The sequence below is a fragment of the Accipiter gentilis genome, chromosome 7 (assembly GCF_929443795.1).
Source record: "Accipiter gentilis chromosome 7, bAccGen1.1, whole genome shotgun sequence".
NCBI classification, from domain to species: Eukaryota; Metazoa; Chordata; class Aves; order Accipitriformes; family Accipitridae; genus Astur; species Astur gentilis.
The window spans coordinates 44,573,151-44,851,813 of NC_064886.1; the positions used below are offsets into that span (position 1 = coordinate 44,573,151).

The 278,663-nt window shown below is 46.5% G+C and overlaps 10 protein-coding genes and 1 long non-coding RNA gene across 53 annotated transcripts; 6 read left to right on the plus strand and 5 right to left on the minus strand.

Annotated features, from left to right (window-relative positions):
- Positions 1–512: 512 nt before the first annotated feature.
- On the plus strand, positions 513–39,180 carry PHLPP2 (PH domain and leucine rich repeat protein phosphatase 2). 2 transcript variants are annotated; one of them, XM_049804753.1, is made up of 19 exons: positions 513–677; positions 1,067–1,311; positions 8,726–8,859; positions 13,068–13,258; positions 13,699–13,824; positions 15,032–15,186; positions 19,120–19,266; positions 21,833–22,063; positions 22,719–22,921; positions 23,410–23,470; positions 24,215–24,310; positions 26,303–26,458; positions 27,221–27,421; positions 30,055–30,217; positions 30,737–30,867; positions 31,265–31,375; positions 31,836–32,024; positions 32,155–32,386; positions 34,055–39,180. In XM_049804753.1, the coding sequence occupies exons 1-19, from the start codon at positions 528–530 to the stop codon at positions 35,192–35,194; spliced, it is 4,062 nt and encodes a 1,353-aa protein (XP_049660710.1). In that variant the 5' UTR covers positions 513–527; the 3' UTR covers positions 35,195–39,180. The 2 variants fall into 2 exon arrangements, with proteins under 2 accessions (XP_049660710.1, XP_049660709.1); XM_049804752.1 differs by lacking the exons at positions 513–677; positions 1,067–1,311 and adding an exon at positions 8,462–8,636 and having other exon boundaries at positions 19,117–19,266.
- Positions 39,181–40,193: 1,013 nt separating this feature from the next.
- MARVELD3 (MARVEL domain containing 3) lies at positions 40,194–42,143 on the minus strand. The gene is made up of 3 exons (XM_049804807.1): positions 41,969–42,143; positions 41,600–41,700; positions 40,194–41,389 (listed from the first exon to the last, which is right to left on the minus strand). Exons 1-3 carry the CDS (start codon positions 42,025–42,027, stop codon positions 40,779–40,781), a joined length of 771 nt encoding a protein of 256 aa, XP_049660764.1. The 5' UTR covers positions 42,028–42,143; the 3' UTR covers positions 40,194–40,778.
- A 7,520-nt stretch (positions 42,144–49,663) lies between these two features.
- TAT (tyrosine aminotransferase) lies at positions 49,664–59,366 on the plus strand. Of its 4 annotated transcripts, none has more exons than XM_049804797.1 (12): positions 49,664–49,766; positions 51,431–51,673; positions 51,852–51,956; positions 52,767–52,834; positions 53,216–53,374; positions 53,551–53,689; positions 54,225–54,277; positions 54,631–54,783; positions 55,707–55,835; positions 56,270–56,353; positions 57,836–57,934; positions 58,710–59,366. In XM_049804797.1, the coding sequence occupies exons 2-12, from the start codon at positions 51,439–51,441 to the stop codon at positions 58,851–58,853; spliced, it is 1,368 nt and encodes a 455-aa protein (XP_049660754.1). In that variant the 5' UTR covers positions 49,664–49,766; positions 51,431–51,438; the 3' UTR covers positions 58,854–59,366. The 4 variants fall into 4 exon arrangements, with proteins under 4 accessions (XP_049660754.1, XP_049660756.1, XP_049660755.1 ...); XM_049804798.1 differs by having other exon boundaries at positions 49,680–49,766; positions 51,438–51,673; XM_049804800.1 differs by lacking the exon at positions 49,664–49,766 and adding an exon at positions 50,916–51,006 and having other exon boundaries at positions 51,438–51,673.
- A 14,252-nt stretch (positions 59,367–73,618) lies between these two features.
- On the plus strand, positions 73,619–75,510 carry CHST4 (carbohydrate sulfotransferase 4). The gene has a single exon (XM_049804806.1). It carries the CDS (start codon positions 73,721–73,723, stop codon positions 74,897–74,899), a length of 1,179 nt encoding a protein of 392 aa, XP_049660763.1. The 5' UTR covers positions 73,619–73,720; the 3' UTR covers positions 74,900–75,510.
- A 4,574-nt stretch (positions 75,511–80,084) lies between these two features.
- On the minus strand, positions 80,085–83,192 carry TERF2IP (TERF2 interacting protein). Its single transcript, XM_049804809.1, has 3 exons — positions 82,588–83,192; positions 82,386–82,462; positions 80,085–81,759 (listed from the first exon to the last, which is right to left on the minus strand). The coding sequence occupies exons 1-3, from the start codon at positions 83,090–83,092 to the stop codon at positions 81,316–81,318; spliced, it is 1,026 nt and encodes a 341-aa protein (XP_049660766.1). The 5' UTR covers positions 83,093–83,192; the 3' UTR covers positions 80,085–81,315.
- Positions 83,122–94,668, plus strand: KARS1 (lysyl-tRNA synthetase 1). Of its 2 annotated transcripts, none has more exons than XM_049804784.1 (14): positions 83,122–83,211; positions 83,947–84,097; positions 84,314–84,479; positions 84,887–84,980; positions 85,250–85,436; positions 85,611–85,736; positions 89,563–89,682; positions 89,924–90,086; positions 90,184–90,357; positions 91,084–91,169; positions 91,842–91,927; positions 92,260–92,386; positions 94,070–94,213; positions 94,537–94,668. In XM_049804784.1, exons 1-14 carry the CDS (start codon positions 83,150–83,152, stop codon positions 94,621–94,623), a joined length of 1,773 nt encoding a protein of 590 aa, XP_049660741.1. In that variant the 5' UTR covers positions 83,122–83,149; the 3' UTR covers positions 94,624–94,668. The 2 variants fall into 2 exon arrangements, with proteins under 2 accessions (XP_049660741.1, XP_049660740.1); XM_049804783.1 differs by lacking the exon at positions 83,122–83,211 and adding an exon at positions 83,261–83,440.
- A 108-nt stretch (positions 94,669–94,776) lies between these two features.
- Positions 94,777–128,383, plus strand: ADAT1 (adenosine deaminase tRNA specific 1). 13 transcript variants are annotated; one of them, XM_049804792.1, is made up of 10 exons: positions 94,777–94,854; positions 95,318–95,509; positions 96,302–96,370; positions 98,099–98,153; positions 98,924–99,054; positions 100,566–101,181; positions 106,230–106,375; positions 108,756–108,855; positions 111,541–111,627; positions 119,938–125,993. In XM_049804792.1, the coding sequence occupies exons 2-10, from the start codon at positions 95,341–95,343 to the stop codon at positions 120,068–120,070; spliced, it is 1,506 nt and encodes a 501-aa protein (XP_049660749.1). In that variant the 5' UTR covers positions 94,777–94,854; positions 95,318–95,340; the 3' UTR covers positions 120,071–125,993. The 13 variants fall into 13 exon arrangements, 11 of the variants coding, with proteins under 11 accessions (XP_049660749.1, XP_049660753.1, XP_049660745.1 ...); XR_007506645.1 differs by lacking the exons at positions 94,777–94,854; positions 119,938–125,993 and adding exons at positions 127,557–127,647; positions 128,214–128,383 and having other exon boundaries at positions 94,881–95,509; XM_049804791.1 differs by lacking the exon at positions 94,777–94,854 and adding an exon at positions 94,881–95,226.
- On the minus strand, positions 125,923–134,397 carry GABARAPL2 (GABA type A receptor associated protein like 2). Its single transcript, XM_049804808.1, has 4 exons — positions 134,286–134,397; positions 133,895–133,950; positions 128,400–128,572; positions 125,923–126,381 (listed from the first exon to the last, which is right to left on the minus strand). Exons 1-4 carry the CDS (start codon positions 134,317–134,319, stop codon positions 126,291–126,293), a joined length of 354 nt encoding a protein of 117 aa, XP_049660765.1. The 5' UTR covers positions 134,320–134,397; the 3' UTR covers positions 125,923–126,290.
- A 440-nt stretch (positions 134,398–134,837) lies between these two features.
- On the plus strand, positions 134,838–201,776 carry LOC126040407 (carbohydrate sulfotransferase 5-like). 23 transcript variants are annotated; one of them, XM_049804757.1, is made up of 8 exons: positions 134,838–135,005; positions 135,082–135,251; positions 136,313–136,441; positions 137,762–137,905; positions 138,191–138,272; positions 138,406–138,511; positions 139,403–139,447; positions 200,297–201,775. In XM_049804757.1, exons 1-8 carry the CDS (start codon positions 134,864–134,866, stop codon positions 201,504–201,506), a joined length of 2,028 nt encoding a protein of 675 aa, XP_049660714.1. In that variant the 5' UTR covers positions 134,838–134,863; the 3' UTR covers positions 201,507–201,775. The 23 variants fall into 23 exon arrangements, with proteins under 23 accessions (XP_049660714.1, XP_049660715.1, XP_049660738.1 ...); XM_049804758.1 differs by lacking the exon at positions 136,313–136,441 and having other exon boundaries at positions 200,297–201,776; XM_049804774.1 differs by lacking the exons at positions 134,838–135,005; positions 135,082–135,251; positions 136,313–136,441; positions 137,762–137,905 and having other exon boundaries at positions 200,374–201,776.
- Positions 174,623–176,338, minus strand: LOC126040419 (uncharacterized). Its single transcript, XR_007506647.1, has 3 exons — positions 176,217–176,338; positions 175,870–176,120; positions 174,623–174,856 (listed from the first exon to the last, which is right to left on the minus strand). It is a non-coding gene; the product is annotated as an uncharacterized LOC126040419 (long non-coding RNA).
- LOC126040414 (carbohydrate sulfotransferase 5-like) lies at positions 189,552–199,185 on the minus strand. Of its 4 annotated transcripts, XM_049804802.1 has the most exons (4): positions 199,074–199,092; positions 198,770–198,911; positions 197,642–197,768; positions 189,552–191,031 (listed from the first exon to the last, which is right to left on the minus strand). In XM_049804802.1, exons 3-4 carry the CDS (start codon positions 197,662–197,664, stop codon positions 189,822–189,824), a joined length of 1,233 nt encoding a protein of 410 aa, XP_049660759.1. In that variant the 5' UTR covers positions 197,665–197,768; positions 198,770–198,911; positions 199,074–199,092; the 3' UTR covers positions 189,552–189,821. The 4 variants fall into 4 exon arrangements, with proteins under 4 accessions (XP_049660759.1, XP_049660762.1, XP_049660760.1 ...); XM_049804805.1 differs by lacking the exons at positions 197,642–197,768; positions 198,770–198,911 and having other exon boundaries at positions 199,074–199,185; XM_049804803.1 differs by lacking the exons at positions 197,642–197,768; positions 198,770–198,911 and having other exon boundaries at positions 199,070–199,092.
- Positions 201,777–278,663: the final 76,887 nt, after the last annotated feature.

Sequence of the window (278,663 nt, forward strand, 5' to 3'; positions counted from 1 at the left end):
ACAGTGGCTGTCTGAAAGCATCAGTCCAGTTCTGGTAAACTGCACAGTGATGATGAAAATTATTAGCAAGTTAAGACCGCCTGAGCTAACACGATGGACCTGCTCGGTGCTGGAAGGGACGTTCAGGTGCTCCGCTGCGTTAACGTCAGCCCCGGGAGCAGACGGTAACGGACACGAAGCGGGGGAAAGCGTGCGCTAGGCCGTGTGAGTGTACAAGGGTGAGCTCTCTCCTCGGTAAGCAGTTCGCAGCTGACGCTTCTTCAGGAGCGGCTGTACGACCTGCACCGACGCCGTTACGGGAACAGGCTGCCGGCTGCCGACTGCCTGCAAGCGTCCAGCGTCGCGCTCAGGGCTCAGTGCAGGCCCCAGCCGAGGGGCAAGGACCGAGGCCAGGCCGCGCTCGAGCGAACGCTCCCCTGCCGCCATCCCCGCGGGCCGCGCGACGGGGGCGGGCCCTCGGGCGGCGGAAGGCCGCGCGCTTCCGGGGCGGGGCCGCCGGTGCCCGGGGTCTCGCCGGCCGGCCGGCGATGGGGGAGGCCGGGCCGGGGCCCGGGCCCGGGCCGGGGCCCAGGGAGGCGCCGGAACCTGAGGAAGATGAGGCGGAGGCGGCGGCGGCGGCGCCGGGTGGCGGGCGGGGGGGCCGGGCCGGGCCCCGCGGCGGCATCCGTGTGCTGAAGGTGAGGAGGGGACCGGGGCCTGGGCCGTTCGGGGAGAGCTCGGCGCCGCGCCTGGGGCGCTGCCCGCCTCGACCTTGGCGGGACGGCTGGGCGGGGCCGGGGTCTTCCCCTGCCCGCGTCCGAGTGGGGCCGTCTGTCCGGCCCGGCCCGGCGCGGCCGGTGCCCGTGGGGCTCCCGCCGGCTGATTGCGAGCGGTCTCGAGGGGGGCTCCCGGAGCGGCGGGGGGGCTCCCCCGGGCCCGGCCGCCACCCTGGGCCCAGCAGCGCGCCTGCGGCCTGTGTAGAGGGGCCGCCGGGTCGGACCGGTGAGCGGCGGCCTTCGAGAGAGGAGGGCAATTAGACGCCGACGCGGAGGCAGCTGCTGACGCTCTGGTGTGGGCTGCCTTGCAGAGAAACGTGAAGCGCAGTGGGAGCAGGAGCTGTTTGAACAGGATTCGGGTTGGTTCCCGTGAGAGGGACTGGCTGAAAGAGGACGCGGGACGAGGCTGCGTGTATGTTCACGGACGAGATTCTGCGGCGACTGCTTCTTCAGACTTACGCTTGGTCCTCTGTACGGTGGACACCCCAGCCTCTGAGATATGCGATGGAGAAGGGAACAAAAACCTCTTTTTGCAACTTCACGGAGACCTGGTCAGGTGAGGCCTGAGAAGGGATAAATCTGTTTGCGAAACGTTTGCCTTAGTTTTGCAGGGCTCTGTTCACCATGTGTTAACGTATGCTAGCAGGGCAGATACGGAACAGACAGAGGCGTCAGGTAGCAGTTAGATACAGCCTCGAGTAACGCAGTTTCGTAAAAACAAAGTGGTGGTGATGCCTTTTACGCATCTCTTAGCAAAGCCATAGGTGTTTTAGCTGGGAGGGTTGGCTGGTGTTCCAACCAGAAATATGTCCTTTTTTGTAGGTGGAGGCTATTGTTCATATACTCCTTTTTTATGTTCTATTGTTACAGACATTTCAGTGTCCAGAAAACTTAAGCTATTTAAGAGGCTGTAAACAGTTATTCTGAGTCAGTGAAACGCATAAGGTACTTTCACAGTTATGTCATGTAATATTTATGTGTTAGTAATTTTTTTGCTAAAAAGAGTTGCTAGGTAAATAATTAAAGGTAGACAGAAAGATAGCGTAGTAAGGGTTATATAAAGAAGGTCTAAGCATCAGATTATATGGTTTATGCCTGCAGTTGATTTAGGCTGAAAATAGACAGCTCAGAGTTTAATGTGCATGCACTTTATGCTGTGGGTATATTATGGACTCTTATAGGTTTACAAGCTCACATTAGGTTTGTTAGGATTTAGATTTTGTATTGATCTTCTGGACTTTAAGATTCAGTTATAAAGTTTCTCAGGGGAAAAAAATTGCTGTGGTGTCCTTACTTGAAGGCTAAGCAGCAGAGAACGCATGCTGAGCAGGACTAGTATCTGTTTGATAGTAAAATGGAAGTCAGAAGTTGCATGTATCCAAATTTAAAAAAAACATGGCATGTGTTTGATCAGGTAGAGGGAGGGAGTGCTAGTAGCAAGAGATGCAGAGAATAGGATGTGGTTAAAATTGACTGTTGAAAAAAGTTACTTAGACCCGTTTGCCTTGCCCAGCCTGGGTTATTGGAACCAGGGACAGTTGAGTTAGAAACACTGTATGAGGATAGAAGGACACTTGAATATAGCTGTTGAGGCTGCTGAAAATCTCCATTCATTGCTTGAAGAATTTATAAGGAAATTGGCTTGTTTTGGACTCTAACAGTGAGCAGATTTTCCAGCATTTAGAAAGAAAAGCAGACCCTTTACTGCAGATCATGAAAAAGGCTAGGTGAAGCTTGTAGATGTGTTCAGAGAGGAATGTTTTGACTATTTTTAGCTTTTGAAACAGCTTTTGTGTTTGAATTCTTTCCAATATCTGTCTCTCTTCTCATGCTAGGTAGCCGTGCCAGTCTGATTTGTGGCACGCTTTGTACCGGATTAGCAAATTGGTCCTGCTACCATTGTTTTGGAAGCAAGTACCGAGTTGTAAATGTTTACTTCCCACTCTTGTTGCATCTTGGTGTGTCTAGCACTTTGTCAAGCTTTGTCTTAAATTTCATGAAGTGTTCTTGATCATGGTGTGTCTGTTCCTTGTAATTCTCAAAATGTATTTGCTGCAGAAGAGATCCCTGAATTACTTCCTGCTGGGGATGTTTTCAGTAGAGAAATGGGAGTTACCAGTATTGCTTCAGTGACATCTGTGTTAGTAACAGGAAGAAGGCCTGAATGGTACCTGCTTGCGTGTCTACAGGAAGGTGACAGAGTGCTCAGGATATTCCTATGCCCTGTTGAGATAAGTCCTTCCTTGAACAAAGTTTGCTGATTACTTTAATAATATGTTCACAAATACAAATTACTCTGTTAAGCATCTGATTGCATTTTACCAGAGGTACATTTGTCTCCCAAACAACTTCTGAATTCTTCACCCTTTTAATATCAGTAGGTGACTTTCTTTCAGAAGCTGAGTATGGCGAAGATTGATTTGGCAACTGACTTGGAAGACTGAAAGCTGGACAGTAAATGGAAGAATAACAGAAACGTTTTTTGTGTATTCACTTTTAATATTCAGTGGCGTCCTTGTGATCATTCTGCATTTCCCTTTCAAGTCTGTGCACAGGGGAGTCAGTTTCTGTCGGAACTTTCTTTTCTTCTCCACAGCGCATCTCAAGGATCTTTAGAGCTCTCCTAGCTAGAATTTTTCCTTATGTTAGTATAGTTTCATAGTCAGAAATTATACCTTCCCGTGGAGGGGAGGATTAAACAAAAATAGCACAGATACCTTCTTTGTTCTGGACACCCGTCACAACAAAAATTTAAACTACAAAGATTTGAAAACTTGTTGCTTACGAAGAAGAGCTACAGTTGCAGCAGGAGTTGTGGAACTGTTGCTACTTTTTAATGGCTTTTCTGTCTCATGCTGTGCACCTTTGCTTCACAGAGCTGCTTCTCTGACTAGAGGAAGTGTCTGGTACCTGATACGTGATACTGATATGGATATAACAGGCTGTTTGTGTCAAATAGCAGCTGCTGCGACAGCCAGGGTGTTCTCTATGCGTGTTAGCATTCAGTGTGTATTGCACTGGGTACAAGATGAGTTTTTACATTTCTAATGTGATGTTTTCACACCACATTGCTTTCTCTCAAAGGGAGAGCGTATTTTTCTACCTCAAACTTTAATTATTGCCTCTGGAACCTGTCAGCCTTGATCACGTTAGTAAAGAAATTCCATATAGAAACTGCTGTTCCAGATACTAGTTTTGGTTTTCCCTTTCCTGGCCTATCCTAGGTTTTGTTAGCAAACCACGTGGCTCTTGACATGAACTTGGACCAGTGATCCATTCACTCGGGTCTCCAGAATGTCTCCAAAGGCATTCAATGAATTGCTCCCTTTCCTGGTTTGAATATGGTCCGTAGCTAACAACCTGGTTTGTTCATTGCTTTATTTACAAAGCCCTGTGCTGAACCTGTGAGTGTCACTAGTGAAATGCCTGGATTCTGCACTGGTGTTTCCCAGGTCATGGACCCAGCTTATGGCTAGTGCCAGAAGAGTAGCTTGACTGTGAGCTGGGATTCAAGTGCCCTTCCCACGAGGTCTTCACACTTGAAATGTGTAATACCAAGCCCTGCTTCATCTGTGGAGCGGTCAGTCATTGCATCCCACATACATGCAACTTTTTAGGTGTAGATTTTTCTGTAAACTCAAACTCTTTTGCTAGGTAGTGAACTTTGAACCGCTTGTGGATTTGTGCAGACGACTTGAAGAATTCAGAAGGCTTAACTTTTTGGGAAGGCTTTTGTCTTCGGCCAGTAGCAAGCAAACCTAGATGGTGCAATAGTATAGACTACTCTTTTGATTGGTTTTCAGATAAGAATGGTACTATGGCAAGAGAGGTACATTTGTTAGGGGATTAGGCTTGAATAGATATTGCTGCCTGTGTTCATTTTTTACATGGCTCTTTTTAGAAAAGAAACAAAACTGAGGGCATTATGTTTGATATCTTCAAGAAGCATATCAGTTTGATTTATGCAGAAAAGAAAGAAAATCAAGGGTTTTTTCAAATTAGTTTTTGAAACCCGTGGCTTTTTGCTGAAGTGAAAGATGAGAAGAATAAAAATAATGAAAAAATCAGATCTCGGCTCCAGAGGGGCCAAGTATGGTGGGATGAGTATTCAACTTTTTCAGGAGGGTAAGCCACAGTACTGTATCTCAGAGAGCATTGAGCAACCTGTAGAACTGTAATTTAATTTGTGCCATGAAAAGCGCTTATCTCTTTACTATATTGAGGTTCTTCCTGAATTCTGATGTGCAAGCATATTGTTTGGTGTGTACTCGCAAAAGCCTCAGTCCATTCAGCAACCAAATTGTAATGTTTGACTGCTGGTTTGTTGGGGTTTTTTTCCCCCTAGGAAATCTAGATGCAGACTACTCGAAATGTTCTTTTCATGAGTGACACTCAACCATTTATGGTTCCTGAGCCATGGCTCACATGCTGGAAAAGCTGTTTTCTGGCAAGCATAAGGCTTTTTAATAGCAGAAGAATTGTAATCTAGAAGTAGTCAAGGGAAACTTGGGCAAGGCATTTGGAGATCCAGTCAAATCTCTCATCTTCTTCTTGGATTCTGTGCTGAAGAGTATAGAATACATCAGGGTTTACTGTATTGGAAATCAGCATTGTTGGGTACAATCTATTATTTATTCCAGTTTCTAGTAGCTTGTTATAGGAGACAGATACCCAGGTTTGTAATTTCCAAGGTTACCTCAGAAAGCTCTTGTGAAAGTTTGGTGTCATGTTTACTGCTCTCTGTTTCTGTAGCAAAAAAATTAAGCGATAATGTGAACCTCAGTTACATATTTGTAGAAGTGCTTGGCTCTAAGCTTCTAGATCTTGACAGGAGGTCCTAAAAAAGACTGAGAGCCAGCACTTGAACTGAAGAAATCTCTGCAACAAGAGAAGCACTGATGGCATTGCACTCTTTCAAACCCATCTCTTGTCCTGTCCATCACGCAAAGCAGGGAAAGAAAAAGTGTTTCATAAATCAGCTTTTCATGCTGATTGTACAAAGAGCTTTATCTTAGCTGGACTAGGATCTTTTTCCAGGAGTTCCAAGAAGATGAGCAGTGTCAGAGTGATTGGTGGTGCTACAGGTGATCAGCACTGTTTGAATTTCCATTCTTGACTGCTGTTTTCCTTTTTGGGGGTGTGGTTTTTTTGGAAGCTATTTTCCTTTTTTTTTTTTTTTTTGGAAAGCATGGGATCTGGTCCTTGCTTATAGGCTCTCCAAATTATTTCAGAAGACTTCTCATCTCATTGAAGATATAAAGTAGATGGTGTCATCAAGAGTGAAGTCATCCCAGTCACAGAGGCAAGTCATGCCTTTTGTGATACTAAGTCAGGCTTGGATTCTGCTTCTAAGACACATCAAATGGTACCAGGTAACTTCCATGTGGTCTTGAGATTAAAATTTGATGCAATTAGAGCTAAACAACTAAACCTGGACAGACACACGTGAACTTCATGAAGTTCAACAAAGTGAAAAGCCAAGTCTTGCATGTGGGGGGGAACAACCCCAGGCATTAGTACACACTGGGGCCTGACTAGCTGGAAATCAGCTTTGTGGAGAAGGACCTGGGCATCCCAGTGAGCAACAAGCTGACCGTGAGCCAGCAATGTGCCCTTGCGATAAAGAAGGCCAGCAGTAACTTGGGCATTAGGAGGAGTGTTGCCAGCAGGTCCAGGGAGGTGATGCTTCCCCTCTACTGGCATTGGTGGGGCCACACTTGGACTGCTGTGTCCAGTTCTGGGAGTACAAGAGAGACAAGGACTCACTGGAACGTGTACAGCAAAGAACTGCTAAGATGATTAAGGGACTGGAGCATCTTTCAGCTGAGAGAGCTGGGACTGTTCAGCCTGGAGAAGGCTCAGGGGAATCTTATCAATGTGTATAAATACCTGATAGAAAAAAGATGAAGACGATGGAGCCAGAATTTTTTCAGTGGTGCCCAGTGACCAGACCAGAGGCAATGGGCACAAACTGAAACACAGGAGGTCCCCTCTGAACATCAGGAAACACTTTTTCACTGTGAGGGTGACGGAGCACTGGCAGAGGCCACCTGGGGAGGCTGTGGAGTCTCCATCCTTCAAGATACTGAAAACCCAACTGGATGAGGTCCTGGACAACTGGCTGTAGGTGGCTCTGGTTAAGCAGGGGCTTGGACTAGATGATCACTCCAGAGGCTTGTTCCAACCTCATTGAGTTGGGGATAAAAAAGATTAAAAAAAAAATAAAATTTCAGAAGTCTGATTTCCATTTTACTAATGCTAACAGATGGGCTGACTTCAGAAAAAGTATGTATTTAAAGTTATAAATACTTGCATTACTGGTTTGTATGATTTAATGCCATACTTGCCATGGAGATTGAACTCACTTTCTAGTCAGTGTAATGGGATAGAAATATCTGTGCTAAATTGTTGGCAAGTTGAACAACAGTAATCATCTGAGCTCAGTAACTGGGCATTACGTACCTTAAACTGTGGAATCTGAGCATTAGTTCAATTTGGTTTGGAAAATTTAGGTGGATTTGGCTTTTGCAAAATGTTTTCTTCAAAAAAGGCATTACAAACAATTGTGAACATGGCAGAAACTGTGTCTTTGTCATACATGTGTGTCATAGCATCTGATTTGGATGCCAGAAGAGAATAGATAGGCCTGGGGAGGGCAGGAAAGGGAAGGATTGTGCTTTCTGCTGAAATTTATCTGAATTTGCATTGAACTACACTGGCTAGCTCTTTATTTCCTTTTCTTTACTGGTTTAAAGAAGGGGCAGAAAGAAAAGGCAGTTTTTCCAAATGTTGTTTCTATTTAAAAAAAGCACCACCACAAAAAAACCACAACAAACCAGCAGTAGCAGCAGCAACAGCATGCATTGCTGACAGTTGCCTGATTACATCTTGAACTTTAAATTGATGCATGAATATTATTCTCATGTATGAGTTTTGGAGTATGCTTACAGTACACATCAAATTGTTATCTCTGACATTGCTTTTGGTCACATTGGAAGCTTCATGAAATTAGGATAACTCCTAAAAATCAACCAAAAATTATCACCGTTGACAGACATTGGTATTTAGTCCATTGAGCCTCATCTTGAAAAGGACGTTTGAAATGGTCAGTCTCATGATTTATAACCAACTGTTTAAAGAATAGGTGACAAATCGAGGTCCAGTGACCATAATCTGAAGCTAGGCACTTTTAGATTAAACATGAGGATTTTTAGTGGTGGATAATGAATGGATTACTGAAGCAATTTATTTTAACTCCCATCTTACATTTTCAGTGCTTAATCCTTTATATTAAGATTCCCCCCCCCCTCCCCCCAAAGTAAAACTTCTACTTTAACTAGAAACTTTGTTACTTTTATTGCAGAAAATAACAATTCAGCCTCTCTGGAAGAAGTGAGGTGAGAGTATCTGAAAACATCTTTTCTGTTCTGAATATACTAAACCTGATGTTTCAGGAGAACTTTCTCTTATTGCCATTGTTCAAGTTAGCCACTGAATCCTTCCTATGATCTGTTGTAGTTCTAAAAACGTCTTTTCTTTAAATGTACCATTTGGGTTAATTTGCCAGAGCATGAGAATCTTGCACTGAGGAGAGCTAAAGAGAATGGGAAATTTTTTTTCTTTCTTTTTAGAAGTCATTCTTCAGGAGGATTCTCATATGCTTTGCTCACAGCTGCATTTGGAAGAGAAATTTAAGTAGAGTTCTTTTAAATCTTTCAGTCATTATACATATGAGGTTTTAATTATTTGGCATCTACTTTTTGTGCAGTATTTCTGGTTTTGTTTCAAGTGCTAACATTCTTAAGTGCTACTTGACAAGCAGGAAGCACAGACCCCAAGGATGCATGCTTGCCAGACCTTTTCAGAGGAGCAGAACAACCAGTATGTCAGTATTCTTTACACTTTAGCTGCAATGAGCCTTGTTTAATCTTTTTTGCATTCTCAAACTACTTTCTTGTATGTTTTGACAGGAGGCTGGAGCCCACAGAAAAACCCCTTCAGATTGTGTATGACTACTTGGCTGGGTTGGGTTTCGATGATCCTGTCAGAATGCAGGAAGAGGCAGCAAACTCTGATCTCAGCTGTATGATTCGCTTTTACAGTGGTAAGAAATTGTGTGTGTGCACACTGTTGCTGTTCCTGTAGCTTTAACTATGAGGCAGAACTCAGCTGAAGCCCAAGTCATTGACCTGTTGGGTTTATAGGTGGCTACATCAGACACCCAAAGTACCAGTAAGCATTTCATAAAATAACAAGTTTTCAAGATTAATAGAAAAAAACACAATTCTGTAGTTTTCTTCATCCTATCTATGGCTTGAGAAAAGACAGCTCCACAGGAAGACACAAGATTGCTCTGTTGTCTTTAGTTTTCAGTGTTACAACAAATGCCTTAGAGCTCCTAATGGGATCAGAAACAGTTCAGTCTAGATGTGCCTGAAGATTGTGTTTCCAAAAGGTGTATGGATACGGGCAAGGAAGGTCCTGGTCAAATACCTCCACAGCCTGTAAATAGAGAGTGAAGGTGCCAGCTGGTTAATAATAATGCAGGCTGCCATTAGAACCTCGTGCCTTTCATTGCAGAAAAGAGACTTCTGAGTGGCCTATTGAATCTGTTTGGGCAGGATACCATGTGGTGTAAGGAGCAACAGAATGATAGTCGTAGGCCTGTTGGCGTATGGTGCCAACAGAAAACAAATCAGAAAACAAGTCAGAAAACAAATTCACTGCAGTGAAGAGGAAATATAAAAGGGGGAGGAAAGCTGATAATGAAATTATTCCATTACTTTTAAATATTTCACCTGTGTATTTTTTGCATTTCAGAAAAAAAAAATCAAAGTGCTTTTAATGGAAAATTGTTCATGCGTATTGGAGCTGTGTAGCCTGACTAAGCTGCTAGCCATCATCTGTTCATTCAGCGTCAAAAAATGAAATCATAAGAAATCAGCTTCTCTACCCCTTTACCTGAGACAAACCCCTTCTGTCTGGGAGCTGTGTGTGTAACAGACTAAACAGTATAGAAGTATAATGGAGATGGAAAGAAGTATGACACGCATACAGTCTGGATTTATAGGGCAAGGAGTAGGGAGTCAGAAGTTACTTCAGCTGGAAGGAGGAGAGGCATCAAGCATAGGGCTGTAGAGAACTTCTGAGGAAAAAATAAGCAATTCAGTTTGGGTATGTCAAGCAGGAGCTGCTGAAGATTCAAGGCTCAACTTCATGGAAGCAAGTAGGTAGAAAAATGGAATTGAGTAGTTTCGGTCAGCATGGGAGGGTAGTCCTGCTTAGAAAGAGGCTATGAAGGAAGAAGTACAAGGATTGAAGAGTGTTCAGGAGACCTGTTTTAAGAAAGTAAAAGCAAATGCTGACCAAGTGGTTCTTAAAGGTAGGGGAGGAATCAGAGGGAATGCGATGAAAGATTACGTGATAATTTTGCAAAGCCTACAGCTGAGTACATAAGGGATGAAGTAACGCATTTTAGCCAGAGAAACATTACTTAGAATCGTAGAGTCACAGAAGGGTTTGGATTGGAAGGGACCTTTAAGGATCAGCTAGTCAAACCCCCCTGCCTTGGGCAGAGCCATCTTTCATTAGACCAGGTTGCTCAAAGCCCCATCCAACCTGACCTTGAACACTTCCAGGGATGGGGCACCCACAGCTTCTCCGAGCAACCTGTTCCTGTATCTCGCCACCCTCATTGTAAAACATTTCTTCCTTATGTCCAATCTAAATCTGTCCTCTTTCAGTTTAAAACCGTTGCCCCTTGTCCTGTCACTACAGGCCTTGGTAAAAAGTCTCTCTGTGCCTTTCTTATAAGCCCCCTTTATATGTTGAAAGGCTTCATGAAGGTCTTCCCAGAGCCTTCTCCAGGTTGGACAATCCCAGCTTGCTCAGCTTGTCCTAATAGGAGAGGTGTTCCAGCCACCTGACCATTTCTGTGTCCCTCCTCTGGACCTGCTGGAGTGCTGAGAGCAGCCTTCATGTTTCTTTCACTCCTTGGGGATGTCTCTTGGGTTTCTGTGTTCTCTTCCCACATTTCTGTCTGCCTTTCTCATGTGATATATTGAGGTTTTTCCCTTCCCTGGTGCATGGTGAGTACTTATGCCCAGTTGGGGTGATAGGACAAGTGGATTAATAGAAATCTCACATTAAACAGCAGCAAGAGGGAAGCATGCTTCCTCAAGTCTGGCTGTTGAGGTACTTGTAGGAGCCCAAGAGTTTTATGAGGGCAGAGGATGAGTTAGATTGGCTGGGAGAATGGGGGGAGGGCTTCCTCTCAATGGAATTTGGTTGGAGAATGGAGGCCAGTGACCTAGGTTGGATGGGGCAAGTTCAGAGACCAAATGTTATGGAGTCTTTACATGCTTCAACAACGGATCAAATGGAACAAGCTCTCCAGAGCCATCAAACAGTTCATCTGTGTCAGGTGTGACAGGTGTGAATTGTAGAGGGTCACACGCTTTCTCTGGTGGGGAACTGTCTTGATTCCTTCTATTGCTATAGCTGGACTTGTGTAACTTCTAAGGTGGTGTTAGAAGTGCTAGCTCTTTCTGTTGATGACCTGTATCCTTGCTCTCCATGGGAAAGCCTGTGCTGACTAATTGGAGCATGGAGTTAAGCATGATCACAGCAACGTTCAAGGCCAAGCTCAGGAGCTGCAAAGAGTGACAGGAACTTGCATACCCCTAGAGGTTAAGACCATTCTTACACGTAGCTTGAGGAGTTGTGAAAGAGCTGGGATTCAGAGTAGAAGTCCTTGAACGTTGCCCCTGGATGTTTCCTTAGCACTAGGACATAGATGTCATGGATGTTTTGGAGCAGTTGGGGAAACTGGAGGATTAGAGTAGCTTCTTAGTAATATCTGGTGCTTGGAACAATGCTGCTGCGGCAGTCAGTAGGATGCCACTTTTGGTGCCGTAATATTGTTTTCTTACAAGTCTGGGGCTGGTCTTTCAGCTTGGTGAAATCCAAGCAGTTTTTTCTCTGGGTGATTACAGTTTCTCACCATTAAAGGACATTTTAGGCCAAACTTTATGTTCCTGATACAAAGCTACTGTTCAGCTAAATATTTCAGCTAAATTCAGCCTGGTAGAGACATCAAGCCAATGCTTTAAATTTGACAAGCTGAAGATCCTGCTTTCTGAGAAACGGTATAACAACTTTAGTCGGTGGTTAACTTTTTGCTCCTAATAAAAATTTGAAGTATGGTTTGTGTGTGGAAGTGGGGCATGCATAACCAATAGTAAGAATATTTTTCCAGTGGATCTAATTAGAGTTTTTGTCATTGTCTGGCATATATGTTGGCTACTCAGTTCCTCTGTCTGACTTTGGGGCTGGGGGTATATAAATACTTGCAGGTTGATGCTGCTTATGGATATCAGGACACCTGCAGGACAGTTCAAGATATAAGCAGCATGTCAATAGCAACTTCAAAAAAAAAAAAAAAAAAAAAAAAAGGATCCTTTCCTAAGTAAGACAAAGGACCTGTTGCCAGGATCTGTCTTAGGGATTATTTAAGATAAAATTAAATATAAATTTAATAAGAGGAGTTTCTTAACACTTGAAACTCATAGGTCCATCAGGTCAGGCTCATTCCTGTTCTTTAAAGTTTTAAGTGACTATTTGGAACATTTTCCTAGGCAGTAAGACAGTATAAACAGTGGACAGAATCTTGAAAAGCATCTGGGAGATTTGTCATTATTATGAAAAAAAAAAAAATGTAGTAAAACAGGCAAGGAGGTAGGATGACCTAAAAGTGTATGTGGATTAGAAGGCTGAAGTAGAATTCTACTTTGCTGGTTAGAGTCATAGCTAGCAGTGCACACAGCACAGCTATAACAGTCAGTGCTGGAGTTCTTTCATTTGAATCATCTTCAGGGAAATAACTTTCTTATGTAGCTGATTTTCCATGCTTTTCTTTAAAGCCTAGTAGAAGCCACTTATTTGATGGTTTCTGTGACTTTAGTTGACTTGACAAGAGTTTGAAATTGCTCTTCTCCGGCATCTGAATGAAGGATGTTTGGCAAGTGTGTAAGTTTGCTAAGGTCTGTAGTTACCTGTAGATTAAAAACACACTACATGACAACCGTTATAACGTTGTACTGGAAGGCATACAATGGTTGCTTATTAGACATTAGTGCATTGACTGTGGAAGTTGCTTGTCCTCAGCGTGAGAATTTTTTTAAAGTGCAACTTGTCTTTCCTCGTTCTTTACAATAACTGATTTTGCATGTTACAGCTGTGTTGCTATTTGTACTCACAGCTGAGAATGAAGAACAAATGGAAAGTAAATGCTAATATCCCCTTTTTCTTCAGAAAAGCCATGTCAAGTGGAACAGTTAGATCGCATCCTGCTTTCTGGAGTCTATAACGTACGCAAAGGAAAGACCCAGTTGCACAAGTGGGCAGAGCGCTTGGTAATTCTCTGTGGTACGTGCCTCATTGTGTCCTCTGTGAAAGATAGCCACACGGGGAAGATGCACATCTTGCCTCTTGTTGGAGGGAAGGTAAGACTTTTTTTGGTTAGCTTCCTGTGGCTTAGAAAGGAAGAAGGGATTAAAACGATGGGTATTATCCACAAGAGCTTAATCTAGGCTTTTGTAACAAATTACTGCATTAACATGTTCAGAGAGTTGTACACCCCCTTTCTACGTGCTTTGCTTAGGTGGTAGTCTTAAGGCTAACAAACAAAGAGACACTAGTTCTGCTTTCACGTTAGTAGCCAATGTTGTGAATGGGCATTCTGGAAATTATTACTTCTTCAATCTACTTCAGCAGAAAGATGTTAAGAAGGATTTACTTCTGTGTTTCTCTTCAATAACTTTACAACTGTGTTTTCAGCAAAATGTCATGTTGCTGGTAGTCAGTAATACCTCACCCTGGACTTCAGATCCATTGTAATTGCTGCAATTTAGGCAGACTTTTGTTTTCAATTCTCCCTTTGCAGGTGGAAGAGATGAAACGTCGGCAGTACACACTTGCTTTCACATCTGCTGGAGCACAAGCTCAGACATACCATGTTTCCTTTGAAACGCTGGCAGAGTGCCAGCGGTGGCACCGACAGGCATCCACGGTGAGGCCCTGGAGACTGCAGTAGTTCAGGTGGTGGGTATGGGCTTGATAAGGGTTTTCTGATGCAGGCAGAGATGAAGCTAGAATGCTGGAGAAAACACCCAGGATGCTTTCCAGCTGTCTTCAGTTCTTAGCTGCTCAGGACTATAGAGATTTTCTTCTAGCCTGTTCTTCTCTTTCTGCCTGTGCAATAATGTTTGACAAGCAGTTCTGCATTTTTTTTTCCACCCCTGCTGCACCTATTGAGTGTAGCTAATCATAGGTCATTAGACCAAACACCAGGGGCTGGCTGACTTTACAGCCCTGGAAACCTATAAATTGCACCTGTTGCCATAGTTGAGTCTGCCTAAACTGTGGCACGGACTGGCACGGGGCTACCCTGATAGGTTTGAGTTAGCACAGAGATCATAGGTCAGCAAAGTAAGTGTAGTTTGTTCAGAGCTACATCTTTATTACATGTTAAAGTACAATTAGATGGTGATAGCTTAGTGCTGAGCCACACTTTGACCTCAAATATACATATATAAAAAATATTACGAAATACAAAATGAGTTCACAATAAAGCAGGTCATAAAATCTGGAATGAAGCATCGAAGACCTCAAAACAAAGCACACCTAATGAAAGGAAATCTGATACTTGCAAAGACTTTATGAAATGTTGCAAAATCATAAGTTATGAAGCCTTTTCATCATAACAGGTTATGTTTCCAATACTGTGCCCTGAACAAGTTAACAAAAGGAAGGTGGAAGGAGTAGCTAGGCCAAGCAGAGGTTCTGTAAACCTTAAAGGACTGAACTGGAAAGTCAACTGCTTCCTATTGCTGCTTGCATCTTTGTTTGGAAGGCACTCAGAGATTATGCTTTCTCAGCAAAGTTTCCTCGGCCAAAGATACGGTTTTCTCCATTAGGCTGGCTCTCTTACGGTCTAGCTTTTAGGCAGTGCCTGTTGCACATACAGAGCAGGGCTTTCTGTGTGTCCTAGTTGGTATGCAGTTACGCATCCTTGTCAGGGGGCTTGCAGAAACAATAGTAGCAAATGGGGTAAACTCATACTCTGTGGACTGTTTGCTGCATGGACTCTACCTGGTAGATTCAAGGGGGTTCTTTCATGTTCTGGCAAATTGTTTACTACCTGCATTCTTTGGCCTTCCATTAGACCTCCAGAGAAAAATTGTTGCACAACTGCAGCTCTTCCTACTTCTTTTCAGGTTGTGTCTATGCGACTTGGCATGGTTGATCTTTCATGCTACAGCCTTGAGGAAGTACCTGAACACCTCTTCTACAGTCAAGACATCATCTACCTCAACCTACGACACAATTTTATGAGATCAAGTGGAGCAGGGAGTCTTGACTCTCTTTGCAGGTCTGCAAAGAATTATTTTTCTTCTATATTTGGAGTTCTTGACATGTGGATCCAGGGATGAAGAGGAGGGGGAATCTATTGCCCATTCTTGTGGGGATGGTAAAAAGATTGATATTCAGGAAGCTCTAACAAATGAAGGGGGCTAGGAAGCAGAACTGAACAGCGCAGGCAGGCATAAGCTTCCAACAGTTTACAGTCTTCATGAACTCCCCTCCACAGATTCTTTGTGCTAAGTTAGATCGGAGATGAGCCTGGTGGAGTGATATGCCATTTGTATGGACAAGATGCAATAGTAATATAAGGCTGCTTGCTAAACAGAACATTTTGGAGTATAAAATAAAAGGTGAGGGAAAGCATAATGCTGCTGTTGTGGGTAAGTGTTTGTAGGAAGAAGTGCAGATCTGAAAAAGCCTGTTTTGGTAAGTTCTTAATGTGCATTTGGAATTGGCAGAGGGCCTGTGAGACTCCAGCTTTGCTTTGGGAACTTGTAATGATCTGCTTTTAAGAGAGTAGCAGTTGTGTGATGGTATGGAAACATGATGTAGTCATCTTCGGTAAGTGAGGGAGTCTTACAAAAATATTTTTAAATTAATTCCTGAAAATCATAAAAATCTAGAGGAAGATTAGTCTGTTGATATCTATGCCAGTCATGCTAAAAACAATTCAAGGAGTCACTCTATGAATTTTGAAAGCTGTTAGGAAACCTATAGTAATATTGTCAAATGGCTCAGTGTGTGGAACACATTGTGCCTTAAGATAAATATATTCAGAGAAACTTTGCAAAACTGCAGGGTTTTGTTTTGGTTTGGGTTTTTTTTGTTGTATTTTTGTTTTGTTTATCTCTCGGGGCCTCTTACCAGCTTATTTCATTTTTCTTCCTACAAAGTAATGACATACCTAGGTATCCATGAGGGTATACAGGGTAAAAAAATCGCTCACCTGTGGGAATTCTTTGCAGTTTCATTGAGAGCCAGAGTCTAGTCTGGTTTTGTTTTAATTCCAGACTTGTTTAAATATTTTCTAACTGCTGAATTGTAATAGACTCTGTTACTGGAGAAGCTGCTTAAAATAATGCAAGATTTCGGTTTCTGCTTCTCTCTTCAAATACACTGTATGGTGTTGAAAACCATATCAGGACTTTATTTTCTAAAATGCGGTATCCTTGGTTCACAGGATCAGCAAAGGGGCTTGAAATTTCTTTTGACCTTGCATGTAGTCAACAAGAGATCTGACATGTCAGAAGCTCGACTCTTTTCCTGGCAGTGACAATGTCTGATGAAGCTGAAATCCTCAAACAAACAAAAGCCATAAAAGAAGCCCTCATCTCACACAATCTTGAATAAACGGGTAGCATTAGGTAGCCCACCTAAGGCTGCTCATTGCCTTTTTGAAAATATTTTCTTCCTAAGGTTTTTAGGATGTTTATCAGGTCACAACCCCAAATGAAGAAACTTGCTCATTTGCAGTAGGTGTTATCAGTGCCTAGAGATTGACAATTCCGAACAGCAGGATTTTTTCAATGATCAGATCTCTTTCTCTGAGGAAATCTTTGAAGCTCTAGGAGTCTAACTAGCTAGAACTATAATAATGGAACAAAAATAATTAACTAAAAGGGAAACGTTAAGTGAAGGAAATTAACCCCACCTGTTTTGTCACATCTCCTAGCTTATTTTTTCATCTAACCTACTGCCTTTCAAGTATCTCCCTTTTCTGGAAAACATTATCAGGGCTGACCTTCGTTGATAAGTATGTGTGTGCGCACGCATGTGTATAAAAATGCATGTCTATTATCACCATTCTAGCTAGTTGATACAGAGTTGTACTGGGATGCTTTGGCGGCAGAGCAGGATGTTGCGTTGAACTGGGAATATTTCAGGCCTGCCCCAGTTTGGGCAGCTCAAAGAGGATGGTCATCCCACTGAGGATTTGTTGCTGTGTTTCCATACCTCTTTGGTGTAATCCCAATATGCCCTGTGAGAGCACAGTCCAAAACTTGAGGAGCTGTAACAATTTCAGGATGCTTATTCCCTTTAATACATGGTTCTTGTACAACTTGAGAGAGAGTTGGGTTTGCATTCTATTCCTGCATCCCTACTGCTTGAGAATATTGGGGCAAGGGAGAAGGAACAGAAGGGGAACTCAAAAGGCTTTTGAGTATTGTCCTCCCCGTTGAATGCGACAGTCTGCTCACGGAGTCTCAAACCAAGCTGTGTCATGTACTAGTTTCCCTTCAGCTTTTGGAAACTTTAATGCCCCTGTTGTGTTTGCTTTGATATTGTTGCACATTGATGAATTCTGAAAATTGGTTGTGCTGTTGCATTTAATGCCATGCCTCTTGGGGCAGTTTATCACCACAGTCTGTTAATGATAGAGAAAGAGCTGCTTGGTGTTAAAGGCATGTGCTGTAGAAAAAGCCATTGTAGAACTCCAGAGAAAGCAGTTTCATTAAAGCGTTTTCTGATTCCAAAACCCAAGAACTGTGATCTGTCCTAAATCTCTTAAAGTTGAATCAGTTAATGAGAAAGTTCAAATCTGTAGGTTTATCCTCATTGTTTCCTTTTTTTCATTATTGTTGTGAAGTTCTGTGGGCAAGTTTGATTTTTGTATCATTGGTAGATCTTTGCATCATACAGTATGTTCCCTTTAGGACGGCTATTACCAATACAGCATCTTTCTCTTTGGCTTTCAGTTGCATTACAAGACAGTCTGTCTGTGATTGCAGCAAACATAAAATGCCTATGCCCTTACTTGTATGACAGTATGTTTGCTTTCTCAAAGCAAACAACCCATGTCCAAGTTTCTGATATGCTCCCTCTTTTAATAAAAACCCAAACAACACCATACCCCCCCAAAGGTTATAAAGCAACATGGAGAAATATAATGCAGATAATTCCAAGTATTCTGAATCGGAAAAAGGAGTCGCTATAAAGAAGAAAAAATTTCAAAACCTTTCAGTCTCGCACTTCAAGCCATTTCAAGCTAGGAGTAATATTCTCCCTCCATTAATGAACCTTGGTTTTGTTACCTATATTAAAACGTTTGCTTCAAAATAAGAGCTACTCACCATTACCTAGCAAAAAGTATGCTAGATGGAGCAGCTGAATGAACTATATGTTTCCAAGTAGTACTTCCCTGGTACATTACATTAGATTTGCAATGGTCTCATAAAAGTATGATATTCATTTCCACTGAATTAATTTCTGATGGTTCCAGTTTGGGATGAGGAGGTTATTACTTGGGGGAAAAATACTTTTGTTTCCTGTAGAAAGAAGTAGGAACTCTTTGAGAAGAACCTCTTGCATATTACTCCAGCCCATGCTCAATTTCTTCCCTCTATTTGGACCTAGCACAGTGATAGAAGGAGCTGGAATAGGCAACTATCTGTTAAGCACAGGTGGGACTTTAGTGACTGCGAGGGCTGTGTCAGTTCTCGTGTGGCTGTACCTATGGTACAGTCTCCCAAGCAAGTGGCGCTTTAGACGTGGAATCTATTCCAAGCACCTCTGGGTGCAGATCTTGGGGCTTCCCAGTGTGAAGTCGGTGCTTTCCTGGATTTCCCTTTTACAGCTCTGCTAGGCCTTCTGTTGTGCCTAGCTTGAAAAGGGTATTCCCCTCCTCTGTTTTATTCTCAGAATGGTTCCAGTTACTGTTTTCAGCTCCCATTTTCCCAAGTTGCATAATTGTAGATTTTTACTCTAAATAATTCTTTGAAGGTATATTTTTTTAAATTAATATTTTTAGTCTCCTTAATCTTGGTATCAGTCACTAGAAGGAAGCCTGTCAGAGGAGAAGGTTGTTGCGGAAACTGCCATAATGAGTTAGCTGACTGTATTGCCAGTGTACAAAGACTTAAAAATTCTTTATGACTGGTTTTGTATGGTTTTGTTTCAAGACCATGGAGGTTTGTGAATTAACTAGTATTCTTGCCAGTAGGTTTTCTCAGTTGAAGAGCCTGAACCTGTCTCATAATAGACTGGGAGAGTTTCCTGTATCACTGTGTGAGATCTCTACTCTGACAGAGCTTAATGTTTCCTGTAATGGACTTCATTACTTGCCAAGCCAGATTGGCAAACTGTTGAAGTGAGTATATTCGTTGTATTTGTGGCCATAAAAATCCTTGGTGCTTTGGTTGAGCACAGCTGACGTAAAGGTACCACTTATGAAAGTATGAGTGCTGGGGCAGCCTGTTCTGCCCATGAAGACTGAATGATGGATTTGACTCCAGCAGGAGGTCAAGAATCAAGGTGTCCAATAAGGTTTGTTTTTCCTTGAAAATGAAGATATCACAGTATGTTTATACAGTTGATAGTTTAAGTCACTGGTATAAAGTAGGTTACTGTTCATAATTTTTTACTTCCTGCATGTTCTGCTAGCTGTGTAAAATATATTAGTGTAGTTTTCTAATAACGATTAATGGATTTTGCCTATTTTGGAGTGGCCTAGGAAGGCACTTAACAGTCAGTTATGATGCCTTGAATCACAGGTACCACCTTGCTGAACTAGAGTAATGTGAAGGCTTCTAAGTATATGAATATACTCTCACTTAAAATTCAGTAGACTTGAAGCTTTTTATGTTCTCTGTGGGGTGTGTGTTTTGGGGGGTTGTTTTTTGGTTTGGGTTTTTTGTTGTTTTTGCTTTGGGGTAACTTGTATGATTTCTTGTGGGTTTATGTCCGATTTTACATAAATTCGAATGCATCTTCTTCTCTCTCCATCTACTACCATCTTGCATTCCCTTGTCTGCTTTCTTGTTATTTCCTTCCTACTTTTGCTTCTACTTTTTTTTTTTTTAAATACTGTTATGGTGGTGCCTTATTGGTTAAACATAAATAATGTTATGTTTACATAAAAATACTTCAAGAGTTTCTAAAGATCATGCTGTCAGGGGCATTTCCAGAAGCCACAGATTACTACAGTGAAACATCTGTGGAGATCAGCTAGGCTTTGTAGAACTAAGGAAAAATACACATGCCTCTCAAATTCGGAGGCCTAGTCTGTGGACCTTATTTATACAAGCAAGAGTATGCTGATTATGTTGTTGCAGTATTCATAGATGTCTTATGCAAAAGGGATTGCAGATTTCTTAACTGTATGCAAGTTTAAAGTATAAGGGCACCTTATAGGACCAAAGATAGTCTCAGGTGCAATTCCTTAATCACTACTATTAAAATATTACAGCTGCTGATGTAGAAAAGATGAGGAAACATGATGCAGATGAAGCATTGTCTGAATACAATTGTATTGTTTCTCAAATAAGTTCATGCACATTTTTCTACAGCTGCTGAGGTGTGTGACTTTCTGAATTTCTGTTTATTATTTGTATTTAATATTTTTGATACTGATGCAGTTTCTATTGAAGTTTTAATTTATTGTATAAAACTTTTCTGTGGTAACTTCTCACAGAGGTCTACTCATTTTTGTCAGCATTAGTATGCTTTGATAGCTTTCTACAGAATTGGTTGCTTTTTGTGTTAGGAAGGATTTTAACATGGAAATGCCCTCTGAAAATTTTGTCTTAAAAGTGTTTGCTGGAGTAAAAACCTTCTCCGTTTTTCCCAGTAGCTACCAGAATGCATAAAAGCTTAAACTTAGGTAAATTTAATTGCAAGACTATTACTGCATTTGTTTAGATAAGCATTGACACTGAGCTATTGGTTCATTGTGGCCTGCTCTTCCTCCAGCTTCTATCTTTAATAAAGGAGTGTCTGCAGCTACATCGGGTGTAAGCAAGTAACTTCCAGAGCAATCTTTTAGCCATATGCAACCTGTGAGGAAAAAGCTGTATGCAGGCTTACAGTTTTCAGAGGTTTACAACTTAGTTATGGGTCCAGTCATCTTTTTGATCCCTTGAGTTCTTATTCATAAGAACTTTTTATGGCCCCAGATTGCATTTCTACCACCAGTAAACACTGTTCAGAAAGTTCTTTGCTGAAACATAATCATAAGGAGGGAATTGTATTTTGGGGGTTTGAGTCTCAAAACCCATGCAAACTTTTAAACAATTCATCTTGCAACAGAAAGCCACCCTATTCTTTTCTGAGTGTCTGAAAGGACAACTAGAATGTACAAATTTGTTACCAGTGCATTAGTGTGGTAGAAATTGTGGTTAAACTGTGCCATAAGTGCCATAGATGTGAATAAGTGCCATAATAGTGATATGGGATTCCAGCAATTGGATTATGAAGGTGCAGTTGATTTTTATTGTTTCTTATGAGACAGGTCTGTACTGTTACTGCTGTTGGTTTTGGTTTTAGTTTGTCATAGGTCTTTTAAAGATTGTCCAACATGCTAAGTGAGGAGTTCTTAATTTGTAGAAAACCAAGTGATTAAGTAAGTATCTCTCACTTACAACGTAAGTACTGATTTGTATTTTGCTTATGTTAACTTACAATCTTTGGCACAACTGGAAGTTTACCTCCAAAATAATTTAGGAACTATTTGGTGTTGCATACATGCAGTTCCAAGCCTATTACATGCATAATAGAAGTACTCTGGTAACTTTATGTGTATAAGAATAAAATTGTCTGTTAGGTACCTTTAAAAAATAGCCACATTGAGGCAGCTAGCTATACGAGGAAATTCACTGAAAATGGTAAACGTAATGTTCACTACTCTTTGCTGAATTACTTTCTCTTCATTGCTGCAGTCTCCAGACCTTCTGGCTTGATGGGAATTTCCTCACATCCTTACCAGAAGAACTGGGGAGTCTGCAACAGCTCAGCTGTCTCGGGCTTTCCTTCAATAACTTCTGTGAACTGCCAGCAATTTGTGAGAAACTCATCATCTTAGACAAACTAGCCCTGGCAGGGAACTTGCTGGAGACCCTGGACCTTGCAGTGCTGAACCGTATGAGTCACATCAAAAGTGTGGACCTGAGGTAAGGGAGGGAAGCTTGCATATATATATAAACCAGATTGCTACTTTCCGTTTACAGCAGAGGAGCTGTGTAACCTCTACTACATTTTGCAATAAACTAGGTGTAATTTTTTCTCTTACTGATTCTTTAGCTTTTAGGGGGTTCTGTTTCAGAGGGTGTGCAGAATTCACTTGGAGAAGCAAGGTTAACTGAGCAATACCTGAAGCCACTGAATGTGACTCAGACCTCTAGTTTCCTCTCTTGATATGCTGTTACCATGAGCTTCGGTAGTTTTGTGCCTGAACCTGCCCCAAGATGTGATCCTTATTCTCCACACTGCCAACTGCAGACCTCTGAGAAAGGGACAAAGAACTTTTTGTTTGTGGCAAGGCAGTAGAGTATCTAGTCTCTGCATTAAGTAGCTGTCCCTTGGCCTGGCTTCTAATTTCTAGACTGGTTTTTGGAATCTCTTAAACACTGGGGAATGAGTAAAATGGTTTCACACAGCAGTGCAGACAAAGGAAATCCACCATTGCTCCTCACACATTTCACTGTGCTCACCTTTGGCATTAGCCTTCACCAGAACTCTTCCTTTCCTTTCCTCTCTCTTCTTACTCATGTCCAGTGTTCAGTGTCCTATTTTCTGACTTTGTAACTCTTATCTCTGAGTGTTTAGGCTGAACAACCTGAAGAGAGCAGCAGCTGACACTCTGGAGGGGAACAAATCTGTGACTTATATGGATTTACGAGACAATCAGATGACAGATCTGGATCTGAGCTCCTTGGGCAGCCTGGAGCAGCTGCACTGTGAGCGGAATAAGCTGAAAGAGTTGACACTGAGTGGCTTTTCTCTTCGGGCCCTCTATGCCAGCAGCAACTGTACGTCTCTCTGCCTTCTTCACCTGCCTTCTTCCTTCAAGCCCTGGGAACAAAGGAAAACAGCCCTTTGCCCTCTCCCACGCAAAAAAAAATATGCTGATGTTACAGTAGAGAGACTGTATGTGATGGGTCTTCTGAGGTCAGCTCCTAGGGTCACATACGCATGTGTGGGTGCAGGCTGTGTAACGGGGCAGGCTGCGGTGTTGAGTTACTGTCCAAAGAATTAGTCTTCCGGTGAGATCTGTTTGGGAGTCCACAAATAAACGTACAGTTCTCCCCTGTTCTGGTACCCCATGTGGCAGATGGAGAAATGGGATAGTGAGAAGCTGTAGTGCCATATGGCAGATGTATGAAGTGCAAACTCTGTCCTGGGAGGAATGAGTAGAGACCTTGAGTATCCATGAAGTAAGCTAGCTAGTCTGTCTGCTTCTCTGTGCTGTTTTCCCTCTGAAGTTCTGCAATCATAATTATTTGCTTTACTTCATCAGGTCTGACAGCTGTCAATATTTATCCGGTTCCTGGTCAACTGACATGTCTAGAACTCTCTCAGTAAGTAACTATACACCACAGAATATAAAGCAAGTATCTGGACACCTTTGCTGTTTTCTGCAGAAATTTTTTTGGAGCTTTTAGGCTTTTGAGAGTCGAGAGCAATTGAGGGAAAGTACTCCATCTTCACAATAGAACTGGAAAGCTCAGCACTAAAGAATGATGAACGTGTCCCAGACCAGAAGCCTCTCTGAACCAGTATGACCTGTCTCGATGACTGGCTGTCCTTCAGCTGTAGGCTGTAATCAGCAAAAAAAGCCAAGCAGGGACCACTGAACTTGCTGCAGCTTACTGGACTGAATGGTGGGAATCTGTGGAGTAAACATTTAGAGTAGCTGCCAGTGGTCTCTGCTGTTGGCTTCATTGCCTGCATCTGCCCTTGGAACAGCATTGTGAGACCTGTAAGATAGGATGCCCAGAGGACCTGATCACCTTTTCCTTCAGTTCTGGGTTAAAGCACAATAGTAGGATAGTGCAGGGTGGCCTGTTCTGGGGATGTCAGTGCTGCAAAGAAAAAGCCTGATCATCAGAGCCTTGCATCAGTACTTTCTACCAATCATGCACCAGCTCAGTTTGCATTACAGAACTAGCCATGAGATAAACTCCACATGACTAGCTCGGATACTGTTGTTAATCTTCTGCCTATTGATTTTGGTTTGGCCGTCACTAATGTCATGCAGCATTCAACAGGGTTTGTTCTGTATGGAGTGCTGAAATCTAGCTCTTCCCCCTTGCTTTTCTCAGCAATCAACTGCAGTGTGTCCCAGACTGGGCCTGTGAAGCAAAGAAACTGGAAGTTTTGGATGTGAGCTACAACCTTCTTGTGGAACTTCCATCAAGGTCAGCACACCCTCTTCTTATACAGAGCTGAGCTTTCTTCTATGGTGAGCTGACTGGAAGAGAGCAGCAGTGCTATTCCAGTTGCTTTATTCCTTGTTGTGCAGAGATATAATCCACTTACTTTCTCTGTGCAGTGTCGAAAATACTCTGTATTCAAATGTTTGAAAGAACTGACTTCCAAATCAGCTTGAATAACAGGGGCCAGGTAATTTCATTCTGTGCTTCTGGCTTCTACTGCAGCTGTTTGCACCTGAAGTAGAACACACTGCTATGATTTATGTGTGTTACCATTGTGTCTGTGAACACAGGTCATAGGTGAGGCCCTGATATGCCTTGCATTGCCCCACAGAGATTTCATCTGTTACCTTTCACAGGGAGATATCATAGAGATACGATATAGCTGATATCAAAAGTAGCTTTCACAACATATCATCAGCCAACTCCTTTCTCCCTGTTTCCCTTTCAGTTTCTGCAGAAATGCAGCAAAGGGGAGCCAAGAACTAATATAATTTTGCAGATGTTTATGACTTCTCCAAGTTGTCAGGGATGTCATGGGAAGAAGCAAAGCACAAATGTTCTTAGCCTAACAAGTCTGTTTGGTGGGGGTGTGATTGTAATGAATGAGACACAGTGTCTAGGGTAAGCTATATTGAAATTGAACAGGAGGGTGGATTACAGTGAAGAAATGCAGAGAGCAGGTTAAAGCAGCAGGCATAGGAAGTAATCTTAGCAGTGACATTCTAATGGTTGTCAGAGACAAGACTATATACATCAAAAGCAAGAAAAGGGTGTAACAAAGATGCGATAATGAGAACTTAGGGTTTTAGCCATGCCAATGGATGAAAGAGACCAAATTTTAAGTATGTTATGCAAAAAGAGCCTGCATAATTCAGAGACAAATACATATTCTAAAAAGAAATGTAAGCATTTTTAAAGATTCCTAAGTGCTGGAATTACTGTATCCATTGGGGATCTCTTCCAGTATGTGTTTATCATCAACACTGTAAATATGTCTTGTGTACAGTTAGAACTTTGCTAGGGTTGACTTTCAGCCATTGATGAGGTTAATCCAGCAGACTTAAGCTTAAAGAGCCTCTCATAAGGGGATATAGTTCACCATGAAGTTGTCTTTTACACTTAGCTGTCCAAAACCAGAACTGTATCAAAGCAGTGTGTGACAGTGTTGAGTGGAGATACCCAAGCCAGCTCTCGATGAGTCAGCTTGAATAAGGAAATTGCTGTATCTGCATTTGGCGCTTTTTTTTCCTCATTATAATTAGCTTTGAGAAGCCACAGCATACAGAGAAATGGAATTAATTGGCTCACATGGAGCAGTGCACTAATGCAGCTTTAGCATTTTGTGGTTCAAAGCTGTTCTGTACAGGGCTCTCAGAATATAGTCCCAAATTATCACCTCACACAAATGGGCAGGGAGGTTCTAGGCTATGTCCAGATGTGTTGAGTTATCCTTTCTGAAAATTCATGCAAGCAATTCTCTGCAGTTCATGGGGACAGAGGCCTTTTCCTTCAATAAGCACTGCAGTTCTGGAGAATGTGACAACAGCCTCAAAAGTAATACAGCAGTGCTAAGCAGCCAGTTAAAGCTCTGAATTTAAGTTGGCCCAGGGGAAGCACTTCTTTCTGCCTACAAGTGAAAACAGGCATTTAAATTCATCCTTTGTGACTTCTCTTTTTTTTGTCTGCTTGAGAGAATGCTAGGCATATGCACACAGATTGACTCATATCACAAGTTACTGATCTGCAGTAGCATAGAGGGAAATGTAGATGCACTTCCAAGCATTCAGAGTGACTGAGGCACCTTACCGTGTGTGTTTTTCTGCTTTGGCATTGTTTACATTTTATGGATCAGTGTGTTTTAATTTTTCTCTGCTGTACAGTCAAATTATAACAGATTAAATACTACCTTTTCCTACTCTGCTGGTGTGAAGAGGAGTGAACCAAGCTGATACAGAAACTCCTGTGTCTTTCTAGGATCCTCAGCAGCTTGAGCCTTCGGAAGTTGATGGTGGGCCACAATCGTCTGCAGAGCCTTCCACCTCTTCTAGAACACATTCCACTGGAGGTGCTGGACCTTCAGCACAACCTGTTGACTAAGCTCCCAGAGATGCTCTTTGTCAAGGCTCTGAAGTGAGTAGCAGTAGCAAGCATCTTTTGTCTGTCTTAACCTTTGGAGCTCTAAAGGCCAATAGTGGCATCTGTGTGACTGTCCTTGCAAGGTGCCATTTGTGTAAGAGATAATGAGATGTGCACTTTATGAGGAGGTAATTCAGGTGCCATAGGGAAGTCATCAAGCTGATTTGAGGGAATCAGTCCATGTTACTGTTTAATTACAGCAAAACAGAGGCCTGCCTAGTCCAACAGCCAACCAAAGAATTAGCTTCAGTTGCAACTGTTTCTAAGATCATGTTGCTGCCTGAAGAGCTTTGTCTTTAAAAGTACTGCATAAATTCAGGTGCAAAGGAAAGAAGCCTTAGAGGTTTTCAGATATTGTAGCAGAAAGGACATCAGGTCATTGGAGAACAGCGAGAGAGACTCTTACAAATGAACAACCCTTCATAACTGTCTATTCAGACATGAGTCAACCCTTCTTTTAAAGACTCTGAGTAACAGTTTATGTAGTCTGCTTCCACCAGTATTACCCACCCTCTCTATGGGCCCTTCAGTACTCACTGTTTACTGTAAAATGCTGTGTGCATCCACAGTGCTATATAGCTAATAATTAGTAGACTCATAAATCTTAATGTGAGTAGGGATGTTACACTGTGTTGTCTGGCCTCCTGTCTGATGCTGTTGCTCTATCCACATTGGCATTTGTATAGCTCCTTTTCCTGCTGTTAATGGAGTGGTTTAGAAGATGTGAAGTCTGATTTTTACACTTGCTATGGTTAGCCTCAGGTACCTGAATGCATCTGCAAACAGCCTGGAGTCCTTGCCCTCTGCATGTACAGGGGAGGAGAGTCTGAGCATGCTGCAGCTGCTTTACTTGACCAATAATAACCTCACAGATCAATGCATCCCTGTCTTGGTGGGACACCCGAGCCTACGGATCCTGCATCTGGCAAACAACAACCTACAGACTTTCCCCGCAAGGTAAATAAGTAAGGCTGGTGGGCGAGATGGTGTTCACCAGGAGGATGTTGCCTGCCTTACTGCAATTGTATGTGAATCAGTGTCAAAGCAAGATGCTCTCCCTGTGGCTTGATGATAAAAGCCTGCCATCCCTACACACACACTGAGGAATAGCATGTTAAGAGGGATTGCCACAGGATACTGTTGGCTGCAGTGGTTCCTGTCCTGCTAGCTGTGGTGGATGTGTGTGGGGATGGGGGACAGTATTTCTTTGCAACTTCAATGCTACTGGCATGCAGCTTGCTGTGCTGCATTCTTCCACTTTTCAGTCTTGCCAGAAAACCCTCAGACTTGCCTGAACTCCTGCCTAATGCAGGTCATATAATTTCATCCATGAATTAATGCACAAGGCTTATGATTTGGAGTTGAAACAGAGATAAATCTATGCTGCGCATAGAAACTTAAGAGGCTTGGAGACTCCCATGTGATCCTACTAATTTATTCCAGTTGCTCTCAGTTATATAAGCCTGTGTCTTATTTTTCAGTGAGAATTATTTATCTGCTTCTTTTTACCAGTATATAATTCTGTCTTTCTAATATGAAAACTTTGTAGTTTCAGGGTTTTTTTTGTGATGCAGTTGATTGGCTAGAGGGAAGCAATGTCATCCAGAGGGACCTTGACAAGCTTGAGGAGTTGGGTCCATGCAAACCTCATGAGGTTCAGCAAGGCCAAGTGCAAAGTATTCCATGTGGGTCAGAGCAATTCCCAATATCAGTACAGCCTGGAGGATGAATGGATTGAAAGCAGTCCTGCGGAGAAGGACTTGGGGGTACTGGTGTGTGAAAAATTAGACACGAGCTGGCAATGTGCACTTGCAGCCCAGAAAGCCAACCATGTCCTGGGCTGCATCAAAAGAAGTGTGGCCAGCAGATCAAGGGATGTGATTCTGCCCCTCTGCTCTGCTTTGGTGAGACCCCACCTGGAGTGTCCAGCTCTGGAGTCCTCAGCACAGGAAAGACATGGACCTGTTGGAGCGGGTCCAGAGGAGGGCCACAAAGATGATCAGAGGGATGGAACACCTCTCCTATGAGGACAGGCTGAGCAAGCTGGGATTGTTCACCCTGGAGAAGGCTCCGGGAAGAACTTCTTGAAGCCTTTCAACATATAAAGGGGGCTTATAAGAAAGGCACAGAGAGACTTTTTACCAAGGTCTGTAGTGACAGGACAAGGGGCAACGGTTTTAAACTGAAAGAGGACAGATTTAGATTGGACATAAGGAAGAAATGTTTTACAATGAGGGTGGTGAGACACAGGAACAGGTTGCTCAGAGAAGCTGTGGGTGCCCCATCCCTGGAAGTGTTCAAGGTCAGGTTGGATGGGGCTTTGAGCAACCTGGTCTAATGAAAGATGGCCCTGCCCAAGGCAGGGGGGTTTGACTAGCTGGTCCTTAAAGGTCCCTTCCAATCCAAACCATTCTGTGATTTTATGATTTTTCCAAGCATAGCTTAAGAATACTGCAGCTGTCTGTGCATAATGATAAATATACTCAGCCTTTTTAGTTTCTTAGTATGTGGGGAGGGTTCCTGTGAACGCTTTCCAAATTCTCAATGCTTTTGTGGCTATATGTAGACAGCAGAACTTGGACACTGCTGAAAATCATAAGCAGATAATGTTGGTTGTGAGCATCTACTTACGTCCCCTTCTGGTGATGTCTTTATACACTGTTCTGTTCTGAGTACCTGTTATCTGACTTGGGCCTTTTTCAGAGCCATGCCTCTCAGGATTCTTTCCTCTCTAATTGCAACTTGTACAAGTTGTTATGTATATAACATTACTTAGCTAATTTAAATTGGGTGCTCTAAGAAGTAAGTTTGTTACGAGTAGTTCATATTACTATATGTTGAAACTGAGGTTCCACCATATTTTTTATCTGCAAATTTTAGTAGGTATAATTTGGTGAGTGTGTATGTGTTTTTCTTATTAATCACTGATCTATTGACTGTCATTGAAAGTGCCTCCTCAGAGAACCCTACTAGAAGGACTTACACTGAATTCTTAATTCATTATTACTTTTCAGTATCTTCTGCAGTCCAGTTTTGGGGATATCAAATGCATTTTCTTTGAAATATAGTAGAGAGCTAGCGCTATACTGGTAGACTTCTGTGTTAGCTTAATTTGTAGTCTCATAAAACCCCGCACATTTGGTTACATTAGCACAAAAATCTAAGGGGTTTTTTTGTATTAATTTTGTCAGCACAATTCATTTGATATTAATTGCATCTGTGCAAGCTTTGCCATGATTATTCCTGGTACTGGTCCAGCTAAACAACCGCTTTCATGTAAATCTGTTTATTCCTACAAAGTACACTGACACAGCTTAGGTGTTTTTGCTGGTTTCAAAATTAAGACACTACAATCTTCTGCTTTAATGCTTTAGAAGTCAGAGGTGAAGAGATCTGTCTGTTGCATAAATCCAAGCCAGGTCTGGGGACCCTGAGCTCTTATTAGAGCATCTCTTAGGACTTTTGGTCTCCTATCAATAAATTAGAAATGTAGCTCATAAAGGGCAGTGTCTATGGATACCTTATCTGCAGGTTCAGAAAGTGACAAGTTCTTGCCTATAAGATACAATATTCTTTTGTTTCCCTTTCAGCAAACTTAGTAAGCTGGAGCACTTGGAAGAGCTGAATCTGAGTGGCAACAAACTGAAAACAATTCCCACAACAGTGGCAAACTGCAAGCTACTTCATACACTTGTTGCACACTCTAATGAAATCAGCATCTTTCCAGAGATTCTGCATTTGCCCCGTATTCAGGTATTCTTATGGAGAAAGTAAAGAGATATCAGGGAAAAGTTTGGGTTGGAGAATGATGTAACTGCTAGGAGAGGAACTGGGGATCCCAGCATTTTTTTTGATCAACTGAAGAGGAGGGCACAGAACATGCATTCTAGATCTGTCACATTTCTGAGTTGATCAAAGACAGCTCATCTCTCATTCATCTTTACCATCTGTCTCTGACTTGGTGTATTTCTGGTTTACCATTTGCGACTGTAGGGAGTGTTATATAGCTAGGCAGGTTTGTATATATAGGCCCTCTATTATCTTTAGTGTGACCTATTCTTTCAGTATTGGAGTCCTGGCTATTGCAGATTATTTGCTGCTTATAAATCGTTTTTCTACCAATAGGTCAGAGCCATTTTCATGAACTGTTTGTGGGATACAATCAGTGGTGGGGTCATACGATGTTTGGAAGGAGCGCTGGAGTAACTGACCACGTGACAGAACAGAGAATATTTTCTTTGTAATTGTGCTTTTTTTTTTTTGATACCATAGTTTGTGGACTTGAGCTGCAATGACTTAACTGAAATCCTAATCCCTGAGGCACTGCCAAGTGCCTTGCAAGAGTTGGACCTGAGCGGAAACACAAACCTGGTGCTAGAACACAAGACACTGGACATCTTCAGGTGAGTCATGGAGATGCCAACCTGGTAGTGACCTGCACAGGGAAGGGTAACCCTTCCCAGGAGGAGAAATGGGATAGTAAAGTGTGTATCGCAGCACTGCATGATGTTATAATGTTCCCTGCCTGGGGCGGCTGAAGCTTTCTATCTTGTAGGAAGGGAAGAGTCTGGATCCAAATCATCAGAGCAAGGAAACAATTTCTCAGGTGGCATGAGGTTCTCCCAGCTGTCTCTGGCACAAGCAGCCAGACATCTCCGGAAGGCTAACACCTTAAACTCTTCTCCTTGGTGCAGTTCTTTCCACAGGTTGCTGAAAACTCTAGACTGGACAAGGTCTTTTGGCCACAAACTGTTTAGCGGGGTCTAGGAGAGAATGACTTCTGTTCTTCTCTCTCTGTAGTCACATTACCACACTGAAGATTGATGCTAAACCCTCCCTCACAGCTGACTCAGCACTCACCTCTACCTTCTGGAGTCATGGAGTAGCTGAGATGGCAGGCCAGAGAAATAAGTGAGTATTGTGGTCTACTGGACACTGACAGTTTGTCTTCTCAGGGTGCTAGGTGGAGTGCACTGTAAAGCACCCAAGCAGACCTGTTTTGCTCAAGAGCTCATGTGTCCCTCTGTCTCTCCAGATCTCTTGCTAAGCCTTGGTAACTCAAGCCTCCGCATTGTCCTTTCCCTCAGTTTTCACGCTTATCTTGGGACTCTTGGACTTTGCTTCCCACCGTAGCAGAGGTGCTTTTTCTTTCTTTTGCTGGCTGTGCCCATTGCCCTCTCCTGATCATGGTCAAGGAGAGTTTGGGAGTTCCAGTGATAAAATGCAGCTGTACATCTCATAGGGCAGTGAATGTAGGGACAGTGGTTTTGCTGCCCTGTGAGAACTCGCAGAAGGGTGCCCGACAGCTGTGGTTTTGGGGCCATATAATCTTTTGAGACATAGTAACTTTGCTTGTATGCTTTTCTAACAGGCTGTGTGTGTCATCCCTGGCACTGGGGAGCTTTGCAGAGGCGGTAGAAGCTGTGTATGGCATGTTTGATGGTGACAAGAACGAGGAGCTGCCACGCTTGCTGCAGTGCACCATGGCTGATGTGCTCCTGGAGGAAGTACAGCAGTCAGACACCATGTTCATGTCCAACACCTTCTTGGTCTCCCACAGGTAGGACAGTGAGCAAGCTGGTCCTGGTGGGACCTGCATAGGTATATCAATGTGTTAAATGGGGTGAGGCAACCCTCCAGAATGCCTGTCACTGGAGTCTGGAGCTTTCCTACACCTTCTCCTCCAACAGGAAGTTGGGCATGGCTGGGCAGAAGCTGGGTTCCTCTGCTGTCCTTTGCTATATTCGTCATGATGTGGCTGATCCAGCCAGCAACTTTTCTCTGACGGTGGCCAATGTGGGGACGTGCCAAGCCATTCTGTGCCGAAGTGGAAAACCGCTGCCTCTCTCCAAAGTCTTCAGCCTTGAACAATGTTCAGAAGAAGCCAAGAGAGTCAAGGAGCAAAAAGCCATTATAACAGAGGTTGGTTTGGACCCTCTTCACTTCAGCTTCCACCCTCCCATAAAAGCTTGGTACAAATACATGAGCTTTGCGGCCAGCACAATACTACAGGGGAGAGGATAGCATGAAGGTGTTCAAGTGACTTTTGTGTTGCTTCCTGCTCTGCTTCTCTTGCTAATTAGCTATTCAGAATGGCATGTTCCTAAAACACCCGTTATGGCCTGAGAACTACAGGTACAGGATGCCAAGGATGGCTTGGGGAGCAAAAGAGGAAAGAAAATAGGTGTGGAGCTTAAGGAGGGGTGGGCCATAATATTGCGCAGGACTTGGGTGAGCGTGGAGAGGAGCCAGTGAAGAACAGAGCAGGGCCTGTGAAGTCATCTTGTCTGAAAACCCACAAAATATCTTCAGTGTTTCTTGAAAAGTATGACTCAAGTTAACTCTCTTTGGATTTCTTCCATATTTTACTTAGTGAAGGTACAGGATTAGTGGCCCTTGAGACATGCAGACCATGGATATGAAGTATATTGCAGGTAAAAATTTTAACACAAAAAAAGATAGAAATGTCCATTAGTTTTCTGCAAAAGTATTAAAATGATTTCTGGAGAACTCTGTAAAAGTTAATTTTCTAAAAACTTGGAAGTAACAGAGAAGTTCCAAAGAACTGGAAAATAATGCTGGCAGTGAAGATCTAAGAAATCAGTGCCAGTCATACTAGTTTTATGCTCAATGGGTCTTTTTAAAAAGTATCAGGTTGTTTGGTAGAAGTGTTTCTGATGGATAATCTGTTAATGTGCTATATTCCATAGCACTCTGACTAAAAATAACTGTGGAATCAATGTAGCACATTAAATGGTTTAAAAACTGGCTGATGAATGGATTCTGAAAGATAAAAGTGATATCATTGTCTAAGGAGACTTCCTTGCCTGTGTCCTCTGCTGGTTTTTAATACGCAGCAGCAGCAACACTTAACACCCAGAGGATACAGAAATTAAGAAAACTGAAGTTAAATTCAAAACACTGGGGAAGCTGTGTACTCTGTACGCGCTGACTTGGAAAAGGGACTGAGGACTGTGGGCAATTCCCTATCCAGGAGACTAGTGCCAGGCTGGCCAGGGGACTATCTAGCAGGAACATGAAGGAGGCAATACCTCCAGGTTACAGCAGTAGTGTGAGGTGTTCCTACTTGTTCTTTTCTTCCTCAGGTTGTAGTGTCCACACTTCAGAATGCAGTTATATGTTAATAAAGAGGGAAATAGTTCAGAAAATACACAGAAATTATTTAATATCTGGATAATCTGTCTTGCAATGAGAAAGTAAAAAGTCACTATCTTGCTCATACTGAAAAAATAAGTTTCATGTAAGACTCAGTAAGATTCTTTAATCAATGTGCTACAGGTAGTCTAGCTGCACATTTCAGAGTAGCTTGCTACAATTCTTCAGAATGTGACTAAAAGTCTTGTAGGATAAAAGTGTGCCAGCATGGGTGATGGGCGATTACTGTACCTGATGATCAGGTACAGTGAACATCTGTGCTGTGGTACCTGGACCTAGATCCCTTTCTCCTATACTGTAGCTGTGTACTGGCATTTCTCAAGGCTCCAAACCAGTACATGGGCAGGGAAAGACTGCTGTCCAAATGATCTAATAGCAGATCTAATGCTACTGCCTTATTTCTCTTGTCTGCAGGACAATAAGGTCAATGGTGTGACTTGCTGTACTCGAATGCTGGGCTGCACATACTTGCATCCTTGGATCCTGCCCAAACCACACGTCAATTCCATTCCACTGACTGTACAAGATGAGCTGCTACTTCTAGGGAACAAAGCTCTCTGGGAACACCTTTCTTATACAGAGGCTGTCTCAGCCGTGCGCCACCTACATGACCCGCTAGCTGCTGCAAAGAAACTCTGCACTTTAGCCCAAAGCTATGGTTGCCAAGACAATGTAGGTGCAATGGTGGTTTATCTGAACATCAGTGAGGACAGCTGCACATGTGAGATGCATGGCCTCACTCTGCCAGGTCCTGGGGGATTTAGTTCTGTCACCACCAAGCCAGCAACACCTTCATCTAGCAGTGGAATTGCTTCAGAGTTCAGCAGTGAACTGTCTGCTTCTGAGGTTAGCAGTGAGGTGGGCTCTACTGCTTCAGATGAACACAATGCTGTTGGTCTTGATGCCAGTTTGCTACCACGACAAGAGCGACGTTGCAGCCTACATCCTGTGCCCCCCTCAAGCATCTTCCAGCGCCAACCTTCCAGTGCCACCTTCTCTAGCAACCAGTCTGACAATGGTCTGGACAGCGATGATGAGCAGCCTGTGGAAGGTGTGATGACAAATGGCAGTAAAGTGGAGGTAGAAGTGGACATCCACTGCTGTAAAGGAAAGGGCCTGGAGTTTGAACCACCTGCTGCAGAGTACAGCTCCTCTGCTCCAGGGCCAGAGGATGACTCTGGGCTTGTCCTTATCATTCGGAGACAGAATAGTGTAAACAGCAACACTGTGCAGAGAGGGGTCAAGGAAAAGTGTGAACTGCAAAAATCTCTTTCCACATGCTGTCTTTATGGAAAGAAGCTGTCCAATGGCTCCATAGTGCCCTTGGAGGAGAGCCTCAACCTCATTGAAGTAGCCACAGAGGCACCTAAGAAAAAGACAGGCTATTTTGCTGCTCCATCCCAGATGGAGCCAGAAGATCAATTTGTGGTGCCACCTGATCTGGAGGAGGAAGTGAAAGAACAAATGAAGCAGCACCAGGAGAACGGAGCAGATCAGGAGCAGAAAGAGGAACATGCAGTGACTCTGCCAGAGGAGTTTGACACAGCTTTGTAACCCTACGAGTACTACTCCCACACTGTCTGTCCCAGGAAGCTCTGTCCCGTAAGGGCTGTCTTGCCCTCCAAGGGGAGCTGGGATCTGCAAGGAGTACAGGCATCTGCTGGTTCCTTAGTGGAGTCAAGGAAGAATTGGGAGTGCTAAGGTCTGGGCTGTCCACTTTTCACTGTAGAGTCTCAGTTGTTCTATGAGCACTCAGACCAGCAGCTGAGCTTTGTGTTAGGGACTGTCTGGAAATTGTGCAAGCACTAGGAAGAAGGCAGGTGTTCTGACACCTGCCTGTAACTCCTTGAACCCTGAGGTTCTGCCAGCTTTGCAGGAAAGGGCCTGGCATATGTGTGTGTGGGGTGAGGAGGCTGCTGAGGGGGGGAGTGTTCAGTGTTTGGAGTCCTGTGAATATTTCTGATGCAGCCCCCCTGCCCCCAGCACCTGACTTTGTTATTCCTTGAAAGAATACAGCCAGTTGCAATGAAGCTGACCCAAGAATGGTTTCCTACATTAATTGCAAGCACTTTTATTGATTGCACTTAAGCTGTTCTGCTCCCCTTCAGCCCAGCACTTTATTATTTAGGGTTAGGGGAGAGAGCGCTCCACAGCAAGTGTGGTGGGGCCTTTTCACAATGGATATTGTTAGGGCAGTGGAGGACTCAGGGTATCAGTGTTCTGATGAGCACTGGTGCAGGGCAGAGTGAGGGTTATGATGGGAGCAGCCCATGCAGGATGAGAAGATACACAGCTGAGTGGTAAGGAGGTGCCTACTGATGCATTTCACATGGAGCATAGGAAAGATCAGCTCTGGACTGATTGATTAAGGTAATGTGTAGAGCTAGTGCTTCTAGCTGCAGAGCATAGACCCAGCTAAGCAGCAACTTGGCCACCTCCATCATGGATGCTTCACAGTAGAGGCTTCCTGTATACCGAAGGCATGGGATGAAACCAGGAGCTCATGCTTGTTTCAGTGAGGTACTTGGTCTAAGGGGAAACCAAGTGGTAAGCAGTGATATGTTGCTCTAAGGCTAGTGAGCAGTGGGGCTGCCCTTCATATGCTGGGGAAGCGTTCAGTGCTCTGTTACACCAACATAAACCTCTACACTGTCAGCTACAGCATTTTTGCTTGTGTCTGAAAACAGGAGTCATACTCCAAATCCACAGCAAACTGCATTTCATGGTACATGCGCAATTTGGCCACAAACAAGGTGAAGGCATACTTGTTTCTGCTTAGTTTTCAGTGCAAAAGGAAAAGTAGAACTTTTCACCTTAGTATCTTTATCAGCACTGGGAAAGATGTTTAAAACAGTCCCACTAATGGTGAACTGGCCAGTCTGCACTCAGCAGATGCATTGTGTTTCCATTAGGATTTTTGGTGCAGGGGGTAAGTTGTCTGCCTATGTCATCATCTTGTGTAAGGGTTGTGAAAAGACCACTGCCCCTGTAGCATGCAGACCTGTCTTCCTTAGCTGGCAGAAAGCTGGATAGCAGCTGCCCTGGTTGTGTCAGTGGTGCAATAATCCTGACTGTAATGTGGGCTAGTGCCTTTTCTTCTTTATTAATTGTATTAATGAGGAAAACTTGAAAGTTTCTTCTCAAGAGCTCTGAGGGGCTTGAGTTGTATATTTTTTGATCAAATTCAGGCCTTGCTCAGAAGGAAATACTTTGCAGACTACTTGTGGGATTCTGTCAATATAGATCTTCTGACAAAATCTAATGGGAGTTTTACTGAGATTTCAAAGCACCTTCAATTTCTTCTCACTAGGAAAAAAATTTATTTTTACCATGCATGAGAGCGTAACATTTTAGGCTATACCTTGTGCTAGTTACAATGTAATCATGAAACAACCCAACTTTGGAAAAAGTTTAAACTCACAAATTTGGGGTGTTTAAATGCCCGTTTCATTTGGAAATGGAGAAAAGGTAATTCTTAGAATCACAGAAACAGCAGCATTTGAATCCCTTATGCAGAGAAACAACAGCAGAAAAGATTCAAAAACTAAATCCCAAACTTCTTTCATGTTCTCTTCATATAAGTATGCAGAAAAGGCTCATCCCAATGTATTTGACTGTAACTTTTAATTCTGTCACTGATGACTTAGCAATTATCTGTGCCCAGCCCAACACTTTCAGATACCTGACAGGACTGTAAAGCAGCCTCTGTTCAGTATGGGAATGATGCAGAAATACACTCTTCTTTCTGAGTAAGACTGTGACAAACCTTGCACTAGGAGAGTGGAAGATATTAATGCAAATCAGGTCTCTATTTCTTGCACTTACGTGGAAAATCCAGTGTCTTTGCCAGTCTGAACCAGTAGCATTGCATGGAGAGTTGGGCATTGCCACAAGGATTTAGTCATGAATGGCTCTACCTAGTTCAGTTGGGAAGGACTAAGTAAAATAAAGCTGTGCAAGGGAGCATGCAGATTCCTGAGCTGCTCCTCTTCACTGTAGTGACAAAATGGCATGCAAACAATTCCTACTTAGCCTTTTTCTTTTTTTCTCCAGTGCTGTTTCTGGTTTTGAAGCAGAAAGGGAGTTTAATACAGCCAGCTCCTATTTTCTATGAGTGTGAATTGTCATGGCAGAACATGGCTTGTTCTCTTACAGTAGGTAGAGTCATGGTTTTCTCTGCTTAAGCTGGTATTATCAACTGTTTGTCTTACTCTGGGCAGCATAGCCTGAGTGCTTACCTCCACCACCACCTTTTGTTTTCCTGCTTCCCCACAGGCAGCAAGCTGCTGCTTTGTCTTCCTCACCTTACTTATTAATACCACCTTAGATTTCAGGCTCCCTAGGAGCACTGGAACATGTATGAACAGGCAAGTCTAGCAAAGGACTCATAGAGAAGATAGAAAGCATTTTTGCAGTTCTCTTCCTGTTCTCCAGTCTCGTCCCTGATTTTTATATGTGGTTCTTGCACAGATACATCATGTGCACAGAGCCACATCACTAAGAACGTCCCACTGGTTAACAGACTTGCTGTTAGAGTTTCTCATCTTGGGGTCATCAGGCTCTCTTGTCCCTGCTGAGCAATGCCGGGCCTGCAGTGCTCCATGCGGTCATAATCAAGTTAGGCTGGTGAGTTGGTCTGTCCATCTCTCCAGTAATTCTAGCTCTGCTGATGAGCATGCTCACTGAGAACAGGTACACTAAAGGTACTGACCTGTCTGCCCTCTCCAGTCCAGAAAGCTTCCAAAAAGGAACCCATAAAGGTTATATTCAGTGACAAGTAGTGGGGCCCAAGTATTAAGGATAAGGGATAGCCTCTGGGTTGCTCCCAGCACCAGGAACAGGCCTGGTAGAGGCAGCACCACAGATTGCTGGGACCTCATCAGAATCCTCAACTAGATAGGAGGGTAAAATCCTGTTCCAAGGAGGAGCAAGTATTTCCCTTTCTCAGGGGAGAGGCTGCTGTGAGGCCCCAAATTCAGCCACACCTAAGACCCTTGGACTTCAGGAGTTTCTGCACTCCGTCCCGATGATGATGGCTCTTGTGTCACTTGCCAAAAGCCTTCTTTAGGCAGTAGGTTCACCTCTTTGGTTTTGTGCAGTCACTGTCTGCTGTTCTGTTGCTGTCTGAAGACTCAAGTGTATTTTTTCCCTCTCTTTTCACATTTTAAAATGTTACCTTTTTTTAACTTGACTCAAATGACCCAGTGCATGTTAAAGAAATACTGCAGCGCACTGTTTATTAAATAATCATTTTTCATGGTTTTTTGTTTTAAAAAGGAGACTATTTTCTGTATCCCACTCTAGCATGCACCTATAATAATCCATTTTTATTGTGTATGGGAGTAGGTTGTCCAATTAATGCACCTTCAGCACTGTGGTCTGTGTTTGTATTGCTTTGGAGAGGCAAATAACATAAGATTACTGGAGAACACTATTCCATTGATTCTTTGTTCAGATGTATAGAGCAGTCCAGGAAGGAAGAATATTTTTGCATCACCTTTTCAGCTGACTTAGCAATAAAGATTTTTACTTTCATCTAACTATATATTCTGATTCCGTTACTGCGCTGGAGGGGATTTGTGCAATATCACAGTCAAACATAGCTGTGGCTAGCAGCACCTGTACTCTAGGTTGTCTTTTACTGAGCTCTGTGTGCTACTTCACTCATCAGCCTTCCATACAAAAGCTACTTGCAGAACACTGTGAGGGTGAAATTCATAATACCAATTATTAGGCAGTGTTCTGTATCCTACCAGAGGAATCCTGTGAACTTGCTCTAAATAGTACTCTACAGCTCTCTAAAAGTAGCTGTAGCAAGCAGGAAATACAGAATCATTAAAAGAAAGAGGACCACAGTGGACTGTCCACATAAATCCCTGCACTGAGACACTCAATGCATCTAGCTACTAAAAGGGAAGAGAAACCAAACAAACCCCAGAGTACCTGGTGTGTTCCTATTTTTCATTTGTTTTACTTTCATATTTCTAGTTCCAACAGTGTTCCATGGTTTTGGCAATTGTGAGGATTTAGTCACTGGTACCAGTGAAACTGGAGATATATCCAAGACAAACCACATTTCTGGTATGTTTAGTTTGATGTTTGGGTTTGGGGTTTTTTTTAACATGGGCAGAACTGGTCTGTGAGACCAGTGGTGGTTCCATCTTCACATGGACAGTGCACATAGTGGGCACTGCTGTGAAGTGACACTTCATTCTGAGGCATGATTTTGTGAATCTAGTGCTATGTTTCTTTTCCCTGTTAAATTTCTTACAAAAGTTTTTTTTTTAAAGTAAATTTCACCTTTTTTTTTAATAAATAATGCAAGAGCAGCATCTTAGTTCCCCAACTTGTACACTAAAAATGTATTTTGAAAACAATATACTTTTATCTTAAACAACCCGTTTGAGCTCTTAAAACTTTTGTCTGATTATCCCAAATCAGGGCATCTTTTTAAGCAAAACTGTTGTATACAAGTTATATAAAAGACCATTTCATACAAAAATGTGCCCTCTCCAGGAGAGTTTGAAAATGCAGTGTTGCAAATTAGGCTGCATGTATTCACTGTTTTGCAAGTTTATTTCAGGATTTTCTGATGGCTCTATAAACATCATGTTCAAACTGCCCTGTTAGTTCCAAGAGACCTACAAGAAAGCAATAATTAGCTGCCCGAGCCATGAGCCTCAATCACTCATTTTTAAGAGTTCTGTTCTTGGTGAACTGTCACATGCCCTTTGTGGAGACAGTTTCAGCTACACAAAGCTGTCAGCAGAAATATGTAGTAGCAGTACTCATACCAAGACCTCACTGGAGGAGAACAAGACGTCTGATGGAGGGGAGGGAAAGGCTACCTGTGAAACAGGCAGCTTGCTAGTCAACTACACAAGGACAGTCATTCTCTACTAAAAGGCAGCCACCAGATGAAGACAAGCCATCGGACTTTGTGTCCACTAATAATTCAATAATGCAAATTAAGGTTAGGAATAGCTTGACTCTGCTGTACTTAGAGCTATACTGTCTCAGTGTGCATTCTGCTACAGCATTACGGATGCACGGTCCACAAACACGGAAAAGCATACTGCTTTGTCTCAGTAAGGAGGCTGGTAAAAATCATGACCATTACCGGAACAGAGGAATCATTCTAATGCGCATGTAATTGTACTCGCTTCTGTTTCAGTTTGTGAACTGTTCTGTACCCTCTGGCAGCTAGGCCTGCACTAAGCAGGTATGCCATGACAGCTATGCAGCCGGAGAGGCCAGCAGCAATCTCCGCCCCATGCAGGCTGCAGCTGAAGCCCTGATAGCCTTTGCTTTGATAAAGCTGCTCTCTCTCTTTGCACACTGATGAATTATAAGCCTCCAGCAGAAAATGGAAGAAATAGTACAGAGCAGGCACCATGCCAATTGCAATCACTGTGTCCAGGACACATTCAAGTAGGAGCCATGCTGGGAAATGCCATGGTAACCGTAGAACACCAACCACAATAAGAACGCAAGAGAAGACCAGGAGACACCCTCCCACGGCCATTGCTGCCCTCGCAATTGGCAGCTTTAGTAGGTTGAAACGCTGGTCAAGCTGCTGGGCTTTTTCCCCGTCTGCTCCGCTAAAGCCACTGTAAGCCCCGCCGTACTGGTAGTAGTAAATGCCCCCCAGGCTGGGAAGGCCCGTGTAGCCTCCCGAGGAGCCGTAGGAGACGGAGCTGCAGACCAGGATCAGCGCGGCAAGTAGCGCTCCCACCATCTGGCAGCAGGCTGGAAGGGGAAGGGCGAAGGTGAGTCTGCGGCCGGAGCGGAGGGCCATGGAGCCCGAGCGGCTCCGGCGGCCAGGAAGGGGCCGCTCCCCGGGACGGGCGAGGGGGCCCCGGGGGAGGAAGCCGCGCCGGGCAGTCTGCTCCAGCGGGACGAAGGAAGCGGCTCCCGAGCCACTGCGGCGGTCCCGCAGACCCCTCCCGCCCCGCTCACCCCTGGCCGTGCGCAAGTACCGGCAGCGACGGCACTCCAGCAGCCCCGGCGGGGCGGCGCGGCTTCTCGGCGACCCCTCCGGCCCCGCTCCGGGCGCGGCGCTGCAGGGAGACGGCGGCGGGGATATAGCAGCGACCCGCCAGAGCTCCTCACGGCCGCCTGCCCGCCCCGTCCCGTCCCGCCCGACCGCCCGGCCCCCTCACGGCCGCCTGCCCGTCCCGTCCCGCCCGACCGCCCGGGCCCTTCACGGCCGCCTGCCCGTCCCGTCCCGTCCGCCCGACCACAGCCAAGGCTCCTCACGGCCGCTGCCCGCCCCGTCCCGCCCGCCGCCCGGGCCCCTCACGGCCGCCTGCCCGCCCCACCCCTCACCGCCCGACCGCCCCGGTGCGTCCCGTCCGCGGGGCGCGGGGGCTGCTCCGCTCCGCCATGGCCCGGCGTGGCCCCGCTCCGCCGGCGGTGGGGGCGGAAGGCCGGGCCGGGCCAGGCCGGGCCGCGGGGCTTTCGACACGGAGGTGGTGCCGGCGCGGCGTGGGGTCGCACCGCGGGATGGTGCGATCTCCGTCCCCTCCGCCCGGGGCTCGCCTCAGCCCCGGCGGGCTCCTCCCAAAGGCGGTGAACGGCGCCGGCCGTGGCCGGGCCCTGCCCCGCCCGAGGGAGGTGTTCGGCGGGCAGGTATCGAGCTGCTCTCCTCGGCCCACGACGCCTGGTGGCGACAGGGTGCGGGAGTTCCCCAGCTGCCATACAGCAAGTACTTGTTTGCACCGACTAGAAACGGAGCGCCGACTAGTCTTCCCAAGAGCCGCTTTTTCCTGTGCTGTGGGTTTTGGTGAAAGTGTTCTGCATTCAGCTCGTCCTGTTCCTCTGTTCCCTTCTCAAACCCAAGTCCCAGCCTTTTCACTCTCTCCTCACACAGTAGTAGCACCGTTCTGTTTGTTGTACCAGCTGCCCTTCTCTGGACCTTCCCTAACTCCCCTAAATACATCGTGTGATGTGGTGACTAGACCTCTATGCAGCACTCGAGATACGAGTGCACCAGGGGTTTGTATCACAGCAAACTGCCTCTGCCTTGTCCTCTGCTTCTGCTGGCAGCACATTGCATTTTGTTTCTTCTCCAGCTGCCCAGGCATGCAGAGCCTGTGTCTCCAGAGGACCGTCATCAACACCTTGGGATCTGTCCTGCAGTGCAACTGCCAGGTTCCAGTTTAGCACTCTGCAGGCCACGTGCAGGTAGTTTTCTTTAGATGCGTTACCTTATATTTATCCATACAGAATCAAATAGACCTCTTCTGTGTCTGTTTGCTGGAGGCCACTTCAGACAATATGATGTGACCTTTTTATTGGCTGCCCCATTTCTGTGTACAATAATGTCCTGCTGCCCAGTGGGGACTGGCTGCCATCCCATCCCAGGAGGCTGCTGAGCACAACCATCACCTTCCAGCAAAGGAGACAATGAATTGTTCCTTTGTTTATTGGTGGTCGCTGAAGACAAGTGCCTAAGATCTCACCCATGCACAAATGTAAGAAGAATTTCCCAGGGCTGGTAAGGGCAGAGCTGCTTCAGGAAAGGCTGTGCGTCATGGGAAAAAAAAATAAACACAGAACAATTCGGAAACACAGAGGGAAGCGTAGAAAACTCCACAGCCAGAGTGAATGCTTTTATCCAGGAGTTTGACCAAACGCTGCCTGGAAAAGATTTAGCATTGCAAAGAAATACTTTAGTTGCATTTCAGGAAAACAGACTTTTAGGGAAACAGGGTTACACCATGAGGTCACAGACATTGTCTGAATATGTGCCCCAAGAGGTCCAAATTTGTCACTAAGATGCAGAAATACATTTCATCCATCTGTAAGATTGGCAGCAACAGAAAAATTTCTTCACCTTTCTGTCCTTGCAGGAGCAACAACAGCAACAACCCTACAGATTGATACCATGAGAAGCCTATAAACTGCAGTACTTCTGCACCTCAGCACTGTAGGAAAACACTCTCCTCAACATTTTGCCTGACTCTATGAAGGACAGATCTGATAACTCGTCTTAAAATTTACTTAGTTTGGGAAAGAGAAGCAAAACAAAAGAACTCTTTGTTCAAAACCCAGTTCAGAGGGGACAGGTGCTGGATGATGATGATGATGATGACATAGGAAATGAGGAGACAATAGGGAGCTTAGGATGAGGGCTCTGGAGAAAGTGCAGATGCTCAGCAGTGAGGCTGTTGCACGCACCTTTTGGCGTACATATGTTGCATCACTCATGTTCATGTGCCAGAACCCAGGCCTCCTTGCTGCCACGCATAGGATGAGCTCAAAAGCTTTAGCAACCCTTTGTATACTTCTAGGATCACGGGCAGTGCCATTTTGCATAGCAGAGCTTCTAACTGCCATGAGAATGACACAAACAACTAAGCTGAATAATTGTGGGTCACAAGAAGGGATGAAATAAGTGTTTCTTACACAGAGTGTTGCTGCTGGTCATCCAACAACCTGACCTGAAGCTTTCTTTGGAATTTGTGATATGCTGGAATTACTTGTTCAAAGAGAGAGATGGGAAGCACTGCTCTGTTAATTTGGTGATGCATTCAGTGTTTTACTAGAGTGTTTGCTGCTAACAAGTGAGGTACAAACTTCAAATCATTGTAGAACTGAGTTGATCTTACTCCATTTCTGTTGCTATACTGAGAATTGTTAAAAAAATGCTTTGCATCACTCCTGCTCAAAGTACCACAGCTGAGCTTGGTCAGCATCATCTTCTGGATTCCTGTTCGCACTGCCACAAGTAGCAGTCAGCAGAAGACAGCAACAGGAAGCTAAGGACACCGATATTAATCTTCACCTCTGCTTTGGCTTCTCTTTAATTGTTTTTATTTTTGGCTCTTATGTTTCTGGCTGCTCCTGATGTCATTGCTGCACTAAGGGGAGGGAAGGGCCTGGCCTGGCTTGCCATGGGCCAAGAGCTCTGACCTGGTTCAGTGCCCTCCCTGGGAACTTGGAGGGTGAAGTGGAAGGAGCAAGTCATGAACTGCCTCATATTCCTTCAGTGTGAGGCAGCTGGGAGCTGCAGCACAATCACTGCTGAACACTACAGCCAAATTTATTGACTGTCCCACATAAATAAATAGTCACAGGAACAATGAGCACAGCATGATGATGATGCAGCAGTGCTGCAGAAAAGAACTGGAGGTTATTGTGAATGATAAACTGAACTCAAGTCCACAATGTCATCCTGTTGCGAAAAAAACCAACATTGCTAGGGTGTATAAACAGGAATGTCACATGTAGGACACGTGAAGAAATTCTTCTGCCCCCTGCTTCAGCACTGGTTAGGCCTCCAGTCTTGCATGCTGTATTTCCAGAGACAAGTACATCAGCTGGAGGGGATCCAGAGGAAAACAAAAGAAAGCTCTAGAAATACAACCTGTGAGAAAAAGATTGATCTCAGTCCTCTCATTTGACACAACAGGTGTCTGTTAACAACTTGCATGCTTGTTGTTGGGAGATATCTTAACAACTTGCAAACTTGTAAAAAAACTGCTGTCAAGAGGAGGGGAATATTTTGTTCTCCCTATCTGCTGTTGGCTTGGTCAGCAAGCAGCGAGCTTAGCTTGAAGCAAAAAGGATATGATTTAGGCACTCCCAAAAGAACACAATACTTATTCCACAGACACAGACTCCAGCACTTTGTAAGGAGATGAGCAGCTGCTGCTGGAGCAGATTGGTTGGGCAGATGGTGGCTTTCCATCACAGGGGCTCAAATTCAGTCATGAGTGGGGCTGGTTTGTCTGTGCTCTGAGAGAAGGAGGTGCCTGGTGCTGCCCACCCCACTCACTGCAAGCTCATGGTGTTGCCTTGCCCCACAAAGCCACCGTGCCCCTTTCTATCCCATCCCCATTGGCTGGTCACTGTCCCTGTGGCTTCAAGGCCATCAAGGGGGCAGCTGCCACAACAAAGCGTGCAACCTCTCAAGTCTCTGAAGTCATAACTCGAACACAGGGTATGCACTTACATAATGTTTACCTGGATGTAAGCAAAACCCAAGGCTGGACAAGGTGTTTCTCTTCACTGTGCCTGTACCCAGGAGTCACTAACACTCACACTTTGTGGAGCATTCCTCTCAGCATCTGTAACAGGGCTTGCAAGTCTTTCATTGTGGCTGTTGGGCCTGTAGCTCACCAGCGCTTCCAACTCTCCGTGAACCTGGAGTGCACTCTGTGTCTCTCAGCATGCCTACAAGGGACTTGGTGCCCAGGCTGAGCATGCAAGGGCCCTGATAGCTGCTGGACTCCTTCCCCTTCCCAGTGCTGCAATGGTCCATGGCTGGGGAGAGCAATCTGGATTGTCCAGAACAGATGGTATCAAGTTGCAGCACTGCATTTGCAGACACTGGGATTGTGGGAGGCCCACAGGATGCCATGGTCGTGAAAGCATTTGGTTTTTACATTCCCTAGTTTTCCTGATGGAGGGAAATTGCAATTGTTGGAGGTAGTGCTCATTAAGGCAGGTGTATTAATGCAGCTGTTTTCAGCCTGGTCCAGGGCCTGCAGAAGAGAGCTCTACCAGGAGCCTCAGTGATACCAGAGTATCACTGTCCCTACTGCAACGCCCTGCATTCATGCTCGGTGTGAACCACCTTGTTGCACTTTCAAAAGAAGTGCAGAGATCAGACAGGCCCCAGGTTCCAGTGCTTCCCTTTCCAAAGCCCAGCTCACATAGCTGGCAAGAGCACCCTGCAAACTGCTTGCTGTACACAGGCTACTTTTCCAGGATGAGGCTTCTCTAGCTAGACTCTGCAAATTTGCCTTTCTTATTTTAATTTCTGAGATCAAATCAAAATTGATCCTAAGTACGGGCAGATAGATAAAGTAGCTACTGTATATTTTTGAGTCACTTGGTTACTGGCTTTGAGTCCCTCTTCTGTGGGTTGTGTCATCTTCCTGGCTCTTAAACAGAATGTTTGCACGGCTTTGTAGAATCTAGCTGGGGGGTTTTTTTGAGCTTTTTGCTCTGATTGTGCAAAGACATAATAGGTGCTATGTTCCATTTCAAGTGAATGCTGGGCAATGAAGATTGCTGGAGACACAACCATCATTGCAGTTTCATCAGAGACTCATACAGATATATGCAGGTTTGGCACAGCAGTCCCGTCCATGGCACCAGGCAGATTTAACTGTGAAGATGTGCATTTTCAGAGTGCCCATGTGACCTGACCTGTAACAGACAAGGTTTGTCCCTTGCATTTCAGACCTGCTGCAGTGTTATAGAGATAAGTATGCTGTGGGAATCCATAAACAGTCACAAAATTAATGAGAGCCAAGGAGGCTTCATGACTGTTTGCTCATCTAAATGAGAGATTAACAATAAATTGATTAAAAAAGAAAAAGGAAAAAAAAAATCACATATTTGGTTATTAAAAGCTGATTCAACTGGAAATGCAGAGACCAAACAGGGATTAGGTCACACGCGTATTTGTGGATACCAGCCCTGAACTGGTTCGGGCTGTACCGGTGTCAGAAAGGAGCAGACAGATACTGCTGAAAATAAAAGCAAAATGTGAGGTGGTAACTAGTAAAGTTATTTGCTATTGACCTTGGTGGATTTTTGTGCAGAGTATCAGTTGGATGTCTGTCCCTGGAGCAGCACAACCCAAATGGGGGTGCAGGGCATATGGACAAAACTTTACTGGTGCATGTCCTACCTGCAGCGTGACAGACACAGGTTCGTCAGTTCAGTGATGCCTGAGCCTGTGCTCCACTTAAGCAGCCATTTGTCAGTCCTGCTTTGTAACTGTGGCTGGTACTGGAAGAAGGAACTGCTTGCTCTTGCTGGCTTGGCCTCTGTTCAGAGAAACGGGACTCTGGGCCATCCTGGTACTAGAACAAGGCAGTACTAAAAAGCATTGAAGCCATCACCAGTTTCTCCTTCCCCTAGGAAGAGACAAAAATTGCTCAAGCTACACAAGAAAGAAGGAGCTGAAGAGATATGCAACAAGGTACCTCTGGGGGAGAGCCACTGAGGTAGAGGAGCAAACTGCAGGGGGGGAGGCTAGTCAGGACTAGTGGGGTACAGAAGTCATGACAGTCAAGACAGCCAGCAGCCTTGCTGGCAGAAATGCATCCTGCAGGGTATGGCCACCTCTTTCACAGCACCATACAAGGGGTGTCTTGGCCATAGTTGTAGAATATGAAGTGCTGAGCTGTGAGCTCATGCTTCAGCCCCGGGAGGCTCTGTGCACCACAAGGTGGTGGGGGGCTGCAGACCCCATGTGAGCGCATCCAGAGAAGGACTGGAGTCATGCAGAGAGAGGAGAAAGGCATAGCAATAGCAGGAGAAACCACTGACCCCATTGTAAGCCACTGTCCTCCCCCTGCTTCTGGCCAGGTCCTCAGCCTTATGTAAGTGGGTCTACTTATGTCTCCAGAGCCATATTTTTTTTCCCCTCTTGGCAGCAGGCTTCCACTGTGCCCTCCCCTGAACCCCACTGCTGTGTGCAGTATTATGGGTAGAGCTCCACTGCGTCAGCTTCAGGGTTGTTGCTAGGCAGAACATGCAGCATCGTCCTTGAGGCCTCACATTTAACCCTGGCAGGGCTGCAACATGGCAAGACATGGGGCCAGCTGGGGTAAGCGAGACAATAACCCATATGTGCTTGGAAAGGGTCTGCATGAATTTCTGAAGGTCACTCATGTCAGGCTTCAGTAAAAAGAAGAAAGAAAATAGTCTGGAAATGTACAGCTCTCAGCAGAGTCCAAGCAGTTTCAATACAAGACATTTCTCTGTGGAGTTGTCCTGGTTTCAGGAGTGGTTTTGAAACATGTTATTCCTTGTCCAAAGCTACTGTGAGAGGCCTGCCAGCCAGTCTTGGAGGTGAGGACCCTGGCCGGACCCGCTGGTTGCACCCTACCACCTCCCAGCCTGCCTCCAGCCTCAAGTCCCTGGCCCCCACTGTGGCCTCAGCAGTGCCCATTGCAGCACTGTGGTCAATGGCAGGCCATGACTCCCCAGCAGCATCACCCCAGCCCCAACACTGAGGGAAAGAGCCACTGCTTGTGCATAGGGAGGTGCAGCCCTATTGCTGGTGGTGTAGTGAGCATGGGTTGAGTGCAAGTGGCCCCTCCTCCTCCCACACAGGAGCAGGTGTAAACAGGCAAAAATCACACTGAACGCTGGTCTCTGCAATGAAGGCATCAACAGTCTGGGTGCAAGAAGATTAGCAGATCCCTCTTGTCCCTGAGCCACTCTTTGATCTCCGGCCATTTGCTGCCAAGGCAGGAAGGGAAGACCTGGAGCAGCCCTTGGAAGACAGGGAGGGTGCAGATGCCTCTCATTTATCCCAGGCCTGCAGGAGTCAAGGGACAGGAAGGCATAGATTTCACATCACTTAGCAAAAAAGGGCCTTCTGGGAATGGTGTCATCTGTGCTTTGCAGTACCATCAGAGCGGGAAGAATTGCATCATTTCTGATGAATTGCCAAAATTATGAGTTTGCTTGGGCCCTGCAGTGACAAAAAAAAAAAAAAAAAAAGAAAGAAAAAAAACCCCTAAACCTGTGGCAACTTGAGCTTCCTTTAACCCTTCAGGTCCTGGTGTCTCCAAGACACCAGCTAGGGAAGTGCCTGCCTCCCTTCAGCCTATGGAGGAAGATGTCTCCCGATTGTAATGATGCCACAAACTGTCCTTTCTCAGCTGGTGCACTGGGAGTCCAGAGCATTTGAGGTCAGGACAGACTGGTGCTTTCCGCAGGCTTTGGGGTCCATCAGTCCACTCTTGGTGCATTACAAGGTGCTAGGGCTGGACTACCTGGACTCTGTGCAGATTTGCTCCCCACAGTCTTTGAGGGCTGAGGGAAGTGGTGCCAAAGGGTGACAGCCCAGCGCCTGCAGGAAGCCAAGCTGTGTCCCTCTGTAGGCTGCCCCCAGAAAGAGTTAATGTGCAGGCATGTTCCAGCTGTTTGAAGTTAACACAGTTGCAATGGGGAGGAGAGGGCATTTTTGGGTGGGGAGAGCAGCCCTCTTTGTGAGCCAATCACTAAACAATTCAGTCCCAACGCCCAGTTTTGGGGCTTATTTCACGGGCATGAATTTGCTAGAAGTTCTTCTCAAGGGGATTTATCCTGGATGAAAAGTAGGGACCGGACCCCAAAGCTTGTTGGTGTCTTCCTCTCTGTGCTGTAGAAGGTAAAGTGCTATGCTCTAGTACCTTGCTTCTTTCAGGGTGAGAAGTGGGGAGATTTCCTAGCTGCCTACATTGAAGATATCTATTGGGCCTGTGTCTGCAGCTCCCCTTTGCATGAGAACCATGTTGCAGAGTGGTGTGAAGGCTCCGCTGGGATAGGCTCTGCACTGTGCATTTGGGACTCAGCCCTGCTGTTGAACTGAGATATATGGCTCATTCCTCTACTCAGTTTTTATGTAGCCTGGCTGCATGTTTCTTCAGCTGCCCTTCTTTTGGTAGAAAGGAGACCCAGAGGGTATTTGCAGCAGAGAAGCTTAAGTCTTTCTTTGTGACCTTGTTAGATCAGCCTGAGTTGCTGTAAACAGGCTAATGAGGCACTGCTGGCAGAGTAACTGCAGCAGCATGGGGCATCTCTAGGTACAAACTTCACTGAAGCAGTGAGAGGTTTGTTCAGATGGCAAATCCTGCCTGAACCAGGCAATACTACAACCCTTCCAGCTTAGTCTCTGCAGCAAGGAAGGTGTACCTGTGTTGTGAATATCTGCGAGCATGGAGCCAAGTCATTACCATCAAGAAAGGGCCACTGTTCACTGAATTGCCTTTCAGTGGAGCAGAGAAATAGGGCAATACAGAGAGCATAAGCAGTTTGTGGCAGGATTACAAGATACCGTGCTGGTATAGGCAATAACAGGCTTGCTGGCTTAGGAGGTCTCTGCCTGTCCTGTGCCCTATTCCTAACATTCTGCAGTTGGAAAGCCCCGAGTCAGCAGCAGTTTGTAAGTAAGGCTTTTGCTGGCTGGGTCTGGCTTGTGCTCTGGGTATACATGCTGGGGTGTGCGAGTCACTTTTGTGTGTGGTTTTGGGCCTAGAAGGCACCTGCTCCTCTGCTATGACTTGCTTGTTACCCCGCCTTGGGCAAGACTACAGGCCCTTTGCTTAGGGCAGTGCCACCTCCCTGATTTTCCTCTTGGCTGTACCAGTCTTGCTCCATTTTCTAAGCATTGCATTTTGATCTAGGGTCTCTGGGCTGGGCTGTTGCTCCCTGTTGTTCTGCTGACAGAGGCAAGTGTCTGTAACCTATACGCTGCCACTGCCCAGGGCATCCTGATAACATTGGACCAGAACTACCTTTTTGGCATCTGAGATCTGATTTAAACAGTGCTGTGTTTCTGTCTACACACTGGAGGGACTTTCTGGATGTGAACACACACAGCGGGCTGATCCTTGTGGTTGCAGCTTGAGGTGTGCAAGTTGATAGCTGGGGGAGGAGGGGGGTGTCCTAGCCCTGACCTTCTGTCAGTGGAACATTGAATCTGCAGTCAAGCAGTGACTACAACATGCTGCTAACTCTTGACTGCTGGCTTTAGCAGGGCCTGCTCCTCCTCAGCACAGCAAGTCCATGCTAGGCAGTGGTGCAGCTAGCACAGAGAGGTGCCTTTATCTTTACCATTGCATTGTGCTCTCACTTATGTCTGGGGTTTCACTCCATCCTGGCCCTGAATACAGCCCTACTTGCTGCTGCTGACTGAGTTGTCATAGGCAGTAGGTAGGGTCTAGAGATTTCAGAAGTTTTACTTCTGGAGAGTCATGGTCTGTGTCCCCAAACAGCAGATCCCTTGTTTGGCATTTGTTAACTAAGCCCAGGAAATCCACTTCACACTGACAGCTCTCAGGATGGACTCATACCTGATCCAAGTGAATGGCCACGGAGATCATGCCCCTATACTGGATGTTCATCTCAAGACCAATGGGAACAGTATGTCGCTGGGGAAGGTGAAGGGTCGGAAACCAAGATGGGCTGTCAGAGCTTCTGAAATGTCAAAGAAGACTTTCAATCCTGTCCGAGCCATCGTAGACAGCATGAAGGTGGAGCCCAACCCAAAGAAAGCTATGATCTCCTTGTCCTTAGGTGAGTGTAGTGCTGTGGCTGAAGCCTCCAGGCAGTGGGGTCAACTGTGTGGCTGGCAGATTGCAGGGCTCTGAAACACAAAGCTTGTGTGAACACCCAGGGGCAGGCCAGACAACCACACAGCACTGTGCCTGTCACAGATCAGTGAGAACTTTACTATTTTTCAATCTTTGAAAAGGAGACCCGACGGTCTTTGGAAACCTTCCTACAAATGATGAGGTCACGCAGGCTGTGAAGGAGGTTTTGGACTCGGGACGTTACAATGGTTATGCTCCATCTGTTGGTAAGTTGACAAAGCTCTTCCTGTGAGAGTAGGATGAAGGCATGTGCCAGCTCCTACCCCACAGCAGGTATATGGAGCCCACAGACATCTTTCCAGCAGCACCTTGCAGCTGCCCTCACCAATAGTCTGATGAGCACGCAAGTGTGTGTATCCCCCAGATACACCTGAGTGCCCTTCCCTGCAGGATCTGTTTGAGGCCCAGAGCCTCCTGCAGAAGCCATGTTTGCTTCCCCCAGTCATTAGAGCAGGCAGGGTTTCAGGCACCCAGAAGGGCTCAAGATTGTGTCTCCCTGCCATGGGTTGCAGCTGAGTTCCTTTCTGATCTGCCTTGGCCAGGGCTCCCCCTGGGGTCCCTGACTTCACAGACAACATGAGCCTTGCTTGCAGTTAGTGCAAGAAGCATGCATAGAGCATGCCTGCCTCACAGGACACTCCATGTGATGACAGGGAGGGCTGCCCCTGTGCCATCACTAAACAATGAAGGCTGTGCAATAGCACCTGGCCTCCTGCTGGATCAGAGCAGCTCCATGGCTACCTCCACCCTGCCCCTGTCAAGTTCTGTGTCCAGGACGGGCTGGGGCCAGAGCCTGCCTCCCTGCCTAGGGTCTGTCCCTGCTCTTGGCCTGCCTGGCCCAGCCTACAGCCTGCATGGTGCTTGGCCTGAGGCAGGACAGTCTCTGCCACCTTGGGACAGTGTCACTAACAAGTGGGCTTCCGCCAGCTGGGCAGCAGCTGTGAGCCTTGTACTGGCAAGAAAAAGGAAACAGTCTGTAAAAACCTCCCTTCCATGTTTGGCTCTTCTTTCCCCAGGCTACCAGTCCTGCCGGGAAGCAGTGGCCGCATACTACAACTGCCCAGAGGCACCACTGGAGGCCCAGGTACTGATGCCCAGCTGAAGCACTCCTGCTGCAGTGCAGGCAGGGTGCTGCTGCCTGTGCCTACACCACATGGCATGGGGGCCCTGCCCCAGCTCTCTCCTTCCCCTGCCCAGCTGTGGGACTGAAGGCTAGCCCATGGCCTTGGCCCACAGCAGCCTCTTGCTGCTCTCACTCCCTGCCCTGAGCCCTTTTCATCCACCCTTCTCAGCAGGAGGCTGAGCTCTCAAGTTGTTGGAGGTTTCCTACTTTCAGTCAGGCTCTGGACTTGTCTCTGGCTGAGAAGCTCTAACCTGGCAGAGCCTGGGCATTGTGTCACTCCTAAGTGGCTGGGGCACTTCAGAGTGGCTGTGATTTTTGCTGACTCCTCTGTCCTCTTGGTAGGATGTCATCTTAACAAGCGGCTGCAGCCAGGCCATAGAGCTTGCTTTGGCAGTGCTGGCCAACCCAGGCCAGAACATCCTGGTGCCACGACCTGGCTTCTCCCTCTACAAGACTCTGGCATTGTCTATGGGGATTGAGGTCAAACTCTACAACCTCTTGGTAAGTGGTGGCAGGCCTGGAAGGGGCAGCCATGACATTTCTGTCTCAAATACCCTGGTCCTGCCTGGGAAGTGGGTGAAGAGGACCTGAGCAACCCCGGTCACCCTGTCACACCTCACCCTGTGTGGCAAGTACAGTTCCTCAACTGTTACTTCCCCTTCTTTTCACTTTACTAGCCAGAGAAGGCCTGGGAAATTGATTTGAAGCACTTGGAGTCTCTGGTGGATGAGAAGACAGCTTGCCTTATTGTGAACAACCCGTCGAACCCCTGTGGGTCTGTGTTCAGCAAGAGCCACCTCCAGAAGATCCTGGCAGGTGAGTCTGCCTGTGTGTATCTAGGGCATGGTTGCAGTCTAGTGTCTGCCCATGTTGCCTATGTCTCGATCACTGCAGCACCAAGGGCCCAGGGCTTTGCTTCTCTCCTCATGACTAACTCCAGCTTAGGAAGCAGGGCTTGCTCAGTGTGAAGGTGTTGCCCTATCTGGGCAAGAACATGCAGAGGCTGTGTCTTGCTCTTCCTCAAACACTCTATGTGGCTTGGACTGCTCACTTCTTCATTCTGGCTCTGCAGAGGGAGTGTTCACAGGGAGCCCTACGCTTCCTGAGCCCTGGTCTGTCAGTGGGAGGGCTGTGCTGCCTCCCCCGCCAGGTGAGAGCAGAACTAGGCTCAGCCAGGGCAGGGATCTCCAATGCTTGGGCTCTCTGAATGAACAGTCTGTAGGAGGAAGATCGGGATCCTCTGCCCTGGGACAGAGCTTCCCTCGGAGCCCTGCCAGGCCCTGCAGCAAAGGGCAAGTCTGATCCCATGGAGAATGCAGGGTGGCCAGGCTGAATACCCTCTCTCCTACAGTGGCATCAAGACAGTGTGTGCCCATCCTTGCTGACGAGATTTATGGAGACATGGTGAGTGTCAGTTGCAGTTCTTTGCACCCTCATGCTGCCTGTCCTTTCTGATGCACTTGCCCTTTGGCTGTGGCAGCCAGGTCTCTAGAGGTGAGTGACAGCTCTACTCCCCTCTACTGTGTCTGGGTCCATGCCTGGAGCTCCCAGCCCTCTGGTTTACAGTCCTGGAGCTCATGTCCGGCTCCTTTCCTCTTCCCAAACAGAAGTGCACTTACCATGTTCATACCTTGAAGCTGGGAGCTTTCACCATCAATTTCACATCAGTTCCCTGACTGCCTACTTAGTGTGCCTCATGCACACACAGCTCTCACAATAAGAGGCGGGGACAGCCCTAACACAGCCTTCTCTCACAGGTGTTTGCTGACTGCAAATATGAACCCATTGCAACTCTCAGCACCAGTGTGCCAATCTTGTCCTGTGGTGGCCTGGCAAAGCGGTGGCTAGTCCCTGGCTGGCGGATGGGCTGGATCCTAATTCATGACAGGAGAGACATCTTTGGTAATGAGGTGAGAACCGCTGAGTGTTGCTGTCATGGCAACAGCCCTGCAGTGTCTTCAGTGTGTGGATCACCAGGGGTTTAACTGATACAGGCAGGCATGCACTACTCTTCTGCTCTCACGTGGATGCCACCCAATTGCTTACATGCTTTTCTGCACCTCTAGGCTTTTCATGTCCCTTCCTTACTCCCTCTGCTCCCATACATGGCCTTCTACCCACATTTACACTGTAACACACTCCTTGTCTCTGCTGCTCTTTCATAGATGCCTTGTCCTTTTTGTATGCTTCTAATTACTTCTCTTCTCAAATAGCTCCAGTGAAGGTATACTGAAGGTATTGCATGGCTTATCCAGCATGTGGACTCCATATGTGGTCTCTATGTGCTCTTATATGGTTTCTTTTAAAAGTAAGAACAAAGCATCTTGCAGTGCTGCCAGTGTTTTATCTGGCTATTTGTTCAGCTGTGTTTCAAGAACAACCATCTACTGCAGTGACCCTTCCACCTAGAGGGCTTCCTCCAGAGGAAGAGGGAGAAGAGAGGACCAACTAAGTGAGCAGAAGAAGCTAATGTTGGTTGTCCCTACCTGGCTTTGAAAGTGTGGATTGTGGGTCCAAACTTAAGGGAAATGCAAAGTGGTATTTGGAACAGCTCTGGCTTTATTTGTATTAGCTATATTCTAGCCTGATTTGAGTCAGATTGGAAAGCTCCAAAGGTTGTCTCTGTTGGCATTACAGTATGCAACTGAGAATAACACTGTACATAGTCTGTGAATACCTGGCATACAGTCAAGCAAATGTTCTTTAGTACTCTGTATGCTCATTGAAGAGAGGGGTGTGAACAGCTGTAGAAATATGGAGAGTAGGCCTTGGAGGCGTCCCTTTCCTTCAGGGAAGCACAGTCTGAGCTGCAAATATCGCCATCTTTTTTAAGATCAGGGATGGCCTTCTAAGACTGAGTCAAAGGATCCTAGGACCCTGTACAATTGTCCAAGGAGCACTGGAACGTATCTTGCACCGAACACCCCCCGAGTTCTACCACAACACCCTCAGCATCCTCAAGGTAAACAGGCTGTAACAGGTCAGTACAGTTTGTTCATGGATTGTTTGGAGGGAGTCATATCTCTCGAGCTCATCATCCCTCCCCACCCTGCTTCAAGGTTCTGTCTGTGACTAGGATAGCCCAACGAATCCAACTCCAGAAGGAGACGTGGTAACTGGGGCAGAAATATTGGCTGTGATAAGTTTCAGGTAGCCCAGTCCTGCAGCTGGAGCTGGTGACCCAGGGCATGGGTTATTTGGCACTGACCTGCTGACCTCAGCTCAGTCATACCTGATGTACTCAAGGCCATGATCACCCATGCTGTTTGCATTTGTTGTCCCTTTATTTGCAGTGGGCAAACCTGTTTATAGTCCTGGTCCAGAGCTTGGCTTCCATTCGCTGAGCTGCTTCCTGGAATTTCTCCTGTTTTGAAATGTCTTCTTTCTGCTTTTCAGTCCAATGCTGACCTTTGTTATGCTGCCTTATCAGCTATCCCTGGCCTACAGCCCGTCCGGCCAGCAGGAGCCATGTACCTCATGGTAAGTGAGGAGAGTGACATGCCATTTCCAGATCATCAACACTCGCACTAGGTCTCATTGCCAGTGCTTGTCAGTGGTTTCAGATTGGTGCTTGGCACCAGGTCTCTGTTACCATGTATTTTCACATTGCCCTGTGCAGTAGTTATGTCCCTTGGTCACTTTAGAAGGCCAGAACACATCGTTCACTTCTCACATAGCACAGGCTGGTATATTTCATCCACTTGGTCCTGCACAGAACTCAATGGCTTGTACTTTGCAAGACAATACTGTTCTACCTGGATTTGAAGCCAACTGGCAATGGGAAGCCCCTATACTACAAGCCAGACTATCATACCTCCTGTTGAATACATAGCCTTCTTCCTACTAGCCTGTTTGTCTTCTGGCTATGCTGTTGCCTCTTTTTCTGCATTTTTCCATACCGGTTTGTTTTGTTTTGTTTTTAACTTTTTATGATGTGGTGCAATTTCCTTTTTCATCTCAACAAGCTCAATTGAGACATTAAAGTCTCTTAAGTTTAACACATTTTAATATTATTTTTTTGTCTCGTACTGTCTCCAGTTTTTCATCAGGTTTTAAAAATGTGGACCCAGAACTGGAGAATACTGCAATAACAGTCTTACTCATGTTCTATAGATATGTCTTTATCAATTGACCCTGTTTTGCATCTTACTGATAGCTACACACATTGTTCTGCCTATGCTCTTTGCGTAGAGGCATAGTTCTAAGATTCTTTCACACCTATTGTGTTTCTGCAGTATCTGAACATTTATTTCAGATTTAATCATTTGGTAAAACTTTTCTTCCACTGGCTTTTTCAGAACTTCTGCATGCAAATTATCTCTCACCTGGTTTGTTTAAGAATATTTTCTTGAGATGTTTTAAATAAACTTTGGCTATAAACAAATGGCTAGAATATCACTGTCTTTATGTGATAAAGGGACAGCCTCCTTTCCAAACACAGGACAGAAATATTTATTGAAGACTTAAGCATTTCTGTGTCATTTTACCAGTTATATCATCCTACAAGGATTTGTTTTGTTTGTGATATTCTAGACCTTGCTATCTTTTTTTTTTTTTTTAAACCAAAACATTGGTTTGGGTTTTTCTGACCGCATGGATTTTTTTCCGTGACAGAATTATTAATGCATATTGACTACAGTTATCTCCCAAGCTCTCTTTTAATACCAGATTTATTCCTTTTCACTTCTAATTGGTTACTGTATCTTTGTGATCAGTTTTTTACTAAAGTTGTCCTTAACTGAAATTCCAGCTTTAGGTAGTTAATGACTACTTCTTAATGAAGCCCCAGTTTTCATTTATATGTTTCTATTTGTCTTACATTCCAGTCAGCCCAAATCATGAGCAAAAATTGAGGGCAGACAGCTGCACTTGACTGGGAAGTTGTTGGGCCATGTGAGTAAGCAGGGACACCGCAGATAGTTTTGGTACCCTTGGTTGCTATGTTACATCCCTCTGCTGCAGGTTGAGATTGAGATGGAGCATTTCCCTGAGTTTGAAAATGATGTGGAGTTCACTGAGCGACTCATCTCAGAGCAGTCTGTGTTCTGCCTGCCAGCCACGGTGAGCCTAACGCTGAAAGCCCCAGGGAGCTGTGGGGCCAAAGCATGGGGAAGGAAGCAACAGGGCTTTGCAGCTCTGAGCTCTGGGGACAGGTTGGGAGTTGTGTGTGCAGTGTCCATGGTCTGTAATGGTGTGTATGCGCTGGCTGTGAGCTCCAAGCGCTGTGTGTAGGGATGGGGACTGGCAGCCTCTGGCTGACTAACAGCCCTTGGTCAGGCTGCCAACATCTTCCCAGCTCCAGGCTTGCTCTGCATTTCTCAAGTTGGCAGAGCTGTATCCTTGAACGCTATGTACCTTCACACCTCCTTGCTGAAGCTGCTCTCTCAGAGGCTTGGGACTGCTCCAACCTATGTTCCTTTCTTCGCCCTGTTTCCAGTCCCCCACCCCTGTAGGTACAGGGATGGACTACAGGCTGAGAACATCTGTGCCCTGTGCCCACCTCCTTCCAGCTCCACTTGCAGCATTAAATACAGACTGAGCCTTGGACATTCTCCAGCCCTCTCCTTCCCTAGCTCATTCCAGCCCATTTCCTAGGTCCTGCATAGTCCATACAGAGTCCTTAGGCCTGTCACCCTCACCGCATCAAGTCTATACAGACAGAGATGGGAGATTTGCTTGGAGCAGAAAAAACAGTCTGAGCACCCAGCCCTGCTGTCCTCAAGTCTGTCCTACGCTGACCATTTTCACTTGCTGATGCAGTACATGGCCCCAAGGCAGGGCTCAAACTACAGTGCTATGCTAGGTAATCTGCCAGTTTCATCTTTTCTCATTTCAGTGCTTTGAGTACCCAAACTTCTTCCGTGTGGTGATCACTGTGCCTGAGGAGATGATCTTGGAGGCCTGCAGTCGCATTCAGGAGTTCTGTGAGATGCACTACCAGGGTGCTGAGGGGGCCCAGGATCTGGAGTGTGACAAGTAGCCACAGCTGACCTCCTCCCTCTGCCAGGCTAGACCTTGTGTGAGGCAGCAGCTAGGCAGGCAGGGCTGCTTCCAGCCAGCCCCACATCCCCCTGCCTGCAAGCAGCTGCTGTCCTACTGCTTCACTTTTTGTGCTCCACAGATCCCTTAGCACTATGGGAAGAAGCAGCCACTTCTCTTTCCTCCACCACTGCAGCTTGCACACCCTCTGGCATCCATATACTCTGCATGTGCACCCTGTGTTGGACTGTGCTGCCTGCAAACCAGTTGCAGGCAGGGGCATGTGGCTGCTCCTGTGCCAGGCCCCATGTGGCCAGTAGGTCCTGTGCTGGCTGCACTTCCCCTTGGGGACAGGAGAAGGCAACTGTCTCGGAGCACAAGAGAAAAGTACCCACCTCTCACTTACCTGTTGTTACCTTAGGAGGCCAGAGCTCTTTATACTGAGCCCTTTGAGTGACAAAGGGAGTAAGTTATTGTGACTTTTTTTATTAATAAACATTCTGATGTGCCCGTCCCTGCACTGTGCTCCTGTTGTGCCAGGTCTGTCTTGGCTCCTGTGTGGGTCGCCCTGGCCCAGACCTTGGTGCTACAGTGCCCTGGACCTGCCTCTGCCTTGCAGCTGGCTGCTCGGGGCCTGCCCTGTCACCAGCAGGGGCATGGTGAGAGCGCTTCAGACCTCAAAGGCACCCACCAGGCCCTGAGGGCAGGATGGGCCCTGTAACCCTGGCACAGGCGAGAGCTGGCCACTCCTGCCCTGCTGATGCCAGAGGCTTGCTGTGGTGGCCTGGCCCTTCCCCACAGAACAGCCCTGTGTGCACCTGCCCATTGGCCCTTACAGCCTCTCCCCCTCACCCCACAGCCTCTGACAGAGTGCCAGGTGCTGGTGCCTGCTGCTGCTGGGAGGCACTGCCCCTGGACTGGTGCCAGCTATGCCAGGTGCTGGTGCCTAAGCATTAAAGGCTGGGGCAGCTGAGAATTTCCTGCTGCAGCGGTGAAGAAGGGGGTGGCACCTCATGAAATGCTTGTACTGTACAGGGTGTTTGTGACATGCCAGCAGCGCCAGGGCTACTGTTTGCTGAATACGTCAGCTCCATAAAGTAATAAGGAACTGGTGGCCCAGTGTCTGTCTGCTCATGTGGTGGAAACAGGAGTGCCTGTGCAGTCAAGAGATGATAACGCCCATAGGACCACCTGTTCTGGTGAGCTCTTCAGGGGCTCAGGGAGCCATTTCTGAAACTGATGGAGGGGTGACTTGCAGAGTTGCCTCATGTCGTCACCTACAGCTCTGTTCACCTGTCCTCCTGCAGAATTGGGATTCACAGGTCAACCCTGCCTCCCCAATGATGCAGAAAGTGAGCTAGCTCTAGGTTACACACTGCCAGACCTCCTGCCAGGTTCTACAGACATCTCATTGCCTTGCCTTCCCCTGCCCAGGACAAAGTCTGGGTACCAGTACTCCAGTAGAGGGGAGGTATCTATATGAGAAAGATAGCAGTCTATGAAAAGATCATCAATACATCAGCTGAGTGTCCATGCTACATCCTTTCCCTTCAAAGAAAGCAATTCCAGAACAAAAAGAAAGAAAGAGAAGCTGGGACTATGGGTGAGTAGTAAATGGCTTCAGAGATTTCATGCTATTAGACCTCCAAATAGAGCCAAATAATCTGAGCAGCTTAAGACAAAACATTGACAAATAATAAGTAGGGTGGTGTGCGAGGGTTCTGTTGGGCCTGGAGACCTTTACAGCATGATGCTGCTGCATTGTTATGCTGTCCTGCATCAACTACAGCTGTCAAGTTTGCCCTGTCTCCTTGAACTCTTCTCCACTTACCTTGGGTTCTGTGGCTTTAATTCCCATTACTAATGAACAGATCCTGTTTTTAGAGAAAGCTGCTCCTTTCAGACTTCTCTCCCTTTATGGACCCCTTTCCTTTTAGAGTCCCCTCAGACATGTCTATTAACATGCAAATATTCTGCAATTATTAACACCATTCTGTTTCTTTTTAGCCCAGCAGCATTTGGCCAGGGATGCTGAGAGAGCCAGTGACATAGGCATATAGAGAGAGCTCACAAATCTCAAGATACTTAGATTTCTCAAGGCCACATCCTCTATTGCCATCTTTTGCAAACATAACGCTGCCTTTTGAACACACCTAGGTTTTCCCTGCTGCAATAGCAAACTAGCATTAAACCACAAATGTGCTAGTATCATTTTTCAGGCATTATACTCACAGATGCTTTGTGTCATAGTATGGGTGTGGCCTAGAGCACCCTGCCAGCCATACAAGCTAGCCTAAGCTGGTGTTTGGAGGTGCTTTGTGCCAAAGAAAGCCCCTTCAGCACTGAGGCCAAGGAAGAAGCCAAGACACACTGCTCTTTGTCAGATGCTCAGACGAGGTCTGCACTGCTTTGGTAGAACTCCCTCAGTGCCTTTATGGCTGATCCACAGCCATCCTCCCTGTCTTAGCTGGGGACCACCAGCTGTATACTCTTGAGCAGGCTTGCAGCATGCTTCTGCTCTTCTCTGCACTGTCTGGACTGGCCATATTTAGGGGGAGGGTGACCTACCCCAGACATGGGGACCTAGGCAGTGAGGCAACCTCGTGCCTAGCACTTTCCTTGGGAAACAAAGGAACTTCTCAGCTCATGGGCAAATGAAGGTGAAGTGTCCGAGGCCTCACTTCCAAAGGGGCTGGCAGCAGGGCCCAACCCAGCAGGGCAAACTGGCACTGTGGGTGGGTTGGGCCAAATCACACCTGCCTGCAGTGAGGCCATCAGCTCCCCCAGGTGCCTCAGGAACCTGGGTGCAGCCCAGGCCCTAGCCTTGGCCTCGCCCACTCTCTCTTCTAGCAGCCCTGACTGCTCTCAATGGGGCTGCAGACTGGAACAGTCTCTGAGTGTCTTCCTGCCATGGGGCTGCGGCCTTGGTCACGAGAGCCTGTCTGAACTGCTCTCCACCAGCATGTAGCCACCCTGTACACCCACAGTGGGAAGATGTGGTCTGCCCTGAGCTGGACCCAGGACGGTTGCAGGGCAGTGGTCTGGGGATGATGGGGGAGGCCCTGGTGAACCAGGGCCCAGCCTGCCAGGGAGCTCAGGTGAGGCTCGAGCATCGAGTGGAGGGGGAGGAGGACGCCAGGGGAAGGTGTCCATGCGAAGCGTCTTTGTACATGAGGGCTGGTACATAACCTCGTTTTCCCAGGCTGTGCAGGACTGTCAGAGGCCAGATGAGCTGACCTGCTCTGGTGGCATTACCCATGAGGGCTGGAGGAAGGAAATACTTGGCGCATGGCAAAGGGAGGCACAGATAGTCTGCCACAAGAAGTGGCCAGAGAGAGACTGTGGATGTAAGAGGAGGCGGCAGCAGTGGGCTGGGAGACACCACCTTCTTGTGACTGGGAAGGATTTTGCAAACCAGACTGTGAGAGGGTGGAGGAGCTCTGGAGGAGAAGGAAGGCTCAGCATGGGTAAAGTCTTGCTATTGACAGGACAGCCACAGAAACCACAGCCTTGGCAGGGTTCCAGTAGCTGGAAGGTACCTAAAAGCCGGCTAGCTAAGCTTAACTGGTCAGAACAAGGTTGGGGTTATATCTTCTATATTGGCCTTCAGTCTGGGATTGCAGCACTGGGGAAGCTTTCTGAGGGGCAGAAGCCTGGATCTTCCTCATGGTTTGGCTGCCTGGCACGGGCTCTCTCACAGTGCTGGGGGCTCAGACCTACACCAGCCCTTTGTTTTGTCATGTATGGTCTTCCATTAGGTTATTTGACTTGAGTCAGTGTTCCCTGAAGCCTTGCCAGTGCAAACAGGTGCTGTCAATAGGTCTGAATGACTGACTTATTTCCTGGATGCCTGACAGTAGTTGGTGCTAGTATAGGGTCTTCTGCACTCTAGTGCGTTGTGTGGACTATGCATGCTTCAGCTCTGCTTATTGCTGTTGTTCCTCTCAACTCTAGACTAGCTATTCTACTCCAAGCATCAGTGCATGTGCTGATTTCTGGTTTTAGACTGCCTGTGTACATAAATAAGGCAGAAGCTGACCATTGAAATTAATTCAAAAGCTGAACAAATACTTTTTTTTTTCTTACTATTTTTCTTTTTTTTCTGTAATGTGTTGGTAAAGTATTATGTGTATTAAATAAGGGAGAGCCTTATTTACATTAGGTTCTTTTTTCCCTCCTGTTTTCCCATTTTCACATTTCCCCCACCGCTTGAGATATTAGAAGCCAATAAGCAAGCGTTGCCATTGCGTTATTTTGTAAGACATGGGGACATGGTCCAGTAAGTTTCTTCCTGGATTACAGATCCCTCCTTCCTGCTATTGAACAGACAGTTCTAGGGCAGAGCTGTCTTACTTGTCCACCCATGGTGGAAATACCTTTTTATGTCATTCTGTAAGAAAATGAAAAGGCAGACAAATGAAAATAAAATCAATTAGTACACGGGTTGATAGTAAGGAGAAAATAACAATATTAACTCAAGTAATGGAAAGATAGGTGATACTGGAGACCAGACAGGAAATGGAATAACGTCAGGCAGATACCGCCAAGAGGTTTGTTTACTAATGCAAGGAATCCGCAGTAAAATAGAGGAACTACAACCCCTGATACTGGTTGTAGAGTGGGGGAAACTTACAGACTGCCATAGACTGGCAATCATGAATGGAACATATGTATTCAAGGGCATGAATTGTTCATGAAGGGTAGAAACACAAGTAAAACTCATGTGACAAGTGAGTAATGATGGGGGTAAAAAACACAATTGCTTTTCTGAAAATATATTTGTAGAGAACTTAGAAGAAAGCATGATGGAAGGGGTCTTATTGACCCTGTGTGATTACATACACAGATCTCCATGGTATTAAAATAATTAATACAGTGAGGGACTGTGTGATCATGGAAGACTTTCAGCTTTTCAAGTAGAGACTGGAAAAACAAACATTACTACTAATAATAAGAATTGATTGTTCCTGATATGATGGGGAGATTTGTTCACTGAATTAGTGAGCTAATAAGAAGTGACACTACTTTAAAATTGTTTTGGTAAGCAGTCATCATCTTGTAGAAGAGTCTCATGGAAAATAACCTCCAATCATGTGAATACAAACTGGATCAGTTTGAATTATGGAGAGAGAAACAACGGTCAGGTGAAGTGAGGAGCACAAATACTAGCATGTGGATGAGGGTTGTAACTTTCCTAGACTATAATGTATCTTCATGTTCAAATCTGTAGTCTGGAACAAGGGCAATAGTTTGCACTCAGCAATGGTGATTTCATGGTACTTGCCAATGGCTTATAATCTACCTAAATGTCTTCAGCTGATCCAAACTTCTACAGCCTCAATAGCAACATACGTTGGTTCTATTTTCTTTCTTTTCTTTCTACAGAACTAGGGCGAAATGGTTCAGTTGAAAACTATGCTCTGACACCTGGAGGTTGAGCATGTTTCATTATGACTTTCCTGCTGCCTTCCACTTATCACTCTAGTTCCTGATGGCTGCATTTATAGCTCATTTGTCTTCACTGCATAGTGGAGTCCTCAAGTCTGCGTACGTTTTGCAGTGTTTTGTTCCTTTCCCAAGCTGTTCAGCTGTCCTTCTCTTTGAATGCATCTCTCTAAGGCAAGATCTGTTTCACTCCAGTCTTGCTATTGCCATCTGAAATAACAAAATTGTGGAGTAATTTTGGTTGAAAGGGACATCTGGATCTTTATAGTCCAACACCCTATTTACACCAGGGTCGATTAGAGCAGGGGCTTTGTCCAGCTGAGTTTTAATATCTCCAAGAATCGAGATCCTACAGCCTATCTGGTCTCCTGTTCTAGGGTTTGACCCCCCTCATTGTGAAAAATTTTCTTCTTATATTAAGTCTCTCATCCTGTGCCAGTGCACCTCTGAGAAGTGTCTGGCTCCAGCCTCTCTGCACCCTCCTGTTAGGTAGTGTCAAACAGCAATAAGGCCTTCCTTTTGTCTTCTCCCAGCTAAACAGATCACGCCTCCTCAGCCTCTCCTTGTGCATCTTGTGTGCTTACTCCTGACCAGTTTTGTGGCCTCTTCTGGGCTCACTCCACTAAAACAATGTCTGTCTTTTACTGGACCTAGTATTCCGGATGCAGTTTCTGCTAAGAGAGGGGAAGGCAACCCTCTGTTGTCTGTGAACTTGTCAAGAGCGCACTCTGTCCTGTTGCCCATGTCATTGATAAAGACATTAAACAGTATGTGCACAAAGATCTCTTTAATTTGGAAATCTGTACCATCTCCACAGTGATATATAAATGCTGTCTTTAACAGAGGGATTAATTACCACTTCTGCTGCTTGTTTTTTGTAAAAACAATTATATTTTTATCTTTCTGCCACTTCATTTTGTGCAGGGACACTTAGGAAACAAACATTTTCATTTGCTTTGATATTACAGGCTCCACTGTTGTTTGGGGGTTTTTTTGCCTCCTTTCCCACAGTGAAAGTGGAAAAAATAGTTTCTTCATCTGAAGAATATTTTTAACCTATTGCTACGCTTAACCTCAGGTTTTGTTTCCATACATGCAAAGGTTTTCACATGGAAATTCAGTTACCCAGTTTATTTATAACATTTTGCAAATTTGCAGTTTCTAGCTATTGGCTTTATGTGTTAATCACACCCTCTTCTTTGCTGTTGGTCTTACCAATCTCTCTGCTCCACTGTGTTTCATAGAGCATTTGGCGAATGACAATAGAAAAGTTCCTTGCTTGTAAGGGTAACTTAGGTCTTTTGTGAAAGAATTATTTACAGAGACACTACAACTGCAAGCAGGGTGGGGAAGGGAGGGAATCAGCCACCATCCTTGCTCTCACCTACTGCAACTTTGGGTCCTCCTGTGCCAATTCAGACAAGTCTATTTATCTCAAACAGCTTCTAAACCAAAATACAACTTTAAAACTTATCTCAAACACAAGGAAAAGGCCATAGCAACATGAGTGCAGGAGCCACACCAACCTGCCCTTGGAGACATGTCTCATGTAGGACATCATATCAGTCATTTGTCTCATCTTTCCTTGTTCTGGAAGCCACATGGGGCAAGATCTGCTCTGGCTCAGGAGGAACTTGCTCTGACTGGAATTTAGCATAGACATTGCACCTCTGCTCCTAATCATTCTGGTGCTTGCCTGACCACTACATTTCCTTTCTATCCTCTATGAATGATGATTTCTAAAGCAACCAGAGCAACTGTATACATCCCTGCCAAAAAGCTCTTTCTGAAAGCCAGAGTTCTGCTCTGTTGCCTTCATCCCTATGAAAGTGATAAGCAATTGACATACAGACTTCTTTTGTTTCAAGATTACTCTCAAATTTCTTTTCAGCAAGGAGCAGGGTTTTCCCTGTGCATTTCGAAACACAAAAATGCAGCAGTACTCAAAATCCAGTCATCAGTACAGGACATCATGCATGGTCCTTGTGTGAGTAGCCACATTGTAACTTTCTGTCACTCAATCTTGCAGAGCCATAAACTTCCATCTTTACAGCCTTAGTGGTGCCAGCTAGAAAACACCTAAACTCCCTCTGCTTTGAAAGGGAGATCTCGTTCTGTGGCAAGTATTCACCCGTGCATACTCACCAAGTTGACTCTTACGGCAGCTCCCTGATGTCATACCTTTGGGATGCAGGGAACGTGAGCCATCCCATCGCACACCTCTTTCAGGTGTATTGTGACACCAGGATCTAACTGATCCCTCTAAATAAATATTAACAGACATATATGAGAGACTTGTAGTCTCCTAAATTTGCCTATCTGCCAGGAAGGCAAGAAAAAGTGGCAGCGTATCAGTCCTTGTGTTTGAGAGTCTAAATGTTTTTCCAAGGTCAAAGTTGTGATCTGAGCCAGACAGGATGTTGTAAGATAGCAAACTTCCCTTCAAATTTTAGAAGAGAATGCCCTTCTCATCTCTGCCTGGAATCCTGTCAGTGAATAAACATTGCTGTCTCCAAAGGAGAGTGCTCCCAAGGGCAGGGCTCATGAGACAGGTGAATTGATGTATTGAAGAAGAGGGGAGAAGGATGCAGAACGTATGAAGGCCTTTCACCAGTCTGAGTCCTCTTCTATGTTGTGCAGCATTGTGATCTATCTTACATGTGACAGATGGCTCCAGGGTTAATAGTCCTCCTCTGCCTTAATTGTGCAGCCTCCTTTTGCAATTAATGGAAAGAGACACAGATTTCTCCAGCATGATTCCTATGGGCTGCGTTAGGTATCAACCTGATATAAGACGAATTGTGTTCTACAGGCTGTCTAAGAGCGGATGCTAAAATCCTGTATAGCTTAAAGACTGTGAATAGGGAGAAATTAATCATTGCCTCTCTTGATAAAAAAAGATATTACCAAATACAGTTTTTATATGCCAGGTTCAAAAAAGAGGGAAGTAGCTCTTGGAACATGCAGCTGAACATATTCTCATTGTCAGGGAATACTGCTGATGCCAAAAGTATCTGTGAGTTCAAAACATGATTGGACAAGTAAATAGAAAAAATCTAGGTGCTGTGAAATGCAAAGACAAGCTTGATCTCAACTGATTTTAGACAGCTTCAGCGCAGATGTCTACTCACAAACATCACCCCCCGCTCTTGTCACAGCCAACAGAAAGAAACAGGAACTTCTAGGGCATCACTCTCGCTAGCTTATTTTGGACACCTACATTCAGAGAGGTGAATCATGTACTCCAGAGCCTGCTGCAGGCCAGGAAAGTACCTAGGGAGGAAACTGTGCTTCTCGTTCTCTTCCCTGGGCATCTGCTTTTGATGATGGCAGAAGACAGGGCATGGGGTTGGTCAAACCCTTCAGCTGAACTGGTTCCACTGCTCTAGGTATGCCTGTTTCTCTCATCAGACTATCAAAGACATGCCCTCAGGGAGGGAGTCTTCTCCAGTGTCAGCACTTCAGATTTACCTCTAGGCCATACCTTGGACACTGCTCCTCAGCCTACTCTTGTTGCTGCTGCACTGGGTCAGGTGTGCTCTGTGTATGTGTGCTGGGGAGCACAGCACACGTTGCTTGCTTCTTCAGGGTATAAGAAATGGAAAGTCTGGCTGCATGGGCAGTTTGCAGGGCTCACTAGTCTCTGAGTCCCCAGAAAACACCTTTAATCATGGAAGGAGGGTAGAAAGCAGAAATGTAACCAGCCAGTGTGTGAGGTGGAAGCAAAGTGTACAAGGCCAGGTGATATGGGACTGACTGAAGTTAAGCAAAGCCTGACTGCCATATGCTTCTGCTTTGTTTCATAAAGCTTATGAGTCAGACATACAGGGAGAATGATATCTGTTGTTCAGGAGCCAGAGCACTCCTCCTTCACTTTCCACAGTGTGCAGGTCTCAGGAAATGCAATATGCCAGAACAGTGTGCCCTCCCAAGCCTCGTCTCCAAAGAAAAGTATATTTTCCTCCTCTGTACAACTGGTCATGCCATGAAGGCTGCCTTCTGGAAAACTCAGCCAAGTAGTTAGAACTTGGGATCTGTGCCACTGAAGAAATCTGCTTGACCCTGTGACTAGAGGACTGTATAGTGGTGTTCAGTGCTGTCACAAAGCCTGAATATTGGTGCTAAAGGTCCAGCATGTCTTGAGCAAACTACATACAGGTAGAACAGGAGTTTTGATACATCTCTGTTCATGCAACTGTTGGTCAGGGAGGAATAAGGCTTCAGGAAGAGCCACTCAAGTGGTGTGACCTTTACAAACCAGCTTTGTAACACTTAATGACATACAGGTAAAGCCCTCCTACAAATGGTGTCAGTGCAGGGGATAGGAACACATAGCTGAAATCCAGGTTGCACAGAATATTGTATGCTTCTCTCTGCAGGGCCCTACCTGGACTACTGCCAGCCTCTCACCTTGCTTCCCAGCCCAGGGTTACCAGGGCTTGACCACCTGCGTTTGCAATGCAGCAAGTGAAAGGGAACATGACCTGCCCCATTCAGCTTGTCCCTCCTGCTGGAAGGACCAGCCTTGCCCAGATCTTTTGCTTCTGCTGTCTCCTGTACTTCACTTGCCCTCAGAGCAGCTCAGTGAGACCCTTGGGGACAGGGGACGCCATCAAGGGAAGGTCTACACCTCTCCAGGCAGTGTGACAGAAATGATGAGACCTGGAATAGGGATGACCCAAAGCCATTGTCTCTGCATGGTCACAGAATACCACGCAATTCTCTTGAGACCAGTGCTGCCGTGCTTCACTACCTTACCTGGCACAGGCCCATTGCAGGTCCAGCACCTTTGTGAATCATTAACAAGCCAAGTCCGGCTGCTCCTTTCACAGCTGCTCCTTTCACAGAATTTTCTTTCCTGGCCCCCAAATGTTTAACTCAAGCAAGGCACAGACAGAAATGAGTCAAAAAGACTCTATATGAATCTGCATCTGCTGACAACATGGCAAGCAGCCAGAGCAATAGTAGGCAAATATGCCCTATCTCTGCACTCGTGGTGGGCAAGCTGGTCCTCCTTGCAACAAGAGTTCCTGTTTGTCCTTTGCTCTTACGCTCCACAGACATCCCTGTTCCTCTTTTTATGGAGAGCAGTCTCTTTTGGAGCTTGCAGTGGGACTTAACATAGAAGCACGTCTCACTCTCCTTCATTAATTTCTTGGCCCTTCTCCTTTACTAGCAGTGTTTGGTCATCTGTGCCCCTGCAAGAAACTGCCATTCCCTTGCTTTGCTGCTTAGTGCAGGGTGGAGTTTTCTAGTTTAAGGCTGATCAAAGTAGGCGGGCACTGTAGAATAGTCAGTCTTAGAGCTGGACATACACAAATGAAGGGGGCAGGAGGGAGCAGGCACAGGTATAGGTAAAAGCTGAGTACATGTGTATATGAGAGCCTGGCATGAAGGCAGAGTGCCAGTACGTGAATGCACAGCTGTTCGTGTTGCTGCCTGGAGGAGTGTGTACCACAGCAGTGTATGTCTGTGAGGGCAACTTTGCTTGAACCAGGTCTGGTGGTGCTTCAAGAAGACTTGTTAAGGTGAGATTTTCAACCATTTCTTGGTATCTGGTGTGGATGCTCTGGTGCCCAGAACTGTATTTGACTGCTCATGCTCAGAAGCCTGAACAGGGAGATAATTTTTGTAAAACACTGTAAACATGTGGATGCCAGTAAATTGCTATGTGATTCCTCCTGCAGACAGAAGCTGTTGGTCTGGCTTAGAGGGTAGTTCCTGCTTCTCCAGACTGTCTTCTCAGTGTCCCTTCTCAGCATTTCCCACTAGTGACAGTCATGCCATCTGTTCCCCCCTGAATGGGCAGATGCTATGTCTAATTCTGCAGAAGCTGATCAGGCCAAATTGAAGACAGATGTGATAAAACTATGAGCAACAAGCAGTGCCATTAAAGACCAGTATCTGGGGCTTCCCTGTCACCAGATCCTCTTTGCTATGCTACTGCCACTACAGCAGTGAGGGATCTGTACAGGTCTGGATTGCTCCCCCAGACTTGCAGAGCATTCAGCCACAGTCTGCATAGTACGAGGTTATTTGGGGCTGTACTGTCACTCTGACCCTCAGACATGCACAGGTTCCACACGCCTGTATTCTGGGGACATGCCATCTGTGCTAGAGTGTGTTTGGTGGGTATGTCTCCCTGGGGCTGCTTTCTGCTTTCTGTAATGCTCTTCCTTTGCCAGGATCAAGCTTTTCCAAGGCTCCTGTGTGTTTCTGGAAAAGCTTAAACCTCTGTTCATTTTTTTGGAGACCAGCTGCTCAGGCAGGCAGATCGCAGTTCTTTGTGTACTTCTACGTGTGCTGTGGGAGATTTTAACATGGTGACACTGGATTGTCGTATTTTTCAGTAGTTTCTGTTCTTCTTCCTTAGTGCCTTGAGATTCTTCCTGTTCTTTCTGCTCTGAACCAAATCCTGGCTCATCTCTCTGCCACCAGACAGTAACAATGTGCCTTTTTTTTGTTCTACAGCTGAGATTGTCTCAATCATTCTGGGCTGATCTTTACTCTGCAACTGTGAGGGCTTCATATTTCATTTTTGCAATATGAAATGAAGTGAATCACTTGTGACTCTGGATGTTTTGCTGTAAGGAAAATGTGGTTAAGACAAGATCTTAGTTTAGAAACTTCCCAGCTGCCATGATTGAGAGATACAGTGGTGAAAAATAAGGTTATGTAGTATTTCTTTCATATTAGGAAATGTCAGCTAGAACCTTTACCACTCTTTGGTGCTCCTTTATTCCACTTCAGCAGGCACACACAACTCATCAGTCCTTCTCCCCTCCCTGTGGGACAGATGGGTCAGGGCAACAATCATCACTACTTCTTGTATAAGAGTGAAGAAGCTGTTGAGGCTGTGGCCTCACATGAGGCCATTTCTACCAAGAGTAGTCACAGGCATGGTCTGCATACTCTGTGAAATGTCTGAAACATCCAGCTGTCCCACCCTTGTTTGGTTCAAGATTAAAAGCATAACCTTGCTTCCCAGAAAAACTGAATCCATTCTCTTTGACTCACACTCAGACTATTCACACATAGGTTTCTGGAGAAGTAATGATTTCTGTGGTTTTAAATCTGCCTGGATATCTTAATGCCAGTGTTTGTGTCTGCTCAACAGAGTTTTTCTCAATTAAGAGCTTCTGGCTGTAGTCCAGGAACTCTGTCAGGAGTTAGAATAACGATATCAATGGTGCCAGATAGAAGTGATATCATCAAAGTTCATTTGGAAGCCAAGACTTTTGGTAAACACTGCTTTATTTATTTGCAAGGAGGAAACTGATATATAACTTACTTTTACATCAGTCTTTGTTTGCATCTCTTCGTAGGCTTGGTCCAAATGTTGACCTGAATCAGCTTCTTGTCAGACCTGAACACTATAGTCCATGTGTATAACAAAAAAAATCAGTGGGCTTCTTGTCCAGGAGATCAGAAGCATGCTGTCTGTCACTAAATGCACAGCCTCATCCTTGCAAGACATTATTAAAATAAAATTCATATTGTAGTAGCACTTACTGGCAATGACCAGGCTTACCCATTGGGCTGGGTATTGTCCTGGCTCTGAGAAATTGTAATTGCTGCCTTATAAACCCTAAGCTCAAAAGGAATGCAGAGCAGGTAGATTAGATAAACAAGCCAATTTATGCATATATGCTGGAGGGAAAGATGAGTACTCTTTCCAGTTGGTTAGCAGCAGTGACTGTACCTGGAAATCTAAACATCAGTGCTACAGCACTGAAATCATGGGAGGAGGCATCTCCATGAAAATTAGTCTGAAAGCTTTGTTGCAGAGGGAAATTGAGGCAGAACATAAGGAGGAGGTTAACGAAATGTTGACTGGGAACATTCATGTATTACCATGGACCTAGAAGATAACACGGTAAGCGCGTAGCAGGGAAGCAGTGTCTGCATTGTGGCCAGTTGGGGCACACTTTACACCTCTGCTGCTTTAGTAGGGAGGCAGCTGCTCTTCAAGGGCATGGCTGCCTGAATTCTGTGCAATTGTGGGCCACACAAAAGCAGTGTACAAAGCTGTAAGGACCTGGGCTCCAGTGCTGCTCTGTCCAGAACGACTTCCAGCGTGCCCTGCAGCCCTGAAGGCCCTGCTCTCTCTATCTTGTCTGGCTGTGGAAGCACCTAGAAGGAATAACCATGACTGAGAACCAGTAAGGTTTTTTTTAATTTTAGTTCACCTTTGGAAACGTAAAGCAGTTGCACTGGCCAGAGAGGCCCATCTCCACTGCAGCACAGCTAAACTGCCAGTGTGGCACATGGTGACAGGGGAGCACGCCATACTGTGCGGATTTCTGTGCTGAGGAGCCTGTCCCCAGGGGCAGCCTGTGCTGCATACACCCACCTATATTCAAGGTACAAACAGGCATGGCTAGTGGAGGGGAGGAGAGCGGACAAGAGAGGAGTAGATGGCAGATGACTTTTTAAAAATTAAGTCAATCCTTTCTGCCTCAGTGTGACTGTACTTCCTGCAGATTCCTGTGCCAGCCTACTGAGTACTCTCAGGCTATGAATTGTCCCCAGGCAGCACAATGGATATTTTCCAATAATGACATCATCCTCAACAGGCAAAATAGAGATTTAGTGCAAGAAACAAGGAGCCAGCTTTGGGGAGACCTTTGAGTTGGACTAACACATTGTGTTCTACCTCTTCTCATGAAAGACCTACAGCATAAGTGGGGTTGGAGGGAGGGGTATTAGGAGACAGTCTTTAAAAAGGAGTTAGGCTAAGAAAGGGGTTAGTTATAGGTAAGCCTGCCTACACAAAGTTAGATGAGATAAAACCTTGTGGGCCTTTCTAGCAAAATTGTCTATGATGCTGATTGTAGAGGAGATACTGTTGTGCCTGGATTTATTACAGTGCCAAATGCTTTCGTTTGGTATGTGAGTTTTTGCCTGTGATGACAATAAATGTTTCCTGAAATTCCAAAAAGAATGTAACTAAAATAAATGGAAACCTACACTGTATTTTTACAGCATTCTGGCATAAAAATAATTGTAAACGGTGGTCAGAGCAGGAGCTTAAAAGTAACAATGTGGAACTGTTGAATTTGCCACAAAAACTGTTTGTTCCATCTTTCCTCCATAAAAATCGCAGCAATTATGTACACTAAGTACACATTTGTGTGTGCTTATTTCAGTACACTGAACTAACTCTTAAACTTTTATCAAAGTGCAGACAAGCTTTTCAGTGATCTTCTAAGACTGCATTAGAATGGCTTGCTGACAAACAGTGGTTTTGCTACAGAAAACTTTCAGCCCTGCAGTATTTATGTCCTTTCCAAAGATACCTTGTGTTGTGGTTGTCACAGTATCACTTGTAGTGTGACAGCTTTCCAAAGCCCTGAGCCTGAGCCTGCAGAGGGATTGGCAGGAGCCTGATGCACCACATCCTGCCTTCTTCATGATCCTGTGATGCTGAACTTCCTCTGTCTCTGCAGGTCCCTTGCAACCATGATGAAGTCTAGAAGGGTGCAGGTGCTCCTGATTCTGGCAGTTCTGTCCTTCCTTCTGATCCACTTCCTGTTCCTACCCTGCAGCAACAATGCCTCCATGGAAGAAAAACCTTCTCCAGTCCACATCCTCATTCTCTCCTCCTGGCGGTCAGGATCTTCCTTCACTGGACAAATCTTCAGCCAGCACCCCAGTGTCTTCTACCTGATGGAGCCCGCATGGCATGTGTGGGTTAAGATGTACCAGAACAGTGCCAAAGTCTTGCACATGGCAGTGCGGGACCTCGTCAGGTCGGTCTTTCTGTGTGACATGTCTGTGTTTGATGCTTACATGTCTAGCCAGAAGAAGAAGTCTGATTTATTTCAGTGGGAGACAAGCCGAGCCTTGTGCTCCCCCCCTGCCTGCAACTCATTCAGTCGCAGTGACATAATCACTGCAGGCAATTGCAGAACGATCTGTGGCAAGTACCCATTCAGCAAGGTGGAGGAAGCTTGTAAAACCTACAGCCATATTGCCATCAAGGAGGTTCGGTTCTTTGACCTGAAAGTTCTCTACCCCCTTCTCACTGATCCATCCCTGAACCTCAAAATCATCCACTTGGTACGTGATCCTCGGGCTGTGTTCAGGTCCCGAGAGAATACAATGGCAGAACTGAAACGTGACAGTAACATTGTTGTGGGCTCCCAGAAGACAAAGGGAGAAATGGGGCCCTACAACACAATGCAAGTAATCTGCAAAAGCCACGTTGAGATTTATAAGGCAGGCAGTCAGGCCATTCCCAGCTTCCTGAAAGACCGCTACCTGCTGGTTCGCTATGAAGACATTGTCAGAGACCCGCTAGCAAGAGCTGCTCAGATGTACAGGTTTGCAGAACTCCATTTCACACCAGAACTTCAGAAGTGGGTGCACAACATCACCCATGGGAAGGGGCGAGGAGCACAGGCCTTTGATATTGGGTCCAGAGATGCACTGAGAGTATCCCAGGCCTGGAGGGAGACCCTTCCCTTCCAAAAAATAGAAAAAGTGCAAAATGTGTGCAAGGATGCAATGGACTTGCTGGGCTACCAGCTCGTTCAGTCCGAAGAAGAGCAAAAAAATATGTCGCTGGATCTTTTGTTTGGCCAGAACTCAGAGGAGTAACAAATTCTGAAGGCAGAAAAGCTGCTCTCTGCATGTATTCTGTGAAGGCTGCAGAGTGCAGAACTGTTTGCTAGAGGAAAAGAGGACAGAGGTGCATGCATATGTGTGTAAGAGTGCGTGCATGGATGTGCTATGCAAGGATAAGTAACACAGGAACCCCAACTCACTCATGAGAGCTTTCTCGGCAGCACAGGGTCACTCTCTGAGGCCCCTGGAGGCTCAGCCACAATGCAGGCTGAAGTAATGGAAGTCTGTTTTCCAAATTAAGTCCATGGTTTATGTGAAAGTGCATGTGTAGGTTGGAGCAAACAGAATGCCAAAGGAGCGGGACCAGATAGCAGAGCTCAAACTCCTCACAGACCACAGCTAAATACTAGTGAAACCACATCGAGCAATTGCACTGCAAAGGAAGAGGAGACGTAAATGGAAGCTGAATAAAGAGAGCATTATTTGTCATGCTGTCACCCAGGATATGTAAAGCCAGAAGAGATGCAAGGATGACCAGACATTGGTTTCCAGAAAGATCCTTTTATTCAGAATGGTTGAGTTTTCAAGCCCAGTTTTTCTTTTGCTCCATTCCTGTGCTTGGGCATCCAGCCTTGGTGGCAATGTTGGGGAAATGTTTGTGTTTACTTACTATATAATGGGCAAATGGAATAAACCAGCTATAGTTGAAAATAAAAAACTCCTGGGTTTGCATATGGGGATCCATTTCTGGGACTATGTGTATCCGTTTATTTTTCAGCTGAAATAATTCTGTCTTCTAGCTTCCAAAACCAAGAATAGTTGTTCCCCTGGGAGTTCTCACAGTCCACATGTGTGACTGAGAAGAATTCATGCTAATGTTGAGACTGTAGCGACAAGGTAAGGACACAGATTCCATTGGTATAAATACTGGAACTGGGAAGAGAGGTTTATGGCAGTGGACTGAAGCTGAGAGGAGAACAGGAAGTTACCCTATTGAATAATTTGTTGAGAGTATCTTCTGTCCTAGAGCACAACAAAATTATGTTCAATAGACTATGCCATTCTCCACCATCTCCATTGGAGATGCCATTCTCCCACCTCCAATGGGAATATGTAGCTCAAACCTGAACATAAGGTAAGGAGAAGAGCTTGTTACCAGACTTGGGGAGTGAAATGCCTACAAATACTTCCTTTTAAACATCTTCTTTCATGTGTAAATTGCAGAGTCCCTTTAACAAGTACCTATTTAACAGTGCATTCAGATATTGTTCCAGAGCTGGAATATTTCCAGTACCCTGCAGACAGCAAGGCAGCTGTCCTAAGGCAGGATCACAAGCATCAACAAGGGATGAGGCTTGATTCTGAGGATGTGCATCCTTGGGAGAAGGTGATTAAGGCAAGGCTGGGCATGGGAAGTGATCTGAGGAGGCTCCAGGCAGGATCAGGGTGTTCAAGGCCATAGGAAGCTGTGTTCCCCTTCCCACTTCACCAACCCCTGCGAGTCCTTGGTTCATTGCTTCTCCTTCTGGTGCTCCTCTTCCCTATCTGCCCTGGCTGCAGCCCCTTGCCCCATGGCCCTGTTTACTTTGTCGGTCAGCTGCCCTCCTCATGCCAGTGTAGCTCTAGTGAGGAGTGCTCCTATTAGACCGGCCAGAAGGGCATTTGGTGCCCACTATAGAAAAGTGACTATGTCTACCTGGAGGACTAGACCTCATTTGCATGTTATTAAAAAAGTTACAATATCTTCTTAAAAAGAGAAATCTATACTGCTGAATTTTAAAATTAGGGGGTATAGTGACTGTGTTCATGTTTGAAGGTGTATAGGCAAGAAACAGTGTCCAGCCTCTACCTATTGTGTGTGTTTGAAGGGTGACAAGGGGATTCACCTTAACTGAGTAGCAATCTCTAATAGTAGAAAGAAGGCTCTTCTGACGTTCACAGCAGCTGGGTTGGTTGGGTTTTCTTCTACCAGAGAATTAATGAGGGTTTTGTTACGTGCTGTTTCTGCTGAGGAAAGTAGGGAAAGTAACCTTATGGATGGACACTGAGCAGTTATGTTGTTTAGCAAGAGAAAGTAGCTGCTAGCTGAAGACCTGTTGGAATGAACCAATGAGCCATCCCCAGTTAACAGTCAGCTCTGAGACCACAAAGAGTAGCAGCTAGAGAAGTTAGGAGAGCTTCTCAGCCCAGAAGCAGCTCTGTAGTCACCGTCACTGGGGTAGACATCAACATTCCAGATCCTGTGTGTCCCTTTGGGGTAAGGGACCATCCTGCAGCAGTTAGCAGGAGTTGCAGGATTAATTGTGCCACAGCAAGCAGTGAGCAGGGGACGTTAGCTGCCCAGCAAGGCAGCAGTAGAAGCAGAATTGGTCAGCAGTGGGAAAGCTGATACAGGCAGGAGGGAGGAGCCTTTCTTTCAATTTTTGTTACATTCAGCATTATTGTTAATTATTTAGACTTCACGGGCTGGTGTTTTGTTGTGGCATTTCTCTTATCCATGAAATTACATTTCTTCAAATGCCCCTGCATATGCTCCTGTGCCTTGTAAGGGGTGGATGGACAGGGGCAGAGCTCAGCTTGTTGCTACCCAGTTAGCAGGGTTTTCCTGGTTTCTGGGTGCAGGACTAGATGAATGTCAGTGTTTCTGAAAGAGCTATTTGAAATTGAATCCAGACATCTCATACCACTAAACAGGGCCTAGCACACTGAATTATTCGGATCCACTAATAAGTCTGTACACCATACAAACTGAATTTCTTCTATAGCTGCTGGTGATTCTTTCAGCACAAAGCCAGTCACTATTCAAATTTCACTTTCAATCATGTTTTCTTTTGGACGAAGCATCAGCCCCGATCACCAAGACTAAAAACATTTTAAAGCAGCTGTGGCTGATTACACGTCCTCTGGGATGTGGTTTCTTTCTGGAGACCACTAAGACAGGGTTCCTCTGAGTATGTGTCCTGTTGTTTAAAACAAAGCTCTTATTCTTAGTGGTTGGAAAGACTTCAGGTGATATTTCTCTATCTTTTCAGTGTCTGAATTTCCATTTAATTATCTGTAAAACTGGAATAATACTGACTCAATTCAGTAGAGGTAGATATCAGTTTCGTATTGTGTAAATAAAGGTTTGAAGCTAGATTAATAAAGGAGACACCAGAAGTGGTATCCAATACTTAGGCTTTAGTGACATTTACAGATCACCTGGTACCATAGCAGTGTGGATATCTAAACCCCTAATCCCTGCAAAGGGTGGGATGTTGTATATTATGGAAATCATAGTCTTGTTACTAGGGATCCTGTTGCTGAATGACTAAATCTATGCTGAGCTGGCAGCACTGGCATCTTGGTAGAAAATCCACTGAAAGCAAGGTATCTTCCTTTACACAGTGTTTATGCAAACTCGGAGCAGGCAGGCTGGCATAGAGTAGGACTCATACTGTGCCAGAGAAGCGCACAGCTGCTGTTTTTCTTTTGAAGTCCCTTTAAAATGGACCTTAACTCAACATACTCAGCTAAAAGCATAGCGTCTCAGAAGCCTGGTCTGTCATAGTAAAGAGCTTCCTACTTTAAGTGCCAAGCCTACTTCTGAGCAAAAATAGACTCTTTTCAGTACCTTGCTAATTATATCTCTATGTTAACCAATGTCAGCTTGACTGGCGTAAGTTTTATTATGAATACTTGTTTTCAGTGGACTCAATTCTGTGTATCAAATGTCTAGCTGGACAAAAACCTTCATAGTGTTACCAGTCAGCCAGTAAACAAATGACATAAAAATAACATATGATGCATTTTCTTAATGTACTGTTTTGAAAAATTACTTTAACTTCTGCTTCCTAAGCCTAATCAGAGAAAAAGCAGGATTGTTGATTTCAGTGTATATCTTTACTACAGTCCTTTAGCTATGTTTCCTCAGTACAATAGGTAAGTTTTTATTTTTTCTGGAAGCACCAAGGCCACACAGTTTGGTTACCTGAAAGTTTAAAGTTGTCTTAATGCCAGCACAGATGACTTAAAATACTTCCTTTTCTTTGAGTTACAAAAAGAGTGTTTCTGACACTCTCTGATAGTACAGGGACCTTACATGAACAAGGAAAGCCAAACTGTCTCCAGCATATTGGAAGGAATGTAACTGTGTCTTTGGTAAGACAAAGCAGAGAAAACAAGGCTTTTTACTGCAGAAGGCAGAGCTGGAATGCCCTGAAGCAGAATCATATGATACAGTGACATCTCCAGGTCCCGTTAATGGAAAAGTGGACTGAAGAGACCTAGACCCATGTGTGTCTGCACAAGTAAGAGTGTATCTGTGGATGAGCAGTGCCTTTCAGGAGTTCAGAACAGATGAAAGAGGGCAACCTTGAGTAAGCTGTGCTCTTTGTGTCTTAGTTCTTATGCCTACTGAGTGCCTCAAGTGCATATGGAAACGTTCTCAGTGTTAGACAATGTCTTTGTATGGTTCTGCAAAGGTAAAAATACTGTATGCGGACTCAGAAGTTCACACTGCCTGTCTGACTAACTGCCATGAAAAAGACAAACTCAGTCTTAAAGTGTCACTTAGAATTATAAAGAGATATAATAAGCCTTACTCCTGATCTTTTTATGTTGCAGCCACTTAATGTGCTTTACCTCTTACTTTGAATTCTAGAGCAGTTTTGGTTAAACAAGATGACCATTGAATTCTGAGGTTATTGTGCTGCTCAGACATGTATACCACCCAAGCTAGAACAGACATTTTTGGCTGCAGGAGGTGATGGGTCTCCTGTTCTTGAACCTGGTCATCAGTAGTCCTTGGATTTCAAATCCAGCTGGCAAAGTTTCTACTTACTACTTTATTTGCCATGTTGTCTTGCACTCTCTCGTTAAGTGCTTGCCTGGTCTTCACCACAAGTCTCAAGTAACCAGTCTGAGCAGCACGAATGTACCAAGTAATTCTCACTTTTTCAGCAGGAATGACCTGTCCAGTGAAACACTGCATAGTCTAAAACAGAGTTTTAGCATTTATTTGGTTACATTGGTTAACTCTCCAAATAATCAATCGGTGTTTCAGGACAGCGTTTTTCTGAAGTAGCAATCTCATTATATGAGGTTATTGCTGACTTTCAATATAACTTGAATTTGGCTTAAAATCGGCAATTTCCTAATTCACCTTAATTTTTCTAAGTGCCACAGTGCAATAACCAAAACCCCCAAAATAGAATTCTAAGAAAAAAATTTTAAAAAATCAGTCTTTGCTTTTACTAGCCCATTTTATTTCACCAAATGAATGAATTCCAGATTTACAGGACTGATGTAAAATAATATTAAAGTAGTGACCAGAGTACAATTTCAGGCTGAAAGTACTGAGTTTTTCAGATTGTGACTGTATACTAGCAATGGTGTTCTCTCTCTCTCAAACATGACTTAGGCAATAGATACCTAAATAAACTCTGAGCACTCTTTCTTAACTCGTATCTCCTATGTCAACTATTGCACGTGGCCCTGAAAGCTGGTCTACTTTTTCCACCTAGACTATATGGTCTGGTACAAGTGTTACTTTGCCAGGATTAAAGCAGCTGTGACTCTTCAATCTCTAAAGATGCAAGCTGGGGCAGAGTGAGTCATTGTTTTTGAAATCATGAAGCAAGATGGTAAAGTTAATGTTATTAAACAAACCCTGCAATATTAGCACTGGAAAACATGTACTGGAAGTGGTAATAAAAATTGAGATCACTGTCTACCAGCCTGAGGTTTTAACTGACAGATCTCTCTAACATGAAATTGAATATTATAGTGTCACAGTGACCTGTTTTGGCCTTTCCCAGTACACATGGCCACTCTGAGACATCTCAGCATTCATGTGTGAGACCAAGTGCCTCATCTTGTGGCATGAATGTTCTTGATCCGTCTTCTTGAACTGTTATATTTTCATTGTTATAATGTCCAAATGTCTGCTGCTAATCAAGGTTCACTAGCAACAACAAGGTAATGACAACAACTGGCAAAGCAGGTTATTAAATAATCATTCAAACAGTGTGAAGTAAGACAGACGACAGAGAATAGGCTGCTATTGTGCACTAATAATGCATTCATTACAGGTTAGAGCATTTAATGTGATTCTGTCAGATTTTGGTTCCAACCCTATTCAAAATCCTTTGCGTGCAGCAATGTACAGGTAGGACTGTCAGCTGGTTTATATAGTAGATACACACTTTAAAGGAAATTTTTAGTGAAAACTTGATACTGTATTCAACCTTTATCTTCACCATTTTCTACTTTAACTGTTTAATGTACTCAGTATTGCAAATAAAAATCAAATACAAAATAGGACTTTTATAAAAAAATTATTTTAAAGCATTTCTGAAACTTCGGAATGTTGCATCAAATTTTCCATCACATTTGCATTTCTGAAATGACTTTGGTTTTTTAAGTTCCTGCCACAGTCCTAGATTAGCCATTTCCCTCTGCTTGGCTGTCTAACTTTTCCTAAATGCTACACGCTTTGCTACATTTTCAGCTCCAAATTTTGCTATCAATTTATTTCTGACACGTTCGTCATCTTTTTGCAATTCCAAGTCATCCTCTCTGCTCCATACAGGGTACCCATCCAAGCGCTGCCCTGTCTGCAGAAAGTATAAAGTAGCCTCTACTTCCCCAGTGTTTTTCAGAAAGGCCTGTGTAACAGTGAACAGGTCCATGCTGAACTTCTCCATGAAGTACTGCATAGTTTTTACTACCTCTCCCACCACACTGGAAGAAGAGCAAGTGCTTGTTGGTCTTTCTTCCCTTTCCAATTGAGTGTCAGGGAGAGCAGAGTCCTCTGGTCCAGTTTTCAAACCAGATGCTGTTTCTCCTGGCGACCTTCCCTCTCCATCTTTTGTAGAAAGTTCTTCTGAAATGTCCGAAGTGTCACTTCCTGACTAAAAGAAAGAGGAGTCATTGATTAGACATGGTATTTTCTGGCAAGCTTCTTTTATCACTGCTACCCAAACACCTTCCACTGTGCCTCTAAAGTATATAAAAAACTGGGAAATTACTATGCATAGTAAAATTCAGTGACTGAAGTAAAGCCGTATGTGTTAACAAGGATACACAGGATCACAGAAAAGCGTGAAATATAAGGGAGAATTTGAAAAAACTAAGCCTAAAAGCCAAAAGTAAGCGTTAATGCAACTGCAGGAACATTTTACACCTCAGGTGAAAGGATGAGTTCCGTTTGCCAATACAGCTTTTAACACGACAACACTGCCACATCAACTTCCTCAAGTGAACTCGGGCAGGGAATCAAACTAAGAAGACATGCCGCAGCAGGGCACCGTTCATCACGAGCCACGTGTTTCACGGCTCACACGAAGCTCCCGCTTAGCCATACCATAAGGACTGTCATGGTGCAAAGCCCGTTGAGAAATTAATTATAAGTTACTCTTCTGCCATTTCGTGACAACCAGGAAGGGCCGCTCCGCGCAGCTAGCTCTCAGCGGCACTGCGGCGTGCAGAAGCAGCTGCGGCAACAGCGCTGCTCCCGGTGCCGGTCCTGGACGCTTACCTCCGTGGTTTCGAACTCCCGATTAGCTGCCTCGAAAAGACCCGTGCTCTGCGCGGGCTCCTCCGTCCGCTGGGGCTCTGCGGGAACAAGCGGGCATCGACTGCTGGGGTGCAGCGCGGCCCAGGGCCACGGCCGCCGCCGCGCCCGTCAGCCTCCCCTCGCCCCGGCCGCCCCCCCCGCCGCCAAGCCGCCCCCAGCTCACCCCCGAGCAGCGGCCGCAAGCGCCGCAGGTAGCGGTCGCGCATGGCCTGCCAGCTGTGCCGCGTCAGGCCGGCTCGCTCCAGCTCTTTCCAGAGTGCCCGGCCTCTCGCCCGCGCCTCGCACCGCCCGCGCACCGCCCGCAGCAGCGCCGCGTCCTCCGCTTCCGTGAAGGCGAGGCGGCCGCGCGGCGAGGCGGCGGGCGGCGAGGCGGCGGGTGGCGCGGCGGGCAGCCGGAAGGGCTCCAGCGGCAGGCGCTGGTTGCGCTCCACGCACTCCGTCACGTACTCAGTGGAGACAGCCCCGCCGGGCGCCGCCTCGCCGGGCTGCGCCAGCAGCACGGCTCCCGGCTCCTGCACGCGGCACAGCCGGCCGCCACCCGCCAGCACCAGGGGCGCCAAGCGCAGCTTGGCCAGACCGGGCCGCACGTAGAACCGCATCGGGCTACCGTCGTCCCACAAGAACAGGGACCGCGAGCGCGCCGCCGCCGCGCCCCCGCGTTCCGCCATCGCCGCGCCGGCCGCGCAGGCGCGGGGGCGCCGGAAGGGCCGGCTGGAGCCGGGAAGATGGCGGCAGCGGCGGAGCGTGCGTGCGAGGCGGCGGAGACCGAGTCGCGCCTCAGCAAAAAGTGAGGGAGGACGGGCGGGCGGGCAGGCGGAGCCGGGCCGAGCCGAGCCGAGCCGGGGCGGCGAGGCGAGGCGAGGCGAGGCGAGTGTCCGGCTGACCCGGTGTGTGTCTCCGCCAGGCGATCCGTCGGAGCGCGCCATGTTGGGCCCCGCCGCTGCGCGGCTCCGCGGCTGGGCCTGGAGGGCCACGCCCGCGCTCCGATGGCGCCGGGCACTTCATGACCGAAGCAGGTCGGTGCTATGCGGCCTGGCTGGGCCCGCCTCTTTCCTCATGAAGTCCCGGCCGGCGGGGTCGGGAGCCGCGGGAGGAGGCGCGGCGCCCGTGGGCCGCGGGGGCCCGGACCGCGAAGGCGGCTTCGGGAACCTGAAGTAGTGCCTGACTTTTTTCAGTGGAGAGTTCGCCTTATTTCGCTTATATGCTACGTGAGGTTGCTAGGCTTTTATGCATTAAATGGCCCGCAGAGGGTCCTTGGGCACGTGGGCAGGCATCTTCAAGGTCTGTTTATGGACTGTTTAATCAAGTTTTAACTTTCTCTGAGTTTTTGTATCTCATGGGAGGTGAACTAAAGAGTTCAAAGAAAACGCTTGAACATGCTTAAGGATTGTTTTGACTTTTGAGCAGAGTAAAAGAAATGACAGGGTTATTTGTACAGTAAGCTTTCAGCAGAGTCCTGCCAGGTGTTTCCCCGTAGGAGTATCAGAGTACTTGCTGTTTCTGATTTCCTTCTCTTTTGCAGTGAGCTGAAGAGACGGTTAAAAGCTGAGAGAAAAATAGCTGAAAAAGAGGCAAAGCAGAAAGATCAAAGTGAAAAGCATTCAAATAAGCCTTCCTTGGCTTCTGACTCTGAGAATAACATTGGTGCTGATGAGGAAAGCTTGGATCCAAATGTGAGCATCTGGCCTCATGCTTATTACTGTTCTGAGAATAAATGTTACTGATTTACATTGGATTTTTTTTTTTTTTTAATTCAAGGGGAACTAAATGGTTAAAAGGGGAGAGACCTGCGTATTCCTACATAAGGGCAGCTGTATGTTAATTTACAACCTGTAAAACATTTCCAGTTTCTAACAAAATCGTTTGGTTTTGTTTGTTTCTGGTGACAGCAATACTACAAGATCCGTAGCCACGCAGTCCAGCAGCTGAAGGGCACCAATGAAGATCCCTATCCCCACAAGTTCCATGTAGATCTCTCTCTCTCAGACTTTATAGAGAAGTACAGTCACCTGCAGCCAGGAGATCACCTGACAGACATTACAGTGAGAGTAGCAGGTAAAGGCTTATCTGGGATACAGGAAGATGGTCTGTTGCTTTGCTAAGCCAAGTCTTAGCTGCTTTGAGTGATGGGGTGGTCTCTTTTCAAATTTTGCTGATGCCCTGTTACTCGGTCTTGAAGTCTGTAGCAGTGTTAGACTGTTCAGGACATGTGCTTTCAGACTGAGTGGATCTATGCAACATCCCTTACAGCTACAAGATCAGGTTGCAATATGGGCTCCAGGACCCGAAGTTCATATGTTCTTTTGTGCACTGGTATTTATTTTGAGACTTAAGTGCTTCTCTTTCACAGTTAGTGATCAGTTCAGAGCTGACGGTCTTTTGTCCAAGTGATAATACTGTGGCTTTTGCCCCTGTATCCTTTCTGCTAGGGACTCTGATGTCCTGCATACTTTGATATTTAGGTCGAATCCATGCAAAGCGTGCCTCTGGAGGGAAGCTGATTTTCTATGATCTTCGTGGTGAAGGAGTCAAGTTGCAGGTCATGGCAAATTCCAGGTAAGTGGAGGTATTCCCAATAGCATTTTAAACTGAACTGCATTCTGGGGCCTAGAGATGGGTATCTGGGCATTCTATTGCTTTATCTCCTTAGGCTATTCGTCTATGGGTTGGCTTAGGCAGCCAGGTAATGTTTTGTTTAGGATGTTGTGTTTGGCTTCCGTTCTAGAAGAACCCTTTTTTTAAAGGATTTGGTCTGGGGAGATACTTGCAGGACAGTTTGGAACCTTGAATTTTAAACAAACCTTACATTGGCTTTATAATTACAGGCTCTACAAATCTGAGGAAGAGTATTTCCGTGTTAACAACAAGCTACGTCGTGGGGACATTATTGGTGTAGAGGGGAATCCTGGGAAAACAAAGAAAGGGGAACTGAGTATTATTCCTTATGAAATAACTCTGTTGTCTCCATGCCTGCACATGTTGCCTCATCTTCACTTTGGCCTCAAGGATAAGGTACTTGTCATACCTGTCACTCTTGGAGGTAATTTGACAGATAGGTCTGAATGGATGACCTTTTATATCTGCTGACGGTATCAGTCAACAAAGGAACATTAGTTTTGTTCTGGTATTTTTACCTTTGGCAGCACATTTTGTCTAGCTTGTTCTAAAGATATTTGTTCTTTACAGGAAACTAGGTATCGTCAGAGATACTTGGATTTAATTCTTAATGATTATGTGAGGCAGAAATTTATAACCCGTGCAAAGATCATTACATTTATTCGGAGCTTTCTAGATGAGTTGGGCTTCCTTGAGGTAAGGCTTCAGTGTTTATTTGCCTCTGCATGCTGAATGTGTTTAGACCTTCTCAGCTTCAAGGTTGTATATATGTTCAGGCTCATATGCAAAGTTTTTACAGAAGTGAGAATAATTACTTCGGCACAATGTGTTTAATCAGTTTAATATGATGGGAGCCATCTTTCCTCTCTTTTTAAAGTTAAGACTATTCCTCAGTTGGTGAGGTTATGACTCGGGAATCTTTTATCAACGTAGTACTTCAAACTACTGCTGTCCGTTCCTTATTTCAGTAAATTAAGGTAGAAATAACATCTCTGAAATGGTGTTTTGCCTCTGGAGGTAAATGCAGGTTTTACTTCCTGTAAGTAAAATTGGTTTCGTGTTAAGGTCTGTTGTGGAGTAGCATATGAGAAAATACTAGCTCTGCTATCGTTGCATCTGAATTCTTGGTTGTACTTTACAGTTAGCAAAAAGATTAGAACTTAGTGTAGTTTATTTACAAGTGTTTATCAATTGAATCTGCAAAAGCTGCCAGTGGGAGTTTTTTGAGAGCAGTGGGAATCTGAACCTGTGCAGTGTCATCTGTCATATGTGTAATGGCTTTAATGTCTTTCTTTGATTTGTTTTTTTTTTTGTCTCCAAATAATTCTTAGTCTAATACTTACAGATTTGACTGTTCTGATAACTTAATTGAAAAGGACCCTAAGAGTCCTTCTCAATTTATATGAAGTTTTGACTTGTTGGAATAATGGGGTAAGTTACTTAGGCTTGGTGAGAATGTTGGGAATAATATTAGGCAAGTCAGGGAATGGCCTACTATACAATAGTGTAGTCTGGGAGTACATGAATTGGGCAGTGCTTGATCATACCGGTACTTCCATATGGCACAGTGTAGTGTCATGCCATGGACAGATACTAGTTAATTTTGAGAAAAATTAGTCAAAATGACTTCGGTATTGTAGCATGCTCTTCAGCTAATTGTCAGGGCTTCTTACTTCACTCGTGATCAATTAAGCTTTATTTCCGATTCAGTACTGTCTGGGATGCTGGCTGCTTTCTATTTTCTGCAGCTCAGCTTGTTTTATAGTGTAGATCTGTTTGCAGAATGCCATTAAATACTTGTTTAGGGAGCTATACTAATTCATAGCCTACACAGTTTCTCCCCTTCTTTAAGTTCTAGCTGCATCCTTGTTCTCTCTTTATCACACATTGACTTACCTATTTTTGCCCGGAGCTTTGTTCTTTCACAGGAACCCTGAGTCTCATTCTATTTTGTAGAAGCGTTCCCCTTCTGTGTAGCTATAAGTAGTTCTGTTGTGAATTGTGAAATTCTGTTGTGAAAATAGCTGTTTTCAGGCTTCTGGGTCAGTAACACGGTATTAATTCTTGATGCTAAGATGTGAGCATATGGACAGGCATACTGAAATTCTTTGTGTTAACATGAAAGCCAAGCTGATTTCTAAGCACAGTAGTTTAAATGTGGCATATCCCGCAGAATCAATTAGAAAATTGTTTGGCCACTTTCACTAGCTGTCTGTGTAGGGGACCAAGTTTTGAGTTGTAAATTGTTCTGCTACTCTGTTTTTCCATCATTTGCAGCTACTTTCTCTTTCCAATGTCGAGAGACATTGAACTGAAGTCTGTTTCTCACACAGTTGATAGTGTATATTGCTTGAAGCATAAGTGGTCACCTTCTAAACATCTAAGAAAATGCAGCTTCTGTGAAAGAAAATTTGTAATGATTTGAACTAAATTAGTTCACTGAAGCCTGCAGTAGATTGATTTAATTCTTTTTTTCTCCTTGAAATGGTATATCTCTTCAGAAATTAATTCAATTGGACTCTAGGATTCCCCATACATACAGAAGACCAGTAACAGCTTTTTATCTGAAGTGAATGTTTCCATGTATCCAGATGTTCCCAGCCATTCTCACCACCAAATATTTTTCAATGCTCCAAATGTAATCCCCCCCCCCGCCCAAAGCAATATTATTAAAATTGTTTAGTTTTTTTCAAAATTTGCAGTATCAATGGCATTTAATTTCTTTCAGGATTACTGCTTTACAGCTTTGCTACAGAGACTATCCTAAAGAATTTACAGTGTAAGCAATGATATGGAGAAGATACTGAGGAAGGCTGCTCTGTCTCATAAGTTTTATGAAGCAGCTTGCTCTCTTACCCAAGTGGATTGTATTGTAGAATCACAGAATGGTTTGGGTTGGAAAGGACCTTTAAAAATCATCTAGTCTAACTCCCCTGCCATGGGCAGGGCCATCTTTTGTTATACCAGGTTGCTCAAAGCCCCATCCACCCTGACCTTGAACACTTCCAGGGATGGGGCACCCACAGCTTCTCCGAGCAACCTGTTCCAGTGTCTCACCACCCTCATTGTAAAACATTTCTTCCTTATGTCCAATCTAAATGTGCCCTCTTTCAGTTTAAAACCGTTGCCCCTTGTCCTGTCACTACAGGCCTTGGTAAAAAGTCTCTCTGTGCCTTTCTTATAAGCCCCCTTTATATGTTGAAAGGCTTCATGAAGGTCTTCCCAGAGCCTTCTCCAGACTGAACTCTCTCAGCCTTTCTTCATAGGAGAGTTGTTCCAGCTACCTGACCATTTGTGTGGCCTTCCTCTGGACCTGCTCTCACAGGTTGTCATGTTTTAACTCCAGCCAGCAACTAAGCACCACGCAGCCATGCACTCACTTTAGGGGGGGGGGAAAGTAAAACTTGTGGGTTGCGATAAGAACAGTTTAATAGGACAGAAAGGAAGAAAATCACAACAGTAATAAAATTACAATAATAATAAAAGAATTGGAATATACAAAACAAGTGATGCACAATGCAATTGCTCACCACTCACTGACCGATGCCCAGTTGGTTCCTGAGCAGCAATCTGCCCCCCAGACCAGCTCCCCCCCTTTTATATACTGGACGTGACATCACATGATATAGAATACCCTGTTGGCCACTTTGGGTCAGCTGTTGTGGCTGTGTCCCCTCCCAACTTCTTGTGCCCCTCCAGCCTTCTTGCTGGCTGGGAATGAGAAGCTGAAAAATCATTGATTTAGTATATTAACACTACTTAGCAACAACTGAAAACATCAGTGTGTTATCAACATTATTCTCGTACTAAATCTAAAACATAACACTATAACAGCTACTAGGAAGACAATTAACTATCCCAGCCAAAACCAGGACACAGGTCCACCTCTTTCTTGTACTGGAGACCCCAGATCTAGATGCAGTGCTCCAGGTGGGGCCTCACAAGAATGGAGTAGAGGGGGAGAATCCCCTCCTTCCACCCACTGGCCATGCTGCTTCTGATGCGCCCCAGGATACGCTGGCTTTCTGGGCTGCAAGTGCACACTGCCACCTTGTGTCCCTTTTTTCACGCACCAGTACCCCCAGGTCCTTCCTTGCAGGATTGCTCTCAACCCATTCATCCTCCAGGCTGTACTGATGCTGGGAATTGACCCATGTGCAGGAGCTTGCACTTGGCCTTGTTGAACTTCATTTTCTGCAATATAGAGAGATGATTTTGTGATAATGCCACAGCCCGGTTGCCAGCAGGTTCACGTTTATAGTAAATATGAATGATTCTTGATAGCAACAAATAATTTTAAGTAATTTGTCTTTACTGACCGCGTGGGAGAAGTGCTCTTTAGTTCAGAATTGTTTTCATATACTGGTATGTCAGACAATAAACGAAATACAGAGCTGTTTCATCAAAGCTAGCTGTGGAGACAGATTAGACAAAGGATATTGATGTAGGAGCCTGGAAATATTTATGCCATTTATGCCATTGTTAAATTAATTTTTTTGTTGTTGTTATTATTATTTTACAGATTGAAACTCCTATGATGAATATAATTCCAGGTGGAGCTGTGGCAAAACCTTTTATCACATACCACAATGAACTGGATATGAATTTATATATGAGAATTGCTCCAGAGCTTTACCATAAGGTAAAATACAAGCCCCTCATGGCTAAGCCTATATTGTCCAGACTGTTGTGATTTTATTCTAAGAAGGTAAATGTAGCTAAACCGAGGATTATTCTTGAAGGAAGGTGGAGTCATTGGATTGGAGGAAACAAAATGTACCTTGAATGAGATTTGTACGGTCGCATGGCAGTTGTGTGTGTTTGAACTCTCTTTAGTTCTTTTGAAAAAGTTGGTGTGTTTACTATAATTTCCTTTTGTTTAGATGTTGGTGGTTGGGGGCATGGACAGAGTATATGAAATTGGGCGCCAGTTCCGGAATGAAGGAATTGATTTGACTCACAACCCTGAGTTCACAACTTGTGAATTCTATATGGCTTATGCAGACTACCATGACTTGATGGAAATTACAGAGAAGTTGCTTTCAGGTGACGTATGCAATATTAATTAAAAAAGACTAAGAATCTCTGGAAGAATTGCATTTTGTGGCATACTCTTCTTCTAAACTTTGGGTTCCTTTTGTAGGGATGGTGAAGCATATTACTGGAAGTTACAAGATCACTTACCATCCAGATGGTCAAGACGGACAGGCCTATGAGATAGATTTTACCCCTCCCTTCCAGCGAATTAGCATGGTGTATGATCTGGAGAAGGTCCTAGGAGTGAAATTTCCATCAGCTGAGTGTTTCGAAACTGAAGGTGAGATGCTGAGTGTGAATGTCCTATAATTAGTCCTTAACAGAAAGGGAGCGGAAGGTCTCAAGTTCTCAGCCTGCAGTCTGTCAGCTGCTTTTTTGAGGTGGTGCTAACACATGGGATTGCTTTTCTCTGGTTTTGGCTGCTAAGTAAGAGTCCAGAAAGAAGCCTTCAAGTCCTTGCAGTCTTTGGCAGGATCTGACTCTTTTGCCTCTTCTTTTGTTGAGTATACGTGATGCCGTATACTCAAGAGGCATGATCTGGGGAGTTCTTCATCTGTTGAAGAGACCCAGCTTTTTATTTCTTCTGTCTTTTGTGCAGTTAAGTCTCCATGCCTGTGATCATAGGTTAGGAGTATGATTATTTTGGGCTTTCTTCAAAATGTGTGTAGGTGCTATTTTATTCCTGGAATCCAAAGCTATAAGGCAAAAAGTTCATACGCTTTTTGGTGATTTATTTTTTCTTAAATCCGCCCCCCAAATGTCCAGCAGTCATGTGGGGTTGTGCTTAACTGTTGTCAAGTTTCTGAAATATAAAATAACTTACATTTTAGTGTAAGCCGTTTACAAACGAACACTGTTTTTGTAGATTGACATTTAAGCTCATGTTTTCCATGGCATATACCATTAAGATCTTAGAGTTATTTATAAGACACATTGAAGGATACAGAAAGAAAGAAAATGTGGTTGCCTGGGTGACTTTTCTAATTTTTGTCTACAACAATTTCAGAAACTCGCAAGTTCTTTGATGACCTTTGTGCAGAGAGGAATATTGAGTGTCCACCTCCCAGGACAACAGCCAGGCTTCTTGACAGAGTAAGTAAAGGTGGTGTTTTTATAATCCTAATGCCTTTGAGGATCTATCTGTATCAACAGAAGTCTCTTCAGAGCAGAAGTTTAGCTGCATCTGGGAAAACACTCTGAATTCAGCTATTTCTGTATCACAGTGAGAAAACTTGCTGTGTCAAAATCTTACTTTGTGTTACTTGTCTACACTAAGACATAGTTAACTGATGCCTGCTTAATGTGAGCGCTGGAGGATTTTGGTTTGATAACTGGTCTCTTGTGCTTAAACAGATCTGCTTTATCTTACATCAGTTTTGTCTGTGAGATCTGTGCATCTGTACGTACCTTACCAAACTGGTAGGCTTACCAAATAGTTCTTCTATCAACTGTATTAAGTCTTTTCCTTTGTACCCAAAATATTGCCTGACAGCTGTTTTTCTACTGCTTTTCCTATTGGCCTTTGTTGTAATATCCAAATTGAATTATGGTGCTATTTTTTATAGAGTTTTTGCCATGTCATTTTTCTTATTCAACTAGGACACACACTCTCTGTTAATGAAGACATGACCGTGATCTGGGAAACTTTTCACTTTAATGGTACCTTCTTCAGTAGTGAAGAGAGGGACGTAGGATGTTTGGCAAAGGCAGTGCTAGGAAGGTGATACTGTACTCTACATAATTGTTTTGCTTTTGTTTTCCCAGTTAGTTGGTGAATTCCTGGAAGTCACTTGTATCAACCCTACATTCATCTGTGATCACCCACAGATCATGAGTCCTCTAGCCAAATGGTAAGAGTATGAGACACATTTAGTATGTAACTCTTTTAAACCCTCTCCTCTTTATTAAAACAAAAAAACAGAAAAGTAAGAAAAAAAAAGAGTCACATATGTGAAAACAGAGATTTTGATGTTGTATACTAGTTAGTGAATTCTGACACCAGCCAAGATAGTCATTGGTTCCTGAGCTGTGAGACCCATGTGCTTGTGCTGATGCTTAGTAGTTTGAAGTTTTGACAGCTGATACAGCTAAGCATGGGCAATCCTGAAGTAATGTATGTGCTCTTTGCTTCTGTAAAGATGTTTATTTTAAGGTATCGTTGTTTTTTGTCTTCTTCACATAGGCATCGCTCTCATCGGGGACTGACAGAACGCTTCGAACTCTTTGTAATGAAGAAGGAAGTGTGCAATGCGTACACAGAACTTAACGATCCTTTCCGGCAGCGGCAACTTTTTGAGGATCAGGCCAAGGTATGGCGTCCTGCTGATAGTGAATCAATGATATAGGCATGTAAGCGAAGAGTATTTCCTATGTCTATTGCAAATCTGTTGTTAGTCTCTACTGCTGAAAAGGGTTGTTACTACTTTGAGCAAGTGTTTCTCACTCAAGTGAAAGCCTGTCATTGAAACTTAATTCCTTTTAAAGAAACCTTGCTCTCTAAGGTAAACAAGTGCAAACACTACTGTTGATTAGTTTCTCAGTAGTGCCGCTTTGTTTTGGAATATCTTCCCTTTTACTGTACCTGAAGTACTAACCTGAAAAAAAGAAAATGTGCAAAGCGTTTTCTCTGTCTTGTTAGGTTGAAAGTTATGTTTCCCCAATTAAGCATTTATGTAGTCATACAATATTATACTTCTAGGTTCTTAAATAAATTTTTATGTCCGGTAAGAGTTTGAATGGCTCATTTCCTGAACTGAATTATTACTATTTTAAATTGGCTCACAGAATATTGCTGCAGAATGGAAATTATTAGGCCTGCAAATTTGTAATACTGGCTTTCTCTGTATAAGCCTCAGAAGGGAGTAACTGAAGCTGATTCTGTTATTGATTAGGTATACACATCCATGAATGCATGCATGCCCACATGTGATTGAGGGCAGATGATGCTGTCTGCAGAAACAGAGTTCCTGTTCTTCCTACTCTTTTTAATGGCTTCACAGTGCCTGAAAGGATTACATAGTTGTCAAAACCAGGAAGATAAGACTTACGTTAACTAACTTACTTGATAGTAAATTTCAAAATGTTCAGTCAGAATGAATATTATTACAGATGTCTTTTACCTTGACATTACCTTTTTGACTTACACCTGTTGTATATATGATTGGTCTAGTTGTCTCTCATGATTATAGCCAGACTTTGCAGATACATGATTATATGTGTTGAATGAAAATTTGTCTGAAAATTTAATGTTAAGGTGGAGACTGAGATGAAGATGGCAGTTCACATTTCAGGATTTAGGACTCGGGCAGAAAAGTTTCCTCTAACAGTCTTTTGCAAAGTCTTCCTTGAAACTGTGTGAGCAAAAATGTTTGTTGTTGTTTCAACACTTACACCTGGCATTTTCTAAATTTGAGAGGGTTGGCTAGTCTGTTTTTATTATTATGACTTATGGTGCTTGGAGGCTGTCAGGGTCAGATGCATTAGTTTCCATCTTGGTGCAGATCTTTCTACTTGAGGGGAAAAAAGCAATTCCTAAACTTCATTTCACAGAGCAACTACTGATGACTCAAACAGTTGTGCTTTATAGTTGTTTCTGCAAGCATTAAAGGGGGGGGAGGGGTGTTGCCAGCAATAAGGAACTTGAGAAGCCTTTGAAAGCAATTTATTCCACTGTCATCTGCTGCCATATGGCCCTGGAGATAGCTTTTACTGAAGTGAAGGGCCTGGGCCTTTGCCTAGAAAGGAACTTGCAGATCAGACAGGAACTGAGCCTAGAGGTATTTTGTAAACACCTGTACAAGTGACTTCCACAGTTCTCCAGGTGCTGAGATTCCTTCATCTGTTACTCGCTTACACAGCTGTACAGGCCTTTGGTTTCATCAGTTACATGACTGTTACAAATAGCAATATTCCTCCTTTTTGGTAGGGGTTAGAGGAAGCGGTACTATCTAGCTCTGTGCAACCCACCTTTTACTACTGATTTTCTCATTTAGGCAAAAGCTGCTGGTGACGATGAAGCCATGTTTATTGATGAAAACTTCTGCACTGCACTGGAGTATGGCCTTCCTCCTACAGCTGGCTGGGGCATGGGGATTGATCGCTTCACCATGTTCCTTACAGATTCCAACAATATCAAGGTAAGTGTGAGAAATGGCAGCGTCTACTGCTGGCTTTGTCAGACAACAGGGAACGAGATGCTGCCAAATGGACCATCTCTCTAACACGCAGTGTAGCCACCTGAGGGTCTTTAAGAATTCTACCTCAGAAAAGCTCTCCTTTGGTGCACTTGCTCGGAAGTTGCTGCGGAGCGCGCAGCGCAGCGTGCCACCCAGGCCGCCACAGGCAGCCGGGCCAAGGGCCGCTCTGGCGAGATTTGCCCCCGGGGCCTTGCTCCCCAGGCCGGGGCGGGGGGCGGCGGCGGGGCGGCCCCGGCACCCGCTGACCGTGTCCCTTTTCGCAGGAGGTGCTGCTTTTCCCTGCCATGAAGCCGGAAGACAACAAGAAGGAGGCACAGCCCGACCCGCCTGCGGAAGGCACTTCTGTCTGAAGTCCGCGGCTGCGCGGACCGTGAATAAAGGCAGCGCGCTCTGGCGCCCGTCTCTGTGTCTCTGTCTGCGCCTGCGCAGGAGCTGCCGCTCCCGGCGGGCTTCGCGCGCGGGGAGAGCAGCTGCGCGTGCGCGGTGTGGGTGTCGCTGGGCCGGCCGGCCCGGCGCGGCCCAGGGGCTTTCGCAGCCGCCGCTCGGCCCGGGCGGGAGTGGCGACATCGTTAACCCGCAGGGTAGGGGCCTGCGCCGGAGGCGGCGTGAAGTGCGCTTGAGGGCTACACCCGCTCGCTCGGGGCGCTGGCTGCCCCGGCGGCGGAGCGCCACGCTCCCCGGCGGCGGGGGCAGGGTGGAGGCCCGGCGGCCTCGGAAGGAGTGGGGTGCTGCAGGGGACTGCAGAGAGTCGGTGGTGTGATGGACGCTGTTGACTGCTGCGTAGCGGGAGCCTTGGGAAGCCAGCAGTTCTCAGCTGCTGCTGGACTATAAGGGTTCTAGCATTTTTATTTTTTTATTCCTAGCTATTTTGAAAAAAAGGTTTTCGTTTTGTTTATTTCTTATAAATAATCCTGAAAGGGGTGATGTCATTAGGCCTTGGATATTGGAATCTGGTGCAGGAAGGTGACACGCAGAACAAGGTGGTAGGGTTTGAAGAGGTGGGGGCCGTTAATCAGTGTTGTGATGGAATCCAATTCTGTTTAGAACCTGCACTTGCATCGGGAGCCATGTGGTCAGCTGATGAAATTGCTGAGCTATGTTACCTGCATTATAGGACCAGACTCCCTAAGCAGGGGAAACCGGATCCAAACAGGGAATGGACTTCACTGGCAGCTGTTGTCAAAGTGGAGTCTTCCACCCAAAGAGAGGGTCTTGCTAGTCCAGGGAATCTGCAGGGTAAGAATGAGTTGTGAGAATTGGGGTGGGAATTGGGGAAGGGGGAGAGAAGGTGCTAGTCCTTGATGCCTCCCCCTGCCCCCCCCTCCCCCTTTTTTTCCCCAAGATACATTTAAAAAAACACACACCCCTTCCTGACCCATTTCTGTCTCCACCCAAGTTCTTTCCTCTTGTGATTGTAAAAGCTTTTACAGCTTCTGTCTGGAAAGAGACAGTTATAGTGAAATGCTCTTCTTCCCAGACTGTAACTAAAAAGATGAAAGCTGCATTTGTATTTGGCTGTTCAATAAGTGGCAAAAGTCTAGGCAGGACCTGAATTCCTAATGTAAACCCTTGCAAAAGTGTGTTTGACAACTCTTTGAGAGAATCCTAGAAGGGTCTCAGTTCACTCTCCTTTAGCAGCCTGCGTTATTGCATTGCGTGTTTGCATTAGTTCACCATCATCTTCTTTTCCCTTACTGGCGCTTCCATGTTGCCATGCGGATTGCATGCCATGCTTCTTTTTTAGGTGTTTGAGGAATTGTATGCCAGCATCCGCTGTGTGTTGCCTAGCGTATCAAGCCTGCGTTAGCACTCCCGCTATGGGATCATAGACTTTTCCTAGCACTAGTGCTTCTGCCTACTGTGTTCAGTTTTCCAGCTGATACTGTTTCTGTTTGGGAATGTTGCATGGCCTGCCTCCGTGTACCTTCCCTTCTACACAATGTTCTCTGTGTTGTCTTACCAGAACGACTGTATGAGAGCAATGCTTCTGGCAATAGTTTGTTCAGTTAATGTTGTTTCTTCTTTCAGTAACAAAGGAAGTTGTTGCTATGGGAACTGGAACAAAATGTATTGGCCAAAACAAAATGAGAAAAACTGGTAAGTATGGTGTAAAATCCAAGAACAGACTACCTATGCTACCTTCTTTCTTGCTGGTGTCATAGAGTCAGTGAAAATGTCCAAGGCATTGAGTTCAGACTTCTAGATTGAAGCCAGAAGTATAAGGCAGACCTTACCTCATCAAGAAGAGGGGGGCTTAGGCAGCCAGAATGCCTGCCCTGAAAGTTTGCTGTGTTTGCTGCACTTGCTGCCTTAAAGGTGAATAAACTTTTTATATGTGGAAATGTGTAGTTTAGGCCCTGAGTCTGCATACCTAAAGACTTCATAACTCAAAACAAAACATAAGCAAAATAATTGTGCTTTGCCTGTTACAGTCTAGTTTTGTTGTGGTCTGATGCAGAAGATACCACTGCTGAATATAGGGTAGGGGTCACGCCAAAAAAGTGCTAACAGGCTTTTTCTCCCTTACTGTATATTCTGCAGCTAGATGGTTTTAAGTGTTTGTACAGTAAATGTATGTGATAGATCTATGACTTTGCACAGCTACTATTTCTTACCATTTATTATAGGACTTTCCTTGCTCTGCATGTCCATTTGTTTATTCAGAATGTATCTGTCTCCTCTCCTAGGAGAGGAGAGAAGCTGTAGTAAGTAATGCTGAAAAGTGACTAAGGAGGAAAAGTGTGAATATGTAGGTACAGGGATTTCTACCCTCTTTAGACTTCATAGGAGGAGTAGTAGAGCAAGATAGGAGAAATGGTTTTGCATGCATGAGTTTTAGGCTGTTTCATATTCTGTATAATGTTCTTCATATTGAAATGAATTAGTGGAGTAAAAGAGAAGAAACTAAATTCTGTGTCTTAGATTTTTGTGGATGTTTCTTGTGACTTAGCCATCTTAGAAGGGTACTAGGACAGACATTTTTCTGATGGATCTAGGAAAATTGGGATTAAACTGTTGTACTACTTACAATCTATGTATTAAAAGAGTCAAACTAGAAATTTGACTAAGAAAAAAGTGAAGCTAGTTCCTGTCTCTGATGTTTGTCTTCAGTGATCTTAAGTTTAGAAAATACTTTCCTCTTATGATGACATTCATTTATTTTTAAATTAACTTGGTTGGTAGGTCATGTTAATGGTTATGTTTTAGAAAACTTTTGAACTTTAAACTTTTAGAACTGTTAAAGAGGACTTTTACCACCTGGCCTTTTATTCCTGAAATAAAAACTGATCTACAGATCCTGTTCCTTTAGATACCGCAATAGGCAGACACTGCAGGAAGTTTGAAGATGAGATGTGTAAATCTGGTAAATATCAGAATTATTTACAAGAAAAGTAATTTAAATTATAGGACATAGAGCAACAAGAAACTTCAACCAAAAGCTTAACAAACACTTGAAATTTTCTGTATGTTATGCTTAATCTGAGAATATCAAGATTTACTATTAAGAACAAACATCAAGAAGGTTTTGAAGGAAGCCAGTCTTTATTCAACTCAAAGGATTTCAAATATTAGAAGAGTTAAAATTTGGTATTTAAACAAGTCTCTGACTTGCTGCGGAGTGAAGACTTTTATCCTTCATTATGAAGGCTATTGACCTCCTTTTGCAATGATTGGAAGTTTAAATATCTTGCAGTAACCTAATACCAATATTAAACCTTCAAATGCTAACAAATCTGGAGAACTGTAATTTGTCAAATTTTGTTAGCTTTGTTCGTCTCCTTTTCAGTAATGATGTTTATTGTTGTCATTTGGTTGTTGCTTTAGGAGACATTCTGAATGATAGTCATGCTGAAATTGTGGCCAAGAGGAGCTTCCAGAGGTGAGGCATGAAGTTCACGTGCTGTTGTTCAGTGCCGCTTGAGGTTATTTGTTTGTGATCCAAATGGTTTTGACCTGTAGCTGAAATAGGCAGATTTTGCAGCTTCAGGGATGAGAATGTAGTGAAGGAGACAGTATTATTTCTGTATAGGCAACACTTTTTTCCCCCTCTTTGTTAGCAGGAGTTTAACCTAATTTTTACACTTCTAGGTGGTGTTCAGGCCCTTTCACAAAAGCTTGTTTCTTCCTCATTCTGGTAGAGCCTCTGTACAAAGAAGTATTACCTGACTTCATGTGATGTCAATGCTGGTCTGATGACTGATTGTCAAGGGTAGCCTTTTTGCTGTTTCCCACATACCAGCCCTCTTGTTCACATAGGGTAAGCTGGTTCAAGGAACTGAGCCAGGAGAATAGTAATGCTGCAGAAACAAGTATATTTCTTGCAGTTTGATGCCACTAAACTGGCTCTCACAGAATCAGATGAGTTGCAGTGCTGGTAAAAATACAGAGTGGGAGGAGGGGACTTTAGATACGTGATTTGAGGAGATTAAATCCACTGAATCCAGCCTTTTGAGGTCTGTTATTAAGGTTCCAATGATGTGTTTGTGTTATGGAGTATATTGGATCCCATCTATCTGTAGAAGCATAACCGTAGAAGCTCCTCATAGACTTCATCACGAAAGAACAGGCAGTAGTGGGCATCTAATTTTTGTCATTTTCCCATGCATCAAAAATGAAGTAAATGTTTCATGAAAACTTTCTGCCTAACAGGTATCTCCTCCATCAGATGTGGCTGGCAGCTTCACATCAGCAATGCAGTATCTTTATTCCAGGAACTGAAACTGGCAAATGGAAACTCAAACCAAATACCATATTTGTTTTCTTCTCCAGTCATACCCCATGTGAGTATGCTGAAGTGAATCAATGTCATGGCCTCCACTTCTAGAATCTTTTCTGCCCGTTGCCCTTCTTTGGTCTCTCTTTGGTCTGGAGTGAGAGTGAGGCAGTAATTCATGTTATCAGTATGTACCCTAAGATATACTTGATTGGTCCTCCACAGATACATTTGGCATTTTATCTCATTGGATGTGATTCACGAGAACTCAGTAAATCTGATATACAGCTCATTATATAGTGGAATGCTTCACTTTCTCTTTAAACAATAATGGCTACTATTTTCTTTTCTGGAAACTAACATACTTGTCAGAGGTCCTGTCACATCTCCTGGTTGCTTTGCTTTAAGCGTTGTCTCCTTGGATTCAAATTTTAATAAAGAACATTGACATTTACCACAGTTACTCAAAAAAAAAAAAACCCAGCAAAAAACCTCATCAAAACAAAAGACAACAAGCAACGCCCCCCCCCCCCCCCAAATCCAAACCACAAACAAACAAAACCAGAAACCCAAACCAAACAAAGAACCAAACCAGGAAAAAAAACAAATACCAAAACCCCCAAAAAACAAACACAAAAACTCAACAAACCAAACTTGCAAAAAACAACCAAAAAAGCCCCATCCACAAAACACCACCACCCTCCCAACCCAAAACTTCTTATGGAATGGAATGCAACTTTTTGTTTTGTCATGGAAAATGCTCTTTGTGTGTTTTAAAAAAACAGCACCGAAAAGTTGAGGCCCTATTGCCAAAATGTAGGAATGTGACCTCTTGGTCTACCAGCTTATCAGATGTCTTGATGTTACCACGCTCCTAACCAGTGTGTTCGTCAACTGCCAGTCTGTTACCAGAGCAAAGAAGTCTAAGCACTCTCAAAATATGCCTTATCAGTACTTCACATAGTGAATTAGTTGCTCACACATTTTCATGATTTTGATGGCCTTGCTGGAATATGCTGTGATGGTTTTCTTTGTTAGTGCAATATGAGAATAGAATCTACATCTTCAAATTAAATAGCAAGAATAATTTCCTGACTGTCTTTTTCTCATGTCTGTCAGTCTTTGTTTGCTTTGAACTGAGCTTCAAAATTTTGGTTTTGAGCTTGTTTTAGTGATGTGGAATAAAATTTCCATCCTTATTTGATTCATTAGTTATTCTTTTGAGATTTGTATTGTTTAGTAAAATTGGACTAGTTTTCCTGTGAATCTTCAGCACTGCTTGTAGTCTGTTAAATGCCTTTGACACCTCTTGCTTTATAATTTTTGTTTTAAATTTTGCTTTTTTGATTATTTCTTGGGTGGAATGCAAAACTTGAAGTTAAACATACATTGGCTCAAATTTCAGCCAATTCATCATCATACAGGGCAATGTTGTTTGAAAAGTGTGTTCTTGTAGTTAAATATTCCTGAGTGCGAATCTGTGAAAGCTTGTAGCGTTTGTAATATTACTGATGTGATGTGTTCCAGTCATGAGAGATGCATTTTTGGACAATTTTATTGTCATTTCTTTTGTTCTAGGTGGAGATGCTTCTATTATTCCAATTAGTGAACCAGAGAACCAGCTTTCTAAGCCAGTGACTGGAGATGATGCAGCTGGGCAAGCAGAGCATAGAAGTAACCGTGATCATTTGGGTCCAGAAGATAAAAGGAAATCAGAGAAAATGGCAAGTAATCACATAATCAAGAGAATGAAAACTGACGATGATGGTTATTTTTCTGTAATCCCTGAAGACCTGATTGTTCAGCATGTATCTGTGAAACAGGAAGACGACACAAATCCAAAGAGCTGTGAATGTTCTGCAGACATGCGAACAGCTAATAAGGAGACTGGCTTGGGGACACCGAAGGTAGTAGATGTTTATAGAACTGGAGCAAAATGCGTACCTGGAGAGCTGGGTGATGCCCGAATACCTGGGCTGGGGTATCACTGTGTGGGATTATTACGAGTGAAGCCAGGTCGTGGAGACAGAACATGCTCTATGTCCTGCAGTGATAAACTGGCTCGCTGGAATGTGTTAGGGTGTCAAGGAGCTCTTCTGATGCATTTCCTGCAGTATCCAGTGTATCTGTCAGCCGTTGTAGTGGGGAAGTGTCCATATAGCCAAGAAGCTATGCGGAGAGCAATTGTTGAAAGGTAAGTGCTCTCCTTTGGAAATCAGATAGTGTGTACAGAGCCAGTGAGTTATGGAAGACAATGTGTCACACAAATACCAGGACTTTGCACCAAAGTCATTTGCAGAAAATGTGAATTTCTGTGAATTCACATTTTCAGAAAGTAGCCCAGTGTAGTATGGAGAAAAGCTGACTCCTGCTGATGGATCAGACTTGAAGATTTACAAAAGAATTTCCATTAAATTCAGAATCCCCTTTGTTGTCACTTCATGGAGCAGTGAGAAGCTGTTACCCACCTGAGTTTTTCTAGAAGCCTTCCAGCAGAAAAAACATCCAGAAGGACACAAACTTAGCATAGTGAAGTTTTTTAGCATAGTGAAGTTGAACTTTTCTTGCCCTCTTCCTGATTTTATTTCCTCAAACAGGGTCAAAAAAAGTTTTAATTTATTCAGTTATCCACACTTCACAAAGTCATTCTGAATATCTATAAGTTCCCTTTTATAGAATTGTGTTGGTGAGCAAAAGCAGCTTTTATTTCTTGCAGGACCATTCCTAACATCAAATTAAAAAGCCCCCAAATGCGTTTATCCTAAAGGCAATCTGACCGAATTGACTCCAAATGAATGCATAGGTAGACTTCTGCACTGTGCAAAGGATTTCTTTCTGGTTATCCTTACAAACCTTTTTATAACTTAGCCTTAAATGAACTTCTTAGTTCTTCTGAAGCTTCCGCTGATTTTAGACCCTGCTTTCAGACTTACTTTCCAGCAAGTAAAAGATGTAGTATTTTAAACTTGTTTTGAAGGGAACTCCAGTAAAATCAGTTTACTTTTTGCTGTCTTCCTAAGCTTGGATCCAAACTTAAAATTTTCCAGGAGGTTAATATGTGGGTTATTGCGTATGCATGCAAGTCCCTCCCATGTAAAATTTTAAAAATTATATTGTTAATCCATTCTCAGTAGAGGTTTTTGAAAACTGCTATTCTAAAGTTTTGACTGTATCATATGCCTTCATGTGTGCTGTGCAGCCCATGGAAACTGAGTTCTAGACCTAATGCAGAAATTGCTGCGGAGTGATGGAGTACATGTAGGTTAGACAGATGGGCGCTGTTTGGCAACCAGATTGGAAAGTCATGATTTCATGTCAATACTTGTTCCTATTAGTGTTAATTGTCAGGTTTTTGCTTTTAGAGCAAAACTTTGTGCTTCTGGGACACTTGCCACTTGCATGCAAGCAAATATCTCTCATTGGTTTATTCCACCACTTATATTCACACTGATTTGGATGTGCAGTGCAAGCTCAACTTTTGTAGTCTTGATGCATTCTGAGGAATTCTACCATGAGACTCTGGGCCTTCAGCTTCTATAAAGGACGAGGTTTGTGGCTCTGCAACTCTGGCTCTGGCATACTCGTTTCTCATTCTCCTGCTCTGCAATATAAAAGGAAGTGGAATTTTTGAACCTGATCCACCTTTATGAATGATTGAAATGGCAGATAGAGGAACCAATGAGGAGAGGTACTCTGCTGGCCCTCATGTTTGCCAGCAATGAGCAGCTCATTGCGGAGGTGAAGGTTGAAGGCCTTAGTTGCAGTGACCATGAGATAGTGGAGTTCAGGATTCTGAGGGGAGAGAGGAAAGTAAAAAGCAAGCTCACAACAGTGGACTTGAGGACAGCAGACTTTGGCCACTTCAAAGATCTGCTTGGAAGAGTCATATGGGATAAGGCTCTGGAGGCAAGAGGGGCCCTTAAACTGGTTGATATTCAAGGATCACCTCCACCAAGCTCAAGAGCGGTCCATCCTGACAAATAGGAAGTTAGGGAAAAATTTCAGGTCTGCATGGATGAACAAGATGCTCCAGGCTGAACTCAAACATGAAAAGGAAGCATATGGAGGGTGGAAGCAAGCGCAGGTAACTGAGGAGGAATATAGAGACAATGTCTCTGTCTGCCAGGATGAGGTTGGGAAAGCTAGAGCCCAACTGGAATTGTACCTGGCAAGGGATGTCAAAGACCAGAAGGGCTTCTTTGAGTATATAGGTGATGAAAGAAAGGCTAGGGAAAACGCGAGCTCACGCTGCATGAGATGGTGGACCTGGTTACACAGGATGTGGAAAAGGCTGAGGTACTGAATGCTTTCTTTGCCTCAGTCTTTACTAGCAAGACCACCCTTCAGGAATCCCAGGTCCTAGAGACCAGGGGAAAGTCTGAAGCAAGGAGAATATACCCTTGGTGGAAGAGGATCAGGTCAGGGAGTAATTAAGAGCAGTAGACATGCATAAGTCCCTGGGCCCTGATGGGATGCACCCAGGAGAGCTGAGGGAGCTGGCAGATGTTGTTGCAAGGCCACTCCCAATAATCTTTGATCAGTCGTGGCAGTTGGGAGAAGTTCTGAAGACTGGAGGAAAGCAAACGTCACTCCATTCTTCCATAAGGGCAAGAAGGAGGACCCAGGGGACTACAGGCTGGTCAGCCTCACCTCGATCCCTGGGAAGGAGTTGGAACAGCTAATCCTGGAAACTGTTTCCAGGCACATGAAAGACAAGAAAATCATTGGTAGTAGTCAGCATGGATTCACCAAGGGGAAGTTATGCTTGACCAACTTGAAAAACTTCTATGATGGAGTGACTGGCCTGGTAGATGAGAGGAGAGCAGTGGATTTTGTCTACCTAGACTTCAGTAAGGCTTTTGACACTGCCTCTTCTCACAGAGATTCTGTTAAAAGTATGGGCTAGATGAACAGGCAGTGGGGTGGATTGAAAACTAGCTGAATGGCTGAGTCCAGAGGGTGGTTGGTGATCATTGGACAAACTGTAGATAGAGGTATAACTAGCCGTGTACCGCAGGGGTCAATACTAGGTCCAGTGTAATATCATCATTAATGATCTTGATGATGGTGCGCAGTATGCCCCCAGGAAGTTTCCTGATGACTCAAAACTGGGAGGAGTAGCTGATACGCCAGCCAAGGGATTGTGCTGCCATCCAGAGGGACCTTGAGAGGCTGGAGAAAGGTAGGAACCTCACGAAGTTCAACAAGGGGAAGTGCAAAGTCCTGCACCTGGGCAGGAACAGCCCCATGCACCGATACATGCTGGGGGCTACCGAGCTGGAAAGCAGCTTTGCAGAAAAGGACTGGGAGGTCCTGCTAGACCCCAAGTTGAATGGGAGCCAGCAGCGTGCCCTGGCAGCAAAGGCAGCTAATGGCATCCTGGGCTGCATTAGGCCGAGTATCGCCAGCAGGTCCAGGGAGGTGATCCTACCCCTGTAGTGGCACTGGTGAGTCCAAGCCTGGAGTGCTGTGTCCAATTCTGGGCTCCTTGGTATAAGAGAGACAAGGACGTACTGGAGAGAGTCCAACAAAGTGTGTCAAAGATCTTCTAAGGGATTGGAGCATCTCTCATATGAGGAAAGTCTGGGGGAGCTGGGACTGTTCAGCCTAGAGAAGAGAAGGCTGAGGGGGATCTTACCAATGTGTATAAATACCTGAGGGGAGGGTGCAAAGAAAATGGAGCCAGGCTGTTTTCAGCAGTGCCCGGTGACAGGACAAAAGGCAGTGGGCACAAACGGAAACACAGGGCGTTCCCTCTGAACATCAGGAAACACTTTTTTACTGTGTGGGTGACGGAGCACTGGCAGAGGTTGCCCAGAGAGGTTGTGGCATGTCCCACCTTGGAGATACTCAGAAGATATGGTCCTGGGCAGCTGGCTGTAGGTGGCCCTGCTTGAGCAAGGGGGGGTTGGACCAGGTGGCCTCCGAAGGCCCCTTCCCACCTGGTTCAGGATGACTAGCATGTGAAGCTTGTATTGGTCAGCTGGAAAACAACTAAGAGTTACCTTACACTGGCATGGCAAAGCTTATGTGCATTTCCCTGGTGGTAAAAATTTATCTGCTTCTTTGATTTGAATTACATCCAAGACTTCATTTTTCTCCCTGCTGTGAGTAGTAGAGCTCTGACAACACAACTTGTCGCCTCAGGGAAATTTATGTGACAGGTGAAGTGCACTGCTGCTAAATGAGGAGAATCATCTGCTGTGCACTGGCTTTCTTCCTCCTCAGATCCTTGAGTTGATGAAAACTATCCCAGCAACAAAAGGATAGGAAGTGGATGTTTTTTTGGGAGGTTGAATCAGTGCAACAAAGGAATCTGCAAGTATCAGAGGAGAGGAAATGGTACTGGGCAGAGTGGAGTGAAAGGAGAGCAAGAAAGAAATCGGGGAGCTGAACCACTCCCTTTAAGAAGCAGTTAACTTGACAATTTAATCTGAAAGGTTTGACTTTGTTTAGTAACTCCTTTTCTCCATAGCCTTGCATCCTTCTAGGATGGTTATAAAAGTGATCATAGTATATATTAATAGGGGAAGCTCTACCTACCTATCCAGTGGAGTGTACTGGACAATCCTTTCCTCACTCTGTAATACGAGACAAGAATTTGACCAGCCTCTCTAGTCTTTGGTTGCAAAGTAAGGCACTTTTTCAGACTATTACATCTGACAATATGAACTTTGGTCTTAATTCATTCCTGCTCTCTGTAAATATTATGATAATTATACTCAGGCCGCTTTTCCTTGTCGTATGAACGTAATCCCATTCAGCGTGTAATGTTAATTCAAGGTAACAAAGATGAGATTATACATGGAACTGTAAGTTTATTTTGTAACTTTCTAGTCTTTGATTATGAACCTTTAGGTTCATGAAACAATTGTTAATGTAATATGGTTGACTATGTAAATACTTTATGATGATTACTTTTCATTGTGATTGCAGAAGTATATTGCAGTTTTTATCCTGCATACTTTATCTTCATAGATTATACTAGCTTTTAACTAGACCTTTGTTAAAATCATTGTGGTTTTACTAGGATGGACAAGGTCTTAATAAAGTATGTGGCTTTGTTTTTCTAACAGTTTTTTGAAGGGAAAAATGCCTCCAAATCTCCTTCTATAATTCATGTACAATTCAGTTTTAATGTAAAAGTAACATATTTTAGATTATGAAGGGAAATTGCACAAAATCGGCTTTTTTGGAAAGACCAGACTTAAAATGACTTGCATTTTTCCATGTTTACTTTAGGTGTCAGCACATCTCATTTTTACCAGATGGTTTTCTGCCTCAGGAGGTTAAGCTGCTGCAATCGGATCTTCAATTTGAACATAGCCGCCAGGCAATTCAGGAAGTTCAAACTAACAGCAAAACAAAACTTGTTCCTTGCAGTGCCGGTGAGTTAACTTGGGCTAGTTGCATACCTGTGCAAAAGTGCAAATAGAAATTAGGTGGTTTTGGTGGTTTCCTAAAATGGAACATCTTTCACTGCCTGTGCTAGAGGCAAAGTGTGACGTATAGCAAGTAATTAATTTCGGGCCAGAACTTAATTGTTAATAATACTGAGCTCAACCTCTAGTTTCCCTGTAGGGAGTTTTCAGACTGAATAAACACTTGGTTGATGCCATTAAGAATTTATAATCTAAACAAAGACAGAAAATAACCAGCAAAAGTTCTGAGGGCAGTAAGAAAACAAAAATATCAAAAGACTTCTTGTTTTCAGTTAGTTTTGCATTCTTCTTGGTAATGAGCAGAAGACTCGCCATGCTGAGTTATGCTTGCAATTGCTCCAGAAATCTGTGAACGTAGAAAGAATACAGAGCAGTATAGTGTAAAGGTTTAATTGATAGAGGTTTTGGACATTGCATTTTTTGTCATGGTGATGAATGAATATGCAAGTCACGTTGTGTTTTAGCAACATGGTCTCATTTGGGGGGAAAAAAACCAATGGAACTGCCACTGTATGTGTATGGTTAAGCAGTTTATTTAAACTTGGACATGACTACCTTCTGCTGTTGTATACTTTTCTGGCTTAACTGGAAGTGGAAGTTATTCTGTTACAGTAGAGCTGATGATAAAATAGAATGGAAGCAAAGGGTTCCTTAATGAAATTCACATTCATTAAATTGGACTTATTTACAGGTGCCAGGAAGGAAAAAAATGTTGATTCTGTGAGGTGGGACACAAAATCCATCATTGAAAAATGGTGCCAATTCACTTAGCAAAAAAGATCTGAAGGCAACTGTGACTAAATTCCTGTGTATGCCTTTCTTTCTGTACAGTTACTCAAGTCATTCTGTTAATTAAAGGTGAATGATGCTTTATGACACTTTTTTGCATGTATGAATTATGCCTGGTTGATTTTCTTTTCTTGAAGGGGTGAAAATCAGAATAAATTCAGGACTGTTACACTGAGTATTGAAATATGTTTGATAGGAACAGTTCAGCTGGTATTTTTAAAAAGAAAGATGTGTTCCATTTAATATTTTGAAGTTGGCAATAACTATGAAGAAATGAAAGAATATAAAACGTTTTCATTTTTAAGTAAATTTTTATCTGCTTGTCAGAATCTGATATCCACTGACCAGGTGGTTTTAGATATTCCACATGTGGAGAGTTTAATGTTTAATACCAGTTGTATGTATTTAATGTTATTTGACATTACACAGGATTTTAATTTAGTAGAGTGATAGAGCATTGTACCTAAATCACAATGCAAGTGCAATTTACACTTAGCAGAGTATCTCAGTTGCAGCAGACAGATGAGTCGTAATACGAGTGTGATTAACGTAAGCAGTCTCCATAATATGCTTTATAATGTGTAGGTTTTGAGCATCTTGAATGGCAAGATGGTATCATGAAGGAGAGAGGCCGTGAAACTTGTCTTTAGAGTTGAGGCATGTGCAGCTGTTTTGCTTGTTGGGAACACAGAGAAATCGGAGAACTTAGGGAATAAAAATTGTCTCAAGGCAGTAGAAATTAAAGGAACTGTTGCTAGGTGATGGAGGGACAGATTGGGCATGTCAATCAGTTTTGTTTCCGTTAACATGCTGATGATGCTTTGCTAGTTATTTATAAATCTGTAAGGTATGGTATGCAGAGTTGAAGCATTAAGAAGTTTACAGTCTAAGATGGTAATAAGGTTATCAGAATGGGGGTAAAGGATAAGGTTGTTGCCACTTGCTATCTCTTCCAACAAATTGTTTTTATTTGACTACTAGCTAATAAAATTTTTCAAATAAAGTGTACAGATATTTGATGTATGTCAGTTATCAAACATAAAGAGAACTATTCAGAGTATACAATATACAATAAAATAATAGCACACAATAAATTAATAAGGAAAACATAGAGTGACTGATGCAAGTAACTTGGGGGAGTATTTCACAGCCTGATATGAAAATAAGCAGTCTGACTTGGAAATTTCTTCATGCTTTGTCTGGACATGATGCATAAAAGAAAGTAGAATCCCCCTAAAAAGGGGAGAATTACAAAACTGAAGGCCAAATATTTAGAGGCATGGCTTCTTGAAGGACCTGATAAAGATGAAAGTTGTGGGTGTGTATGCATATATATATATTTTTTTTTTTAATTAAACAGAATTGACCTGTTCTTTTAGGTACTGTAATCCTGACCCTAGAGAGCCATGGTCCTCTTTAGTTTGAATTATTTTGGGAAGCAGCATGGTATCATGTGAATGCATAGAATGAAAGGAACTGCTAAGTTCTGCTTTTGTGATGAGAGCACCTCCCTTGTTCATAATCCTTTCTTCTACAGCTATCAGTTGGAGCGCAGTCCCTGAGCAACCTCTGGATGTCACCTCAGATGGCTTCCGGCAGGGAACAACAAAGAAGAGGATTGGGAGCCATCAGAGCAGGTGTGAGAACGTTGTGGTATCTGGATGCATTTATCTTATTTGTTAGCATACATGTTGGCTCATGTGAAGTGTAGTGCATTGTCAGAGCAGAAAGAAATCTAGGGAGTGGGGAAAAAGGGGAAAGGGAGCGCGGGAGAAGGGAGAGTCACTGTGTAAGGGAGAGGAGGGGAGTTGGAATGAGAAAAATTGAATGAGGAAGTTTATCCTATTTCTTCTTTGTTGCTGTTGGTTAAAGAGAGCATTGTAGATAATGGTGGTGGGGCACTATGATCAATTTTTATTATAAGATGGCTTATTTATTGGTGAAGTTAGCAGAATTTTTGCTTTGTATCTTTTGGGTTGATGACTGTGAAGGAAATGTGTGTGTTGCAGGTCCTCTTTTTGCAGTTTTCTTTTTCTCTAAGACTCAGGCCAGCTGACCTGGATGTATGATTGTTAGAAGTGTTGCTTTGAAATGTGGCTTTCTGCCTTAAAGTTTGAAAATGCTATGGAATGCTTGCAACAGATTCCTAACACAAAACATGTCACCTTTCAAGTTGTCATCTTGACACTGTGCTCTTTAAGAAACATCATAATCTTCTGTCAACTATAAATGTTTAAAGAAACAGTGATGTATTTTTCTTGTGGTTGAGAGGAATTACTTGTAAATATCTGCAGACAAATTTCTCCATCTCCCTACCCTTCCCTGAGTTCAGGTGAGGTGACCAAAATTATCATTGGTCTGTAGATGTTCAGCTTGAAGGTTGGGGTCATGTTTTGGTTGTTGACTGCTTATACAACCAATTTATCAATGGTCGTGTTGTTCATTTTCCCCAGGCTTTCTGGGAGAAAGAAGATAATAATCCTGACAGTAGTGAATAAAATGATAAGTAGACCTTAGACAATTCTTGTGGAGAATTCATTCACTTGCCTGCTAGTTGCACATTCTGAGCTTTTCGAAGTTAAGCCTGACTTGACTGAAGTTTATCCTGGTATATCCTAGTATTTCCAAATTTTCCCTGGAAAGAAGAGGACCAGGAACTTTGTGGTTTGTGACCAGTATTCGTGTCTGGAGTATTGCTAGCACAGGTGACCTGGGTGACTTAGTGTGGCTTTATCTGCACTGTAGAATATTAGTTTTCAATATGTAGTATGTAATGTATTCCAGAGGATGTGTGAAAGATCAAACAAACAAACCAACCCCATTTTCTCAGTAGGCTTAAATTTGTTATGTAGCTTTTGTGTATCAACTCAAAAACTTTAAAGCCATCTGCTAGCTGCCAGTTTGCACAAAACTGTAGGAACTTAATTATTGTTGAGGTACTCCTCTCTTTTTCACATGTGCTCTAAATTCACTAAAACACTCAAAAGTGATTGGAGAGGACCTACAAGACTGTGTGATTGGAAAGCTGGTTTCCTTAGGAAATCAGGATTAAAAACAGTGTCAAGGAATAAGTAAACTGTTTACGCTTTTGTGATAAACAGTCACAAAAGGAACTATTATCATGAAAAAAAGGAATTTATAGCCTTATTGTGGGGGGTGGGGGTGTTTAGAAATAAACAAGACTTGTATTTCTACCCTGTTTTTTTTCCCTCAAAGGATCTCAGAGTGCTTGGTGGGGGGTGGTGTTTGGGTTTTCCCCGCCCTGTCCTCAATATGCTAGATAACACTATCAAGGAAGGCAAAGCTGACTGACTAAAAGGAATTTGTAGGTAAAGGTCTGGTATGTGCTTTTGTTAATGCTTAATCAACTAGAACACCAAAAACTACAATATGAACCTTTGACAGATTAACATGAAGATTAAATCTTAGAGCATCTTTGCATGCCAATTTTGGGGTTCTTACAGAACATACTAACAAAATAGGAAGTTTTTTTTTTTATTGGTGGTTTGGTTTGTTGTTTTCTGGTTTTTTTGTTTGTTTCCCAATGCTTCTGGAGAATTAGCTTGCACATGTTTGAGAACTGAATCAGTCAATGTGAAGACAAGTGTATGAAGAGAATTTAATTAAATAGAGAAGATAGCTGGGGCTTTCAAAAACAAACCCTGCTTCATAAACAGCTCTTCTGGTTGCCTTCTCTTTGCGGGGAGAGAAGGGCTTAAAGCTGATAGGGATGCATATGGTATCTTCAAAAGACCTTTCAAACTTTGACTTGCTTTATATTTTTTATGAGCCTCTTCATATTCAACTGCCCTGCAGCTGTTGCTGAATGTGAATGTGTCCTTGTCACCATTGTGAAAAGAACAGCATTGTTCCAGATATTTCTGTTGGTTCTTTTGCCAGTTTGAACAAGCCTTTGGAGTCCTTCTGTGCTTGTTCGATCAGTTCTGGGACTCAACTTCGCTGTAGTTGTGAGCTGATGACGGTGCAGTCTCACATGGATAACTATGTGGGGATATTAAAATGTTCTCTCTGCAGACAGAGAGTGCTGGCTGGGACAATGGAGGCAATGCAGCTCTTTGTCAATATAACATTTAAAACGAAGAGAAAAGGCAGGTGGTGTGCAGGCAGTACACTGTAACAGGTGGGCAGCTTGGATGGGGTGGGAAAAATAAGTTGTGGTGAACCTTTTACACTCTTTGAGAAGTGGACGTAATGTTTTTTATCAAAAATGTTCAGCTGGGGTCTACTACCTTCAGCTGTAAGAGGAATGTATTTCTGATTTCTTTTTTCCGTCAGAATTTCTGACTTTTTTTTTTTGTCAGATCCAAGATCTGTAAAGTGGAACTCTTCCATACATTCCAAAAGCTGGTGACAAGTATTTCACAAGAGGATCTACCAGACACTCTCCGGTAAAAATATTTTAGTTACATTTAGAAGAGTGAATTTATCTTAATGAAACTGAAGAATACTGTGATGATACCAGAATCTGCTCATGAATCTCACTTTAGATAAGTTCATTGTTAAAATTTGATACTTGAAAAATATGGCAAGTGCTTGATGGATTAGGAATGCTCTCTTTTTGGTCTTTTTAATCACCTCCTTGGAGAAATAGCTATCACATCTCATGTGTTAATGACAGACAGAAGTTGCAGGTGGTTTGTTTGGAGTTAAGGTAGGAATTTGGGGCAACTGATCTCTTCTGAAGGCTTACTACTTTTCAAAAGGGTAAACTCTGTTGCTGATCAGTGGAGCCTTGTCCTTCTCTTGCACTAGATCTGGTGTCTGTTGGACACCTCTGTAAGCCTCTTCAACTTGCTGTCTTGGCAGGAAACTACATTTTGGTGGTTGGTTTTTTTTTTGTTTTTTTTTTTTTTTTTTTTTAAATGAGTTAAAGTGGTCTTGTCTGAAAGTGGCAGTGGACAGCTGGGGAAGCAGGAGTGAAGAAGGAGATGAGAGGAGGAAGTAGTATCTTTTTGAAAATGTGAGCTGTTAGGTCAGCTGCGTGCAGCATTGTACCCATGGTGGCATTCAAACTCCCCATCCCAAAATTGTTGTGGGGTTATTGAAATCTGGTTGGTGTTTAGTAATTATATCAAATGCCACTTCTTTGTTTCACAAGAAGGAAGAGTTTGAGTAAAAGTTTAGGCTAAAATCTTTTTTCATCTAAGTGTATGATGGAGTAAGAGATAGTAAGGTGAGAGATTGTATAGGGCTCTTTCTGCAACACATGTTACATAGATGGAGACTTTCTGGAAAGAACAGGAAGAAGCTTTTGTCTGAGGAAGCCATACTTGGAGGTTTCATTTACATTATTAGAAACAAGTTTGGTTTATCAGACTGGAGTTTCTTGTGGTAATCATCTGGTCTGGCAGTGCATTATGTGCATTACGTATTTGATGGTATTCCAGCGCGAATAGCTACCATAGAGCAGGGCATAGTTTCATATATACAGAAACTCATCTCTCACTTCCACCTAGAGATTGAGAGATGTAGAAGGTTCCAAATCCATTGCCTTGGAAGGTTTATTTTATTTTAGACTTACTTCCAGGTATGATTTCACCAGCTCTGGGATGCAATTATACCAGCTCTTGAGCTAATTTAACTGCTTGTAGCTGCTGCTGAGGGTGGTCCTGCAGCAGTCTCTGCTGCTACTGGCTGCAGATTCCTGTTTTCTGTCTTGTATCAGCAGCACTTCTCCAGCTGTATAGTGAGCCAGTTCAACTAGCTAAAGTGGCAGGAAACAATTTCCTTGTCTTCTGTGTTTTCTATTCGACTAATGAGCTGAATTGGCTCATGGAAAGCTAAAACAGATAATAAAATGCATGCAAAGGAAGTAGGAGATGTGCGTGGCTGGAAGTAGGGGAGATAGGCCATTTCTGCCTTTCATGGTACCAAGACATGACATGAATTTAGCCAAAGCAAGTGCACCCTGGATCTTTAATTACTAACTCTTGCTTGCTTTTGAGTTTTGTGAATTAAAGATTGCAGTTACCTTCTGTGTCTGTAGAAGTGTCTCGTAACTATTTTAAAGTTCTGATGTCAACATGAGCTGTGCTGTTGCTGAAATGGTTTCAACTGATTCTATAAGTAGAGGTACACTTTCCCCTTAATTCAGTTTTAAATATAAAATTATTAGCCTCTTTTGGGTGGGAGATTGTCCTCACTTGTATAGCCATCATAATTTCCTCAGAGCGTGAGCTGGTGCGTTGTTGGGTACTCATTGTGCTGATCATGTGCTGCTTACATAAAGTTACTTCACCTCAGGGCTTTTCTAGACTCCAGTGGCTTTGTAATTTCCTTTGACTTTTTTGTCCTCTACCATTTTTCTGTGTGTGCTTCTCCTGACAAAGTCCAGCTGATTTGCAGATGTGGCATTTTTAGGCTGTACAAACTCTATTTTTACAGTAGAGGTGCTAGCTCACCAGTAAGCTTGTCCAGTTGCTTTCCTTCTGAAGTCTTTGTTTTTCCTACTCTTCACTTAAAAAGCAAAATAAAAAAATGTCTTTGTATTGCTGTTTCCTTCTTCTTCCCTTTCCCTTTCTACACAATATTCTGATGTGTTTTCTTCCTTTCCCCCGTGTAGTCTGAATTTGAGTGGACTTCAGATAAGAAATCCCCCACTCTCAAATTGTTTCCTCTAAACTTCTGTGTATTTAACTGTTACCCAGTTTTGCATTTTCTTCCCATTTCAGATGTATCTTGTTATCTCCTCCCACCAATGATTGGCTCTAGTGCTATGCTGTCACCCAGTTTTCTTTTCCCACTTCGTCCCTGGGTTACTGCCCTGCCTCTTCTAGTCCACTTTTTGGTGTCTTGCCTCCCATCCTTTCTGCTCCATCAAGGGAATCTCATTCTATAGTCCTTTCAGATTTGCTGAATAGCTTGTCTTGGTAGTTGTAGGCTATATTAGGACAAGGATCATACTTTACTTAACCGTTCCTTCGTCAATGGTTGTCCACTGTCAGACCTAAGATACTGGGGCAGTTCAAGCTACATGGAACTAGCATACGGCTTCTGCTGTTCTTCTGGTTTCTTCTTTTCTGTGTCTAAAGCTGCTTCTCCTGCTTTTTGTGCCTTCCTTTCTCTTTCATTCTTCACTTCTCTCCAGTGGATCAGTGCTGGCACTGTTAAATTGGAACAGGTAGAGAGCCTACTGGGACAGAACTTCACTGGCTCTCCTAAAAGTCAAGTTTAGGAATTTGTAGTGGTGTAGCTTAGCTAAGATGCTAAGCATAACATTCAGCATTTGTTTTTGTCAGGATTTAGTTGATTTGCTTTCAGCTGAGACTGTGAGAAGGAGGTGGTGTTTGGCTGGCATTAGCTACTTCTTCACCAAGAGCCAGATAGTGCTGTATTGTGCTGTCCCACTTTCTTTCTTCCTTCCTGATAATTTCTATGATCTCTCTCTTCTGTGCCTTACTTAAATTCTCACTCATCTCCCTAGCTAGACTATCTAAAATGTTATTTGTTTCTTTATAACCTGTTACCTCCACCTGCCATACTTCATTCTCTTCTGTTGACTCCCTCTCACATGCAATTCTGTGTTAATGTTTTGAAATTACCAGTACATAAATCCATCTTTTTTTTTTTTTAATTCTTCATGTTTTCCATGCTTACTGTCAAAGGCATGATGACACACTATTGGGCAGTGTTGTGCCATTGCTAATCTGAATTGTTATGTAAAAACCTCTGCAGTATTCTTGTTGTTTACAGGTCACTTGGTGGCAGTATGGCAAAGGAGGGTTTTTGCATTGTTGTTTTTTTACCCTGCTGGTAGAAAAAAACATGCCTTGTTCATCACCTGAAGAAGTGAAAGCCTTCTTTTGTCATACAGTGGCATCCACTGTACAGAGTCACCGGGTATTGCTGTTTGTGCAAGGTGTGGCTGGCTGTGCCACCCTTTGTCTGAATCTAAGGGAGACTTTGTAACATAAACCTGCCCCAAGTTTCTTGCTGGGCTTGTTAAATGGATGACCGATCCTCTTTTTTTCAAATTGTAGTCAGGAGCCATCACAATTAAGATTGTGCTTTCTTCCTTCTTCCCATTCAGTCTGCAGTATGGATGATTTCAGTTCCAGTGACACCTAACTGGAGGAAGTGGGCTGCTGTGCAGAGGAGTGCAAGGACTTTCAGATAGCTTTAAGATTTAAATATCTAGACTGAATATAGAACCTTCACTTGGGCTTCATGTTTAATGCTTTTTGCCAGTGTTCATTTGTGAAAAACAAAAGGATTCTGCCAGATGACTGCTAAATACTTGCTGCTGGAGTGAGTGAGGATGATTGTAAGGAAGTATCAGCCTAGTGAAAGTAAGTGTAATGGGAGAGGTGCAGTTTCACTGTTACTGCTGTTCACCAATTAAAAAAAAAAACAAAACCACAACCGCCACATTTAGCAAGAATTTTGTTGCAATCTTCTAGTCACTTTTGAATTTTCTTTTTAAAGTTTGCACATTAAACAATTCCTGTGATGGTCCTACCACTCCATAGAGGCCTGTGGGACAGTTAGGTCCTCTGATCTAAGAAAATCTTTTCTATACTGCACATCACAGGTGTTTGTTAGGTCTTTGCTGGATTCAAGAGCCTTTTATTAAGTAGTATTTTCTGCCCCATGAAAATACCTGTGATAATTATCTCAAGACTTGATCTTTTTTTTTGTAATTACTTTATTGAGCTTCTACATCTTTTCCTCTCTGTGATTAATTTTTTTCATGTTTCAGATGGCATTGGAAAAAGCCACAGAGCTCATTTTTCCAATTTTTCAATAATGTTTTGAAGATCTGGTCTCCTGAGCTAGACAGAGCAATGCAGTAACAGTCTTCCAAATGCTGCAAAACCTTACATTACTGTTAAAACTTGTATTTTAGTGGAACTCACTGAGTTAGCTCACTCTGTGACTTTGTTCTGTATCTTTTTAACAATTGGTGTCAATTACAAAGTTTGCCTGTAATGACTGCGTTTTATCTGAAGCGTTGAAGAAGATACTAATAGCATCAGGCCAAGTATAGTTTTCTGGCCCCCTATTGTTAGGGATTCACAACAGATTTTTATATATTGAAGATCTGTGAGCTTTTTCTCTCTTAGATGCGATTCATTAATTTTTGTGTAAGAGGAATGTTTTGGTTGATGCCTTGTGCTTACGTCAACATTTTTCTTGTGCAATATGTCTGTAATCTCAAAAGTACATTATGGGTTGAATGCAAATGTTTGAAACTGAATATGGGGTTAAAGGTAGGGTTTGTTGCCAAGAAGAAAGTATCGCAGCAACGTATTGCTTTTCTTTGCAGGCTGCCTTATCCCATTTCTGCTCAGCTTTGCACATGCCTGAGCACATGAACGTTTAAAAGCACAATGGTGATTTGTGTAAAGCTTTTTCCCCAGAGTGTGATACCTTTCAGAATGAAATCTGTGCATCACCTCTCATGTCTCTGACGCACAGCCATTGGAATCACTCTGTCTCTCTCTTACACAGTAGTGTAGGGGCAAGATTGAAATAGTAAAGGGAAACGTAAAAGGAATGTAGTCAGGCAAACCTGGATAGGCTGGAGATCGTATGATTGTACTGGACTTTGCCTGGGGCAGCAGACTAGTGTTCACTTGTGCCAAAAAAATCACAAGTTTTTCATTACTAATGCTCAGAGCCTTAATGGTCCAACCAAAGCTGAGATACAGTCAAATCATGTGAGGTTTTTAGGCAGATGTAATGTACTTCAAATTTGAAAACATTTTTCCTGTATATATGTTGGAAATTTCTTAGAAGCTTAATGCAGAAGTTGAGCATGAATTAAATAAATCTTTGATTTTGGCAGCTCTTTGAGAAAGTTGTTTAATATGCGGCTTTCTCTTGCATCCACTGTTAAATCCTGGTGTGATATTGTCTGCTTGGAGAATGAGACCCCAAGAGGCTGCAGTCACGTGTGCTTTTATAGCTGCTACAGTGGGGTGAAAATACTGAGCTGCTCCTTACTGTCTATCCTGCTTTTGTGCTAGCTATGTTTTCCGTTAACTGTCTACTGTAACAGTTTCCAAGCAAAGGTCTGTTGGAATAATCTAGGTTAGAAAAATCCCATATGTGTTTTAGTTAAATTGAATCAGACTGCCGGATATGAGTTGAAGAGCCATTGATTTGCCAGCAGATGCAGGAAAAAGAGCAAGATTTAGCAAGGGAGAAATGAAGAACAGCTAGGCATTGGAGTCTCGTTCTTGGCATAGTGGCAGATGGAATATATCAATCTATCTTTATCTGGATGTATATCTATATATATGCATCCACAGCAAATGCAAGGAAAACAGCTGCTTGACCTTTAACAGGATTGGGTCAGTCGAAAAATCTCTGTTGTGTAATTCTTTTTTGATCTTTGACCATCCTAAATGTGCCCTCATAGGTACAAGTAGTTGTGATTTGAAAATGTAACCAGCATCTGATAATTAGCTACTCTATGATAAAGGACAAATATAAGTCATTAGATGCATTTGTAGTGAAGAAGGGCAGGGTTGAAGTCTTAAACAAATATGTCAGATTGTCCTGGTTTCAGCTGGGACAGAGTTAACTGTCTTCCTAGTAGCTGGTACAGTGCTATGTTTTTAGTTCAGTATGCGAAGAATGTTGATAACACTGATGTTTTCAGTTGTTGCTCAGTAGTGTTTAATCTAAAGTCAAGGATTTTTCAGCTTCTCATGCCCAGCCAGGGCACAAGAAGTTGGCACAGGACACAACCAGGGCACCTGACCCAAACTGGCCAACGGTGTATTCCATACCATGGGACATCCCATCTAATATAGGAACTGGGAAGTGGGGGCAGGGAATCGCCACTCGGGGACTGGCTGGGTGTCGGTCGGCGGGTGGTGAGCAATTGCACTGTGCATCATTTGTACATTCCAGTCCTTTTATTACTACTGTTGTCATTTTATTAGTGTTATCATTATCATTATTAGTTTCTTCTTTTCTGTTCTATTAAACCGTTCTTATCTCAACACAGGAGTTTTACTTCTTTTTTCCTGATTTTCTCCCCCATCCCACTGGACGGGGGGGGGGGGGGGTGGTGAGTGAGTGGCTGCGTGGTGCTTAGTTGCTGGCTGGGGTTAAACCACAACACAGATGTACTTTAAGTGCAAGAAGCGTGCTAGCATAAGAGAGTTTCTTTCTAAAGAATGATTCAGTCATTATCCTTGAGTGTAAGCATGCATATTGCTCCCCAGAGAGGTGGAGGAGAAGATGCAAGTGGTTTGTACCATGTCTGAGGTACAAGCTGGAGTACCTGGGAGAGGAACAGCTTGCCTGCACTAGGGATTTGGACCTGGTTGTGGTAGGTTGACCTTGGCCCTTCTTGGACCTTTGTTGTTTCCTGAATGCTGCTTATGCAGGTAGTTGCTGGTCTTTTGCCTGCTCAGTGATGCTCCTAAACCATGATCCACCATTGATAATAGCGTTCTGTGACTGTTCCACTGGCCAAGTGGAGGGGAGTTGCAATGGGCTCTTCCATTGAACTTTCCAGAGTAGCTTGGAGATTAGTTTCACAGAGTTTGATTAATGCAAAAAACGTAAAGAAAGCAAAATGGATTAACTGTGACAAGAGTGCAGGCAGGTTTATAAAAGAGTATACATCTCCCACTTTCAGCAATGGCATACACAGCTTGTTCACTCTTGCACTTTCTGAACCTAAGGTCTGCAGGATAGATAATATCTCAAGGCTTGCTATGCATGTCACAGTGTTCTAGAAATACATTTATAGCAGAATGCTGAATGCCTGAAATACAGCTTCTGGTGGTCTGCTGTTAATTTTTTTTGGGGTTGTTGGGGTTTTTTGGGGGGTGCGTGGTGGTGACCAATATTGCCTTTAGAGCAGTGGTTTTAGATTAGGGTTCCGATAGTAGTTTGGCTCTTCCTCTTTCTTGATGAAGGTCATGTTGCCTATGATCTTCCCTTCATATTGGGTTGAATGTATAAACATTACATGCCACATGTGGCTGACTGTTTGGCAAAAGGAGATGAAAGAGGCTGGGAAAGGAATGCAAGGAAAGGGAAAAAGTATCGATGAAATTGTCTTGGAGGCACTTGTGTTCAGATACTCTTGACCTGAATTTCCCTATTTTGAAAATCAATGGTATAATGCACTCAGCAGAGTGACCAATGGTTCTGCTGGGATTGTGGGGAGCAGCAGGAAGGGGAACACAGCACCAAAAAAGCTGAGTCTCTTTTGCTTCAGGGGGAAGATTAAAAAATATTTTCTCCTTTGTCTTGCACTTCCCCATTGTTTTGTGTTGGAAAAGAAAAACTGTCCTGTTCGTCCTTGTCCCCTTCCCTTCCAGCCAGCAATCGTATCCATTCTTCTAGCAAAACAAGGCTACTTCCACCCAAATCAAAGTGCCTGTCTCTAGCCTCCTTTTCTGCTTTGTGTCAACATTTTTTGCTATCAGGGAAGTTTTCTGTAACCTATTGACAAACACTGACACTTCTATTGCTGGATAGTGGGTATGAAGCATGGTAGAGGAGGAGTTTTGCTTCCTTTTGGAAGACTGCTGACAATGTCTAGATACACTAGCTTTAGGGCTTAGGCCTCTCCAAGTCTCCCTAGAAGCACAAGAGAATTTCACTTAGCAGCATGAAAGAGCTCATAGGGCATCATCATGTTCTTGGATGTCTGATTGCTTTTTTCATTTTGTAACATTCCATCCAATAGGATAATAGAAATGTTTTTGTTGTTGTGCATTTTCTGTCAGGATGAAGACTCTAGAAACTTACTGGGACTACAAGGAAGCTGCATTAAATTATCAAGAAGCCTGGAAAGTGCTGCGTAGCCAAGCCCTGCTGGGTTGGGTCAAGAATGCCACGGAATACCTGCACTTCACATGAGAATACATGTGGCTATGTAAATCCAGCAGTAAGCCCTGGTGCTCAGCAGATACATCTGCAATTCAAGGGCCAGGAAAAGATGTCCTCTAGTTCATGTGCTGTAAGGAGACAAGGGTGAAAAGGAAAGCAATTTAGAGAAGTCTTTATTTTGGTTGAGTTGAAGCTCCCTTTTTATTGAAATAGAAAAGGATCATTGCAGACTTAAAGTTCTGAGCAGCGTGAAACAATATGCCTCCAAAAGAAAGGAAGCAGTGATGTGCTATCCTCTGTTATCTGAGGATATGATCTATCGGCCATAGTCCATTGCAGTGGAAGTAATGTCAACTGAAATTGAAGCAGTGCTATGGAAGAAAGGCTGTCATTGTAAAATTTTAGTGCTGCTTTTTTCTTTCACTCTTCATAATGTTATGGTTGTTCTTGTGTTGCTGGGACAACCCTAATGTATAGTAAGTAGTATTTTTATAACTCTTGGCTCTCCTTATCTGTTGCCTGGAAGAATTTTCCGTGTCCCCAGCCGCATTGCTTCTAACTGGAAATACTAGTTCTGTTAAAGGGTCTTTTTTCTGGCAGTCCTTCATATAAGCTTCTATTTACTAAATATACCCAAAGCAGAAGCAAAAGAGTGCTGGGGAGAAGGCTGTGCCAAATAATACCACTTATGATATTCCATGCGTCTCTCTTAATTTCAGGACTTTGCCAGATACCCCTTGAACTGCTTTGTTTCCATGGGCAGGAAAGAAACCTCCTCAATTACCCAGTTCAAACCTGCCAATCCTGTCTAATTCCAGGCAAACATTTACCTACTTTCTACTGTTTCAAGCACTGTCCCTCCCCCTGTCCCCCTGTGATACATGGTTAATTAAAAGCAGGGATGCCTTAGCCATTTATGTCACTGTTTCCTGGCAAGTGTTCATTAACAGCCTGGCAAAGGTGGAGATGCTTTGGGGGCGACTGGAAGTAGTCTCTGGCAGCCTTTATGTTTTATTACCATGTAACATCTGCATGGCAAAACAGTCAACGTTGTGAGCTGCGGGGAAACAGTGGGTAATCCTCCTTAAACTTTCTGTCCCAATTGTTGCCTTTTGTGAGCAGTACTATGTAACTGCTGCTGAGCACACTCCCCTTTTGTACTTTTTCTGTTGTAAACTGCAATTCATAAAATGTTTGGACAAGGCAATGGCAGGATGAAAGAAGTGGATAATTTAGAACTTAAAGAATTCTTTAATGATTTTGCTTTTCTGTTCTTTGGTATCTTACTATAGTTCTGGATTTGAAAAATGGGCACAACAGTTCTCCAAACAGCCTTTACAGTCAGCCTACTGAGCTACATACAGGACCGAACAGTACATTATCACATTGCAGTCTGAGACTTGATTACAGCAAATCCTTTTACTTCACACTTGGGTTGACTTCTCAAATAAGAATAGTTTTCTCTTGCTTGTTGAATAAATAACAAAGAACTTGAATTCTATGTATATAAGCCTGTCCTCTCAAATCCAGCACTAAAATGCAGAAAGAACAGTTGTATTGGTGAGGGGGGGGGGGCGGAAGTCGCTGTATGTGTTTGTAGAGGGCAGGGGATTATGGAGAACGGTGACTTGCATTAGTCATCAGAGGATGAAAAACGGCCAGATGCCATTGCAGATGGGCTACAGGGTGAACTGCTGAAGAGAAATGGTAGCAGTTATTGTAATTGACCAAACAGCATTCCAAGGGCAGAGTCCTGTAGTGTACCTAAAGAGATAACCAGTAAATTTGTCCTTCCCTGAAATCTTGCAGAAAGTATACCTTAATGTACCTAGTTTCCCTTTGTTAATCAACAAGGCCTGTAGAGACCCTGCTGGCCAGACTGGAATGTTCCCATTTCCTATCCAGCTGCAATATTAAAATAGGTTATATAAGGCTAGTTGTTCTGTAGTCTTGGCATCAGACTAGTTTTCAGATGAGTAGTTATATGATGTAAATTCTTTTAACTCTTTCCTAAAATTTGAGCCTGGCTGTTAGGAAAGATTGTTCCTGGTAAGATTTTCCCGTGCATTTGTAAAATACTTGTGAACTGTAGACTGCTGCTTTCTGCTACTTAACAGGTTTAAAAGTAGTTCTAGAAGTGCTGAACACTGATATTAACATCATTTTTTGGATGGAGTTGAGGACCTATTTAAGCCTAAAGTGAGTCAATGAATACACGAAGAGAGGGAGTATAAGCTCCTGCAGGCTTAGCCCCTCAGCTTTTTAAATGCTGCTTTGTTTTAGCTCCTTTTCCTCTCTGGCATGTCTGGGATTGAAAGTAAGTATTTAAATGCTGCGTGTGTTTAATTCTAAAATGTCAGCAAATGCTGTAGGCAGTACTGAGAAACTGCTCTAAAAATCAGAAAGGAAAAATGCAGAGAGAAAAGACAACACAATCTCTGCTTTTGGAAGAGTAGCAAACTAAACTTTCATCATTGTCAGCAGATCTTTGGAAGAACTGCTCCTGGAAGGTAGCAGTTGACGTGTTCCAAGCTTCTATCACTCCTTTGCACTGGAATAGCTGACACTGAAAAACAGAGATAGGCAAGGTGTAGGGAGAACAGTAGAATGCATAGACTGTGCCACAGGGGAGCAGTGTTGTGGGGAGGTGAAGTAGGGGGAATGAAGTGCCCACAGTGCATGGTTAAAGAGGACAACCAAACTATTGGAAATGGGAGCAGCAGAGCATATGAGGGCACCAAGATTCCCAAGGCATGTGTGAAATGCTCTACAGAGCATATCTGTATTACCCAGATGGGTCCTTGACTTTCCCAAACTAGTATGGGGACCAATGGTCCCTGTTTGCCAGAACAAAGAAACTGTAATCTGTATTTTGAGTGGTATGTCTTTAACAGTTTCACTATTGGAGAAATCATTCTGTTCTCAATCACAGTAAGAAGGCAGGGCAGACCGCCTGCTTACCTTTAAGGAAGTCAAAACCAGAGCATAGAAACAAGTGTTTTTGTCCAAGTGTAGAAGTAAACAATCTGAGCTGGAGGCCGCAGTTCCATGAGACAAACATGCTAGCATCCCACTACCTTTGAAAAAGCAAGGTTTTGATCTTCACAGTGTGTTTTTGCTGCTCACCTTACACAGGCTGGAGTGCTTACTGATCTCAGTATGTTCAGAGTAAATCAAAGACTATTCAAATTACTGTCTTTGTAGAAAAACAAACCATGAGCCCAAATTGAGGTGTAGCTTTTCACTAGAAGTTAAATCAGCTTTGCAATAAGCCCAGTAAACATTAGAGAAAAGGAAGAGCTAGGGCTGCGCTGCTGAGGGCAGGAGGAGGTAGAGCCAGGGTTCCTTTCACTTGTTAAAAACTGTTAGCTGCTTATGAAACCCCACCTGGAGAAAATGCTTGAGGTGCGAGTATGGAAATGGAGCGTGAGTTGCTACTGGGAAGCTACTGTTGGTAAGGAGGAAAGAAAGGTGTTGGGAGTAAAACTGGGAGCCAAATGTAGTTGAGGGATGTAGCAGTTCTTTCTCTCAAAGCATAACCATCCCAGGAATCTGATGATGTCATTATAATAGGGTTGCAGCAGTGGTTTACAGGTGGAAGAAAGATAATGAGGATAGACCATCTAAATTCATCTAGTACTGGCTTGGTTATATCAGAGATGACATTTCAAGTTAGCTTAAAGACAGGTGATGTACAAGTGTTGCTGTAGGAATAGTGAGGTATTTCTTCATTTTCTGTTCAGTGTGTAAATTGAAATGTCTTCCCAGTCCTGAAGGTTTAACAGAAAGTAAAGATCATAGGGGACCCAAATGCTTGTGATAATTTTACAAGAGTGACTGTGCTATCTAAAGGGATGCATTTAATCTGTACATTTCAAAAGGAAATCTCTTGATGTTTTATTGCCATTTTAAGTGCATCTGCAGATGAAAGGTAAAGTTACTGCTGTAGAACATTTATTCTGGCATTCTCTGGAATTACTTGTGTACTTGGGCTCCTAAATCTAAACTAATAACTACAGAGACGTTAAAGAGAGTAGATCTGTGGTTTATGAAGGGTAATCCAAAAGTCACCTCAATCATAACATTGGGAATAAAACTTCATCTTCCCTTGTTTTGTTTAGATACATCTATGTGCTAGCATGTAATTAGCTTTATCTAGCAGTTTTAAGTTGCGTTTCTTACTCTCTTGTTAACAGCTAGCAAAAAATATTACTTGATAACCATAGACAAACTGTGAAGTTTCAGCTTAAAGGAAACAGAACATTTTCTGGTAATGAATCACAGTTGAACCCACTTTTCGTCCTTTGGAATCAAAAATTCTGTTAAGAGTAAACATTAATACTAAATGTGTGGAAAGAGGGGGGTGGAAGGAATTCATGATGGAAGCAGTGACAGAATGTTTACTAAAGCAGTGCTATACTGAATAATGAAAGGCTTACTGAAATCAACAGCACATTTTCAGATGCAGTGCAGCAGCAGCACTGTTAGTGTGACAAGCCTCGATAACAGAGCAGTGTCAGCATTTCACAGGCTCCTACCTTCTCATTTTGGAGTCCTTCTGCCAGTACCTGTGAATAACTGTAGAGCCAAACATAATTCTAGGCATAATGCAACTTCATGGGAGTTTGAGTTAGTATGACTTGGAAAGTGATAAAATTTCCACTGTGACTAAATTATTTTAAAAACTAAGGTCTTCTGTACCACGTAGTGTGAAAACGAAGTAAAATTTTTATTAGGAATCTAAACTGTAATTAGTGTTTTCCTTGCTGGCTTAGAAAGTTCAAAGCGATGGTACTTTTCCAACCCACTGCTACCCTTTATATCAAAGCCTGAACTCCAGTACGGTGCAATTAGGTCAATAAGGTGTTTTTTCTGCCCCCCTCCCCAAGAGTGGAGTAGAGGAGGAGAATCACCTCCCTTGACCTGCTTGCCATGCTTCTTTTGATGCAGCCCAGGATACAATCGGCTTTCTGGGCTGCGAGCACACATTGCTGGCTCATGTCCAGCTTTTTATCCACTGGTACCCCCAGTCCTCCTCCACATGGCTGCTATCAACCCCTTTATCCCCCAGCCTATGTTGATACTGGGGTTTGCCCTGATGCAGGGGCAGGACCTTGCACTTGGCCTTGTTGAACCTCATGAGGTTCACATGGGCCCACTTCGAGCTTGTCTAGGTCCCTCTGAATGGCACCCCATCCCTCGGGTGTGTCGGCTGCACCACTCAGGCGTATAGAAAGCTGTTCTTTCGCATACTTGGTTCTGTAATGTCCTTATAATATCTACAAAATTTTTACTTGGAAAGGACAATACTTATATAACTACCTGTAACACAATTACTGCTCTTTTTTTTTTTTTTTTTTTGGCAACTGTTTTAATTTGAACTCCTTACGAGTTATTTCTCTCTCTGCAGTAACTCTCATGTACAAATTATACCTTCCAGTTCTCCAGCTCTCTGGTCTCCCATTTGTATCATTCCTTCTCCTAGGTGCCCCTTCCTTACATGCTATGTTTTTGTCACCCAGGTCCTGCTTTCCAAAGCTCATGGTATTTACTCCTCCATTGATAGCCTGTGGGCAGGCATAGCTCTTCTCCTGCTGAGACCTAGTAGCTCTGAAGCTATTGGTTTTGGAACCTACAGATAGCTCCTCGTTTCTTCCTTGTATCATCATACTAAAGGTTGTGAAGCTGTACAGTGTCTAGTAAATGTGATGTATAACTTTCTGGCTAAAATGAAGGTAAAGAAATGACAGCACCGCCTGTTTGTGACAGGAATTTTTATTGTACTTGTTTGTTAATTGAGAAAGAGGAACATATTAGCTCAATTCAACATGATCAGCATCTTGTTCCTGCTTAGGATAAGCCATCAAATCCACTGTTCCCAATACTAATTTAATGTTTTTACTTTTCTTAAACTAACACCTCAAAACAGAATAAATGCGTATTCTTCTTTTCATGTTTTAGTAGCCAACTACTTTGCTTTATTATTTAATCAGTGTCATCAAATGTATCCCCCAAAGGAGTGAGGCTCTGGGAATTCATAGCCATGAGAAAAAAAAAATGCACAAAAACCAACAAAACTTTTTTTTTATAATTTAACAGTCTAATATAACAAGACCTATCAATATATTAAGAAATAAATCCAGTTACAAATGCATGTATATAGAAGGAACTTCTGTGGATGTCAGAACAGAAAATTATTAGCTATTTACAAGATACACAGCAGGATGGTATACTAGCCAAGACCCACCATTCAGAAACCAAATGTGTTCTCTCCGCTGTAGGCAACATACAAGAATCCATCCTCATCCTTTTCCTTCTCATAAAGTTGTCCCATAGTTAAGCTTGAAGGAGGGGGGGAAAAAAGAAATTATTTGCTTGGATCATGACAGCTGCAAATGGTAACAGTAAGAACCTCACATAAACAAAGATTAATAAAAGCTAAAACTTTTAAGTCTGTGTGTAAATTAAAATAAAAAATGAGGATATATGAAAAGCAGTTGACTCCCAAGTTAGCAAAATGATCCTGGGTTTTCTGCAGTGTCTAGGTTTTTGTTAATTCTTCACAAATGCATTTGTCAGAATGCTTCCTTATTTTATTGGAAACTAGTCACTGAATGTATTTCAGGTTCTGAATCATCCATTATTGATGCCATGACTAATACCAGCATCAATAGCCTGAAAGCACCTTCCTTGAATGCAGCTGCACTAATACCTTCTTGTGTGAGCAGTCTCATTTCTCTCTCCACCTGGTGTAGTTCTGAATGTTCTGGTCTCAAAGTCTATCAAACTTGCACTTTTGGACCATTTCTTGAAGGTCCAGGTTGTTTTGGGGAGTGAAAGCTTTGTTTTCTACATTGTTAAAAAGCAATGACTTAAAATAGTTCTGAACCAGTGCTTTTTCAGTGGATAAGGTTTTGAACATTTGATCAAATGAAAATTTTCTTAAACTAAATAGGCATGTGGGCCTTCACGGTCTAAGCAGTTGTGGTTTTTAGGGCAATGTCTGTATTTTGAAAACAAAAAGAAACCCAAGCAATTACTTGGCCAGTACAACTGCTCCAACCATCTATCTACAGATGAAACAGGCAGCTGATGTCAGTCAGTTGCACAAATGATGCCTCCTCAGCTCGCCTTTCTCTGGCTTCCCTGAGACTGAGGAAAGGCTAGTGAACTGAAAGATGCAGGCTGAATGTGAGTGATAGGGAAAACAATCATGGCTTTTTACCCAAGAGAGGAGCTGGGAAGATTTGCAGGCAGTACTTGAAAAGGAAGGGAATTGGTGAGTAGTAGATACAACTTCTGGAGGAGAAGGATGTCAAGAGTTAGTGCTCTATGTAATAAACTCAGCCGACAAGAGGAGCAAAGCCATTAACAGATTAGATTTTTGTTTATCTGTGAGCAGGTTATCATTTTCACATTCATATTGAAGGTTCAAGCCCTATTTTTCCAGCAGAGATGGTCTCATCATGAACATCTGAGATGAGACAGTGTGCCCTTTCTTCTTTCCTATTCCTAGCAGTTCTACAGCACTGTTAAGAAGATGACATATAGGCATTCCTACAAGCAGAAAAAGATGATTCTCGCAGGTCCCTGTTGTGTATCACAAAGTAAGTAAAAATATTCCTAACTGAGTCTGGACAGGTTACCTGGAGGAACTGTTACTATTACACAGGTAAGGATTAATAAGAATAATATTATATCTAAGCCACATAACATCATGACATACTATTTCCTCAAGCGCTGTTAAAATATCTTATATAGAAAGCAGTTGTAGTAGCTGCTTCTGCTATACGTTATTCTGTATGTGGCAGACAACAATGAAACTTATATAAAAGCAATGTGAAAAACCTTTCTATAGTAACTTTGCATTTGTGTTTATAGAAGAAAATAAGTAATTTTTAAAACAAGTAACAGCAACTAGTCTGCAATGTCATAATTTCTTTGTGAGCTGACAGGTTAACGTTTTTTCAGAATAATTTATGGCATTTGCTTTGAGTATTTAACATGCAAAGTTTTTGTTACGCTGAGAATGTTTTTTTTTGTTTGTTTGTTTTTGGCATTGATGATGTAAATGTTCTTGCACTCAACCAAAGATATCATAATTAACTCCAGAGCTCACCCTCTTGCTATGGAAGTAAATCACAATATATTTTTCAGTCACTTTTCCTTTCAGCCTAGCTCAAGAAATAAGATGTTTATCAAACTCATGAGAAAAAAACCAAACTATCGTGGTGAGATTAAGATGTAACCAAACACCTCCTAAAATCACCAAATAAGCCTCAAAGAGGGGAGCTACTGTCCCTCTGATACGCACAGGCTTGCTGAAATGGTTCTGAATACCAAGTGAATAGCCTCTCACCTGGATTGTGGGACAGTCTTGTCTACAAAGAGGAATATTGCTTTCTCAGATGGCAGTTGAATCCTCTTCCTGATGATCCACATGAACTGAGCCACGGTGATGTCAGATGGAACTAAGTACTTCCTCTTGTCGATATCAACAATCTGAGATCCTGAGACCTTCTCCACTATGACCTGTAAATTGCAGGTGTGAAGGTCAGGCTTTTCAGGAATGGTATGAACAGACAGCTTCGGTAAATCGCTTGTTGGTACGGGCTTACAACAGTGAGCAGAGGGGGGGAACAAAAAAGTTTCTTGACCGCAACCAAATGAGGTAGGACTGGCTCAGCACTGTAAAACCTAGTTTTACAACTGTACTGAAACCTACAGTCATATATACAAGGCTCAAAACTTCCTATGCATGGGGTAAAAAGATGCAATATGCCTAAAAGAAATCCATGACAGGAAAGTATGCAGATTTTTTTAACTTTTTGTACACTGATGATATGAAATTACTGCAGTGTGGACTTCAAGTTGAACGGGAGCCAGCAGCGTGCCCTGGCAGCAAAGGCGGCTAATGGCATCCTGGGCTGCATTAGGCCAAGTATCACCGGCAGGTCCAGGGAGGTGATCCTACCCCTGTAGTGGCACTGTTGAGTCCAAGCCTGGAGTGCTGTGTCCAATTCTGGGCTCCTTGGTATAAGAGAGACAAGGACATACTGGAGAGAGTCCAACAAAGTGTGTCAAAGATCTTCTAAGGGATTGGAGCATCTCTCATATGAGGAAAGTCTGGGGGAGCTGGGACTGTTCAGCCTAGAGAGGAGAAGGCTGAGGGGGATCTTACCAATGTGTATAAATACCTGAGGGGAGGGTGCAAAGAAAATGGAGCCAGGCTGTTTTCAGCAGTGCCCGGTGACAGGACAAAAGGCAGTGGGCACAAACGGAAACACAGGGCGTTCCCTCTGAACATCAGGAAACACTTTTTTACTGTGTGGGTGACGGAGCACTGGCAGAGGTTGCCCAGAGAGGTTGTGGCATGTCCCACCTTGGAGATACTCAGAAGATATGGTCCTGGGCAGCTGGCTGTAGGTGGCCCTGCTTGAGCAAGGGGGGGTTGGACCAGGTGGCCTCCGGAGGTCCCTTCCCACCTCAACCATTATGTAATTTATTCATACCAGGACAGTAATGTCCTATTGTGTTTAAATATGGCTAATTTTCAAAAATATTCTGAAGTTCCCCATGTGCACTATCCAAAAATAGTGTATTCTGCAACAAAAGCTTGGGGGCAGGGGCAAGAGAGGAACTGGTATCTATGAAGACATTTGAAGCACAGGCAGCTTGAAAACTTCAGGTTTATGAATGGCTTGTCTGTACCATTACCCTTAAACTGACTGGTGATTGAAGGAAGGAGTCCAGGACTTCAGTCTTCTCACTTACTCCAGTTGATGCTAACAAACTATATTCTTTCCTTGCTCCATTCAGCTCTAGTGCAGTCATGAAAAATTCAACTAGACTGCAGCACTGATACCTGAGCAATGGCAGGTGATCTAGGAAGTGCATTCCCTTTGTGCAGATGCTGCTTATTTTGTTTTTGTTACTATAACCATGTAAAAAGAAAGAATAGAACTGAATAGTTCAGTTGCAAGGGACCTACAACAATCATCTAGCCCAACTGCCTAACTGCTTCAGGGATGACCAAAAATTAAAGCATGTTATTAAGGGCATTGTCCAAAGGCATCTTAAACACTGACAGGCAGGGGCATCAACTGCCTCTAGGAAATCTGTTCCAGTGTTTGATTACCCTCTTGGTAAAGAAATGCTTCCTAACATCAAGTCTGAACCTCCCCTGACAGCTCTGAACCATTCCCAGGCGTCCTGTCACTGGATCCCAGGAAGGAGGGATCAGCACCTCCCTCTCCACATCCCCTCCTCAGGAAGCTGCGAGACCAATGAGGTTACCCCTCAGCCTCCTTTTCTCCAAACTAGACAAACCCAGAGTCCTTAGTCGCTCCTCAGAGGACATACAAGTGTGATCATCATTGCTTGAAATCTTGTGTTACACAATTCTAGTTTGCAACAAACATGCTCTATCCTCTTTTAAATTGTCATATGACTAAAATCCCACAACACGAAGAAATGCAGGTTTAATATACACACCACCTCCACCCTTCCAACTTAACTGTCTTCTTTAAACAATGTCCCAAGTTGCTCCTAACGGATGACAGAACTAACTGCCTTGATATGGCATATAGCAAAAGAAAAAAACAAAGGAAGAAATATTAGAAATAAATTTCAGTAACACTGAAGCTAAAAAAAAAATAAATCAGCATTTAGGTAAATGGGAGGCAGAACCACCAGCCTAGTCTAGTATCTAATCTACCATTTTGCTTGTGCAGAAACCAGAGATGCCAAAATAGCTCTCAGGCTTCCATCTACAGCATCAGAATATTCATTAATATTTTCTCCCTGAAGTCTTTTGTATTCATCTGTGCAGCATACTGTACCATTACACAACATGCACCAGTACATCAGAAACTGTCATGCTATGGAGGGGCACATGCATACTTCAGGTGACTCAGTGCAGAATTGAAGAAGCCATGTTATATATGAATACAGTCAAAACTCTGATAGAGTTGCAGTGTGAACTGTGGTATAATGGAAGGTTCTAGTTGGCTATAGACCACATTCATTTTTTTTACAATGTTTTGCAGTACTGCTTGTGATTTGACATCTATGCTCTCTGCATTTCTATAATTAATCTGGCAATGATTACTGACTTCCCACAGCTAGCCACTATGCATTTCAGCCAGGCTTAACAATGCCTCAAGGAAGAGAAATCAAGCATGGCTGCAGTATGCCCTGGAATACCAGTTGGCCTGCCAACAATGCCAGTTGAGCACTTCACCAAATCACCAGAAAGGTGCTGTGATGTCATTTTGTCTGTGTGCCTCTGCTCTACCAGACTTACACTGACAGATAATACAGCAGTGTAAGCATCTGATGCTAAAAACTGTATGATTACAGCTTCAGTTGATTGGATGAAGTTACAGGGTGACAGTGAAGCCATACTAATAAAGTGTAGGTTTTAGCTATATATGAATGAGAGCCAGATGGAATATGTAGGCTGTAAGGAAAAAAATAAATAAAAATTCACAACCCATGCTTATGCTGCTAGACCACCATAGGAATTAGGCTGTTCTCTGCCTACACCAGGAGCCTTTGGTAACAGAAAGCAGGTAGGAGCCTAAGCAGAGATGCCTAGATAAGATGATGTTTGCAGCATCAACAGGCTTTTGTTTGCAACTTTGAAAAAAATATTGCCTATGTTAATCACTATTTTAGGATGTCTGTAGACTCAGGTCTGCAATAACACACTGATTTTATCACTGGAAACTGGATTTTTTTTAATGTGTTATTCTGAATATAACCACTCCAAGGCATATTTTTTGTTCTACCATGTTACTGTTGTCAAGGTATGACTTACTGATGCTATTTTCTGCTTTGTATTATGCTGAACTGACAGTAGAGTATCTTACTTCATACATTAGGAAATTAGAAGTTGACTATAGGATGGAAAGATAGCAAGATGGCCACACATAAAACCAAACAAAAAGCAACAGGTACAGGAAGAAGGAGAATTAAGTATTATTTGTGGAAAGAATCTGAGGCTTATTGCTCCATGCAGGCTAGTCATTAAACTAAAAACACAGCACCTGGGGAAATAAGCCTTACAAGAGATTCGGGTGTCTCCGTTCCTCAGCTGTGTGTTCCCCATTGCTACAGCATACAGGTAATGCTCAAGTAAATTTACAAAATATGTGATCTTATGATCTGGAGAGCGTTTTCCTTATGATTTCTTCAGGTCTGCCTACAGAAACAGGAGTGCATAGTAGCTGCCCCTTGCAATTTAGTATGAGGGAACTGTAAAGAGGACCAAGAACAGCCTGAAAGAAATACTGTAAGCCTTAACAACTGATACTTTTTTTTTTTAAGATTACAATAACACACTAGGCATTTTAGCTTCATAATGCAGAAACTGTCATAACTGGAAGTCAAGGCTGTTGGTGAACTGCTTCTAGTAAAACCTTTAACCCTTAGACCACTTGATTCCCCAGGCAAATTTAAAATTGCAATGCTAACCAAGCATGAATTTCTTTCACCTCCCATATTCCTAAAAGGCCTACCCTAGGACAGAGGCAGGCTGTTCATATATTATTTTAATAGGTTTGAACCACTGAAACATCTCTAAATTCAGGTGGACAGATACAGAAGCTGAGAACTGAAGTCACTTTGACCTCATTCTGGATGTAGGCTATAACCTGGAAAGCAGGAAACATACATTATGTCTGAAAAACACTTTTGACTATTAAATGCCAAAAATATATTTGATACCAACTATTTTGTGAAAGGTACATGGCTCAATCTGAATCATCAAGCAGAAAACACGTATCAGCCCAGACAAAGCATCACACTGCAATCTGAGATTTAATTTCTGTATCCATCCACACCTTGCTGTCCATTTCTGATACAGCATCACGTAATTTTGACTCACACTACGAGTTTCAATGTCTCTTTTTCCCTTAGGGTTATGATGGATATTCCTGAAATGGACAAATGGGTATCTGTAGGGATGTATGGCTATTAGCATGTTACAGTCTATATATGAGGGGATAGTTAGCCAAGCAAGGATCAGGTCAGCTTGCCAGACTGCAGCTAGAGAAGATGCTGTGACTAGGTGCAACTCATCAGCAGAGAAAGTCAATGAGATTACAGGTTCTTCTCTGGGCTGCGCTGTCTAAAGGATAAGTTATTTACTGAGAGGTCAGACAGGAGTGGCACTAACTGGCATGTGGTCAGATGGGATGCGGGAAATTGTACTCACAAGCAGGTAAGTTGAAAATGTGGACATGTTGCTAGCTGTTACATAAGGATGTGCAGTGTGGTCATTTCACTGACTGAAACATGATAAAAGGGATTGTGAAGAAGAGAGGTCATTCACTATTTAGCAGGTAGGTAGGTATTAATGTGGAAAGGAGGGGTCACTGCTTGCACTGGCTCTTTGAACAACAGGGTTTGCATGGGGAGCTCCACCATGATAAGTCTGGTTATAGGCATGTAATACATGAGGGAAAATCACCTTACTCATACAGCCAGGATGGAAGATTGTCAAGGTTTAAAGAAATTTGTGATCTTTCTTAGGATCAGGCACAGAATGAATCCTCAAGACACTGATGGTATTTGTTAGGATATAATTGTGATTAGAAGAAACCAGGACACTGATAAACCATAAACATGCCTGGAAAGTGTTTAGAAAGTCAGGTGCTCTTGCTTACTTGTCAATATGCACTGGGGCAGAGGAGGGAATGTTGCATTAGTTAGATGTGTTTAGGGCCTCTCTAAAACATCTAAGAACACAAAAGTTTACTTCGTAGGATCTGATCAAAGAGACGGCAGGATGGAAAAAACTTATCCACCTTTGCCTCCAAGTTATCAGATGAATCTGGCTTGGTTACTCACCGGGACACGGTCAGGGTATTTGGCTCGGATTTTTGCCGACTCGACACATCTGTGCTCTGTGAACAAAACTCGTAGTTAGTCATTGCATAGTAGTAGTATCGCCAGTGTCCTAGGCCGAGAGGGCAGCACCCGCAGGGACGGGAGCCTGCGGGGATCGCGACCCTCTTGCCGCCCCCGAGTGGGTCTCCAGCTGTTTGGGCACGCCGTCCCCGGGCATCGTGCCAGCCTTCGGCGAGGGCCGTAGCCGGCTGTCCGCCCACAGACATGACAACCGGCTCGGGGAGCCGACCGGGACACACAGAGTCGGGAGGCCCCGGCGCAGATGGCGACACAGGAGACGGAGGGCGACGGGGCCGCCGGCGGGCAGCGCCTGGCCCGGGCCCACCCTTACCCAGCGCGTGGTCCTCCTTGAACATCCACTTCATGGTGCGGGCCGGCAGGAAGCGGAGCCAGTGGCGGCGAGGCCCCTGGGCGGGCGGGCGGGCGGGCGGGCGCGGGCTCGTGCCGGGCAGCCGGGCCTGTCGCTGTTCGGTCCCCGTCACAACAACAACGACCACGGCTCGGCAGGCGGGACTTCCGGCTCGCCAGTTACCTAGCAACCACCCGAAACGCAGCGCTTCCGGCCGGGGGCTCGAGGGGCGGGGCTGTAGCATCTGGGCATGCAGTCAGCTGGCGGGTGCGAGACAAGCGTCGTCTCCGCCCGAGACGTTCCCGGGCCGCTGAAAGACGCATCGTGGGCTGCGCCGCCGCGGCAGGTGCCCCCGTCTCCGTCCCGCCGCCGTTCCCGGGCGCTCTCCCGCCTCGCCGCAGTCGTCGGTCGCGGAAAGCAGCGGTACACGCTCATTGGCTGGCGCGCCTGTTCTCCCCCGCCCCCTCGGCGACCTGACGCGTTGATAGGCGCGGCGTCCCGTCAGTCTGGTGCCTCGCCGTTGCCACGGTGAGTGCACGGGCTGGGGCGGGCGGCTCCCGATGGCTGGCGTGGAGCTCTTCTCGCATCCCGCGCTCCACACGCGCTACCGGGCCGGGCTCTGCTCCGCCGCGGCGCTGGCGCTGTTGCTCATCACGGTGCTCACCTACGTGCCGCCGCTGCTGGTGGCCTACCGCAGCCACGGTGAGCGCCGCTCGGCCCCGCGCGGCCCGGCCCGGCCCGGCGCGGTCCTGAGGCCTCGCGCTGTCTCTGCCCGCAGGTTTCTGGCTGAAGCAGAGCGCGTACCTGGAGCAGCCCACTGTGCGGTTCCGGTACGAGGTGCTCTTCGTGGCCACCATCGGGCCCGGCCCGGACAGCTTCTTGGCGTGGAGCACGTTCCCAGCGTTCAACAGGCTCCAGGAGCACCGGCTGCGAGTCCCGCTGCTGTCGGTAGGCCTGCCCGGGGCGGGCCCGGCGGCCGTGGGGAGCGGGGCTGGAGAGGGGGACAGGGGAGCGGCAGCGGGCCAAGGGGATGGCTGTTGGCGGCGCCTGTGAGCAGGCGGCCGATGATGCACTGCTGCCTTCAAGGAGCAGCAACTTCATGCAGAGCCTTGTGCCTCACGGCAAGACTCACTGGGGGCGTGTGAGTTTTAATCAGCCCAGTCTTATTCCCTCTCAGTGTTACAGAATCATAGAATCAGTTAGGTTGGAAAAGACCCTTAAGATCATCAAGTCCAACCATTAACTGAACACTGCCAAGTCCACCACTAAACCATGTCCTTAAGCGCCACTGGTGGTTTGCATGAACACATCAGTTTACTTTCCTCAAATTATTTGTGCTCCTGCCCCCTGGCCTGCCATTCAGCTTATCATGATCTGAAGTTTGCAGGGGTTGCTAGGTAGCTCCTGATTCTGAAAGCAGGTTATGTGCTTTCTGAAGCACATGGTCTCTACCCTAGAGCCATTGTTCCTTCTGGGATTCAACAGTGACCGTTACTTTTCTGCGTTGCCTCTGTTATGTTTGCAGATAGCAGAAGTACTGGACATTTGTGGCACAGAAGCTTTGCAAGTCTTGGCTCACAACCAGGAACTGGCATAGAGAGGCCACTAAGAGGCAGGCTGCAATGGCAAGAGGCAAGCCTGACCATCAGTCATACATTCACACAGGATCTGACAGAAGATCCAACACTAAGGCATGCTTTGTAGCATGCAAGGGAGATGGTTGGAATGGCATAGGGCAGAAGAGACCTTGAAGAGTCTGATGAGCTTTCTCTCCCTGGGGGGCATATGAGACATTGTGTAACAGACAAAATTGCTGGCTTCTTGCTTGTCTCTAGTCTTGTGTTTATAAAGTCAAGCAGCTTTTTATTGCTTTCCTAAGTATGCAGCTTATTTGCTTCCTTAGTATGTGCATGGTGCAGTTGTGGAGATCCCCTGGGGTTTTACCTTTTTTGTCTTTCTTTCTAACAGAAGTTCCCATCTTTAAAAAAAATTCTTACTGATTCTTTTAGACTAGAGAAGAAGACAAAAATCAAGATGGCAAAATGGATCAATTGCATTTTAAATTGGAACTTCCGCTACAACCTACAGAGCATGTAGTTGGTGTTCAGCTGATTCTACTCTTTTCCTACCAGCTTTATGTGAGCATTTTTAGTTTTGTTTGTTGTGATATAGATACCCAGTGTAATATTCCAGTAGTGGTTATGCAAAGGATGGAAGAACCTTTCCACATTTGAAATTCCTATCTAAAAGATTTATTTTACTAACAAATATTTAATTTTTTCCTCCTCTGCTGGGTCATTCCTAGTCTAGCTCTGCTGTGTGTTTTCATATGTTTTGTTAGATTTTTTTTTTTTTTTTGAAGCTGTGTATTCTCTTGGACTGTAGCACAGCATAGAGGACAGAGATGCACAACAGTGGATATCAGTGTGGGCGGCATCTGGAAATAACTGAGAGTCTTGCAGTAGGCAGAAGGATGTGCGTTCTTACATACTGCTATGTCTTGACATAAACAGTTAGTTTTCTGAGGTGGAGGCGCAGGCTGTTGCAGCAGCCTAAAACTCCATAGATTTTGCTTACTTAACAGCTCTTGAAGCAATGGTAATCATCTGCCAGGATCTTCTGTATCTTGTAAGTGGGCGGGGGAAGAAGGTATTATAGGGAGACAGGAAAATAAAATTCTGCTGCCATTGTATCTCAAGTGACAGTGTAATTAATACCTAAACACTAGTGTAGAGAGAACCCATGGACAGTGTTGGATGCAGCCACAGAGACAATAAATAGTTTTACTAGGGAGATTAGGCTTAGTTTATCCAAGAGACTCTTGCTGATTGCAGATGGACAAGTTAATAAGCATAGCTGTGTGGTGTAGAAAACATTCTTAAACCTATGAGGCCCAGAGTAAAGGCCTGACTGTCCTAAATTTGTGCTGAATTAGGTCAGTGATTAGTATCACAGAGAATTCTGATATTCACACCACGTTTGTTTTATAGTAAATGTGAAAATTTTCCTTCAGAATGAGTGGTTGATAAGGACTAAGGAACTTCCTTGTTTGGTCCTTATTGCAGAGCAGGAGTCCTTAGCTGGCTTTGACTGCTGAGTATTTTAAATTGTGTCTCCAGTGAATGTATTTAGTCATCTTGGTGCTTTTCACATGTTATAGCAACTCCAATCCATCATTAGCCACGGACTGTTGGACTTCGCTGAATTCCTTGTGGAACTTTGGTTTATAAAGTCAGTTAACTAACAACTAAGGTAGTTCACTTAAAAAAAAGTTAATTCATATTTCTTATTTGGTGTTCCCTTGTTTAGATGAATGTGACAATTTGAAACTTGGGAGTCAGGAAAAAATCAAATCCTTGCAGAAAATCTGTAGATACAAAGAGGTAGAAAAGTGTGTTGTGTTTCCTCCCACTCCCAACCTGCCTAAATTCTTTTTTTTCTCGTGTTCACTATTTCAGAGAATGTCAACACTTGTGATGCAGAGCATGGCTTTTCTTCAGTTTTTTTCTCCTGTGCCAGGGTCTCAGCTCTATATGAATGGAGACCTGAAATTGAACCAGAGGCAATTACTTAACCATTGTGGACTGGATACCAGATACAATGTGAGGAAACTTTTTTTCCTTCCCCATCCATTTCCCCCCCGCCTTTATCCTCCTAGTACCATAGGTGACACCCTAATTATTTGTACTCCTGCACAAAGTGGAGCGTAGAACTTTGGAACTGGCGTTTTCTTGTTAGGCTGAAAGGTGGAAGAGGTTATTCTGCCAGAATGTTCAGTCTGATGTTTATGTGCATTCATTCAAGGGCATCATTACTTTGCATAAGAAACTCGGTAGAATTACTTTCTTGAGGATTGGACAAATAATGCAAGTATCTCCTTGTAACAGGTGTCTGTGGTCAATGGCACAAGTCCTTTTGCAAGTGACTATGATCTAACAAACATCATTGCCGCATATTGGGATAGAAACGGTAAGCCTGAATGTATAGCTGCGAATTACAGGACAGCAGTAGTTACCATATTGGCAGCTGTTCTGTGAGGATTTGAGTTCTGTATTAAGACTGAAAAGCCCCTTAACTTGGATGTTTCCTTTCCCCATTTTAGTGACAACAGTCTTTTTGGATCCCAACCCTGTTTGGATGACTGGAAGAGCAACACATACACCATTTATCATTAATGCTACTATTCATTACCCAGTGGAAGTTATCTTATATCCTTTGAAAACTGCATAAACTGTGATATAACTAGGTTGCATTACCTGGGCCTTCACATGTAGGCCAAATGAAAACTTTTTGTCTAGACTTGTTGCTAAACTTTTCCTTTGTTAGCCAAGCAAATGCTATAGTTCTGGAGTTAACTGAATACCCATTTGCCTGTTCCTCCAGGTGGTTCTGCTTGCATAACCACTTCTTGCCTTTCTCTGCTGGGAACCTGTGTTGCTTTTCAGCCTTACTAAACTGGCTTTTAAGGCAGTTTCTTAGCCATTCACACTGAACATCCTTAGAAGTCTTGCTTTGCTCCTGCAGCACCTGCTGTCCCAATCTGTCATGGATGCCACTAGCAAAGCATGATACTGTATTCTGTGACCTAAAGCAAATCATTAGAAATCTGCATGCAAGGTAAGCTCACCAAATAATAACCCCCATGGTAGATGTGGCAAATCCGTTACATGTGCAGACAGACCTGATTTTTTTTTTTTTTTTCCTACAAAACAATTCATCATTCATTATGTTCTTTACTCATTTTCTCAGGCAAGAACAAGCCTGTGTTTAACAGAATCTGTATGGAGCACACTTCTTATGAGGTTTGTTTACCTGCCTGAGTATTGCCAATAACTACTTTCTGCTGAGCCGGGGACAAAATAGGCACTTTCCACAGAATTGGTTTAAATGTCTTCTAGGACAGACATTCTGTGCAGCTTTTGTTACATACTACGGTGAAAGGCTTTTAGGGGTTTCCATGGCTCAAAGGCTTTGCATTTGGCACACAAAACTGATGTTTAACAAGTTTTTTGTGCCTTTTTACTTCTGAGTTCCTTTGTGTAGTTATTGCAGTGGTAGTATCAGAAGCTTCTTCATTAAGATTCCTTGACTTTCTTTAAATATCAGCCAGGATTTTGGGAAATTATTAAATTTGCCTGGATCCAGTATGTCAGCATTCTCCTTATCTTTCTTTGGGTGTTTAGTAGGATTAAAATGTTTGTGTTCCAGAATCAGGTGTTGACTACAACTCCAATATCACCAGTTATGCCGGTGTCTCCAGTACTGCCCTGCAAACAGCACCAGTCCTGAGGAGATGCCTGAGAACACTTTAAAGAAATGCAGTTCAAAAATAGATACCTGCTTTTATTCTGTACACACTTTTTACTTCAGAAGATCAGAACTTTCCAAGTATGTTCCAAGTATGTTCTGTTCATGCTCCCTTTTTAAAATACATGTTCATTCATCTGTTTCTCTGGGAGGACTGCTTTTGGACTGAAAATTTTAATACTTTTGACAGTTAAAGAAGAACCTAGTTATTTTTTTGCAACCGGAACACACTTCAAAGACCAGTAGAAAGCAATGAGACTGCTTTTGCATGATCTTAATTTTACTAAACCTTGAACACTGAAAATAATATGCTAACAGTAACAACTATTTGTACATGAGTTTATGTGCACTATGAAAGGAAAAAAGATAAGGAATGTGAAAAAATAGATGGATAAGTTAAGGTCAGAGCCACACTTCAGTAACTGTGGCTATATGTTATCAGCTCACCAATTTAGTTATTAAATTGGAGGATGGATAAATTCAAGGTTGATGTGAGAAACTGGGTTGTGGGTGACAGTGACTGCGAGGTTTGCACAATCACTTACTATTGGCATTATTGCTGTATCACTAGACCATTAGTTGTGAATTGGGAAGAGTAAAACAGAGAAGCCTGGTATTTATTTAAAGAAAACTAATTAAAAAGCTACCAGAGAAGCTTCAGAGTTCCAAAGCAAGTGAATAATTACTTTCAGAACTTAAATGATAACTCAGAACAGATAAAAAGTAAATAAATTATAATCACCTGGTAAGCACTGAAAGAGTAGGTCCCTCATTCTTGATGGGGGTGGTGGTGGTACGGAAGATTACTTAATTTTCTCTTTCTGGGCTTACTTGTTATGCCAAACAAGCTTAAGAAAGAAAACAACATTTCCATTATGTTTTCAGTTTTGTAGTTAAGATGTAATTGTAGCAAAGCAGTGTTATGGCAGAAGAGAGTCTAAAACAATTCTGGATGCTAGTTAACAAAATTTTTAGTGTCTGGTTCTCTTGAACTCTTAAGATGTGGTATAGCTATGAAATGTGAAAACACAGCTTGTACAGCATTGTCCTCTAGAATTCAACATCCTGGCAGTTTGGAGACCTGCCTATTCCTTTTTCATTTCTCCTTCTCAAAACGGCCAGTTTCTTTCTGAACTTCTGTTTAAGCTTATTTTAAACTTCATAGTCTTGCTACTTGCATTTTTCCCAAGTTTTACATGCTGGATGGACTTCAGCCTGTTCTTCAATGCAAGTGAAACATTAATGTGGGGAGCCGTTTCTTGGTCATTCAACGCATTTTTGTGCATGTGAAACTTACGTGTTTACATGTGTATTGTAAATTATTGCAAGGAGCATTTGCTGTATATACATATATGTATTTTGGTTCGAAATCTCCAGTTTGCTCTTTGATCTTCAAAGTCTGTACCTGGCAGCCTAGGACTACTGATAATTGGCTTTGTATCAGAGCGCACAAAGCAGCTGTCTACTGCTTTTTAGTGTTTCTAGGTGTTACACAGAATGAGCAAAGGGGCCCGTGAGCTTCTTTCCTCAATATCTCAAGCTGATGTACATCTGGTCTGCTGTAGTCCCAGCTCTTCTTTCTTGCAGTGGTGATAATGCTTGTGTGACTGCATGAGTTAATTCAGGGAGCTCATTATGGCGAAGATGATCTTTACCAAATGTAGTCACTTTTGCAGACAAGTCAGTTCCCTGAATGAACTTGGTATGTGTCTGCACAAGCATTAGGGTGGGCATAAGCAAGGGATAGAAATCTCCAGAGAGACCACAGAACCCCATTTTGAGGGTTTGAGCTGTTGTACTCCCACAAAAATTGAATGCGTAACAGTCTTCTAAGATGAACAGAATCCTGTTTAAGGTAGCAACTGGAACATGAAAGAGGCTAATGCCAGATAACAACAATAATACTGGGAGACTACATTATCCCTATCTCACTTTTCTCTCCTATTGTATCCTTCCAGATTAATTTATGACAAATTACTCTGCTCAGAGCAACAGTTCAGTGAATGCATGTGAGGTAAGAAATGGTCAGGTTCAGGAAATAGAGAAAAATATCCTTATGTTCTATTTGCCTTTAGAAGGAGAAAGCTGGAAAAAAAATCCTCTACAGTAATTTAAGAGGAGAACTATTTAAGTTAAAAGGAGGAAATAAAAAAAAGAATTAATTGCTTGCAGGTGGCATATAAGTGAGTATGACATGAAGCAATCACTCCATTTCTTTTGAAAGAGGTGTGTTTCACGACTGGGACTAATAAGTGAATGCAGTGTAAAAGGAGCAGTAAAGGCAGATGTGACTACAGCAGGGGAAAAAAAAAAACCAACTGTGCCACCTCCGCTTTGGTAACTTCCTGGATCACTTTTATATTCAGCATAGTTCTTGCTTCAGTTCTGACTCCTTTTTCAAGCTTAGAGAGGCGTTCTACTTCTGTAAGTAACCAAGCAATAGGAAAGAGGTAGGATTTTACAGCTGTAGCAATAAACTGAAGTACAAAGGAAAAAACCACCTGAGAATCCACTGCAACTAGCATTAAAGGAGCTTTAGGTAGGAGGAGTCTTTCTTGGGAGGCTCTCTGTAAGGACTCTTCCTTTAGCTTGTTGCTAAGCAACAGAGACAATGAAAATACCACTGCAGAAAAGACAATACCTCTGCTACTACAGAGGTCTTCTGTGTACGCATACGCCAGAGAGCAAGCTAAAGGCTGTTCACTGAGGAAGGACACAGGCACGTTAAGATTAATCAGATTTATGCGAGTGGCTCTGTAAGGGGAAAGTAAGTCGCTGGTGGAAAGTCCCGTGTGTGAACAGAAGTGGGAATGTGGACGGGTAGGAGCCGTGCGTCGGGGCGTTTCACGGGGTGATGCTAGGATGAAAGAAAGCACCTCTGTGTGTATCTCCGAGCTAGCCAAGCGGCCTCTTCGTGGGGCAGGACCTCCCGCTTCTCGCACGAGGCCGGCAGGATGCGGCCGCGCCGACCGCGGCCCCCTGGGGCTGCGGCTGGGCCGGGGGCGGGCCGGGAGGCCGCCCGGAGGCGGGGGTGGCGGGCGGTTGTGGCAGGCGGGCCCGGGGCGCTGGGGAGCGCCGCGGCCGTGGGGAGATGCAGCGGGACGGCTCCGGTGAGGCTGCTGGGACCCCGCGGGCCGGGCGGCCACTGCCCGAGCCGTGCGCGGGCGTTTGCAGAAGGCCTTTCCGCCGTCTGCTGGCGACGGGGCGGGCACGGCTGCTCCGCCGTAGCCGGTCCCGCTCGAGCGGCTGGTTGCTGGGTGGCCGGGTGCCGTGCTGTGCTGCGCGGCGGGGCGGGGCGGCGCGGGCGGGGGGGCTGCGCCTTTGCCCAGGGATGCGCCGGGTGCGGGGCGGACCGGCTCCTTCCCGGGCTCCTCCCGCCGCTCCGGCGCCTCGGCCACGTCTGAAAGCGGCTCATTGTCTCTGTAGGCAGCTGGGATCCGCGGCGGTGCCGGGAGGCGGCGGGTAGGTACGGGCGGGCCGTTGGGGGTGGGGTGTCCCACAGGGCTCATCGTCCCGGTAGGCGACCCGGGCGATGACAGACTTTTTTTTTTTCTTTTTTTTTTTTTTTTTTTTTTTTTCCGGTAGCTAACAACGGTGTTTGTAATCACTTGCACTGCCTTTCAGGGGGTGTTTTTGAGCCGTGCGCTATCGCTGCGACTCGTGCTGATGAAGTAGCGGCAGTAGCCGGTGCGGCGGGCACCGCAGTGCTGGTGTCGTACAGTCCCGAGCTGGGCGTTGCTTGAGGTGTAGTCAGTTGTTGACAGAGGTAAAGCCGTTGAAAATCGCCCCCCCCCCCCCCCCCCCCCCCCCCCCCGAGAACATATCTGATTCGGGTTAAGGTGGTTTCCCTTGCTGGAGTTAGGTGGTGAAATCAGGTGCTTTAGAGAACGTTTCCCATCGTTCCGGGAAATCCTTTCCCATTTTTCTACTGTGTCCAGCCTCTGTTTCTAGGTGAAAGTGACGTACTGGACCAAAGAATTTGTCGTTATTTCTTAGTTGCAGTGGTTGCTTCAGTGGGGCACAGAAGGCACCCCTCAGCCCATTCGTCCTCAGACTGTTTGAGTTTCAGGAGACTGTTGTACCGGTGCCGGCAAAGACTCAAATAAGTGAACAGTATTCAGTCACTGGGAGTGCCTCTTTGTCACCCCAGTTTTGCCATCCTTAAAAACAGTAAAAATTCCTAACAAAAATTGCAACCGAGCAGACCTCATTTCTTGAACACCGGTGATTCTATAGCTGAAAACAATTTGTGATCTTCAGCTGCATTGCATGGAGAAATAGGTGTTGTAGGGCTATGCCTCGACACTGCCATTTGTTCAGGCTGGACAACTTTATCTAACTCCAGACAACATAAAGGAAAAAACCCCAGCCCTTTTAAAAATAATTTTTATGGTCATATCATGAAATCTGTGGTATGCTTCATTGTATTGTAAAGTATTTAAGCCTGATGATTACCTGGAAGTGACTCTTCCAATCTCATTTTCCACTAGATTGTAAAAGGAAGTACGTTTTCAAAAGCTAAATTAACACAATCAGCTGAAATGCTAATATAATGTCAGAATTCAAAATGTCCAATTACAGTACATTTACTATACTTTTATTATTTCTGTTGCAGTTTCACTGTTGTATTAAAACAATTAAGGAGGCTTATTAATTTTTTTAACTATTTAGCAATGATTAGCTATTGGAAAGACTTTCAACTCTTTTTGAAGTACCAGTGGTTATAGAAGGCACCCTCCAAACTAACTTTTTCTTTCTCCATTCAGAGACCAATCTGCATATTGTTGGCCATACAGTAAGCTTTTGCCTTGTGAAGATGTGTCATTTCTAGCTGTGGAAGAACATTGGAAAGTGACGTTTTGTCGGCTGCATGATTTGTTGCAAGGATTACTGGTAATATTGTGCATTTTTCTTGGACCAGCTTTGTCACATTCCTGCATTTCACTTTTTTGAGAGTGAACTATGTTTCTGTTTCTAACGTTAGCTCATAGAAGCCATTCTGGTGGTGGTCGCACTGGTGCAATGTCTTATAGGTGAAGTATGTAGTGAGTAAACTTCTCCATAAAGTATAGTAGACCTTCAGGTGACCTTTGCTCTGTTTATCATGCTATGCACAAACATTTTCCTATTAATTCTATAAAATGCATGATGACGTTTACAATTATCGTTCTTTTCACAGTCAGTATTGAGGTGTTTTGGTGAATTGTAAGTACATAAATGATGCTTATATTCAGCTCATATGATTGCTCTGAAAGTCAGCATTTAGTGTATGACAAGCATACAGGACAAAATAATTTTGGGCTAGCAAAAGGTTGAGCACATTAGTATAGCATTAGCTATTCTTTTCTCAGTGGAAGGGAACAATCTGGGAAATTAATTGAATGTATTTTTGCATTTTGTGGAAGTTGAAGTAATTTCTGTGTAATCTGTAGAGACTTTGGCTTTCAAAGTGCTGCATAAACTGTTTTAAATGAAAGTGTGCTAGAAATTTTCTTGAACACAAAATGGCCGGGGAAGACTTTGACAAAGACAGCTAAGATTCAGTTGCTCAGAAGTCCTTTTAGGGGAGCAGGTGCTTATAATTCTTCTTTCAGTTGTTTTGCTTTATGCCAGCCGGATTTTTCAGTCTTCCTGCAACAGACTCAGACCTGTTTGTTCTGAGTGAATCTTTCATTCCAGCCTTTTGTCCCAAGCTCAAAGAGAGCCCATGTTTCTTTATAGCTCTAATGTGAGGCACTCCCTTTCTGTCTTTCTACAGTCTTTTTAGTATCCCAGAAAAAAAATGAGCAGCGTAATAGGAGGGTGTTTTTTTTTTTTTTTTTTAAGCTATAGAGTTAATTTTTGTTAATTTGCTAGGTGTCTTCAGGTTGAATTCTGTACCGAAAGGAAGTTTACTCTGCAATTGTGCTCCTTTCAGGGCTGACCTGCAAAAATCTGATTACTTCATTCCAACATTACTTGTCTTATGTGACAAACAATAAAAGTCCCCGAAAGCAAAAGCTAAAAGGTCATCCACTGCACAATTTATTTCTTTCCTCCATTCTTTTCTACCATTCTGGGTCTGAAAAGTGCTCTGTTTAGAAAACAAGCTTTCTGGGATCGATACGACTGCTCACTGTATTTTTACACTGCCTGGTAAAACTGGATAGCTTTCAGTAGTGTGTCTAGTCTCTTGGCAAGCAATGGCAGATGCTAGTGGCCCTGCAGCTCAGCATTCCATCAGAGCCAGTTTAAGTGATGAAGAAAATCATTGTTCTTGTTGGCCAGTTTGTATTATTAATTTCCTTTGCACAGTATGTAAGAATTGTTATTCTGGGGCAGACCCGTTTTTCATCTAGTCCAGGATCTTGTTTCCATTAGTAGCCGCTAGTGGACGAGCCCAGTGACAGAGCTTGACTCAGGATTGTCAACTAAACCATATGTGCAGATGCTTTTCAGATAACATTTTGAACATTTGCATTGGCTTGTGAAGAGATGATTCTGCCTCAAGAATTTGCTAGAATTAGACTTTTGTTTATACTGCTGTTTGCCAGAGCTCTCCCTGAAGAAATAGTATCACAAAAGAAGTAGTACTACTATCACAGAAAAGGAATAACATTGTAACTGTTACTAAAATAATTTATACTTAGTGGTACTCATTATGTACAAAAGTCAGGCAGGTGCAGACACAAGGAAGCACTGCTGTGAAGCAAAGAAGGAAGAAAGGAGGTGGGAACAAGCCCCTTTTTAGCTCTCCTGAGGGGAGCTTGGGATAGGCAGGTAGGGCTGCTGAGCTGTAGGCAGAGGAGGGCACTGGCAAAAAGAGAGGCCACGCAACGCAGAGCAAGTCACATACTAGTGTTTCACCTACTAAGGGAGTTTTGGCAGATTGCCTTTCTGTGCTGAAAGAGTGAGCTTGCCTAACAGCACCCTCTGGTGAGTCCTGCAGTGGAATAAATAGAGGATCAGAAGGAGCATCCTGCATCACAAGGCTCTGTGCCTCACAATTAAGGCAATGATATCATGTAATGTATTCAGTAGATTTATAAATATATATATGTGTGTGTGTATATTTATTCAGTAACTTTATGAGAAGGTGATTCTTAATGGTATTCAAGAGCTGCTTTCTGCCTCAGCTAACTTGTCAAAAGTCTTGAAAGAGCTTGGTGGGTTCTAAAGTTGCACATTAAAGGGGTGTAAGTTTAACCCGGGCTGACAGCACCTTAACTGCAGAATGCAATTGCAAATGGTAAAAGGGTGTTTACATCCAAATAGAATTACACCTGCCCAATGTGAGAAATGCAGAAATAAAAGCCACTGTTTACAGAGAAAATCCAGTGAACTAGATGTGTATTTGGCCTCAGGCACTGGAAACTCCCTGAGAGAATACTCTTACAGATGCTGCATTTTGTTGTGTAATTATTCATTTCTTTGTGGTGTCTGCATGCGTGCATATTCCTTAGAAACATCCCGACTTTCCCAAAAGGGTAGAAGATGAATCTTGAATACTGAAGATGGGTATCTACTTAGTGCTTTACTTTGATATTGCACTTTTTCTTTTATATCATACTGAAGAGTAGGCAAATACTTTAGCTACAGTCATTTTATGTATTATTTGTAGTGCTTATGGTGAGTGAGACACAAATTATGGACTAATATGCATGTTAGCTGTTTTTTTGTTGGCACAGTATTGTCTGCAACAGTGCTTGGGTGGGAATCAGAGTGAGGAGAGGACTAAGAGGCAGTCAAGGCAGATGCGAATTTAAAAAAATGGCTTTTGCTTTGACACCTACCTGTTTTTATTACTCACTCCCCTGCCCCTTGCCAATAAGGTATAAAGAACAGTTAGTGTTTGCATTTCTGCAGAGTGATTGTGATTGCGGTGGAGCAGCAGTTCTGTGTAGCCAGCGTAGAAACATGAATTCTTTAAAAAGCATCATGGGTCTCTAAAAGCTTGGTGATGGGCTAGACTGTGAGAAGCTGCAGAATGCAGTCAGTGCAGAAAATGGCTAATGTTTTGCAGACAAGAAAAGGATTTGAGGTAGTTATGGCTGACTGGCTTTCAGGCATAGAATCTGTTTCAAGAAAACTCCTTGAATAGCAAATGCAACTGCTCTTTCACTTTTCCTTAGATTCTTTCATCACCTCTGTTTGGCAGAGTGTCAGTGCAGGCTGCCTGATTGCTGATAATCCTCACAGCATAGAGAAACTCGTAGATGCTTCTGGTGACATACTATGCAAAAATTCAGTATTTGAACAAGGCAAATTTTATCTATGAAGAATGGCCATGCTGAATTAAACCAAAGGTTTATCTATATGCTCTTGTGCCTGACAGTAGCAAGTAGCAGATTGCTAGGGAAAAAGTTAAATAATACAGGAAATGTGATTTCTCCAAGTATACCTCCCAGATGCAGGCAGATACCTTGGGCATCTACAGTTCAGGGAATTGCTACACCACCAGCTGTAGCCTCGTCTTTTGCATTTAGCAGTCCTTGAGAGGCTCTTCTTCCATTAATTACTTTCAATTGATGTAATAATTGGTTGAACTTTTGTATACTCTTGCTGCCACAGTATTTAGAGGCAGAGTTTCACATTTTTATAGTGCAGTGCACAAAAAGTGTCATGAGTGATTCTTTAATTGAATTCTCCCGATTTTCCTGTTTTGAGCAGTCATGAGAGAGTGTTTTTGCAGTTGCTCTCTCCAGGCCAGTTGTGATTTTCCTGTCCAGGGAGGCTGTCTTCTAGGCTGTGGAGTGACAGTCGTTTCAGTATTCCTTTTACAGAACTCATTGACTGTCCTTTTGCTTGATTTTTACACCTTACTGTATTCTGCTGTACTGTCTTGAAGATTCCTTATTGTGGGCAAATTAGCACGCAGAATGTGATGCTCTAAAAAAAGTCATTGGTCCCAATCAGGAGATCTTGGAGCTGTGCCGAGGGCCCGATAATCCCATAGGTAACACTTCATGGTTTATTGCAGTACCAAGGTATCAGTTTGTAGACCAGACTACACCTGTCATTCTTCAGTTCCCTTTAAAGTACAGCTTTCATATTGTACAGCAAAACACAAAAGTCAACTTGCAGTGTATTTGGTCCACAGACACCCCGCACCCCCATCCCACTGCCAAAAATTGGCAGCATATTTGTTAGCTGTCCAGACACCACTGCCAGAGCAGAAGGAGGAGGCTGGGCTACTTTTTCCATGCTTGTCTGCCTGGATATATGAATAGCGATTTGAGTGAATGTATTGACATCTGGGTCTTGTAAAAAGGTATGTTCATTGGGACTATGCAAGAGAGGCTATGGGGAACATGGGTTTCATCCTAGGAGGTGCCATTGTGGTCACATGTTACGGATATTTGAGCAAAGTTGATGAGAATGTGGAACCACTGGAGAAAAGGGCCTTGCCTCAGTGGGCAGCACAAGCACTAAAACCTTGGTGATAACCATGGTTTTAGACATAAATAAATGCTGTTGCTACGCTACAGAAACAGATTGTATGGTGAAGTAGGGAACATAATAAAACAGTAAAAAGGCATTTTTACCTGAGTGGGTATAAACTAGAGCAGATGTAAAGAGTATACAGAACTTTGCTTCCAAAGAAGAGCAACGAAGCTGGTGAAGGGTCTAGAGAACAAGTCTTAAGAGGAGTGGCTGAGGGAACTGGGGTTGTTTAGCCTGGAGAAAAGGAGGCTGAGGGGAGACCTTATCGCTCTCTACAACTACCTGTAAGGAGGTTGTAGCGAGATGGGTGTTGGTCTCTTTTCCCAAGTAATAAGCAACCAGGACAAGAGGAAATGTCCTCAAGTTGCGCCAGGGGAGGTTTAGATTGGATATTGGGAAAAATTTCTTCACTAAAAGGGTTGTCAAGCACTGAAACAGGCTGCCCAGGGAAGTGTTTGAGTCACCATCCCTGGAGGGATTTGAAAGACACGTAGATGTGCCACTTAGGGCCATGGTGTAGTGGTAGACTTGGTAGTTTTAGTTTTACAGTTGGACTCAATGATCTTAAAGGTCTTTTCCGACCTAAATGATTCTGTATCTTACAAGCAAGAGATGGTACTTTGGCAGAAGAAACTTCGGGAAGCAAGTTAATACCTTACTCATTTGCATTGCTCTCCTTATAAGATACTGTATGATACTGAAGGTATATGCATTTATTGTCTCCTTTTTCCTACTCAACTCATATTTCTGCTGTTTTTCTTGGCTTACAAACAAAAGTTTAGTAGTAAAATGTGTTCACTTAAGATAGAACGCATTTCTTTATATTGTGACGAGACATTTAAGCAGTGTCAGGAGCCGAAACTGCCTATTTCTACTATCTCTTCCATTTGACCATTTCTTTCAGCTTTTGGTACTAATTAATAGACTTTTTCATGTTTCAATAGGCTAGCACCAAGAACTTAATGCATGTATTATGTCAGATGAGTATGTATCTATATTCCCTAGTCTGCATGGTTTACTTTCAAGAGTCCAGAGTGCGTTGATGTATGTACCTTTCACTATAACAAGAAAAAAATGGTCTAAATGCAGCTAGATGGCAAATGCTTATATGTAAAACTCTGGAGATTATCTTCATACAAAGGATTCTATTTTTCCTAATACTGTGCCTGCTAACATATACTGGCTGCTTACAAGTGGAATCTGCAAAATTGAGAACACAGAGGGGTAGGTGCGAAAACTTCTAGTAGAAAGTTGTGAGGAGTGCATGTAGCTTGAACTTGAACTTCAAAGTAAAACAGAAGTCTCTTGGGGTTGACATGCCTAAAATTTTCCAGGAGTTACATGCAGACTAATTCTAACTCACAAATGGGTAATCCCTTAAATGCAAACTCAGGGGGTTCCATCATGGGCTATATGCGCTCCAGCCCAAAGACATGTCAGCTGCTTTTTCATTGTAACATCTGTGGCCAGATGCTTCTTCAGGTTGTGATTTTTCATCCAACTCCTGCAATTTGGAAAATAGAGGGTTGTGCACAAGCATCAGTTGGCGTAGCCCCCTACCGTCACCACTGCAGGGTACAGCGCTCATGTTAGATAAGAAGGTGATTTTTATTTCAGTAGCCGCAGTTACTGATGTTCCTGTCTACTCCTTTAAAGCGATAGAAGCCCTTGTAATGTTAGACTGAAATGGAAATACGGTGAATTGATTCAGAAGGGTTTTTTCCCTTAGCAGTATTTACCAGAATTCAGGTTGAGGGCTTTGTGTATTTTGTAGATTTTTTTTTTTTTTTCCAACAGTTGAGCTGCATCAACCCAAGGTTTCCTTCAGCATCAGACATTTGCGCCCAAAAATTTCTGCAGTGATCTTGCTGTCACGCATTACTTACTTTCAGTTTCCGACACCTGTCACCTGCAGATGATCATCTCTCAGTGCCGCTGATTGAGGAAGCAAAATAGTGCCAAATACATACATGCATATTTGAAGAAAGGTTTTACTAATGCAAGAGTTTGTATTGTGTGTGTTTATCATTATTGTGCCACAGGAGCAATGGTTCACCAGCATTTTCCTTCTCTTTTTCAGCTTTTTTAATTTCTTTTCCTCGGTGAGAATGGCAAGGATTCGGATTCCTAGCACAATCGTTATACTTTTTGTTACAGTTCAGACTGGATTCCTACTCTTCATGTATGCCCGGTACAGTAACTTCATGCCTCAGTCTGAGGAGAAACCATCTCAAGTCCACGTCCTTATTCTCTCCTCCTGGCGGTCAGGATCTTCTTTTGTCGGTCAACTTTTCAGCCAACACCCCAGCGTCTTCTACCTGATGGAGCCTGCGTGGCATGTGTGGGTAACGATGTACCAGAACAGTGCCAAGGTCTTGCACATGGCAGTGCGGGACCTAGTCAGGTCGGTCTTTCTGTGCGACATGTCTGTATTTGATGCTTACATGCCTTGGAAAAGAAACTTATCTGATCTTTTCCAGTGGGCAGTGAGTCGGGCTCTGTGTTCAGCTCCTGCTTGTGACTCCTTTCAACGTACTGATATAACCAGTGAAATGGCATGCAAGACTCTTTGTGGACGGTACCCATTCAGCAAGGTGGAGGAAGCCTGTAAGACTTACAGCCATGTTGTCATCAAGGAGGTTCGATTCTTTGACTTGAAGGTCCTCTACCCCCTTCTCACCGATCCATCCCTGAATCTCAAAATTATTCACTTGGTCCGTGACCCCAGGGCAGTCGTCAAGTCACGGGAACAATCAGTCAAAGCGTTAGCCCGTGACAATGGAATTGTTTTGAGTACCAATGGCACTGAAGTGGAAGACAGCAGATACAAAGTAATGCAAGAGATTTGTAGAAGTCATGTTCAGATTTATGAAACGGCTACTCTAAAGCCACCTAATTTCCTTAAAGATCGCTATTTAATGATCCGTTTTGAAGATCTGGTCAGAGATCCATTATCAGAAATCTCAGAAATGTATAAATTTGCAGATCTTAGTTTGACCCCCATGCTCAAAAGCTGGATCTATAATATCACACATGGACAGGGACCAGGAAAAAAAAAAGAAGCCTTCAGAATCACATCTCGAGATGCAGTTAGTGTTTCGCAGGCCTGGAGAAATGTTCTTTCCTTCCAGAAAATTAAGAAAATACAGGAAGTTTGCAAAGGTGCTATAAATATGCTTGGCTATCAGCTGGTGGATTCAGAAAAAGAACAGAGAGATCTGTCATTGGATTTAGTACTGCCAAGACGACAAAATCAATTCAGTTGGTCATCATTTAATCCAAAGCACTGAGACATCATTATTGAGAGATCCTGGGGGTGGGGGGTTGTGTAGATGGCTGAGTATTTGTCTACTGTGCGGCATATAGGTAATTTGAAAATCCTTGGCTGATAAGTTTAATTATCTTCCTGTCTGCTGTTTTTCTGTAATGGAAGGAGGTTTTTTCCTGAGTTTCTTACACCGCAAAAACAAAAAAAACCATGGGAAATGCCGTGAGATACTTGTCAGATTGCAAATTTACAGCTGAGCTGTGCTGTTCTCAGCATTGTTTTAAAAATATAATTTAAGTACTTTATATTAAAAGATGAATTGTCAAAAATGTCTTTGTTCATTCATAATAGTTCACTTCTGTTTTCATGCTTTAAATATTTAAGAATCTCAGTTCTTAATTTGTATAAATGGAACAAAGTAGAAACTAAATTCCTTCACTTTCTTCCAGAATCACTTGACATTCTTCTTTTGCTTTAAAGTTGTTGTGCAGTTGTGTATTTTTTTTTAGGCTTATCTTGATGTTTTAAATTTTAACATAAAAGTTCTCCAAGAGCTGGGGCAGCTGCAGCAGTTCTGTTGTAAAAGGCTTAAGCAGGAACTTCATTTGTTGATAGATTCCTTAGTGCTTTCCCTGGAATGGCAAAGTTTGCAGATATTTGAATGCGACGTTGGCATGGAGTGCAAACCGCAAGAGATGAAGAAACTTTGAATGGAATCACTGTGGAAATAGCTGTTAATGCCGCCCCAATCATGCATTCTAATGCTGTGATACAGAGTAGGCACACACTTGCTTCTGCAGCGCAATTCATACCATTATCCTCTCTTTTCAGAACTACAAGTTGTTAATGAAGATAGCTGAGAAATTTAAGGTGCCTTGGAAATCTGCATAAGATTATACTGCTCTATGGAAGTGATCAATTTAAACAACTTTGATAGCATAGACAGATACCTGTGTATGGGGTTTTCCTTTGGTTTTTTGTTTGTTTTGTTTTTTTTTTAATACAGCACATCTCAGGATGGACAGTAAATGTTTGTTCGATACCAGATAATCCTGTTAGGGCTAATTGGAGAATGTCGTGCTATAGCTTATTTAGGATGAGCATAAAAGCTCCTCAGTGCCACTACTGTGATCTGCTGTAGGAGGAGATGGATGTGCCTAGCGCTCTAGATGCTGGGAGGTGGGCCCGTCGATGCTGTGTCTCCTTGGGGGGGTTCTCTAGGGCCACACCTGTTGCTGCTGGGAATTTTTCAGTGTTCCCCAAGCTATTGGGGGGCCTGTGGAGCCATATTTTTTTGTCTTGGTGGCTTTTCCAGGGACTCTGAGGTTGTGCTGTCATCTCTGGTGCATTCCTCGGTTCTTCAGGGCCATTTGCTTACTCCGGTTATCTGGGGCTTCTTCTCTGTGTCAGGGAATCTGGAATTTATGGGTGGGAAGGGTATCTGGGCTGTTGTCTGTAGCCCAGGAGGTCTTTTGGGCTCCCCAGTAGATGCGAGACATGGACATACTGGAGAGAGTCCAGTGAAGGGCCACTGAGGTGATGAAGGGACTGGAGCATCTCTCACATGAGAAAAGCCTGAGAGAGCTGGGACTGCTCAGCCCGGAGAGAAGATGGCTCGGAGGTGGGATATCTTAGTGATGTATATTATATAAATACCTGAAGCGAGGGTGTGAAGAAGATGGAGCCAGGCTCTTTTCAGCCGTGCCCGGTGATGGGACAAGAGGCAGTGGGCACAAACTGAAGCACAGGAGGTTGCCTCTGAGCATCAGGAAACACTTTTCACTGTGCAGGTGACAGAGCACTGGCATGGGTTGCCCAGAGAGGTTGTGGAGTCTCCCACCTTGGTGATATTCAAAACTCATCTGAATGCGGTCCTGGGCAGCTGGTCAGGTGGCCCTGTTTGTGCAGGGAGGGGTGGGACCAGATGACCTACAAGTGGTCCCTTCCCACCTCAACCGTTTTGCAATTCTGGGGTCACTACTGTCAGTCACATCCAGGGCCCTTAGCTACCACAGGCATGAGAAACTTGCCCCAGGCCTCAAGGTTATCCAGCACGCCTGCTGCTTTACTCCACCCGCAGTGCTCGTGAAGAAGAGTTAATTTTGCAGGTTAATTTTGCACTTGAGGGCTTATAGGGCTCAGTGGTCATGTTGGGGCAGGGTTGAGTGGTTGGGTGCTTTGGAGGGACAGTTTGAGAGGGCATTTGAAATGCCCTTGCAGGGTGAAGTGAGGCAGGAAAGAGGGAGGGAGAGTGGGCAGGGGAGAGGGACTGCCCTGGGTTGGAGTGCTGTGTGCACGTGGGTGCCAGTACCTTGGCTGCTGTGTGTGGCTGTCAGTGTTGCAGGAGCTGTGGAGGTGATGGGCTTTACTATGCCTCCCCCAGAAAGCTCTGGCTGACAAAGTTATGCCACAGCAGAGACTGCAGCCATCAGCTCCGCTGGGCGCTAATAATGACTAGCACAGGCCTTGTGCTGTACTGAGTCTGAGAGGTCTTAGCTTTCCTTCTCTCGTCTGTGTTGAATGAGAAGGTGGATAGGTGAGAGGGTTGCTTGTTCCCCCTTTCCATGTTATGTGTTTTTTCATGCCAAGTAAGACAAACACTTGCAACATTGCAGTGTCTGTCTGTGCTGCAGTTTCCCTGAGGAGTACTATCTGCCAAAGCCTGAGCGGTTAGGTAGCTTGGACTAGAAATGCTCACGATGTGGTTAATAGGCTAAAAACATGTCTAGTTTACATCATAAATATTTCCTCATCTGTAGTGGGTTACCCTTGTTCTGGACACTGTGTGCCATCTTCTGGGTAGCCTGGATAATACAATCGTTTGTTGGTACTGCACATGAACTAGTGCTCACAGCGTGACAGGTAGGTTCAGTGGAAGTGCAGCTTAGTACAATCCTATGTATCGCTTCTTGCGTATGGTCACATTTGAATGGTGGCTAAAACCAAGCTTATAAACAGTAACTGTAAAGTGGCTGTGGGCAGAAGTTCCTTGGCTTCTGTTTATTGTTTTCCTGCTCACATGTGCTTTGGTTTTTCTTGTGTAATACTGAGGGTTTGGAGGTTTTCTTCTGCATCTTTTTGTTCAGAATTTCTTGTTGAAGGTTTCTCACTCGGGTGTTGTGGTTTATTTAATTTTGTGGGACTCAGTATTTATCAGTCAGGATTTACAGTTTACACATTTACTGCTGAGGGCATAGGTTTTAAAATCTAGCCTCAGCCATAAATTGTAAAGCCCCAGCAACCATCTGGGTTCTGAGATTTGCAGTTTTTCAGCTAGAGTTCAGGGTTTACAGCTTATTGTTAAATAGGTCTAAATCCTGAGATAATAAACTTTGGGCTATTAATCCCAGAGAGAAAGGCGCACAAGGTATCGAATAAAATTCCATTTATTGAACGCCAGAAGGAGAAAGAGGTTAGTATGGATAGTTCTGTGTCCTTCAGATTCTGGGAACTCTTGATTTGCAGAGAACCAGAGGGACCTTCAATGAAGGCACAGCGTATCGTGCAGATCCCTTCTGTAGGGAAGTTCCACCAACATCTTGATCTTTAGAGCTCTTACAGCATTTTTTAGAATTCTGTTTGTAATTTCTGTCATCAAACAAAAGGATGTTCATGTGGCAACCTGCTGCTTCACTTTACTATATAGATGTGCAGGTGCTATAATCTCCAGTGCCAAGTGGGAGCTGCCTACAGGCTCCTTTGTTACAGTTAGCCAACTAAGCTTATTCTTTTAGCAAGGGATATGCACAGCACAACACAGGCTGGAAGGTGAAGCTATACGTGCAGCATAGTACAGCTCAGGCCTGCCATCTTCTCAGGTTAACTGCTATGTATATCACTAGCTCCTCAATCATACAGTAGTCATCTGGTTAGGATCACTACAGTAACCTTCCAACCACCCAGCATTCAGCTCTGTGCTCTTATCCGAGGCCTCAGTTTGCTATGATGCAGGAACGATGCACAGAGTCAGACTGCTGAGGCGGCAGGCGACCTGAAAGCTGTGCAAGTTTCTTGCAGAGTCCTAGTCAAGGGATAGGGCAGAGGAATAAACGGGGGAGATCAGGGGTCTTCCTCTCAAATACCAGAGCTGAATCCTATCCCCGAAGGAAAAAGCAGGGGGGGAGGCTCACAGCTGCTCACTGACTTGCCGCAGCAAGGGCAGTAGGAGCTAACCCTTCCCTGCCAGGCTGATGAATGCTGCTCCGGTAATGACTCTTAAGGGGTCACAGGGGAAGGGTGAGCATACTGACACTGAGCCTCATGGCAGACCCACTCCCAGGTGTTAGGTGCATTAATTAATAAATAATTGCTTTGTTCTTTATAATTGTGGCTGCGGGTCCTGCAGTCCCTTTACATTCAGTAAGAAGTGCCTGAGGACAGTACCCAAGGGAGGGAGGCTACCTACTACTTCTGAGGGAGTGGGAGCTGGTCCCAAGGTCTCTTAGACCATTTTTGGGTCACTGGGAGTGTCCCAGAGAACTCCAGCAACATTCACAGGGCTGCTGGGGATTTATGGATGCTTGGGGCTGTTGGTGGCAATTCCCATTATCCCAGGGGCAGCCAGGCCCCACCCAGGGCTGCATGAGGTTCCCCAGGCTGCTCCTGATTTTGCCTAAAGCACCCTGAGATGTTCCCAGTATGTCTAGGGCAGAGGGTTGGGGCCTGTGTGGATGGTGCTACGAGATAGGGATTCTGTGTGCCACCGGGCCTTCTGCTTTTGGCTGGCTGTGCTTCCCAGAGTCATCAGTTTGTTCTGTCACCCTCTGCTGTTTTTCTTTACATTGTACCCCCTAGCTCTCAATTTGTTCTTTTCCCCTTAAAACTCATCCTTTTTCCTTTTTGTGCACCCCAGAGCTTCTCCCTTTTTCTTTAGCAAGCTGCTTTCAGGAGCTGGGGCACACTGCTGCTCTGGTAGCCATAGTTGTCACTGATGAGGCTGATGGTGATGGTTCCTGTTCCTGATGTGCTGCAGCTGTGGGTTGGGAGCCTGTAGACAGAAAGCCCCAGGTGTAGCCAGTGGGGCTAACAGCAATGGCCCCTCTACATTCAACGCACTGTGGTTGAGCAGGGTCTGTACAGCTTGGGGTGGCTGTGCCAGGGTCTATTTGGGATGACGGAGCCACTGTCAAATGTTGCCTGCTAGGACCAGGACAGTGACCTCAACTGCAGAGAAGGTGAGCTGGGACTGGGGGTCAGTGCTCAGGGCTGATGGGGTCCCTGCAGCTGGGAGCACCCTGGATAGTGTGCAGAGGCCAGCATGATGAAATGGGGAGCTGTGCTGGGGCTGTGAGAGGTTGCTGGGGTGAGGGGTAGCCTGGAGCCATGAAAAGGGGGACATGGTGCACCATGGCTCACCTGCAACTGACCCCTGTTCACTTCTTTACCCCAGACACCCCTTCCCTGCAGCTCTCCAGCACCACCCGATACCTCCAGCATGGTCCTGAGCTGTCCCAGGCCCTCCACGCCGCAACTCTCCCCTAGGACCACCATGACGTCCCCCTCTCACGGCTCCAACCTGACCCAGGACCCTCCCAGCACCTCGGGTTGGGTGCCGGGGGTAAGAATCGGCCTATGGGAAAAATGGGAAACCAGCATCACCATACTCTTCCGCAGCTCGCTGTGCTTGCTGCTCTCATTTCGGCTACCCACCCCTCCCGCCCGCGTGCTACGGCACAGTCCAGTACCCGGGACAGCCCGGCCCCGCGGCTCCCCGGGGAGGCCCCTGCCCGCGGATACCCTGAGTGCGCCTCCCGTGCAGGGCGGGAGAAAGGTTTGAGGGGGCGGGAAGGGAGGCGGCAGCGGGATGGGACCGTCGACGGGACTGGGGCAACTCCTGCTCCGGGGCTCTGCACTCGCACCCAGCTCTCCCCGGCTCGGGATAGGATGGGGCTGGACACAGCGAGGGAGCCGCGGGACGGCTTCTCACGGCCGGGCGGAGAGCAGCGCTCGGCCCCGCGGGGCTCCGTGAGGTAGGGTAGGGCCCGGCACCGAGCGGCAGAATGGGCACCAACGGTAGCCCAGAGGAGCGGGATCGGCTCGGCTCGAGCTGGCGGGAGGTATCAGAGCGAAAGGGACGAGAACCGTCGCGGAGCTTCCTGCGGGAGGAAGGTCGAGTCCGCAACCGGAGAGCCGTCGAGCACGCTGCGGCCGCGGCCCGGGCAGCGCTTACGCAAGCGCGGGGACGGGGCGCCTGCGCCGGCCCGGAAAAGCGGCGGCGCTTGTCCCGCTCTGGAGTTTCGTTCCGCTCCGGGCCGTGTGGTGGCCGTGTCGGGGCAGGTGAGAGGGGGGCTACGGGCCCGGCTGGTCTTGGAGTTGGGATCCCCCGGCCGGATCCTCCGCGGGCGGGGCCGGGCTCCGCTCTCCCGGGGCCGGCGGGGGCGGAAGCTGCCCCGGGGTCGTTGCGGAGGGTGGTTCGGGGCCGAGCCCGTGTCCGGCCGGGGGGGAGCGGGGGCAGGGGCAGCCCCATCCCATCCCCGGCTTGCTCCTCGCTGCGGCCGGGCGGCCTCTGCCGCTCCCGGCGCGGGTCGGGCAGCGGCGGCCCGGGGGAGGCTCCTGCGGCGGCGGGCGGGTCCCGGTGCCCGCAGGGGCGGGGAAGGAACCCGGCTGCTGCCGGCGGGGGGTCCTGGAGCGGGTCCAGGCTGGGGTTGGCTGGGCCCGGCTCCCCGCGGGGGCGCTTCGGCTGGGGCGTTTGGGGTGGGGGCCTGGCCGTGCCGCTGATGGCGGGGAAATAAAGCCTGAAACGGCAATCGAGAAGCGGCGCCCTGCCTGTGCTGGGGCTGCCCCGCAGAGGCGTGGGGCCGCGCTCTCCGCAGGTCCCAAGCACTCCCCGAAACTACGTGTGGGGCCCCGGGGGTGCAGGGCTGTGGGGTGGCGACGCTCGGCGTCGCCCGTGGGCGCTGCAGGGTCAGAAATGGAGAACAAGCTTTCTGTTCCTGGGGCTTGACAACAGGCTCGCGTGGCTGATTTGGGGGCTCGGAAACAGACCGAGCTGCCCGGCTTTGGGCCCAGAAACAGAGGTCCGGCCCTGCGTGTTTGGCCCTTGAGAACAGGCTCAGCAGCCGGGTTTTTTGGCTTCCAAATGTGCCCCAAGTCAGCTGGTGTGGGGGCCAAAAGCGGGAGCCGGCTTGGCTGGTTTTGCAGGCAGGTGGGAGGGTGTTGGGGGCTGCGGGGGGAAGCGGGGGGTGGGCAGGGTGTGTGGACCCTCCCTGGAGATGGGGGTCTGGTTGTGTCAGACGCCGAAGTTCGGGAGGCCGGCATGCAGCAGGCCGAACTCAACATCTGTGATGGTCTGTGGGGGGAAAGGCGCTTTTCAGACCCCACGTGCCCTCTCTGAGTCCAGCTCTTCTTTCTGCGCTGCTCAGAATAGTTGTTAAGTAGTTAATCGCCCAAACTAACGAATATTTACTTGGCATGTAACTCTGATGTTTAATCCTAATGCTCCAGTTTTGACAGCAGTTGATAGACAACCTTATGGAAAGCCCAGACCATTGCACGTAGCTGGAGCTTGTAAGGAGAAGCAGCTGAAATCAGCCGGAGCTTCAGTGTGGAGCTGGGGCTTCAAGGAGCCAGAACTGTAGCAAGCGGGAACTGGAACGAGGCGGGGTGTCTGCTGTCTGGAGCGTGCATTAGCCAGAGGCAAAAGTACCTGCGGCTGTAACGAGCAGGAGGTGTGATTAGCTGGAGTGTCTTTTCGCTGGAGCATCCGTCGGCTGGACTGCGCTCCCAGCACGGCCGAAGAGCGGCCGGGTGCAGGCAGGTCTGTCCGCAGCAAGCAGCTCCGAGCAGCAGGGAGGTGAGTTGTCCTTCTGCCAGCGGGGAGCCTGGCCTCTTCCTTCGGGGATGCAATCCACGCCACGCTCCTCTCTCTGCATGGAGGGTCTCTCCCGGTCCGTTCCCACGGGCAGAAGCGAGGTGGGGGTCCCCCGGCTCTCCTGGGGCAGCCCCCCTGCGAGGGGGCGCGGGCGAGGTGTCGTCATCCCCTCGGTACCAGGCAAAGGGGAGACAAACCGGCCGGCGGGAGCTCCTGGGGTGCAGAGCCCTTCCAGCAGAATCCTCCCCTGTCTTTTCACCGTTGGCTGGGTGTGAGAAGCAGGTTCATTTCTTTGTCTCCTCTTCTCCCAGTGTCGCCTTCCGCATCACGCAAAGAAAATCCTGGGTGATTAATTCTGCTTCCTGCTCAGGTAATCGCACGTATCGGGCTGAGGGAGCGGAGAGAAACACTTGCGAGTTCGAGGGCACTACAAATGCTCCACGTTAAACCTACAGAGAAGGCAAATTTGCTGCTAGTGCAGAAAAGCTGATGGAAAAATTGCTGCTAACAGATCGTGCCCTGTTCCTGAACTGGTCCCTTGATGTGTTTTTGTTTCAGGTGAAAGAATGAAATTTCCTGCCTGGTAAATTCAGAGCTGCCTGTTAGCTTCTTTAGGGTCGAGTGTTTCTCTTCTCTCTGTTCATACTGATTTTATGGGCAAGTTGGAAATAGCCTTTACTTTTTTACGTATAACTGAATTTTTAGGAATATGTGGTGTCCCTGTAGTTCACTTTTGAGCACCTAGATGCCAGTAGAAATGTAATGAGTGAAACATGATGGGAACTGGTACTTAAACTTGATTTTTATTTGATTTTTTTTCTCCCCTCCCCCCCTTAAGAGTGTCGATGGCATCTTGTCCCATGGCACAATCCCCATTCCGTTCAGCGGAGTCTTCAGTCTAGGACTTTTAAGTAAAAAAGTTTCTCCTTCCAAAAAGGGACTAGTCATTTCTAGACTTGGAGAGTTGCTTAAGTATGTGGTCGGAATGAAAGCCAACTTTCAGTTGATGTTGCTGCTGTTGGTCTTTGCTTTCATTGATTTCTCCACCACTCCCTCATGGTTGGGAACTCTGAATCGTAATGTTTTTCAGTCTCTAACACATTTCCACCCCCCCAGCCCCCCAAAAAAGGAGAGGCAGTGTCTAAAAGTTAATTAGTTTCCTCACAAATGCGTGAGTAAATAAAATTTGAGTTGTGATGATTAAAACCATAAAAATGACACCAGTCTTGCAGATCTGGACTATTTCTGAACAGGCATTCATCACATGCAAAAGTCGTCAGGGTATGGATCACCTGCGCTTCATGCTCTGACAGGACAAAAGGCTGAGGCAGGGATGAGCTCTGAAAGAAAGAGGAAAAAAAAAAAAAAGGATACAGGGTCACGGTTTTGTTTTGTTGTTGTTTGTTTTTAGAGAGTGCAATATTGACTGCAGAGCCTGCAGAGCTCTTCTGCTGCCTGACCTCTCCTTCTCTTTCATGGCTGTAATTGTTGTTTGGATAATTGTAGAAGAGCAATTAAGTTACTTGCCTCTGTGAATGTGCTGGTAATACCAGGAAGGCAAATGCTTGAACCAGTAGTGAATAACTTGGCGACAAGTAGAATTCCCGAAGGAAGAACAGCAGCAGCAACAGGACGCAAATAGCAAGTGACCAAAAATTGTGTGTGTCAAACGCATCAAAGCTTTATTGCCGAATGTTGTTTGGCAATATGTTCCAAATGGCTTTTTTTGGTAAACGTAAATTTTCAGGAAGTTCAGGGTTGCGTGTGGCAAAACGTGTCCCTCTGCGTACGCGTCCTGCTATGTAAATAGCATGGGTCAATGGCAAGTCCAGCGGCAGGGCTGCTGTGCCCTACTCTCGATGTTGCCGTAGTAGTGTTGCGGTATTTAGACCTTAACGGACGGGCTGAGGAATGGAAGGAGAATGCCCGTTTTCTGTAAGGGCTCAGAATGCCGACCCTTTTCTCTGCCTGCCGCTCCCCTGTGCATGAGATGAAGCTGTTTTCTTTTTCTCCCTTGTTCCTGGTCTAAATATTTCTGGAGCTGTTGCTGCTTTGGCTTTGCAATTGGTGTTACTGCATTTTTGTAGTGTTTTAGCAAATGGGTCGTTTCTACTGTGGCGAAGCATCGAGATACGGTTTTCAGTTTAAAGTGTCAGAAACTACGTTCACCGAAACCGGTAACTCACGGCACAGGTGAAACCGATCTGGCACGTGCAGCTGTGCTCGCAGGGATGCTTGGTGGCTCCTCATCAAAACGGCAGGCTATGTGCCTGGACATCCATAGGGTTGCGCTCTGGGTCTGAGAGCGTTAGCGTATTTTTGCTGTTGGAAGATGGAATGGAGCATGTGTCTGTTAAATCTCAGGGCAGTCAAAAGCTAGGAGGGACCCTGAGCAGGTTTGGTGGCACAACTGCGGTTTTAAAAGGTCTTGCCCATTTGGAGCAATGGCCTGGAAAAAATCATTCCTTTTTTGCAACGAGGCGGTTCACAAGGACAGTTGTGTTGCTGTGCTCTTTAGCAAAAATACTCAACTTGGGACGTATAGGCTGATGAAGCCTTGGCTATACTAAGGCTTGAGAAAATGTATGTAGGTCTCTATGTCTGTCACCTGCGTATATCTAGGAAAGTGAGTTCTAGTGAAAGTAAAGTTGCCACTGAGTCAAAAAAGAAAGGAAAAAAAAAAAAAGGCACGGTTGTCTAAAAAATGCAAAAGCTCTAGTGGCCTGTGTCAACAACTGTACTGAAGATGACGCAAAAATACTTTTTCCTCCGCTCAGTTGTACTGTCTTCACAAACCTTCATCAAAAAAAAGGCAGCTTTGGATTCCTACCCAGCTTTGTGCTAATGTTTTGGGTTTTTTTCTTCTCTCAGCTGGATGTCAGCTGGCGCTCTTTTGCTGTGGTTGCCCTTTCTTCTGCCGTGATGGTACGAGACAGATGGAAAGATTCCGTAGTGGCCTACAAGTACAAGGTACGCCTATGATGTGTGTCTGCATTTTTGCAAAGGTACTTGCGGTATGGACTTTAACATTGAGAGTTGTGCCAACTCTCCTTCTACTTTTTTTTACATGAAATATTTTATCACAAATACTAAAAATAAGTTCTGTTCTGGAGCATGTTACACCTATACAAAGTTTACTTCCCTCAGTTTATTTTCTCTTCCTGAAAGCATATTCTTCTGTTTCTGTGTGCTTGCTAGTAAATGATACTGTGAAAATAATTTTGTACTAAAAGAGGGAAGAAACTGTTTGTAAGTGTTCAGCTGCTCAGAAGAAACAGACTTTGTTTTCATGATAAAACCTTTATGCTTTTACAGTCAATGAGTTTTTTAAAATATCTTACAGGAGTACTCAAAAATGTTACTGAGATAATTAGCATCTGTACTAAAAGCAATCAAGGTCAAAGAAGAGACGTGGACAAAACGGGACAAATGGGTGTCGCATCTGTGTGTTTTCCAGGCTTTCCCAGGAAGCATTAGCAGCCTTGTAACTAGTGACAGTGAGTCCTGAGGTGGTTTTGATGAGTTACTGCTTCAGTAATGTATTTTTTCCTTTAACCTACAGTGTGTAATTTTGACTTCAGTTGGAAAGAGATTTTTCCAAAATGGAAGTCTTTCTCTCTCAAAGAAATTTTGTTTTATGAACTTCCCATCAGAGTGGATCTTCAGAGGTGATCGACTTGACAGTAGAAGTCATCAGTAATGAGACTTTTCACTCTCTAAAAAAAGAAAAAAAAAAAAAAAAAAGTTAATTTCCTTCCAAAGACCCAAGCACAGCCCATCTTCCTAAAGTTGATGGCATCACTGGTCTTTGGTTTCTCAGTTGTAACAGTTGAGATAACATGAAAACGTGTTGCTCTGCATGCTTCAGTACTGCCAAAAGCATTAGGAAATCTGCCAGTCCTTTTTGGTAGTCTGAGGTATTGCAGCACTGGGGATTTTACAAATTGACTTGCATTGTTTAAACTGTAACTGCCAAATAGCTGTAGTGTATGATTTGTTAGGCAGATTAGGTATTTTTCTAAACGTTTAAAAAGAGAGGCAACTGAATGTTATGGGGTTTTTTTTCCCTGATGTTTTGATTGAGTGCTCTGAAGTACTTTCTTTCTGTCTGGCTTTCAATGGTGCGTTTCCCTGGCAGTTCAGTAGCACCTCTCCTGGGCAGCTCAGCTGGCCAGGTGTCCCTCTGCGTTATGTAACACACACACACAAAAAACCCTAGTCCCATTATAACTGTGTACTTTGGAGAGAGATAATTCAATGGTATGAATTCAGAGCTGTGCAAGTTAAGGTAATGGAAAAGGAAAATCAAATACTTTTATAGTGTAAGTATTTTTATTGGATCTATAGAAACATGGGCACACCTTTTTAGTGTAAAGTGAATTATTGAGATTTATTCTTTATTTTTCATTTTGCTCTTTGGAGTTTTCCACTTCACTTTCAGCTTTATTCACCAACCAAGATGCAAAGCAGCAGCGCAAGGGCTGTAGCTGTTGTGGTGGATCCCTAAGTGTAGATTCTGATTGCGTACGACCTCTCCTGCAGCCTCCCGGGGTTATCTCCCTGCAGCAGTGCTGTAAGGAAGGGAGGAGACGTTTTCCAACACCGGCAAGAGTGTTTACTTGTATGCTAAGAAGGTGTTCAAAATGGTATCGATTAGCCTAAATGCTGATTTTAAGTGTTCAAATCGCTCTTAACTTTTAAAGGAAGTGGTGTATTTCGAGCTGACCTGTTTACCTGGAATCCTGCTTTAGCTCAGCGACTCTTCTTGTGCACCCCCAGCCTCTGCTGGCGGGGCGGTATGAGAAGCTGGAAGGTCCTTGACTTAGTATAAACACTGCTTAGCAACAACTGCAGCATCGGTGTGTTGTCAACATTGTTCTCATCCTAAATCCAAAATGGCCCTGTACCAGCTACTCAGAAGAAAATGAACTTTATTCCAGCTGAAACCAGGACAACCCCAAACCCCCTGATTCTGGGTCTGCAATGGAAAAAAAATAAACAAATTTAGGACTCCTGGGAAAACCAAATCCGCCTGGATTTGTGCAGCTGGAAAGCAAAAAAACCCCACCCCATTTTCATGCACAAACCACAACCAAAAGATCACCCCTTTTTATGTTGTGGAAAAGCACTGAAACACACCCCAAACTGAGTATTTTGAAAGAGCAAAAAACTCCCCAGTTTGGGGAAGACTGGGGGTGAAGCACAGGCAGTTTGAGGGGCATTGCTGGGGGTCCTCCCAGTGTGGATGATTTGGTGTGGGTGCTCTGTTGCGGGTTATCCCAGGTGAGTTACCTGCTGTGGATCATCCTGGGTGGACTGCCTGGGGTGGGTCATCCCCACCCGTGTCCCCCTATGCACCTCTGTACCCTCACCTACCCTCTCCCTTGTGTTTCTCCCCCATATGGCCCCTGCTGCTCCAGCCCACCCCCTTCACCCATGCGAGTTTTTTTTAACCCATGCGAGTTGTTTCCCCCCGCATCCCTTGCTCTTCTATCTCCCGTCCTGTCCCGTCCACCCCAGCTTCCTTTCCCTCCTCCATATTCCATGCCCCCCCCCCCCCCCCCCCCGCCCATCATCCATCAGGCTCCAGACCCCTGGCATGCTGTCTGCACCCCATTCTCTGTCATTTTTGTTTCTTTTCCTTACAAGTTGTTGTTTCTTTTAAATGATTAAACTGTTTTCGTTTCAAGCCACAAGTTTTCTCACTTTTGCCTTTCCGATTGTCTCCCCGTCCCACCGAGGGTGGGGGAGCGAGTGAGCGGTTATGTGGGGCTTTGGTGCCGGCTGGTGTTAAACCACGACATGAGGTGAGTTGCAAGCCCTGCCTGGCTAATGCTGGAGGCTCTCTATGTTCCTCCTGCCACCTTGACGGCCTGTTCTTGTTCTTCATTGCTGCCTTATAGCGAGCGCCTCTTGCTCTGTAAGCAGCAGTACTTGGGCCGTGCAGGTACTGCGTGTTGCAGGCAGCAGCAAAGGGCAATTGTGACGCTTGCTGGCAGGAGCGGCAAGGAGTGCGGAGCCACGCTCCTGTAGGGAGCAAAGATGGAACCTCGAGGGCTCTATGGTTATCTGCTGAGGACATCTAATATCCCGACATGCCTCTTTGCTTTCCCTGCTTCACGTCTGATCACTTTGCACGCCGGAGGGCAGGGCGGTAAGTAACACCGTGCAGCGTCTCTTCGATAAGAGACAAGCCTGTGCAAGAAGCCTTGCGTGCGTGCAGGATTAGAGCAGAGTTCTGATAGCACAGAGGTGCGCCCACCCCAACTAAGCCCCAGGGTCGCCAGGGTATCGCTCACTTGCAGGTGGGCCGCTTGCATCTGGTGCTCTGGGACGCAGCGTTTCCTGCCGAACAGAGCTGCCCCTCTGGCACAAAGCAGCTTTGGGTCTCTTGTGGCCTGCCTTCAGGCTGTCAGCTGAACCAGGCGTTATTTTTTGTTTTAAACCTCTCGCCAGCATCTGTTGACTGGCTGCTGTCACTCCCGCAACCCTGATGCCACATGCAGAGGGATACAGCAGTCCCTGGTGGTCCAGGGGACCACCCCCCCTTCCCCCCCCTTTGCAGGTTCCCTGTGCTGCTTCTCCTCTCTAGATAATGGGGTGGGGGGGCAGGGACAGAAGCGACCACCCGCATTGTCTGTTCTTTGCACTTGACTGCTGTAAATGCTCCAGCTGCTTGGGTGCTTTTGGGAATGGAGGCGATGAAAAGGACTGCCCGGGCTGCGAGTGGGGAAAGGGCAGGGCAATGTAAGCCCTGTGCCCCCAGTAAGTAGTTGCTGCCTGCGGCTGGTCTCTACTGGGCTGAGCTGTCAGTCGTCCCTCATTCAGCTGATGCTCAGAAGAGGATTGTTGCGGGGATGCTGCTGCCCGGCAACCAAAATTCGGTACTACAGCTCGGAAGCTGCAAAGGTGCGGTGGTGCCCCTGTAACGGCACCCATGGTGTAATGAACGAGTTAACTTTGTTCATGAAATTGGGAAGGGAGAAGAGACATATTGAAAGTTAGCAGATGCCTTGTGTAAATAACAAAGCTTGCTTAATTGGTGCGTAAAGGTCACGGGAAGAGGGCAACGGCTATAACTTACTAGCTAAGGAGGGAAAAAAACAACAGCTGTAATCTACCAGATAAGGGGATGGACTCTGCCAAAACTGTACTTTTTCACATCAGAAGACATTCTACATCAAAAGGCACTCGTCCTTGAGAAGATAGACCAAATCTGCTTAGTAACAGACCTGCATGAATGAAGAAAGAAGAAACAGGACAAGGCGGAGACTTGCAAGAAAGAGGTGCATGAACTGTATATAAGGAATGTAACTATAACATAAAGTTGTGAGCTTGTGGCGGAGCACTGCATCCCCGGCTGCCCAGCGCTGTTTTGCTCTCTTATCGCTTGCTAATAAATTCGACTTTTTTTATTCACTATAAATTGGCTCCTCCAGTTTGTCACGAGTGTCTATAACAAATTTGGTGCTGTGACTCGGATCCAGGTTCTTTGGTGCGGGCCTTCACAAGCGGGGAGGCGCCCTATCCCCGGATAGCCCCGTCTTGAGGAGGTGCCGCCACCACACCCTGGACCCGCGAACCCCTTTAAATTATGATAATTGAGCAAAAGAACCTGCAGGACCCCTTAAATTTTGTGCACGAAGACCAAGCGAAGACCCCAGGAGCGGGTAAGTATATGAGTTGTGAGCCGTTTGGTTGGGGTGGTTATCCCGAGGTGCGACTGTGTGAGAGGTCTCTCTGAGATTACACGAGTGCAGACCCTCCAGTAGTGCAGTTCTCGTAGCCCGCAAGGGAGCGAGTCACGACCGAGGGGAAGTGAGTGTGTGTGTGGATAAGGGCACCTTGGAAGATGGGACAGAGGAAAAGCAAGCCCTCTGGATCCATGGGGATGGGGAAGAAAGATAAGTTACCAGGCACACCCTGATAGTTCCTTAGGGCTGATGATAAGATATTGGGACAGTTCACCAAAGAGAAAAGTCTAAAGAAAAAATGATTAATTATTGTATTGAGATTTGGGGTGGGAAACCTCTCCGCAATCCTCATATACTCTGGCCCGTGTTCGGGTCTTCTGAGGATTGGATATGTCAAGCTCTGAATGTATATGTGAACCAAAAAGAACCTTTTAGTTTAGAAGAAAGTGAATATGCCAGCCTCTGGATAATATCCTCGGCTAGAAATTATATTTTTGCCTTAACTGAAAAGAAAAAGACGAAGGGACCCCCACGTGAACAGTGGGACCCAACTAACCAACCCTCCCCACCCCCGTATGTCCCGGCTCCGAATCCCCCGCCATCCCCAAATCCATCACCCCCTCCATCCCCACCCCGAATATATCCTCAATTACCCACTCACCTGACCCCTTCTGCCCCGGTAAAAACAGAGGGGATGAAAAATCAAAGTGGGACTCAGAGAGACCAGAAAACAACATATTTTTTGCCCCTAAGAGAAGCTGCCATGGGGGGAAATCAGGGTGGAGTAGGATTTGTATCGGTACTCATAAATTCTGGGGATGTCTGAGAATTTAAGAAGGAAATGAGAAGTTTACTCGAGGACCCTCTAAGGGTCTCCGAAAGACTAGATCAATTTTTAGACCCTAGTGTTTACACCTGGGATGAAATTCAGGCTATCTTAAGAATACTCTTCACATCTGAAGAAAGGGATATGACTAGGAGATCAGGGATGAGACACTGGGACCAAAGACATCAACATAGGCCCCAGGGAGATGTGAAATAGCCCCTACAGAAACCAAGTTGGAACCATCAAGTTGCAGGAGATTGTGAGTGATTTGAGAGACATGGTGATTTGGGGAGTGCGGGAAACGGTTCCCAGAGGTCAGGATGTAAATGGAGCCTTCGGTGAGTGTCGGAGGGGATATGAAGCTCTGACTGACTAGTTGGAAAGACTGGAGAGAGGTTTGCAGTTGTGTTCTGGAGTTGGCCCTGATGCAGCCGTGGGTCAAGCCCTGCTGAGGACAGAGTTTGTGGCTGGATTGTAAGTGGACATAAGAAAGAAATTAGAGAAGTTAAAAGACTGGCAGGACAAAGGGTTAGATGAGTTGTTGAGGGAGACTCAGAAGGTGTACGTATGTGGAGATGAGGAAAGCCGACTGGACCGGAAAGTAGAGAAGCAGAAGTTGAATGCTATTGTTGTGAGAAGAGAGGGCACTTGAAGCGGAGTTGTGAAAGGAAACAGTAGGATGAACAGATGTTTGGAGGTGAATGGGGGGGTCAGGAGCTCTGCTTATTGGGGACTGGAACATCTACGGAGCCCCGAGTGGAATTGAAGTTGAGTCCCCAAAGGGAGGGAGTGCAGTTTTTGGTGGCTGCAGGGGCCGAAGGATCCACCGTTCAGGGGCTGCCCTCCGGCTACACCCTTGCTGGGAACACCGTGAATATTGTAGGTGCAAAAGGGAAACCTTTTGAGGTCCTTGGTGATTTGCTCTGGCTCCCTGGGGCGGAATACGGTTTGTTAAGAAGGGATTTGATTTTGAAATTGAACTTGAGCATTCAGGGTCAGGGAGAGGAGTCCGGCTCCGTGCGGTCGCGGCGGAGCCGGCGCTGCAGTGGCAGCGGACAACGTCCTTTGTTGCAGCAGCAGCGGCGGCGGCAGCCCCCCCCCCCCCCCCCGGCAACGGCCGCCGCCTCTCCTCGCGCCGCGGGGCTGTAATGAAAGTCAACTCTGTAAACAGCCAAAGAGAGTGGGGCTTTCTGTGCGACTGCTGTATCGCTATCGATGACAACAATTCAGATGCACTGTGCTACCACAAGGGTTCACAGAGTCACCAAATCTATTTGGACAAACTTTAGAGAAAATTTTACAAGATTTCACTTCTACCCAGAGAAGTCAAGTTATTACAGTATGTGGATGATCTATTAATAGCAGGAGAAACTAAAGAAGGAACCCAAGAAACCACTATGAAATTGTAAAACCCCCACAAACTAAAAAGGAAATTTGACAAATATTGGGATTACTAAGATATTGTAAACTATAGCTTAAAAACTACAGTGAAAAGGTGAAATTAACTAATAACCAACTTAAATGGTCTACAAAAGATGATCAAAAATTAGAGGAAATAAAAAGGGCATTAATACAGACACCTGTATTAAGCCTCACAGATTAAAAAAAAAAAAGAAAAAAAAGAAAAAAAAAAAGAGAACTTTTTTTGTGTGTGTAAATAGTCCTTACTCAAAACTGGGCAGGAATTAAGAAACCCATGAGGTACTGTTCTAAGTTACTTGATCCAGTAAGCAGAGAATGCCCTACTTGTCTCCAAGCTTTAGTCACTACGGCGTTATTAATAGAAAAAGTTAGAAAGATTACCTTTAGTACCCCTTTAAAGGTATATACTCCACATAATGTCAGAAGTGTTTACAACAGAAAGTGAAAAAATGGCTAACAGATAGCTGGATCCTAAAATATGAAGCAATATTAATTAACTCCCCCAATTTAAAACTGAGAGTAACCTCGGCTCAGAATCCAACACATTTTGTTTGGAAAACCATCAAAGAAATTACAACATAACTGCTTAGAGGTAATTGAGACCCAGACTAAAGTGAGACAATAATTAATAAGGACCTAAAACATGTAAAATCAGGTCCTCTAAACCCATCATAGTCAGCTCAGGCTTGTGAGCTGTATGCCCCATAAAGGGCCCTAGAATTAATTAAAAAAAAAAAAAGGGGGACTATATTTACAGATTACAAAAATACATATGGAGTAGTTCACACTTTTGGAAAAATTTGAAAAGAAAAAGGTTTAATTAATACTCAAGGGAGAAATCTTATACATCAGAAATTAATAAGAAAAATTTTAAGAACATTAAGAAAACCAAAAGAGATAACAATAGTACACGAGAGAACATCAAGAGAAATTAGATTACCGAATCAGAGAAAATAATTTGTCAAATAGAGAGACCCAGGAAACAGCCCTGAGGACTCAGATCACCAAAAGTAACATAGTAGTTTTCTTTATGTTCCTATATAATAGTTCTAAGAGTAAAATATGTTACTCTGCTGTAAAACTTCTGTGACAAGGAATTGTGTTTTGCCTCTGAATATTTAAGGTTGCCAGTAAACTATTCTTGTTGGCAGGGCAGATTTTTCACACTGCTTGGGACCCACAAAGATCTATAATTTGCTATTATGTTTCTGCATGCAGCCTCTGCATCATGTGGGAGCAAAGAAATGCTCCTGCTGCCTTGCAGCCCTGCCACTCCACAAGTCCCAGGATACCTCGGAGCTCTGCACATCCACATCGGTTCTCCTTGGGTGGACATTCCCAGAAGAATTACGCTGCTGTGAGCATGCAAAGCTGTGTAATTCAAGCCACTTGAAGGAGACACAAAAAATTTGCACATTTTCTCCTTAATAAACAGTCCCTCTGGACACAGAAGTCACAGACTGTCTCTGCTCAGCAGCACGTGGGATAACTGCGCATCAGTCACATCCTACACTTTCTGCGTGTTGTTTCTTTCTTTTGCAGCACTTACAGATATCTACTGGGGAATATGGTAATCCCAAAACACTGCTGCCTCCATGCTACACGATTTATCATTCATCAACATTAGCTGTGTTCATGCATTATAAAGTACTGGCTTATTTGTACAGGAAGGAAAGACAAATTAGGAAGTTTGTGTACTAACATTTTACCTGCCCTGGCTTACTGGATCAAGTAACTTGGAACAGTACCTCACGGGTTTCTTAATTCCTGCCCAGTTTTGAGTAAGGACTATTTACACACACAAAAAAAGTTCTCTTTTTTTTTTTCTTTTTTTTCTTTTTTTTTTTTTAATCTGTGAGGCTTAATACAGGTGTCTGTATTAATGCCCTTTTTATTTCCTCTAATTTTTGATCATCTTTTGTAGACCATTTAAGTTGGTTATTAGTTAATTTCACCTTTTCACTGTAGTTTTTAAGCTATAGTTTACAATATCTTAGTAATCCCAATATTTGTCAAATTTCCTTTTTAGTTTGTGGGGGTTTTACAATTTCATAGTGGTTTCTTGGGTTCCTTCTTTAGTTTCTCCTGCTATTAATAGATCATCCACATACTGTAATAACTTGACTTCTCTGGGTAGAAGTGAAATCTTGTAAAATTTTCTCTAAAGTTTGTCCAAATAGATTTGGTGACTCTGTGAACCCTTGTGGTAGCACAGTGCATCTGAATTGTTGTCATCGATAGCGATACAGCAGTCGCACAGAAAGCCCCACTCTCTTTGGCTGTTTACAGAGTTGACTTTCATTACAGCCCCGCGGCGCGAGGAGAGGCGGCGGCCGTTGCCGGGGGGGGGGGGGGGGGCTGCCGCCGCCGCTGCTGCTGCAACAAAGGACGTTGTCCGCTGCCACTGCAGCGCCGGCTCCGCCGCGACCGCACGGAGCCGGACTCCTCTCCCTGACCCTGAATGCTCAAGTTCAATTTCAAAATCAAATCCCTTCTTAACAAACCGTATTCCGCCCCAGGGAGCCAGAGCAAATCACCAAGGACCTCAAAAGGTTTCCCTTTTGCACCTACAATATTCACGGTGTTCCCAGCAAGGGTGTAGCCGGAGGGCAGCCCCTGAACGGTGGATCCTTCGGCCCCTGCAGCCACCAAAAACTGCACTCCCTCCCTTTGGGGACTCAACTTCAATTCCACTCGGGGCTCCGTAGATGTTCCAGTCCCCAATAAGCAGAGCTCCTGACCCCCCCATTCACCTCCAAACATCTGTTCATCCTACTGTTTCCTTTCACAACTCCGCTTCAAGTGCCCTCTCTTCTCACAACAATAGCATTCAACTTCTGCTTCTCTACTTTCCGGTCCAGTCGGCTTTCCTCATCTCCACATACGTACACCTTCTGAGTCTCCCTCAACAACTCATCTAACCCTTTGTCCTGCCAGTCTTTTAACTTCTCTAATTTCTTTCTTATGTCCACTTACAATCCAGCCACAAACTCTGTCCTCAGCAGGGCTTGACCCACGGCTGCATCAGGGCCAACTCCAGAACACAACTGCAAACCTCTCTCCAGTCTTTCCAACTAGTCAGTCAGAGCTTCATATCCCCTCCGACACTCACCGAAGGCTCCATTTACATCCTGACCTCTGGGAACCGTTTCCCGCACTCCCCAAATCACCATGTCTCTCAAATCACTCACAATCTCCTGCAACTTGATGGTTCCAACTTGGTTTCTGTAGGGGCTATTTCACATCTCCCTGGGGCCTATGTTGATGTCTTTGGTCCCAGTGTCTCATCCCTGATCTCCTAGTCATATCCCTTTCTTCAGATGTGAAGAGTATTCTTAAGATAGCCTGAATTTCATCCCAGGTGTAAACACTAGGGTCTAAAAATTGATCTAGTCTTTCGGAGACCCTTAGAGGGTCCTCGAGTAAACTTCTCATTTCCTTCTTAAATTCTCAGACATCCCCAGAATTTATGAGTACCGATACAAATCCTACTCCACCCTGATTTCCCCCCATGGCAGCTTCTCTTAGGGGCAAAAAATATGTTGTTTTCTGGTCTCTCTGAGTCCCACTTTGATTTTTCATCCCCTCTGTTTTTACCGGGGCAGAAGGGGTCAGGTGAGTGGGTAATTGAGGATATATTCGGGGTGGGGATGGAGGGGGTGATGGATTTGGGGATGGCGGGGGATTCGGAGCCGGGACATACGGGGGTGGGGAGGGTTGGTTAGTTGGGTCCCACTGTTCACGTGGGGGTCCCTTCGTCTTTTTCTTTTCAGTTAAGGCAAAAATATAATTTCTAGCCGAGGATATTATCCAGAGGCTGGCATATTCACTTTCTTCTAAACTAAAAGGTTCTTTTTGGTTCACATATACATTCAGAGCTTGACATATCCAATCCTCAGAAGACCCGAACACGGGCCAGAGTATATGAGGATTGCGGAGAGGTTTCCCACCCCAAATCTCAATACAATAATTAATCATTTTTTCTTTAGACTTTTCTCTTTGGTGAACTGTCCCAATATCTTATCATCAGCCCTAAGGAACTATCAGGGTGTGCCTGGTAACTTATCTTTCTTCCCCATCCCCATGGATCCAGAGGGCTTGCTTTTCCTCTGTCCCATCTTCCAAGGTGCCCTTATCCACACACACACTCACTTCCCCTCGGTCGTGACTCGCTCCCTTGCGGGCTACGAGAACTGCACTACTGGAGGGTCTGCACTCGTGTAATCTCAGAGAGACCTCTCACACAGTCGCACCTCGGGATAACCACCCCAACCAAACGGCTCACAACTCATATACTTACCCGCTCCTGGGGTCTTCGCTTGGTCTTCGTGCACAAAATTTAAGGGGTCCTGCAGGTTCTTTTGCTCAATTATCATAATTTAAAGGGGTTCGCGGGTCCAGGGTGTGGTGGCGGCACCTCCTCAAGACGGGGCTATCCGGGGATAGGGCGCCTCCCCGCTTGTGAAGGCCCGCACCAAAGAACCTGGATCCGAGTCACAGCACCAAATTTGTTATAGACACTCGTGACAAACTGGAGGAGCCAATTTATAGTGAATAAAAAAAGTCGAATTTATTAGCAAGCGATAAGAGAGCAAAACAGCGCTGGGCAGCCGGGGATGCAGTGCTCCGCCACAAGCTCACAACTTTATGTTATAGTTACATTCCTTATATACAGTTCATGCACCTCTTTCTTGCAAGTCTCCGCCTTGTCCTGTTTCTTCTTTCTTCATTCATGCAGGTCTGTTACTAAGCAGATTTGGTCTATCTTCTCAAGGACGAGTGCCTTTTGATGTAGAATGTCTTCTGATGTGAAAAAGTACAGTTTTGGCAGAGTCCATCCCCTTATCTGGTAGATTACAGCTGTTGTTTTTTTCCCTCCTTAGCTAGTAAGTTATAGCCGTTGCCCTCTTCCCGTGACCTTTACGCACCAATTAAGCAAGCTTTGTTATTTACACAAGGCATCTGCTAACTTTCAATATGTCTCTTCTCCCTTCCCAATTTCATGAACAAAGTTAACTCGTTCATTACACCATGGGTGCCGTTACAGGGGCACCACCGCACCTTTGCAGCTTCCGAGCTGTAGTACCGAATTTTGGTTGCCGGGCAGCAGCATCCCCGCAACAATCCTCTTCTGAGCATCAGCTGAATGAGGGACGACTGACAGCTCAGCCCAGTAGAGACCAGCCGCAGGCAGCAACTACTTACTGGGGGCACAGGGCTTACATTGCCCTGCCCTTTCCCCACTCGCAGCCCGGGCAGTCCTTTTCATCGCCTCCATTCCCAAAAGCACCCAAGCAGCTGGAGCATTTACAGCAGTCAAGTGCAAAGAACAGACAATGCGGGTGGTCGCTTCTGTCCCTGCCCCCCCCCCCCATTATCTAGAGAGGAGAAGCAGCACAGGGAACCTGCAAAGGGGGGGGAAGGGGGGGTGGTCCCCTGGACCACCAGGGACTGCTGTATCCCTCTGCATGTGGCATCAGGGTTGCGGGAGTGACAGCAGCCAGTCAACAGATGCTGGCGAGAGGTTTAAAACAAAAAATAACGCCTGGTTCAGCTGACAGCCTGAAGGCAGGCCACAAGAGACCCAAAGCTGCTTTGTGCCAGAGGGGCAGCTCTGTTCGGCAGGAAACGCTGCGTCCCAGAGCACCAGATGCAAGCGGCCCACCTGCAAGTGAGCGATACCCTGGCGACCCTGGGGCTTAGTTGGGGTGGGCGCACCTCTGTGCTATCAGAACTCTGCTCTAATCCTGCACGCACGCAAGGCTTCTTGCACAGGCTTGTCTCTTATCGAAGAGACGCTGCACGGTGTTACTTACCGCCCTGCCCTCCGGCGTGCAAAGTGATCAGACGTGAAGCAGGGAAAGCAAAGAGGCATGTCGGGATATTAGATGTCCTCAGCAGATAACCATAGAGCCCTCGAGGTTCCATCTTTGCTCCCTACAGGAGCGTGGCTCCGCACTCCTTGCCGCTCCTGCCAGCAAGCGTCACAATTGCCCTTTGCTGCTGCCTGCAACACGCAGTACCTGCACGGCCCAAGTACTGCTGCTTACAGAGCAAGAGGCGCTCGCTATAAGGCAGCAATGAAGAACAAGAACAGGCCGTCAAGGTGGCAGGAGGAACATAGAGAGCCTCCAGCATTAGCCAGGCAGGGCTTGCAACTCACCTCATGTCGTGGTTTAACACCAGCCGGCACCAAAGCCCCACATAACCGCTCACTCGCTCCCCCACCCTCGGTGGGACGGGGAGACAATCGGAAAGGCAAAAGTGAGAAAACTTGTGGCTTGAAACGAAAACAGTTTAATCATTTAAAAGAAACAACAACTTGTAAGGAAAAGAAACAAAAATGACAGAGAATGGGGTGCAGACAGCATGCCAGGGGTCTGGAGCCTGATGGATGATGGGCGGGGGGGGGGGGGGGGGGGCATGGAATATGGGGGGGGGAAAGGAAGCGGGGGTGGACGGGACAGGACGGGAGATAGAAGAGCAAGGGATGCGGGGGGAAACAACTCGCATGGGTTAAAAAAAACTCGCATGGGTGAAGGGGGTGGGCTGGAGCAGCAGGGGCCATATGGGGGAGAAACACAAGGGAGAGGGTAGGTGAGGGTACAGAGGTGCATAGGGGGACACGGGTGGGGATGACCCACCCCAGGCAGTCCACCCAGGATGATCCACAGCAGGTAACTCACCTGGGATAACCCGCAACAGAGCACCCACACCAAATCATCCACACTGGGAGGACCCCCAGCAATGCCCCTCAAACTGCCTGTGCTTCACCCCCAGTCTTCCCCAAACTGGGGAGTTTTTTGCTCTTTCAAAATACTCAGTTTGGGGTGTGTTTCAGTGCTTTTCCACAACATAAAAAGGGGTGATCTTTTGGTTGTGGTTTGTGCATGAAAATGGGGTGGGGTTTTTTGCTTTCCAGCTGCACAAATCCAGGCGGATTTGGTTTTCCCAGGAGTCCTAAATTTGTTTATTTTTTTTCCATTGCAGACCCAGAATCAGGGGGTTTGGGGTTGTCCTGGTTTCAGCTGGAATAAAGTTCATTTTCTTCTGAGTAGCTGGTACAGGGCCATTTTGGATTTAGGATGAGAACAATGTTGACAACACACCGATGCTGCAGTTGTTGCTAAGCAGTGTTTATACTAAGTCAAGGACCTTCCAGCTTCTCATACCGCCCCGCCAGCAGAGGCTGGGGGTGCACAAGAAGAGTCGCTGAGCTAAAGCAGGATTCCAGGTAAACAGGTCAGCTCGAAATACACCACTTCCTTTAAAAGTTAAGAGCGATTTGAACACTTAAAATCAGCATTTAGGCTAATCGATACCATTTTGAACACCTTCTTAGCATACAAGTAAACACTCTTGCCGGTGTTGGAAAACGTCTCCTCCCTTCCTTACAGCACTGCTGCAGGGAGATAACCCCGGGAGGCTGCAGGAGAGGTCGTACGCAATCAGAATCTACACTTAGGGATCCACCACAACAGCTACAGCCCTTGCGCTGCTGCTTTGCATCTTGGTTGGTGAATAAAGCTGAAAGTGAAGTGGAAAACTCCAAAGAGCAAAATGAAAAATAAAGAATAAATCTCAATAATTCACTTTACACTAAAAAGGTGTGCCCATGTTTCTATAGATCCAATAAAAATACTTACACTATAAAAGTATTTGATTTTCCTTTTCCATTACCTTAACTTGCACAGCTCTGAATTCATACCATTGAATTATCTCTCTCCAAAGTACACAGTTATAATGGGACTAGGGTTTTTTGTGTGTGTGTGTTACATAACGCAGAGGGACACCTGGCCAGCTGAGCTGCCCAGGAGAGGTGCTACTGAACTGCCAGGGAAACGCACCATTGAAAGCCAGACAGAAAGAAAGTACTTCAGAGCACTCAATCAAAACATCAGGGAAAAAAAACCCCATAACATTCAGTTGCCTCTCTTTTTAAATGTTTAGAAAAATACCTAATCTGCCTAACAAATCATACACTACAGCTATTTGGCAGTTACAGTTTAAACAATGCAAGTCAATTTGTAAAATCCCCAGTGCTGCAATACCTCAGACTACCAAAAAGGACTGGCAGATTTCCTAATGCTTTTGGCAGTACTGAAGCATGCAGAGCAACACGTTTTCATGTTATCTCAACTGTTACAACTGAGAAACCAAAGACCAGTGATGCCATCAACTTTAGGAAGATGGGCTGTGCTTGGGTCTTTGGAAGGAAATTAACTTTTTTTTTTTTTTTTTCTTTTTTTAGAGAGTGAAAAGTCTCATTACTGATGACTTCTACTGTCAAGTCGATCACCTCTGAAGATCCACTCTGATGGGAAGTTCATAAAACAAAATTTCTTTGAGAGAGAAAGACTTCCATTTTGGAAAAATCTCTTTCCAACTGAAGTCAAAATTACACACTGTAGGTTAAAGGAAAAAATACATTACTGAAGCAGTAACTCATCAAAACCACCTCAGGACTCACTGTCACTAGTTACAAGGCTGCTAATGCTTCCTGGGAAAGCCTGGAAAACACACAGATGCGACACCCATTTGTCCCGTTTTGTCCACGTCTCTTCTTTGACCTTGATTGCTTTTAGTACAGATGCTAATTATCTCAGTAACATTTTTGAGTACTCCTGTAAGATATTTTAAAAAACTCATTGACTGTAAAAGCATAAAGGTTTTATCATGAAAACAAAGTCTGTTTCTTCTGAACAGCTGAACACTTACAAACAGTTTCTTCCCTCTTTTAGTACAAAATTATTTTCACAGTATCATTTACTAGCAAGCACACAGAAACAGAAGAATATGCTTTCAGGAAGAGAAAATAAACTGAGGGAAGTAAACTTTGTATAGGTGTAACATGCTCCAGAACAGAACTTATTTTTAGTATTTGTGATAAAATATTTCATGTAAAAAAAAGTAGAAGGAGAGTTGGCACAACTCTCAATGTTAAAGTCCATACCGCAAGTACCTTTGCAAAAATGCAGACACACATCATAGGCGTACCTTGTACTTGTAGGCCACTACGGAATCTTTCCATCTGTCTCGTACCATCACGGCAGAAGAAAGGGCAACCACAGCAAAAGAGCGCCAGCTGACATCCAGCTGAGAGAAGAAAAAAACCCAAAACATTAGCACAAAGCTGGGTAGGAATCCAAAGCTGCCTTTTTTTTGATGAAGGTTTGTGAAGACAGTACAACTGAGCGGAGGAAAAAGTATTTTTGCGTCATCTTCAGTACAGTTGTTGACACAGGCCACTAGAGCTTTTGCATTTTTTAGACAACCGTGCCTTTTTTTTTTTTTCCTTTCTTTTTTGACTCAGTGGCAACTTTACTTTCACTAGAACTCACTTTCCTAGATATACGCAGGTGACAGACATAGAGACCTACATACATTTTCTCAAGCCTTAGTATAGCCAAGGCTTCATCAGCCTATACGTCCCAAGTTGAGTATTTTTGCTAAAGAGCACAGCAACACAACTGTCCTTGTGAACCGCCTCGTTGCAAAAAAGGAATGATTTTTTCCAGGCCATTGCTCCAAATGGGCAAGACCTTTTAAAACCGCAGTTGTGCCACCAAACCTGCTCAGGGTCCCTCCTAGCTTTTGACTGCCCTGAGATTTAACAGACACATGCTCCATTCCATCTTCCAACAGCAAAAATACGCTAACGCTCTCAGACCCAGAGCGCAACCCTATGGATGTCCAGGCACATAGCCTGCCGTTTTGATGAGGAGCCACCAAGCATCCCTGCGAGCACAGCTGCACGTGCCAGATCGGTTTCACCTGTGCCGTGAGTTACCGGTTTCGGTGAACGTAGTTTCTGACACTTTAAACTGAAAACCGTATCTCGATGCTTCGCCACAGTAGAAACGACCCATTTGCTAAAACACTACAAAAATGCAGTAACACCAATTGCAAAGCCAAAGCAGCAACAGCTCCAGAAATATTTAGACCAGGAACAAGGGAGAAAAAGAAAACAGCTTCATCTCATGCACAGGGGAGCGGCAGGCAGAGAAAAGGGTCGGCATTCTGAGCCCTTACAGAAAACGGGCATTCTCCTTCCATTCCTCAGCCCGTCCGTTAAGGTCTAAATACCGCAACACTACTACGGCAACGTCGAGAGTAGGGCACAGCAGCCCTGCCGCTGGACTTGCCATTGACCCATGCTATTTACATAGCAGGACGCGTACGCAGAGGGACACGTTTTGCCACACGCAACCCTGAACTTCCTGAAAATTTACGTTTACCAAAAAAAGCCATTTGGAACATATTGCCAAACAACATTCGGCAATAAAGCTTTGATGCGTTTGACACACACAATTTTTGGTCACTTGCTATTTGCGTCCTGTTGCTGCTGCTGTTCTTCCTTCGGGAATTCTACTTGTCGCCAAGTTATTCACTACTGGTGAATTTTGTGCATTTGCCTTCCTGGTATTACCAGCACATTCACAGAGGCAAGTAACTTAATTGCTCTTCTACAATTATCCAAACAACAATTACAGCCATGAAAGAGAAGGAGAGGTCAGGCAGCAGAAGAGCTCTGCAGGCTCTGCAGTCAATATTGCACTCTCTAAAAACAAACAACAACAAAACAAAACCGTGACCCTGTATCCTTTTTTTTTTTTTTCCTCTTTCTTTCAGAGCTCATCCCTGCCTCAGCCTTTTGTCCTGTCAGAGCATGAAGCGCAGGTGATCCATACCCTGACGACTTTTGCATGTGATGAATGCCTGTTCAGAAATAGTCCAGATCTGCAAGACTGGTGTCATTTTTATGGTTTTAATCATCACAACTCAAATTTTATTTACTCACGCATTTGTGAGGAAACTAATTAACTTTTAGACACTGCCTCTCCTTTTTTGGGGGGCTGGGGGGGTGGAAATGTGTTAGAGACTGAAAAACATTACGATTCAGAGTTCCCAACCATGAGGGAGTGGTGGAGAAATCAATGAAAGCAAAGACCAACAGCAGCAACATCAACTGAAAGTTGGCTTTCATTCCGACCACATACTTAAGCAACTCTCCAAGTCTAGAAATGACTAGTCCCTTTTTGGAAGGAGAAACTTTTTTACTTAAAAGTCCTAGACTGAAGACTCCGCTGAACGGAATGGGGATTGTGCCATGGGACAAGATGCCATCGACACTCTTAAGGGGGGGAGGGGAGAAAAAAAATCAAATAAAAATCAAGTTTAAGTACCAGTTCCCATCATGTTTCACTCATTACATTTCTACTGGCATCTAGGTGCTCAAAAGTGAACTACAGGGACACCACATATTCCTAAAAATTCAGTTATACGTAAAAAAGTAAAGGCTATTTCCAACTTGCCCATAAAATCAGTATGAACAGAGAGAAGAGAAACACTCGACCCTAAAGAAGCTAACAGGCAGCTCTGAATTTACCAGGCAGGAAATTTCATTCTTTCACCTGAAACAAAAACACATCAAGGGACCAGTTCAGGAACAGGGCACGATCTGTTAGCAGCAATTTTTCCATCAGCTTTTCTGCACTAGCAGCAAATTTGCCTTCTCTGTAGGTTTAACGTGGAGCATTTGTAGTGCCCTCGAACTCGCAAGTGTTTCTCTCCGCTCCCTCAGCCCGATACGTGCGATTACCTGAGCAGGAAGCAGAATTAATCACCCAGGATTTTCTTTGCGTGATGCGGAAGGCGACACTGGGAGAAGAGGAGACAAAGAAATGAACCTGCTTCTCACACCCAGCCAACGGTGAAAAGACAGGGGAGGATTCTGCTGGAAGGGCTCTGCACCCCAGGAGCTCCCGCCGGCCGGTTTGTCTCCCCTTTGCCTGGTACCGAGGGGATGACGACACCTCGCCCGCGCCCCCTCGCAGGGGGGCTGCCCCAGGAGAGCCGGGGGACCCCCACCTCGCTTCTGCCCGTGGGAACGGACCGGGAGAGACCCTCCATGCAGAGAGAGGAGCGTGGCGTGGATTGCATCCCCGAAGGAAGAGGCCAGGCTCCCCGCTGGCAGAAGGACAACTCACCTCCCTGCTGCTCGGAGCTGCTTGCTGCGGACAGACCTGCCTGCACCCGGCCGCTCTTCGGCCGTGCTGGGAGCGCAGTCCAGCCGACGGATGCTCCAGCGAAAAGACACTCCAGCTAATCACACCTCCTGCTCGTTACAGCCGCAGGTACTTTTGCCTCTGGCTAATGCACGCTCCAGACAGCAGACACCCCGCCTCGTTCCAGTTCCCGCTTGCTACAGTTCTGGCTCCTTGAAGCCCCAGCTCCACACTGAAGCTCCGGCTGATTTCAGCTGCTTCTCCTTACAAGCTCCAGCTACGTGCAATGGTCTGGGCTTTCCATAAGGTTGTCTATCAACTGCTGTCAAAACTGGAGCATTAGGATTAAACATCAGAGTTACATGCCAAGTAAATATTCGTTAGTTTGGGCGATTAACTACTTAACAACTATTCTGAGCAGCGCAGAAAGAAGAGCTGGACTCAGAGAGGGCACGTGGGGTCTGAAAAGCGCCTTTCCCCCCACAGACCATCACAGATGTTGAGTTCGGCCTGCTGCATGCCGGCCTCCCGAACTTCGGCGTCTGACACAACCAGACCCCCATCTCCAGGGAGGGTCCACACACCCTGCCCACCCCCCGCTTCCCCCCGCAGCCCCCAACACCCTCCCACCTGCCTGCAAAACCAGCCAAGCCGGCTCCCGCTTTTGGCCCCCACACCAGCTGACTTGGGGCACATTTGGAAGCCAAAAAACCCGGCTGCTGAGCCTGTTCTCAAGGGCCAAACACGCAGGGCCGGACCTCTGTTTCTGGGCCCAAAGCCGGGCAGCTCGGTCTGTTTCCGAGCCCCCAAATCAGCCACGCGAGCCTGTTGTCAAGCCCCAGGAACAGAAAGCTTGTTCTCCATTTCTGACCCTGCAGCGCCCACGGGCGACGCCGAGCGTCGCCACCCCACAGCCCTGCACCCCCGGGGCCCCACACGTAGTTTCGGGGAGTGCTTGGGACCTGCGGAGAGCGCGGCCCCACGCCTCTGCGGGGCAGCCCCAGCACAGGCAGGGCGCCGCTTCTCGATTGCCGTTTCAGGCTTTATTTCCCCGCCATCAGCGGCACGGCCAGGCCCCCACCCCAAACGCCCCAGCCGAAGCGCCCCCGCGGGGAGCCGGGCCCAGCCAACCCCAGCCTGGACCCGCTCCAGGACCCCCCGCCGGCAGCAGCCGGGTTCCTTCCCCGCCCCTGCGGGCACCGGGACCCGCCCGCCGCCGCAGGAGCCTCCCCCGGGCCGCCGCTGCCCGACCCGCGCCGGGAGCGGCAGAGGCCGCCCGGCCGCAGCGAGGAGCAAGCCGGGGATGGGATGGGGCTGCCCCTGCCCCCGCTCCCCCCCGGCCGGACACGGGCTCGGCCCCGAACCACCCTCCGCAACGACCCCGGGGCAGCTTCCGCCCCCGCCGGCCCCGGGAGAGCGGAGCCCGGCCCCGCCCGCGGAGGATCCGGCCGGGGGATCCCAACTCCAAGACCAGCCGGGCCCGTAGCCCCCCTCTCACCTGCCCCGACACGGCCACCACACGGCCCGGAGCGGAACGAAACTCCAGAGCGGGACAAGCGCCGCCGCTTTTCCGGGCCGGCGCAGGCGCCCCGTCCCCGCGCTTGCGTAAGCGCTGCCCGGGCCGCGGCCGCAGCGTGCTCGACGGCTCTCCGGTTGCGGACTCGACCTTCCTCCCGCAGGAAGCTCCGCGACGGTTCTCGTCCCTTTCGCTCTGATACCTCCCGCCAGCTCGAGCCGAGCCGATCCCGCTCCTCTGGGCTACCGTTGGTGCCCATTCTGCCGCTCGGTGCCGGGCCCTACCCTACCTCACGGAGCCCCGCGGGGCCGAGCGCTGCTCTCCGCCCGGCCGTGAGAAGCCGTCCCGCGGCTCCCTCGCTGTGTCCAGCCCCATCCTATCCCGAGCCGGGGAGAGCTGGGTGCGAGTGCAGAGCCCCGGAGCAGGAGTTGCCCCAGTCCCGTCGACGGTCCCATCCCGCTGCCGCCTCCCTTCCCGCCCCCTCAAACCTTTCTCCCGCCCTGCACGGGAGGCGCACTCAGGGTATCCGCGGGCAGGGGCCTCCCCGGGGAGCCGCGGGGCCGGGCTGTCCCGGGTACTGGACTGTGCCGTAGCACGCGGGCGGGAGGGGTGGGTAGCCGAAATGAGAGCAGCAAGCACAGCGAGCTGCGGAAGAGTATGGTGATGCTGGTTTCCCATTTTTCCCATAGGCCGATTCTTACCCCCGGCACCCAACCCGAGGTGCTGGGAGGGTCCTGGGTCAGGTTGGAGCCGTGAGAGGGGGACGTCATGGTGGTCCTAGGGGAGAGTTGCGGCGTGGAGGGCCTGGGACAGCTCAGGACCATGCTGGAGGTATCGGGTGGTGCTGGAGAGCTGCAGGGAAGGGGTGTCTGGGGTAAAGAAGTGAACAGGGGTCAGTTGCAGGTGAGCCATGGTGCACCATGTCCCCCTTTTCATGGCTCCAGGCTACCCCTCACCCCAGCAACCTCTCACAGCCCCAGCACAGCTCCCCATTTCATCATGCTGGCCTCTGCACACTATCCAGGGTGCTCCCAGCTGCAGGGACCCCATCAGCCCTGAGCACTGACCCCCAGTCCCAGCTCACCTTCTCTGCAGTTGAGGTCACTGTCCTGGTCCTAGCAGGCAACATTTGACAGTGGCTCCGTCATCCCAAATAGACCCTGGCACAGCCACCCCAAGCTGTACAGACCCTGCTCAACCACAGTGCGTTGAATGTAGAGGGGCCATTGCTGTTAGCCCCACTGGCTACACCTGGGGCTTTCTGTCTACAGGCTCCCAACCCACAGCTGCAGCACATCAGGAACAGGAACCATCACCATCAGCCTCATCAGTGACAACTATGGCTACCAGAGCAGCAGTGTGCCCCAGCTCCTGAAAGCAGCTTGCTAAAGAAAAAGGGAGAAGCTCTGGGGTGCACAAAAAGGAAAAAGGATGAGTTTTAAGGGGAAAAGAACAAATTGAGAGCTAGGGGGTACAATGTAAAGAAAAACAGCAGAGGGTGACAGAACAAACTGATGACTCTGGGAAGCACAGCCAGCCAAAAGCAGAAGGCCCGGTGGCACACAGAATCCCTATCTCGTAGCACCATCCACACAGGCCCCAACCCTCTGCCCTAGACATACTGGGAATATCTCAGGGTGCTTTAGGCAAAATCAGGAGCAGCCTGGGGAACCTCATGCAGCCCTGGGTGGGGCCTGGCTGCCCCTGGGATAATGGGAATTGCCACCAACAGCCCCAAGCATCCATAAATCCCCAGCAGCCCTGTGAATGTTGCTGGAGTTCTCTGGGACACTCCCAGTGACCCAAAAATGGTCTAAGAGACCTTGGGACCAGCTCCCACTCCCTCAGAAGTAGTAGGTAGCCTCCCTCCCTTGGGTACTGTCCTCAGGCACTTCTTACTGAATGTAAAGGGACTGCAGGACCCGCAGCCACAATTATAAAGAACAAAGCAATTATTTATTAATTAATGCACCTAACACCTGGGAGTGGGTCTGCCATGAGGCTCAGTGTCAGTATGCTCACCCTTCCCCTGTGACCCCTTAAGAGTCATTACCGGAGCAGCATTCATCAGCCTGGCAGGGAAGGGTTAGCTCCTACTGCCCTTGCTGCGGCAAGTCAGTGAGCAGCTGTGAGCCTCCCCCCCTGCTTTTTCCTTCGGGGATAGGATTCAGCTCTGGTATTTGAGAGGAAGACCCCTGATCTCCCCCGTTTATTCCTCTGCCCTATCCCTTGACTAGGACTCTGCAAGAAACTTGCACAGCTTTCAGGTCGCCTGCCGCCTCAGCAGTCTGACTCTGTGCATCGTTCCTGCATCATAGCAAACTGAGGCCTCGGATAAGAGCACAGAGCTGAATGCTGGGTGGTTGGAAGGTTACTGTAGTGATCCTAACCAGATGACTACTGTATGATTGAGGAGCTAGTGATATACATAGCAGTTAACCTGAGAAGATGGCAGGCCTGAGCTGTACTATGCTGCACGTATAGCTTCACCTTCCAGCCTGTGTTGTGCTGTGCATATCCCTTGCTAAAAGAATAAGCTTAGTTGGCTAACTGTAACAAAGGAGCCTGTAGGCAGCTCCCACTTGGCACTGGAGATTATAGCACCTGCACATCTATATAGTAAAGTGAAGCAGCAGGTTGCCACATGAACATCCTTTTGTTTGATGACAGAAATTACAAACAGAATTCTAAAAAATGCTGTAAGAGCTCTAAAGATCAAGATGTTGGTGGAACTTCCCTACAGAAGGGATCTGCACGATACGCTGTGCCTTCATTGAAGGTCCCTCTGGTTCTCTGCAAATCAAGAGTTCCCAGAATCTGAAGGACACAGAACTATCCATACTAACCTCTTTCTCCTTCTGGCGTTCAATAAATGGAATTTTATTCGATACCTTGTGCAGTGTGAGCGCCTTTCTCTCTGGGATTAATAGCCCAAAGTTTATTATCTCAGGATTTAGACCTATTTAACAATAAGCTGTAAACCCTGAACTCTAGCTGAAAAACTGCAAATCTCAGAACCCAGATGGTTGCTGGGGCTTTACAATTTATGGCTGAGGCTAGATTTTAAAACCTATGCCCTCAGCAGTAAATGTGTAAACTGTAAATCCTGACTGATAAATACTGAGTCCCACAAAATTAAATAAACCACAACACCCGAGTGAGAAACCTTCAACAAGAAATTCTGAACAAAAAGATGCAGAAGAAAACCTCCAAACCCTCAGTATTACACAAGAAAAACCAAAGCACATGTGAGCAGGAAAACAATAAACAGAAGCCAAGGAACTTCTGCCCACAGCCACTTTACAGTTACTGTTTATAAGCTTGGTTTTAGCCACCATTCAAATGTGACCATACGCAAGAAGCGATACATAGGATTGTACTAAGCTGCACTTCCACTGAACCTACCTGTCACGCTGTGAGCACTAGTTCATGTGCAGTACCAACAAACGATTGTATTATCCAGGCTACCCAGAAGATGGCACACAGTGTCCAGAACAAGGGTAACCCACTACAGATGAGGAAATATTTATGATGTAAACTAGACATGTTTTTAGCCTATTAACCACATCGTGAGCATTTCTAGTCCAAGCTACCTAACCGCTCAGGCTTTGGCAGATAGTACTCCTCAGGGAAACTGCAGCACAGACAGACACTGCAATGTTGCAAGTGTTTGTCTTACTTGGCATGAAAAAACACATAACATGGAAAGGGGGAACAAGCAACCCTCTCACCTATCCACCTTCTCATTCAACACAGACGAGAGAAGGAAAGCTAAGACCTCTCAGACTCAGTACAGCACAAGGCCTGTGCTAGTCATTATTAGCGCCCAGCGGAGCTGATGGCTGCAGTCTCTGCTGTGGCATAACTTTGTCAGCCAGAGCTTTCTGGGGGAGGCATAGTAAAGCCCATCACCTCCACAGCTCCTGCAACACTGACAGCCACACACAGCAGCCAAGGTACTGGCACCCACGTGCACACAGCACTCCAACCCAGGGCAGTCCCTCTCCCCTGCCCACTCTCCCTCCCTCTTTCCTGCCTCACTTCACCCTGCAAGGGCATTTCAAATGCCCTCTCAAACTGTCCCTCCAAAGCACCCAACCACTCAACCCTGCCCCAACATGACCACTGAGCCCTATAAGCCCTCAAGTGCAAAATTAACCTGCAAAATTAACTCTTCTTCACGAGCACTGCGGGTGGAGTAAAGCAGCAGGCGTGCTGGATAACCTTGAGGCCTGGGGCAAGTTTCTCATGCCTGTGGTAGCTAAGGGCCCTGGATGTGACTGACAGTAGTGACCCCAGAATTGCAAAACGGTTGAGGTGGGAAGGGACCACTTGTAGGTCATCTGGTCCCACCCCTCCCTGCACAAACAGGGCCACCTGACCAGCTGCCCAGGACCGCATTCAGATGAGTTTTGAATATCACCAAGGTGGGAGACTCCACAACCTCTCTGGGCAACCCATGCCAGTGCTCTGTCACCTGCACAGTGAAAAGTGTTTCCTGATGCTCAGAGGCAACCTCCTGTGCTTCAGTTTGTGCCCACTGCCTCTTGTCCCATCACCGGGCACGGCTGAAAAGAGCCTGGCTCCATCTTCTTCACACCCTCGCTTCAGGTATTTATATAATATACATCACTAAGATATCCCACCTCCGAGCCATCTTCTCTCCGGGCTGAGCAGTCCCAGCTCTCTCAGGCTTTTCTCATGTGAGAGATGCTCCAGTCCCTTCATCACCTCAGTGGCCCTTCACTGGACTCTCTCCAGTATGTCCATGTCTCGCATCTACTGGGGAGCCCAAAAGACCTCCTGGGCTACAGACAACAGCCCAGATACCCTTCCCACCCATAAATTCCAGATTCCCTGACACAGAGAAGAAGCCCCAGATAACCAGAGTAAGCAAATGGCCCTGAAGAACCGAGGAATGCACCAGAGATGACAGCACAACCTCAGAGTCCCTGGAAAAGCCACCAAGACAAAAAAATATGGCTCCACAGGCCCCCCAATAGCTTGGGGAACACTGAAAAATTCCCAGCAGCAACAGGTGTGGCCCTAGAGAACCCCCCCAAGGAGACACAGCATCGACGGGCCCACCTCCCAGCATCTAGAGCGCTAGGCACATCCATCTCCTCCTACAGCAGATCACAGTAGTGGCACTGAGGAGCTTTTATGCTCATCCTAAATAAGCTATAGCACGACATTCTCCAATTAGCCCTAACAGGATTATCTGGTATCGAACAAACATTTACTGTCCATCCTGAGATGTGCTGTATTAAAAAAAAACAAAACAAACAAAAAACCAAAGGAAAACCCCATACACAGGTATCTGTCTATGCTATCAAAGTTGTTTAAATTGATCACTTCCATAGAGCAGTATAATCTTATGCAGATTTCCAAGGCACCTTAAATTTCTCAGCTATCTTCATTAACAACTTGTAGTTCTGAAAAGAGAGGATAATGGTATGAATTGCGCTGCAGAAGCAAGTGTGTGCCTACTCTGTATCACAGCATTAGAATGCATGATTGGGGCGGCATTAACAGCTATTTCCACAGTGATTCCATTCAAAGTTTCTTCATCTCTTGCGGTTTGCACTCCATGCCAACGTCGCATTCAAATATCTGCAAACTTTGCCATTCCAGGGAAAGCACTAAGGAATCTATCAACAAATGAAGTTCCTGCTTAAGCCTTTTACAACAGAACTGCTGCAGCTGCCCCAGCTCTTGGAGAACTTTTATGTTAAAATTTAAAACATCAAGATAAGCCTAAAAAAAAATACACAACTGCACAACAACTTTAAAGCAAAAGAAGAATGTCAAGTGATTCTGGAAGAAAGTGAAGGAATTTAGTTTCTACTTTGTTCCATTTATACAAATTAAGAACTGAGATTCTTAAATATTTAAAGCATGAAAACAGAAGTGAACTATTATGAATGAACAAAGACATTTTTGACAATTCATCTTTTAATATAAAGTACTTAAATTATATTTTTAAAACAATGCTGAGAACAGCACAGCTCAGCTGTAAATTTGCAATCTGACAAGTATCTCACGGCATTTCCCATGGTTTTTTTTGTTTTTGCGGTGTAAGAAACTCAGGAAAAAACCTCCTTCCATTACAGAAAAACAGCAGACAGGAAGATAATTAAACTTATCAGCCAAGGATTTTCAAATTACCTATATGCCGCACAGTAGACAAATACTCAGCCATCTACACAACCCCCCACCCCCAGGATCTCTCAATAATGATGTCTCAGTGCTTTGGATTAAATGATGACCAACTGAATTGATTTTGTCGTCTTGGCAGTACTAAATCCAATGACAGATCTCTCTGTTCTTTTTCTGAATCCACCAGCTGATAGCCAAGCATATTTATAGCACCTTTGCAAACTTCCTGTATTTTCTTAATTTTCTGGAAGGAAAGAACATTTCTCCAGGCCTGCGAAACACTAACTGCATCTCGAGATGTGATTCTGAAGGCTTCTTTTTTTTTTCCTGGTCCCTGTCCATGTGTGATATTATAGATCCAGCTTTTGAGCATGGGGGTCAAACTAAGATCTGCAAATTTATACATTTCTGAGATTTCTGATAATGGATCTCTGACCAGATCTTCAAAACGGATCATTAAATAGCGATCTTTAAGGAAATTAGGTGGCTTTAGAGTAGCCGTTTCATAAATCTGAACATGACTTCTACAAATCTCTTGCATTACTTTGTATCTGCTGTCTTCCACTTCAGTGCCATTGGTACTCAAAACAATTCCATTGTCACGGGCTAACGCTTTGACTGATTGTTCCCGTGACTTGACGACTGCCCTGGGGTCACGGACCAAGTGAATAATTTTGAGATTCAGGGATGGATCGGTGAGAAGGGGGTAGAGGACCTTCAAGTCAAAGAATCGAACCTCCTTGATGACAACATGGCTGTAAGTCTTACAGGCTTCCTCCACCTTGCTGAATGGGTACCGTCCACAAAGAGTCTTGCATGCCATTTCACTGGTTATATCAGTACGTTGAAAGGAGTCACAAGCAGGAGCTGAACACAGAGCCCGACTCACTGCCCACTGGAAAAGATCAGATAAGTTTCTTTTCCAAGGCATGTAAGCATCAAATACAGACATGTCGCACAGAAAGACCGACCTGACTAGGTCCCGCACTGCCATGTGCAAGACCTTGGCACTGTTCTGGTACATCGTTACCCACACATGCCACGCAGGCTCCATCAGGTAGAAGACGCTGGGGTGTTGGCTGAAAAGTTGACCGACAAAAGAAGATCCTGACCGCCAGGAGGAGAGAATAAGGACGTGGACTTGAGATGGTTTCTCCTCAGACTGAGGCATGAAGTTACTGTACCGGGCATACATGAAGAGTAGGAATCCAGTCTGAACTGTAACAAAAAGTATAACGATTGTGCTAGGAATCCGAATCCTTGCCATTCTCACCGAGGAAAAGAAATTAAAAAAGCTGAAAAAGAGAAGGAAAATGCTGGTGAACCATTGCTCCTGTGGCACAATAATGATAAACACACACAATACAAACTCTTGCATTAGTAAAACCTTTCTTCAAATATGCATGTATGTATTTGGCACTATTTTGCTTCCTCAATCAGCGGCACTGAGAGATGATCATCTGCAGGTGACAGGTGTCGGAAACTGAAAGTAAGTAATGCGTGACAGCAAGATCACTGCAGAAATTTTTGGGCGCAAATGTCTGATGCTGAAGGAAACCTTGGGTTGATGCAGCTCAACTGTTGGAAAAAAAAAAAAAAATCTACAAAATACACAAAGCCCTCAACCTGAATTCTGGTAAATACTGCTAAGGGAAAAAACCCTTCTGAATCAATTCACCGTATTTCCATTTCAGTCTAACATTACAAGGGCTTCTATCGCTTTAAAGGAGTAGACAGGAACATCAGTAACTGCGGCTACTGAAATAAAAATCACCTTCTTATCTAACATGAGCGCTGTACCCTGCAGTGGTGACGGTAGGGGGCTACGCCAACTGATGCTTGTGCACAACCCTCTATTTTCCAAATTGCAGGAGTTGGATGAAAAATCACAACCTGAAGAAGCATCTGGCCACAGATGTTACAATGAAAAAGCAGCTGACATGTCTTTGGGCTGGAGCGCATATAGCCCATGATGGAACCCCCTGAGTTTGCATTTAAGGGATTACCCATTTGTGAGTTAGAATTAGTCTGCATGTAACTCCTGGAAAATTTTAGGCATGTCAACCCCAAGAGACTTCTGTTTTACTTTGAAGTTCAAGTTCAAGCTACATGCACTCCTCACAACTTTCTACTAGAAGTTTTCGCACCTACCCCTCTGTGTTCTCAATTTTGCAGATTCCACTTGTAAGCAGCCAGTATATGTTAGCAGGCACAGTATTAGGAAAAATAGAATCCTTTGTATGAAGATAATCTCCAGAGTTTTACATATAAGCATTTGCCATCTAGCTGCATTTAGACCATTTTTTTCTTGTTATAGTGAAAGGTACATACATCAACGCACTCTGGACTCTTGAAAGTAAACCATGCAGACTAGGGAATATAGATACATACTCATCTGACATAATACATGCATTAAGTTCTTGGTGCTAGCCTATTGAAACATGAAAAAGTCTATTAATTAGTACCAAAAGCTGAAAGAAATGGTCAAATGGAAGAGATAGTAGAAATAGGCAGTTTCGGCTCCTGACACTGCTTAAATGTCTCGTCACAATATAAAGAAATGCGTTCTATCTTAAGTGAACACATTTTACTACTAAACTTTTGTTTGTAAGCCAAGAAAAACAGCAGAAATATGAGTTGAGTAGGAAAAAGGAGACAATAAATGCATATACCTTCAGTATCATACAGTATCTTATAAGGAGAGCAATGCAAATGAGTAAGGTATTAACTTGCTTCCCGAAGTTTCTTCTGCCAAAGTACCATCTCTTGCTTGTAAGATACAGAATCATTTAGGTCGGAAAAGACCTTTAAGATCATTGAGTCCAACTGTAAAACTAAAACTACCAAGTCTACCACTACACCATGGCCCTAAGTGGCACATCTACGTGTCTTTCAAATCCCTCCAGGGATGGTGACTCAAACACTTCCCTGGGCAGCCTGTTTCAGTGCTTGACAACCCTTTTAGTGAAGAAATTTTTCCCAATATCCAATCTAAACCTCCCCTGGCGCAACTTGAGGACATTTCCTCTTGTCCTGGTTGCTTATTACTTGGGAAAAGAGACCAACACCCATCTCGCTACAACCTCCTTACAGGTAGTTGTAGAGAGCGATAAGGTCTCCCCTCAGCCTCCTTTTCTCCAGGCTAAACAACCCCAGTTCCCTCAGCCACTCCTCTTAAGACTTGTTCTCTAGACCCTTCACCAGCTTCGTTGCTCTTCTTTGGAAGCAAAGTTCTGTATACTCTTTACATCTGCTCTAGTTTATACCCACTCAGGTAAAAATGCCTTTTTACTGTTTTATTATGTTCCCTACTTCACCATACAATCTGTTTCTGTAGCGTAGCAACAGCATTTATTTATGTCTAAAACCATGGTTATCACCAAGGTTTTAGTGCTTGTGCTGCCCACTGAGGCAAGGCCCTTTTCTCCAGTGGTTCCACATTCTCATCAACTTTGCTCAAATATCCGTAACATGTGACCACAATGGCACCTCCTAGGATGAAACCCATGTTCCCCATAGCCTCTCTTGCATAGTCCCAATGAACATACCTTTTTACAAGACCCAGATGTCAATACATTCACTCAAATCGCTATTCATATATCCAGGCAGACAAGCATGGAAAAAGTAGCCCAGCCTCCTCCTTCTGCTCTGGCAGTGGTGTCTGGACAGCTAACAAATATGCTGCCAATTTTTGGCAGTGGGATGGGGGTGCGGGGTGTCTGTGGACCAAATACACTGCAAGTTGACTTTTGTGTTTTGCTGTACAATATGAAAGCTGTACTTTAAAGGGAACTGAAGAATGACAGGTGTAGTCTGGTCTACAAACTGATACCTTGGTACTGCAATAAACCATGAAGTGTTACCTATGGGATTATCGGGCCCTCGGCACAGCTCCAAGATCTCCTGATTGGGACCAATGACTTTTTTTAGAGCATCACATTCTGCGTGCTAATTTGCCCACAATAAGGAATCTTCAAGACAGTACAGCAGAATACAGTAAGGTGTAAAAATCAAGCAAAAGGACAGTCAATGAGTTCTGTAAAAGGAATACTGAAACGACTGTCACTCCACAGCCTAGAAGACAGCCTCCCTGGACAGGAAAATCACAACTGGCCTGGAGAGAGCAACTGCAAAAACACTCTCTCATGACTGCTCAAAACAGGAAAATCGGGAGAATTCAATTAAAGAATCACTCATGACACTTTTTGTGCACTGCACTATAAAAATGTGAAACTCTGCCTCTAAATACTGTGGCAGCAAGAGTATACAAAAGTTCAACCAATTATTACATCAATTGAAAGTAATTAATGGAAGAAGAGCCTCTCAAGGACTGCTAAATGCAAAAGACGAGGCTACAGCTGGTGGTGTAGCAATTCCCTGAACTGTAGATGCCCAAGGTATCTGCCTGCATCTGGGAGGTATACTTGGAGAAATCACATTTCCTGTATTATTTAACTTTTTCCCTAGCAATCTGCTACTTGCTACTGTCAGGCACAAGAGCATATAGATAAACCTTTGGTTTAATTCAGCATGGCCATTCTTCATAGATAAAATTTGCCTTGTTCAAATACTGAATTTTTGCATAGTATGTCACCAGAAGCATCTACGAGTTTCTCTATGCTGTGAGGATTATCAGCAATCAGGCAGCCTGCACTGACACTCTGCCAAACAGAGGTGATGAAAGAATCTAAGGAAAAGTGAAAGAGCAGTTGCATTTGCTATTCAAGGAGTTTTCTTGAAACAGATTCTATGCCTGAAAGCCAGTCAGCCATAACTACCTCAAATCCTTTTCTTGTCTGCAAAACATTAGCCATTTTCTGCACTGACTGCATTCTGCAGCTTCTCACAGTCTAGCCCATCACCAAGCTTTTAGAGACCCATGATGCTTTTTAAAGAATTCATGTTTCTACGCTGGCTACACAGAACTGCTGCTCCACCGCAATCACAATCACTCTGCAGAAATGCAAACACTAACTGTTCTTTATACCTTATTGGCAAGGGGCAGGGGAGTGAGTAATAAAAACAGGTAGGTGTCAAAGCAAAAGCCATTTTTTTAAATTCGCATCTGCCTTGACTGCCTCTTAGTCCTCTCCTCACTCTGATTCCCACCCAAGCACTGTTGCAGACAATACTGTGCCAACAAAAAAACAGCTAACATGCATATTAGTCCATAATTTGTGTCTCACTCACCATAAGCACTACAAATAATACATAAAATGACTGTAGCTAAAGTATTTGCCTACTCTTCAGTATGATATAAAAGAAAAAGTGCAATATCAAAGTAAAGCACTAAGTAGATACCCATCTTCAGTATTCAAGATTCATCTTCTACCCTTTTGGGAAAGTCGGGATGTTTCTAAGGAATATGCACGCATGCAGACACCACAAAGAAATGAATAATTACACAACAAAATGCAGCATCTGTAAGAGTATTCTCTCAGGGAGTTTCCAGTGCCTGAGGCCAAATACACATCTAGTTCACTGGATTTTCTCTGTAAACAGTGGCTTTTATTTCTGCATTTCTCACATTGGGCAGGTGTAATTCTATTTGGATGTAAACACCCTTTTACCATTTGCAATTGCATTCTGCAGTTAAGGTGCTGTCAGCCCGGGTTAAACTTACACCCCTTTAATGTGCAACTTTAGAACCCACCAAGCTCTTTCAAGACTTTTGACAAGTTAGCTGAGGCAGAAAGCAGCTCTTGAATACCATTAAGAATCACCTTCTCATAAAGTTACTGAATAAATATACACACACACATATATATATTTATAAATCTACTGAATACATTACATGATATCATTGCCTTAATTGTGAGGCACAGAGCCTTGTGATGCAGGATGCTCCTTCTGATCCTCTATTTATTCCACTGCAGGACTCACCAGAGGGTGCTGTTAGGCAAGCTCACTCTTTCAGCACAGAAAGGCAATCTGCCAAAACTCCCTTAGTAGGTGAAACACTAGTATGTGACTTGCTCTGCGTTGCGTGGCCTCTCTTTTTGCCAGTGCCCTCCTCTGCCTACAGCTCAGCAGCCCTACCTGCCTATCCCAAGCTCCCCTCAGGAGAGCTAAAAAGGGGCTTGTTCCCACCTCCTTTCTTCCTTCTTTGCTTCACAGCAGTGCTTCCTTGTGTCTGCACCTGCCTGACTTTTGTACATAATGAGTACCACTAAGTATAAATTATTTTAGTAACAGTTACAATGTTATTCCTTTTCTGTGATAGTAGTACTACTTCTTTTGTGATACTATTTCTTCAGGGAGAGCTCTGGCAAACAGCAGTATAAACAAAAGTCTAATTCTAGCAAATTCTTGAGGCAGAATCATCTCTTCACAAGCCAATGCAAATGTTCAAAATGTTATCTGAAAAGCATCTGCACATATGGTTTAGTTGACAATCCTGAGTCAAGCTCTGTCACTGGGCTCGTCCACTAGCGGCTACTAATGGAAACAAGATCCTGGACTAGATGAAAAACGGGTCTGCCCCAGAATAACAATTCTTACATACTGTGCAAAGGAAATTAATAATACAAACTGGCCAACAAGAACAATGATTTTCTTCATCACTTAAACTGGCTCTGATGGAATGCTGAGCTGCAGGGCCACTAGCATCTGCCATTGCTTGCCAAGAGACTAGACACACTACTGAAAGCTATCCAGTTTTACCAGGCAGTGTAAAAATACAGTGAGCAGTCGTATCGATCCCAGAAAGCTTGTTTTCTAAACAGAGCACTTTTCAGACCCAGAATGGTAGAAAAGAATGGAGGAAAGAAATAAATTGTGCAGTGGATGACCTTTTAGCTTTTGCTTTCGGGGACTTTTATTGTTTGTCACATAAGACAAGTAATGTTGGAATGAAGTAATCAGATTTTTGCAGGTCAGCCCTGAAAGGAGCACAATTGCAGAGTAAACTTCCTTTCGGTACAGAATTCAACCTGAAGACACCTAGCAAATTAACAAAAATTAACTCTATAGCTTAAAAAAAAAAAAAAAAACCACCCTCCTATTACGCTGCTCATTTTTTTTCTGGGATACTAAAAAGACTGTAGAAAGACAGAAAGGGAGTGCCTCACATTAGAGCTATAAAGAAACATGGGCTCTCTTTGAGCTTGGGACAAAAGGCTGGAATGAAAGATTCACTCAGAACAAACAGGTCTGAGTCTGTTGCAGGAAGACTGAAAAATCCGGCTGGCATAAAGCAAAACAACTGAAAGAAGAATTATAAGCACCTGCTCCCCTAAAAGGACTTCTGAGCAACTGAATCTTAGCTGTCTTTGTCAAAGTCTTCCCCGGCCATTTTGTGTTCAAGAAAATTTCTAGCACACTTTCATTTAAAACAGTTTATGCAGCACTTTGAAAGCCAAAGTCTCTACAGATTACACAGAAATTACTTCAACTTCCACAAAATGCAAAAATACATTCAATTAATTTCCCAGATTGTTCCCTTCCACTGAGAAAAGAATAGCTAATGCTATACTAATGTGCTCAACCTTTTGCTAGCCCAAAATTATTTTGTCCTGTATGCTTGTCATACACTAAATGCTGACTTTCAGAGCAATCATATGAGCTGAATATAAGCATCATTTATGTACTTACAATTCACCAAAACACCTCAATACTGACTGTGAAAAGAACGATAATTGTAAACGTCATCATGCATTTTATAGAATTAATAGGAAAATGTTTGTGCATAGCATGATAAACAGAGCAAAGGTCACCTGAAGGTCTACTATACTTTATGGAGAAGTTTACTCACTACATACTTCACCTATAAGACATTGCACCAGTGCGACCACCACCAGAATGGCTTCTATGAGCTAACGTTAGAAACAGAAACATAGTTCGCTCTCAAAAAAGTGAAATGCAGGAATGTGACAAAGCTGGTCCAAGAAAAATGCACAATATTACCAGTAATCCTTGCAACAAATCATGCAGCCGACAAAACGTCACTTTCCAATGTTCTTCCACAGCTAGAAATGACACATCTTCACAAGGCAAAAGCTTACTGTATGGCCAACAATATGCAGATTGGTCTCTGAATGGAGAAAGAAAAAGTTAGTTTGGAGGGTGCCTTCTATAACCACTGGTACTTCAAAAAGAGTTGAAAGTCTTTCCAATAGCTAATCATTGCTAAATAGTTAAAAAAATTAATAAGCCTCCTTAATTGTTTTAATACAACAGTGAAACTGCAACAGAAATAATAAAAGTATAGTAAATGTACTGTAATTGGACATTTTGAATTCTGACATTATATTAGCATTTCAGCTGATTGTGTTAATTTAGCTTTTGAAAACGTACTTCCTTTTACAATCTAGTGGAAAATGAGATTGGAAGAGTCACTTCCAGGTAATCATCAGGCTTAAATACTTTACAATACAATGAAGCATACCACAGATTTCATGATATGACCATAAAAATTATTTTTAAAAGGGCTGGGGTTTTTTCCTTTATGTTGTCTGGAGTTAGATAAAGTTGTCCAGCCTGAACAAATGGCAGTGTCGAGGCATAGCCCTACAACACCTATTTCTCCATGCAATGCAGCTGAAGATCACAAATTGTTTTCAGCTATAGAATCACCGGTGTTCAAGAAATGAGGTCTGCTCGGTTGCAATTTTTGTTAGGAATTTTTACTGTTTTTAAGGATGGCAAAACTGGGGTGACAAAGAGGCACTCCCAGTGACTGAATACTGTTCACTTATTTGAGTCTTTGCCGGCACCGGTACAACAGTCTCCTGAAACTCAAACAGTCTGAGGACGAATGGGCTGAGGGGTGCCTTCTGTGCCCCACTGAAGCAACCACTGCAACTAAGAAATAACGACAAATTCTTTGGTCCAGTACGTCACTTTCACCTAGAAACAGAGGCTGGACACAGTAGAAAAATGGGAAAGGATTTCCCGGAACGATGGGAAACGTTCTCTAAAGCACCTGATTTCACCACCTAACTCCAGCAAGGGAAACCACCTTAACCCGAATCAGATATGTTCTCGGGGGGGGGGGGGGGGGGGGGAGGGGGGGGCGATTTTCAACGGCTTTACCTCTGTCAACAACTGACTACACCTCAAGCAACGCCCAGCTCGGGACTGTACGACACCAGCACTGCGGTGCCCGCCGCACCGGCTACTGCCGCTACTTCATCAGCACGAGTCGCAGCGATAGCGCACGGCTCAAAAACACCCCCTGAAAGGCAGTGCAAGTGATTACAAACACCGTTGTTAGCTACCGGAAAAAAAAAAAAAAAAAAAAAAAAAGAAAAAAAAAAAGTCTGTCATCGCCCGGGTCGCCTACCGGGACGATGAGCCCTGTGGGACACCCCACCCCCAACGGCCCGCCCGTACCTACCCGCCGCCTCCCGGCACCGCCGCGGATCCCAGCTGCCTACAGAGACAATGAGCCGCTTTCAGACGTGGCCGAGGCGCCGGAGCGGCGGGAGGAGCCCGGGAAGGAGCCGGTCCGCCCCGCACCCGGCGCATCCCTGGGCAAAGGCGCAGCCCCCCCGCCCGCGCCGCCCCGCCCCGCCGCGCAGCACAGCACGGCACCCGGCCACCCAGCAACCAGCCGCTCGAGCGGGACCGGCTACGGCGGAGCAGCCGTGCCCGCCCCGTCGCCAGCAGACGGCGGAAAGGCCTTCTGCAAACGCCCGCGCACGGCTCGGGCAGTGGCCGCCCGGCCCGCGGGGTCCCAGCAGCCTCACCGGAGCCGTCCCGCTGCATCTCCCCACGGCCGCGGCGCTCCCCAGCGCCCCGGGCCCGCCTGCCACAACCGCCCGCCACCCCCGCCTCCGGGCGGCCTCCCGGCCCGCCCCCGGCCCAGCCGCAGCCCCAGGGGGCCGCGGTCGGCGCGGCCGCATCCTGCCGGCCTCGTGCGAGAAGCGGGAGGTCCTGCCCCACGAAGAGGCCGCTTGGCTAGCTCGGAGATACACACAGAGGTGCTTTCTTTCATCCTAGCATCACCCCGTGAAACGCCCCGACGCACGGCTCCTACCCGTCCACATTCCCACTTCTGTTCACACACGGGACTTTCCACCAGCGACTTACTTTCCCCTTACAGAGCCACTCGCATAAATCTGATTAATCTTAACGTGCCTGTGTCCTTCCTCAGTGAACAGCCTTTAGCTTGCTCTCTGGCGTATGCGTACACAGAAGACCTCTGTAGTAGCAGAGGTATTGTCTTTTCTGCAGTGGTATTTTCATTGTCTCTGTTGCTTAGCAAGAAGCAGTATTTACCAGAATTCAGGTTGAGGGCTTTGTGTATTTTGTAGATTATTTTTTTTTTCCAACAGTTGAGCTGCATCAACCCAAGGTTTCCTTCAGCATCAGACATTTGCGCCCAAAAATTTCTGCAGTGATCTTGCTGTCACGCATTACTTACTTTCAGTTTCCGACACCTGTCACCTGCAGATGATCATCTCTCAGTGCCGCTGATTGAGGAAGCAAAATAGTGCCAAATACATACATGCATATTTGAAGAAAGGTTTTACTAATGCAAGAGTTTGTATTGTGTGTGTTTATCATTATTGTGCCACAGGAGCAATGGTTCACCAGCATTTTCCTTCTCTTTTTCAGCTTTTTTAATTTCTTTTCCTCGGTGAGAATGGCAAGGATTCGGATTCCTAGCACAATCGTTATACTTTTTGTTACAGTTCAGACTGGATTCCTACTCTTCATGTATGCCCGGTACAGTAACTTCATGCCTCAGTCTGAGGAGAAACCATCTCAAGTCCACGTCCTTATTCTCTCCTCCTGGCGGTCAGGATCTTCTTTTGTCGGTCAACTTTTCAGCCAACACCCCAGCGTCTTCTACCTGATGGAGCCTGCGTGGCATGTGTGGGTAACGATGTACCAGAACAGTGCCAAGGTCTTGCACATGGCAGTGCGGGACCTAGTCAGGTCGGTCTTTCTGTGCGACATGTCTGTATTTGATGCTTACATGCCTTGGAAAAGAAACTTATCTGATCTTTTCCAGTGGGCAGTGAGTCGGGCTCTGTGTTCAGCTCCTGCTTGTGACTCCTTTCAACGTACTGATATAACCAGTGAAATGGCATGCAAGACTCTTTGTGGACGGTACCCATTCAGCAAGGTGGAGGAAGCCTGTAAGACTTACAGCCATGTTGTCATCAAGGAGGTTCGATTCTTTGACTTGAAGGTCCTCTACCCCCTTCTCACCGATCCATCCCTGAATCTCAAAATTATTCACTTGGTCCGTGACCCCAGGGCAGTCGTCAAGTCACGGGAACAATCAGTCAAAGCGTTAGCCCATGACAATGGAATTGTTTTGAGTACCAATGGCACTGAAGTGGAAGACAGCAGATACAAAGTAATGCAAGAGATTTGTAGAAGTCATGTTCAGATTTATGAAACGGCTACTCTAAAGCCACCTAATTTCCTTAAAGATCGCTATTTAATGATCCGTTTTGAAGATCTGGTCAGAGATCCATTATCAGAAATCTCAGAAATGTATAAATTTGCAGATCTTAGTTTGACCCCCATGCTCAAAAGCTGGATCTATAATATCACACATGGACAGGGACCAGGAAAAAAAAAAGAAGCCTTCAGAATCACATCTCGAGATGCAGTTAGTGTTTCGCAGGCCTGGAGAAATGTTCTTTCCTTCCAGAAAATTAAGAAAATACAGGAAGTTTGCAAAGGTGCTATAAATATGCTTGGCTATCAGCTGGTGGATTCAGAAAAAGAACAGAGAGATCTGTCATTGGATTTAGTACTGCCAAGACGACAAAATCAATTCAGTTGGTCATCATTTAATCCAAAGCACTGAGACATCATTATTGAGAGATCCTGGGGGTGGGGGGTTGTGTAGATGGCTGAGTATTTGTCTACTGTGCGGCATATAGGTAATTTGAAAATCCTTGGCTGATAAGTTTAATTATCTTCCTGTCTGCTGTTTTTCTGTAATGGAAGGAGGTTTTTTCCTGAGTTTCTTACACCGCAAAAACAAAAAAAACCATGGGAAATGCCGTGAGATACTTGTCAGATTGCAAATTTACAGCTGAGCTGTGCTGTTCTCAGCATTGTTTTAAAAATATAATTTAAGTACTTTATATTAAAAGATGAATTGTCAAAAATGTCTTTGTTCATTCATAATAGTTCACTTCTGTTTTCATGCTTTAAATATTTAAGAATCTCAGTTCTTAATTTGTATAAATGGAACAAAGTAGAAACTAAATTCCTTCACTTTCTTCCAGAATCACTTGACATTCTTCTTTTGCTTTAAAGTTGTTGTGCAGTTGTGTATTTTTTTTTAGGCTTATCTTGATGTTTTAAATTTTAACATAAAAGTTCTCCAAGAGCTGGGGCAGCTGCAGCAGTTCTGTTGTAAAAGGCTTAAGCAGGAACTTCATTTGTTGATAGATTCCTTAGTGCTTTCCCTGGAATGGCAAAGTTTGCAGATATTTGAATGCGACGTTGGCATGGAGTGCAAACCGCAAGAGATGAAGAAACTTTGAATGGAATCACTGTGGAAATAGCTGTTAATGCCGCCCCAATCATGCATTCTAATGCTGTGATACAGAGTAGGCACACACTTGCTTCTGCAGCGCAATTCATACCATTATCCTCTCTTTTCAGAACTACAAGTTGTTAATGAAGATAGCTGAGAAATTTAAGGTGCCTTGGAAATCTGCATAAGATTATACTGCTCTATGGAAGTGATCAATTTAAACAACTTTGATAGCATAGACAGATACCTGTGTATGGGGTTTTCCTTTGGTTTTTTGTTTGTTTTGTTTTTTTTTAATACAGCACATCTCAGGATGGACAGTAAATGTTTGTTCGATACCAGATAATCCTGTTAGGGCTAATTGGAGAATGTCGTGCTATAGCTTATTTAGGATGAGCATAAAAGCTCCTCAGTGCCACTACTGTGATCTGCTGTAGGAGGAGATGGATGTGCCTAGCGCTCTAGATGCTGGGAGGTGGGCCCGTCGATGCTGTGTCTCCTTGGGGGGGTTCTCTAGGGCCACACCTGTTGCTGCTGGGAATTTTTCAGTGTTCCCCAAGCTATTGGGGGGCCTGTGGAGCCATATTTTTTTGTCTTGGTGGCTTTTCCAGGGACTCTGAGGTTGTGCTGTCATCTCTGGTGCATTCCTCGGTTCTTCAGGGCCATTTGCTTACTCCGGTTATCTGGGGCTTCTTCTCTGTGTCAGGGAATCTGGAATTTATGGGTGGGAAGGGTATCTGGGCTGTTGTCTGTAGCCCAGGAGGTCTTTTGGGCTCCCCAGTAGATGCGAGACATGGACATACTGGAGAGAGTCCAGTGAAGGGCCACTGAGGTGATGAAGGGACTGGAGCATCTCTCACATGAGAAAAGCCTGAGAGAGCTGGGACTGCTCAGCCCGGAGAGAAGATGGCTCGGAGGTGGGATATCTTAGTGATGTATATTATATAAATACCTGAAGCGAGGGTGTGAAGAAGATGGAGCCAGGCTCTTTTCAGCCGTGCCCGGTGATGGGACAAGAGGCAGTGGGCACAAACTGAAGCACAGGAGGTTGCCTCTGAGCATCAGGAAACACTTTTCACTGTGCAGGTGACAGAGCACTGGCATGGGTTGCCCAGAGAGGTTGTGGAGTCTCCCACCTTGGTGATATTCAAAACTCATCTGAATGCGGTCCTGGGCAGCTGGTCAGGTGGCCCTGTTTGTGCAGGGAGGGGTGGGACCAGATGACCTACAAGTGGTCCCTTCCCACCTCAACCGTTTTGCAATTCTGGGGTCACTACTGTCAGTCACATCCAGGGCCCTTAGCTACCACAGGCATGAGAAACTTGCCCCAGGCCTCAAGGTTATCCAGCACGCCTGCTGCTTTACTCCACCCGCAGTGCTCGTGAAGAAGAGTTAATTTTGCAGGTTAATTTTGCACTTGAGGGCTTATAGGGCTCAGTGGTCATGTTGGGGCAGGGTTGAGTGGTTGGGTGCTTTGGAGGGACAGTTTGAGAGGGCATTTGAAATGCCCTTGCAGGGTGAAGTGAGGCAGGAAAGAGGGAGGGAGAGTGGGCAGGGGAGAGGGACTGCCCTGGGTTGGAGTGCTGTGTGCATGTGGGTGCCAGTACCTTGGCTGCTGTGTGTGGCTGTCAGTGTTGCAGGAGCTGTGGAGGTGATGGGCTTTACTATGCCTCCCCCAGAAAGCTCTGGCTGACAAAGTTATGCCACAGCAGAGACTGCAGCCATCAGCTCCGCTGGGCGCTAATAATGACTAGCACAGGCCTTGTGCTGTACTGAGTCTGAGAGGTCTTAGCTTTCCTTCTCTCGTCTGTGTTGAATGAGAAGGTGGATAGGTGAGAGGGTTGCTTGTTCCCCCTTTCCATGTTATGTGTTTTTTCATGCCAAGTAAGACAAACACTTGCAACATTGCAGTGTCTGTCTGTGCTGCAGTTTCCCTGAGGAGTACTATCTGCCAAAGCCTGAGCGGTTAGGTAGCTTGGACTAGAAATGCTCACGATGTGGTTAATAGGCTAAAAACATGTCTAGTTTACATCATAAATATTTCCTCATCTGTAGTGGGTTACCCTTGTTCTGGACACTGTGTGCCATCTTCTGGGTAGCCTGGATAATACAATCGTTTGTTGGTACTGCACATGAACTAGTGCTCACAGCGTGACAGGTAGGTTCAGTGGAAGTGCAGCTTAGTACAATCCTATGTATCGCTTCTTGCGTATGGTCACATTTGAATGGTGGCTAAAACCAAGCTTATAAACAGTAACTGTAAAGTGGCTGTGGGCAGAAGTTCCTTGGCTTCTGTTTATTGTTTTCCTGCTCACATGTGCTTTGGTTTTTCTTGTGTAATACTGAGGGTTTGGAGGTTTTCGTCTGCATTTTTTTGTTCAGAATTTCTTGTTGAGGGTTTCTCACTCGGGTGTTGTGGTTTATTTAATTTTGTGGGACTCAGTATTTATCAGTCAGGATTTACAGTTTACACATTTACTGCTGAGGGCATAGGTTTTAAAATCTAGCCTCAGCCATAAATTGTAAAGCCCCAGCAACCATCTGGGTTCTGAGATTTGCAGTGTTTCAGCTAGAGTTCAGGGTTTACAGCTTATTGTTAAATAGGTCTAAATCCTGAGATAATAAACTTTGGGCTATTAATCCCAGAGAGAAAGGCGCTCACACTGCACAAGGTATCGAATAAAATTCCATTTATTGAACGCCAGAAGGAGAAAGAGGTTAGTATGGATAGTTCTGTGTCCTTCAGATTCTGGGAACTCTTGATTTGCAGAGAACCAGAGGGACCTTCAATGAAGGCACAGCGTATTGTGCAGATCCCTTCTGTAGGGAAGTTCCACCAACATCTTGATCTTTAGAGCTCTTACAGCATTTTTTAGAATTCTGTTTGTAATTTCTGTCATCAAACAAAAGGATGTTCATGTGGCAACCTGCTGCTTCACTTTACTATATAGATGTGCAGGTGCTATAATCTCCAGTGCCAAGTGGGAGGTCAGAAGAAAAATACTACATACTGGTAGGTGTAGAGATAGTATCTGGACTAACACAAGCCAAAGCATGTGCTAAGGCAACTGGAGAAAGCACAATAAAGGCTCTAAAAGAATGGTTTGGAATTGTCCTCAAACCACAGTCAATCCAATCAGACAACAGTTCACACTTCACAGCCAAAGTAGTCTAGGAATGGGCTGCCCAGGAGGGAATTTCATGGGTGTTTCATACTCCATATTATCCACAAGCAAATGGAATTGTGGAAAGAACGAATGGTCTGTTAAAACGCTTTCTCAAACCGCACAAGCCAGTATGGGCTGAGAGAGTGTGGGATGCAGTAACCAACGTTAATAGTTGCTGGGGAGCAAATGGATGTCCAAAGATCACAGCATTCTGTCCAAAAGCTCCAACAATCATGCCAGGCCCGCATGGTCCTGACCACCCCCGCAACCCATCTCATTTCCCAGGACAACCTGTCCTGGTCGAACTTCCCACAGTGGGCACCGTGCCACTGGTGTTGTACACACCCCTCAACAAATACACCTGGAAGGCAAAAGATGCCTGTGGAAAAATTAATAAGATTCATACTAGATGGATTGTCCCCTTTCTAACCCAAGAAGCGAATTTGGTTTTGTCTCATTTTCAGGGAGAAGCAAGTGACACAGACGTACCCACAGGAGAAGAGAAGCAAACACGATGTTATTCTTGGTTATGTTATGTTGGGGATTCATCTATGAGGGTGAGGGGAAACCAATTCCCCCAACTCCCCTTATCTCATATGATCCCTTTAAAGACAATGAATTTGTCCTGTTAGCAAAAGCTGTAAGCTAAGCCTTTAATCTGAGTCATTGTTGGGTTTGTGGGGGATCTTTAGGGTTGTCAAGTTGGCCATGGACCTCCATGTCCCTCACTCCAGCACAAATTGTAAGCAATTACAGCGAAGCTGGCAGTACCACCTGGGACTGTGGAGAGTTTCAAGCAGAGAAGACACAGAACACTCAATATGAGATCCTGCAAGCGTCTTCAATCTTTATTTCTAACAGGGTTCTTTTATATGATTTCTATAACATATGCCTACTAGTCATTCTCTTGTTAGTTACATGATAAAAAGGCTACACTCACATACTGCACGTACTTGTGGTTACAGGCTACTTATTTTTACATTTCTTCAACCACAACTTCTCTTCACAAAGTTCCTTACTTTCATCGCCGTCTTGTCTCAGCAGAAATCTTCTTGCTTGCACAACGCCTACGCAGACTTGTGACCCTGTTCCATTAACCATTCCTCAACAATTCCCCCTTTTTCTTTTTGTTGAACAATCCAAACCCGCTTCACAACTGATTCTAAACCCTTCTTCACACAAGAAAAAACACAACAAATGATAACAAGTACAATAATGATAATAACAAAAAACCGAATGCCTTCCTTCATCAAGGTTTTTAACCAACCGGTAATTCCCCATTTTTCAAGCCAGTCATCAACAGGATTTACAACTACAGTAAGCTTTTTCATGTTTTCTTGCAATTGAGAAAGTTTCTTATGAATAGATTCAGAGTGATCAGAAAGATTCATACAACACATTCCTTCAAACTCTTCACAACCATGTCCCTGTGCTAACAACAAAAAATCAATGGCAGCTCGATTTTGCAATAAGGTATGCTGTATACTATCAACATCAGTAATGAGTTCATCTATTATTCTAGAGGTAATATTAATTTGTTTTCCTGTCCAACAAGCTAGCCGTTTTAATTGGGTTAGTGCTTTGGCAGAGGCAGCTTGAGGTGTAAAAAGAGATGCTAAAATAACAGTTGGGCGTTCCCACAATTCCACATTGTCTTTACATTCAGGTCCCAATTGATATGTATCACGTCTGGCACGTTTAGATTTGTGACTTATATTACTCATATTCAACAATTGATGAATGCTGGGGGCAAACAACGTTAATTTGCCAAGATAACACGGTCCCCCTTGTGCTTTTGTAGGTATAGCTGGCCAAGCACGATCCCCACAAATAAGAAATATTCCTGGCGGTAACTTTTTTGCCTTTGTCATACCCGATTACGGGCCAATTCCAACCATTACAAGAACCAGTAATGTTATAGTACCAAAAAGATTTAGGGGTAATCCAGATACTATCATTTCTTGGTTTTTCAGGTCTAAAGTTCTTAATTTTAACTAAATCTTTACCTTGATAATCCCCAAAAGTTAAACAATAATCTCCAGGTACAGACCCCAAAATACTAAGTTCCTGAGGCTCTATACCAGTAACATTCAATTTTTTAATAATGCTATGTGTCTGGGCTCCCAAAGGATTTATGGAGATATTTAATATGTCACACCAATTGTTTGTGGTTAATCCAGGCTGAATGGTACAGAAATCAATCTTTGCTTGATTTAGATCATCATAAATTTTGGCTGTCTTCCAAGGCCCAAATCCTTTCATGTTTTTTAAAGGGACCCCAATTAAGCACGTACGAAACGGATCAGATGGGGTAGCTAATGATAGACAAAATGAATCCCGTTCTGTCTCGTTAGCCCAAGTAATCCACATATTCTGTCAAAGATCAATCTTGTGGAGGTTTCCCAATCCCTTTCCCAAGATAACAGACAATGTGTTTATAATCTTCATCCTGGTTATAATTCTATCCATTTTCTGTTATAAAGCAAGCAAAGGTTCAAAATTGTTAGTAATGATTAAACAGTCTATAGTTCTATTTACAAACCAGGCGTCTCAGTAGAAACGTCGTTTACAGCTGGTCTAGTCTATCTGGACGGAATCCATTGTAACCCTTGGGTCAATAAACTTAATTGCAACATTTCGGAATGTTGTAACCACCAGTCCAAATCTTCTCGCTGAATCGGGAGATAAATTCTTCCTGGTTCTTTACCCAAAATCTGTAACAATTGCGTTCTACCTTTACGAATTAACTCTGCCAAATTTTCATCTTTTTGTTGTATCGTCTTTTTTGGTTGCAAAGACGTAAAGAGCCACTCTAAGACCCGAGGCTCCCCCTTTTTCTTTTTACATTGGGTTAATGTGCCTATGAACTGATTTTTGGAGTGTAAGATAGTGAGATCGACAGGTAAATCTGGATCAAAGCGGTCCACCATATGAGATGTAATAACAGTGGAGATGTTTTTTATTGTCTCTTCTTGCAGACTTGATAATTTCACTGGTAAGGACGGATCAGTTCCCTTTAACAAAGGTCGTAAAATTTGTAACTCCTCATTGGTAATTCCCACTATTGGTTTCAGCCACTGTAAGTCTCCTAGCAGCTTTTGTGCATCGTTCAAAGTCTTGACATCAGTCTGTATTTCTAGTTTTTGTGTCCGTATCTGGGAATCTGTAATAAGCCATCCCAAATATTTCCACACTGGTTGACGTTGTATCTTTTCTGTTGCAATTTTCAAACCATGCTTATATAATGTCTCTTCAAGATATTGTTCCTGGTTTGCAGAAAATGGTTGTTGTTGGGCCAACAAAATATCATCCATATAGTGATATATTATCGTCTTGTCCCAGGTTGATCGGATTTCTCTCAGGGCATTGTCCACAAAAAGTTAACATAAAGTAGGACTGTTTTTCATGCCTTGTGGAAGTACAATCCATTCAAATCTGCGAGCTGGGCCAGCTTGATTAACCGATGGTAACGTAAAAGCAAAGCGTTCAGTATCTCTGGTATGTAAAAAGATGGTGAAAAAACAGTCTTTTAAGTCAATAATTAATAAATGCCAGCCTATCGGTAACATAGCTGGGCTGGGCATTCCCAGTTGAAGTGCTCCCATGGCTTGCATCTGATCATTGACTGCTCTGAGATCATGTAATAGCCGATATTTGCCCGATTTTTTCTTGATAACAAAAATGGGTGTATTCCACGGGCTAGTTGAAGGTTTAATATGTCCCAACGCTAATTGTTCATCTACCAATATTTCTGCTTGTTCCAGACTTTCCTTCCTTAGCAGCCACTGTTCGATCCAGACAGGTTCATCATTTGTCCAAACTAAAGGAATCGGGAAAGTCCAATCAGTGACCGCTCCTAAAAAGGCGACTCAGTTGTCAATCTTACTCCTAACTGGAGAAGAATATCTCGTCCAATCAAGGCTGAAACTCCATGAAATCTTCTTGCTTGCACAACGCCTACGCAGACTTGTGACCCTGTTCCATTAACTATTCCTCAACATGGGACGATGGTGAAACATGGCCAGTTCAATTTCCTACTGTGGGTAGATACTGTTTAAATCGCACCCAGAGGGGAGGGGTCAATGTCAGAGAAAGCAGGTGTCATAGGATGCTCACACATCGATTGGTTAACACAGAGATGGGGGTTTACATATGGATGTGGCTTGACGAAGCTGGACGCAGCAAAGCCTTCAAAGGGTTTTGGTCAAACTAAAATGAAACTTGCTCTTTCCGGTGGTCTAAAAGTCATGTTTACCATCAAGTTTGCGAGTGGAAGAACAACACTGGTGCCTGGTATTGTACTGGCCAGACAAACAGCAACGGACCATCGGAATTTCACAGTCCTTTGGGGAATGAGAACACAACTTATTTCCAATTCCCAAAGACTGCAGATGGGCCATTTGCCAACGGTGCCAAAGCCAGAAAGGGCCACTATTGGATTTGTGGACATACTGCCTACAAGCGGCTACCAGCGAATTGGTCAGGGATTTGTTATGTAGGGATTATCCGACCTCTGTTTTTCCTACTTCCAGAGGCGGGTGGTCCTCGACTGGGGGTGAGACTATATGATAACCTGGGAAACAAAAGGATTGCACTTAGCAAGCGAGCTGTTGATGTTAAAATAGGTGGAACACGAAGGCGGGGGGAAAATGAGTGGCCCCCTGAAAGAATAATTGAGCATTACGGGCCTGCCACTTGGAATCCCAGTGAACCAATAGCAGGGGCATGAGAACCAATTTATAATTTGAACCGCATAATCCGATTGCAAGCAGTTTTGGAAATTATTACCAATAAAACTGCTAATGCTATAGACCTTTTAACTCAACAGTCTCGACAGATGCGTACTGCAATCCTTCAACACTGCATGGTTTTGGATTATTTGCTCGCTGAAGAGGGAGAAGTATGTGGAAAATTAAATGTTTCTAATTGTTGTTTCAAAACAGATGATGTAGGTGAAGTAGTTCCTCAGCTGACCACAAATATCAGGAAACTAGCCCACGTCCCCGTTCAAACATGGAACGGATGGAACGGCAATCTATGGTCTTGGTTACCCGGAGCACCATGGGTAAAACAGCTTCTGTTCTACCTGTTATGTGCTTTTGTCACTTTGATGTTTGTGCCATGTGCTATTCCTTGTTTTATTCAATTAATCCAACATGTCGTATCGAATATGCAATTTGTACCTGTTGCTTCGCCTGACGGTGTAAAACAGATTCGTGTCATTCGCCAATCAAAATGCGCGACCGTATCAATTGTTTAGGCACATGCGCTCTGGGCTGTGGCATGGAACTGTGTAAACGACCCTTCTCAGGTTAGTCAGACCACCATTTTATTTGCTCCGTAATCAGCCGAAATGTGGACCCTACCTATACTTTACTTTGTGGCAGTTGTTTTTTGGGCTTTTGCAATATGTATGTGTTTGATTTGTAAGTGTACTGGGTGGCTTTGGCATTTTATGGCAGCTGTTTTGTTAGTCTTTGCTGTATTTTTCTTTGTGCTAAGCATGTATGGGTCTTGTAAGGGTTTGTGTAAGCCATCTTCTAATTGCACTTGTTCATGTGGACGACCACCCTTTCCCCCTCCCCGTTCCGGAGGACCAGGAGCACCTTCTTAGGCCCGGACGGGGACATTTTTCAGTAGACACTGTTATTATTGTTGTTATCTTAATATGTGTGTAAATAGAATAGTGGTTAATTATTATTTTATAGGGTTATTTTTTGTTTACTTTTGCATTGATTAGAATTTGGGAGAGAAGTTTAGGCCCAAGCTGTGCATGCGCCTTAGGCGCATGCGGACTCCAACACACCGTGTGGGCCACTAGGACTGAGACCATTTTGTAGCATACTGTCGGCAAAATGACGGAGTATGACTACGTGTTTGCGTTGATTCCAATTTACTATATAGCCTTTGCTTTAATGGCGGTTATCTTAATAGTTCTCTTAATACTTCTCTTTTGTCCTTGTAATTGTTCATGCGAATGGCCGTAGGTTTTTTTTATTTGACTCTCTGTAATCTTGAAATATGTTTTAGTATTGTAGAGTTAGTTAAGATTAGGATAAAAGTTGATGTTAAGTAGATGTTGTTAGTTATTGGATGTTGCTGTTTAACCTGTCTAGAAATTGTTATAATTGTTATGATAAATATTGTAGTCTTTAGTATTATAGAGTTAGCTAAGTTAATAGTAGTTAATTGTTATGGTCCCAATGTAGAAGTATTGCAGTAACATAGAATCCTAATCATCTTATCTTGACCTTTGGCTTTTGTTTTATTGCATTATGGAAATCTGTTAACTTGGTTATATCGTTGTAGCATGCACCTTTTCCCCTCTTCCTCTCTCTATACCTTTACTTTCTATGCCACAACGAGGACAGCAATGCTGAGCCACGGGGTGGATGTAAGAGACTGTGTTGGTTTGCTGACTCGACATCACTGTCGCCTCGACATCCTATTGTTGTAGGGGAGTGTGCCCAAGACGTCCCCGAAGAAAGCCACCACATCCGCGCCTGCCGAGCTGTGTCTGCCCACAAGAACCACCATGAGCACCTGGGCATGCGCCCATGGAGGAACAGGGGACGGCACACAAGCTAATGCGTTCCAAAGAAATGGGTGGACTTTTCTGAGAAATCGGGGGGACTGGAATGATAAAAGAACTGCGTACTCCCATCTCGCACGCGCATGTGACAAAACCTGACTTGGAAGTCATCAGCACTGAAACATCTGGACTGGCTGCAGAAGGACCCGACCCTCCAACACCGGCATCGGAGCCAACTCAGCAGGACGCTGCTGGCTTTGTGGTGGTGGTAACTAGTCTTGTTATCTCTCTTCAGTTCTCTTGCTTACGTCAGCCTTTTCTTTTCCTTCTTCCTCACTTTGTTCTATTGCAGTTGTTGTAGAAAATAAAAGTTGTAAGGTTGTACAGTTTTTTACCTCTTTGTGTCTTAATCTCGCTCTCGGGATCATTTAACAACCGTCCCCGATGTTGGGTCGGGACAGGAGGTGCCACCAGAATTTGGGATGTGGCTCAGAAAAGCGGCTCCCGAGGAGTAGCCACTCAAGGGGGTTCAGGGGTGCAAACTGAGGGCAGGAGGTGTCAGGAAGCAGTGGGGTTCCTTTCCTGACAGTTGAGGAGAACTAAAGGGATTTCTAAAGTTTTGGGACTGCTGGGGAAAGGGAGGAGAGGGTTCACCAGCCTTTCTCAGATGAGTTTTGTGGTTGGATTTGGATGTCATAGAATCATAGAATGGTTTGGGTTGGAGGGCACCATAAAGATCCTCTAGTTCCAAGCCCCCAGGGACACCTTCTGTGAGATCAGGTTGCTCAAAGCCACATCTGACCTGGCCTTGAATGCTTCCAGGGAGGGAGCACCTGCAGGTTCTCCAGGCAATGCGTTCCAGTGCCTCGCCACCTGTAGTGAGAAACGTCTTCCTAACACCTAAACTAAACGTACCCTCTTTAGGACTAAAGTCGTTACCGCCTTGTCCTATGGCTGTACACCCTTGTAAAAAGTCCCTCTGCAGGTTTCTTACAGGCACCCTTCATGTACCGTGAAGTCTGCTATAAGGTCTCCCGCAAAGCTGCATGCCGGTGAGCGATCTGAGAAGGTGAGGTGGTTGTTGGCTAGGTCAGTGTTGAAGAGCAAAGTATTATGGCGCTGCTTGGTTAAGCATTTACCTTCCGCTGTGGAGGCGATGTGCGGGCCGGCTTTGGAATGGGATGAGCCTTTGAGGTGAGCTGTGGCTTAGGGAGGAGGAGCGTGGGGCCAGCGACTTCTCACGAGTGCTGTGCTAATTCTGTGTGTCTTGCTGTCTCAAGTACCGTGAGGGATGATGAATGCCGGGTGTCACCCTGGAAAGAGCAGGTAAGCATAACAATGTGGTCTGTGTGTGATTAAGTGGGGTTTTGGGAAAGTAGCTGGTGTTGGCCGATGGGTTACTGCGTCTTCTGATTTTGCTGGTGGTGTGGGGTTTTTTTTGTCTTCAGTGCAGATGATGAAAAGGAACCTGGCGATTGCCGGATGATCCCAGTTAGCCGATGTGATTTGTGCGGAGGCTGGATTCGTACCCTCGGCCCTCTGAAAGCAAAGTTGAGGGACGCGGGCTGGGGAGCGGCTGGGAGGGAGGGACAGAGCTGGGAATTGCCGGGAGGGGTTTTAAAGTTAGAGTAGGAGGGCAGGAGCCGTCCTGTTTGGGCAGATGAAGGGAGGGGGTTGCTTTTCAGCCCAAGACCAGCGTGTGCCGGGCAGGGCAGTTCCAGCCTGTGTCTGTGGTGGTGTGTCTTGTGTGCCTTCGAACTTCCTTGGCTTTCGATGCCATCATCAATCCTTGTGCTCAGGGAGTGCGGCATGAGATTCGGGAACAGTCCCTAGGGTCTTGAATGTTCGGTGTTGTGTGCATGGGTGTGTTTGGCTTAGAGCTGCTCTGCTCGGGGATCTAGAGTCAGGGGTAGTTTGAAGAGCAATAAGAGTTTATGGGTAAAATCTTGATTTGCCTTAATTCTTTAGGCAGGGGTTGTACAGTCATCTTGGCTCTAATAGCCATCGGTGAGCTTTGCAGATCTCCGTGCTGACAGTGTTTTACAAGACGATTGGAGCTGTGGGGCGTGGGCTGTTGAGGGGCAGGGAAGCAGATTTGAGGCTCTAAGGTGTTAGGTCTTGCATGTGATGGGCTTCAAGTTTGGCCCTTTTTTTTTCTAAGATGGCAGGCTCTAGTTGACTCCAGATGGTCTTCGTAGATGGAGTCAAGACCTCTGGAATTGTTAATCTCCTGCTCTGCATCCAGGTGACTCGTTCAAGATGGGATTTTTTTTCAGATGCAGAGGGACAAGCTGCATGCCACAGAACGACGGAGGAGGGGAGCGGAGCATAAGAAGGTGGGTCCGTGAGAGGAATCGGAGGGAAGATGTGGCTGGTGGCACTATGACTAGCTGATCGGGTTCTTTTTTCCTATTATTCTGAAGGTAGGAAGCAAGGAGCGAAGCGGGCCATCGGTAGCGGAGGTGAGTCGGGCAAGGTGAGTCGTGACTGCTGGATTAAAGGAACTGTTCCTTTGGAGGTGTTGTATTGTTGGCAAAGTTGGAAGCATCCCTTGTTTGTGTTTTTGCAGACGATACACATGCCTTGAGGTGGCAAGCTCTTGATGACAGAGCGGGGTTGAGCGGCCAAGGGAAAGGAGAGGGAGTTGTGAATCGGTCCGGGCAGGCTGTGGTTTCAGGCGGCCTCTCGGCAAGCATCTCCTGCTTGGGTTTCGGCAGGTGGTGCACGCAGCCTTGGAGGGGTGAAGCCGCAGGGCAATGTGCAGTCTGAGGAGGTGAGGTGGTTGTGGGCTGGGTTGTTGTTGAATATCGAAGTATTCAGTGGTTGCTCGGTTAAGCGTTTACCTTTTGTTTTGCAGGAGGTGCGCGAGCCAGCTTTGGAATGGGATGAGTCTTTGAGGTGAGCTGTGGCTTAGGAAGGAGGAGCGTGGGTCCAGTGACTTTCTCATGAGTGCTGTGCTAATTCTGTATGTCTTGCTGTCTCAGGTACTGTGAGAGATGATGGCCGCAGGCTGTGACCCTGGAAAGAGCAGGTAAGTATAACAGTGTGGTGTGTGTGTGTGATTAAGTGGGGTTTTGGGAAAGTAGCTGGTGTTGGCCGATGGGTTGCTTACTGCGTCTTCTGATTTTGCTGGCGGTGTGTGGGTTTTTTTGTCTTCCCTGCAGATGGTGAAGAGGAAGCTGGCGACTGCCAGATGGTCCCAGTTAGCCGATGTGATTTGTGTGGAGGCTGGATTCGTACCGTCGGCCCTCTGAAAGCAAAGTTGAGGGACGTGGGCTGGGGAGCGGCTGGGAAGTAGGGATAGAGCTGGGAATTGCCGGGAGGGGATTTAAAGTTAGAGTAGGAGGGCAGGAGCTGTCCTGTTGGGGCAGATGAAGGGAGGGGGTTGCTTTTCATTCTGACACCATCATGTGCCGGGCAGGGCAGTTCCCTGAGCCCAAGGACTGATGATGGCATCGAGAGCCAAGGAAGGTCGAAGGCACACAAGACACAGCACCACAGACACAGGCTGGAACTGCCTGTGGCCATAATCTCTCACAGTACCTGAGCCAGCAAGACACACAGAATTAGCACAGCACTTGCAAGAAGTCACTGGTCCCACACTCCTCTCTAAGCCACAACTCACCTCAAAGGCTCATCCCATTCAAAAGCCAGCCTGCACATCGCCTCCAAAGCAGATGGTAAATGCTTGACAGAGCAGCCCCGTAATACTTTCCTCTTCAACACTGACCTGGCCAACAACCACCTGACCTTCTCGGAAAAGCAACAATAGCTTTCAGGGCTGGCTCCTTCCTTGTGGGAGAAGGAGTCGGACGTTAGCCTTTTCAGAAAAAGTTATTGCCGAGAACGAGCACCGTGACATGCTGAGTCTCTGGGAAAGCAGAGATCCCCAGTGCTGTTGCGGCTAAAGATAGGCTGCAGAGGGATAGTGAAGACCTTCATTAGCTTTCAGGGCTGGCACCTTCCTTGTGGGAGAAGGAGCCAGACGTTTGCCTTTTCAAAAAAAGTTTCTGCCGAGAACGAGCACCGTGACATGCTGAGTCTCTGGGAAAGCAGAGATCCCCAGTGCTGTTGCGGCTAAAGATAGGCTGCAGGGGGATAGTGAAGACCTTCATTAGCTTTCAGGGCTGGCACCTTCCTTGTGGGAGAAGGAGCCGTAAGTTTGCCTTTTCTGAAAAAGTTCCTGCCGAGAGCGAGCACCGTGACATGCTGAGTCTCTGGGAAAGCAGAAATCCCCAGTGCTGTTGTGCCTATGGATAGGCTGCCGGGGGATAGTGAAGACCTTCATTAGCTTTCAGGGCTGGCACCTTCCTTGTGGGAGAAGGAGCCAGACGTTTGAATTTTCAGAAAAAGGCACTGCCGAGAACGAGCACCGTGACACGCTGAGTCTCTGGGAAAGCAGAGATCCCCAGTGCTGTTGCGGCTAAAGATACGCTGCAGGGGGATAGTGAAGACCTGCAAGAGCTTTCAGGGCTGGCACCTTCCTTGTGAGAGAAGGAGCCAGACATTTGCCTTTTCACAAAAAGTTTCTGCCGAGAACGAGCACCGTGACATGCTGAGACTCTGGGAAAGCAGAGATCCCCAGTGCTGTTGTGCCTGTGGATAGGCTGCAGGGGGAAGGTGAAGACCAGCAAGATCTTTCAGGGCTGGCACCTTCCTTGTGGGAGAAGGAGCCAGACGTTTGCCTTTTCAGAAAAAGTTTCTTCCGAGAACGAGCACCGTGACATGCTGAGTCTCTGGGAAAGCAGAGATCCCCGGTGCTGTTGTGCCTGTGGATAGGCTGCAGGGGGACGGTGAAGACCAGCAAGATGTTTCAGGGCTGGCACTTTCCTTGCGGGAGAAGGAGCCAGACGTTTGCCTTTTCAGAAAAAGTTTCTGCCGAGAACGAGCACCGTGGCATGCTGAGTCTCTGGGAAAGCAGAGATCCCCAGTGCTGTTGTGCCTGTGGATAGGCTGGAGGGGGAAGGCGAGGACCAGCAAGATCTTTCAGGGCTGGGACCTTCATTGTGGGAGAAGGAGCCAGACGTTTGAATTTTCAGAAAAAGCTTCTACTGAGAACGAGCACCGTGAGATGCTGAGTCTCTGGGAAAGCAGAGATCCCCAGTGCTGTTGCGGCTAAAGATAGGCTGCAGGGGGATAGTGAAGACCTGCAAGAGCTTTCAGGGCTGGCACCTTCCTTGTGAGAGAAGGAGCCAGGCGTTTGCCTTTTCACAAAAAGTTTCTGCCGAGAACGAGCACCGTGACACGCTGAGTCTCTGGGAAAGCAGAGATCCCCAGTGCTGCTGTGCTTGTGGATAGGCTGCAGAGGGATAGTGAAGACCAGCAAGATCTTTCAGGGCTGGCACCTTCCTTGTGGGAGAAGGAGCCCTAAGATTGCCTTTTCAGAAAAAGGCTCTGCCGAGAGCGAGCACCGTGACATACCGAGTCTCTGGGAAAGCAGAGATCCCCAGTGCTGTTGTGCCTGTGGATAGGCTGCAGGGGGATAGTGAAGATCTGCATTAGCTTTCAGGGCTGGCACCTTCCTTGTGGGAGAAGGAGCCAGACGTTTGCCTTTTCAGAAAAAGGTTCTGCCGTTAACGAGCACCGTGACATGCTGAGTCTCTGGGAAAGCAGAGATCCCCAGTGCTGTTGCGGCTAAAGATAGGCTGCAGGGGGATAGTGAAGAGCTTTCAGGGCTGGCACCTTCCTTGTGGGAGAAGGAGCCAGAGGTTTGCCTTTTCAGAAAAAGCTTCTGCTGAGAACGAGCACCGTGACATGCTGAGTCTCTGGGAAAGCAGAGATCCCCAGTGCTGTTGCGGCTAAAGATAGGCTGCAGGGGGATAGTGAAGACCTGCAAGAGCTTTCAGGGCTGGCACCTTCCTTGTGGGAGAAGGAGCCAGACGTTTGAATTTTCATAAAAAGGCACTGCCGAGAACGAGCACCGTGACATGCTGAGTCCCTGGAAAAGCAGAAATCCCCAGTGCTGTTGCGGCTAAAGATAGGCTGCAGAGGGATAATGAAGAGCTGCATTAGTTTTCAGGGCTGGCACCTTCCTTGTGGGAGAAGGAGCCAGACGTTTGCCTTTTCAAAAAAAGCTTCTGCCGAGAGTGAGCTCCGTGACATGCTGAGTCTCTGGGAAAGCAGAGATCCCCAGTGCTGCTGCGGCTAAAGATAGGCTGCAGGGGGATAGTGAAGACCTTCATTAGCTTTCAGGGCTGGCACCTTCCTTGTGGGAGAAGGAGCCAGACGTTTGAATTTTCAGAAAAAGGCACTGCCGAGAACGAGCACCGTGACACGCTGAGTCGCTGGGAAAGCAGAGATCCCCAGTGCTGTTGCGGCTAAAGATAGGCTGCAGAGGGATAGTGAAGAGCTTTCAGGGCTGGCACCTTCTTTGTGGGAGAAGGAGCCAGAGGTTTGCCTTTTCAGAAAAAGCTTCTGCTGAGAACGAGCACCGTGACATGCTGAGTCTCTGGGAAAGCAGAGATCCCCAGTGCTGTTGCGGCTAAAGATAGGCTGCAGGGGGATAGTGAAGACCTGCAAGAGCTTTCAGGGCTGGCACGTTCCTTGTGGGAGAAGGAGCCAGACGTTTGAATTTTCATAAAAAGGCACTGCCGAGAACGAGCACCGTGACATGCTGAGTCTCTGGGAAAGCAGAAATCCCCAGTGCTGTTGCGGCTAAAGATACGCTGCAGGGGGATAGTGAAGACCTGCAAGAGCTTTCAGGGCTGGCACCTTCCTTGTGGGAGAAGAAGCCAGACGTTTGCCTTTTCACAAAAAGCTTCTGCCGAGAACGAGCACCGCGACATGCTGAGTCTCTGGGAAAGCAGAGATCCCCAGTGCTGTTGTGCCTGTGGATAGGCTGCAGGGGGATAGTGAAGACCAGCAAGAGCTTTCAGGGCTGGCACCTTCCTTGTGGGAGAAGGAGCCAGACGTTTGCCTTTTCTGAAAAAGCTTCTGCCGAGAACGAGCACCGTGACATGCTGAGTCTCTGGGAAAGCAGAGATCCCCAGTGCTGTTGCGGCTAAAGATAGGCTGCAGGGGGATAGTGAAGGCCTGCAAGAGCTTTCAGGGCTGGCACCTTCCTTGTGAGAGAAGGAGCCAGACGTTTGCCTTTTCACAAAAAGTTTCTGACGAGAACGAGCACCGTGACATGCTGAGTCTCTGGGAAAGCAGAAATCCCCAGTGCTGTTGCGGCTACAGATACGCTGCAGGGGGATAGTGAAGACCTTCATTAGCTTTCAGGGCTGGCACCTTCTTTGTGAGAGAAGGAGCCAGACGTTTGCCTTTTCAAAAAAAGCTTCTGCCGAGAACGAGCACCGTGACATGCTGAGTCTCTGGGAAAGCAGAGATCCCCAGTGCTGTTGCGGCTAAAGATAGGCTGCAGGGGGATAGTGAAGACCTGCAAGAGCTTTCAGGGCTGGCACCTTCCTTGTGGGAGAAGGAGCCAGACGTTTGAATTTTCATAAAAAGGCACTGCCGAGAACGAGCACCGTGACATGCTGAGTCTCTGGAAAAGCAGAAATCCCCAGTGCTGTTGCGGCTAAAGATAGGCTGCAGAGGGATAATGAAGAGCTGCATTAGCTTTCAGGGCTGGCACCTTCCTTGTGGGAGAAGGAGCCAGACGTTTGCCTTTTCAAAAAAAGTTTCTGCCGAGAACGAGCACCGTGACATGCTGAGTCTCTGGGAAAGCAGAGATCCCCAGTGCTGCTGCGGCTAAAGATAGGCTGCAGGGGGATAGTGAAGACCTTCATTAGCTTTCAGGGCTGGCACCTTCCTTGTGGGAGAAGGAGCCAGACGTTTGAATTTTCAGAAAAAGGCACTGCCGAGAACGAGCACCGTGACACGCTGAGTCGCTGGGAAAGCAGAGATCCCCAGTGCTGTTGCGGCTAAAGATAGGCTGCAGAGGGATAGTGAAGAGCTTTCAGGGCTGGCACCTTCCTTGTGGGAGAAGGAGCCAGACGTTTGCCTTTTCTGAAAAAGCTTCTGCCGAGAGCGAGCACCCTGACATGCTGAGTCTCTGGGAAAGCAGAGATCCCCAGTGCTGTTGTGCCTGTGGATAGGCTGCAGGGGGAAGGTGAAGACCTGCATTAGCTTTCAGGGCTGGCACCTTCCTTGTGGGAGAAGGAGCCAGACGTTTGCCTTTTCAGAAAAAAACTCTGCCGAGAGCGAGCACCGTGACATGCTGAGTCTCTGGGAAAGCAGAGTTCCCAGTGCTGTTGTGCCTGTGGATAGGCTGCAGAGGGATACTGAAGATCAGCAAGATCTTTCAGGGCTGGCACCTTCCTTGTGGGAGAAGGAGCCAGACGTTTGCCTTTTCAGAAAAAGGCTCTGCCGAGAGTGAGCACCGTGACATGCTGAATCTCTGGGAAAGCAGAGATCCCCAGTGCTGTTGTGCCTGTGCATAGGCAGCAGGCGGACAGTGAAGATCTGCATTAGCTTTCAGGGCTGGCACCTTCCTTGTGGGAGAAGGAGCCAGACGTTTGCCTTTTCAGAAAAAGTCTCTGCCGAGTGCGAACACCGTCACATGCTGAGTCTCTGGGAAAGCAGAGATCCCCAGTGCTGTTGTGCCTATGGATAGGCTGCAGTGGGATAGTGAAGACCTGCATTAGCGTTCAGGACTGGCATCTTCCTTGTGGGAGAAGGAGCAAGACGTTTGCCTTTTCAGAAAAAGCTTCTGCCGAGAACGAGCACCGTGACATGTTGAGTCTCTGGGAAAGCACAGATCCCCAGTGCTGTTGCGGCTAAAGATAGGCTGCAGAGGGATAGTGAATACCAGCAAGATCTTTCAGGGCTGGCTCCTTCCTAGTGGGAGAAGGAGCCATAAGTTTGCCTTTTCAGAAAAAGCTTCTGCCGAGAGTGAGCACCGTGACATGCTGAGTCTCTGGGAAAGCAGAGATCCCCAGTGCTGTTGTGCCTGTGGATAGGCTGCAGAGGGATAGTGAATACCAGCAAGATCTTTCAGGGCTGGCTCCTTCCTAGTGGGAGAAGGAGCCATAAGTCTGCCTTTTCAGAAAAAGCTTCTGCCGAGAGTGAGCACCGTGACATGCTGAGTCTCTGGGAAAGCAGAGATCCCCACTGCTGTTGTGCCTGTGGATAGGCTGCAGAGGGATAGTGAATACCAGCAAGATCTTTCAGGGCTGGCTCCTTCCTAGTGGGAGAAGGAGCCATAAGTTTGCCTTTTCAGAAAAAGCTTCTGCCGAGAGTGAGCACCGTGACATGCTGAGTCTCTGGGAAAGCAGAGATCCCCACTGCTGTTGTGCCTGTGGATAGGCTGCAGAGGGATAGTGAATACCAGCAAGATCTTTCAGGGCTGGCACCTTCCTTGTGGGAGAAGGAGCCGTAAGTTTGCCTTTTCAGAAAAAGCTTCTGCCGAGAGTGAGCACCGTGACATGCTGAGCCTCTGGGAAAGCAGAGATCCCCAGTGCTGTTGTGCCTGTAGATAGGCTGCAGAGGGATAGTGAATACCAGCAAGATCTTTCAGGGCTGGCTCCTTTCTTGTGTGAGAAGGAGCCATAAGTTTGCCTTTTCACAAAAAGTTTCTGCCGAGAACGAGCACCGTGACATGCTGAGACTCTGGGAAAGCAGAGATCCCCAGTGCTGTTGTGCCTGTGGATAGGCTGCAGGGGGAAGGTGAAGACCAGCAAGATCTTTCAGGGCTGGCACCTTCCTTGTGGGAGAAGGAGCCAGACGTTTGCCTTTTCAGAAAAAGTTTCTTCCGAGAACGAGCACCGTGACATGCTGAGTCTCTGGGAAAGCAGAGATCCCCAGTGCTGTTGTGCCTGTGGATAGGCTGGAGGGGGAAGGCGAGGACCAGCAAGATCTTTCAGGGCTGGGACCTACATTGTGGGAGAAGGAGCCAGACGTTTGAATTTTCAGAAAAAGCTTCTACTGAGAACGAGCACCGTGAGATGCTGAGTCTCTGGGAAAGCAGAGATCCCCAGTGCTGTTGCGGCTAAAGATAGGCTGCAGGGGGATAGTGAAGACCTGCAAGAGCTTTCAGGGCTGGCACCTTCCTTGTGAGAGAAGGAGCCAGGCGTTTGCCTTTTCACAAAAAGTTTCTGCCGAGAACGAGCACCGTGACACGCTGAGTCTCTGGGAAAGCAGAGATCCCCAGTGCTGCTGTGCTTGTGGATAGGCTGCAGAGGGATAGTGAAGACCAGCAAGATCTTTCAGGGCTGGCACCTTCCTTGTGGGAGAAGGAGCCCTAAGATTGCCTTTTCAGAAAAAGGCTCTGCCGAGAGCGAGCACCGTGACATACCGAGTCTCTGGGAAAGCAGAGATCCCCAGTGCTGTTGTGCCTGTGGATAGGCTGCAGGGGGATAGTGAAGATCTGCATTAGCTTTCAGGGCTGGCACCTTCCTTGTGGGAGAAGGAGCCAGACGTTTGCCTTTTCAGAAAAAGGTTCTGCCGTTAACGAGCACCGTGACATGCTGAGTCTCTGGGAAAGCAGAGATCCCCAGTGCTGTTGCGGCTAAAGATAGGCTGCAGGGGGATAGTGAAGGGCTGCATTAGTTTTCAGGGCTGGCACCTTCCTTGTGGGAGAAGGAGCCAGACGTTTGCCTTTTCAAAAAAAGCTTCTGCCGAGAGTGAGCTCCGTGACATGCTGAGTCTCTGGGAAAGCAGAGATCCCCAGTGCTGCTGCGGCTAAAGATAGGCTGCAGGGGGATAGTGAAGACCTTCATTAGCTTTCAGGGCTGGCACCTTCCTTGTGGGAGAAGGAGCCAGACGTTTGAATTTTCAGAAAAAGGCACTGCCGAGAACGAGCACCGTGACACGCTGAGTCGCTGGGAAAGCAGAGATCCCCAGTACTGTTGCGGCTAAAGATAGGCTGCAGAGGGATAGTGAAGAGCTTTCAGGGCTGGCACCTTCTTTGTGGGAGAAGGAGCCAGAGGTTTGCCTTTTCAGAAAAAGCTTCTGCTGAGAACGAGCACCGTGACATGCTGAGTCTCTGGGAAAGCAGAGATCCCCAGTGCTGTTGCGGCTAAAGATAGGCTGCAGGGGGATAGTGAAGACCTGCAAGAGCTTTCAGGGCTGGCACGTTCCTTGTGGGAGAAGGAGCCAGACGTTTGAATTTTCATAAAAAGGCACTGCCGAGAACGAGCACCGTGACATGCTGAGTCTCTGGGAAAGCAGAAATCCCCAGTGCTGTTGCGGCTAAAGATACGCTGCAGGGGGATAGTGAAGACCTGCAAGAGCTTTCAGGGCTGGCACCTTCCTTGTGGGAGAAGAAGCCAGACGTTTGCCTTTTCACAAAAAGCTTCTGCAGAGAACGAGCACCGCGACATGCTGAGTCTCTGGGAAAGCAGAGATCCCCAGTGCTGTTGTGCCTGTGGATAGGCTGCAGGGGGATAGTGAAGACCAGCAAGAGCTTTCAGGGCTGGCACCTTCCTTGTGGGAGAAGGAGCCAGACGTTTGCCTTTTCTGAAAAAGCTTCTGCCGAGAACGAGCACCGTGACATGCTGAGTCTCTGGGAAAGCAGAGATCCCCAGTGCTGTTGCGGCTAAAGATAGGCTGCAGGGGGATAGTGAAGGCCTGCAAGAGCTTTCAGGGCTGGCACCTTCCTTGTGAGAGAAGGAGCCAGACGTTTGCCTTTTCACAAAAAGTTTCTGACGAGAACGAGCACCGTGACATGCTGAGTCTCTGGGAAAGCAGAAATCCCCAGTGCTGTTGCGGCTACAGATACGCTGCAGGGGGATAGTGAAGACCTTCATTAGCTTTCAGGGCTGGCACCTTCTTTGTGAGAGAAGGAGCCAGACGTTTGCCTTTTCAAAAAAAGCTTCTGCCGAGAACGAGCACCGTGACATGCTGAGTCTCTGGGAAAGCAGAGATCCCCAGTGCTGTTGCGGCTAAAGATAGGCTGCAGGGGGATAGTGAAGACCTTCAAGAGCTTTCAGGGCTGGCACCTTCCTTGTGGGAGAAGGAGCCAGACGTTTGAATTTTCATAAAAAGGCACTGCCGAGAACGAGCACCGTGACATGCTGAGTCTCTGGAAAAGCAGAAATCCCCAGTGCTGTTGCGGCTAAAGATAGGCTGCAGAGGGATAATGAAGAGCTGCATTAGCTTTCAGGGCTGGCACCTTCCTTGTGGGAGAAGGAGCCAGACGTTTGCCTTTTCAAAAAAAGTTTCTGCCGAGAACGAGCACCGTGACATGCTGAGTCTCTGGGAAAGCAGAGATCCCCAGTGCTGCTGCGGCTAAAGATAGGCTGCAGGGGGATAGTGAAGACCTTCATTAGCTTTCAGGGCTGGCACCTTCCTTGTGGGAGAAGGAGCCAGACGTTTGAATTTTCAGAAAAAGGCACTGCCGAGAACGAGCACCGTGACACGCTGAGTCGCTGGGAAAGCAGAGATCCCCAGTGCTGTTGCGGCTAAAGATAGGCTGCAGAGGGATAGTGAAGAGCTTTCAGGGCTGGCACCTTCCTTGTGGGAGAAGGAGCCAGACGTTTGCCTTTTCTGAAAAAGCTTCTGCCGAGAGCGAGCACCCTGACATGCTGAGTCTCTGGGAAAGCAGAGATCCCCAGTGCTGTTGTGCCTGTGGATAGGCTGCAGGGGGAAGGTGAAGACCTGCATTAGCTTTCAGGGCTGGCACCTTCCTTGTGGGAGAAGGAGCCAGACGTTTGCCTTTTCAGAAAAAAACTCTGCCGAGAGCGAGCTCCGTGACATGCTGAGTCTCTGGGAAAGCAGAGTTCCCAGTGCTGTTGTGCCTGTGGATAGGCTGCAGAGGGATACTGAAGATCAGCAAGATCTTTCAGGGCTGGCACCTTCCTTGTGGGAGAAGGAGCCAGACGTTTGCCTTTTCAGAAAAAGGCTCTGCCGAGAGTGAGCACCGTGACATGCTGAATCTCTGGGAAAGCAGAGATCCCCAGTGCTGTTGTGCCTGTGCATAGGCAGCAGGCGGACAGTGAAGATCTGCATTAGCTTTCAGGGCTGGCACCTTCCTTGTGGGAGAAGGAGCCAGACGTTTGCCTTTTCAGAAAAAGTCTCTGCCGAGTGCGAACACCGTCACATGCTGAGTCTCTGGGAAAGCAGAGATCCCCAGTGCTGTTGTGCCTATGGATAGGCTGCAGTGGGATAGTGAAGACCTGCATTAGCGTTCAGGACTGGCATCTTCCTTGTGGGAGAAGGAGCCGTAAGTTTGCCTTTTCAGAAAAAGCTTCTGCCGAGAGTGAGCACCGTGACATGCTGAGTCTCTGGGAAAGCAGAGATCCCCAGTGCTGTTGTGCCTGTGGATAGGCTGCAGAGGGATAGTGAATACCAGCAAGATCTTTCAGGGCTGGCTCCTTCTCCCACAAGGAAGGAGCCATAAGTCTGCCTTTTCAGAAAAAGCTTCTGCCGAGAGTGAGCACCGTGACATGCTGAGTCTCTGGGAAAGCAGAGATCCCCACTGCTGTTGTGCCTGTGGATAGGCTGCAGAGGGATAGTGAATACCAGCAAGATCTTTCAGGGCTGGCACCTTCCTTGTGGGAGAAGGAGCCATAAGTTTGCCTTTTCAGAAAAAGCTTCTGCCGAGAGTGAGCACCGTGACATGCTGAGTCTCTGGGAAAGCAGAGATCCCCACTGCTGTTGTGCCTGTGGATAGGCTGCAGAGGGATAGTGAATACCAGCAAGATCTTTCAGGGCTGGCACCTTCCTTGTGGGAGAAGGAGCCGTAAGTTTGCCTTTTCAGAAAAAGCTTCTGCCGAGAGTGAGCACCGTGACATGCTGAGCCTCTGGGAAAGCAGAGATCCCCAGTGCTGTTGTGCCTGTAGATAGGCTGCAGAGGGATAGTGAATACCAGCAAGATCTTTCAGGGGTGGCTCCTTCCTAGTGGGAGAAGGAGCCATAAGTTTGCCTTTTTAGAAAAAGCTTCTGCCGAGAACGAGCACCGTGACATGCTGAGTCTCTGGGAAAGCAGAGATCCCCAGTGCTGTTGTGCCTGTGGATAGGCTGCAGAGGGATAGTGAATACCAGCAAGATCTTTCAGGGCTGGCACCTTCCTTGTGGGAGAAGGAGCCGTAAGTTTGCCTTTTCAGAAAAAGCTTCTGCCGAGAGTGAGCACCGTGACATGCTGAGTCTCTGGGAAAGCAGAGATCCCCAGTGCTGTTGTGCCTGTGGATAGGCTGCAGAGGGATAGTGAATACCAGCAAGATCTTTCAGGGCTGGCACCTTCCATGTGAGAGCAGGAGCAGTAAGTTTGCCTTTTCAGAAAAAGCTTCTGCCGAGAGTGAGCACCGTGACATGCTGAGTCTCTGGGAAAGCAGAGATCCCCAGTGCTGTTGTACCTGTGGATAGGCTGCAGAGGGATAGTGAATACCAGCAAGATCTTTCAGGGCTGGCACCTTCCTTGTGGGAGAAGGAGCCGTAAGTTTGCCTTTTCAGAAAAAGCTTCTGCCGAGAGTGAGCACCGTGACATGCTGAGTCTCTGGGAAAGCAGAGATCCCCAGTGCTGTTGTGCCTGTGGATAGGCTGCAGAGGGATAGTGAATACCAGCAAGATCTTTCAGGGCTGGCTCCTTCCTTGTGGGAGAAGGAGCCATAAGTTTGCCTTTTCAGAAAAAGGCTCTGGCGAGAGTGAGCACCGTGACATGCTGAGTCTCTGGGAAAGCAGAGATCCCCAGTGCTGTTGTGCCTGTGGATAGGCTGCAGAGGGATAGTGAATACCAGCAAGATCTTTCAGGGCTGGCAGCTTCCTTGTGGGAGAAGGAGCCAGAGGATTGCCTTTTTAGAAAAAGCTGCCGAGAGTGAGCACCGTGACATGCTGAGTCTCTGGGAAAGCAGAGATCCCCAGTGCTGTTGTGCCTGTGGATAGGCTGCAGAGGGATAGTGAATACCAGCAAGATCTTTCAGGGCTGGCACCTTCCTTGTGGGAGAAGGAGCCGTAAGTTTGCCTTTTCAGAAAAAGCTTCTGCCGAGAGTGAGCACCGTGACATGCTGAGTCTCTGGGAAAGCAGAGATCCCCAGTGCTGTTGTGCCTGTGGATAGGCTGCAGAGGGATAGTGAATACCAGCAAGATCTTTCAGGGCTGGCACCTTCCATGTGAGAGAAGGAGCTGTAAGTTTTCCTTTTCAGAAAAAGCTTCTGCCGAGAGTGAGCACCGTGACATGCTGAGTCTCTGGGAAAGCAGAGATCCCCAGTGCTGTTGTGCCTGTGGATAGGCTGCAGAGGGATAGTGAATACCAGCAAGATCTTTCAGGGCTGGCACCTTCCTTGTGGGAGAAGGAGCCGTAAGTTTGCCTTTTCAGAAAAAGCTTCTGCCGAGAGTGAGCACCGTGACATGCTGAGTCTCTGGGAAAGCAGAGATCCCCAGTGCTGTTGTGCCTGTGGATAGGCTGCAGAGGGATAGTGAATACCAGCAAGATCTTTCAGGGCTGGCTCCTTCGTAGTGGGAGAAGGAGCCATAAGTTTGCCTTTTCAGAAAAAGCTTCTGCCGAGAGTGAGCACCGTGACATGCTGAGTCTCTGGGAAAGCAGAGATCCCCAGTGCTGTTGTGCCTGTGGATAGGCTGCAGAGGGATAGTGAATACCAGCAAGATCTTTCAGGGCTGGCTCCTTCCTTGTGTGAGAAGGAGCCATAAGTTTGCCTTTTCAGAAAAAGCTTCTGCCGAGAGTGAGCACCGTGACATGCTGAGTCTCTGGGAAAGCAGAGATCCCCAGTGCTGTTGTGCCTGTGGATAGGCTGCAGAGGGATAGTGAATACCAGCAAGATCTTTCAGGGCTGGCACCTTCCATGTGAGAGAAGGAGCTGTAAGTTTGCCTTTTCAGAAAAAGCTTCTGCCGAGAGTGAGCACCGTGACATGCTGAGTCTCTGGGAAAGCAGAGATCCCCAGTGCTGTTGTGCCTGTGGATAGGCTGCAGAGGGATAGTGAATACCAGCAAGATCTTTCAGGGCTGGCACCTTCCATGTGAGAGAAGGAGCTGTAAGTTTTCCTTTTCAGAAAAAGCTTCTGCCGAGAGTGAGCACCGTGACATGCTGAGCCTCTGGGAAAGCAGAGATCCCCAGTGCTGTTGTGCCTGTGGATAGGCTGCAGAGGGATAGTGAATACCAGCAAGATCTTTCAGGGCTGGCACCTTCCTTGTGGGAGAAGGAGCCGTAAGTTTGCCTTTTCAGAAAAAGCTTCTGCCGAGAGTGAGCACCGTGACATGCTGAGCCTCTGGGAAGCAGAGATCCCCAGTGCTGTTGTGCCTGTGGATAGGCTGCAGAGGGATAGTGAATACCAGCAAGATCTTTCAGGGCTGGCACCTTCCTTGTGGGAGAAGGAGCCGTAAGTTTGCCTTTTCAGAAAAAGCTTCTGCCGAGAGTGAGCACCGTGACATGCTGAGTCTCTGGGAAAGCAGAGATCCCCAGTGCTGTTGTGCCTGTGGATAGGCTGCAGAGGGATAGTGAATACCAGCAAGATCTTTCAGGGCTGGCACCTTCCATGTGAGAGCAGGAGCAGTAAGTTTGCCTTTTCAGAAAAAGCTTCTGCCGAGAGTGAGCACCGTGACATGCTGAGTCTCTGGGAAAGCAGAGATCCCCAGTGCTGTTGTACCTGTGGATAGGCTGCAGAGGGATAGTGAATACCAGCAAGATCTTTCAGGGCTGGCACCTTCCTTGTGGGAGAAGGAGCCGTAAGTTTGCCTTTTCAGAAAAAGCTTCTGCCGAGAGTGAGCACCGTGACATGCTGAGTCTCTGGGAAAGCAGAGATCCCCAGTGCTGTTGTGCCTGTGGATAGGCTGCAGAGGGATAGTGAATACCAGCAAGATCTTTCAGGGCTGGCACCTTCCATGTGAGAGAAGGAGCTGTAAGTTTTCCTTTTCAGAAAAAGCTTCTGCCGAGAGTGAGCACCGTGACATGCTGAGTCTCTGGGAAAGCAGAGATCCCCAGTGCTGTTGTGCCTGTGGATAGGCTGCAGAGGGATAGTGAATACCAGCAAGATCTTTCAGGGCTGGCACCTTCCTTGTGGGAGAAGGAGCCGTAAGTTTGCCTTTTCAGAAAAAGCTTCTGCCGAGAGTGAGCACCGTGACATGCTGATTCTCTGGGAAAGCAGAGATCCCCAGTGCTGTTGTGCCTGTGGATAGGCTGCAGAGGGATAGTGAATACCAGCAAGATCTTTCAGGGCTGGCTCCTTCCTTGTGGGAGAAGGAGCCATAAGTTTGCCTTTTCAGAAAAAGCTTCTGCCGAGAGTGAGCACCGTGACATGCTGAGTCTCTGGGAAAGCAGAGATCCCCAGTGCTGTTGTGCCTGTGGATAGGCTGCAGAGGGATAGTGAATACCAGCAAGATCTTTCAGGGCTGGCAGCTTCCTTGTGGGAGAAGGAGCCAGAGGATTGCCTTTTTAGAAAAAGCTTCTGCCGAGAGTGAGCACCGTGACATGCTGAGTCTCTGGGAAAGCAGAGATCCCCAGTGCTGTTGTGCCTGTGGATAGGCTGCAGAGGGATAGTGAATACCAGCAAGATCTTTCAGGGCTGGCACCTTCCTTGTGGGAGAAGGAGCCGTGAGTTTGCCTTTTCCGAAAAAGCTTCTGCCGAGAGTGAGCACCGTGACATGCTGAGTCTCTGGGAAAGCAGAGATCCCCAGTGCTGTTGTGCCTGTGGATAGGCTGCAGAGGGATAGTGAATACCAGCAAGATCTTTCAGGGCTGGCACCTTCCATGTGAGAGAAGGAGCTGTAAGTTTTCCTTTTCAGAAAAAGCTTCTGCCGAGAGTGAGCACCGTGACATGCTGAGCCTCTGGGAAAGCAGAGATCCCCAGTGCTGTTGTGCCTGTGGATAGGCTGCAGAGGGATAGTGAATACCAGCAAGATCTTTCAGGGCTGGCACCTTCCTTGTGGGAGAAGGAGCCAGAGGATTGCCTTTTTAGAAAAAGCTTCTGCCGAGAGTGAGCACCGTGACATGCTGAGTCTCTGGGAAAGCAGAGATCCCCAGTGCTGTTGTGCCTGTGGATAGGCTGCAGAGGGATAGTGAATACCAGCAAGATCTTTCAGGGCTGGCACCTTCCTTGTGGGAGAAGGAGCCGTAAGTTTGCCTTTTCAGAAAAAGCTTCTGCCGAGAGTGAGCACCGTGACATGCTGAGTCTCTGGGAAAGCAGAGATCCCCAGTGCTGTTGTGCCTGTGGATAGGCTGCAGAGGGATAGTGAATACCAGCAAGATCTTTCAGGGCTGGCACCTTCCTTGTGGGAGAAGGAGCCGTAAGTTTGCCTTTTCAGAAAAAGCTTCTGCCGAGAGTGAGCACCGTGACATGCTGAGTCTCTGGGAAAGCAGAGATCCCCAGTGCTGTTGTGCCTGTGGATAGGCTGCAGAGGGATAGTGAATACCAGCAAGATCTTTCAGGGCTGGCACCTTCCATGTGAGAGAAGGAGCTGTAAGTTTTCCTTTTCAGAAAAAGCTTCTGCCGAGAGTGAGCACCGTGACATGCTGAGCCTCTGGGAAAGCAGAGATCCCCAGTGCTGTTGTGCCTGTGGATAGGCTGCAGAGGGATAGTGAATACCAGCAAGATCTTTCAGGGCTGGCACCTTCCTTGTGGGAGAAGGAGCCAGAGGATTGCCTTTTTAGAAAAAGCTTCTGCCGAGAGTGAGCACCGTGACATGCTGAGTCTCTGGGAAAGCAGAGATCCCCAGTGCTGTTGTGCCTGTGGATAGGCTGCAGAGGGATAGTGAATACCAGCAAGATCTTTCAGGGCTGGCTCCTTCCTTGTGGGAGAAGGAGCCATAAGTTTGCCTTTTCAGAAAAAGCTTCTGCCGAGAGTGAGCACCGTGACATGCTGAGTCTCTGGGAAAGCAGAGATCCCCAAAGCTGTTGTGCCTGTGGATAGGCTGCAGAGGGATAGTGAATACCAGCAAGATCTTTCAGGGCTGGCACCTTCCTTGTGGGAGAAGGAGCCATAAGTTTGCCTTTTCAGAAAAAGCTTCTGCCGAGAGTGAGCACCGTGACATGCTGAGTCTCTGGGAAAGCAGAGATCCCCAGTGCTGTTGTGCCTGTGGATAGGCTGCAGAGGGATAGTGAATACCAGCAAGATCTTTCAGGGCTGGCTCCTTCCTAGTGGGAGAAGGAGCCATAAGTTTGCCTTTTCAGAAAAAGCTTCTGCCGAGAGTGAGCACCGTGACATGCTGAGTCTCTGGGAAAGCAGAGATCCCCAGTGCTGTTGTGCCTGTGGATAGGCTGCAGAGGGATAGTGAATACCAGCAAGATCTTTCAGGGCTGGCAGCTTCCTTGTGGGAGAAGGAGCCAGAGGATTGCCTTTTTAGAAAAAGCTTCTGCCGAGAGTGAGCACCGTGACATGCTGAGTCTCTGGGAAAGCAGAGATCCCCAGTGCTGTTGTGCCTGTGGATAGGCTGCAGAGGGATAGTGAATACCAGCAAGATCTTTCAGGGCTGGCACCTTCCTTGTGGGAGAAGGAGCCGTAAGTTTGCCTTTTCAGAAAAAGCTTCTGCCGAGAGTGAGCACCGTGACATGCTGAGTCTCTGGGAAAGCAGAGATCCCCAGTGCTGTTGTGCCTGTGGATAGGCTGCAGAGGGATAGTGAATACCAGCAAGATCTTTCAGGGCTGGCAGCTTCCTTGTGGGAGAAGGAGCCAGAGGATTGCCGTTTTAGAAAAAGCTTCTGCCGAGAGTGAGCACCGTGACATGCTGAGTCTCTGGGAAAGCAGAGATCCCCAGTGCTGTTGTGCCTGTGGATAGGCTGCAGAGGGATAGTGAATACCAGCAAGATCTTTCAGGGGTGGCACCTTCCTTGTGGGAGAAGGAGCCGTAAGTTTGCCTTTTCAGAAAAAGCTTCTGCCGAGAGTGAGCACCGTGACATGCTGAGTCTCTGGGAAAGCAGAGATCCCCAGTGCTGTTGTGCCTGTGGATAGGCTGCAGAGGGATAGTGAATACCAGCAAGATCTTTCAGGGCTGGCTCCTTCCTTGTGGGAGAAGGAGCCATAAGTTTGCCTTTTCAGAAAAAGCTTCTGCCGAGAGTGAGCACCGTGAAATGCTGAGTCTCTGGGAAAGCAGAGATCCCCAGTGCTGTTGTGCCTGTGGATAGGCTGCAGAGGGATAGTGAATACCAGCAAGATCTTTCAGGGCTGGCACCTTCCTTGTGGGAGAAGGAGCCGTAAGTTTGCCTTTTCAGAAAAAGCTTCTGCCGAGAGTGAGCACCGTGACATGCTGAGCCTCTGGGAAAGCAGAGATCCCCAGTGCTGTTGTGCCTGTGGATAGGCTGCAGAGGGATAGTGAATACCAGCAAGATCTTTCAGGGGTGGCTCCTTCCTTGTGTGAGAAGGAGCCGTAAGTTTGCCTTTTTAGAAAAAGCTTCTGCCGAGAGTGAGCACCGTGACATGCTGAGTCTCTGGGAAAGCAGAGATCCCCAGTGCTGTTGTGCCTGTGGATAGGCTGCAGAGGGATAGTGAATACCAGCAAGATCTTTCAGGGCTGGCACCTTCCTTGTGGGAGAAGGAACCGTAAGTTTGCCTTTTCAGAAAAAGCTTCTGCCGAGAGTGAGCACCGTGACATGCTGAGTCTCTGGGAAAGCAGAGATCCCCACTGCTGTTGTGCCTGTTGATAGGCTGCAGAGGGATAGTGAATACCAGCAAGATCTTTCAGGGCTGGCAGCTTCCTTGTGGGAGAAGGAGCCAGAGGATTGCCTTTTTAGAAAAAGCTTCTGCCGAGAGTGAGCACCGTGACATGCTGAGTCTCTGGGAAAGCTGAGATCCCCAGTGCTGTTGTGCCTGTGGATAGGCTGCAGAGGGATAGTGAATACCAGCAAGATCTTTCAGGGGTGGCAGCTTCCTTGTGGGAGAAGGAGCCAGAGGATTGCCTTTTTAGAAAAAGCTTCTGCCGAGAACGAGCACCGTGACATGCTGAGTCTCTGGGAAAGCAGAGATCCCCAGTGCTGTTGTGCCTGTGGATAGGCTGCAGAGGGATAGTGAATACCAGCAAGATCTTTCAGGGCTGGCTCCTTCGTAGTGGGAGAAGGAGCCATAAGTTTGCCTTTTCAGAAAAAGCTTCTGCCGAGAGTGAGCACCGTGACATGCTGAGTCTCTGGGAAAGCAGAGATCCCCACTGCTGTTGTGCCTGTTGATAGGCTGCAGAGGGATAGTGAATACCAGCAAGATCTTTCAGGGCTGGCAGCTTCCTTGTGGGAGAAGGAGCCAGAGGATTGCCTTTTTAGAAAAAGCTTCTGCCGAGAGTGAGCACCGTGACATGCTGAGTCTCTGGGAAAGCTGAGATCCCCAGTGCTGTTGTGCCTGTGGATAGGCTGCAGAGGGATAGTGAATACCAGCAAGATCTTTCAGGGGTGGCAGCTTCCTTGTGGGAGAAGGAGCCAGAGGATTGCCTTTTTAGAAAAAGCTTCTGCCGAGAACGAGCACCGTGACATGCTGAGTCTCTGGGAAAGCAGAGATCCCCAGTGCTGTTGTGCCTGTGGATAGGCTGCAGAGGGATAGTGAATACCAGCAAGATCTTTCAGGGCTGGCTCCTTCGTAGTGGGAGAAGGAGCCATAAGTTTGCCTTTTCAGAAAAAGCTTCTGCCGAGAGTGAGCACCGTGACATACTGAGTCTCTGGGAAAGCAGAGATCCCCAGTGCTGTTGTGCCTGTGGATAGGCTGCAGAGGGATAGTGAATACCAGCAAGATCTTTCAGGGCTGGCAGCTTCCTTGTGGGAGAAGGAGCCAGAGGATTGCCTTTTCAGAAAAAGCTTCTGCCGAGAGTGAGCACCGTGACATGCTGAGCCTCTGGGAAAGCAGAGATCCCCAGTGCTGTTGTGCCTGTGGATAGGCTGCAGAGGGATAGTGAATACCAGCAAGATCTTTCAGGGCTGGCTCCTTCCTTGTGTGAGAAGGAGCCGTAAGTTTGCCTTTTTAGAAAAAGCTTCTGCCGAGAACGAGCACCGTGACATGCTGAGTCTCTGGGAAAGCAGAGATCCCCAGTGCTGTTGTGCCTGTGGATAGGCTGCAGAGGGATAGTGAATACCAGCAAGATCTTTCAGGGCTGGCTCCTTCCTTGTGGGAGAAGGAGCCATAAGTTTGCCTTTTCAGAAAAAGCTTCTGCCGAGAGTGAGCACCGTGACATGCTGAGTCTCTGGGAAAGCAGAGATCCCCAGTGCTGTTGTGCCTGTGGATAGGCTGCAGAGGGATAGTGAATACCAGCAAGATCTTTCAGGGCTGGCACCTTCCTTGTGGGAGAAGGAGCCGTAAGTTTGCCTTTTCAGAAAAAGCTTCTGCCGAGAGTGAGCACCGTGACATGCTGAGTCTCTGGGAAAGCAGAGATCCCCAGTGCTGTTGTGCCTGTGGATAGGCTGCAGAGGGATAGTGAATACCAGCAAGATCTTTCAGGGGTGGCAGCTTCCTTGTGGGAGAAGGAGCCAGAGGATTGCCTTTTTAGAAAAAGCTTCTGCCGAGAGTGAGCACCGTGACATGCTGAGTCTCTGGGAAAGCAGAGATCCCCAGTGCTGTTGTGCCTGTGGATAGGCTGCAGAGGGATAGTGAATACCAGCAAGATCTTTCAGGGCTGGCACCTTCCTTGTGGGAGAAGGAGCCGTAAGTTTGCCTTTTCAGAAAAAGCTTCTGCCGAGAGTGAGCACCGTGACATGCTGAGCCTCTGGGAAAGCAGAGATCCCCAGTGCTGTTGTGCCTGTGGATAGGCTGCAGAGGGATAGTGAATACCAGCAAGATCTTTCAGGGCTGGCTCCTTCCTTGTGTGAGAAGGAGCCGTAAGTTTGCCTTTTTAGAAAAAGCTTCTGCCGAGAACGAGCACCGTGACATGCTGAGTCTCTGGGAAAGCAGAGATCCCCAGTGCTGTTGTGCCTGTGGATAGGCTGCAGAGGGATAGTGAATACCAGCAAGATCTTTCAGGGCTGGCACCTTCCTTGTGGGAGAAGGAGCCGTAAGTTTGCCTTTTCAGAAAATGCTTCTGCCGAGAGTGAGCACCGTGACATGCTGAGTCTCTGGGAAAGCAGAGATCCCCAGTGCTGTTGTGCCTGTGGATAGGCTGCAGAGGGATAGTGAATACCAGCAAGATCTTTCAGGGCTGGCACCTTCCTTGTGGGAGAAGGAGCCGTAAGTTTGCCTTTTCAGAAAAAGCTTCTGCCGAGAGTGAGCACCGTGACATGCTGAGTCTCTGGGAAAGCAGAGATCCCCAGTGCTGTTGTGCCTGTGGATAGGCTGCAGAGGGATAGTGAATACCAGCAAGATCTTTCAGGGCTGGCACCTTCCTTGTGGGAGAAGGAGCCGTAAGTTTGCCTTTTCAGAAAAAGCTTCTGCCGAGAGTGAGCACCGTGACATGCTGAGTCTCTGGGAAAGCAGAGATCCCCAGTGCTGTTGTGCCTGTGGATAGGCTGCAGAGGGATAGTGAATACCAGCAAGATCTTTCAGGGCTGGCTCCTTCCTTGTGGGAGAAGGTGCCATAAGTTTGCCTTTTCAGAAAAAGCTTCTGCCGAGAGTGAGCACCGTGACATGCTGAGTCTCTGGGAAAGCAGAGATCCCCAAAGCTGTTGTGCCTGTGGATAGGCTGCAGAGGGATAGTGAATACCAGCAAGATCTTTCAGGGCTGGCTCCTTCCTAGTGGGAGAAGGAGCCATAAGTTTGCCTTTTCAGAAAAAGCTTCTGCCGAGAGTGAGCACCGTGACATGCTGAGTCTCTGGGAAAGCAGAGATCCCCAGTGCTGTTGTGCCTGTGGATAGGCTGCAGAGGGATAGTGAATACCAGCAAGATCTTTCAGGGCTGGCTCCTTCGTAGTGGGAGAAGGAGCCATAAGTTTGCCTTTTCAGAAAAAGCTTCTGCCGAGAGTGAGCACCGTGACATGCTGAGTCTCTGGGAAAGCAGAGATCCCCAGTGCTGTTGTGCCTGTGGATAGGCTGCAGAGGGATAGTGAATACCAGCAAGATCTTTCAGGGCTGGCAGCTTCCTTGTGGGAGAAGGAGCCAGAGGATTGCCTTTTTAGAAAAAGCTTCTGCCGAGAGTGAGCACCGTGACATGCTGAGTCTCTGGGAAAGCAGAGATCCCCAGTGCTGTTGTGCCTGTGGATAGGCTGCAGAGGGATAGTGAATACCAGCAAGATCTTTCAGGGCTGGCACCTTCCTTGTGGGAGAAGGAGCCGTAAGTTTGCCTTTTCAGAAAAAGCTTCTGCCGAGAGTGAGCACCGTGACATGCTGAGTCTCTGGGAAAGCAGAGATCCCCAGTGCTGTTGTGCCTGTGGATAGGCTGCAGAGGGATAGTGAATACCAGCAAGATCTTTCAGGGCTGGCAGATTCCTTGTGGGAGAAGGAGCCAGAGGATTGCCTTTTTAGAAAAAGCTTCTGCCGAGAGGGAGCACCGTGACATGCTGAGTCTCTGGGAAAGCAGAGATCCCCAGTGCTGTTGTGCCTGTGGATAGGCTGCAGAGGGATAGTGAATACCAGCAATATCTTTCAGGGCTGGCACCTTCCATGTGGGAGAAGGAGCCGTAAGTTTTCCTTTTCAGAAAAAGCTTCTGCCGAGAGTGAGCACTGTGACATGCTGAGTCTCTGGGAAAGCAGAGATCCCCAGTGCTGTTGTGCCTGTGGATAGGCTGCAGAGGGATAGTGAATACCAGCAAGATCTTTCAGGTCTGGCAGCTTCCTTGTGGGAGAAGGAGCCAGAGGATTGCCTTTTTAGAAAAAGCTTCTGCCGAGAGGGAGCACCGTGACATGCTGAGTCTCTGGGAAAGCAGAGATCCCCAGTGCTGTTGTGCCTGTGGATAGGCTGCAGAGGGATAGTGAATACCAGCAAGATCTTTCAGGGCTGGCACCTTCCTTGTGGGAGAAGGAGCCGAAAGTTTTCTTTTTCAGAAAAAAGCTTCTGCCGAGAGCGAGCACCGTGACATGCTGAGTCTCTGGGAAAGCAGAGATCCCAAAAGCTGTTGTGCCTGTGGATAGGCTGCAGAGGGATAGTGAAAAACTGCATTAGTTTTCAGGGCTGGCACCTTCCCTGTGGGAGAAGGAGCCGTAAGTTTGCCTTTTCAGAAAAAAGCTTCTGCCGAGAGCGAGCACCGTGACATGCTGAGTCTCTGGGAAAGCAGAGATCCCCAGTGCTGTTGTGCCTGTGGATAGGCTGCAGAGGGATAGTGAATACCAGCAAGATCTTTCAGGGCTGGAACCTTCCTTGTGGGAGAAGGAGCCATAAGTTTGCCTTTTCAGAAAAAGCTTCTGCCGAGAGTGAGCACCGTGACATGCTGAGTCTCTGGGAAAGCAGATATCCCCAGTGCTGTTGTGCCTGTGGATAGGCTGCAGAGGGATAGTGAATACCAGCAAGATCTTTCAGGGCTGGCACCTTCCTTGTGGGAGAAGGAGCCAGAGGATTGCCGTTTTAGAAAAAGCTTCTGCCGAGAGTGAGCACCGTGACATGCTGAGTCTCTGGGAAAGCAGAGATCCCCAGTGCTGTTGTGCCTGTGGATAGGCTGCAGAGGGATAGTGAATACCAGCAAGATCTTTCAGGGCTGGCTCCTTCCTAGTGGGAGAAGGAGCCATAAGTTTGCCTTTTCAGAAAAAGCTTCTGCCGAGAGTGAGCACCGTGACATGCTGAGTCTCTGGGAAAGCAGAGATCCCCAGTGCTGTTGTGCCTGTGGATAGGCTGCAGAGGGATAGTGAATACCAGCAAGATCTTTCAGGGCTGGCTCCTTCCTAGTGGGAGAAGGAGCCATAAGTTTGCCTTTTCAGAAAAAGCTTCTGCCGAGAGTGAGCACCGTGACATGCTGAGTCTCTGGGAAAGCAGAGATCCCCAGTGCTGTTGTGCCTGTGGATAGGCTGCAGAGGGATAGTGAATACCAGCAAGATCTTTCAGGGCTGGCAGCTTCCTTGTGGGAGAAGGAGCCAGAGGATTGCCTTTTCAGAAAAAGCTTCTGCCGAGAGTGAGCACCGTGACATGCTGAGCCTCTGGGAAAGCAGAGATCCCCAGTGCTGTTGTGCCTGTGGATAGGCTGCAGAGGGATAGTGAATACCAGCAAGATCTTTCAGGGCTGGCTCCTTCCTTGTGTGAGAAGGAGCCGTAAGTTTGCCTTTTTAGAAAAAGCTTCTGCCGAGAACGAGCACCGTGACATGCTGAGTCTCTGGGAAAGCAGAGATCCCCAGTGCTGTTGTGCCTGTGGATAGGCTGCAGAGGGATAGTGAATACCAGCAAGATTTTTCAGGGCTGGCACCTTCCTTGTGGGAGAAGGAGCCGTAAGTTTGCCTTTTCAGAAAAAGCTTCTGCCGAGAGTGAGCACCGTGACATGCTGAGTCTCTGGGAAAGCAGAGATCCCCAGTGCTGTTGTGCCTGTGGATAGGCTGCAGAGGGATAGTGAATACCAGCAAGATCTTTCAGGGCTGGCACCTTCCATGTGAGAGAAGGAGCTGTAAGTTTTCCTTTTCAGAAAAAGCTTCTGCCGAGAGTGAGCACCGTGACATGCTGAGTCTCTGGGAAAGCAGAGATCCCCAGTGCTGTTGTGCCTGTGGATAGGCTGCAGAGGGATAGTGAATACCAGCAAGATCTTTCAGGGCTGGCTCCTTCCTAGTGGGAGAAGGAGCCATAAGTTTGCCTTTTCAGAAAAAGCTTCTGCCGAGAGTGAGCACCGTGACATGCTGAGTCTCTGGGAAAGCAGAGATCCCCAGTGCTGTTGTGCCTGTGGATAGGCTGCAGAGGGATAGTGAATACCAGCAAGATCTTTCAGGGCTGGCAGCTTCCTTGTGGGAGAAGGAGCCAGAGGATTGCCGTTTTAGAAAAAGCTTCTGCCGAGAGTGAGCACCGTGACATGCTGAGTCTCTGGGAAAGCAGAGATCCCCAGTGCTGTTGTGCCTGTGGATAGGCTGCAGAGGGATAGTGAATACCAGCAAGATCTTTCAGGGGTGGCTCCTTCCTAGTGGGAGAAGGAGCCATAAGTTTGCCTTTTCAGAAAAAGCTTCTGCCGAGAGTGAGCACCGTGACATGCTGAGTCTCTGGGAAAGCAGAGATCCCCACTGCTGTTGTGCCTGTGGATAGGCTGCAGAGGGATAGTGAATACCAGCAAGATCTTTCAGGGGTGGCAGCTTCCTTGTGGGAGAAGGAGCCAGAGGATTGCCGTTTTAGAAAAAGCTTCTGCCGAGAACGAGCACCGTGACATGCTGAGTCTCTGGGAAAGCAGAGATCCCCAGTGCTGTTGTGCCTGTGGATAGGCTGCAGAGGGATAGTGAATACCAGCAAGATCTTTCAGGGCTGGCTCCTTCGTAGTGGGAGAAGGAGCCATAAGTTTGCCTTTTCAGAAAAAAGCTTCTGCCGAGAGTGAGCACCGTGACATGCTGAGTCTCTGGGAAAGCAGAGATCCCCAGTGCTGTTGTGCCTGTGGATAGGCTGCAGAGGGATAGTGAATACCAGCAAGATCTTTCAGGGCTGGCAGCTTCCTTGTGGGAGAAGGAGCCAGAGGATTGCCTTTTTAGAAAAAGCTTCTGCCGAGAGGGAGCACCGTGACATGCTGAGTCTCTGGGAAAGCAGAGATCCCCAGTGCTGTTGTGCCTGTGGATAGGCTGCAGAGGGATAGTGAATACCAGCAAGATCTTTCAGGGCTGGCTCCTTCCTTGTGGGAGAAGGAGCCATAAGTTTGCCTTTTCAGAAAAAGCTTCTGCCGAGAGTGAGCACCGTGACATGCTGAGTCTCTGGGAAAGCAGAGATCCCCAGTGCTGTTGTGCCTGTGGATAGGCTGCAGAGGGATAGTGAATACCAGCAATATCTTTCAGGGCTGGCACCTTCCATGTGGGAGAAGGAGCCGTAAGTTTGCCTTTTCAGAAAAAGCTTCTGCCGAGAGTGAGCACTGTGACATGCTGAGTCTCTGGGAAAGCAGAGATCCCCAGTGCTGTTGTGCCTGTGGATAGGCTGCAGAGGGATAGTGAATACCAGCAAGATCTTTCAGGGCTGGAACCTTCCTTGTGGGAGAAGGAGCCATAAGTTTGCCTTTTCAGAAAAAGCTTCTGCCGAGAGTGAGCACCGTGACATGCTGAGTCTCTGGGAAAGCAGAGATCCCAAAAGCTGTTGTGCCTGTGGATAGGCTGCAGAGGGATAGTGAATACCAGCAAGATCTTTCAGGGCTGGCACCTTCCTTGTGGGAGAAGGAGCCGTAAGTTTGCCTTTTCAGAAAAAGGCTCTGGCGAGAGTGAGCACCGTGACATGCTGAGTCTCTGGGAAAGCAGAGATCCCCAAAGCTGTTGTGCCTGTGGATAGGCTGCAGAGGGATAGTGAAAAACTGCATTAGTTTTCAGGGCTGGCACCTTCCCTGTGGGAGAAGGAGCCGAAAGTTTTCTTTTTCAGAAAAAAGCTTCTGCCGAGAGCGAGCACCGTGACATGCTGAGTCTCTGGGAAAGCAGAGATCCCAAAAGCTGTTGTGCCTGTGGATAGGCTGCAGAGGGATAGTGAAAAACTGCATTATTTTTCAGGGCTGGCACCTTCCCTGTGGGAGAAGGAGCCGTAAGTTTGCCTTTTCAGAAAAAAGCTTCTGCCGAGAGCGAGCACCGTGACATGCTGAGTCTCTGGGAAAGCAGAGATCCCCAGTGCTGTTGTGCCTGTGGATAGGCTGCAGAGGGATAGTGAATACCAGCAAGATCTTTCAGGGCTGGAACCTTCCTTGTGGGAGAAGGAGCCATAAGTTTGCCTTTTCAGAAAAAGCTTCTGCCGAGAGTGAGCACCGTGACATGCTGAGTCTCTGGGAAAGCAGAGATCCCCAGTGCTGTTGTTCCTGTGGATAGGCTGCAGAGGGATAGTGAATACCAGCAAGATCTTTCAGGGCTGGCACCTTCCTTGTGGGAGAAGGAGCCGTAAGTTTGCCTTTTCAGAAAAAGGCTCTGGCGAGAGTGAGCACCGTGACATGCTGAGTCTCTGGGAAAGCAGAGATCCCCAAAGCTGTTGTGCCTGTGGATAGGCTGCAGAGGGATAGTGAAAAACTGCATTAGTTTTCAGGGCTGGCACCTTCCCTGTGGGAGAAGGAGCCGAAAGTTTTCTTTTTCAGAAAAAAGCTTCTGCCGAGAGCGAGCACCGTGACATGCTGAGTCTCTGGGAAAGCAGAGATCCCCAGTGCTGTTGTGCCTGTGGATAGGCTGCAGAGGGATAGTGAAAAACTGCATTAGTTTTCAGGGCTGGCACCTTCCCTGTGGGAGAAGGAGCCGTAAGTTTGCCTTTTTAGAAAAAGCTTCTGCCGAGAACGAGCACCGTGACATGCTGAGTCTCTGGGAAAGCAGAGATCCCCAGTGCTGTTGTGCCTGTGGATAGGCTGCAGAGGGATAGTGAATACCAGCAAGATCTTTCAGGGCTGGCAGCTTCCTTGTGGGAGAAGGAGCCAGAGGATTGCCTTTTCAGAAAAAGCTTCTGCCGAGAGTGAGCACCGTGACATGCTGAGCCTCTGGGAAAGCAGAGATCCCCAGTGCTGTTGTGCCTGTGGATAGGCTGCAGAGGGATAGTGAATACCAGCAAGATCTTTCAGGGCTGGCTCCTTCCTTGTGTGAGAAGGAGCCGTAAGTTTGCCTTTTTAGAAAAAGCTTCTGCCGAGAACGAGCACCGTGACATGCTGAGTCTCTGGGAAAGCAGAGATCCCCAGTGCTGTTGTGCCTGTGGATAGGCTGCAGAGGGATAGTGAATACCAGCAAGATCTTTCAGGGCTGGCAGCTTCCATGTGGGAGAAGGAGCCGTAAGTTTGCCTTTTCAGAAAAAGCTTCTGCCGAGAGTGAGCACCGTGACATGCTGAGTCTCTGGGAAAGCAGAGATCCCCAGTGCTGTTGTGCCTGTGGATAGGCTGCAGAGGGATAGTGAATACCAGCAAGATCTTTCAGGGCTGGCTCCTTCCTAGTGGGAGAAGGAGCCATAAGTTTGCCTTTTCAGAAAAAGCTTCTGCCGAGAGTGAGCACCGTGACATGCTGAGTCTCTGGGAAAGCAGAGATCCCCAGTGCTGTTGTGCCTGTGGATAGGCTGCAGAGGGATAGTGAATACCAGCAAGATCTTTCAGGGCTGGCAGCTTCCTTGTGGGAGAAGGAGCCAGGGGATTGCCATTTTAGAAAAAGCTTCTGCCGAGAGTGAGCACCGTGACATGCTGAGTCTCTGGGAAAGCAGAGATCCCCAGTGCTGTTGTGCCTGTGGATAGGCTGCAGAGGGATAGTGAATACCAGCAAGATCTTTCAGGGGTGGCTCCTTCCTAGTGGGAGAAGGAGCCATAAGTTTGCCTTTTCAGAAAAAGCTTCTGCCGAGAGTGAGCACCGTGACATGCTGAGTCTCTGGGAAAGCAGAGATCCCCACTGCTGTTGTGCCTGTGGATAGGCTGCAGAGGGATAGTGAATACCAGCAAGATCTTTCAGGGGTGGCAGCTTCCTTGTGGGAGAAGGAGCCAGAGGATTGCCGTTTTAGAAAAAGCTTCTGCCGAGAACGAGCACCGTGACATGCTGAGTCTCTGGGAAAGCTGAGATCCCCAGTGCTGTTGTGCCTGTGGATAGGCTGCAGAGGGATAGTGAATACCAGCAAGATCTTTCAGGGCTGGCACCTTCCTTGTGGGAGAAGGAGCCGTAAGTTTGCCTTTTCAGAAAAAGCTTCTGCCGAGAGTGAGCACCGTGACATGCTGAGTCTCTGGGAAAGCAGAGATCCCCAGTGCTGTTGTGCCTGTGGATAGGCTGCAGAGGGATAGTGAATACCAGCAAGATCTTTCAGGGCTGGCAGCTTCCTTGTGGGAGAAGGAGCCAGAGGATTGCCTTTTTAGAAAAAGCTTCTGCCGAGAGTGAGCACCGTGACATGCTGAGTCTCTGGGAAAGCAGAGATCCCCAGTGCTGTTGTGCCTGTGGATAGGCTGCAGAGGGATAGTGAATACCAGCAAGATCTTTCAGGGCTGGCACCTTCCTTGTGGGAGAAGGAGCCGTAAGTTTGCCTTTTCAGAAAAAGCTTCTGCCGAGAGTGAGCACCGTGACATGCTGAGTCTCTGGGAAAGCAGAGATCCCCAGTGCTGTTGTGCCTGTGGATAGGCTGCAGAGGGATAGTGAATACCAGCAAGATCTTTCAGGGCTGGCTCCTTCCTTGTGGGAGAAGGAGCCATAAGTTTGCCTTTTCAGAAAAAGCTTCTGCCGAGAGTGAGCACCGTGACATGCTGAGTCTCTGGGAAAGCAGAGATCCCCAGTGCTGTTGTGCCTGTGGATAGGCTGCAGAGGGATAGTGAATACCAGCAAGATCTTTCAGGGCTGGCAGCTTCCTTGTGGGAGAAGGAGCCAGAGGATTGCCGTTTTAGAAAAAGCTTCTGCCGAGAGTGAGCACCGTGACATGCTGAGTCTCTGGGAAAGCAGAGATCCCCAGTGCTGTTGTGCCTGTGGATAGGCTGCAGAGGGATAGTGAATACCAGCAAGATCTTTCAGGGCTGGAACCTTCCTTGTGGGAGAAGGAGCCATAAGTTTGCCTTTTCAGAAAAAGCTTCTGCCGAGAGTGAGCACCGTGACATGCTGAGTCTCTGGGAAAGCAGAGATCCCCAGTGCTGTTGTTCCTGTGGATAGGCTGCAGAGGGATAGTGAATACCAGCAAGATCTTTCAGGGCTGGCAACTTCCTTGTGGGAGAAGGAGCCGTAAGTTTGCCTTTTCAGAAAAAGGCTCTGGCGAGAGTGAGCACCGTGACATGCTGAGTCTCTGGGAAAGCAGAGATCCCCAAAGCTGTTGTGCCTGTGGATAGGCTGCAGAGGGATAGTGAAAAACTGCATTAGTTTTCAGGGCTGGCACCTTCCCTGTGGGAGAAGGAGCCGAAAGTTTTCTTTTTCAGAAAAAAGCTTCTGCCGAGAGCGAGCACCGTGACATGCTGAGTCTCTGGGAAAGCAGAGATCCCAAAAGCTGTTGTGCCTGTGGATAGGCTGCAGAGGGATAGTGAAAAACTGCATTAGTTTTCAGGGCTGGCACCTTCCCTGTGGGAGAAGGAGCCGTAAGTTTGCCTTTTTAGAAAAAGCTTCTGCCGAGAACGAGCACCGTGACATGCTGAGTCTCTGGGAAAGCAGAGATCCCCAGTGCTGTTGTGCCTGTGGATAGGCTGCAGAGGGATAGTGAATACCAGCAAGATCTTTCAGGGCTGGCAGCTTCCTTGTGGGAGAAGGAGCCAGAGGATTGCCTTTTCAGAAAAAGCTTCTGCCGAGAGTGAGCACCGTGACATGCTGAGCCTCTGGGAAAGCAGAGATCCCCAGTGCTGTTGTGCCTGTGGATAGGCTGCAGAGGGATAGTGAATACCAGCAAGATCTTTCAGGGCTGGCTCCTTCCTTGTGTGAGAAGGAGCCGTAAGTTTGCCTTTTTAGAAAAAGCTTCTGCCGAGAACGAGCACCGTGACATGCTGAGTCTCTGGGAAAGCAGAGATCCCCAGTGCTGTTGTGCCTGTGGATAGGCTGCAGAGGGATAGTGAATACCAGCAAGATCTTTCAGGGCTGGCACCTTCCTTGTGGGAGAAGGAGCCGTAAGTTTGCCTTTTCAGAAAAAGCTTCTGCCGAGAGTGAGCACCGTGACATGCTGAGTCTCTGGGAAAGCAGAGATCCCCAGTGCTGTTGTGCCTGTGGATAGGCTGCAGAGGGATAGTGAATACCAGCAAGATCTTTCAGGGCTGGCACCTTCCATGTGAGAGAAGGAGCTGTAAGTTTTCCTTTTCAAAAAAAGCTTCTGCCGAGAGTGAGCACCGTGACATGCTGAGCCTCTGGGAAAGCAGAGATCCCCAGTGCTGTTGTGCCTGTGGATAGGCTGCAGAGGGATAGTGAATACCAGCAAGATCTTTCAGGGCTGGCTCCTTCCTTGTGGGAGAAGGAGCCGTAAGTTTGCCTTTTCAGAAAAAGCTTCTGCCGAGAGTGAGCACCGTGACATGCTGAGTCTCTGGGAAAGCAGAGATCCCCAGTGCTGTTGTGCCTGTGGATAGGCTGCAGAGGGATAGTGAATACCAGCAAGATCTTTCAGGGCTGGCTCCTTCCTAGTGGGAGAAGGAGCCATAAGTTTGCCTTTTCAGAAAAAGCTTCTGCCGAGAGTGAGCACCGTGACATGCTGAGTCTCTGGGAAAGCAGAGATCCCCAGTGCTGTTGTGCCTGTGGATAGGCTGCAGAGGGATAGTGAATACCAGCAAGATCTTTCAGGGCTGGCAGCTTCCTTGTGGGAGAAGGAGCCAGAGGATTGCCTTTTTAGAAAAAGCTTCTGCCGAGAGGGAGCACCGTGACATGCTGAGTCTCTGGGAAAGCAGAGATCCCCAGTGCTGTTGTGCCTGTGGATAGGCTGCAGAGGGATAGTGAATACCAGCAAGATCTTTCAGGGCTGGCACCTTCCTTGTGGGAGAAGGAGCCGTAAGTTTGCCTTTTCAGAAAAAGGCTCTGGCGAGAGTGAGCACCGTGACATGCTGAGTCTCTGGGAAAGCAGAGATCCCCAAAGCTGTTGTGCCTGTGGATAGGCTGCAGAGGGATAGTGAAAAACTGCATTAGTTTTCAGGGCTGGCACCTTCCCTGTGGGAGAAGGAGCCGAAAGTTTTCTTTTTCAGAAAAAAGCTTCTGCCGAGAGCGAGCACCGTGACATGCTGAGTCTCTGGGAAAGCAGAGATCCCAAAAGCTGTTGTGCCTGTGGATAGGCTGCAGAGGGATAGTGAAAAACTGCATTAGTTTTCAGGGCTGGCACCTTCCCTGTGGGAGAAGGAGCCGTAAGTTTGCCTTTTCAGAAAAAAGCTTCTGCCGAGAGCGAGCACCGTGACATGCTGAGTCTCTGGGAAAGCAGAGATCCCCAGTGCTGTTGTGCCTGTGGATAGGCTGCAGAGGGATAGTGAATACCAGCAAGATCTTTCAGGGCTGGAACCTTCCTTGTGGGAGAAGGAGCCATAAGTTTGCCTTTTCAGAAAAAGCTTCTGCCGAGAGTGAGCACCGTGACATGCTGAGTCTCTGGGAAAGCAGAGATCCCCAGTGCTGTTGTTCCTGTGGATAGGCTGCAGAGGGATAGTGAATACCAGCAAGATCTTTCAGGGCTGGCACCTTCCTTGTGGGAGAAGGAGCCGTAAGTTTGCCTTTTCAGAAAAAGGCTCTGGCGAGAGTGAGCACCGTGACATGCTGAGTCTCTGGGAAAGCAGAGATCCCCAAAGCTGTTGTGCCTGTGGATAGGCTGCAGAGGGATAGTGAAAAACTGCATTAGTTTTCAGGGCTGGCACCTTCCCTGTGGGAGAAGGAGCCGAAAGTTTTCTTTTTCAGAAAAAAGCTTCTGCCGAGAGCGAGCACCGTGACATGCTGAGTCTCTGGGAAAGCAGAGATCCCCAGTGCTGTTGTGCCTGTGGATAGGCTGCAGAGGGATAGTGAAAAACTGCATTAGTTTTCAGGGCTGGCACCTTCCCTGTGGGAGAAGGAGCCGTAAGTTTGCCTTTTTAGAAAAAGCTTCTGCCGAGAACGAGCACCGTGACATGCTGAGTCTCTGGGAAAGCAGAGATCCCCAGTGCTGTTGTGCCTGTGGATAGGCTGCAGAGGGATAGTGAATACCAGCAAGATCTTTCAGGGCTGGCAGCTTCCTTGTGGGAGAAGGAGCCAGAGGATTGCCTTTTCAGAAAAAGCTTCTGCCGAGAGTGAGCACCGTGACATGCTGAGCCTCTGGGAAAGCAGAGATCCCCAGTGCTGTTGTGCCTGTGGATAGGCTGCAGAGGGATAGTGAATACCAGCAAGATCTTTCAGGGCTGGCTCCTTCCTTGTGTGAGAAGGAGCCGTAAGTTTGCCTTTTTAGAAAAAGCTTCTGCCGAGAACGAGCACCGTGACATGCTGAGTCTCTGGGAAAGCAGAGATCCCCAGTGCTGTTGTGCCTGTGGATAGGCTGCAGAGGGATAGTGAATACCAGCAAGATCTTTCAGGGCTGGCAGCTTCCATGTGGGAGAAGGAGCCGTAAGTTTGCCTTTTCAGAAAAAGCTTCTGCCGAGAGTGAGCACCGTGACATGCTGAGTCTCTGGGAAAGCAGAGATCCCCAGTGCTGTTGTGCCTGTGGATAGGCTGCAGAGGGATAGTGAATACCAGCAAGATCTTTCAGGGCTGGCTCCTTCCTAGTGGGAGAAGGAGCCATAAGTTTGCCTTTTCAGAAAAAGCTTCTGCCGAGAGTGAGCACCGTGACATGCTGAGTCTCTGGGAAAGCAGAGATCCCCAGTGCTGTTGTGCCTGTGGATAGGCTGCAGAGGGATAGTGAATACCAGCAAGATCTTTCAGGGCTGGCAGCTTCCTTGTGGGAGAAGGAGCCAGGGGATTGCCATTTTAGAAAAAGCTTCTGCCGAGAGTGAGCACCGTGACATGCTGAGTCTCTGGGAAAGCAGAGATCCCCAGTGCTGTTGTGCCTGTGGATAGGCTGCAGAGGGATAGTGAATACCAGCAAGATCTTTCAGGGGTGGCTCCTTCCTAGTGGGAGAAGGAGCCATAAGTTTGCCTTTTCAGAAAAAGCTTCTGCCGAGAGTGAGCACCGTGACATGCTGAGTCTCTGGGAAAGCAGAGATCCCCACTGCTGTTGTGCCTGTGGATAGGCTGCAGAGGGATAGTGAATACCAGCAAGATCTTTCAGGGCTGGCTCCTTCCTTGTGGGAGAAGGAGCCAGAGGATTGCCGTTTTAGAAAAAGCTTCTGCCGAGAACGAGCACCGTGACATGCTGAGTCTCTGGGAAAGCTGAGATCCCCAGTGCTGTTGTGCCTGTGGATAGGCTGCAGAGGGATAGTGAATACCAGCAAGATCTTTCAGGGCTGGCACCTTCCTTGTGGGAGAAGGAGCCGTAAGTTTGCCTTTTCAGAAAAAGCTTCTGCCGAGAGTGAGCACCGTGACATGCTGAGTCTCTGGGAAAGCAGAGATCCCCAGTGCTGTTGTGCCTGTGGATAGGCTGCAGAGGGATAGTGAATACCAGCAAGATCTTTCAGGGCTGGCAGCTTCCTTGTGGGAGAAGGAGCCAGAGGATTGCCTTTTTAGAAAAAGCTTCTGCCGAGAGTGAGCACCGTGACATGCTGAGTCTCTGGGAAAGCAGAGATCCCCAGTGCTGTTGTGCCTGTGGATAGGCTGCAGAGGGATAGTGAATACCAGCAAGATCTTTCAGGGCTGGCACCTTCCTTGTGGGAGAAGGAGCCGTAAGTTTGCCTTTTCAGAAAAAGCTTCTGCCGAGAGTGAGCACCGTGACATGCTGAGTCTCTGGGAAAGCAGAGATCCCCAGTGCTGTTGTGCCTGTGGATAGGCTGCAGAGGGATAGTGAATACCAGCAAGATCTTTCAGGGCTGGCTCCTTCCTTGTGGGAGAAGGAGCCATAAGTTTGCCTTTTCAGAAAAAGCTTCTGCCGAGAGTGAGCACCGTGACATGCTGAGTCTCTGGGAAAGCAGAGATCCCCAGTGCTGTTGTGCCTGTGGATAGGCTGCAGAGGGATAGTGAATACCAGCAAGATCTTTCAGGGCTGGCAGCTTCCTTGTGGGAGAAGGAGCCAGAGGATTGCCGTTTTAGAAAAAGCTTCTGCCGAGAGTGAGCACCGTGACATGCTGAGTCTCTGGGAAAGCAGAGATCCCCAGTGCTGTTGTGCCTGTGGATAGGCTGCAGAGGGATAGTGAATACCAGCAAGATCTTTCAGGGGTGGCTCCTTCCTAGTGGGAGAAGGAGCCATAAGTTTGCCTTTTCAGAAAAAGCTTCTGCCGAGAGTGAGCACCGTGACATGCTGAGTCTCTGGGAAAGCGGAGATCCCAAAAGCTGTTGTGCCTGTGGATAGGCTGCAGAGGGATAGTGAATACCAGCAAGATCTTTCAGGGCTGGCACCTTCCTTGTGGGAGAAGGAGCCGTAAGTTTGCCTTTTCAGAAAAAGGCTCTGGCGAGAGTGAGCACCGTGACATGCTGAGTCTCTGGGAAAGCAGAGATCCCCAAAGCTGTTGTGCCTGTGGATAGGCTGCAGAGGGATAGTGAAAAACTGCATTAGTTTTCAGGGCTGGCACCTTCCCTGTGGGAGAAGGAGCCGAAAGTTTTCTTTTTCAGAAAAAGCTTCTGCCGAGAGCGAGCACCGTGACATGCTGAGTCTCTGGGAAAGCAGAGATCCCAAAAGCTGTTGTGCCTGTGGATAGGCTGCAGAGGGATAGTGAAAAACTGCATTAGTTTTCAGGGCTGGCACCTTCCCTGTGGGAGAAGGAGCCGTAAGTTTGCCTTTTCAGAAAAAAGCTTCTGCCGAGAGCGAGCACCGTGACATGCTGAGTCTCTGGGAAAGCAGAGATCCCCAGTGCTGTTGTGCCTGTGGATAGGCTGCAGAGGGATAGTGAATACCAGCAAGATCTTTCAGGGCTGGCACCTTCCTTGTGGGAGAAGGAGCCATAAGTTTGCCTTTTCAGAAAAAGCTTCTGCCGAGAGTGAGCACCGTGACATGCTGAGTCTCTGGGAAAGCAGAGATCCCCAGTGCTGTTGTTCCTGTGGATAGGCTGCAGAGGGATAGTGAATACCAGCAAGATCTTTCAGGGCTGGCAACTTCCTTGTGGGAGAAGGAGCCGTAAGTTTGCCTTTTCAGAAAAAGGCTCTGGCGAGAGTGAGCACCGTGACATGCTGAGTCTCTGGGAAAGCAGAGATCCCCAAAGCTGTTGTGCCTGTGGATAGGCTGCAGAGGGATAGTGAAAAACTGCATTAGTTTTCAGGGCTGGCACCTTCCCTGTGGGAGAAGGAGCCGAAAGTTTTCTTTTTCAGAAAAAAGCTTCTGCCGAGAGCGAGCACCGTGACATGCTGAGTCTCTGGGAAAGCAGAGATCCCAAAAGCTGTTGTGCCTGTGGATAGGCTGCAGAGGGATAGTGATAAACTGCATTAGTTTTCAGGGCTGGCACCTTCCCTGTGGGAGAAGGAGCCGTAAGTTTGCCTTTTTAGAAAAAGCTTCTGCCGAGAACGAGCACCGTGACATGCTGAGTCTCTGGGAAAGCAGAGATCCCCAGTGCTGTTGTGCCTGTGGATAGGCTGCAGAGGGATAGTGAATACCAGCAAGATCTTTCAGGGCTGGCAGCTTCCTTGTGGGAGAAGGAGCCAGAGGATTGCCTTTTCAGAAAAAGCTTCTGCCGAGAGTGAGCACCGTGACATGCTGAGCCTCTGGGAAAGCAGAGATCCCCAGTGCTGTTGTGCCTGTGGATAGGCTGCAGAGGGATAGTGAATACCAGCAAGATCTTTCAGGGCTGGCTCCTTCCTTGTGTGAGAAGGAGCCGTAAGTTTGCCTTTTTAGAAAAAGCTTCTGCCGAGAACGAGCACCGTGACATGCTGAGTCTCTGGGAAAGCAGAGATCCCCAGTGCTGTTGTGCCTGTGGATAGGCTGCAGAGGGATAGTGAATACCAGCAAGATCTTTCAGGGCTGGCACCTTCCTTGTGGGAGAAGGAGCCGTAAGTTTGCCTTTTCAGAAAAAGCTTCTGCCGAGAGTGAGCACCGTGACATGCTGAGTCTCTGGGAAAGCAGAGATCCCCAGTGCTGTTGTGCCTGTGGATAGGCTGCAGAGGGATAGTGAATACCAGCAAGATCTTTCAGGGCTGGCACCTTCCATGTGAGAGAAGGAGCTGTAAGTTTTCCTTTTCAAAAAAAGCTTCTGCCGAGAGTGAGCACCGTGACATGCTGAGCCTCTGGGAAAGCAGAGATCCCCAGTGCTGTTGTGCCTGTGGATAGGCTGCAGAGGGATAGTGAATACCAGCAAGATCTTTCAGGGCTGGCTCCTTCCTTGTGGGAGAAGGAGCCGTAAGTTTGCCTTTTCAGAAAAAGCTTCTGCCGAGAGTGAGCACCGTGACATGCTGAGTCTCTGGGAAAGCAGAGATCCCCAGTGCTGTTGTGCCTGTGGATAGGCTGCAGAGGGATAGTGAATACCAGCAAGATCTTTCAGGGCTGGCTCCTTCCTAGTGGGAGAAGGAGCCATAAGTTTGCCTTTTCAGAAAAAGCTTCTGCCGAGAGTGAGCACCGTGACATGCTGAGTCTCTGGGAAAGCAGAGATCCCCAGTGCTGTTGTGCCTGTGGATAGGCTGCAGAGGGATAGTGAATACCAGCAAGATCTTTCAGGGCTGGCAGCTTCCTTGTGGGAGAAGGAGCCAGAGGATTGCCTTTTCAGAAAAAGCTTCTGCCGAGAGTGAGCACCGTGACATGCTGAGTCTCTGGGAAAGCAGAGATCCCCAGTGCTGTTGTGCCTGTGGATAGGCTGCAGAGGGATAGTGAATACCAGCAAGATCTTTCAGGGCTGGCACCTTCCTTGTGGGAGAAGGAGCCGTAAGTTTGCCTTTTCAGAAAAAGCTTCTGCCGAGAGTGAGCACCGTGACATGCTGAGTCTCTGGGAAAGCAGAGATCCCCAGTGCTGTTGTGCCTGTGGATAGGCTGCAGAGGGATAGTGAATACCAGCAAGATCTTTCAGGGCTGGCAGCTTCCTTGTGGGAGAAGGAGCCAGAGGATTGCCTTTTTAGAAAAAGCTTCTGCCGAGAGTGAGCACCGTGACATGCTGAGTCTCTGGGAAAGCAGAGATCCCCAGTGCTGTTGTGCCTGTGGATAGGCTGCAGAGGGATAGTGAATACCAGCAAGATCTTTCAGGGCTGGCACCTTCCTTGTGGGAGAAGGAGCCGTAAGTTTGCCTTTTCAGAAAAAGCTTCTGCCGAGAGTGAGCACCGTGACATGCTGAGTCTCTGGGAAAGCAGAGATCCCCAGTGCTGTTGTGCCTGTGGATAGGCTGCAGAGGGATAGTGAATACCAGCAAGATCTTTCAGGGGTGGCTCCTTCCTAGTGGGAGAAGGAGCCATAAGTTTGCCTTTTCAGAAAAAGCTTCTGCCGAGAGTGAGCACCGTGACATGCTGAGTCTCTGGGAAAGCAGAGATCCCCAGTGCTGTTGTGCCTGTGGATAGGCTGCAGAGGGATAGTGAATACCAGCAAGATCTTTCAGGGCTGGCAGCTTCCTTGTGGGAGAAGGAGCCAGAGGATTGCCTTTTTAGAAAAAGCTTCTGCCGAGAACGAGCACCGTGACATGCTGAGTCTCTGGGAAAGCAGAGATCCCCAGTGCTGTTGTGCCTGTGGATAGGCTGCAGAGGGATAGTGAATACCAGCAAGATCTTTCAGGGCTGGCTCCTTCGTAGTGGGAGAAGGAGCCATAAGTTTGCCTTTTCAGAAAAAGCTTCTGCCGAGAGTGAGCACCGTGACATGCTGAGTCTCTGGGAAAGCAGAGATCCCCAGTGCTGTTGTGCCTGTGGATAGGCTGCAGAGGGATAGTGAATACCAGCAAGATCTTTCAGGGCTGGCAGCTTCCTTGTGGGAGAAGGAGCCAGAGGATTGCCTTTTTAGAAAAAGCTTCTGCCGAGAGGGAGCACCGTGACATGCTGAGTCTCTGGGAAAGCAGAGATCCCCAGTGCTGTTGTGCCTGTGGATAGGCTGCAGAGGGATAGTGAATACCAGCAAGATCTTTCAGGGCTGGAACCTTCCTTGTGGGAGAAGGAGCCATAAGTTTGCCTTTTCAGAAAAAGCTTCTGCCGAGAGTGAGCACCGTGACATGCTGAGTCTCTGGGAAAGCAGAGATCCCCAGTGCTGTTGTGCCTGTGGATAGGCTGCAGAGGGATAGTGAATACCAGCAATATCTTTCAGGGCTGGCACCTTCCTTGTGGGAGAAGGAGCCGTAAGTTTGCCTTTTCAGAAAAAGGCTCTGGCGAGAGTGAGCACCGTGACATGCTGAGTCTCTGGGAAAGCAGAGATCCCCAAAGCTGTTGTGCCTGTGGATAGGCTGCAGAGGGATAGTGAAAAACTGCATTAGTTTTCAGGGCTGGCACCTTCCCTGTGGGAGAAGGAGCCGAAAGTTTTCTTTTTCATAAAAAAGCTTCTGCCGAGAGCGAGCACCGTGACATGCTGAGTCTCTGGGAAAGCAGATATCCCCAGTGCTGTTGTGCCTGTGGATAGGCTGCAGAGGGATAGTGAATACCAGCAAGATCTTTCAGGGCTGGCTCCTTCCTAGTGGGAGAAGGAGCCATAAGTTTGCCTTTTCAGAAAAAGCTTCTGCCGAGAGTGAGCACCGTGACATGCTGAGTCTCTGGGAAAGCAGAGATCCCCAGTGCTGTTGTGCCTGTGGATAGGCTGCAGAGGGATAGTGAATACCAGCAAGATCTTTCAGGGCTGGCAGCTTCCTTGTGGGAGAAGGAGCCAGAGGATTGCCTTTTTAGAAAAAGCTTCTGCCGAGAGTGAGCACCGTGACATGCTGAGTCTCTGGGAAAGCAGAGATCCCCAGTGCTGTTGTGCCTGTGGATAGGCTGCAGAGGGATAGTGAATACCAGCAAGATCTTTCAGGGCTGGAACCTTCCTTGTGGGAGAAGGAGCCGTAAGTTTGCCTTTTCAGAAAAAGCTTCTGCCGAGAGTGAGCACCGTGACATGCTGAGTCTCTGGGAAAGCAGAGATCCCCAGTGCTGTTGTGCCTGTGGATAGGCTGCAGAGGGATAGTGAATACCAGCAAGATCTTTCAGGGCTGGCTCCTTCCTAGTGGGAGAAGGAGCCATAAGTTTGCCTTTTCAGAAAAAGCTTCTGCCGAGAGTGAGCACCGTGACATGCTGAGTCTCTGGGAAACCAGAGATCCCCAGTGCTGTTGTGCCTGTGGATAGGCTGCAGAGGGATAGTGAATACCAGCAAGATCTTTCAGGGCTGGCAGCTTCCTTGTGGGAGAAGGAGCCAGAGGATTGCCGTTTTAGAAAAAGCTTCTGCCGAGAGTGAGCACCGTGACATGCTGAGTCTCTGGGAAAGCAGAGATCCCCAGTGCTGTTGTGCCTGTGGATAGGCTGCAGAGGGATAGTGAATACCAGCAAGATCTTTCAGGGCTGGCTCCTTCCTAGTGGGAGAAGGAGCCATAAGTTTGCCTTTTCAGAAAAAGCTTCTGCCGAGAGTGAGCACCGTGACATGCTGAGTCTCTGGGAAAGCAGAGATCCCCAGTGCTGTTGTGCCTGTGCATAGGCTGCAGAGGGATAGTGAATACCAGCAAGATCTTTCAGGGCTGGCAGCTTCCTTGTGGGAGAAGGAGCCAGAGGATTGCCTTTTTAGAAAAAGCTTCTGCCGAGAACGAGCACCGTGACATGCTGAGTCTCTGGGAAAGCAGAGATCCCCAGTGCTGTTGTGCCTGTGGATAGGCTGCAGAGGGATAGTGAATACCAGCAAGATCTTTCAGGGCTGGCTCCTTCGTAGTGGGAGAAGGAGCCATAAGTTTGCCTTTTCAGAAAAAAGCTTCTGCCGAGAGTGAGCACCGTGACATGCTGAGTCTCTGGGAAAGCAGAGATCCCCAGTGCTGTTGTGCCTGTGGATAGGCTGCAGAGGGATAGTGAATACCAGCAAGATCTTTCAGGGCTGGCAGCTTCCTTGTGGGAGAAGGAGCCAGAGGATTGCCTTTTTAGAAAAAGCTTCTGCCGAGAGGGAGCACCGTGACATGCTGAGTCTCTGGGAAAGCAGAGATCCCCAGTGCTGTTGTGCCTGTGGATAGGCTGCAGAGGGATAGTGAATACCAGCAAGATCTTTCAGGGCTGGCTCCTTCCTTGTGGGAGAAGGAGCCATAAGTTTGCCTTTTCAGAAAAAGCTTCTGCCGAGAGTGAGCACTGTGACATGCTGAGTCTCTGGGAAAGCAGAGATCCCCAGTGCTGTTGTGCCTGTGGATAGGCTGCAGAGGGATAGTGAATACCAGCAAGATCTTTCAGGGCTGGAACCTTCCTTGTGGGAGAAGGAGCCGTAAGTTTGCCTTTTCAGAAAAAGGCTCTGCCGAGAGTGAGCACCGTGACATGCTGAGTCTCTGGGAAAGCAGAGATCCCCAAAGCTGTTGTGCCTGTGGATAGGCTGCAGAGGGATAGTGAAAAACTGCATTAGTTTTCAGGGCTGGCACCTTCCCTGTGGGAGAAGGAGCCGAAAGTTTTCTTTTTCAGAAAAAAGCTTCTGCCGAGAGCGAGCACCGTGACATGCTGAGTCTCTGGGAAAGCAGAGATCCCAAAAGCTGTTGTGCCTGTGGATAGGCTGCAGAGGGATAGTGAATACCAGCAAGATCTTTCAGGGCTGGCACCTTCCTTGTGGGAGAAGGAGCCGTAAGTTTGCCTTTTCAGAAAAAGGCTCTGGCGAGAGTGAGCACCGTGACATGCTGAGTCTCTGGGAAAGCAGAGATCCCCACAGCTGTTGTGCCTGTGGATAGGCTGCAGAGGGATAGTGAAAAACTGCATTAGTTTTCAGGGCTGGCACCTTCCCTGTGGGAGAAGGAGCCGTAAGTTTGCCTTTTCAGAAAAAAGCTTCTGCCGAGAGCGAGCACCGTGACATGCTGAGTCTCTGGGAAAGCAGAGATCCCCAGTGCTGTTGTGCCTGTGGATAGGCTGCAGAGGGATAGTGAATACCAGCAAGATCTTTCAGGGCTGGCTCCTTCCTAGTGGGAGAAGGAGCCATAAGTTTGCCTTTTCAGAAAAAGCTTCTGCCGAGAGTGAGCACCGTGACATGCTGAGTCTCTGGGAAAGCAGAGATCCCCAGTGCTGTTGTGCCTGTGGATAGGCTGCAGAGGGATAGTGAATACCAGCAAGATCTTTCAGGGGTGGCAGCTTCCTTGTGGGAGAAGGAGCCAGAGGATTGCCGTTTTAGAAAAAGCTTCTGCCGAGAGGGAGCACCGTGACATGCTGAGTCTCTGGGAAAGCAGAGATCCCCAGTGCTGTTGTGCCTGTGGATAGGCTGCAGAGGGATAGTGAATACCAGCAAGATCTTTCAGGGCTGGCTCCTTCCTTGTGGGAGAAGGAGCCATAAGTTTGCCTTTTCAGAAAAAGCTTCTGCCGAGAGTGAGCACCGTGACATGCTGAGTCTCTGGGAAAGCAGAGATCCCCACTGCTGTTGTGCCTGTGGATAGGCTGCAGAGGGATAGTGAATACCAGCAAGATCTTTCAGGGGTGGCAGCTTCCTTGTGGGAGAAGGAGCCAGAGGATTGCCTTTTTAGAAAAAGCTTCTGCCGAGAACGAGCACCGTGACATGCTGAGTCTCTGGGAAAGCAGAGATCCCCAGTGCTGTTGTGCCTGTGGATAGGCTGCAGAGGGATAGTGAATACCAGCAAGATCTTTCAGGGCTGGCTCCTTCGTAGTGGGAGAAGGAGCCATAAGTTTGCCTTTTCAGAAAAAGCTTCTGCCGAGAGTGAGCACCGTGACATGCTGAGTCTCTGGGAAAGCAGAGATCCCCAGTGCTGTTGTGCCTGTGGATAGGCTGCAGAGGGATAGTGAATACCAGCAAGATCTTTCAGGGCTGGCAGCTTCCATGTGGGAGAAGGAGCCGTAAGTTTGCCTTTTCAGAAAAAGCTTCTGCCGAGAGTGAGCACTGTGACATGCTGAGTCTCTGGGAAAGCAGAGATCCCCAGTGCTGTTGTGCCTGTGGATAGGCTGCAGAGGGATAGTGAATACCAGCAAGATCTTTCAGGGCTGGAACCTTCCTTGTGGGAGAAGGAGCCATAAGTTTGCCTTTTCAGAAAAAGCTTCTGCCGAGAGTGAGCACCGTGACATGCTGAGTCTCTGGGAAAGCAGAGATCCCCAAAGCTGTTGTGCCTGTGGATAGGCTGCAGAGGGATAGTGAATACCAGCAAGATCTTTCAGGGCTGGCACCTTCCTTGTGGGAGAAGGAGCCGTAAGTTTGCCTTTTCAGAAAAAGGCTCTGGCGAGAGTGAGCACCGTGACATGCTGAGTCTCTGGGAAAGCAGAGATCCCCAAAGCTGTTGTGCCTGTGGATAGGCTGCAGAGGGATAGTGAAAAACTGCATTAGTTTTCAGGGCTGGCACCTTCCCTGTGGGAGAAGGAGCCGAAAGTTTTCTTTTTCAGAAAAAAGCTTCTGCCGAGAGCGAGCACCGTGACATGCTGAGTCTCTGGGAAAGCAGAGATCCCCAAAGCTGTTGTGCCTGTGGATAGGCTGCAGAGGGATAGTGAAAAACTGCATTAGTTTTCAGGGCTGGCACCTTCCCTGTGGGAGAAGGAGCCGTAAGTTTGCCTTTTCAGAAAAAAGCTTCTGCCGAGAGCGAGCACCGTGACATGCTGAGTCTCTGGGAAAGCAGAGATCCCCAGTGCTGTTGTGCCTGTGGATAGGCTGCAGAGGGATAGTGAATACCAGCAAGATCTTTCAGGGCTGGAACCTTCCTTGTGGGAGAAGGAGCCATAAGTTTGCCTTTTCAGAAAAAGCTTCTGCCGAGAGTGAGCACCGTGACATGCTGAGTCTCTGGGAAAGCAGAGATCCCCAGTGCTGTTGTGCCTGTGGATAGGCTGCAGAGGGATAGTGAATACCAGCAAGTTCTTTCAGGGCTGGCACCTTCCTTGTGGGAGAAGGAGCCGTAAGTTTGCCTTTTCAGAAAAAGGCTCTGGCGAGAGTGAGCACCGTGACATGCTGAGTCTCTGGGAAAGCAGAGATCCCCAAAGCTGTTGTGCCTGTGGATAGGCTGCAGAGGGATAGTGAAAAACTGCATTAGTTTTCAGGGCTGGCACCTTCCCTGTGGGAGAAGGAGCCGAAAGTTTTCTTTTTCAGAAAAAAGCTTCTGCCGAGAGCGAGCACCGTGACATGCTGAGTCTCTGGGAAAGCAGAGATCCCCAGTGCTGTTGTGCCTGTGGATAGGCTGCAGAGGGATAGTGAATACCAGCAAGATCTTTCAGGGCTGGCAGCTTCCTTGTGGGAGAAGGAGCCAGAGGATTGCCTTTTCAGAAAAAGCTTCTGCCGAGAGTGAGCACCGTGACATGCTGAGCCTCTGGGAAAGCAGAGATCCCCAGTGCTGTTGTGCCTGTGGATAGGCTGCAGAGGGATAGTGAATACCAGCAAGATCTTTCAGGGCTGGCTCCTTCCTTGTGTGAGAAGGAGCCGTAAGTTTGCCTTTTTAGAAAAAGCTTCTGCCGAGAGTGAGCACCGTGACATGCTGAGTCTCTGGGAAAGCAGAGATCCCCAGTGCTGTTGTGCCTGTGGATAGGCTGCAGAGGGATAGTGAATACCAGCAAGATCTTTCAGGGCTGGCACCTTCCTTGTGGGAGAAGGAGCCGTAAGTTTGCCTTTTCAGAAAAAGCTTCTGCCGAGAGTGAGCACCGTGACATGCTGAGTCTCTGGGAAAGCAGAGATCCCCAGTGCTGTTGTGCCTGTGGATAGGCTGCAGAGGGATAGTGAATACCAGCAAGATCTTTCAGGGCTGGCACCTTCCATGTGAGAGAAGGAGCTGTAAGTTTTCCTTTTCAAAAAAAGCTTCTGCCGAGAGTGAGCACCGTGACATGCTGAGCCTCTGGGAAAGCAGAGATCCCCAGTGCTGTTGTGCCTGTGGATAGGCTGCAGAGGGATAGTGAATACCAGCAAGATCTTTCAGGGCTGGCTCCTTCCTTGTGGTAGAAGGAGCCATAAGTTTGCCTTTTCAGAAAAAGCTTCTGCCGAGAGTGAGCACCGTGACATGCTGAGTCTCTGGGAAAGCAGAGATCCCCAGTGCTGTTGTGCCTGTGGATAGGCTGCAGAGGGATAGTGAATACCAGCAATATCTTTCAGGGCTGGCACCTTCCTTGTGGGAGAAGGAGCCGTAAGTTTGCCTTTTCAGAAAAAGCTTCTGCCGAGAGTGAGCACCGTGACATGCTGAGTCTCTGGGAAAGCAGAGATCCCCAGTGCTGTTGTGCCTGTGGATAGGCTGCAGAGGGATAGTGAATACCAGCAAGATCTTTCAGGGCTGGCAGCTTCCTTGTGGGAGAAGGAGCCAGAGGATTGCCTTTTTAGAAAAAGCTTCTGCCGAGAACGAGCACCGTGACATGCTGAGTCTCTGGGAAAGCAGAGATCCCCAGTGCTGTTGTGCCTGTGGATAGGCTGCAGAGGGATAGTGAATACCAGCAAGATCTTTCAGGGCTGGCTCCTTCGTAGTGGGAGAAGGAGCCATAAGTTTGCCTTTTCAGAAAAAAGCTTCTGCCGAGAGTGAGCACCGTGACATGCTGAGTCTCTGGGAAAGCAGAGATCCCCAGTGCTGTTGTGCCTGTGGATAGGCTGCAGAGGGATAGTGAATACCAGCAAGATCTTTCAGGGCTGGCAGCTTCCTTGTGGGAGAAGGAGCCAGAGGATTGCCTTTTTAGAAAAAGCTTCTGCCGAGAGGGAGCACCGTGACATGCTGAGTCTCTGGGAAAGCAGAGATCCCCAGTGCTGTTGTGCCTGTGGATAGGCTGCAGAGGGATAGTGAATACCAGCAAGATCTTTCAGGGCTGGCTCCTTCCTTGTGGGAGAAGGAGCCATAAGTTTGCCTTTTCAGAAAAAGCTTCTGCCGAGAGTGAGCACTGTGACATGCTGAGTCTCTGGGAAAGCAGAGATCCCCAGTGCTGTTGTGCCTGTGGATAGGCTGCAGAGGGATAGTGAATACCAGCAATATCTTTCAGGGCTGGCACCTTCCATGTGGGAGAAGGAGCCGTAAGTTTGCCTTTTCAGAAAAAGCTTCTGCCGAGAGTGAGCACTGTGACATGCTGAGTCTCTGGGAAAGCAGAGATCCCCAGTGCTGTTGTGCCTGTGGATAGGCTGCAGAGGGATAGTGAATACCAGCAAGATCTTTCAGGGCTGGAACCTTCCTTGTGGGAGAAGGAGCCGTAAGTTTGCCTTTTCAGAAAAAGGCTCTGCCGAGAGTGAGCACCGTGACATGCTGAGTCTCTGGGAAAGCAGAGATCCCCAAAGCTGTTGTGCCTGTGGATAGGCTGCAGAGGGATAGTGAAAAACTGCATTAGTTTTCAGGGCTGGCACCTTCCCTGTGGGAGAAGGAGCCGAAAGTTTTCTTTTTCAGAAAAAAGCTTCTGCCGAGAGCGAGCACCGTGACATGCTGAGTCTCTGGGAAAGCAGAGATCCCAAAAGCTGTTGTGCCTGTGGATAGGCTGCAGAGGGATAGTGAATACCAGCAAGATCTTTCAGGGCTGGCACCTTCCTTGTGGGAGAAGGAGCCGTAAGTTTGCCTTTTCAGAAAAAGGCTCTGGCGAGAGTGAGCACCGTGACATGCTGAGTCTCTGGGAAAGCAGAGATCCCCAGTGCTGTTGTGCCTGTGGATAGGCTGCAGAGGGATAGTGAAAAACTGCATTAGTTTTCAGGGCTGGCACCTTCCCTGTGGGAGAAGGAGCCGTAAGTTTGCCTTTTCAGAAAAAAGCTTCTGCCGAGAGCGAGCACCGTGACATGCTGAGTCTCTGGGAAAGCAGAGATCCCCAGTGCTGTTGTGCCTGTGGATAGGCTGCAGAGGGATAGTGAATACCAGCAAGATCTTTCAGGGCTGGCTCCTTCCTAGTGGGAGAAGGAGCCATAAGTTTGCCTTTTCAGAAAAAGCTTCTGCCGAGAGTGAGCACCGTGACATGCTGAGTCTCTGGGAAAGCAGAGATCCCCAGTGCTGTTGTGCCTGTGGATAGGCTGCAGAGGGATAGTGAATACCAGCAAGATCTTTCAGGGGTGGCAGCTTCCTTGTGGGAGAAGGAGCCAGAGGATTGCCGTTTTAGAAAAAGCTTCTGCCGAGAGTGAGCACCGTGACATGCTGAGTCTCTGGGAAAGCAGAGATCCCCAGTGCTGTTGTGCCTGTGGATAGGCTGCAGAGGGATAGTGAAAAACTGCATTAGTTTTCAGGGCTGGCTCCTTCGTAGTTGGAGAAGGAGCCATAAGTTTGCCTTTTCAGAAAAAGCTTCTGCCGAGAGTGAGCACCGTGACATGCTGAGTCTCTGGGAAAGCAGAGATCCCCACTGCTGTTGTGCCTGTGGATAGGCTGCAGAGGGATAGTGAATACCAGCAAGATCTTTCAGGGGTGGCAGCTTCCTTGTGGGAGAAGGAGCCAGAGGATTGCCTTTTTAGAAAAAGCTTCTGCCGAGAACGAGCACCGTGACATGCTGAGTCTCTGGGAAAGCAGAGATCCCCAGTGCTGTTGTGCCTGTGGATAGGCTGCAGAGGGATAGTGAATACCAGCAAGATCTTTCAGGGCTGGCTCCTTCGTAGTGGGAGAAGGAGCCATAAGTTTGCCTTTTCAGAAAAAGCTTCTGCCGAGAGTGAGCACCGTGACATGCTGAGTCTCTGGGAAAGCAGAGATCCCCAGTGCTGTTGTGCCTGTGGATAGGCTGCAGAGGGATAGTGAATACCAGCAAGATCTTTCAGGGCTGGCTCCTTCCTAGTGGGAGAAGGAGCCGTAAGTTTGCCTTTTCAGAAAAAGCTTCTGCCGAGAGTGAGCACTGTGACATGCTGAGTCTCTGGGAAAGCAGAGATCCCCAGTGCTGTTGTGCCTGTGGATAGGCTGCAGAGGGATAGTGAAAAACTGCATTAGTTTTCAGGGCTGGCACCTTCCCTGTGGGAGAAGGAGCCGAAAGTTTTCTTTTTCAGAAAAAAGCTTCTGCCGAGAGCGAGCACCGTGACATGCTGAGTCTCTGGGAAAGCAGAGATCCCAAAAGCTGTTGTGCCTGTGGATAGGCTGCAGAGGGATAGTGAATACCAGCAAGATCTTTCAGGGCTGGCACCTTCCTTGTGGGAGAAGGAGCCGTAAGTTTGCCTTTTCAGAAAAAGGCTCTGGCGAGAGTGAGCACCGTGACATGCTGAGTCTCTGGGAAAGCAGAGATCCCCAAAGCTGTTGTGCCTGTGGATAGGCTGCAGAGGGATAGTGAAAAACTGCATTAGTTTTCAGGGCTGGCACCTTCCCTGTGGGAGAAGGAGCCGAAAGTTTTCTTTTTCAGAAAAAAGCTTCTGCCGAGAGCGAGCACCGTGACATGCTGAGTCTCTGGGAAAGCAGAGATCCCAAAAGCTGTTGTGCCTGTGGATAGGCTGCAGAGGGATAGTGAAAAACTGCATTAGTTTTCAGGGCTGGCACCTTCCCTGTGGGAGAAGGAGCCGTAAGTTTGCCTTTTCAGAAAAAAGCTTCTGCCGAGAGCGAGCACCGTGACATGCTGAGTCTCTGGGAAAGCAGAGATCCCAAAAGCTGTTGTGCCTGTGGATAGGCTGCAGAGGGATAGTGAATACCAGCAAGATCTTTCAGGGCTGGCACCTTCCTTGTGGGAGAAGGAGCCGTAAGTTTGCCTTTTCAGAAAAAGGCTCTGGCGAGAGTGAGCACCGTGACATGCTGAGTCTCTGGGAAAGCAGAGATCCCCAAAGCTGTTGTGCCTGTGGATAGGCTGCAGAGGGATAGTGAAAAACTGCATTAGTTTTCAGGGCTGGCACCTTCCCTGTGGGAGAAGGAGCCGTAAGTTTTCCTTTTCAGAAAAAAGCTTCTGCCGAGAGCGAGCACCGTGACATGCTGAGTCTCTGGGAAAGCAGAGATCCCCAAAGCTGTTGTGCCTGTGGATAGGCTGCAGAGGGATAGTGAAAAACTGCATTAGTTTTCAGGGCTGGCACCTTCCCTGTGGGAGAAGGAGCCGTAAGTTTGCCTTTTCAGAAAAAAGCTTCTGCCGAGAGCGAGCACCGTGACATGCTGAGTCTCTGGGAAAGCAGAGATCCCAAAAGCTGTTGTGCCTGTGGATAGGCTGCAGAGGGATAGTGAATACCAGCAAGATCTTTCAGGGCTGGCTCCTTCCTAGTGGGAGAAGGAGCCATAAGTTTGCCTTTTCAGAAAAAGCTTCTGCCGAGAGTGAGCACCGTGACATGCTGAGTCTCTGGGAAAGCAGAGATCCCCAGTGCTGTTGTGCCTGTGGATAGGCTGCAGAGGGATAGTGAATACCAGCAAGATCTTTCAGGGCTGGCAGCTTCCTTGTGGGAGAAGGAGCCAGAGGATTGCCGTTTTAGAAAAAGCTTCTGCCGAGAGTGAGCACCGTGACATGCTGAGTCTCTGGGAAAGCAGAGATCCCCAGTGCTGTTGTGCCTGTGGATAGGCTGCAGAGGGATAGTGAATACCAGCAAGATCTTTCAGGGGTGGCAGCTTCCTTGTGGGAGAAGGAGCCAGAGGATTGCCTTTTTAGAAAAAGCTTCTGCCGAGAACGAGCACCGTGACATGCTGAGTCTCTGGGAAAGCAGAGATCCCCAGTGCTGTTGTGCCTGTGGATAGGCTGCAGAGGGATAGTGAATACCAGCAAGATCTTTCAGGGCTGGCTCCTTCCTTGTGGGAGAAGGAGCCATAAGTTTGCCTTTTCAGAAAAAGCTTCTGCCGAGAGTGAGCACTGTGACATGCTGAGTCTCTGGGAAAGCAGAGATCCCCAGTGCTGTTGTGCCTGTGGATAGGCTGCAGAGGGATAGTGAATACCAGCAATATCTTTCAGGGCTGGCACCTTCCATGTGGGAGAAGGAGCCGTAAGTTTGCCTTTTCAGAAAAAGCTTCTGCCGAGAGTGAGCACTGTGACATGCTGAGTCTCTGGGAAAGCAGAGATCCCCAGTGCTGTTGTGCCTGTGGATAGGCTGCAGAGGGATAGTGAATACCAGCAAGATCTTTCAGGGCTGGAACCTTCCTTGTGGGAGAAGGAGCCATAAGTTTGCCTTTTCAGAAAAAGCTTCTGCCGAGAGTGAGCACCGTGACATGCTGAGTCTCTGGGAAAGCAGAGATCCCAAAAGCTGTTGTGCCTGTGGATAGGCTGCAGAGGGATAGTGAATACCAGCAAGATCTTTCAGGGCTGGCACCTTCCTTGTGGGAGAAGGAGCCGTAAGTTTGACTTTTCAGAAAAAGGCTCTGGCGAGAGTGAGCACCGTGACATGCTGAGTCTCTGGGAAAGCAGAGATCCCCAGTGCTGTTGTGCCTGTGGATAGGCTGCAGAGGGATAGTGAAAAACTGCATTAGTTTTCAGGGCTGGCACCTTCCCTGTGGGAGAAGGAGCCGTAAGTTTGCCTTTTCAGAAAAAAGCTTCTGCTGAGAGCGAGCACCGTGACATGCTGAGTCTCTGGGAAAGCAGAGATCCCCAAAGCTGTTGTGCCTGTGGATAGGCTGCAGAGGGATAGTGAAAAACTGCATTAGTTTTCAGGGCTGGCACCTTCCCTGTGGGAGAAGGAGCCGTAAGTTTGCCTTTTCAGAAAAAAGCTTCTGCCGAGAGCGAGCACCGTGACATGCTGAGTCTCTGGGAAAGCAGAGATCCCAAAAGCTGTTGTGCCTGTGGATAGGCTGCAGAGGGATAGTGAATACCAGCAAGATCTTTCAGGGCTGGCACCTTCCTTGTGGTTGATGTTGCGGTATGTTTGCCTTTTCAGAAAAAGGCTCTGGCGAGAGTGAGCACCGTGACATGCTGAGTCTCTGGGAAAGCAGAGATCCCCAGTGCTGTTGTGCCTGTGGATAGGCTGCAGAGGGATAGTGAATACCAGCAATATCTTTCAGGGCTGGCACCTTCCATGTGGGAGAAGGAGCCGTAAGTTTGCCTTTTCAGAAAAAGCTTCTGCCGAGAGTGAGCACTGTGACATGCTGAGTCTCTGGGAAAGCAGAGATCCCCAGTGCTGTTGTGCCTGTGGATAGGCTGCAGAGGGATAGTGAATACCAGCAAGATCTTTCAGGGCTGGAACCTTCCTTGTGGGAGAAGGAGCCATAAGTTTGCCTTTTCAGAAAAAGCTTCTGCCGAGAGTGAGCACCGTGACATGCTGAGTCTCTGGGAAAGCAGAGATCCCAAAAGCTGTTGTGCCTGTGGATAGGCTGCAGAGGAATAGTGAATACCAGCAAGATCTTTCAGGGCTGGCACCTTCCTTGTGGGAGAAGGAGCCATAAGTTTGCCTTTTCAGAAAAAGCTTCTGCCGAGAGTGAGCACCGTGACATGCTGAGTCTCTGGGAAAGCAGAGATCCCCAAAGCTGTTGTGCCTGTGGATAGGCTGCAGAGGGATAGTGAAAAACTGCATTAGTTTTCAGGGCTGGCACCTTCCCTGTGGGAGAAGGAGCCGTAAGTTTGCCTTTTCAGAAAAAAGCTTCTGCCGAGAGCGAGCACCGTGACATGCTGAGTCTCTGGGAAAGCAGAGATCCCAAAAGCTGTTGTGCCTGTGGATAGGCTGCAGAGGGATAGTGAATACCAGCAAGATCTTTCAGGGCTGGCACCTTCCTTGTGGGAGAAGGAGCCGTAAGTTTGCCTTTTCAGAAAAAGGCTTCTGCCGAGAGCGAGCACCGTGACATGCTGAGTCTCTGGGAAAGCAGAGATCCCCAAAGCTGTTGTGCCTGTGGATAGGCTGCAGAGGGATAGTGAAAAACTGCATTAGTTTTCAGGGCTGGCACCTTCCCTGTGGGAGAAGGAGCCGTAAGTTTGCCTTTTCAGAAAAAAGCTTCTGGCGAGAGTGAGCACCGTGACATGCTGAGTCTCTGGGAAAGCAGAGATCCCCAAAGCTGTTGTGCCTGTGGATAGGCTGCAGAGGGATAGTGAAAAACTGCATTAGTTTTCAGGGCTGGCACCTTCCCTGTGGGAGAAGGAGCCGTAAGTTTGCCTTTTCAGAAAAAAGCTTCTGCCGAGAGCGAGCACCGTGACATGCTGAGTCTCTGGGAAAGCAGAGATCCCCAAAGCTGTTGTGCCTGTGGATAGGCTGCAGAGGGATAGTGAAAAACTGCATTAGTTTTCAGGGCTGGCACCTTCCCTGTGGGAGAAGGAGCCGTAAGTTTGCCTTTTCAGAAAAAAGCTTCTGCCGAGAGCGAGCACCGTGACATGCTGAGTCTCTGGGAAAGCAGAGATCCCCAAAGCTGTTGTGCCTGTGGATAGGCTGCAGAGGGATAGTGAAAAACTGCATTAGTTTTCAGGGCTGGCACCTTCCCTGTGGGAGAAGGAGCCGTAAGTTTGCCTTTTCAGAAAAAAGCTTCTGCCGAGAGCGAGCACCGTGACATGCTGAGTCTCTGGGAAAGCAGAGATCCCAAAAGCTGTTGTGCCTGTGGATAGGCTGCAGAGGGATAGTGAATACCAGCAAGATCTTTCAGGGCTGGCACCTTCCTTGTGGGAGAAGGAGCCGTAAGTTTGCCTTTTCAGAAAAAAGCTCTGGCGAGAGTGAGCACCGTGACATGCTGAGTCTCTGGGAAAGCAGAGATCCCCAAAGCTGTTGTGCCTGTGGATAGGCTGCAGAGGGATAGTGAAAAACTGCATTAGTTTTCAGGGCTGGCACCTTCCCTGTGGGAGAAGGAGCCGAAAGTTTTCTTTTTCAGAAAAAAGCTTCTGCCGAGAGCGAGCACCGTGACATGCTGAGTCTCTGGGAAAGCAGAGATCCCAAAAGCTGTTGTGCCTGTGCATAGGCTGCAGAGGGATAGTGAAAAACTGCATTAGTTTTCAGGGCTGGCACCTTCCCTGTGGGAGAAGGAGCCGTAAGTTTGCCTTTTCAGAAAAAAGCTTCTGCCGAGAGCGAGCACAGTGACATGCTGAGTCTCTGGGAAAGCAGAGATCCCAAAAGCTGTTGTGCCTGTGAATAGGCTGCAGAGGGATAGTGAAAAACTGCATTAGTTTTCAGGGCTGGCACCTTCCCTGTGGGAGAAGGAGCCGTAAGTTTGCCTTTTCAGAAAAAAGCTTCTGCCGAGAGCGAGCACCGTGACATGCTGAGTCTCTGGGAAAGCAGAGATCCCCAAAGCTGTTGTGCCTGTGGATAGGCTGCAGAGGGATAGTGAAAAACTGCATTAGTTTTCAGGGCTGGCACCTTCCCTGTGGGAGAAGGAGCCGTAAGTTTGCCTTTTCAGAAAAAAGCTTCTGCCGAGAGCGAGCACCGTGACATGCTGAGTCTCTGGGAAAGCAGAGATCCCCAAAGCTGTTGTGCCTGTGGATAGGCTGCAGAGGGATAGTAAAAAACTGCATTAGTTTTCAGGGCTGGCACCTTCCCTGTGGGAGAAGGAGCCGTAAGTTTGCCTTTTCAGAAAAAAGCTTCTGCCGAGAGCGAGCACCGTGACATGCTGAGTCTCTGGGAAAGCAGAGATCCCCAAAGCTGTTGTGCCTGTGGATAGGCTGCAGAGGGATAGTGAAAAACTGCATTAGTTTTCAGGGCTGGCACCTTCCCTGTGGGAGAAGGAGCCGTAAGTTTGCCTTTTCAGAAAAAAGCTTCTGCCGAGAGCGAGCACCGTGACATGCTGAGTCTCTGGGAAAGCAGAGATCCCCAGTGCTGTTGCGGCTAAAGATAGGCTGCAGAGGGATAGTGAATACCAGCAAGATCTTTCAGGGCTGGCACCTTCCTTGTGGGAGAAGGAGCCGTAAGTTTGCCTTTTAAGAAAAAGGCTCTGGCGAGAGTGAGCACCGTGACATGCTGAGTCTCTGGGAAAGCAGAGATCCCCAAAGCTGTTGTGCCTGTGGATAGGCTGCAGAGGGATAGTGAAAAACTGCATTAGTTTTCAGGGCAGGCACCTTCCCTGTGGGAGAAGGAGCCGTAAGTTTGCCTTTTCAGAAAAAAGCTTCTGCCGAGAGCGAGCACCGTGACATGCTGAGTCTCTGGGAAAGCAGAGATCCCAAAAGCTGTTGTGCCTGTGGATAGGCTGCAGAGGGATAGTGAAAAACTGCATTAGTTTTCAGGGCTGGCACCTTCCCTGTGGGAGAAGGAGCCGTAAGTTTGCCTTTTCAGAAAAAAGCTTCTGCCGAGAGCGAGCACCGTGACATGCTGAGTCTCTGGGAAAGCAGAGATCCCCAGTGCTGTTGCGGCTAAAGATAGGCTGCAGAGGGATAGTGAATACCAGCAAGATCTTTCAGGGCTGGCACCTTCCTTGTGGGAGAAGGAGCCGTAAGTTTGCCTTTTCAGAAAAAGGCTCTGGCGAGAGTGAGCACCGTGACATGCTGAGTCTCTGGGAAAGCAGAGATCCCCAAAGCTGTTGTGCCTGTGGATAGGCTGCAGAGGGATAGTGAAAAACTGCATTAGTTTTCAGGGCTGGCACCTTCCCTGTGGGAGAAGGAGCCGTAAGTTTGCCTTTTCAGAAAAAAGCTTCTGGCGAGAGTGAGCACCGTGACATGCTGAGTCTCTGGGAAAGCAGAGATCCCCAAAGCTGTTGTGCCTGTGGATAGGCTGCAGAGGGATAGTGAAAAACTGCATTAGTTTTCAGGGCTGGCACCTTCCCTGTGGGAGAAGGAGCCGTAAGTTTGCCTTTTCAGAAAAAAGCTTCTGCCGAGAGCGAGCACCGTGACATGCTGAGTCTCTGGGAAAGCAGAGATCCCAAAAGCTGTTGTGCCTGTGGATAGGCTGCAGAGGGATAGTGAAAAACTGCATTAGTTTTCAGGGCTGGCACCTTCCCTGTGGGAGAAGGAGCCGTAAGTTTGCCTTTTCAGAAAAAAGCTTCTGCCGAGAGCGAGCACCGTGACATGCTGAGTCTCTGGGAAAGCAGAGATCCCCAAAGCTGTTGTGCCTGTGGATAGGCTGCAGAGGGATAGTGAAAAACTGCATTAGTTTTCAGGGCTGGCACCTTCCCTGTGGGAGAAGGAGCCGTAAGTTTGCCTTTTCAGAAAAAAGCTTCTGCCGAGAGCGAGCACCGTGACATGCTGAGTCTCTGGGAAAGCAGAGATCCCAAAAGCTGTTGTGCCTGTGGATAGGCTGCAGAGGGATAGTGAATACCAGCAAGATCTTTCAGGGCTGGCACCTTCCTTGTGGGAGAAGGAGCCGTAAGTTTGCCTTTTCAGAAAAAAGCTCTGGCGAGAGTGAGCACCGTGACATGCTGAGTCTCTGGGAAAGCAGAGATCCCCAAAGCTGTTGTGCCTGTGGATAGGCTGCAGAGGGATAGTGAAAAACTGCATTAGTTTTCAGGGCTGGCACCTTCCCTGTGGGAGAAGGAGCCGAAAGTTTTCTTTTTCAGAAAAAAGCTTCTGCCGAGAGCGAGCACCGTGACATGCTGAGTCTCTGGGAAAGCAGAGATCCCAAAAGCTGTTGTGCCTGTGGATAGGCTGCAGAGGGATAGTGAAAAACTGCATTAGTTTTCAGGGCTGGCACCTTCCCTGTGGGAGAAGGAGCCGTAAGTTTGCCTTTTCAGAAAAAAGCTTCTGCCGAGAGCGAGCACCGTGACATGCTGAGTCTCTGGGAAAGCAGAGATCCCAAAAGCTGTTGTGCCTGTGAATAGGCTGCAGAGGGATAGTGAAAAACTGCATTAGTTTTCAGGGCTGGCACCTTCCCTGTGGGAGAAGGAGCCGTAAGTTTGCCTTTTCAGAAAAAAGCTTCTGCCGAGAGCGAGCACCGTGACATGCTGAGTCTCTGGGAAAGCAGAGATCCCCAAAGCTGTTGTGCCTGTGGATAGGCTGCAGAGGGATAGTGAATACCAGCAAGATCTTTCAGGGCTGGCACCTTCCTTGTGGGAGAAGGAGCCGTAAGTTTGCCTTTTCAGAAAAAGGCTCTGGCGAGAGTGAGCACCGTGACATGCTGAGTCTCTGGGAAAGCAGAGATCCCCAGTGCTGTTGTGCCTGTGGATAGGCTGCAGAGGGATAGTGAAAAACTGCATTAGTTTTCAGGGCTGGCACCTTCCCTGTGGGAGAAGGAGCCGTAAGTTTGCCTTTTCAGAAAAAAGCTTCTGCCGAGAGCGAGCACCGTGACATGCTGAGTCTCTGGGAAAGCAGAGATCCCCAGTGCTGTTGTGCCTGTGGATAGGCTGCAGAGGGATAGTGAATACCAGCAAGATCTTTCAGGGCTGGCTCCTTCCTAGTGGGAGAAGGAGCCATAAGTTTGCCTTTTCAGAAAAAGCTTCTGCCGAGAGTGAGCACCGTGACATGCTGAGTCTCTGGGAAAGCAGAGATCCCCAGTGCTGTTGTGCCTGTGGATAGGCTGCAGAGGGATAGTGAATACCAGCAAGATCTTTCAGGGGTGGCAGCTTCCTTGTGGGAGAAGGAGCCAGAGGATTGCCGTTTTAGAAAAAGCTTCTGCCGAGAGTGAGCACCGTGACATGCTGAGTCTCTGGGAAAGCAGAGATCCCCAGTGCTGTTGTGCCTGTGGATAGGCTGCAGAGGGATAGTGAAAAACTGCATTAGTTTTCAGGGCTGGCTCCTTCGTAGTTGGAGAAGGAGCCATAAGTTTGCCTTTTCAGAAAAAGCTTCTGCCGAGAGTGAGCACCGTGACATGCTGAGTCTCTGGGAAAGCAGAGATCCCCACTGCTGTTGTGCCTGTGGATAGGCTGCAGAGGGATAGTGAATACCAGCAAGATCTTTCAGGGGTGGCAGCTTCCTTGTGGGAGAAGGAGCCAGAGGATTGCCTTTTTAGAAAAAGCTTCTGCCGAGAACGAGCACCGTGACATGCTGAGTCTCTGGGAAAGCAGAGATCCCCAGTGCTGTTGTGCCTGTGGATAGGCTGCAGAGGGATAGTGAATACCAGCAAGATCTTTCAGGGCTGGCTCCTTCGTAGTGGGAGAAGGAGCCATAAGTTTGCCTTTTCAGAAAAAGCTTCTGCCGAGAGTGAGCACCGTGACATGCTGAGTCTCTGGGAAAGCAGAGATCCCCAGTGCTGTTGTGCCTGTGGATAGGCTGCAGAGGGATAGTGAATACCAGCAAGATCTTTCAGGGCTGGCTCCTTCCTAGTGGGAGAAGGAGCCGTAAGTTTGCCTTTTCAGAAAAAGCTTCTGCCGAGAGTGAGCACTGTGACATGCTGAGTCTCTGGGAAAGCAGAGATCCCCAGTGCTGTTGTGCCTGTGGATAGGCTGCAGAGGGATAGTGAAAAACTGCATTAGTTTTCAGGGCTGGCACCTTCCCTGTGGGAGAAGGAGCCGAAAGTTTTCTTTTTCAGAAAAAAGCTTCTGCCGAGAGCGAGCACCGTGACATGCTGAGTCTCTGGGAAAGCAGAGATCCCAAAAGCTGTTGTGCCTGTGGATAGGCTGCAGAGGGATAGTGAATACCAGCAAGATCTTTCAGGGCTGGCACCTTCCTTGTGGGAGAAGGAGCCGTAAGTTTGCCTTTTCAGAAAAAGGCTCTGGCGAGAGTGAGCACCGTGACATGCTGAGTCTCTGGGAAAGCAGAGATCCCCAAAGCTGTTGTGCCTGTGGATAGGCTGCAGAGGGATAGTGAAAAACTGCATTAGTTTTCAGGGCTGGCACCTTCCCTGTGGGAGAAGGAGCCGTAAGTTTGCCTTTTCAGAAAAAAGCTTCTGCCGAGAGCGAGCACCGTGACATGCTGAGTCTCTGGGAAAGCAGAGATCCCAAAAGCTGTTGTGCCTGTGGATAGGCTGCAGAGGGATAGTGAATACCAGCAAGATCTTTCAGGGCTGGCACCTTCCTTGTGGGAGAAGGAGCCGTAAGTTTGCCTTTTCAGAAAAAGGCTCTGGCGAGAGTGAGCACCGTGACATGCTGAGTCTCTGGGAAAGCAGAGATCCCCAAAGCTGTTGTGCCTGTGGATAGGCTGCAGAGGGATAGTGAAAAACTGCATTAGTTTTCAGGGCTGGCACCTTCCCTGTGGGAGAAGGAGCCGTAAGTTTTCCTTTTCAGAAAAAAGCTTCTGCCGAGAGCGAGCACCGTGACATGCTGAGTCTCTGGGAAAGCAGAGATCCCCAAAGCTGTTGTGCCTGTGGATAGGCTGCAGAGGGATAGTGAAAAACTGCATTAGTTTTCAGGGCTGGCACCTTCCCTGTGGGAGAAGGAGCCGTAAGTTTGCCTTTTCAGAAAAAAGCTTCTGCCGAGAGCGAGCACCGTGACATGCTGAGTCTCTGGGAAAGCAGAGATCCCAAAAGCTGTTGTGCCTGTGGATAGGCTGCAGAGGGATAGTGAATACCAGCAAGATCTTTCAGGGCTGGCTCCTTCCTAGTGGGAGAAGGAGCCATAAGTTTGCCTTTTCAGAAAAAGCTTCTGCCGAGAGTGAGCACCGTGACATGCTGAGTCTCTGGGAAAGCAGAGATCCCCAGTGCTGTTGTGCCTGTGGATAGGCTGCAGAGGGATAGTGAATACCAGCAAGATCTTTCAGGGCTGGCAGCTTCCTTGTGGGAGAAGGAGCCAGAGGATTGCCGTTTTAGAAAAAGCTTCTGCCGAGAGTGAGCACCGTGACATGCTGAGTCTCTGGGAAAGCAGAGATCCCCAGTGCTGTTGTGCCTGTGGATAGGCTGCAGAGGGATAGTGAATACCAGCAAGATCTTTCAGGGGTGGCAGCTTCCTTGTGGGAGAAGGAGCCAGAGGATTGCCTTTTTAGAAAAAGCTTCTGCCGAGAACGAGCACCGTGACATGCTGAGTCTCTGGGAAAGCAGAGATCCCCAGTGCTGTTGTGCCTGTGGATAGGCTGCAGAGGGATAGTGAATACCAGCAAGATCTTTCAGGGCTGGCTCCTTCCTTGTGGGAGAAGGAGCCATAAGTTTGCCTTTTCAGAAAAAGCTTCTGCCGAGAGTGAGCACTGTGACATGCTGAGTCTCTGGGAAAGCAGAGATCCCCAGTGCTGTTGTGCCTGTGGATAGGCTGCAGAGGGATAGTGAATACCAGCAATATCTTTCAGGGCTGGCACCTTCCATGTGGGAGAAGGAGCCGTAAGTTTGCCTTTTCAGAAAAAGCTTCTGCCGAGAGTGAGCACTGTGACATGCTGAGTCTCTGGGAAAGCAGAGATCCCCAGTGCTGTTGTGCCTGTGGATAGGCTGCAGAGGGATAGTGAATACCAGCAAGATCTTTCAGGGCTGGAACCTTCCTTGTGGGAGAAGGAGCCATAAGTTTGCCTTTTCAGAAAAAGCTTCTGCCGAGAGTGAGCACCGTGACATGCTGAGTCTCTGGGAAAGCAGAGATCCCAAAAGCTGTTGTGCCTGTGGATAGGCTGCAGAGGGATAGTGAATACCAGCAAGATCTTTCAGGGCTGGCACCTTCCTTGTGGGAGAAGGAGCCGTAAGTTTGACTTTTCAGAAAAAGGCTCTGGCGAGAGTGAGCACCGTGACATGCTGAGTCTCTGGGAAAGCAGAGATCCCCAGTGCTGTTGTGCCTGTGGATAGGCTGCAGAGGGATAGTGAAAAACTGCATTAGTTTTCAGGGCTGGCACCTTCCCTGTGGGAGAAGGAGCCGTAAGTTTGCCTTTTCAGAAAAAAGCTTCTGCTGAGAGCGAGCACCGTGACATGCTGAGTCTCTGGGAAAGCAGAGATCCCCAAAGCTGTTGTGCCTGTGGATAGGCTGCAGAGGGATAGTGAAAAACTGCATTAGTTTTCAGGGCTGGCACCTTCCCTGTGGGAGAAGGAGCCGTAAGTTTGCCTTTTCAGAAAAAAGCTTCTGCCGAGAGCGAGCACCGTGACATGCTGAGTCTCTGGGAAAGCAGAGATCCCAAAAGCTGTTGTGCCTGTGGATAGGCTGCAGAGGGATAGTGAATACCAGCAAGATCTTTCAGGGCTGGCACCTTCCTTGTGGTAGAAGTTGCCGTAAGTTTGCCTTTTCAGAAAAAGGCTCTGGCGAGAGTGAGCACCGTGACATGCTGAGTCTCTGGGAAAGCAGAGATCCCCAGTGCTGTTGTGCCTGTGGATAGGCTGCAGAGGGATAGTGAATACCAGCAATATCTTTCAGGGCTGGCACCTTCCATGTGGGAGAAGGAGCCGTAAGTTTGCCTTTTCAGAAAAAGCTTCTGCCGAGAGTGAGCACTGTGACATGCTGAGTCTCTGGGAAAGCAGAGATCCCCAGTGCTGTTGTGCCTGTGGATAGGCTGCAGAGGGATAGTGAATACCAGCAAGATCTTTCAGGGCTGGAACCTTCCTTGTGGGAGAAGGAGCCATAAGTTTGCCTTTTCAGAAAAAGCTTCTGCCGAGAGTGAGCACCGTGACATGCTGAGTCTCTGGGAAAGCAGAGATCCCAAAAGCTGTTGTGCCTGTGGATAGGCTGCAGAGGAATAGTGAATACCAGCAAGATCTTTCAGGGCTGGCACCTTCCTTGTGGGAGAAGGAGCCATAAGTTTGCCTTTTCAGAAAAAGCTTCTGCCGAGAGTGAGCACCGTGACATGCTGAGTCTCTGGGAAAGCAGAGATCCCCAAAGCTGTTGTGCCTGTGGATAGGCTGCAGAGGGATAGTGAAAAACTGCATTAGTTTTCAGGGCTGGCACCTTCCCTGTGGGAGAAGGAGCCGTAAGTTTGCCTTTTCAGAAAAAAGCTTCTGCCGAGAGCGAGCACCGTGACATGCTGAGTCTCTGGGAAAGCAGAGATCCCAAAAGCTGTTGTGCCTGTGGATAGGCTGCAGAGGGATAGTGAATACCAGCAAGATCTTTCAGGGCTGGCACCTTCCTTGTGGGAGAATGAGCCGTAAGTTTGCCTTTTCAGAAAAAGGCTTCTGCCGAGAGCGAGCACCGTGACATGCTGAGTCTCTGGGAAAGCAGAGATCCCCAAAGCTGTTGTGCCTGTGGATAGGCTGCAGAGGGATAGTGAAAAACTGCATTAGTTTTCAGGGCTGGCACCTTCCCTGTGGGAGAAGGAGCCGTAAGTTTGCCTTTTCAGAAAAAAGCTTCTGGCGAGAGTGAGCACCGTGACATGCTGAGTCTCTGGGAAAGCAGAGATCCCCAAAGCTGTTGTGCCTGTGGATAGGCTGCAGAGGGATAGTGAAAAACTGCATTAGTTTTCAGGGCTGGCACCTTCCCTGTGGGAGAAGGAGCCGTAAGTTTGCCTTTTCAGAAAAAAGCTTCTGCCGAGAGCGAGCACCGTGACATGCTGAGTCTCTGGGAAAGCAGAGATCCCAAAAGCTGTTGTGCCTGTGGATAGGCTGCAGAGGGATAGTGAAAAACTGCATTAGTTTTCAGGGCTGGCACCTTCCCTGTGGGAGAAGGAGCCGTAAGTTTGCCTTTTCAGAAAAAAGCTTCTGCCGAGAGCGAGCACCGTGACATGCTGAGTCTCTGGGAAAGCAGAGATCCCCAAAGCTGTTGTGCCTGTGGATAGGCTGCAGAGGGATAGTGAAAAACTGCATTAGTTTTCAGGGCTGGCACCTTCCCTGTGGGAGAAGGAGCCGTAAGTTTGCCTTTTCAGAAAAAAGCTTCTGCCGAGAGCGAGCACCGTGACATGCTGAGTCTCTGGGAAAGCAGAGATCCCAAAAGCTGTTGTGCCTGTGGATAGGCTGCAGAGGGATAGTGAATACCAGCAAGATCTTTCAGGGCTGGCACCTTCCTTGTGGGAGAAGGAGCCGTAAGTTTGCCTTTTCAGAAAAAAGCTCTGGCGAGAGTGAGCACCGTGACATGCTGAGTCTCTGGGAAAGCAGAGATCCCCAAAGCTGTTGTGCCTGTGGATAGGCTGCAGAGGGATAGTGAAAAACTGCATTAGTTTTCAGGGCTGGCACCTTCCCTGTGGGAGAAGGAGCCGAAAGTTTTCTTTTTCAGAAAAAAGCTTCTGCCGAGAGCGAGCACCGTGACATGCTGAGTCTCTGGGAAAGCAGAGATCCCAAAAGCTGTTGTGCCTGTGCATAGGCTGCAGAGGGATAGTGAAAAACTGCATTAGTTTTCAGGGCTGGCACCTTCCCTGTGGGAGAAGGAGCCGTAAGTTTGCCTTTTCAGAAAAAAGCTTCTGCCGAGAGCGAGCACCGTGACATGCTGAGTCTCTGGGAAAGCAGAGATCCCAAAAGCTGTTGTGCCTGTGAATAGGCTGCAGAGGGATAGTGAAAAACTGCATTAGTTTTCAGGGCTGGCACCTTCCCTGTGGGAGAAGGAGCCGTAAGTTTGCCTTTTCAGAAAAAAGCTTCTGCCGAGAGCGAGCACCGTGACATGCTGAGTCTCTGGGAAAGCAGAGATCCCCAAAGCTGTTGTGCCTGTGGATAGGCTGCAGAGGGATAGTGAAAAACTGCATTAGTTTTCAGGGCTGGCACCTTCCCTGTGGGAGAAGGAGCCGTAAGTTTGCCTTTTCAGAAAAAAGCTTCTGCCGAGAGCGAGCACCGTGACATGCTGAGTCTCTGGGAAAGCAGAGATCCCCAAAGCTGTTGTGCCTGTGGATAGGCTGCAGAGGGATAGTAAAAAACTGCATTAGTTTTCAGGGCTGGCACCTTCCCTGTGGGAGAAGGAGCCGTAAGTTTGCCTTTTCAGAAAAAAGCTTCTGCCGAGAGCGAGCACCGTGACATGCTGAGTCTCTGGGAAAGCAGAGATCCCCAAAGCTGTTGTGCCTGTGGATAGGCTGCAGAGGGATAGTGAAAAACTGCATTAGTTTTCAGGGCTGGCACCTTCCCTGTGGGAGAAGGAGCCGTAAGTTTGCCTTTTCAGAAAAAAGCTTCTGCCGAGAGCGAGCACCGTGACATGCTGAGTCTCTGGGAAAGCAGAGATCCCCAGTGCTGTTGCGGCTAAAGATAGGCTGCAGAGGGATAGTGAATACCAGCAAGATCTTTCAGGGCTGGCACCTTCCTTGTGGGAGAAGGAGCCGTAAGTTTGCCTTTTAAGAAAAAGGCTCTGGCGAGAGTGAGCACCGTGACATGCTGAGTCTCTGGGAAAGCAGAGATCCCCAAAGCTGTTGTGCCTGTGGATAGGCTGCAGAGGGATAGTGAAAAACTGCATTAGTTTTCAGGGCAGGCACCTTCCCTGTGGGAGAAGGAGCCGTAAATTTGCCTTTTCAGAAAAAAGCTTCTGCCGAGAGCGAGCACCGTGACATGCTGAGTCTCTGGGAAAGCAGAGATCCCAAAAGCTGTTGTGCCTGTGGATAGGCTGCAGAGGGATAGTGAAAAACTGCATTAGTTTTCAGGGCTGGCACCTTCCCTGTGGGAGAAGGAGCCGTAAGTTTGCCTTTTCAGAAAAAAGCTTCTGCCGAGAGCGAGCACCGTGACATGCTGAGTCTCTGGGAAAGCAGAGATCCCCAGTGCTGTTGCGGCTAAAGATAGGCTGCAGAGGGATAGTGAATACCAGCAAGATCTTTCAGGGCTGGCACCTTCCTTGTGGGAGAAGGAGCCGTAAGTTTGCCTTTTCAGAAAAAGGCTCTGGCGAGAGTGAGCACCGTGACATGCTGAGTCTCTGGGAAAGCAGAGATCCCCAAAGCTGTTGTGCCTGTGGATAGGCTGCAGAGGGATAGTGAAAAACTGCATTAGTTTTCAGGGCTGGCACCTTCCCTGTGGGAGAAGGAGCCGTAAGTTTGCCTTTTCAGAAAAAAGCTTCTGGCGAGAGTGAGCACCGTGACATGCTGAGTCTCTGGGAAAGCAGAGATCCCCAAAGCTGTTGTGCCTGTGGATAGGCTGCAGAGGGATAGTGAAAAACTGCATTAGTTTTCAGGGCTGGCACCTTCCCTGTGGGAGAAGGAGCCGTAAGTTTGCCTTTTCAGAAAAAAGCTTCTGCCGAGAGCGAGCACCGTGACATGCTGAGTCTCTGGGAAAGCAGAGATCCCAAAAGCTGTTGTGCCTGTGGATAGGCTGCAGAGGGATAGTGAAAAACTGCATTAGTTTTCAGGGCTGGCACCTTCCCTGTGGGAGAAGGAGCCGTAAGTTTGCCTTTTCAGAAAAAAGCTTCTGCCGAGAGCGAGCACCGTGACATGCTGAGTCTCTGGGAAAGCAGAGATCCCCAAAGCTGTTGTGCCTGTGGATAGGCTGCAGAGGGATAGTGAAAAACTGCATTAGTTTTCAGGGCTGGCACCTTCCCTGTGGGAGAAGGAGCCGTAAGTTTGCCTTTTCAGAAAAAAGCTTCTGCCGAGAGCGAGCACCGTGACATGCTGAGTCTCTGGGAAAGCAGAGATCCCAAAAGCTGTTGTGCCTGTGGATAGGCTGCAGAGGGATAGTGAATACCAGCAAGATCTTTCAGGGCTGGCACCTTCCTTGTGGGAGAAGGAGCCGTAAGTTTGCCTTTTCAGAAAAAAGCTCTGGCGAGAGTGAGCACCGTGACATGCTGAGTCTCTGGGAAAGCAGAGATCCCCAAAGCTGTTGTGCCTGTGGATAGGCTGCAGAGGGATAGTGAAAAACTGCATTAGTTTTCAGGGCTGGCACCTTCCCTGTGGGAGAAGGAGCCGAAAGTTTTCTTTTTCAGAAAAAAGCTTCTGCCGAGAGCGAGCACCGTGACATGCTGAGTCTCTGGGAAAGCAGAGATCCCAAAAGCTGTTGTGCCTGTGGATAGGCTGCAGAGGGATAGTGAAAAACTGCATTAGTTTTCAGGGCTGGCACCTTCCCTGTGGGAGAAGGAGCCGTAAGTTTGCCTTTTCAGAAAAAAGCTTCTGCCGAGAGCGAGCACCGTGACATGCTGAGTCTCTGGGAAAGCAGAGATCCCAAAAGCTGTTGTGCCTGTGAATAGGCTGCAGAGGGATAGTGAAAAACTGCATTAGTTTTCAGGGCTGGCACCTTCCCTGTGGGAGAAGGAGCCGTAAGTTTGCCTTTTCAGAAAAAAGCTTCTGCCGAGAGCGAGCACCGTGACATGCTGAGTCTCTGGGAAAGCAGAGATCCCCAAAGCTGTTGTGCCTGTGGATAGGCTGCAGAGGGATAGTGAAAAACTGCATTAGTTTTCAGGGCTGGCACCTTCCCTGTGGGAGAAGGAGCCGTAAGTTTGCCTTTTCAGAAAAAAGCTTCTGCCGAGAGCGAGCACCGTGACATGCTGAGTCTCTGGGAAAGCAGAGATCCCCAAAGCTGTTGTGCCTGTGGATAGGCTGCAGAGGGATAGTAAAAAACTGCATTAGTTTTCAGGGCTGGCACCTTCCCTGTGGGAGAAGGAGCCGTAAGTTTGCCTTTTCAGAAAAAAGCTTCTGCCGAGAGCGAGCACCGTGACATGCTGAGTCTCTGGGAAAGCAGAGATCCCCAAAGCTGTTGTGCCTGTGGATAGGCTGCAGAGGGATAGTGAAAAACTGCATTAGTTTTCAGGGCTGGCACCTTCCCTGTGGGAGAAGGAGCCGTAAGTTTGCCTTTTCAGAAAAAAGCTTCTGCCGAGAGCGAGCACCGTGACATGCTGAGTCTCTGGGAAAGCAGAGATCCCCAGTGCTGTTGCGGCTAAAGATAGGCTGCAGAGGGATAGTGAATACCAGCAAGATCTTTCAGGGCTGGCACCTTCCTTGTGGGAGAAGGAGCCGTAAGTTTGCCTTTTAAGAAAAAGGCTCTGGCGAGAGTGAGCACCGTGACATGCTGAGTCTCTGGGAAAGCAGAGATCCCCAAAGCTGTTGTGCCTGTGGATAGGCTGCAGAGGGATAGTGAAAAACTGCATTAGTTTTCAGGGCAGGCACCTTCCCTGTGGGAGAAGGAGCCGTAAATTTGCCTTTTCAGAAAAAAGCTTCTGCCGAGAGCGAGCACCGTGACATGCTGAGTCTCTGGGAAAGCAGAGATCCCAAAAGCTGTTGTGCCTGTGGATAGGCTGCAGAGGGATAGTGAAAAACTGCATTAGTT

Excerpts from the sequence above, each read along its gene's own strand:
- TERF2IP (XM_049804809.1), bottom strand. The coding sequence starts at position 83,092 with ATGGCGGAACGCGGGGGCGCGGCGGCGGCGCGCTCGCGGTCCCTGTTC. Across the intron at positions 82,463-82,587 it reads CTTGCGGCCGCTGCTCGGGG|AGCCCCAGCGGACGGAGGAG; the intron begins GTGAGCTGGGGG and ends TTGTTCCCGCAG. Across the intron at positions 81,760-82,385 it reads GGGAGTTCGAAACCACGGAG|TCAGGAAGTGACACTTCGGA; the intron begins GTAAGCGTCCAG and ends TCTTTCTTTTAG.
- KARS1 (XM_049804783.1), top strand. The coding sequence starts at position 83,349 with ATGTTGGGCCCCGCCGCTGCGCGGCTCCGCGGCTGGGCCTGGAGGGCC. Across the intron at positions 83,441-83,946 it reads GCACTTCATGACCGAAGCAG|TGAGCTGAAGAGACGGTTAA; the intron begins GTCGGTGCTATG and ends TCTCTTTTGCAG. Across the intron at positions 84,981-85,249 it reads CAGGTCATGGCAAATTCCAG|GCTCTACAAATCTGAGGAAG; the intron begins GTAAGTGGAGGT and ends TTATAATTACAG.
- CHST4 (XM_049804806.1), top strand. The coding sequence starts at position 73,721 with ATGCTGAACTTCCTCTGTCTCTGCAGGTCCCTTGCAACCATGATGAAG.
- TAT (XM_049804797.1), top strand. The coding sequence starts at position 51,439 with ATGGACTCATACCTGATCCAAGTGAATGGCCACGGAGATCATGCCCCT. Across the intron at positions 51,957-52,766 it reads TGGTTATGCTCCATCTGTTG|GCTACCAGTCCTGCCGGGAA; the intron begins GTAAGTTGACAA and ends TTCTTTCCCCAG. Across the intron at positions 57,935-58,709 it reads TGTTCTGCCTGCCAGCCACG|TGCTTTGAGTACCCAAACTT; the intron begins GTGAGCCTAACG and ends TTCTCATTTCAG.
- ADAT1 (XM_049804785.1), top strand. The coding sequence starts at position 95,197 with ATGTCATTAGGCCTTGGATATTGGAATCTGGTGCAGGAAGGTGACACG. Across the intron at positions 96,371-98,098 it reads AAACAAAATGAGAAAAACTG|GAGACATTCTGAATGATAGT; the intron begins GTAAGTATGGTG and ends TTGTTGCTTTAG. Across the intron at positions 98,154-98,923 it reads GCCAAGAGGAGCTTCCAGAG|GTATCTCCTCCATCAGATGT; the intron begins GTGAGGCATGAA and ends TCTGCCTAACAG.
- MARVELD3 (XM_049804807.1), bottom strand. The coding sequence starts at position 42,027 with ATGGCGGAGCGGAGCAGCCCCCGCGCCCCGCGGACGGGACGCACCGGG. Across the intron at positions 41,701-41,968 it reads CGCACCGGGGCGGTCGGGCG|CGCCGCGCCCGGAGCGGGGC; the intron begins GTGAGGGGTGGG and ends GTCTCCCTGCAG. Across the intron at positions 41,390-41,599 it reads GTACTTGCGCACGGCCAGGG|CCTGCTGCCAGATGGTGGGA; the intron begins GTGAGCGGGGCG and ends TTCCCCTTCCAG.
- GABARAPL2 (XM_049804808.1), bottom strand. The coding sequence starts at position 134,319 with ATGAAGTGGATGTTCAAGGAGGACCACGCGCTGG. Across the intron at positions 133,951-134,285 it reads CAAGGAGGACCACGCGCTGG|AGCACAGATGTGTCGAGTCG; the intron begins GTAAGGGTGGGC and ends TTTTGTTCACAG. Across the intron at positions 128,573-133,894 it reads AATACCCTGACCGTGTCCCG|GTCATAGTGGAGAAGGTCTC; the intron begins GTGAGTAACCAA and ends TGCAATTTACAG.
- LOC126040407 (XM_049804757.1), top strand. The coding sequence starts at position 134,864 with ATGGCTGGCGTGGAGCTCTTCTCGCATCCCGCGCTCCACACGCGCTAC. Across the intron at positions 135,252-136,312 it reads TGCGAGTCCCGCTGCTGTCG|ACTAGAGAAGAAGACAAAAA; the intron begins GTAGGCCTGCCC and ends TGATTCTTTTAG. Across the intron at positions 137,906-138,190 it reads GACTGGATACCAGATACAAT|GTGTCTGTGGTCAATGGCAC; the intron begins GTGAGGAAACTT and ends TCCTTGTAACAG.
- LOC126040414 (XM_049804802.1), bottom strand. The coding sequence starts at position 197,664 with ATGATTTGTTGCAAGGATTACTG. Across the intron at positions 191,032-197,641 it reads ATTTGTTGCAAGGATTACTG|CTTTTTTAATTTCTTTTCCT; the intron begins GTAATATTGTGC and ends TCTCTTTTTCAG.
- PHLPP2 (XM_049804753.1), top strand. The coding sequence starts at position 528 with ATGGGGGAGGCCGGGCCGGGGCCCGGGCCCGGGCCGGGGCCCAGGGAG. Across the intron at positions 8,860-13,067 it reads TATGATTCGCTTTTACAGTG|AAAAGCCATGTCAAGTGGAA; the intron begins GTAAGAAATTGT and ends CTTTTTCTTCAG. Across the intron at positions 32,387-34,054 it reads AAAAAGCCATTATAACAGAG|GACAATAAGGTCAATGGTGT; the intron begins GTTGGTTTGGAC and ends TCTTGTCTGCAG.